At 36.2% G+C, this 227,291-nt stretch overlaps 10 protein-coding genes, 1 long non-coding RNA gene and 1 pseudogene across 20 annotated transcripts; 5 read left to right on the top strand and 7 right to left on the bottom strand.

Moving 5' to 3' along the window:
* Window positions 1–1,670: 1,670 nt before the first annotated feature.
* Window positions 1,671–4,777, bottom strand: dbx1b (developing brain homeobox 1b). Of its 2 annotated transcripts, XM_019101626.2 has the most exons (4): window positions 4,240–4,772; window positions 3,953–4,057; window positions 2,430–2,632; window positions 1,674–2,339 (listed from the first exon to the last, which is right to left on the bottom strand). In XM_019101626.2, the coding sequence occupies exons 1-4, from the start codon at window positions 4,595–4,597 to the stop codon at window positions 2,037–2,039; spliced, it is 969 nt and encodes a 322-aa protein (XP_018957171.1). In that variant the 5' UTR covers window positions 4,598–4,772; the 3' UTR covers window positions 1,674–2,036. The 2 variants fall into 2 exon arrangements, with proteins under 2 accessions (XP_042609322.1, XP_018957171.1); XM_042753388.1 differs by lacking the exon at window positions 3,953–4,057 and having other exon boundaries at window positions 1,671–2,339; window positions 4,240–4,777.
* A 35,548-nt stretch (window positions 4,778–40,325) lies between these two features.
* On the bottom strand, window positions 40,326–49,912 carry LOC109050594. The gene is made up of 4 exons (XR_006158628.1): window positions 49,777–49,912; window positions 42,399–42,496; window positions 41,581–41,863; window positions 40,326–40,704 (listed from the first exon to the last, which is right to left on the bottom strand). It is a non-coding gene; the product is annotated as an uncharacterized LOC109050594 (long non-coding RNA).
* LOC109050589 (exocyst complex component 3-like protein) lies at window positions 41,597–49,142 on the top strand. 3 transcript variants are annotated; one of them, XM_042753326.1, is made up of 13 exons: window positions 41,597–41,729; window positions 43,441–43,616; window positions 43,708–43,923; window positions 44,535–44,947; window positions 45,073–45,362; window positions 45,441–45,558; window positions 45,668–45,793; window positions 45,878–45,978; window positions 46,066–46,182; window positions 46,323–46,593; window positions 46,719–46,874; window positions 48,270–48,403; window positions 48,501–49,142. In XM_042753326.1, the coding sequence occupies exons 2-13, from the start codon at window positions 43,514–43,516 to the stop codon at window positions 48,685–48,687; spliced, it is 2,232 nt and encodes a 743-aa protein (XP_042609260.1). In that variant the 5' UTR covers window positions 41,597–41,729; window positions 43,441–43,513; the 3' UTR covers window positions 48,688–49,142. The 3 variants fall into 3 exon arrangements, with proteins under 3 accessions (XP_042609260.1, XP_018923706.1, XP_018923705.1); XM_019068161.2 differs by lacking the exon at window positions 41,597–41,729 and adding an exon at window positions 41,771–41,907; XM_019068160.2 differs by lacking the exon at window positions 41,597–41,729 and adding an exon at window positions 41,771–41,907 and having other exon boundaries at window positions 43,704–43,923.
* A 10-nt stretch (window positions 49,913–49,922) lies between the features above and the next one.
* Window positions 49,923–57,105, top strand: LOC109050591 (protein arginine N-methyltransferase 7-like). The gene is made up of 17 exons (XM_042753327.1): window positions 49,923–50,166; window positions 50,467–50,503; window positions 50,732–50,881; window positions 50,962–51,070; window positions 51,660–51,772; window positions 51,852–52,081; window positions 52,154–52,334; window positions 53,064–53,188; window positions 53,318–53,453; window positions 53,548–53,631; window positions 54,365–54,412; window positions 54,498–54,587; window positions 55,323–55,484; window positions 55,567–55,641; window positions 55,751–55,911; window positions 56,239–56,335; window positions 56,492–57,105. Exons 1-17 carry the CDS (start codon window positions 50,072–50,074, stop codon window positions 56,648–56,650), a joined length of 2,052 nt encoding a protein of 683 aa, XP_042609261.1. The 5' UTR covers window positions 49,923–50,071; the 3' UTR covers window positions 56,651–57,105.
* LOC109050593 (anamorsin-like) lies at window positions 56,998–60,176 on the bottom strand. 3 transcript variants are annotated; one of them, XM_042753331.1, is made up of 10 exons: window positions 60,158–60,176; window positions 59,853–59,958; window positions 59,411–59,573; window positions 59,167–59,310; window positions 58,999–59,078; window positions 58,355–58,523; window positions 57,946–58,019; window positions 57,742–57,860; window positions 57,584–57,665; window positions 56,998–57,486 (listed from the first exon to the last, which is right to left on the bottom strand). In XM_042753331.1, the coding sequence occupies exons 3-10, from the start codon at window positions 59,565–59,567 to the stop codon at window positions 57,376–57,378; spliced, it is 936 nt and encodes a 311-aa protein (XP_042609265.1). In that variant the 5' UTR covers window positions 59,568–59,573; window positions 59,853–59,958; window positions 60,158–60,176; the 3' UTR covers window positions 56,998–57,375. The 3 variants fall into 3 exon arrangements, with proteins under 3 accessions (XP_042609265.1, XP_042609266.1, XP_042609263.1); XM_042753332.1 differs by lacking the exon at window positions 60,158–60,176 and having other exon boundaries at window positions 59,411–59,570; window positions 59,853–60,045; XM_042753329.1 differs by lacking the exon at window positions 60,158–60,176 and having other exon boundaries at window positions 59,853–60,040.
* Window positions 60,177–60,397: 221 nt separating this feature from the next.
* coq9 (coenzyme Q9 homolog (S. cerevisiae)) lies at window positions 60,398–66,335 on the top strand. Its single transcript, XM_042753328.1, has 9 exons — window positions 60,398–60,541; window positions 61,510–61,711; window positions 62,387–62,522; window positions 62,614–62,756; window positions 64,796–64,880; window positions 64,999–65,103; window positions 65,190–65,345; window positions 65,473–65,526; window positions 65,901–66,335. The coding sequence occupies exons 1-9, from the start codon at window positions 60,484–60,486 to the stop codon at window positions 65,934–65,936; spliced, it is 975 nt and encodes a 324-aa protein (XP_042609262.1). The 5' UTR covers window positions 60,398–60,483; the 3' UTR covers window positions 65,937–66,335.
* Window positions 66,336–66,604: 269 nt separating this feature from the next.
* LOC109050595 (DNA-directed RNA polymerase II subunit RPB3) lies at window positions 66,605–70,291 on the top strand. The gene is made up of 9 exons (XM_019068164.2): window positions 66,605–66,848; window positions 68,042–68,091; window positions 68,230–68,298; window positions 68,383–68,435; window positions 68,548–68,676; window positions 68,750–68,801; window positions 68,879–69,047; window positions 69,520–69,594; window positions 70,013–70,291. The coding sequence occupies exons 1-9, from the start codon at window positions 66,763–66,765 to the stop codon at window positions 70,155–70,157; spliced, it is 828 nt and encodes a 275-aa protein (XP_018923709.1). The 5' UTR covers window positions 66,605–66,762; the 3' UTR covers window positions 70,158–70,291.
* Window positions 70,292–73,557: 3,266 nt separating this feature from the next.
* LOC109050879 (SH3 and multiple ankyrin repeat domains protein 2-like) lies at window positions 73,558–161,584 on the bottom strand. Of its 5 annotated transcripts, XM_042753691.1 has the most exons (25): window positions 161,333–161,584; window positions 150,618–150,811; window positions 147,926–148,129; window positions 146,418–146,489; window positions 143,762–143,870; window positions 141,426–141,577; window positions 139,855–140,022; window positions 139,242–139,358; window positions 136,287–136,364; window positions 132,321–132,387; window positions 121,093–121,444; window positions 112,859–113,016; window positions 112,255–112,368; window positions 106,526–106,607; window positions 101,238–101,320; window positions 99,918–100,042; window positions 86,754–86,889; window positions 86,336–86,416; window positions 85,948–85,956; window positions 85,318–85,338; window positions 83,671–83,730; window positions 83,272–83,396; window positions 82,820–82,931; window positions 80,181–82,533; window positions 73,558–77,325 (listed from the first exon to the last, which is right to left on the bottom strand). In XM_042753691.1, the coding sequence occupies exons 2-25, from the start codon at window positions 150,801–150,803 to the stop codon at window positions 76,788–76,790; spliced, it is 5,502 nt and encodes a 1,833-aa protein (XP_042609625.1). In that variant the 5' UTR covers window positions 150,804–150,811; window positions 161,333–161,584; the 3' UTR covers window positions 73,558–76,787. The 5 variants fall into 5 exon arrangements, with proteins under 5 accessions (XP_042609625.1, XP_042609626.1, XP_042609627.1 ...); XM_042753692.1 differs by lacking the exon at window positions 83,671–83,730; XM_042753693.1 differs by lacking the exons at window positions 83,671–83,730; window positions 85,318–85,338.
* A 3,759-nt stretch (window positions 161,585–165,343) lies between these two features.
* Window positions 165,344–173,062, bottom strand: LOC109080038 (annotated as a pseudogene).
* A 5,847-nt stretch (window positions 173,063–178,909) lies between these two features.
* Window positions 178,910–183,282, bottom strand: LOC109080037 (guanylyl cyclase-activating protein 2). The gene is made up of 4 exons (XM_019095141.2): window positions 181,169–183,282; window positions 180,842–180,991; window positions 180,676–180,766; window positions 178,910–179,541 (listed from the first exon to the last, which is right to left on the bottom strand). Exons 1-4 carry the CDS (start codon window positions 181,364–181,366, stop codon window positions 179,414–179,416), a joined length of 567 nt encoding a protein of 188 aa, XP_018950686.1. The 5' UTR covers window positions 181,367–183,282; the 3' UTR covers window positions 178,910–179,413.
* Window positions 183,283–183,802: 520 nt separating this feature from the next.
* LOC109067716 (transmembrane protein 263-B-like) lies at window positions 183,803–213,492 on the top strand. The gene is made up of 3 exons (XM_042753733.1): window positions 183,803–184,096; window positions 185,108–185,201; window positions 211,642–213,492. The coding sequence occupies exons 1-3, from the start codon at window positions 184,091–184,093 to the stop codon at window positions 211,920–211,922; spliced, it is 381 nt and encodes a 126-aa protein (XP_042609667.1). The 5' UTR covers window positions 183,803–184,090; the 3' UTR covers window positions 211,923–213,492.
* Window positions 213,493–219,046: 5,554 nt separating this feature from the next.
* Window positions 219,047–222,502, bottom strand: LOC109067715 (carbohydrate sulfotransferase 1). The gene is made up of 2 exons (XM_019084628.2): window positions 221,827–222,502; window positions 219,047–220,930 (listed from the first exon to the last, which is right to left on the bottom strand). Exon 2 carries the CDS (start codon window positions 220,869–220,871, stop codon window positions 219,609–219,611), a length of 1,263 nt encoding a protein of 420 aa, XP_018940173.2. The 5' UTR covers window positions 220,872–220,930; window positions 221,827–222,502; the 3' UTR covers window positions 219,047–219,608.
* Between the last annotated feature and the right edge of the window lie 4,789 nt (window positions 222,503–227,291).

The raw sequence follows: 227,291 nt of genomic DNA, 5'->3' as shown, positions 1-227,291 counted from the left end.
AAGGTTAGCTTATGTCTTAAAGATTTGTAACTTTATACAAATGCAAATAATGCAAGGAAATTACAGCCTTCCGGTTGTGTACTATCTGTGGGACCTAACAGAGATACATAGTTAAATATGAACTGTATTGTGATTGCTTTTCACCAAAAAAAAAATAAAAAAAAAATAAAGTGTTTTGGTAACACTTGTATAACATAAAGAGCTGTTTGGAAAAGTATTGATAATATTAAAGCAAATTTTGTGCCAGGAGCATAGTTTGTGCCTCTTTATCTAGTACAATATTCTCTATGCAATACTGTTACATTCAAAGAATATTTAACTTCATCACAACAGAATCTCTGGTAAAATATTAGTCAATAACAGAAAAGGTTTTACCAAACAATCTCAATGAATAAAAACGATTATGGACAATATAGTGGCATTATTGCAATACTGTTGATATCAGGAAGACTTGAAACCAAAACTTACTACACTTTTATAGATTTGTATAAGTCTACAAGGACAGCTGCATAAAATGAGTCTGCTTTGTTCAGTGTGAGAGTATGTTTATCTAAAAAATACTTGTTAAGGGGAGAAAGAACCTTCTATTATCTGTGAATCATTAAGGTCTATACTGAAGAACTTGGGGTAGTTATACATTCTAAATGATTTGGCACAAGGATCTGTGTGATGTGCTTTGGTCTGAATATCGGGGTTAGTGTGTATAGCTAATTTGGCAAACGTTTGCATGTAGTCCAAATAGATTACTGAGAGATGTTTTATTTGAAAGATTGCATTTTGTTTAACTAGAAAAATACCTTTTTCAAAGCTTCCTTTTAAAATATTTTTCTTATAATAATATAAAACATAATACATTATTCATTAATTCTTAATTTTTTTTTTGCAGAATTTTTTTTTTTTTTTTTTTCTGTTAGATCTCACCAAATAATTTGCTGTGCTTTAAGTACGGCCAAGATTTTTTTTTTCTTCAACACATGAAAACTTTTGTGTGGAAAACAATTAAATGAGTTTATGATTAATAATAATAATAAAAAAAGCAAATAGTGTCTGCTTTCCCATAAATTGTTGATAATTTTAGAAAACAAAAGACTGAATTTTTTGATTGAGTTTGTGTATATTTTCAGTTGTAATATATTGTAAATATTTGCCTCATGTTTTGTTTGTGTAGTCTTTAAGATGAATTGTTTTATGTAAAGTTGTTGTTGATGTTTAATGACCTTTTTCAGTGTCAACTTAGTGATTGCATGTGACCCTTTTGGAATAAATGTGCTTATTTTCCTCTCTAAGTGAGTTTTTGTCAGTTATTCAGTGGCAAACTGTAAACACTTGTGTTTTTTCAGTAGCTGTGGAAGGGGTGAACAAGTAGTGACATTGTTTCATTGATCCCTGATTATTATTGCCATTGATTATTGGCAGGTCTGATAGTATTATAAAATATTAATATTATTATATAACATTAATAATAAATCTGATCAATTTTTGTAACTCAAGTAATTTGTGGAAATGGATACAAATATTGCTTCTAGGTGAAGAAAATTTTGCATCATTTTAATTTGGGCAAAAATCATAAACAGCCTGTTGTATCTGACCATGCATAAATGTAAATTTCAAGGCAGACAAAAACGAAAATTTTGGTATTTTGCTTTGGATTTTTAATTTGTAAAAATATTTTTTCACATGTAGGCTATATACATATTTTTTACAAAAAAACAAAACAAACAAACAAACATCAGTATACAAAATAATATAAGACTTTTAAGTTAGAAATGTGCCATCTACGTATTTAAGATTATAGACAAAGTATCCCAAATCATTAAGAAAGATTATAATAATCTTGGTATAAAAACTCCATACAAAATATTCATACAAAACACTATACAAGCTGCCAAAAACGCAGCAGTTACGACGTTCTCTCTCAAACTTAAAAGTTTACACAACTAGCCTATACGTGTCAAACAAGGCCACTTTTCTGAAAGTTTTCTTCCAGTTTTGTGCATAAACATAAGTCGTTAAAAATTACACAGTCTGCGTAAAGATTATGACACGGTTATTTCCTCGTCCTCTGATTCTGAGAAGTCTGAGTGCTTGCTGGAGAGAGAAGGCGAAGTGAAACGTAAATCGACGTTGAGCTCGTGATCCCCGTGCTGCTGACAGAAAGGCGCGCGCGGGCTTTCTCTCAGAGCCGCGTCAGTTTCAAACTTTTTCCCAACGTCGCTCAGATCAGGGTTAGGGTTCATTTTCGTCGGTAATGTTTGTTCCCTGCAACCTCCTGACGACAGAAGCTCTCTTTCTTTGGAATTGCGCCATTTCATTCTTCGGTTTTGGAACCAAATTTTAACCTGATGAGAAAGAATTCGCAAGACATGAGCACACCAGTTGTCCTTAGACACCCACAAAGGTACGATACAAAAATATGTTTGTGGACTTACCTGAGAGTCTTTAAGGCCAAGTTTCGTCGCCAGTTTCTTTCTGTCTGGTTTGCTGATGTACTTCTGCTTCTGAAACATCTTCTCCAGCGCTTTTCGCTGCACGTCAGAGAAGACGGCCCGTCGAAGCATTCCTCTCCTCGGCTTCCCTCGAGCCGTGAGGGGCCACGCGAAAGTTCCGGGAATAGGCACTGCTGAAGACGATGCTATAGCAAACAACCAAACAAACTCTTTTAAAAACAGTGTTTCTCTCCAAAAAGCTAATACTAGTCTTTTCTAAGAACAGGAAGTAGTCTTTGGGCTTGGAACGAAAGTTGGACTTTAATGATAAAAAAAAAAAAAAAAAAACACCGTTTGAGTGATATGGAACGAGGAAGCTAATTAGCACATTGCTTGGTTCCCAAAAGCATTGGTATGGTAACAAGGGCGAGCAGTCATTCAGAGCGCTCCAGTGAAAGATAGAGGTGCTAATGAAGCGTGGACGGTAATTGTGTAGTAATGAACTGACTGAAAAAGGCTTAGGACAGGCCACTAAAGCCATATATTACGGCCACAAAAGAGATTTACACTTAAAACCTAAACACAACGGCATGCCAGGGACATTTTGAGAATACTGATGGCGGGGGACTATGTTTGCCCCCAAATATTTTCATTAAATGGACACGAAAAGCCATTCATACTGCTCAAGTTGTTTTGTTGACGTATTCACACCGCTGTGAAAGGAATCAGTCTATTATCGTTGGTCTGAATGAGTGCACGATCCACAAGGCTGTTTGTAGCCCGCATTCATTGGATTGATGGACATGAAGCTTAACGCAAAATAGACCCACTTTTATTGGTTTTATCTGAGGTATAGCCTACTTAGCTTTAACCAATATACAAATATAGTTTTCATAATCATTACTCTGTTTAGAGTAAATTTAAAGAAACTTTTATAATCCATTTATATTGCTACTAGTGAACACAGTAGCCTAATTAAGACTACTGCACCCTGTTAAGCAATTTTCATGCTGCTACATGAGACCAAAACTTTAGCTTGGACGTCCCGTGAAGACTCCCCACACTCTATGTGGTCTTGTGAGAATATTGAAACACTGAATAGAAGCTAATAGGGGAATTAGTCCATGACTGGTAAATGCCTATCAGCAGCATGCTTAAGTCAACGACGGGTCTGTGTGTGGCTGCCCAGAGGGAGCTGACCAATTGGTCATGGTGCTGAAAGCATTGTTGCCAATCAGTAACTAAGTACACTGCCTCGGTGGGAAAAGGCAGCGATGAAGAGACGCCAACAGTTTGCTTGTGAGAGCGGACCCGCCTTAAATTGGGACCATGACAATTCCGGCTAATTTGTGGATTAGGGGAAGCGGTGCAAAATGTCAGCAGTCACTGCGTTTGCTAAATAGGGGATCAAATTAGCGAGACTGATTCCACAATGTCCTACAAATACCAGCATTGGAAGCAGATTCTGAAGGCCCATCAATTTGACCGAATTAAGAAATGACACAGCGATTTTTTTAGGAACCCACCTGGGAAATATGATGCTCTGATGAATGGGTGGAATGAGGCGTCAAAACATGGGAACGGGAATGTTTTCGCATTCATCCCTTGCACTGAAGATGGTGGTGGTGAAGCTATGACACAAAATAAAGCGGACTTTAATTATATGAAATGTACAAGTTGAATGTGACATTAAAAAAAGTGTCGCTAAGTTCTTTATGAGCGTATTTTAAACAATACATTCAAGACATTTAGTCTTTCTGATGCTTTATCAACAGTATAAAGTTGCTAGTTTATAAACATAAGAGAAACCTACCGTTTCGTGTTGTTGACGCGAGAATCGCGTTCACGCCAAACTTCAAGTAATTTGGATCGTTTGGAATCGATGTTTGTGGAGAGCTTGATCTTTTTGGCAAAGACATAGACATGGCGACGTGGACTGCGGAGGAGTTGTTCAGAGTTGTGGCTCCTGTGGCCGGAGGAGATGCGCTTGGAGACGGGATGCTCCTGTGCATGAAGGTGGCAGGTCTGCTGATCCGCAACAGGTCCTCCACAAGGAAGCTCGAGTGCGTGGTGAACGCCGACTGTAAAGTGGGAGGAAAGGAAAGAGCCGCCGAGGGCCGCAGGAAGTTTGGATACATAGCAGGTGGCGCAATAACACTTGGCAACATCATTGCACCGTTTTTTTGTTGAAAATGACAGCGAGGAATTCACGTACTGCTACTCTCTCACTGCAGAGGCTTGCGTAGATTAGAGTCCAAGAGGGCAGAATGAAGGAGCTCTTGCCCGTCCCTCTCTTTTCCAGGGGTTTTATAGTGGATCGCTGAAGAAGCCTTTTCATGGCTGACAGCTCTAACAATAAAGTTCAACCAAAATCTCCACGTGAGTTCCGTTTACTCTAGAGGCGGCGCGTCCTGATTGGACAGAAGAAATTCGGATTGGATTAGACACCACAAGCAAACCGCAGACAACGGACTTTTACAAAAAAAAAAAAAAAAAAAGTTATTCATCATCATAGTCTTGCAGTTAAATATATTGCAATGAAAACACTTTCTGCTTTGGCTACGAAACGCAATGATTTTTTAAATATTTTAAGCATTACACCTTGAAACATAATAAATTAATGTAAAAACAAGGTTCTAAAAATAACCAATATAATGGGGGGGGGGGGGGTAATAATTTTAACTGCAAACTTAGAAGTGTAACTTAGATAATATATAAACTTAGAAGTATGGGTTACAAGTTAATTACTAACGTTATTCAACCACTTCAATTTCAATGGCCATCTGAAAAATCGTGTAGTAAAAAGACAATTTACGGTATAGCCTATTTTACGGCTATACTGTCCACTGTTTGTAAAATAAATAAATAAAAATGCTAACGCAGGATAGCTTTACTGTAAAATGATTTTTTCGAAGTTGTAAATAAAACAAAGAATATCGGACTACTTTATACAAGAAAATACTACTATAAAAAAATCAGTGTAGTAGTTGCCAACCTCTCTTTTCTGAGATAGATAGATAGAATGATCCGTAGATAGATAGATAGATAGAGAGATAGATAGATAGATAGATAGAATGATCCGGAATAACAATTCTAGACAACATTTATTTCCTTCATGGTTGACTGAATTAGGCTACACAGGTCACACACATTTTCTTCCATTGAGTTACAGAGAGTAAAATAGAGGAATTTCATTGTGTGAGGAGCTGGGTCAGAGAACATGCTGCGCCACACGTGGATAAGGTTTAATGTGCTATGGCAAAGCACAACCTTTCAAGTTTTGCTGCTAAACCGCAGGGGGAAAATGACCAACGCCTACTGATAAAATATATTATAAAACGAGAAAAAGTGCGAACAAAAGGATTTCTCCTTGGAGGCTTTTATTGGGACAGACGCTCTCTTCTGTCAGATGCACTAAAAGAGGTGAATCCCTAAGCCTATGGGCTAAGACCTGTGACTAATGGCGTTTGACCGCCGCTCTGTCAGGATTTGTCCCACTATCCATTCATTTTCTTGCAGCTACCTTCACATTTATCTCCGTGGAGTCAACTCGTGCGCTTTGATTTGGACAGGAAAAAAGACGAGGGGAAGACAGTCCGCGTGAGCCCTGAGCGATGACACGGCGAGTAAATCTCCATGAAATTATGCGCCAGGCGTTGCTCTTTCGCATAAACAGATTGTGATACTGGCTCTTTAGACAATATTTCAGAATTTTTTTAAACGGGATCAGCTCGACAGCCGTCTTAGTCCATGTTAAGAAGTCTTAGCAACCATCTTAGTAAAAGCAGAGAAATCTTTGTTTGGGGCATGCGCGCAAGTAATTTTGGGACAGCTGTAATTCCCTCATTACGGCCCAGTAGCTATCCCTAGCTTTTTTACTTTGGCCAACATAACCAGAACTTAAAATAGTAGTTGTAGCTTTATTGTCAATCTACTAATCAATCTATCTCAAATCACATTAGTGATAATTTCTTCACTGAATGCAACATTTTTGTTGACAGCTTTTGCTTCAGCTTAAACAAGTATTAAAATCTATCAACACGCCAATAACAGACCCATAAGTGATTAGCATGTTGTTATTCCAGTTGTTACCAAATAATACGACCGTTAGATTTGCATCAGTTGTTTTAAGCACCACCCGGGGCAGTCGTATTAAGACACCTCATCACCTTCAGAAAACCCAAGAGGACTTCTGCGCGTTCAAAGCACTTTATTCTTTCTCTTGCACTTGAAAATCCCTCTATTGTACCTATCAAGCAGATGGTTTGCAGGAAATATAGCTTAGCCTCGGTGACCGAAACTAATTTCTGCTTGCTTTTCAAGCCATGGCACGATTGTTTTCTCTTTACCAATTAGAGGGAGTGCAGCTGGTCGGGCGCTGAATTAAACCCATTAAAGACACATTTCTAAGATATTATATCCACATAAATGTGCCTTCCCTCCTTCGGACACACATTAACGCCCGCGCATTTGCATTACAGGTTGTGCTGAGGCCATTCTCATTGGAGAGCTCAACGGCATAAACCGATAATGATTTGGCTTCATTTTATTATCCGCATTCTGTAGTTTTGGTCTCTATAAGCAACTTAAGTGAAATAGCAATGCAATGATTAAAGCACTTTAAAAAACTTAGTCATTTTAACAGAAAACGAATATTCTAGAGAAAACTCTACTTTTATAATAGGCCTATTACTGAAAATTATGTTTTTGTTTATACAAAGTACTCATTATAATGTATGGGGGAAGATTATAAAAAATATAATAGTTCAAATATGTTGGTAGGCTATAATAATATTATATAATTAAATGACATTTAGACCAGGAACAGAAAAATAATAAGCCAATAAAATCTCATAATGCCTGTAGGCTATTGTCACTTTTTTATTTTGCTAATTTCATTATTTATGGAACTTTTTAGAGAGTAATAATAACCCAATGCAAATTATGATTAGATTTTTTAATTGAATTAATATCTTTAAGTAACATTTTAACACTGCATTTGAGTCTGGTTTTAACACCTTAAGCCGCCCTTCGTGCAAACCCCTTTTAGACAGACCCAGCATCTGTTTCTGTAGATCCGAGGACGGCAGAACACTGAGGAGGGGATTAACCAAGACCCAAAATACAGAAAAGCATTGACAAGCATTAAATTGATATTAACTCTGCATTAAACATAACGTCGGAGCAAACATAAGTCTGCAGAACAAAGCGTTTTGATTTGCGTCAGACAAAACACCTGTTCTGTTCAGATAGCTTTTGCGCGACACGTCTCTGCAGCCTCACAAATCACCAAATGGAGAACCATTTGTCCGGTAACTTTAAGACCAGTGTTAGGTTGTAATTTGGCTTTGAAGCTCGTTTTGGTTAAATAACTATTAATAAGCATACATATTTTAACTACACTATATATTCGCGAATGAAAACTGTTAGGAGGCGCACGTTCAGTAACGTTTATGTTACTTTTGATGTAACTATGTTACTAAAAAGTGTCTATGAAAAATCTGAAACGATTAAGATGACAGAGGTAAAAAGGTGACAGAAAAAAAACTCTTGAAAACAGTTGTGAAAATTAGACTTGATCTATAGATTATAAAAGAGTAACCTATCGAAAGGCGGCCTTCACCTTTTCATTCGCCAAAAATAAATATGGCGTGTAGTCTGACTAATGTGTACAGGAGAAATATTATAAATGGACAAAAACAGGTTCCCAACACAAAAAGTGATAGCAATAAAGAAAACAGCAAAATAAGGATCACATCAAAAATAATGAATAAATTTAACGTTTGTAAGTTTGTGATATATGTCTGGCTTTTAATAACCCATGATTAACCATTGTAAATTGAACAATCAGTCTTTAAATGCTCAATACGTAATGTGTTGGCCTATTTTAAATTTAAATGTAAAACTTTTTTTCAATTTCCTTAATTTAAAACTTACATTTTAGAACATATCATCAGTGCATAGTAGTCATTAAATGCTTTGATAAAAACACAAACATTATTAAAATGTTTCAAATTATGGGGGGTTTGTGTGTATTTTAGTTTTTGTTGATTTTCTTAGATAATTAGGATACAAAATTGAAATCAATTTCCCATGGATAATATATTTCTCATCATCCTCTGTTCTTTTAAAGATAAGACTTAATTTAAATGCACTGCAATACAATACCCATCAATAGCTAATTCACCATACGCATTTAAAAGAAAACAACAAGCTTTTCAGATTTAAAAAAAATCTCACAGAATCTGTTCTTTGATTAGATTTGAATTGGTCATGGGAGCTCAGGCCACATCGACGTGAAAAATGTATTTTCTTCTCATTTTAATCTCATAAAGTTTCACAGTTATGGCAAATCTCTTCAGACTCCTCAGCACCTGTCAGGTTGTTTTGAATTAAAGCTTGTAAATGGCTCTAGTTAAATTGTGTTTCTGGGGAAGCCCAAGCGTTGCTATGCAGCCTGAAAAAAGGAACAATCCTCGTGGTTGTCAAGACCACTTTAAATTAAGGGCTTGTTGCTAACAAGCAATCACTGCTGCAAATAAAATGACCCTTGGTCATGCTAACCTATGCCATTTTTCTTGCTGACGCTCATAATAGAAAAAGCCACTCAATGAGCTTAAAATTGGACACAAACAACAAAAAAATTCAGTGCTTGGAGGGAGGACTCCCTATTTAAAGCTAAATGCTTGTATGGGGCTGTAGGGTGGTGTTGAGAGTTTGAGCCCATCAGCACAATCTTTAGCTTTGTTTTAGACCTGAACTCAGAGAGCAGGGGAGAGAACCTTGTCGAAAGGCTCCTATTGAGTACGTCTGATAAGTTGAACATGGGGCAAAGCAGACGTAACTGAGGCGCTTGTGTACTGAGGAGGAGCCGGGGTTGTTCACTGGCCACCTGAATGGGGGACGCTAGCGCCCGTTGGCTGGCTGGTATTGATGTGGTTTAGCCGAGTAATCGGATTGAAAGTGAGCCACGGTATTTGTGTCAGTTCACATTTCGTCAAATGCATAATATGCATGGCCTTGGCGTGGGGATTCTGTATTGAGACTTTGGCTTGCAATTCAGCGTTATGAAAAGGGAAAGCCTCATTTAATTCAAATATAACTCTCACTCGACCATTTACAGATTGCTATATTTGCATAACAGCAAAGAACTTTTGCCTTTTCAAGGCCTGGCTGTGTGTGTGTGCGAGCGGGTCCTATTCCTGCGCTTCTCCCTGGTCAGGCCTTAAAGAGGGAAAATGTACGCAAATGTGCGAAATAAATGTGTACAATGTGAAGGACTGGGTTTTCTCACAGGGATAAGCAAACAGGGGTAAGGGTGAGAAGACGTTAGACGCTGACATTTAGCTTTTTTCCCACTGCTGGAGCAATATGTCGAGTCGGACAACAAAGCTAAAGTGCTACGGTGGTGTAATTCGCCTTAAATGACGTGCACTCTCACACGGTGGCAGTTTTGAATGGGATTTTGTCGTGGACTCTGTTACGTTTCAGGTTTTTAATCTCTCTTTTGTTGAACGCTCATTTAAACTGTAATTATGTATTCTTTGGATTATAATTTACTTGCTAAAATGCAAAATTGTAATAATCATTTGAAAAAAAAAAAATCATGGACAACAAAAAAAGCTCCTCTCTATTGCCAAAGGAGAACTAGTTCCACAAAGACCACAAACTTGTTATCCTCTTGAAATAACCTATCTATAAAAATAATATTTTAACATTATTATAGTAAATAACACTTATGACCTCCGGAGTAATGGTGTTATGTAATTTTTTAAAATAAAATAAATGTAACTGTAATCCATTACAATCACTGAGAAAAAAATGTGTAATTAAATGACAGTTAAAGTTAATGACTATACAAAGGGAGTTACATCTGAATATGTTCTGTAAAAAGCTAGGACATGTTGAATAATATTAATTTGTTGCTTTGCCTGTTTTTGATGTGCACAATGCCTCCTGCCATTTAAAAGCAGTTTAGTAAAGTGATGCTATTGATTAGTTCTCTTGTTTGAATTTCCAGAGTTCTACTGTAATGTTAATGCTGCATGATTTAAATGTTTGAAAATGAAACTATTGAAAACATTTGTTAGAAATTTCGAAAAGTAATCAAAAATGTAATCAGTTACATTAATAAAGTAATTGAAATAGTTACACTACTTATTACATTTTGAATAGGGTAATTTATAATCTGCAATCTGCAATCTTGGCATACAGCCAACTCAAGAACTCTATACAAACAAAAATCCTGATGCTGAAAAGAACCATTTAAGAAGCTTTATTTTGTGTAGTACTTACACGTATCACAAAAAGAAAAAGACACCTTATAAAAAGTGGCTGGCCAAGGACTAATGTAAATAAAAACTGATGTTTCAATCCTCAAACATGTATCAAAATGAAACATCTCAGAGGAGATGGACCCAAAGAAACTCTTTTTGTCACCTGTTAGAGTAAGAAAACTTAAAAAATTAAAATAAATATATTCATATAATATAAATAAAAAAAGATGACAGCTAAGACATATAACCCTATATTAAAAAACCTTCAATTATATTAAAAATAACCTTCAGTTAAAAAATGGCAAAATAATATCTTCCCCGATTGACAATAACTTTTTATACAAGATGTTTATATATTTTTATTTTAAAAGTAAACCAAAAAATGTAATGTATTGTTCCTCAGTTCAGTTGAGTATTTGAAAAAAATAAAAAAATAAATAAAAAGGACACCTGGATCCTTCTTGATGCACAATCTGGAGCTGCTCATGCTGAAAGCAAATAACCACATACACAATCAATATATAGAGTACCATTGAAGAAGACACTCATGGTACTGGGTCATAGCACCTTAAAAACAACTTCAAGTTTTCACTATGAACTAGACACCACTTTGGCTGGTGTAAGAATGATTTCCCATCCTCATTCCTGGAAAAGACCAGACCTTTGAACATGTCTCCATTTTCTAGGACATGGCATAATCCATGTCCTAGATTTTCATGTGTTCACCACCCTCAACTTCCAAAAAACAGACACAACAGTACTGCTTCTTCCAGCGGAGAGTGAAGGGTGGGAGAGGTGGTGTTAATATCAGCATGTCGGACCTGAGATTAATCCTAATCTCCTCTCTGTGTGCTGCAGGCCGCGGGGTTGAAAGGCATGGGGAAGTACCAGTGGGGGTGCTCTGGACCCGGGATCTCCTGCCCAGAGAGGATAATGCCAGCGGCGGAGCCTGCTGGTCCTGTGGAATCCAGCTGGAATCCCCACTGCTCCGTGCTTTCAGCGCACACTTCCTGAAGAGGTGCGTGATATTGGCCTCCCACCTCTCTGACCCAAAGAAAGCCTGGGCTAACAAGCTGTTTCTGTACCCCAAAAGCCGTGCGTCTGGCGCACATCAAAGTTAAAGCCACTTCTTCAGAAAGTGCGGAGATGTGTGCAGGACAGATGAATGTTAATCTCCACAAGAAATAATTCCTTATGGAGAGAGAATGTGGGCAGCAACAGGTGCATACTTGACTCGAATCAGTCCCGTCACTGACATCCTAGTTGGTATACAAGAGGAAATCATATTATAGACACTTCAGAGAACTGGTTTGTTATCAACAATCACTGTAAGAGTACACTAATTTGAGACAATAATTTACCTTCAGGTTTTAGAGATGCATATATTATAAATTTTGCATATATTCTCAACTTTACTTTAATCTCTTACTTCTAAATGTGGTGAATATCGAAGTCTATTTCTGCCTTCAAGAAAAAAAGGTAATTTTATGAGGTTTATTTCTCATAATTGTGACTTTATATCCCACAATAGTGCTTTGTCTTTCACACTACATTTTTGTGTTTACTTTTAGAAAGTGAACACTTTCTAGTTTCTACTTGAACTGTTTCATTTAACATTGTAGCAGTTGTAATTTTATAACTCAAAATTATCTTCATCTTTATATTTTATAATTGTGACTTTTTTTCTTATAACTTAAACTTATTATCTCAAAATATGACTTTATATCTAGCAGTTGCGATATCTTCAAATTTTGACCTTTTTATTTCCCAATAACATAGTTTCTTTTAGATGTATCATAAAATTAGCAATTTATCTTTTAATCTCCCAGTTGTGACTTTATTTCTTGATATTTATTGTAATTTTGACTATATCTCATGTGACTTTAGTTCTTATTTTAAACTTTATCTCACAATTACCTTTTGTAAACAAGTTTCCATAGGTGAAAGAAGACAGAAGCCAACAGAAGCACAATGCTTTAAAAGTGGAGGTATAGCGAAAGAAAAGAACAGGAAAAAAGGCCAAAGAAGGGCTTCAATTCTTCTTTTCTGAGGAGACTTCATAAAGTGAACAGCCACTCTAGACTTAGTGTTATTTTCTGCTGTCCACTGATGGTCAAGACTGATGGCAGTAAGGATCTATACATTCCTGCCAGACCTTTGACCCCCTCTACATTCTAAAGACCCTCTTTTAAGACTGGCACGTATTCAAGCCCCTGGCAGTGCATTGCCGAAAATGCAGATTGCATCAACTCAGAACCCCACAAAACCATCCAGCAAAAATATATAACTGTATATTGGCCAAAGTGAAATGCTACATGGAAGAACTGAGCAGTAGCAATGCTCACAAGATAAATTTATTGTCTTTCTTTTCCTTAAAGAAGGAGCACTGGAGGCCTCTCCTCACGCTTCACACAAAAACCCATCCATGAGTAAAGAGGCCGGCTGAACACTTGGCCTGCCCAGCTGCCTTGAAGTGAATGGGGTTTCTTTTTGAGGCCATTCAATGCTTTCTGTCTCTCTGCATACAATGTAGGTGTTACTGCTTAGAGAGAGAGTGAGAGAGAGAGTCAGGAAAATAGTCACTTGAGAACTGAGGCTGTTCTTCATTCTCAGTCAGTCATGAAATCATTCCTTCTTCAGATGAGGAGGGGTCCCGCTCACAAAGGGCCAGGGGACTCTCAATAGCCATCCTAACATTTTTATGGGACCCTTTCTTATCCAGATAATAAATCTGATTTTGAATAAAACATGGATCCTCCTATATATTTTTATATGCTGAGGACAGCCATTAAGCCGATAACTTGTAATTTAGGAAATGCGTATTCATTAGCAAACTCATTGATGCTGATAATCATACAGACCCCTTTTTGTGCCTTCATATTAAAGATATGTCATTTTGGGTTTCATTTTGGATTTTACTGACGATTTTTATTTTTATTTTTTGCCTTTTTCCTTATCATTCTCAAAGCTAGGGACAAAAGGGACTCTTTCAGCAGTCTATAACCCTCACTGGGTCAAAGCGAAATCTAAAGACTATTAGGGCCACAGTGAGAACAAAAGGATCAGTGGGGGGAGTTGTGAAAATGGAAGGCCACCATTCTCCCGCACTCAAACGGGATGCAGAGATCGAAAGTTTCGTTTCAGATTTTGCCGTTTTCATGGAGGTCGAGGGCTTGAATGGAAGTCCGCTGGACATCCACTGCTGCACAGGGGACTTTTATTCTCTGCAGCATTTCGGGCCTCAGTTTGACTTGCTCTCAAAAGGGTGGCATGTTGGAGACCTCGACCGGAGGTGGCGAATGGTGCAGGCACGCGAGCGCGTCCTCTGGCAGGGGGTTACTTATCAACACTCGGGTTGACTGTCGGGACCGACTTCAAGAGGCTGCCTCTAAGAGGCCAGAAAGTCTCTTCCCCTCCCCACTGTTGTTTTGAGTTGGTATGGAGAGACTTTTTGTGCAGCTGTCTGTGATGCCGAGTGCAGGCCTTTAGTAGAGACATTTTATAACTTCAAAAGTGTTTGATGGTACAGTCAAGTTTTTTTTTTAAAATAGCATTATACTGTAGATATATTGACATGCTTTTTGTCATTACATTTCCAATGTCATCGTTGCCTTTAATAAGAAAAAAGTGGTATTTAGACAATAGAGTCATCATTTGTTGTCTTTGTATTAAATATGTTAAGATATTAAACATAAGACATTGGTTGAGCCATTTCATCTTATTTTTATACTATTATATTGATCAACAAACAAATTATAAACAAAATCATAATAGCAATAACTGTAGATTAATGAGTAGTATTCATTTTTAAAACCTATTGATTATTCTTGAATGTCCTATAACATTTTTCAATTTATGCCCCATGAAAAAAAAAAAAAAATAAAAAAAAAATAAGATAAAATCTGGAAGTTGAAAGCATGTTCAAAAAGCGATATATATATATATAAGTGCTGTCAAACAATTAATTGCATCCAAAATAAAGGTTTTTGTTTATATAATATACGTGTATATGGTGTATATTTATTATGCATATATAAATACAAACACATGCATGTATACAGTGCCAACAAAAGGTTTTTGCCCCCTTCATGTCTTTATTTTTTGTATATTTGTCACACTTAAATGATTCAGATCATTAAACAAATTTGAATATTACACAAAGATTACCTGAGTAAAAAGAAAATGCAGTTTCGGAATAATTATTTCATTTATTAAGGGAAAAAGCTGTCCAAACCTGCCTGGTCCTACGTGAAAATGTAATTGCCCCCTAAATCTAATAACTGGTTGTGCCACCCTTGGCAGAAACAACTGCAATCAAGTGTTTGCGATAACTGGCAATGAGGCAATGAATTGTTTTAATTCAGCCACATTGGAGGGGTTTTTTCGAGCATGAATGGACTGTTTTAGGCAGGGATCCTCAAATCTGGCCCACAAGATCCACTTTCCTGCAGAGTTTAGTTCAAACCCTAATCAAACACACCTGAGCATGCCTTGCAATGTCTTCAGGTTCATTAGAAAATCACAGGTAGCTGAGTTTGATTAGGGTTGGAGCTAACTCTGCAGCGCATTGGCCCTCCGGGGCAAGATTTGAGGAATTCTGGTTTAAGGTCATGCCACAGCATCTTGATCTGTCCAGACTTTTACTTTGTCCACTCCAAAATTATAATTTTGTTTTTCTTGAGCCATTCAGAGGTGGACTTGCTGGTGTGTTTGGGATCATTGTTCTGCTGTACAACCCAAGTGGGCTTGAACAAACTGACGGCCAGACATTCTCCTTCAGGATTTTTTGGTAAACAGCAGAATTCATGGTTCCATCAATTATGGCAAGTCGTCCAGGTCCTGAAGCTGCAAAGCAGCCCCAGACCATCACACCACCTTGTTTGACTGTTGGTATGATGTTCTTTTTATGAAATGCTGTATTGGTTTTACGCCAAATGTAACGGGACACACACCTTCCAAAAAGTTCAACTTTTGTCTCATCAATATTAAAATTAGTAATATTAAAGTTAGTTTAAAGATCTGAATTTTTGTGACAAATATGCAAAAAAAAAAAAAAAAAAAAAAAACAGGAAGGGGACAAAAACCTTTTCATGGCACTGTATATTTAAGTAAAATATGTTTTGTTTATATATTAAATATTTATATATAGTGAACATTTTTATAAAGTGTTGCAATTACAAAATATTGCACTAAATTAAAAGGTCAAATGCTACAAATAAGTTACAATATTGATGTTGTAATACTGGTAGCATTAATATAAAAATTTGATGATGCATTTTACCAAAAAAATTAACAATTTTGAAATGTGTTGATGGTTGTATTTCCAACACGATTGCACACGATTTATAAATCGAGAGAATGAAATTAGTAAAAATATATTGGATATTGTCATGTCTGGGAAAATTTTTTAGATTAAATGGGTTAATATATATATATATAGAATATAGAAGAAAACAAACAACGACAAAAAATATTATATAATACATATATAATTTATAGTAAATATCATTAAACCGTTAAGACTGTACCAAATTCATTACGTTTTTAGAAATATATAACATATTTAATGAAAAAGGAGTTTTAAGTAAAAACTAAAAGAAAACTTTGACGCACAGAAAACTTTTAATTATGATGCAAAAATGTATGGAATTTGTAAAGAAAAAAGTACTTCAAAAATGTTTTGAAAATGTTTCTGAAAATAATGATTGCATAAATGTATTTAAAGTGTAGTTTTTCACATCAAAATTTTTATAATTTATTAGTTTTTATTTAATAATATATCATTAATAAGATTACATTTCAAAGATTTTTTCCCCATCATCTTGGGCAGCTGTATTTTGTGCTTGATCTGTATTTAAAACTTTCCAAGCAACAAATCTGAGACAAAAGTACAGACAACAGATAAGACAAAAAACAAATACAGTCCTCTTCAGAAAGTGAACACATGCATATTTTGCTCTCAGTTTGAGAGCCGTGTCATGTTCACCATACCTTCTCTAAGATTGTAACACACGCTCAACCTGCTTTCCTTTCAGTCAGGGCCCCAAATCAGATTTCTCAAGGGTTGCCGTCACACACACACCCACACACACAGAGATAAAAAGCAAAGAGGAACTTGTGGCTATTCCCAAGCAACGCCTGCTCTCCGCATATTAGCCCCTGTTGAAAAGAGGTCTCTGCAAATGAAAGCGTTCACCGGTCATTCATCTCCCATTGGCTGCAACTGGTTTGCCAAAATGTGCCATATCTGTAACACTTGAAGAAGTCCAAAGGTTAGGCGAGAGTGAAAGCCGGCACTTGATGCGCTCAGTGTCTTGGCGGTTATGGTGTTTGCTCCCTCTTTGTGGTTTCCCAGCAGGACGCCTGTTGTCCGGTCACATTCACGTGCCGTCGCCACACACTGGAGACCTTCACCTGTTAGAAAGCCACCATCAGACTTTTAACACCAAAATATCTGCCTTTGTGCTTCGCCTGCTCTGGCCTTTTCACCCCAACAGACTGTAATTTCATCCGTTTTTCATGGCTTTAGTTCCCGTGAATGCCTTACATTTCCATGTCTAAACATCAACAATGAGGGAATTTCATGGACCGTATGGATGAGATACCACTACTAGCAGCTTTAAACACTTTGAAAAGTCAGATTTCATTAAAAATGAACACAGTTTTTTGGTCCAAATACAAACAGTGGTTATTATAAGTGTGAATACAAGTTAAACTCAATCAAAAACATAATGTTTACTACAACAAAAGCTCCTATTTCTTTAAAAAAAACTCAAATCTGGGTTACTTTGAGGCATTTTTAATGAACACAAAAGATTCCTTTTAACATAGTATAGCCACAAGACCTGAACAATATGCAGTTTAACATGTGTGATAAAATCACATATTAACCCTTTCTTTGTAAAGTTATATCCAATATTACAGCTTTTTTTGCCCTAAAACTCTAAAATTACTGTATAATGTTGAACCAAACTTCTTTACAGCTCAGAAAAAAATTATGAAGGTGCTTTTGTAAAATTACAAGATTCGTATTTCTGATTATAAATCTCCCATAAATTGGCCCCATTATTTCCATTGTAACTGCATTACTGTACCCTTTATTTTTGTATTTTATTAGGAAATGAGATACCTGTTAAAAGATTCTACTTTTTCAGCCTTCTGTTAAAAGATTCTACTTTTTCAGCCTTCATATTGATATGGACATATTCTACTTTTTCAGCCTTCATATTGATATGGACATTGTTGGAAATCAGCAAAAACACACCATCTTCTTAATGTCGTTCCCACTCCAAATCAAACTGTTCCATGTCATGCATTCAACTTTTCGGATTACGTTGAAGACAAAAAATATGCTGTCTGTTATAGTTTTCAGAAGGCTTCAGTCAAGCAGCACTTTTATCAGCTTCAAGATAATTACTTTTATCCTAAAGAGGCTGTCCGTCTTTGTTAACTACTTCTTCTCTGAGAGCAGATCGGGGCATCAAGTGGCCGAATCTGTTGGATGGGACGCCCTTCACAAAAGTGTATCGAGCGGTACAGACAGACGGCATTACCCCCTCCTAATGGTATGCTTTTGCATTTGAATGCATCCGCAAGCTCCTTCTCTGGCAGAGGGCCGCGCCACTAACATCTCTAATCCTTAAAATATTGTCAGAGCCCATGAATGCTGGCAGTCCGGGCATATGTGTAATTATTCTGTAATTCCCCCACAAATGTGATTTCTCTTGCGTTCGTTACTCCCCACTCTTTTGTCATCCAAATAATTGTTTCTCTTTTTTGGGGGGATAAATCTGGGAATGGAAAGAGTTGCTCAATAGATAGAGCGGCATGAGCAAGTCTCATATGAGCCTGCAATTTACATACTGATGGCTTCTCCCATCTCTTGATTTGAACAAAAGGGGCAGTTTGAAAAGATGAGTGAAAATGAGGATGAATTCAGAGGCGTCGTCTCAAAGAGAACAGTATTCTTAACAGACATGGAGCCAAATCACGTCCAAAGGCTTGGCTACAAGACTATTGGACTGCTTTAAGAAACTGTAAAATCTTAAAGTTGCAAGTAAGATTAAACAGGATTCTGGTTGAAATTAGATCATCTAAAAAAGATTTAATATGCACTCTAATTAAAAAATATATACATTTTAAAGAGTTATAAATTTTAAAATATTTGAAAACATCTCCAGGTCATTGTATGTATTAAGACCTTATACTGGCAGCAGCAAACAAGCTGAACTTAAAGTGCAACTTCGCATTTTTATCGACTTCTTTCTTCGAGTGAGCGAGATTAAACAAGATTCTCGTTGAAATTTGTGGTTGTGAAATCATCTAAAAATTGCTATTTAATATGCACTATTCAATATGCACTATAATTAGAAAATATATATTATACAGAAATTGATTAAAATGATTTTTATAAGTCATTTGATGTGATTCAACTAAAGTAGTTTTTCTATGATATTAAAAATACATAATAATAATAAACTTGTGCATGGTGTTTAAGATCTTTACAGTATGAAAGTCCCTCATAATATTAATCTACAAACACAAACAGTTTCATCATAACATAAGCTAAAATAAAATTTAGCTTTTGCTTAGGTCTTTCAGGATTTTCTCTTGAGAAAAAGACCCTAGTAATTTCACATCCAGAGTTTAAAACTCAAACATTTCTCATCAAGCTCGCTCAAGATTTCCAAAAATGAAAATACATACTTAAATATACTGAAATAAAACATAAGTGATGACTTCAAATCTCATGAGCTATGAAAGAGCAGCCTAAGACCAAGAAGATTCTCCTCTAAGCTTATTCAGAGAAAAAGTTGTCTGTCTTCCTGAGCTCTGCTCATTAATTCCACAACAATCGTCACATTTCCAAAAAGGCGGGAAAGCTTCCTTGAGAAATGAAGCAGAATTTAATTCACAGCGATTGAATTGAGAGTCTCAGACACCCAGAGCCTTCACCCTCGTCTCTCCACGACAAACTAAGACGATACCTATCCACACTATTAATTACCAACAAGGGTTATTTGAAGGGGGACTTTGAAGATGCTGTATTCTTCTCCCTTTCAGCTCCTCATATTGGAAATAATGAGAGTGAATGGCATGGGCTGTGGAGGGATCTTGCCAGTTTTAATTTGAAAACCTCTCCAACTCATTGTCACTATTAAGACCTTGTACTGGCAGCAGCAAACAAGCTGAACTTAAAGTGCAACTTCACACTTCTCTCTGGCTTCTTTCGGCACACAAGAAAGGAATCCCAAATAAGCTGAGCCTGCTTGCAATTCTCTGCCTTAATTAAGACACTTGTGCCCGACTATAGGGCTTTCTTTCCCATAGTGCTGCTCACGAGTGTGTGTGTAAAACGAGCATGAAAGGAGAGAGAAACAACAGAAGAAGTGTTTGGAGAGAAAAACACAGAGATTAATTAATGGACAACTTCACTTGAATGGGATGGGGTTCAGGGATGGGGTCTGCTATCCATTAAGCGTTGCTTTAGATGGAACAGAAAAGAACCCAAAAAAAAACCTCTCTTTTTACAACAATCATTAACTACCATCATCAACAAAAAAAAAACAATTACAAAAAAATTTTGTTAGTGTCTCTTCTCACTTAAACAGGTTCCCGTATGAAATGTAACAGCTTGCGCTACATAAATCCCATTCCCAGAGGCCTACTGATTTTATGAATACATTTACTTCTTATTCTCTCTCTCTCCCTTTAATGTTTTCCTTGATCTAAGCTTATAGTTTCTCTCAACTGGGAAGACACATGGGGTCAAGGCCAGCAACAAAAGGCACAAAAAGCTGCTCTCTCATATTTCTTCTAGATTTTTTCTAATCTTCTGCGTCAACCCTGAGTGACTCAGTGTTAAGTCAGATTATAAACAGTGGCTTTAAAGCACACAGGTCCTGTGATCTCGAGGGGATTTGACCACTGCTTGGGGTGTCCAGGTTTATGATGTCACTCTTCAGGCTGTCAGTCATTGTACAAGGTGGGCTGGTGTGGCTATCAGTGTCATTTACTGATGGATCGGGTTAGAAGCAGATTTTGCACGCTGTGATGGAGGTATTTCATTAAGGTGTGAGTGTGCATGTGTCCAATTAAAGCAAATGTGTCCAATTTAAGGCCATTATGATTATTATTACCATTATTATTATACGTATGTGTAAAGAAGGGTGGGTCGTGGCCTATTGGTTAGAGTGTTTAACTCCTAGCCCTAAGGTTGTGGGTTTGAGTCTCAGGCAGGCAATACCACGACTGAGGTCCCCTTGAACGAGAAACCGAACCCCCAACTGCTCCCCGGGCACCGCAGCATAAATGGCTGCCCACTGCTCCGGGTGTGTGTGTTCACTGCTGTGTGTGTGTGTGCACTTTGGATGGGTTAAATGCAGAGCACGAATTCTGAGTATGGGTCACCATACTTGGCTGTGTGTCACGTCACTTTTTTTTCACTTTAGTACTGTATGATATTTTATTATGCAAGAAGAAGAAAAAAACAGCTGCAGGAGACAATAGACATTTTTACAGTACACTAGTGATTATTTAAAGTGACTGACTGCACAGTGTCATAAATTATCACACTCTAAAAAATGCTGAGTTAAATACAACCCAGTGCTGGGTGAAATATGGACAAACCCAGCAATTGTTTTTTTTTTTTTTTTTTTGACCCAGCGGTTGGGTTAAATGTTTAACCCAACCTTCTGAGTAGTAACCCAACTGCTGGGTCAAAACAACCCAATTGCTGTGTTTGTCCATATTTTACCCAGCACTGGGTTGTATTTAACCCAGCATTTTTTAGAGTGCAAGTACAGTTTCTTTACATTCAATAAACGTCTAGATAAGCTTCGTCACTAGTTATACTCTGTATGTTATATAAAATCAGTTCAGTCGATGTGTTTACAAATCTCTTTTAATTTAGCATCATGCCTTTTGTGTTAAACTTTGGCTCTGAGTGTATCAAGCATGAGAAAGAAGCTAGTGTCCAAATAATGGCCAGATTAGCCTGAACAGATGGAGAGGTCACAGTCCAACAGCTAAACACAGAGCACATAAAGACAATGTTTAAGCAGAGTCTATTCCCTCCCAAAGACAATGTCAATCAAACCCACTTAAAATTTCTGATGGACATCTTTACAACTTTCCTTAAACAGGTGGAGAACATGCAGGCGTCACAAAGCGACACATCCTCCGTGGACACATTAAAACTGTTCACAAATGTTATTAGTCATTTTATAAGTGATAAAAATACTGCTTTTATATCTCTCAAACATCTGACATTCAATCTGGGACAAAGCTGCCAGCAAAACTCAGTTAAGCTCACAAAACGATGGAAGTGCCAAGTCTAAATGCCAACATGTTCTTAATCAAAAAATCGAGGATTATTTTTTGTTTAATTATTATTCAAGGTCCCAAAACTGCCATTATGCTTTTTAAACAAGATTTGATGTGATTTCTTTGTCTAACTCTTTGGCCTGACATGACTCAATCCTTTCATGTGATCTGTAAAAGCGCGTTTGTCAGCATCTGCATTGTTTTGTTAGCTTAAAATCCTTTGACGTTGGAGGTAATAGTTAACGTCTTTAAAGTAGTCAAAGATCTGGTACCAAAGCCCAGCATGTTCCACTGTCAGTCTCTCCTCATCAACAAGAGAAGAACAATCCACAGGAAGGAGACAAGACAGTCAAGACGGACTGATTTCCACCAACAATCCCTCATTGTACGGCTTCTTATATGTATAGGTCTATTCTGAGCTAATTGAATTTAAAATGAGATCTTCCCTCAAGGTTCATTCATTATCTGAGTCCCAACAGAAGCACAATGGTTAGCAAGAACCAATGGCAGCAATCCTGGAAGAAATGAGGCATGTTTGGAAATGTTTTCTTATGTCTAAGAAAAAGTAGTTTTGTTATGTGCTTTAACAGGCCGTACCTGCAGTGGTGCAAACAAGAAGTTTGCTCTTCGGTGGGCAGGGTCTGATGCACCCTTGTCCTTTGTGAGTGTGCAGAGAGGGTGGACCCGGTGGGCTTTGATTCTCAAACAGACTCCCTTTTCAGACGTTTCCCCTGATCCTGGCTCTGAGCTTCTCTGCTCACATCCTCGGAAAATTCGGGAGGAGAAAAAGTTTATGGAAGCGAGCAGTAGTTTATTCACCAGGCCGCCAAGGCCTTTCAGAGCCTTGAGAGTGAGAGTCTATAAGGAGGCAATCAAGCATGTGCTGGGAATAAGCTCAGTTGCCTTCCTACCTGTGATGGCCCCCCTCAAGTGCGGCTAAGAGACTCATTGAATGGAGGGGAAAACAATGGGCGAGAGGAACAAACAATTCAGAGAAGTCTATCATTCTGTATGCTGTTATCTTAGGCACTGAATAAAAGCAGACTCCCCCCTTTTCGGCCCGACAGTCAGCACTATTTTCAGGGACCAGTAGCACTCCTCAGGTCCCTTTCAGAGGCTCTCAACAGGTTCACGAGGGCAACTCACAAGGGCAACTGAGGTAGTAACTTCACTTGACTGGAGTCACAGAGAATCTGAAGTGAGCAGCAAGAGCTTTGTTTTGGATTTTTTGGGTTTCCACACCAAACAAGCTGAAATGCTTGCTAATATAAAATATTTATATAAAAAAATAAAACTTTGAATTAAATTTCAATTAATTTCATTTATTATTATTATTTAAATAAATTAATTTACAAACTTTTTTTTTTTTGTAAAATTAAAAACAACCATAAAAAAACAAAACAAATCAACCACCAACAACACAAAAAGAGATGTTTAGCAGAGTTTTTGTGCTGCTCTCTTCAATATATGGTAAATGGGAACAGGGGCTGTTCAGCTCCAAAAAAATAGACCAGAAAAGCGGTTCATACAACTTGCGCACTATATTCCAAGTCTCATGAAGCCATATGATACCGCTTTAAAAGAAAAATATAAGTTATTACTCACTTAAAATCTTGCTTGATGGCATTTGCCACTGTTCACTTTTATTGCATTGAAAAGAGCTTTTGTTTAACTTTTAAATAACTCCACAGAAAAAAAACTCATCAGAAAATGATGACATTTTCATATTTGAATTAACTATGCCTTTAGGTAAAGGAATATTATAGGAATTACTGCAATTCTCCTTTTGCAAAATGTATAAAATTTAAAGAAATTCACATCTCAATCAATTTCCTTTACATCCTCATTTCTCTTGCTTTCTTCACCTTACTTGGGCAAAAACCCTCTCATGCCTAAGTAATGCCATCCAAGACCGTAAGCTCTTGTGTAAAGTCGTAAAGCAGGGTTTCCTGGCCACCAGTGCTTTTCCTCACAGATGCACTGGCCCCTGCCTGTGGGAAACGGGAAACCATGACTTATCTGAACATATGGTTTCCCAATTCAAGTCAAAATGTCTGAGCCCTGTTGCATCTGGTGCCATTTTAGTTGGTTAAAAATGCCACACAGGACTGTGACGAAAGGAGAAGAAATGGAGGAAAATACAGTTATTACACACCCATGGGCTCATTTTTTCAGCTCATTAGCCACTGGCCTCCGTGACCAATTAGGCTTTGTCACCATTGCCGGGGTCATTATGCTCACATCTTCTTGCATGCTCATTCAGCTGTCTTTAGGGAGAAAATAAAAGACAGAGAAAGAGAGCTCATTGACAGAGGCAGGAAAAGGCAAACCCTTATAAATTGATTGAAAATTAAAGAGAAAGTCACAATGAGATCATTTTGCTGCTGACGCTTGTGTCTTCATGAGCAGGAATGTGTGGGATTTACAGATGATGCCTTAATGACTCCTAAATGATGCCTGCCACAGTTGTTTGAGACATTTAAACTAGTGGAAACTTTTACCCAATACACTCCATCTTAAATTGCAAATGTTTCGTTTTTAAGCTCGTTTCACTAATCCCACAAAGTGGCTGTGTAATTATGAGAAAATAATAAACGTCTCACCTGAAGTCATAAGTTAATCTCTGCTTAAAAACTCAGCAAGAGACCGAAGGCAAAAGCCAGTTGAGAGTTCAGTAAATGCGTTACCTCCCCTGTGCAGGTCAGTTACTGGCCAGTATGTGTAAATGGGGTCCATGGGGAGAGGGTAGAACCGATGTCAATCACAAAGTTAGCTCATACAAAAGACCATAATTGGCGTGGGTCCACCTCATCCCTGCATCCGAGACCACTGTTGGCCCTGTGGGGCCTCGTGAACCCCCCACCACCCCCAGACTGACCACAGTCCATTTATCAGAGATGGGGGGCAGCTTGGCAGGCCCTACAAACACTCCCCTGCATAAGCATTGCACACACTCTCACACAAACACACACACACACGCAAACCAAACAAATATGCTGCGGGGACCGTGGCAGATACACCATGTAACAACAAATTTACAACAGGCGCACCATGGAAATGGCTGGGTCAATATGATGACTAATGGTGGAACGCTGTGTGGATAACAGACGAGTGTGAAAGAACCAGATTACACGTTTATCTTTACTGATCAGAGACTCATTAAAAAAATTAAAGATCATTTCCTGAGCAAAGAAAATAAAGGAAACATCAGGAAAATTAACATCATAAAAGCACAATGACAGATAGATAGATAGATAGATAGATAGATAGATAGATAGATAGATAGATCACCTTTAAAGTTGTCCAAATGAAGTAATTAGCAATGCATACTACTAATCAAAAATTTAGTTTTGATAAATTTACAGCAGGAAATTTACAAATTATCTCATGGAACATGATCTTTACTTAATATCCTAATGATTTTTGGCATAAAAGAAAAATCAATAATTTTGACTCATTCAATGTATTGTTGGCCATTATAGCCGTCCTACTTATGACTGGTTTTGTGGTCCAGGGTGACACACACACACACACACACACACACACACACACACACACATTATATATAATATGGGACTGGGCAAGTTAACGCATTAACGCATTAATTGATTAACGCTGACAATTATCTTATCGCGCATTAACGCTGCTTTTTATTATTATGGAAGTCTGTTGCTCACTGGCTCTGAATAGACATACAGACATACCATGGGTCACAGGATGGGTGGGATGTTGATCAGTACTAGCTTGGGATGGGCATCATCATGCGTTTCAACCAATAAGAGCATTTGGGGAGGGCCTAAGACTGCAGCAGTGCTCACATTAACGCTCCCTATAAAATTATTTAGGCTAAGCATCAACATTCACAAACCACTGTTCACTGTTATTTTTAACAGAGAAGAATGCGATGTGCTCGTAATCATGACTTTGTTAGTGGGAAACAGTAAGTTTAAGATAGCAATTGAAAACAGCAGAGAAGCATCTCGCTCATTTGTCGATTTGTTAACTTTGTGTTTTTTTTATTTTATTTCGAGTCATTTGGGACACGGTAACACACTGCCCTCTTCGCAATATATTGCTTTACAGATCTAATCACTCTTCCTGCTCAGAAATGTTCACGCAATCATGCTGCACAGATCAAGTTCCACGCTCCAGCGCGGTTAGCGCTCACACTCACTGATCTATATATAACTGAACCGCGCTCTGGCCCACCTCTTCCAACCGAGTGAGGGAAGGCTAAACGAACCGCGCCTGAGTGCGGCACGGAGCGACCACACTAGTCAAACGAACTGGACTTTGGGGGTCAAACGCCCTCGGGCACAGTAAAGATTGCCTAGTGTGAGTACACCCTAATTCTCCTGCATCCCACACACACACACAAGTCTTTACCCACCCACACCCGCACTCGCCCATCAAGTGTCGTCCCGCGCCACACTCTGGTGCATTGTTTCCCGCGATAGTGCAGGTCTCTACTCAGAAGGTGCCTGTTTATAATGTATGATTGAGGCCCTGGGCAACTTGTTTTTCTATAACAAACTATAAAATATTTTCTATAAAAACGTTAAATGCCCTGGCAGTGGAAATAGCTTGTTTTTATATTTAATTTGTTTACATCAATGTTATAAGTTGAGATTTACAAGAAATATTTTGATACAATGTAAAAAACTGCTGTAAAAAAAAAAAAAACACCCACATTTGTTCATAAAGCAGTACGATGCGATTAATCACGATTAATCACAGACAATCATGCGATTAATCACAGTTTTTAAAAAATAAATAAAAATTAATCGTTGCCCAGCACTAAATATATGTTTCCATAAGGTTTAATAAGATATATATTTTTTTACTCTTTTTGGTGACTTGCCATTTTTTGTCCAATGCCAGCACTTCCCAGCAGGCCATGTGTTCACTCTCTCTTTAAGTGAATAGGAAACCAGGCTGCTAACAGCAGGCTGAACAGTAGGCTAATTCCCTGTGTTTAATACAAAAGAAGCAATTATATGCTAATCAGCACATCAGCACTGCTTCGCATCCCCATCCTTCACCAGCAGCACAAGATAACAGTTAGTCATGCTTTCTTTTAGAGCCGCTGACTTCTCCTCCAGTAGGCTTACTATAGGCTTAACTGTCAGTTAAAGATTGCTATAGAGGTATCAAAAGAATGCATTGAGACTATAGTGCAAATTAGCAAACATATTCAATAATATTCTTACAATTATGTTGAAAAGTAGCATGAAGTGGCCCTGAAAGTATTTGTATGTTTAAGTCACACCTAATAAATTATAGCATTTATGTAATTAATTATTGCAACTGTATGAAATTATTCATACATCCACAAATGCAATATTAGCTTGAAATCAGTTGGTTAGAAGTATTATAGATTCTTTTGTTAAAAAAAGTACATCATTATTTCAGTATTGTATTGTTTGACATTTTGTTATCTAAGGCTTGAAAATCCAGACATTTTTAAGTGTGATTTACATTTTTTTTAATTAACCACAAAGAATTGTCTGAAAACGCAAATACTAAACAAATTAAATGAATAAATAAAACCAATAACTGCTTAAATGAATTTTCAACCTCATCTTTAAACGTCAAATTCTTTCACATTTCACAAATGTCAATCAAAACCAGCATCAGCACCAGAAGAGCTGAGAGGAAGTGAGTTGACCATGTTTTGGCTAATCATTAGCAGTCTTTTGTCTTTTCGCAAAATCAAACAGCATGCCTTACACTCTTTCATCAGCCCGGTTCAGTCAGCCCAATTGTTTTAATATGAACTTCCTCAAGTGTTTTCATTTAGTGGAGACTAGCCCCCTGCTATCCAAGCAGCCTCACCCCCTCAGAATATCTCCACCCCAAAGACCCGAAGAGTCTTTCTTAATCAAATGTACATTTACTAGTCGCTTGACTTGAGACATCTGCCCCAAGCAACCAGTCAATATTGTGGCCCCAGTTCAAAGCAGTCAGTTCATTAGCTGTGTCAGCTTTACAACCAGAAGGTAATGGGTTTGAAAGTGAGCAACGACAATGCGCCGCAATGCAGGCCTCATTTAATAGTGATTTATCACCAGCCAAAAGCCCTGTTTAACCTTTGGCCAGTGCAGACCTCCCTTCCTCCCTTCTCAAAGGATCTATTGTCAGCTCCCCAGGGTTTCGTACTGTGTGAATAAGGAAAAGATGATCTAGTTAAAAGTCACATCACTAGTCATATCATTACAAGTGCAGCAGAACACTTAGTTGTGCAAATAGCTTTTCAAATCGTTCACTCTCTGTTATGTAAGGGATAATATTTCAGCATAAGCGAAGAGATAAATGTCTGTTTTTGATGTATTGATTTTATATAATATTTTACATTTTGCTTGCTGGTACAATATTGATACAACTTCACTCTCTTCTATGACTATTATACATTTAATTTTAAGATGTTTTTTTTTTTTTAAACTCCTATTTATCAAAATCCATTCCGTAATCATTTACTCATGATCTCATGGCGTTTCTAAATTTGTATCACTCCACAGAAGAAAGTATCTTATTTTTATTTCTTTATTTTTTTCTGTGCAGTGAAAGTCAATAGGGTCCAATGTGGATTGGACTTTACTGTTCAATAATAATGGCAGAATTTTCATAGGTTCAGAGATCATGACATTATTTTCAGCTATTTCAACACTCAACAAACAGGAAAATCTTAGCTAAAATTAAGTTTGAAATAAAGTCACTTGTGATGCCTAAAAATCCCTAAAAAGAAATACAATTTTGGCTTTCATAGGATATTAGGCCTAAAAAGATGCCAAAAGTTTTCACTGTTAGGTCAATTATACCCTTAACAGATCGCAACCTCGTGTTCAGCCATTATGACACTCAACAAATAAACAAATCATAGCTAAGACTCAGTGTGAAATATAGAAGTTTGATATGCCCAAAACTGCCTAAAAAGATGCTATAAACATTTGTTAAAGTAAAAAGCTTTTTGGTGCTATTATGGCATTTTAGTGACAGAAGCATCAGGTTGAGCATGTGCTGTTATTTTCTAGTGATCAAAAGCAGTTAGGGCCTGTTAAGTAGCTTAATGACAGGAGGACAATATGGATGCTTGGTGTGGTCCATATGGACCGCATAGGACTTTGACGGCACCCTCTTCACTTTATTAACCACATGTCTTACCAGCGCTTAGTAAACTGTTTTGTTAACAAAGCTCTGGCAGGAAGAAGAAAAAAAAGGGGGTCGGCGTTGAAAATGTGAACAGTTGGTGCGATGTAAAGACACTGTTTTCTGCGGAGAGCCTGATAGTGCCCCCCTCCCCATCTGCCTTACCTCCCTCTCTGCCTTCACAGTCTACATCACTCCGCCCCATCCTTACAAGCCATGGCTTAGTCACACCAGCTGCCTGGACTATTCTTCACTGGTTGAGCTGCTCCCTGTCAGGACCAGAAGCCCCAGTACTCCATCCCTATGGCTAAAGAGAACGAAGTGGTTCTTGAGATGAAGTGATCAAAACAATGCACATTTTGGGACCATAAAACACAGAGAGCAGAACCAAGGCTCTCTCATGACCAATTTTGTACATATTTTATGTTGTGGCTAATTCATATGAATTCGTACAGGTTTAGGGGCGGTGTTAGGGGTGGTCCTTTGAACAAATTTGCCACCATGTACAATGCAGACAATTTTGTAAAAGAAATTACAAATTCGTACTACCACATTCAGTTAGCCACCTTGTAAAATATGTACGAATTGCTGTGAGATCGGGTTGGCAGTACTGACTAGTCAGGAAGACTAGTTAACAGCTGCTTTGGTTGTGAGCTATTCAACCTGATGTCATTTGGAGAAATATTATGGAAAAGGCAGATTTAGACAATACTATACTTTAGAGATAAGCACCACCACCACCACCAACAACAAAAAGCTGTTTTTACATTTTATAGTTCTTATGTATAAAACAGTTTCACATTTGAAAATGAAATGTATAATTATATATTATAGCTATATATTTTGTATTGAAATATTTTGTTATAATATTAAATTATTATATTCAGTTAGATAAACATAAACTAATACAATAAAATTAATAATAGATATCATTTCAGTACATACATATTTTAATATAAACACAAAATGTTTAATAGCTTAATTTTTTATATAATTAATATTATATAATTTACTATATACATACAGTCAGTAGTGACCAAAACAGCTTAGTTATAAACAGTATTCAATATACCTTCTTTTATGTTGTGAAAAAGAAAGTAAGTCATTCCGGTTTGAAACAACATGAGGGTGAGTAAATGATGACAATTTATTTATGTATTTTTCGTGAACTATCCCTTTTTTAATTAATAAAATTATTCTCTAGAGAAGAAACTAAAACTACCAGCAGGTGGCGGTAAATGTCTACATGAGTCGATTCGTTCAAATGGCTGATTCATACAGGAATAAAATACACGGCTCTTTCTCTCAAGAGCTATGTCCCAAAGTTGAGTGTGCACACTTTGGAGGCCAAGGACTTCGAAGGCCAGGCCTCCGAAGTGCGTGGAGGATGCTCTGCCTTCTAAGGATTTCCTAATTGCGACACCAGAGGTTCCCTATTAGCACTGTGTCGCATAGCAACGGTGCAAGAGGGGAGCAGACGAGAGGACAATCCTGCCAGGATAGGTGGAGCTAGAATTGCTCATTTTTGTTTTATGTTTTACGTCATAATGGAGGAGACGGTGATGTACCTCAGGCTTAGCCAAGACCGAGGCCAGGTAAGTTACACGGGTTTGCCGCATCCTTTCTCGGATTACAACTTTAAATGCAGGAATTGGCTTCGAGCTTACTTGAATAATGTAATGATACCTATGAAAAACTGCAAAATACACACACACATAGCAGTTCAAATGCTGACTGATATCTTACAAAGGTGCGATTTTAGTTTATTGTCTTGACCATGGTGATCATATGTAGACAGGTTAGCAAAAAAAAAAAAAAAAAAAAAAAAACTGAATAAAAAAAATAGAGCATAGTACAGCTCAATGTTCAGTGGCAGCTGTCACATCTGAACAGTGCTCTGTTTGACCGGTCCAAGTCCTTTAGATGCAGACTTTGATATAGTTAACAAAATGTGTTAATATTCTGACAAGATGTTGATACTTTCATTTTCAAAATAATCAGAGGTGGACTGGAAAGAAGTACATTCGTTAAGTAATCTCGAATAAATATGAAGTACTAAGTTTTTTTTTTTTTTTTTTTTTCACAGACAGCAGCATTAAAAATATGGTATTTTACAACATGATGCATTGTTGTAGATTAAACTACCCAACAGTATATTTACAAACCCGATTCAAAAAAAGTTGGGACACTGTACAAATTGTGAGTAAAAAAGGAATGGAATAATTTACAAATCTCATAAACTTATATTTTATTCACAATAGAACATATCAAATGTTGAAAGTGAGATATTTTGAAATGTCATGCCAAATATTGACTCATTTTGGATTTCATGAGAGCTAAAAAAAAGTTGGGACAGGTAGCAATAAGAGGCCGGAAAAGTTAAATGTACATATAAAGAACAGCTGGAGGACCAATTTGCAACTTATTAGGTCACTTGGCAACATGATTGGGTATAAAAGAGCCTCTCAGAGTGGCAGTGTCTCTCAGAAGTCAAGATGGGCAGAGGATCACCAATTCCCCCAATGCTGCAGCGAAAAATAGTGGAGCAATATCAGAAAGGAGTTTCTCACAGAAAAATTGCAAAGAGTTTGAAGTTATCATCATCTACAGTGCATAATATCATACAAAGATTCAGAGAATCTGGAACAATCTCTGTGTGTAAGGGTCAAGGCTGGAAAAACCATACTGGATGCCCGTGATCTTCGGGCCCTTAGACGGCACTGCATCACATACAGGAATGTTACTGTAATGGAAATCACAACTCATGGGCTCTTTCAGAAAACGGTGAACTTCCACCGTGCCATTCGCCGGTGTCGGCTAGAACTCTATAATCCAGAAAGAAGCCATGATGATCCAGAAGCGCGGGCGTTTTCTCTGGGCCAAGGCTCATTTAAAATGGACTGTGGCAAAGTGGAAAACTGTTCTGTGGTCAGACGAATCAAAATTTGAAGTTCTTCGTGGAAAACTGGGACGCCATGTCATCTGGACTAAAGAGGACAAGGACAACCCAAGCTGTTATCAGCGCTCAGTTCAGAAGCCTGCATCTCTGGTGGTATGGGGTTGCATGAGTGCATGTGGCATGGGCAGCTTACACATCTGGAAAGGCACCATCAATGCTGAAAGGTATATCCAAGTTCTAGAACAACATATGCTCCCATCCAGACGTCGTCTCTTTCAGGGAAGACCTTGCATTTTCCAACATGACAATGCCAGACCACATACTGCATCAATTACAACATCATGGCTGCGTAGAAGAAGGATCCGGGTACTGAAATGGCCAGCCTGCAGTCCAGATCTTTCACCCATAGAAAACATTTGGCGCATCATAAAGAGGAAGATGCAACAAAGAAGACCTAAGACAGTTGAGCAACTAGAAGCCTGTATTAGACAAGAATGGGACAACATTCCTATTCCTAAACTTGAGCAACTTGTCACCCCGAAACCCCAGACGTTTGCAGACTGTTATAAAAAGAAGAGGGGATGCCACACAGTGGTAAACATGGCCTTGTCACAACTTTTTTGAGATGTGTTGATGCCATGAAATTTAAAATCAACTTATTTTTCCCTTAAAATGATAAATTTTCTCAGCTTTAAACATTTTATTTCATCTATGTTGTATTCTGAATAAAATATTGAAATTTGAAACTTCCACATCATTGCATTCTGTTTTTATTCACAATTTGTTCAGTGTCCCAACTTTTTTGGAATCGGGTTTGTAGTAGGCAACTTTAATTTTAATAACCTTGAACATATTCAGAAGTAAAAATGCAACATACACATCAGTGCAGCAGTAATATTAATGTAAAACCTTCCTGACAAATTCTTTTTCAGAACAATACTATATACCTTTACTTTAACTCTCAATACCTTAGTTATATTAGAGTATGCAAGATAATACTTTTACTTAAAGGGTAGTTCAGCCAAAAATGATAATTCTGTAATCATTTACTCACCCTTAAGTTGTTCCAGGTTTGAAATTTTCATTTTTGGAAAAAAATGAAAATCTGATTGTTTATCTGCTTACCCCCAGGGCATCCAAGATGTAGGTGACTTTGTTTCTTCAGTAGAACACAAATTATGATTTTAAACTTCAGCCGTTGCAGTCTCTCAGCTGTACAATGCATGACAATGGTAACAGAATATATGAGAGTAAAAAAACATGCACAGACAAATCCAAATTAAACCCGGTGGCTCGTGACGATACGTTGATGTGTAAAAAAACAAAACGATTGGTCTGTGCAGGAAACTGAACAGTATTTATATTGTATTTTACATCTGATTCACGCAATGTCCAAAGTGTTAGAACTCTTGTGAACGCACTTCACAGCAGCAGGCGCCTGAGACATCATCTTCTTGCTTGCTTTATAGCGGATCGCAGACTTATAAGTGCATAACCACCACCTATCTCTCAAGTGGACCATTGACACTCCTAATTGAGATTGTGGTTAGAGTGTCAATGGTCCATTTGAGAGATAGGTGGCGGTAATGCACTTATAAGTCTGCGATCCGCTATAAAGCAAGCAAGGAGAAGATGATGCCTCAGGCGCCTGCTGCTGTGAAACGCGTCCACAAGAGTTCTAACAGTTCGGACATTGAGTGAAACAGGTCAAAAAAACAATATAAATACTGTTCAGTTTTCAATTGGCCTTGGAATGCGGTCTTTGAAAGGCGCATTCTGACTTTGGGAAAGCTTACGTTGTGACGCTTTGATGCAATCACACTTAAAATCCACACTTTGGAGTCTGCACACTTCAGTTTGGGACAGCCTTCGTCGCACCACTGTGACCAGTGTTGGGGGTAATGCATTACAAGTAACGCGAGTTACGTAATCAGATTACTTTTTTCAAGTAACTAGAAAAAAAACCCATTACTTTTTAATTTACAAGAAAATATCTGAGTTACTTTTTCAAAAAAGTAACGCCAGTTACTTTGTATTCCCATTTTTTGACTGACAAGCCTCCTGTTCCCATATTGGGAGAAATCGGAAGTATGGAGGCGTTGTGTGCGCTGTGTGAACATGATGTTACTGTAGTTTTAGACTAAATGTGAATGTGCATTATTCATCCCACTCACAAAAAAAAACAAAAAAAAAACAAAACAGATTTAGTATTCATCAAAAATTAATCAAAACAGTGAAATGCAAACTCAGAATATGACGCAAACCTGCAATAACTAAATATATTAAATAACACAAATGTATCTATTCCCATTTTATTAACAGTGTCTTTGCTGCTGACCTTTAATGATCCAGTTCAACCATACTAATAATCAAAAAATACTTTAGATAAACTAACAATTGTGCTTCATTGTTTTTTTTTATTGCTGAAGAGTGTTGAACCTTCTTCTCCTGTGTTCTACTGTACAGACGTGAATTTACTTTTCCTTCAGCCTGAGGTTTATTCATTACACTTTTTGGTGTGGAAAGGGCTTTTACATTTGCTATAAATAGAACTTCCTTATATTAAAAACAATCAAGCCCTGCTCATATTTAAAAAAAAAGTAACGTGAAAGTAACGCAAAAAAGTAATGTAACACATTACTTTCCATAAAAAGTAACTAAGTAACGTATTTAGTTACTTTTTTAGGGAGTAACGCAATATTGTAAGGCATTACTTTTAAAAGTAACTTTCCCCAACACTGACTGTGACGCATTTGCACTTCAAATGTGCCCTCCGGAGTCCATGCTCTTAAGTTTGGGACACAGCTATAGACTGTCTCTATGAAATGGGCTATTGAATCATTGATTCACTCGATTCGATCAAAACGCGAATTAATTCAGAAACTAAACAATGCTGTGTTGCTCTGAGACGAACAACAGTTCTGCTGTGGCTTTTAGGTAATATTTTCATTGGCAGAATTGAACAAAAACACACAATAGTGTTTAAAATATAGTACAATATTAACTTATTTACTGAACTGTTGTAGAAAATCACATTTGCACTCGTGTTCTTCGTGACAAAAACAGCACTCCTGTGATATTGCTCTAGTTGCTGGTGTGATGTGCTTATCATTTCATATAAATATGATACAAACAAAATTAAAGGGGCTTTTTAATTTAAATAATTAATTAATTATTATTATTTTTTTTTTTATTATTATTATTTTCCCATCTTGAATTTTAGAGCATAACTGCATTTATAGAGTTATTGCCCTGCATTACATTTGTCAACAGTCAACTGTATGAAATGTAAGATGACGTACAGGTTTGGGGGCGGGGCCAGTGTGCTAACTGCATTAAAACATTTTCATTGCGTTATTTTTCCATAACTAATTAATTAAGTTACGCATTAAACTGACTGCGCTAATATATATATATATATATATATATATATATAATGTATTCTATATTCTCTCTCTTTAATTTAAATATTATAAATATTAAAATATGAATAAATAAAAATATATTTAAATAGGCTACATATTTTATATTTTGGACTGTTCCATAAATACAATACAAAATATAAATTTATAAATATTAAACATTTTACAAGGTTTTCTTTTATCCTCATTCTTTTACTTTTAGAGTAAACATTATATAATATATAAACATTATATGAAATATTATAAAACTATTTAAAATATTTAAATTGATTAATAAATTGTGTTATATTATATTATATTATAATAACATTGTAATATTAATCACATTAGATCTAATATGTGCTGATGCTGATCTGTGCTGATTGGAATTCCAGTACAGATGTTCAGTCAGCTGTTAAAGAAATTTAACCAGCCAAAACAAAAAGAAAGAACGAAAAAACACAATGCAGGTGAAATGAACTTCATTTAGAGCCTTACAATAATCCTTTTCGACCCTGACAGAATTTGTTACATTTCAATTTACTTTGAAGTAGTTTTCGGCACATTTGATGGCGATCTTCGAAAGCACATTATCAGCGCAAGAATGGGGCCTTTCAAGGTGTTTATGGATTTCAAAGATCTCTCTCTTGTAGAGCACAGATTGTGTGGTCTGATTGGGTCATTCCCTCAAGAGTCACTTGAAAAATCCACAGTATTTGGTCTAACTCCCGATACTATGTGCGAGCCATGCTAAGACTTCAAGGCATTTGCTTTGTAGCAGAATCTGCTTAGGTTTAGTAAGCATAAAGAAGTCCTCATGCACACGTATGCACCCTTTCCACAAAAACGTTCCCGAGTGGTAAAATTGAAGAACGGAGCGACCCATCCACTAAGCAAACAGAATGAACTAATGGATCAGCCATCTTCTCCTCCCATTCCAATTATCCAGAGCCATGTTAAGAATTTGGCCACGTTGGTAAATGCTGATGCTAATACAGATAATCCCTTACATATACATATCACATTCAGACCGGTCACTTAGCCAACGAACCACCCAAGCAGTCAGAGTGCAAGAGTTGAGACCGCCGACAGAGAGAAAGTGCATCCTTCAGGTTTGAACAAGATAATGAGGAATATGTAAATGACATGGGGGCTTATGAGATTACCACTTGTTTGATAGTTATTACAGGTGTTAGTAAATCAGAATTAGGAGTCCAGTTAATGCTAGTCCATTCAGATCCTGATTGATCCCTTAATACATGCATTTGTGGTCATGTTTGCTTCCCTGAATTGTGCTGTGGTGGGTCCAGACTGTTTACTCAATTCTCAAAGTTTCACTTATTTTACGACTTTTCTTTCCATTTCTCTGGCCTCTGAACACAACGACACAACATACCTGGAAACCTTAAACTCAGTTGCATATATGTCATGTTTTTACATCCACATGCAAAGAAGTCTGGATTCTACCTGATAAGAACAGTTCTGTGAAAGCATCTGTCTTAAATTTCCCTGATTTCTCTCACTTTGGAAGCTGCGCTCGCTAGTTAAAGAAGTCATTAGGCTTATCCAGATGCAACAAAAGAAAGATTTTGCAACGGCAAACAGGAGTGTCAAATCAAACACAGATTTGCCAAAGAGGCTTTGGCGAGTTGGTGAGGTCCATACCAATTTGGAGATTTCAATGCTCTCTTTTTACTCCTGGGAAAATCACTGGACTTGTTTGAAGAGGACAAAAGCACTAAATATGAGGAGAACAACTCAAGAATGTTTATCCGGCAAAACATTCCTCAGAGTGAAACAAACTGGAATGTTGAAACTTGCAACAGTTTTTTGTGAAACTTGCTACGGATTTATGTGCAGTTGTGAAGGCAGCCGGGTTTGCAAAAAAAAAAAAAAAAAAAATCTTAACGAAACAAGTCTATCTAGAACTATTTGGCCAGAAAAAAATGGAAACTAAAATGATGTATCATTTACACTGATAAAACATATTTTATTATTATTATTATTATTATTATTATTATTATTATTATTTTCATCTCTGTCTGGATCTGCTGACTGTGAATATCCTGTGAGCCAATCAGTTTAAGGCAATAAAACAGCATATACTGCAGGAACTCAAGTAAAATCACATTGCTAACTGCAATTTCATTCACCTGGACAGAACAATGATCCAACATTTGTTTAAAAAGTTAAGGCAAATTACTGAGCAGATCGCCAACCAGACCACATCTTTCTTCAAGAGTATCTGAAATCTCACTTTTAATTGTACTACAATAGATCAATACAAGCTTTTGATGAAGAAAAAAAAAATAATGTAGCTGTGTGAGAATTAAGTATTTATTATTCAGATCCATGTGATCGTAATTACTGTGAAAATGCATTGCGAATTCATGGGAAAACCTTCTTAAATAGTCTTAGAATAGATGGCTTAAGAATTATGAATTCAAAAGCCTTTCTCTGCAGGATCCGCGCTGACATCGCCCTCTGCTGGAGACCAAACGACACTTGATATAATTCTAGACGATATAATTCTATATTAGCACTAAATAAGTACAAGTAGCCTAGTGTGTTATCGTTTTAAGATTTGATGGGGATGGGAATTTACCGCTCCTTTCAGGCGTATATGGGGGAAAAACACTGTCGGTGGGATAACAATAATTTATAATTGGTTTTAATTGTTTATTTGTAATGTTTAGATAAAATCAAAGAGTTTAATAAAGTGCAAAAAACGAACGAGTCACTGTAGATAGATAACTATTTATATAACTATTAGATAACTATTGTTTGTTGTTGAAAAATACACCGAGACAAACATGAATATAAAGCTAACATTTGTAGAAACTCGGTAGATATGCTTTAATTAGATTTTAAAGCACTTCTCATTCTCATAAATATTAAGATTTAAATTCAGTGTGCTTGTAAGTAAGCGAATAATCTCTCGTGCGGCCAAAACAAAACCGTTCCCTTGAGAAAAACGCTAAACACCATGTCATTTCAACTCTATTGCACCGTTTTAAAATTGATGGTGTTCCGCAACCTGAGGCGAATTAACGCTATGCATTTAAACGTTTTCAATTGTATGTCGGTTTCTTGTGTTCCTCTTGTTCCAATGTGGCCAACAACACAAGCCCGGTCATTGTAACAGGGCGCTATTCCTCCCTAGAAAAGCCCAGGAACGCTGGGAATTTAAGAAACGAGTATTATTTCGGAGGTGCCACCTATTTGCTGCTCATAAAACAATATTTAGGTTGTGCTTGAGCGTTACCTCGCTGAATAGGCCCTATTGTGAGGAGGTAGCGTGGGTCCCTGTGTTTCCTGTGTTTTGTTTTGGGGGGAGCTGTCAGGGCTTCGGAGGAGCGGGAGAATAGGGACCCGCCAGAGTCTCTTGCTTGGGTTCGAACTGCGGTGATTTAACTGCATAATCGGATTGAAAGTGAGCCGCGGAATTTATGTCAGTTCACATTTCATCAAACGGTGAGTGTGAATTGAAGTCGACAGAACAGAGGGTTAATCCAGAACTAAAGCCAAAATAATTAGGGGCCCCCATCTAATCTCCTGCTCATTCTAACACCCTTGAATGACATTAAAATATGGCAACGCTTGCTGTTGGCAGTCAGATGTGTTCCCAACTTTAAATGGGCCAATCAAAGCCCAGGCTTTACTCCTTTACTGCACAGAAAAGCAGAGGTTTGCTCATAGGAACCTACATAGTTTTGGGTGTCAACCACAGCAGTGAATAATTCAAACAAGCTTATGTCATTTAAGACAATCTAGAACTGTAAATGAAATATGTTTTAAGAATTATTCTGTTTTTATAAGCTTAGCCTACTAGATTTCCTTCTGAAATTAGTTAAATGCAAGCTCAAGTTTTACATTACTCCAAACCCCAGTGTCCCGATATGTCTCTCTAATAGCACATATCAAAAGGTGGGAAAATTTAATAACATCTATCACTTTTTACTTTAATTTAGATGTTTACAAGTGCAAATAAATACTTAGAGCATAAACAGGATCATAAAAAAATGTGTACTCCACATCAAGAACTAGAAATTAACTCCACAACTGTGTTAGGTCAAAAGCAATGTTTAAGAAAATCTTTTATTAAGAGGATAGCCAGATGGAGTTACTCTAAAACATTTTGTCACTTTTTTGGAGTACTTTTCTTGGCTTATAAATCAAAGATTTTTCCCCTCAACATAATCTGCTCTCTTCATCATTTTATTTGATTGCTTTTGAATTGAGTTGAGCTTTGAGTGCACATGTGTGGATGAATTACTTTCGTAATTTGTGCTTGATGCAAACACTTAAAAGTTTTATATCTTTAAAATGTTTCACCAAATATTGAAACTTAAATAAGCATTGTAAAAGGAAGAGCAAAACGAAGTTTGTAATGTATTTTTAAGAACCACTTTTTTCATACCATCTAGAGTATAATGGATAGATTAAGACTTTGTTTGCCAAATCTTAAGCCAAAATGTCATTACATCTGGAATATTCTAAAATGGTCCCCAAAAACTACTGTAACCTCATCTTTAGACAAAATCCTAAGCATGGCCACCACCCAAACCCTGACCACAGCACAAATTTTAAAAAGCTGGAATGTGAAGCATTTGCTCGGAAGCACTTGGAATTGCATTGGACATTGTGAATTGTTCTGTAAAGACACATTTTTTCACATGCACTTAGGCCACAACTTACAAATAAGATTCCTCGTTTTCATGCAACTGAAAATCTCTTAATCTTTCATTTGATTTGATGACACAATTCAATTTTATCCTTAAAAAAACACAAAATGTACATTAAAACATACATTTCTCCAACAACTAATGAGAAACATAAAGACAACCAGGAAGTCAGCACAGGTCAGGAATGTCAGACAGGAAGTCCTCCCTGTGTTTGGATGACTACTTCTGAAATAGACTTCCCGTTCCCTTCGATCCGTTGGGTGGTGTTTCATTTAAGGTGGTGACAGGGGAGGGTGACCACAAAACACACAGCTGCATATCCCACAACTGACATCAATAAATAAAGGGGGTGGAAAAGTTATAGAGAAACTGGCAGAGGTCACCCTTTTGTATTTCCTATATACATTTGCTCTGTAGTTATAAAGGATGCATCTCCACCCTTCGACGAGAAAGCTACATCACTCCACATTTCAGTCCAGAGGGAACTATTAGCCTCAGTCAAAAAGCTCTGTTAGTGTGTCACAGTCCTCTGGTTATTATGGTGCTCTGCAAAGACAACAAAGTCTAGTCACCAGCTATTTTTAGCATATACTGCTGCTGAGGAAAAACACTAAAAGACAAAGCCTTCAAATTTTGCCTTAGAAGTTTTGCAAACTGTTAATAACCACAGAAGCATCTGAATCAGCTAGATGAAAATTAAAGTAATGCATAATGTAAAGTCAGCTGTTCATTACTGCAAAATAAACAAAACAAAATTCTTTCTAAAGGGGGTTATTTAGCAATATCAACCAACTAATTGTATGTTATTTACAGCAGCAAACCAAATAAATGAATAAATGGACATTGAATATTTATCTGAATTACAGTAAAAGAGAACGAGACGAAGGAGTGAAATGTGAGACATGAGAAATGTAAGCCAATTATGGTCAATTATACAATTTAGACTGCAGAAAGCTGCAACTGACCAATGAGAATAAAGCATTCCAGAGAGCTGAATAATTAGAGTCTATTTCCGTATAAACTTACATCAGAATCAATTTCAACACATCTTCACCAACAGTTGTGTGTACTACGACTTAATTTAGTCATGTTTGTAGAGCATGTTTGGCAGAGACCAGAGACAGATGTTAACAGTCATGGGGTAAGTCACAGGCCACGACACTTATACAAATAAACACATTCATTAAGGGGCCTCTGAACTTAGGTTCTTCTCATGTTTGCTCTACAACCAGCAGCTGTGAGCGATCACAGGACATTGGTAAGAACTTTCTGGAACAATACAAATGATTGCCTATGACTCTGTCAAAGCCGTATAAAACCTTTGTTCGATTATCCCAAGCACTTCCTCTTAAACATATTGGATTATAACTACCTCAGACACAGAGAGGCACTGTTGCACATGAAGGCCACCCCCACACTCACCGCTCACCATCTGGATCATTTAGAGGGCGGAGTGCCCGCTTTCCCTCCGTCCCTCTTGTGCTCTCTCCCTTCCTCCCTTCCCTTCCTGCCGGCCTCTGAGCAGAGGATGTGTCTGGGAGTGTGAAAGAGGAAGGCTGGCGGTGAAGTGGGTATGTACCCTCTCTCTTCGTCTCCCTTGTTACTCTCTCTGTCTCTGCTGATTGCTCTATCTGGCGACACTGAGCAGGCCCTCTGGGCAGGGCAGTCTCTTAGTGGCGGAACGGTGGACGGTGGAACAACAAGCCTAAATGTCAGACGGAGATAAGAATGGCCAAGACAATCATGGAGGTACACATCATTTCTGTTTGTTTTCAATGAAGAGAGGCATCTGGAAAACGTTTGTTTATAATGTCATAATATTGCACTGGTAGAGAAATCTATGTATATGTACATAAACTAAAAAGAATTAAAGAAATGTAATGAAATTTAATATTAGCAGCATAAATGTTTCTGCCAGGGGAATGCTACATAATTGATCCCCTTTATATACACATATACAGCTATGGGTGGAAGTACCTTCAATTTGGTCAAATTTGGTCATTTTAGCATGACAGGAAATTAACAATGAGGCCTTGTGGTAATGCTCAATGTATGTAACATATATACAATTCAACACAGTGCTGTGCAAAAATGCCATCCAATCAGGGAATAAACCCAAACACAGGGTATCAAGGAGCTAATGTCATGCAAGAATATATAAAAAGGTATATAAATTAGAAAGGTCTGTAGGTAAAAAAATAAATAAAAATACTTTAATTTAGAAAACTTTTAAAACATACCTACAACAACCTCTGCAGTTTTTAATTGAGGGTATATGGTTCTTCTGCAAGCCATAAATCTTTGTGGTTTTGGCCGAAGTACTACACTACCCACAATCCTGAAGAAAGAACCACCAATTAGAGAAGTCACTGTTACCGTGGCAACATTGATGACAACACAGCTTAATGACATAATTGGATCAGTCTCACAACAATGTTCATCATCTTTTCAGTCCCTCATTTTCGCAAATGCTAAGAATATTTTCTTTATATTACTGCTTGTAAAAAAAAAATAAAAAATCAAGTATATAAAATAAAAATCAATACTGCATCACCATGGATGAATAGATGACATTATTAATATAAAAATACCAATAAAATATAACTAGAAAATTTTTAAAAAACATTAAGTACAAAGTCCTATCTTTATTTTTAATTTTCAAATACCTTTTACATCAAACTGTAATGTTGTGAATAAAAGATATTCAGGCAAGTACTTACACTTGGTCTCTGCATTATGAACTCTGAGACTGTTTTGCATGATGCTCTCATTTATCAAGGAGGGGGTAAAACCATGCAGTTTCTGCCCTGAAGCTGTTTTCTGAGTAATTGTATTCTTACATACTTTCCCGTGGGTGTTTCAGTTCTTGAGCACCCAAGGGATTGGAAAATATGAAATGGAAATTTTGAAACTTCAGACTTCGAAACGGTCAGGACAGCACTGAGTCATTATTTGGAGAAGAGATCAATCTGCTGAGCTTAAGACTTCACTAATGTCAAACTTTTTAGATTTAGCCTTTTGCTGGTTTAAATAATCTCTGTCTCAGGAACACCAGGAAAAATGAAGACTTTCACTGTTAAAGTCATTCATTGTGCAAGTCAGAGAAAACTCTCTCTCATTCTCAAAAAAGTATGCATTCTTTTACACAATCAGCAATAACTTAATTTAACATTGCAGTTGAACAGCTGCACAATTCATTGGATTTTTCTATGCTGTTGGCTTAACTCATCTGGCTCAGTAGCATATGGGCTACATATTTTTTTTCTGCATTTTGACTGACAGATGCCCCTGTCCCAGTCGAGGTGTGGCCAGAGCTGGAGAGAGCCGAGTGTTTGGCTCGGGGTGCTGCACTGAAATGGGCCTCAGGTGTCTTTTGTCGTCCAGAGCATCTGGAGAGACTTGGACAATACAGGAAAAGGGAGAGTCAACGAACTGCATCAATTCATTCAAGGTTAAAGGTATGTAGAGGTCATTATTTCACTTCAATTAGAATGCCTCTAAAAAGTTTTTGCCCAACAATGACTGCAAACTTGCATTTTTCTTAATCAGTTGTACAGTCCTACCTGGAAGGTGTCGACTGGGGTCTTGGCCAATTGCGAGAGGCACGAGCTGAGCTGAGAGAAGTGTCTCATGACTTGCACAAGGCTGACTTGGAGTCCAGAAAAAATTCTGAAGAAGTAACTACACTGGAGACTCTTCGGGAGATTTCTGTCTCTCACCGCCAGCTCCTTGCTGCAGTTAGTAACCTACCACGTCTCTATAAAGGTTAGTGATTCCCTGCCCTTTTCACTGCACAGGGGTGTCCAATCCTTGTCTTGGAGAGAGTTTAGCTCCAACTTGTCTCAACATCAACATACATGCCTGAACATTTCTAGTTTTCCTGAAGACCTTGATAACCTTGGATCAGTTGTGTTTTTAAACTGATGATGGAGCTAAACTCTGTAGGACAGCGCCCTTACAGGAGCAGTATTGGACACCACTGCCATAGAGCCAAACATTCTCAAGTACATAAAAGTACTTGAAAACAAGAACTTCTAGCTAAGCAAGTTCAATTTTATGAGTCACTGCATTCCAAAGTGTGGTCATTAATAATGTAATACAAGTATGCACACTGCATCACCACTATGGCACTATAGTGTAAAATGCCTTGGACTCCAATTACGTTATTTTCTTTTAGGTCTACCTGCAAGGCAGACCTAGAACCTTGTTGAGTAACAAAATTGCTATTAAGGTGGACATGTTTACAGCTAGCTAGCTAAATTGTAACACAGATCTATCACACACTTAAGTACTGAGGTTAGCCAAAGTGATGCAAGATTACACTCTAAGTATGTATATTGGGGCTACCATTTGCTATGTCACCTCTTTTATGTCAGTGCGGAGTATGGTGCTAGAGACAGAGAGACTAGTGGAGTCTCGGAGACTACTGGAAGCTCATGCTCGACTAATGGAACTAGAACGTTGGCAGGATGAGGTACTGCAACAGCTCCAAGGACCCAGGGGATTGCCTGGAACGAGATTAACCTCTGAGGATGAGGAGTTAGTGCGGAATTATTTCTCAGGCGTTGGACGCTTGGTGGATGCCCTTGCCAAGGAGCTCTGGGCAGTGGTGGGGAGTGGGTTGTCACTTGCCTGTCAGAACCCCACACTTTTTGTGTCAGCTGTACGGATAGTGGAGCGTGAAGAAGCACTAGATCAGATGTTTCTAGAGGAAAGGAGGTCAACTTCAGGACAGAACACACCCATGCCCCCTGGGAGACCACGTTGCTGGAGGGACCGCTTCTTCAAGGTTTGATGATAAGCAAGTTTCCTATTGGCAGAAGTACTGGGAAAAATGTTTTTCTAAATTTTAAGAGTAAAAAGGATTTTTTTTTTAAATTCACTTAATATGTACCTGTTCTACTATTTGGTCAGGTGATGGAGGAGGCAGTGTCAGCACGTTTCCGTAGCGTGTCGTACTTGCACACTCGTGGACCAGGGCTTGCAAGTCACTTGTCTGCTCTACAGCACTGCATTATGGGAGACCTTTCAACAGTGCGCCATTTTCTTGAACAATGTGTTCCTTCTCACTACCGTCTAACAAGAGCTTATCTGCGATTCTGCCACCAGTTCTTGCAGAACCATCTTGGACTGGTTAGTGGATGGGAGCTAGAGGGTGGGGAAATCTTCGCTGTTCTTAACTGGGTTCTGCACATATACAACAGGTAAGTTAAGATTATGCTTAAATCCGAATTTGGTCTATGGGTAATCAGAAAGTCCTACACAAGAACTTGTTCTTTAAGCTCAGAGATGATGGGTGAGCCAGCCCTTGTAGTTGAGCTAGACATTGACGACATGGGACCTCTCATATCTCAGGAAGGTCTCGAGCAGCTGCAGAACAAATATGTCCAAAAAGTTCGGGTAAGACCCAAGGAGGGGTTTTAGTCTCTAAACGTTTTAACATTTACATTATCTTGTCGAAATTAACAGGCCACAAGTTCTTGAGAAATTTCACTGTGATTGTTTGTAGAAGAGTGTCTCAGAGTGGATGCACAAGGCTCTAGAGGTGGAGCTGACAGACTGGCAGAGGGATCAGGAACCAGATATTGACCATGAAGGCTGCTATCACACCAGCCTTCCCACCATCATTGCTCAGGTAATAAAGCAATGGCTTAATCTACAATAAGCAAAATTTTGGCACTGATATACATATGAACTGCTCTGGTGTCTGTGTTGTTAGATGCTAGAAGAAAATGCACGGGTGGCTTTGATGATAAGTGAATCTCTGCGGGACCAGACAATCCAAATGGGGCTTTATGAGATGGAGAACCTCCTCAGCCGGTGTGTATATTTATCAATACCAGGAAATCAAAACCCTTATTGATTATATTCAACATTTTATACTTTCCTCTCACTACATCTAAACAGATTTCGAGATGCAATAATAGTATTTGGGAAGGAGCACCGCAGGGATTCAGCCATAAACAGTAACAAGTTCTACCTTCATTATCTCCTGGCCTGCATCAACAACTGCATCATCCTCAAGTGAGATGGTGTACACGTATCTTTTTACAGTATGTCTGTATTTATGTGATGTTTGTTTGAAAATGTGTGTGTTTAAAACTGTTTTGTGTGCATTGGAGGTACTTGTAAGCAGTAATTCTCTGATTTAAATGGCCATCTAGAACCTCCACAGAAAGCCTGCAGCAGCAGTTGTGCTCCTTCCCTTCAAACCGGTATTCTCGCATTTCACTTGGACCTCTGGCTGCCCTGGACCGTGCTGTGAGAAAAGCATGTCGCTTAGTCATGGACCATCTCTTGTTTGAGTTGCAACCTCATCTACAGGAGCTCCTGTCTCGTACCTGGCTGGACCAGGGAGAAGTAACCCAAAATATGTGTGGGGTTTTAGAACGTCACTGTGAATTTTACAACAGGGTGCGGCAACCTTGTCGCCAGGTTAGTGTTTACACCAGGCATTAGAAATGATGTAGACCAAACAATAAAATGAATGAATATATTTACCAACAATGAAAAATGATACCCAAAAAGCCTTTGCATCATGTGATCTCCATTATCTACAGAGGCTAAAGGAGGAATGTCAGTGGCTAACTGTTGTTGAGTATGTCCGTACACTGATGCAGAAGAGAGTGGTCTGCAGAAATAGTGACGAGCGAAACCAACTGGCCCAGCGAATGACACAGGATGCTCAGCAGCTGAGGGACCACCTTCAAAGCATGGTGAAAACACATTTACTTTAAAGGGGTCATATGATGTTGCTAAAAAGAACATTATTTTGTGTATTTGGTGTAATGAAATGTGTGTATGTAGTTTAAGGTTAAAAAACACATTATTTTCCACATACTGCACATTATTGTCTATCCTCTATGCCCCGCCTTTCTGCAATGCGTTGTTTTTTACAAAGCTCATCGTTCTGAAATGCGAGGTGTGCTCTGATTGGCCAGCTATCCAGTGCATTGTGATTGGCTGAAAACCTCAAACGTGTGACGGAAATGTTACGCCCCTTACCATACTGTGATGCGTGTCCCGGTCAGAACACCGGCACAACAAGACAAAAACAATAAAACCCATTACAAACGAACTATTTGTTGCATCCAGTGGGGGCTTAATTATTGATTATAATGACTTATACTGTCTTTTTATGCATCGCGTTGCATCACGCCACGTAAACATAAAACCATGCCTGCATTTGTGATCGGAGTAACGACAAACAACAAGCGCTACACTCCACTGCTCAAAACTCGCATTTGAATCATCAGTGGCAAATCCTTTACATATGTAAACGTACTTACAGACAGTGAGTCAGAACAGCCAACATTGTAGTCTTCTCTCTCAGTCCTCTGTAAAATGTGCTGCACACATCTGAATATTTGTGTTGAACTGTTCTGTAACAGTGTTGTAAGTACAACTTAACCACTGATTTCTAGTTGTGTCCTCGTTTGGAAGACCAAACGAAGTATTTTCGCTTTCACAATGAAACGGCATCTCCACAACATGGCAGTGGCGGCAACAGCGAGAATCAAAGTTACGTCTTCTTTCTTTGTGTGAACATTTGGGTGGCGTTATGCAAATCTTCCCACATCGTGACGCAGACAAATGGGGGTGTGTTTAAACGAGGTGTTTTAGGAGGGCGTGGACGAGTCTTAACTTTAATAAAGAATATCTCTTTGGGTTTGAGACTTTAGTCATTACAAGTTTAGGCATCTTATCTATTCACAAACAGCTTGTAACAATCCAAAGAGAAAGGAAAACTTGAAATCGCATCATATGACCCCTTTAATTTTGGGGGGAATGTTTATGTGGTTTAGGAGCAAGTCTTCTGGCAAGTACACCCAGATAGATAGATTCAGCTTTGACTAAAAAAACAAATGCTTACAATTAGTTATATTAAAAACATTAACAAATAATCAAATTATTCATTAATTTCAAACCTGAATCAAAGGTATTCATGAGAAACTGACTTGAACTCGCACAAAACCAGCAGTTTATTGGATCTTATCAGAATTGGGTCAGGCAAACCTCTAGGAACAACACAAGAACAAGTCTATATACGTTTGTGGAAATGAAATTTCTCTGAGAATTTCACTCATGTAATGCCATTTTTACATTTAAAGGAGATTGATGGGACCACAGATGAGGTGAATCCCACAGCTTTGATAACTGCACTGGCTGACATAATCAGTTTGAAAGATCCAAACATGCTAATACTGATGATTTCTGAATTGGTATCCAAGTACCCTGATATAAGGTGAGATTTCAAACCAAGTATGCAGCATATCTTCTGAATGCATTTGTAATACAGAGATTAATCTATGTCAAGAGACTTATAAAGTGTGTCTTTTCAGTGAGGAGCATGTCTCTGTCCTGATGGATGTAAGAGGGGATGTACCCAAAGACGTGCGGAAGTCAGTAATAGATTTTCTGGAGCAGAGCGCCCCACCTTTACCACAAGGATACCGCCCTATATTCACAGAAATCCTTGTGCCTTCTTCCCGCATACAGTTTTGTCTGCCTACTGCAAAATGCACTTGAGAAGCACTCAGAGAAATAACCCTACTGAATTGTATCCGGCCTAATAAACAGGAAATTCATTATTAATTCACCAGTATTCAATAAGACTAGCCTACTTGTTATCTGATCTTTCTCGTCTGAAATTATACTGTGCCCAAATAATATTTACATTTATGATCTCACCAGATGCTTTCTTACAAATGAAAGTGCATAAACAAATGTAAATTTTTAAAAATCTTGTTAGTTCTCCAACATGTATGGTAGAAACAAGAGAAAGCAGTGCACATTTTGGCTCACTGTATTTATAAATATTTGGGGGTGATAATTTTTTCAATGTAAATGTATAGAAAAGTTCATGTTACCAAACATAGCATTCTCAAAGCCATTCAATCAGTTGCTTTAAAACTTGTATATCGTGGTTCACTATGTATATTATGGTTGACTATTGGTCAATAAAGCAATGCATATTAAGAATATATATAAAACTGATGCATCAATTCATAAAAAGTCATTAATTCAAGGGTATAACACTAACAACCAATAATGTAAATACATGTACATAAAATGGTACATTAATATAATATACCATTGTACATCCACTGTACCATGACACATTATTTTACACATTAATTCAGCCATAGTAGTTTTAGTAAGGCTAATATTGGACCCGTAGATCTGTACAGTCCTACAGGCTATAAAAAATTAGGAATATTAAAAAAATGTATCAAGGTATTATTTTCGATGTTTAGAGGTATTCACCAATTTGGTTTCACTCAATCAATAGGCCAACAACACCATCAACTAAAAAATATTGAATCAAATATTCAGGCTATCGATGATACAGTGGATACTGTGGCTCACAATTTATAAAGAACAACTATGATATGTTTTACAATCTTTTCACAAATCAACAAGGAGGGAACCACACATTATAATGTGAGAGCTAATTAATGTGCAGCAACCACTGATCTATATATGACTAATCTATATATGATCTATATATAATAATCTATATATGTGCTCTATTATAGATCAGTGGCAGCAACACAAAATCTTGCCCAGCTACCTTCAAAAGTGGCCCAACATTTCAAAGACAAGTCAAGCACTTACCTTGAATTAACATCGTAACTTTGACTTGTATGTGAGCTTGTTGTGTGTTATTAACACAACGCATAACACACATACGTGGAAAAAAAAAGAAAAAAGTATTGTGTAGCATGTAATTTTGGCAACGGCTGAGGGGAAGCGGCCTTCAGTGGTCACGTGATCTTAGGGGCGTGACTTCACGAAAAACATGGCCGCGCCCGGTGAGATCATGTCGGATTAATTCATTTGTGAACGACTTAGGCATTATACTACAAAATACATTAATAAATAAGTTTGTTCACGTATAACCGAAGTGACAATGAAGACATTTTGCGGACGTGCGAATCCAACCACCGGAGCGCTGGACTGGGTTGAGGAAAGCGAGGAGTATGATTACCATCAGGAGATTGCGAGGTGTGGAAACCATCACATGTAACATCACCAACGCGTCGACAACAACTGATCTTTGCCTGTTTCCATAGAAGTGATTATTTATATTGTTAAAAAAATAAACTGATCAAAATGACGTGATGAAAATACTTGACAGTGACTTGTTGATATTTTTGTTCTTACACGTGGAAAGTGTTAGTGGTAAAAGTGCTAGATTATCAATTACACTTATGTGATAATTACACGTCATGAGGTATCCTATCACATAAAGGGGGTAAATTATCTGGACCTGTCCTGATAATGGTTGCTGTGTCTCTTTCCCAGGTCCTGCTATGCAGACATGCTCCATGATAAAGACAGAGTGAGTTTTGTTGTCATGTAATATCGCATAGAAATACTGTAAACCAAAATTGTTCCAAAACAAGTCTAGCTCCTCTGATAAAAATGGGAAACAGAAAATCAGAATGACATAACGGTGGGAGGACTATCCCTTTGTGATTAGCTTAATTTGACATATTTTCCAAAGCAAGCATATAGACATAGAAAAGCTGAAATGTAGCTACTGGTTTTTCTGCTTTGTGTACTTAAGAATGAGAAATACTACGAAGGCATTCGAGCAGCGGTGAGCAGAGTAAAGGCACGCGGTGAACGGGTGGTGGTCCTGGACATCGGCACTGGGACGGGTTTGCTCTCCATGATGGCTGTGACGGCTGGAGCTGATTACTGCTATGCTATAGAGGTGCTCACTGATGCTCATGTATTGAATGTTGAGAAATAAGATGAAATTTGAATGAAGACAAATATATGAATCCCATACAGGTGTTTAAACCCATGGCACAGGCTGCCACTTGCATCGTGGAGAGGAACGGCTTCTCGGATAAAATCAAGGTCATCAACAAACACTCCACAGAGGTTACAGTTGGACCAGGTTAGACAACCACCAGTATGCTTTTAACACAGGTCATTCAGATAGGTTCAGTGCATTGGTTTTATATAGTAGTAGTAATTATACAACATAATTATCCAATAAGATAATACATTTTATAACTACCTCTTGTGTATATCACTGCACAAAGATTTATATTTTTTATTTTAATATTTTGTATAGTAAATTTTATAGAGAATATATTAATAAAATGTGTATGTGCATACATATTAATTACTTGTGTAGTTTTTGTTTTTTATCATTTTATGCATAATAAAGATTTTTATATATAGACATATATACACACATCATAATGTTTTAATTTTATTTTATATTTAAAAACATGATCAATATTTTAATGAAATTAATGATAATTTAAAAAATATATAATTGTAATATTTTACAATTTTATTTAATGTTTGATATGTTAATAATAATATTATTAGACATATATATATATATATATATATATATATATATATATATATATAGATAGATAGAGAAAACCAACTTGAATTTGTGTCATAAATTCTGTAATGAACACCATCATCTGTATGCATTCTTGCAAATATAAATGTATTTGTATCTGTAGATGGAGACATGCAAGAAAGAGCTAACATCCTTGTCACGGAGCTGTTTGATACAGAGCTGATCGGTGAAGGAGCGTTGCCCAGCTATGAACATGCACACATGCACCTCGTCCAGGTAAATACAGTTGCAAACTGCAGTTTTACATTTTGCTGCATCTTTGAAGTGTTTAATGCAGCTGCTCTCACTGGCACAGGCAGGTTGTGAGGCTGTGCCGCATCGTGCAACAATCTATGCCCAGCTGGTGGAGTCGGACATGCTGTGGAAATGGTCACAGCTCCAACCCATAGAGTTGGATGGGAACAAACTGCTGCCCCCTCCTGCTGTGGTGAAGTGTGCAGGAGCGCCCTCTGTCTGTGACATCCAGCTTAGCCAGGTGCCACCAGAGTCTTTCACTCCCCTCGGGCCCATCTGCACCATGTTCAGGTACAAGTCTGGGTGTGATTGACATAGTCATCTGTTTTTTCTTCTGTGTGACTCATCTTTCTTCCACTCCAGTGTGGATTTCAGCAAACCAGTTAGCAGCGCTGCTCAGTCCTACACAGCACAGTTCAAGGCCCAGACCAGCGGGAGAGCACAGGTGGTCTTATCCTGGTGGGACATCGACATGGACCCTGATGGCAACATTGTGTGCACTATGGCCCCCAGCTGGAGCTACTCAGATCCTCGTACTTACCCTGTAAGTACTGGTGCTTAGCCACTAATATTAATGTGTGAATATCAAAAATATGTCCAGGTAATATTTCACCTGAAAAATAATTCAAGATGAAAAAATTAAGAAATTATATTTTGTATAGAAAAGAAGCTTATACTTAGTCCCATTATTTACTTTATTTTCATGGAAATAGACCTGTTAATTTTGTTTTGTCATTAATAATTCTTATGAGATCCATTATGGAAATACACAAAATTCTCTATGGTTTTCTCTGCATGTCTAAAGAATAATGTACATACTTAACAATAATTTTAATAATAGTTTAATTGTTGAAGGGAAAAAAACGCTAGGGCTGTCAAAATTAATCACGATTAATCACATCCAAAATAAAAGTTTTGTTACATAATATATGTATGTGTACAGTTCTTTGTATATATAAATACTAAATGACATATTTAGTTTTTTACATGTATATACATTTATATATTGTTGATATTTATAATAATAAATAAAATATTATTGTTCTTTCTAAACATTAATATAATTAAAATATTAAACAATAAACTAAAAAAAAACCCAAAAAAATTTCCAAATTTAATCAATCTAAACAATCTATAGAATGACAATATTAAACAATAATCTAAAAATCTTGGGGTGAATGTCTTAGTTAGAGGTCCCTCTAATAGTAACACTGTATGACTAAACTATCTTTGACTTGGTATATTTGATTATTTTTGATCATGTGATGTGTAGTGGAGGGATCACTGGATGCAGAGTGTCTACTTCCTTCCTGCAGAGGAGAAGGTGTCAGAAGGAGAAGAGCTTAATTTAATTGTCTCTCATGATGACTACAGTCTCTGGTACAGTCTTACGCAGAGGTAAGGTGGATCTGAGCAGTGTTTGTTTAGGCATGATAACAAGTTTCAGCTTTAACTGAGACATAGCATAAGCGGTCTCTGAGGAAGACTGTATTATATATTTTATTATATATATTTTCTTTTTTATAGTGAACAAAATGATGTCAAAGTGGCAAAGTTTCGACCATGCTGCACCTGTCAGGCCCACCTGGTCTGGACGAGGCCTCGCTTCGGGGAACTGAATGACGAGCAGAGGACAGAGAGTTACGTGAACGCATTACGTAGTGTAAGCTAACTAATAATTTACATGTGAGCTTGAAGTGCTGCTTTCTGTGTACTGGAAATGGCTCAAATTGAGTGTGTTTCATGTATGCTTGCAGATTCTGAAACCAGACAGTGTGTGTTTGTCTGTCAGTGATGGAAGCCTGTTACCCATTTTTGCTCATCTGCTTGGATCTAAAAAGGTAAGTAGGTTTTTTTTTTTTTTTTTTTTTTGCGAGTCAGAAGGTTCTCAAATTAGTGAGCTCCCTTCTCCCTGCGCAGAAAGCTGCCTTCTGAGGCAGCATCCTAAGCTTCGTGAGAACTTTTAAGTAAGTTATATGCAACTCTGTGCACTAGATGACTTGATTTCAGTTGTGTTTAATAATAGCATGTTGCTAAGCTATTAATGCAGTGTTGGGTGAATAATCTGTTTTGAGCTAAACTGAACTATTTTTATTGAGTAAATTAGTCATTTTAAGTCAATTATAAGCAACTATTCACCACACAACTTTCAGTTGACTTCAGTAGAGTTTGATGTTAGCATGTTGCTAAGCTAACAATGCATTGTTGGGTTTTGATCGAAAATAAGCTATTTTTAGCAAGTAAATAGTACATTTTAAGTAAATTATAAGCAACTGTGCAACTTTCAGTCGAGTTTGATGTTAGCATATTATTGAACTAATAGTGCAATATTGGGTAAATAATCTGTTTTGAATTAAACTAAACTATTTTTATCAATACTTCTAAGTGTTGAATGAATAACTGATATTTTTCTTGCCTTATCCATTGCCTTTTCTGTAAAGGATAAATGTTGTGTTACCTTAATATTTAGACAAAGTAAGGTATGCTGGGAGGCAATACAATTAAGAAAAATACTGTCTAGGTTAGGGTTTAGAACAGAACATACTGTAGATCTTTCTGTCTCTGTCTTTTCAGGTGTTCAGTTTGGAAAACTCTGGAATGGCGAAACAAGTGATCGAACAGGTGAGATTTTGAATCTAAAAATATTTACCTAAATGAGTTCAGACAGGACTGATTGGTAATGAGAGTTTTTATTTCCTGCTCACAGTTGCTGCATGCTAACTCACTGAAACATGGAGTACAGTTGCTGGGAATACGACCCGAGCAGCTCTCATTAGCTGACTTAGAAGGAAATCAGGTACAAACTAAACCGAATGTGTATAGACTGTGAGGCTCTCTATATATGTACTCTAAAGCATTTGTAGAGTTTCAGAGACTCTGCAGAATCTGAATTTATCACAACAAATACACTACCATTTTTTTAATGTAATATATGTGTCTGTACTGTGTATTTTTATTATGTATACATAAATACACACACATACAGTATATATTTTGGAAATATTTACACATATTTACATGTATATATTTATATAATTTATATATTTAATATACCAATATAATATTTTTTTCTTGAATATATATACATTCGTGTGTGTATTTATATATACATAATAAATATATGATATAAATATATAAACACATATATTATGTAAATTTTGGATGCAATTAATCGTGATTTATCATTTGACAGCACTAATATATTTGTTTAACTTCTATTCAGCAAGGTACATTACCATTCAAAAGTTTGGGCTCAGTAAGAATTTTTTTTTTTTTTAATTCAGCAAAGGATGCATTAAGAAGGTCTTAAGTGACAGTTAAAACATTTATAAAGTTAATAAGTATTTCTATTTTAAATAAATGCTGTTTCAAATAATCAAATCATTCTCAAAAATGTATCACAGTTTCCACAATAATATTATGCAGCACAACTGTTTCCAACGTTGATAATAATTAGAAATGTTATCAATAAGAAATGAAACCATTCAAAATTGTAAATGGTTGAGTATACCTTATATTTTTCACTCTTCAGATTTCAGTGTTGATGGGAGAGCCATACTTCAGCACCAGTCTTCTGCCGTGGCACTCTCTGTTTTTCTGGTACTGCCGCACCGCTGTGGCACAGCTGCTCCATCCCAATGCCACCATCCTGCCCCGTGCTGCCACACTTTACATAGTCGCTGTTGAGTTTCAGGTAAATCATTTTTTAGATACTTGTCGGATATACATTTTGTAGTATACATTTATAGACTGACTGACTTCTGTTTTTGAATCAGGATCTGTGGCGAATCCGAGCTCCTTGTGGTACTTGCGAAGGCTTTGATGTCAGTCCAATGGATGAAATGATTCAGGTAAGTACTGGTTACAGGTTTTGGTCTGAACACGTGTTTTGAATAAGTAGACTGCTTGAAATTTGAATGCAGTTGATTAATATGCTTTTGTGATGAACTCCACCCACAGCAATCTTTGGATTACCGTGAATCCTGGGAGGCAGAGCCACATCCACTGTGGGAATACCCATGTCATGCTCTGACCAAACCACAGCCAGTTCTGACATTTGACTTCACGCAGTGTGTTCCTGAACAACCAGTTAACAGTGATGGAACTGTGCCATTCACGGGGTAATGTGAACATATTACAATTATTATAATGCATAAAACATTATAAAATTATTATATTAATTTTGAAAATAATTATAATTGTATGTATAATATAATTATTATATTATTAAATATTTTGTAACATAAATTTCTTTACTTTTACTTTTGCTCAAATTTAAAAAAAATAAAAATAAAAAATCTTACCGACCCCAAACTTTTGAATGGTAAAATAAATGAGTAATGTATTAAAACATATATTTGTGTTATAAAAATACACACCTAATAGATATTGTATAGAGGATGCTAGGTTGCTGTTGAATGTACTCATAAGGGCTTCTGATATTTCAGGAGAGGACTCTGTCATGGTGTTGCTCTCTGGATGGAGTATCAGCTGACTGAGGACATCACTGTAAGCTTGGGCCTGACCAAACCAGTCAGCGAAGAGGTATTTGTTAAAATAACAAACAATATCTGCATTCAGATGAAATGTCAGTCTTCATAAATCTTCCTCAATGAAGCTGAAATTGAAATTCAGATAAGATTATAATAATCGTGTCACTCTCTTGACCTCTTCACCTTAATTGCTTTTCTCATTTCACAGGGCGCTTGTGAATGGAACCCACACCGGAAACAAGGAGTGTTCTTCTTCAGATCCACAAGGGAAACTTCTGGGAATGGGAGGGAAGATCTTGCCTATAATTTAACCTTTGAACCTCATACTGGTGACATTAAAATGGATTTCTCCATCACAGAAACTTGACCGCTGACCAAGACTCCAATAAACTAGGCCATTAGTTTACATTTTTTCCCAACACAATGCTTATCCAAAGAGTTTCAGTGACTGTGAACTTGCATGAGCTTTTTAACCGGTTTTGTTTTATCCTCCTCATAATATTCACAGTTAAACAACTTAAGTGACTTCTCTAAACAATCGAATGAATTATAATGCATTTAGCCATGAGCTATAACTTTGTGTTGTGTGCAGAGATTCATTGAGATTGCATACTGTGAGAGATCAAACTGTAAGGTGCCACACAAGTCTCATGATGCCGTTTTAAGTAGTGATATGAAATGTCTTGCAGTATAAATACGAGGCGAAAGTCTATGTATTATTTAACAAATTTTATTAAGCATTTGATTTTAGCTTAAAATAATCACCTTATTCTATACATGAGCAGCTGCTTTGGATTTTCAAATAAAACAAATTACACTCAACATGGATATTTCTTTCTTCTACATGAAGATGAGATACTATAATCCAGAGATTTATTCATATTTTTACCATTTTCTGATTGAAAAGAGACATTTACAACTAAACAGTGCATAACATTTTCAGTTTTTGTCATGTAAGGGTAACTTGAGTGCATTCCATTGTCAAATGACACTCTGAACTGTATCCCTGTTGATTACACAGATGGATATGTAATCTGGGTCTCAATGTTGCAGAATGGTAACGGAATGTAATAATATCTCAGAAGTGAGTGTCTATGCATCAGCTATATCAGTGTTGGCCAGCAGAACCTTCTCTCCAGGTTTGAAGGCAGGCATGCCTAAATATGGACAACTGGCACATCGGAAGGCATCGCCCAGATAACACTACAGAGGAAAAAATTGTCAGGTGTCAATTTATACTAAACTTCAAAGTCATCATTTGTACAAAGTAAGTAATAGATTCAGTTATAAAAATACATACACTTCCACAAGCTGATTTGGCCTGGCTGGCTTTCTGAGTTGCTTTACTCTCCTCTTCCAATTCTTCAGCAAGACCACAAGTGCTACAGACCAAGAACAGTCATATTAATTCAATGGATACATTTAAATGTTCTTTAATTTAAGGTAATCAGTAATCACCAATTTTTGCAGGCCTTCTTTTTCTTCTTGGAGTCATCTCCACAGGAAGCCTTGAGAGAGGACGGGTCAGGCTTTTTCAGATCATCAGCATCCAAAAGTGCATCTGAATCTACCAAATCCTACAGAGTGAAGGAGTAGAACAATGTGGTGGGTGACACACAAAAGGCACAAGATTGACAGATGCCAAAACCGATCTTTCCATACCACATCATCGTCATCCATATCATTGGCTGACAGGGTCCACTTTTGTGCAGTGCTTAGATCAAGAGCTGGTTTCTCTGCAGAAAACAAGTGTTGTGTTGTGGATTTATTAAGTCGTTCATTTTAAATTGATGTGAGCTTGGTTTTGGATAATTATGATCTTTTATCTCACAATTAGGACTTTTTTGGGAGTTCATATCTCGCAACTGGAAGTTATAAACTCACAATAGTATTTTTTAAAAGAGGAAAAATTTAATTGTGTTGTAACTGAATAAAACTCAGTTCTTTAGATATAAGTGATATGCAGCAATATACAGTAAACTCAGAATTGTGGGGAAAAGTTCAGAACTTGGAGATGAATTCTCATCAACTTATGTTACATTTAACGCATCAGCGCTTAAAAACCACAGACCTGCTGTAGTGGTTTTCTTGCCCAAGGAAAGTTTCAGTTGCGTTGAGGATCCGACCTCAAAGTTAGGTTTAGATGCCGAGATGCGCACCCTTAAAAGCGTGCTTCCCTGGAACCCTGTGCGCTCTTTCAGAGCTGTGGCTGCTTCTGGGCTCAGCGGCTCGGTCTTTACCTGGGAAAAATATTTGTGTCATCAGTCAAGTGTTCATGCAAGGCACTTTTGAAATTAGCAATATTATTTCAACTGTTCTATTTTTATTATAATAAACATTACTATTAATAATAAATAAAAATAATAATGATGAATGTAATGATATATATAATTTTCAAAACTTTGATTCAACAGTTTGTTTGCATCAATGTGAAATTATTATTATCATTATTAGTTACTATTATATTTTATTGAATTCAACTTAACTACAATGATTCTATTTTAGTATAAATACTATATTAATAATAATAATATGTGGAATAATAATGACATTTTAAAAAAAGGATTAAAATTATCAGTATTATTAACTGTTATTACAATAAACGTTAAAAATAATAATAATTTCATAAGGCAAAAAAAATCTGTATATTTTTAATCTATATCACCCAGTCCTACACTGAATCAACTTTAAAAAACAGCAACACTGAATACTGACCTCAGTGACAGATACTAATCCTGACAGTTTAAGAGCTGACATCAGCTTCCCAGCGGTTCTCACACCGTTGTCCTCAGAACCTAAGAAAAACGTTATGAGGTGAACCATTAGCACGGATTCACTTCACTTGAGCATGTTCTACAGACTGTGCCGTTCTGAATCAGATACCTGTTACCGGCTCTTCTAGCACAAGTTTGCCACCAGGTTTCATTACTCTGGCCATCTCCGCCAACATTTCTGAACTGTGGATTGGTGAGCTGTCGCCCAGCAGGCCTGAGAGAACCCAGTCATAACTTGAAGCTGCGTGAGAAGCTAAAACAGACAGATTTTGTGGGTGAATGATTCCTTAAATTCTTTACCTTAGATTGAGACTGGAAAGTAATAAACGTGTCGCATAGGCCTTCGTACTTACAAAGTTGTAGTCTCTCCATGTTCTCCAAAGACACCAGACTCTGGTTACCAACAGCAGTGCCAATGCTCTCAGCAAACTCCTTCAGTGCAGTGGCAGATGACGGCTGAGTCCATATCAGCAGCACCCTGTCCCCCTCCTTCAGTCCAAGGTCTGCCATCACCTACTAATATACGTGTATATTAATATTAAATACGTGTTTTGAGCATTATCTACACTAAAGATTAGAAAATGACCATTTACAGTAAGATCTGCTGCATTACAATGACGGCGCAGTTATAATAAAACGTTAACACACACCATAGCGTTTCAGAGACAGATATAAATAACAATGTAACGAAAAAGCACTTAACACGCCATTCAGTTTAACCATAAAAACACTCAAATAAAACAGAATGTTCACAAAAACTAGTTTTTTCCTGAAAAACATACACAGATGTCCAACCTGTTAGAGAATGTTTTTCAAACACCGGTCACAACACACGTCGCAGTTACAATGTCGCAGGTTGTTGCACGTAGGCGTCGCGCTGAAATGATGACATTTGCTGTTTCTAGAATAAAAGCATAGAACGGCCATCAACATACTGGCGCAGAAGCTTTCCCTAATTGGTTAGTACAATGGATATTAAAAACCGGTGTTCATATTTAAACTCTTTCATGTCTATTATCAGCTTAAACAAATTCGTAGTGTCATTATGCAGCTATCAATCGCCGTTGCTGCAGCATTTTTAAAGCGTTGTCACGTTGTACCTGTTACTTTTCTCCGCGCTGTTACAATAGGCCAATCACCTCCGCGTGTGGTTACCTAACAAGGCGGTTTATATAATACTTTTATCAAAGACTGCTGAAGCGGATATATATATTTATATCAGATTCTAAAGCATTTTAAATAAATACATTTAAGTGATGGTTCTTTATATTATAGAAATGAAGAGAGCGCGAAATAAACGTAGTTAGATATAAATGAATCCAAACCAACGACCCCCACATAAACAAACAATGTTTTTTAGCGACGGCTATCAGCTGACAGCGTTTGCTATGCTGTGTATCGCAACGCTGGGCCGCTGTGGTTGCATATGGCGGCGCTGATCAGAGGACTGAGAGCTGGAAGGGCCTTGCGGGGTCTCGGCGGCGGTAAGAGGGGACCGTGAGAGGCGTCTGGTGTTAGCATTTCAGTCCGCAGTCTTTGTGTTTAAAAAAGTTTACAGTAGTCACACGTGGCAGCTGCGGAGGGCTTTTGTGTCTTGTAAATAGTTCTGCCTGTTTCCAAGTATGGCAAATGTAAGTCAGCTGGGCGACTAGAGAAGGTTACCATGAAGGGCAGGATTGCGCTTGCAAACAGAAAGTGCATATGACAGTCCATAACATTTGAATACTGTGAGATTCAGCCTGATTGCAAATGCATATTGAAATAATGGTCAAGTTGAAACGAACTGGTTGAGCGCAGTTGCTCTACAGAAAGTTCAGTTTAGTGCTTAAAGCAGATTCTATCCTTTGCAAAATGGGTGATATAAATACATGCTAAATTTCCTGTTAGCTCTTTTTTATTGTTTCAGTTTCACTCCATTGAGGCTGACCCCTTTTTTGAAATTGAGATTTATACATGAAATAAGCTTTCTGCATGGTTTGTGAGGATAGGACAATATTTGGCTCAGATACAACTATTTGAATATCTGGAATCTGAGGGTGCAGAAAAATCTAAATATTGAGAAGATCGCCTTTAAAGCTGTCCTAATGACGTTCTTAGCAATGCATATTACTAATCAAAAATTACGTTTTGATATATTTACAGTAGGAAATGTACTAAATATCCTCAAGGAACATGATCTTTACTTAATATCCTAATGATTTTTGGCATTAAAGAAAAATCAATCATTTTGACCCATATGATGTATTGTTGGCTATTGCTACAAATATACATGTGCGACTCAAGACTGGTTTTGTGCTCCAGGGTCACATATGAGAAGTAAAAACTGAAGGCTCATTGTGCAAACTTTTAATTGTTACATTGCAATGCTTTTATTAATATAGAACAACATGCTTTATGATATAATTGTAGAGCAATTTGGTGCATGGTATTTATGTTTAATGCACCTTTGCAGTTGCAGTTCAAGGCACAGTCAGTCTCCAGTGCAGCAATGTGAGACGTGGATTCCACCGTGCCGCCCTGTTACGACTGGCCAGTGACTCTAAAAGTGACACATCTGTGCCACCTCCATCCTACCACGAGGTTCACACAGCCGGAGAAAGCTCATCCTCTTCAGCACAGGGAGAATCTTCAGAAGACGCTCAGCCAAACACCAGGTTCGAGCCCCAACTAAATACAAGAGTTAAAGGGATAGTTCACCCAAAAATGAAAATTACCCCATGATGTACTTACCCTCAAGCTATCCTAAATGTATATGACTTTCTTCTTTCAGACAAATACAATCGTTATAATAAATAAATTTATTCTGCCAGTGAGAATATCCTAATATCACGAGAACCAAGTTTTGTTTACAGCAAAGAAAAAGCAGGCTCCTCTTGGCTTTTATCAAAATCTTCCGAGATTTTCTTTTACAAATCCTCATTTTGTACTTCTAATTTGTGACGTTTTGTTTTGTTTTGCTCTCTCGTTTGTGCTTCTGCATTCATCACTTCCCACCGGAGCTTATGTCATCCGCTGGAACACCACTCTCTTGTGAACGCTCGTATGATAGTTGGCGAAATTTTAATTTTAACATCTTTTTATGATGCATAGATGAACTTTTTTTGGGCTTCAAAATCTCAACAGCCATTGACTGCCATTATAAAGCATGAAAGAACCAGAACAATTTTTAATGTAACTCCCACTGTATTTGTCTGAAAGAAGAAAGTCATATACTAGGATGGCTTGAGGGTGAGTAAATCATGGGGTAATTAAAATTTTTGGGCGAACTATCCCTTTAAATTCATCAACCTTTCAGTCATTTAATCTTACCTTGTCCATTTGGCATCTCAATTTCAGGATCAGAGTGGTGAACACGGTGAAGACTATGAGACGGAAGAGCAGCTCCAAGCTCGCATCCTGACTGCGGCTCTAGAGTTCGTTCCGCAGCACGGCTGGACTGTGGAGGCCATCGCAGCTGCAGCAGAGGTTTGTTTCTAAAAGGAGTTATGTAAATATTAAATTTAAATATTGTATTAGACATAACTGTATAACTGTAATGATATGCTCTGTGATTCAGACTCTTGGCCTGTCATCAGCTTCCACTGGGATGTTCAACAATGGAGCCGGAGACTTGGTTCTGCATTTCGTTGCGCAGTGTAACGCTCAACTTGCTGAGACACTCGCAGAGCAAAATAACCAGGTCCAGCTTGGCCAGGCAGAGTGAGTTTAATATTATTAATTATTTAACATACTAATATACTTGAGAAACAAGTGCTAACAGTGGTTAAAATTACATTTACAAAATTACAACTGTGTGTATATACATATATACACACAGGTGTGCTCAAAATTATTCATACCTGTGGTAAATATGATTAAAGGCAGCTGTGAAAATAAATTGTATCATTAATCTCTTTGATCTTTTATTTAAAAAAAAATGCAAAAATCTTACTTTTCATTGGAGAATAAGAATTTAAAATGGGAGAGAAATCTCATTATGATTTTTTTTTTCTCTAATACACATTGGCACCAATTAATCATACCCTTTTATTCAATACCATTCAGAGACCATTCCTTCATCCAGAATCCATCCTCACCCCCCCTTTGCCAAGAGAACAGCTCTGAGTATTCACCTATAATGCCTGATAAGTTTGGAGACCATTCAGAGACCATTCCTTCATCCAGAATCTCTCCAGACCCTTCAGATTCCCAGCTCCATGTTGATGCTTCTTCTCTTCAGTTCATCACACTCATTTTCTACAGGGTTCAGCTCAGGGAACTGGGTTGGCCATTTGTTTATGGATCATTTGTTCTCAGTGACCCATTTTTGTTTTGGTGTTTGTTTGTGGATCATTGTCCTGTTGGAAGATCCAACCACGGCCCAATATAAGATTTCTAGCATGGACAGTCAGTTTAAAAAAAAAAAATGTCTATGTTGGTATTTAATTGAATCCATGATGCCATGTATCTAAACAAGATGTCCAGGACCTCCAGCAGAAAAATAGGCCAGCAACATTAAAGATACAGCAGTATATTTCATTGTACACTTTTTATCCCTGTGTTCACCAAACCCATTTTTAGTGTTTGCTCCTAAAAAACTTTTTTTGGTTTCATCTGACCATAGAAGCCAGTGCTATTTGAAGTTCCAGTCGTGTCTGACAACTGAAATGCTGGAGTTTTTTTTTTTTTTTGGATGAGTGAAGGGAATTTTTCTTGAAACCCTCCCGAACAACATGTGGTGATGTAGGGGCTGTTTGATACATATTTTTTTAGGCTTTCTGACCCCAAGACTCAGCTTATCTCTGCGCTTCTCCAGCTGTGATCCTTGGAGAGTCTTTGGCCACTCAAACTCTCCTCCTCATGGTGCATTAGGATGATATAGACACACGTCCTCTTCCAGACAGATTTGTAACATCTTTAGTTGACTGGAACCTCTTAATTATTGCCCTGATGGTGGAAATGGGGATTTTTAATGCTTTAGCTTTTTTCTTACAGCCACTAAATTTGAAATTAGTGAAGTTCAACAATCTTTTGCTGCACATCAAAAATATATTGTTTGATTTTACTCCTTGTGATCAATGATTAAGGGAATTTGGCCTTTGTGTTCCTCATATTTATATTCCTGTGAAACAGGAAGCCAAGGCTGGACAATTTAATGCTTTTAGTCACCCCGGTGTGATAAGAATGAATGGGAATATGAATGGGAATATACCCAGAGATATTTTAATCATAAACATTTCTAGGGGTACTGATAATTGTGGCCATTATGTACTAGAGAAAAATATTTATGTTTATGTTTTGTTGTAATTAAAATTACAGGGATTATTATTGCTTGGATTAAAATTTTTTTATCATTTTATAAACTATTATTATTGTGGATTAGTTTATTTATGTTTAATTGGAATAAATGACAGTATCACTGGTTTAAAAACTGAGTTCAGTTTTTTAATTATTAAATTAATTTATTCTTTTTTCAGTTATTGTATTTTTTCTTGAGAACTATTTATGATTATTTTGGAGTTTGGATTTGTACACTTGTTTTGTTGTTTAATTAACATTAAAGGGATTAATATTGCTTATTATATTATATTATATTATATTATATTATATTATATATTATATTATATTATATTATATTATATTATATTATATTCTATTATATTATATTATATTATTGGGCAAATGATAATAATGCATTAATATATTACCTTTTTTTGCTGCTCTAATTAAAACCTCCATGAATTTTTCTTATGCATTAGAGCAAAGAAAACAGCCGAGTTTCTGAAAGACGCTGTGGAGACGAGACTGCGGATGTTGATTCCTTATATTGACACATGGCCCCAGGTATCCTCTGCCTCCTGCAAACTCCTTTCTCAAAACTTCAGATTTTTCATTTTTAAAAAGCAATCATTTATAAGAACTGATGGATGCCCTCAGTGTTGTGTCTTTTCTGGCTTTGCAGGCCATGAGCATCCTGCTACTGCCCCACAACATCCCCGACAGCCTGAAGCACCTGTCCACGATGGTGGATGACATCTGGTACTACGCAGGCGATCGCTCGACAGACGTGAGTGGCTTCTTTGATCTCACTCGCTACCTTCTTCCTTGCTTTGGTCTGCTCATCCACCGGTATTTCTTCTGCGTTTCTCTTAGGTCAACTGGTACACACGGCGGGCGGCACTGACGGGGATCTATAACACCACAGAGCTGGTGATGGTGCAGGACTCCTCTCCTGACTTTGAAGAGACATGGGCCTTCCTCGACAACCGCATAAAGGACGTGGTTAACATGGCAAACACGGCTAAACAGGTTAATGCAGTCTTGCTTTCCATAGCTAATGAGGAGCAAACAAAAAACAATTTTTGTGCTTTTTTGCTCCTGGTATATATGCTCTTGTAAATATTATTACTAATATACTGGATAATGTTTGTTGTAGGTGCAAGCCACAGGAGAAGCCGTGGTTCAAGGACTTATGGGAGCCGCAATTACGGTAACCACACAAAAAATGATACAGTTTCCAGAAAGAAATATATTAGCCCTAACTATTATGAGTTGTCTGTATTTCAGTGATTATATGAAAGAGAAATGTTTGGCATGTTTAAGTTTGACTTAATTTGTATTTTTTATTCATTATAAATATGAATGATTATAAATTAGCTATATAGTATAAAATATTATTGTAAGTTATTGATAAATATTTGTAATTATTACTTATTTTAATTATAATTTAGTAAATATTTATTACTTTCTATTAATTTTGATGTTCTTAATTGTTTAATGATTGAATATTACACAATCCCTGAAATGTAAGGTTTTAAAGTGTAATCTGATTTAATTGTAATAGTAAGCTCTCTTCTCACTCAGCTGAAGAACCTAACAGGGATGAACCAGAGACGATGAGTTTCTTCTGATGCGCCTGCCTTCGTTTTGTCATGTTTTACTCATTGAGTCCTCGATTATGCAGCACAGATGTCTGATACTTCACTCACCCGCTCTAAACCAACTAAACAATTTGAAATGATTGCAATGAAAGTGTTTGTGTTATGATACAGGGTGGATTTTCACACCCTTAGCACTTTCAAATGGGGGTCAGCTGTGCCATACCTAATTCCTCTGTATCCTAACCTGAGCACAATGGGGAGGCCGTTTTCTTTTCAGGCATTTCTCTGTATTTATAAAAAGAATAAAGGAAGAATATAAATGTAAATTGTTTTTGAGAGTCCTGTGTTCATACTGTTTGCGTCAAACTCATTGGCGAGTCCCTCATTAAAAGAAATAAAGGGTAACCTATTTACTGAATAGTGTCTTGGTCTGTTATTTTTGTTGTTGCAGATTTAACTCTTCCAAAATGTTATAAATGATTAATTTCTCATATTAATAAATACTATGGTTTACAGTTGTAACTGTAGTGAAGATTATATTTTGAGATGATATCATAACGGCTTGGTTAGTGAGCGGTTTTAACAACGCAGTCCACAAAAAGACTGTTAGGACTTCTATTCTAGATTAACGCGTAAAGATTTCTGAGGACTCTTATTATGTTTAACAGGAAATAGTACTATAGTGATCCGGATGCTTACGGAATGAGTGCAGCTAGTGACCAATGAGCTGCTGTCGTTTGTTATTGTGCTGAAGAGGCGCTCGGTGCTGGAGCGAATGAACAACGGGACCGCATATATATAATTATTTTGTTTATTAACGTCTTAATCTTGAGCCTGATTTCGCTATGCCGTACGCGAACCAGCCCACAGTGAAAATCACGGAGCTGACTGACGAGAATGTGAAGTTTGTGATCGAGAACACGGATCTCGCGTGAGTGATGCGAATACTACAGTCAAAACGAGCATTTAGCGTTTAATTAAAGCAAGTGTGTTATAGTAATAACATTGAAATGCATGTTTATTCAGGTATCACTATCAAAAAATAGTATGTTTTTTTTATTTCGTTGGAGTACCGTGTAAATACTGTGGTATATGCGTCTTTTAAGAACCATGCTGCGTATGGCACCGTGGTATTAATACCATCATTTTACCATGGTATTGCCATAGTACTTTTTTGTTTTACTTAAAAAAAAAAAAAAAAAAAAAGATTAACATAGTATGTGTATATATTACACACATGTATATGGGCCATTCGTACGCATTTAAGTATTCAAACCTTAGATGTTTAATAAGATCGTTCACAATAACATTTAAACTATTAGTAAGCTTAATATATGTATAAAATTAACATTTATTGGGTACTTTCAATTGGGAGGTGACTGTCCCGAACCATAAACCCTAAATTTCAACAAATGAAAATAATTTTCGTAAATTTTCCATTGTTGTTTCTAAAAGTTACATACTGGTTAAAAATAAATAAATAAATGTATAGCCTGAATGCAGTGTAAGTCGCTTTGGATAAAAGCGTCTGCTAACTGCTTAAATGTTAATGTAAAAAGTATCCTTTTAATTCTTTAAAAAAAAAGTGGAGTTAAAATATATATATATATATATATATATATATAAAATTCTTTGTACTGGTTAAAAATGTAAATACATTTTTCTGACTCATACTAATGTTTATATTGCCTGAGACTGATTTTAGCACACCCCTACATTTATGTCAGGAAGTCGCTCTCATAGCTATCCATTAAATCCCATTAAATTGTCAATACTGACAAGAGTCTGCGGAATAATATCTGGGGGAAAATAAACTAAATTTTAATCAAGTTTTTTTTTTGGGGGGGGTATTTTAGTATGTAAAGTATTCAAGTTTAAATTTCTGTAACGGTGATGTGGTTGTTACTTTGTCATTACCAAAAAAGTTCTTAAAAACATGAGATGTTATGTCAGAAAAAGTATACGGGAATTATCTACTAAGATGTTATGATATATATATAATGAATCCTATATATATATATATATTTCCAAATAAAAATATATAGTGTATCATAATATATATATATATATATATATTATATATATAAAATTTCCAAATAAAAATTGCACTATTATTTGTTTCAGCGTGGCGAACTCAATTCGACGTGTATTCATGTCAGAAGTCCCAACCATTGGTAAGAATCAAACCATCTGTCTTCTGGCTGCTGAGTTTTTATACAAAAAGGGGTTGATTTAATTATGTGTTTACTTGATTTAATTATGCACTTTGTCTTATAAATCAGTTAATCTGATGTAATGTGCTTGTTTGCCAGCTATCGATTGGGTTCAAATAGATGCCAACTCCTCTGTGCTCCATGATGAGTTTATTGCACACAGAGTGGGTGCGTATGTGCAAAATCTTTTCAAATCTTTCATATCACTCTTCTTCTAGTGCTAAGTGCAGTTATCATGCTCCTCTTTCATAGGGCTAATTCCACTCACAAGTGATGACATTGTTGACAAGTTGCAGTACTCACGAGTAAGTCTATTAAACACCCTGCCAGCATTTCTGTTTTTTTATGAATATGACTCGTCTTATTAAATGTAGAGAAGTAAAATATGACATTTTGCTTTCTTTGGTTTCCTATTAGGACTGCACATGTGATGATTTCTGTCCGGAGTGTTCGGTTGAGCTCACGCTGGATGTGAGATGTACAGAAGACCAGACGCGACACGTGACCTCACGAGATCTGCTGTCTAATAACCCCCGAGTCATTCCTGTATGTGGATTCTCCTCACGAACTCACATATACACACATTGATTTTTCTTATGTGATGTATCTTGCTCTTCAGGTAACATCCAGAAGCCGAGACAACGATCCCAATGACTATGTGGAGCAGGACGGTGGGTCAGATTCCTTGCTAATTTTCTGTTTAATCACTCTGATGTATTAGTATTGATCATTTGGGGATTTTGCACAGACATCCTGTTGGTGAAGCTGCGGAAGGGTCAGGAGCTGCGTCTCAGAGCATACGCTAAAAAGGGTTTCGGGAAGGAGCACGCCAAATGGAATCCCACTGCAGGGGTGGCGTTTGAGTACGACCCAGACAATGCGCTGAGACACACGGTGTACCCAATTCCACAGGAATGGTATGGTTCTTATGGCATGGTTTGATCACAATAAATTATTATTATTTGTAATCGGGTACACAGAAGTATTGGTTTCAGATTTACTTTAAAAACAAATTTCACTGAAAATTTTCACTACACAGAAATGGCAAGTAACACCTAAAATTAAATGTGGAACTTTTAAGACTGAATTAGTAATGCCTTGTGAAACGTACTCCAGTAATGAAGTGTAATTTTTTACATAACTGAACACCCGGTTCTCAGAAGATTGCAAAAAATAAATAAATAACGTACACTGTAAAAAATTCTACTATCCTTAAATGTGATTTTCTTCCCATCGTTTTATATTAATTATTCATTAATGTTTTTTTTTTTTTTTTTTTTTATGTATTTAGATAATCTTCTAATATTGTTTAGATATCGATTTGTTTTTTTTACTTGTCAAGAAATGTAATGTATAATTATGTACCTTTGCTCACCTTTTGCTTGTCAGGCCTAAAAGTGAATATTCAGAAATTGAAGAGGATGGAGTTGAAGCTCTATATGATCCTAATGGCAAGCCAGAAAGGTAAGGAAGTTAAAAACCATACATACATATAGCAAACAGAAGGATATATGCTTAGGAATTATTGTCTTAATGTATAATCCTCTGCTGTGCTTATGTTGTAAGTGTTAAATAATTTAATAATGTATAATACAAATAACAAATTCTAAACTACAAATACTAAATAACTGCGTTATTGTATTATGAGAAATTCTGTTGCTATATTATGAGGAACGTAATCACAAGCACAATATTGCTTCTAGGCAACAATGACATTTAAGCAATTTCTCATAATAAACAAACAATTTCTCTTTAAAATGCAGCTTATTTACTAAAAATGTCTTTTTTTTATGGATAAAAAAATCATTTCTGAAGACATGCATCAATGGAGGGTTAACACTAAAAAAAGAACACCTAGGCTCCATTATTGTTTTTCATCCAGGTTTTATTACAACGTGGAGTCCTGCGGTTCACTTCGGCCGGAGACCATCGTCATGTCGGCTTTCGCTGTACTTAAGAAGAAGCTGAGTGATCTGCAGACACAGCTCAGCCATGAAATTCAAAGCGATGTGCTCACCATTAACTGATGTTAAAATACTGCTTATTCTGGATCACGCTTTTGGGAAAATATATTTTTTCAGCTGTTATGTTTCTTTGCATGAAACCATGTTGTGGTGGAGAATTCCATGAATAATAAACACATAAAAATATTGTTTCATTACAGGAGTTGCACAATGTGGGGGGGAACACTATGAACACCAGAGGGCAGGGTTTGTGTGAAAAATATATGAAGAGGCCGTTGATTAATGCGTGATTGAAACACGAGGAGCCGGCGTGTATGGTCATTGAACAGCATGCTGATAATAGGAACATTTTAGTTCAAGCAAAACGAGTCCTAAGTTGGATGTAACAAATTTCAGAAAATCGCCGCCCGGAGACAAACTATGAAAACAGAACACATGGAAGGAACAAGAGCTACGTGAGTTCGACAACAGATTGTGCAATCATATTTATTTGTGCTGAAAAATGTTTTTTGTTTTAAATACATAAGTATCGAGGGATCTGGAGGAAAGTGCAGTCACAAAAACTTTTTGTCATGAATTCTAGTTTAGCACAAAATCACCAGCAACATAGATCAAGAAGTGTGTGAGAGCGACAACTATGAAGAAAAAAACAGAACTCGTAGTCCAGCTCTAACCATACAGGGACCTACTGGAAAATTTTGCGTTTTAAAAAATCGTAATCTGCATACATTTGCCAGGAATATAAAGTGTCAGTTTGCAGATGTATGGTGGAAAAACGTGCGGTCACATTAGCGAAATTTCGCGTCAGTCAAAAAAAAAAAAAAAAAAACATAAAACCTTGTCAATTATGTATAAAAGCGACTGCTCACAGTCACTGAATGTTCACGCGCAGTAACAGAATTTCGGTTTTCAGTACTGTTTTTTTTTTTTTTTTTTTTGTGTAGTTAATACAGTTGAGTTCACACACTGGTATTTTTGTAAAAAAAAACGTACTGGACAATTAGTTGTCTGTCACGTTTTACAGTTCGAGAGATCGTGTTTTCATGTTTGATTTCGGTAACTTACAGCGATGCATGAGCTGTGTGTGATCTTAAAGTTTAGATCAAATCGCTGTCCTCCATCATAGCAGCTCCCGCCAGTTTTGTGGTCTGCGCGCTAAAAAGTTACTCAAGTGAGCCACTCTACTGAGGTAAAAACCGTCGGTTAATTACCATTTTTACTGATAAAAACTGCTCAATTGAACTTTTGTTGTGTCAAATGTGATAAGACTTTGCAGGTTTGTACGTTGTTATCTTATATATTAACTTATATTGACTTGAGGTACACATTCCTGCAGACAGTAGGCTATTAGAGCGTCACTTGTAAGCTGATGTTTGAACAGAATATATTTCGTGATGGTGGCTGACAGATGTTGAAATGACTGCATTTCGTCCGTGAAATTTTTGGCGCAAATGTGACCGCATCGTAAGTGGCCTAAAATATGTGCTCGTTTGTTTTTCGTCAATTATACACACCACACAACTCGACATTTTAACTTCTCTTTAATTACATAGTCTAAAAGAAGCAGGTGACAGCCATTATCTCATTATTTTTCATATCTTCTAATTCACTGAGACCTATGTATATGTAAATTTAATTTCATGATATTATATACTGTATCGTGGAATACTGGCAAAGAAAGACCAAACAGTGTTCTTTAAATTTGTGTATTGCTTCTTAACTAATACCACATAGATTTTTTGGCACACCACATATCAGAGTTAAATGTCATAAAAATTTCAATAAATATTTCTATAAATCTTTAAAATACTGTGCTGTTTCCTAAAAATAAGATATATAGACATAACTCTAACTCCTCTAAGGTCGAGAGATAAGCAAACATATATATAATTTATTTCTGAATCTCTTCACTGCATACTTTAAACGATCATAACTTCATTTCATTCACAGCCAGTTCTCTATTTCATTTATCCCACCTTTCCCTCAGTTCCAGAGTTCCAGCGTTACCCACAGTGCATTGAACTTAATACTGAAGGTGAAATGTATAATGCTGGCTGTCCCTTCGATGTCTCTGTGATGTTTTAATCACAAATATGAATATTGAATCTCTAGTCCGATTCCATACCTGGATGGGATTTTATGGGCATTTACAGTCTGATGAAAAACACTGATAAATCTCTTGACAAACCGAGTGTCTAACAACGAGAAGATCACAACTAAACTTCAGATGACCAAAAGATGTTGTGGTGTGTTCAAATCGTAACATGAGATAGGCACACATTGCAGTTTAAATTAATAACATAGTAAGACAGCAAAATCGTAACTTCTTCTTTTCCAGTTGCTGAGCAAAGCATAAGGATTGCAGGACATAAAATGAAAAGGAAAAGGAAAAGCACTGATTTTTGATTAAACAATTAAGGAAAACACGAAATTTGAGTGTCGCTACACTTTTGTAAGATGGTTGCAGCTTTAAAAATGTTTTGTAGAATCAAAATAAAATTGAAATCAAAATCAAAAAAATAAATACTCAGCAATTTACAGATATGAACTCTTTCATCAGTTGACAATTGACGACATTGATATGTATAAATTAAGGAGGTTTCCTGTAGTTTTCTGGATGTTCTTTTTACCACCCAACAATCAAATGATTTAGCGAATTATAATTACAAAAATAAATTACAGTACAATAAAAATAAATTATTAAATGAAAATTAATCACATTTTAAAACACAGCAAAAGACAGATACATACTGGCCCTTTCAGAGTGATTGTGTAAGCATTTAAACTTAAATGTTTCAATACTTTCAATTCAATTATTTTCCATTTTTTCACCCATGAAACTAAACTTCAGTATTTCAGATCTTATGTGTTCCTGTGAACAACCCATTATTCCAAATCAAACCTGCTGGAAATTAATATTGACTAGCAATGCTGAGTAACAACGCAGACTAGAGAATCGACTAAAAGGTACAAATTAAAATGTTGGTGGGAAGCCGTAGACCTCCTTACCATATGGAAGACACCCCATAATAGTAAACCACAATTCAAAGACCCAAGAGAATTGTTGATCATTCAGACACAAACATCCAATGTTAGCGTATTACAAGACTTGAAGATTCAAGAATGGTGGAGAGACCTGTGCTTGCTACGGTTACGTTTGTTCGCATGTAGGGAGATTTGACCTCTGTGGTTTTCACGTGACCCACAACGGCCCTTCTAGGACTGTCAGCCCAATCGGTGAAAAATATATGAAGAGGCCGTTGATTAATGCGTGATTGAAACACGAGGAGCCGGCGTGTGTCCGTCATTGAACAGCATGCGGATAATAGGAACATTTTCTAGTTTCAAGCAAAACGAGTCCTAAGTTGGATGTAACAAATTTCAGAAAAATCGCCGCCCGCCCGAGACAAACTATGAAAACAGAACACATGGAAGGAACAAGAGCTACGTGAGTTCGACAACAGATTGTGCAATCATATTTATTTGTGCTGAAAAATTTGTTTTGTTTTAAATACATAAGTATCGAGGGATCTGGAGGAAAGTGCAGTCACAAAAACTTTTTGTCATGAATTCTAGTTTAGCACAAAATCACAGCAACATAGATCAAGAAGTGTGTGAGAGCGACAACTATGAAGAAAAAAACAGAACTCGTAGTCCAGCTCTAACCATACAGGACCTACTGGAAACTTTTGCGTTTTAAAAATCGTAATCTGCATACATTTGCCAGGAATATAAAGTGTCAGTTTGCAGATGTATGGTGGAAAAGTGCGGTCACATTAGCGAAATTTCGCAGTCAAAAAAAAAAAAAAAAAACCTTAAACCTTGTCAATTATATATAAAAGCGACTGCTCACAGTCACTGAATGTTCACGCAGTAACAGAATTTCGGTTTTCAGTACTGTTTTTTTTTTTTTTTTTTTTTGTAGTTAATACAGTTGAGTTCACACACTGGTATTTTTGTAAAAAAAAACGTACTGGACAATTAGTTGTCTGTCACGTTTTACAGTTCGAGAGATCGTGTTTTTCATGTTTGATTTCGGTAACTTACAGCGATGCATGAGCTGTGTGTGATCTTAAAGTTTAGATCAAATCGCTGTCCTCCATCATAGCAGCTCCCGCCAGTTTTGTGGTCTGCGCGCTAAAGTTACTCAAGTGAGCCACTCTACTGAGGTAAAAACCGTCGGTTAATTACCATTTTTACTGATAAAAACTGCTCAATTGAACTTTTGTTGTGTCAAATGTGATAAGACTTTGCAGGTTTGTACGTTGTTATCTTATATATTAACTTATATTGACTTGAGGTACACATTCCTGCAGACAGTAGGCTATTAGAGCGTCACTTGTAAGCTGATGTTTGAACAGAATATATTTCGTGATTGTGGCTGACAGATGTTGAAATGACTGCATTTCGTCCGTGAAATTTGTTGGCGCAAATGTGACCGCATCGTAAGTGGCCTAAAATATGTGCTCGTTTTGTTTTTCGTCAATTATACACACCACACAACTCTACATTTTAACTTCTCTTTAATTACATAGTCTAAAAGAAGCAGGTGACAGCCATTATCTCATTATTTTTCATATCTTCTAATTCACTGAGACCTATGTATATGTAAATTTAATTTCATGATATTATATACTGTATCGTGGAATACTGGCAAAGAAAGACCAAACAGTGTTCTTTAAATTTGTGTATTGCTTCTTAACTGATACCACATAGATTTTTGGCACACCACATATCAGAGTTAAATGTCATAAAAATTTCATAAATATTTCTATAAATCTTTAAAATACTGTGCTGTTTCCTAAAATAAGATATATAGACATAACTCTAACTCCTCTAAGGTCGAGAGATAAGCAAACATATATATAATTTATTTCTGAATCTCTTCACTGCATACTTTAAACGATCATAACTTCATTTCATTCACAGCCATTCTCTATTTCATTTATCACCTTTCCCTCAGTTCCGGCGTTACCCACAGTGCATTGAACTTAATACTGAAGGTGAAATGTATAATGCTGGCTGTCCCTTCGTGTCTCTGTGATGTTTTAATCACAAATATGAATATTATCTCTAGTCCGATTCCATACCTGTGGGATTTTATGGCATTTACAGTCTGATGAAATTGATAAATCTCTGACAAACGAGTGTCTAACAACGAGAAGATCACAACTAAACTTCAGATGACCAAAAGATGTTGTGGTGTGTCAAATCGTAACATGGATAGGCACACATTGCAGTTTAAATTAATAACATAGTAAGACAGCAAAATCGTAACTTCTTCCAGTTGCTGAGCAAAGCATAAGGATTGCAGGACATAAAATGAAAAGGAAAAGGAAAAGCACTGATTTTTGATTAAACAGGAAAATTAAAGTTCACACCTTTTGATGTCGCTTAAAAATGTTTTGTAGATGGTTGCAGGTTTAGTTGCAAAAAAAAAAGTAAAAATAATCAAAATAAAATTGAAATCAAAATCAAAAAAATAAATACTCAGCAATTTACAGATATGAACTCCTTCATCAGTTACAATTGACGACATTGATATGTATAAATTAAGGAGGTTTCCTGTAGTTTTCTGGATGTTCTTTTTACCACCCAACAATCAAATGATTTAGCGAATTATAATTACAAAAAATAAATACAGTACATAAAAATAAATTATTAAATGAAAAATTAATCACATTTTTAAAGCAAAAGACAGATACATACTGGCCCTTTCAGAGTGATTGTGTAAGCATTCAACTTAAATGTTCAATACTTTCAATTCAATTATTTTCCATTCACCCATGAAACTAAACTTCAGTATTTCAGATCTTATGTGTTCCTGTGAAAACCCATTATTCCAAATCAAACCTGCTGGAAATTAATATTGACTAGCAATGCTGAGTAACAACGCAGACTAGAATCGACTAAAGGTACAAATTAAAATGTTGGTGGGAATGCCGTAGACCTCCTTACCATATGGAAGACACCTAATAGTAAACCACAATTCAAAGACCCAAGAGAATTGTTGATCATTCAGACAAACATCCAATGTTAGCGTATTACAAGACTTGAAGATTCAAGATGGTGGAGAGACCTGTTGCTTGCTACGGTTACGTTTGTTCGCATGTAGGGAGATTTGACCTCTGTGTTTTCAAGTGACCACGGCCCTTCTAGGACTGTCAGCAAATGAACTGACGGACATCTAAATGCCCGCTGATCACATCTCCGAGATTCGTGTACCTCTTGGTCGAAGGTGTAGGAGGAAAAAAAAGCAAGATATTTATTTCATAGGCAGCTGATACATAGACAAAGGTTCCCTTTTTTCCTGAAGAAATATTCTCTGTAGAATTGTCTTAGCAAAGATAGAAAATGGATCCCCAGCTCTGCTGGTTTCAGTGCATTCAAAGGAGGCCAAAGTCCTTAAAAGCCAAAGGATAGTCAGCTCATGTTTGTAGTTTCCATACAGTGTGTTGGCTTCAATGTCCTCTCTGGTGCCGGAGCTCTTGGAACAGAAATGCAGGGAACCGCTTGTGCTTACGCGGATATTTTGAACGCTTGAGTTTCTTCAGGATGTGAGAGTTCCTAAAATCCACCGAAAGCATGATAGGACAACAAACTGTTCAAATTAGTGAACCGAAATAAGGGAAGAGGGAAAAAGAAGCTTATGAACAAGATACGCAGAGTCCTGGTGAGGACGTCTGCCCAGTCTCATCTGTCCAAGAGGACTTTCAGCGCCCGCTCGATGTTCATTCTGTGACCCACACGAGTCACACCCAAGTCGATCAGATCCTCCTTTTGCAGGTTGGGTAAATGGCTGCCCTCGATATCATTGTCCATAAAGGCATCCCTGTGCTCGCCCAGGTTCAGGCTCTCGAGCCAGTCGGCCACGTCCTGCTTGCTCCACATGAGGACGGGTTTGGTGGCAAATGGCTTGTTTGATGCAGCCTGGATAAGGGTGAGCGGGGAAGGGGAACGGCTACGCCCCGTGCCCAGGCTGAGGGGTGGTGTGGGCAGACCAAATACGTCCGTCATGGTGGGGGAAGTGGCCGAGGTCGGAAGGGAAGAGGCACAGCTGAGGCCAGAGTCCGGCGGGGACATGATAGGGCTCGGGGTGTGGTGGTGGGGAGGCAAGCTCTCGGCCTGTCGGCACGGTGACGGGGCAGGCACGTTGGGGCCAGGCTGGGCAGTGAAGGTAACAGTGGTGTTCTGCTGTGTACCTGAGATGAGGGATACACCATCCTGATTTCTGCAAAGACAGAAGGATAAAAGTGAGGAATATGTATTAATGAGACTCAAGGGATAACGCAAAACTATATTCCTGCAAAAGATGCTAGGAAGTTATAGGAGGTTTGCAGAGCATTGCTATTTGGTTGCTAGGGTGTTCCAGGTGCTTACTCGTCCAAGTTAAAGTCTGTACGATATGGCTGCAGGTCCTTCATTCATGTTTTGTCTGTTTTATTGTCCACAAGGTAAAAATCACAAGTCCAGTGCTCTCCTCAACATTAGCTCAGCATTATATAACTAGAGTGATGATATGAGTGATACGTCTGGAAAAAAAGGCCTCCATAATTCATAATTACTGAACACAATTTTAGTCAGTCGTACCATTTTATTCTATAACCTTTAAAAGAAACATTTTTTAAGTTTACAACTTGAGTTGTGCAATTTTTATAATTCTTATAGATCAAGTGGGACTAAATCAATTCAATTCTTGACCTCCTCTGGAAAGGTGCCTTTAAGGATGGGAGAGTTGAGACCAGATAATAAGAAAGAGATCCAAACAGAAGACATACCTACACAGCTCTGTATGGGTGACTCTCTCAACCCATGTCTCACCCATAATATAGTATCTGAACATTATGAAAGTGTTTGTTGTAATTCATTTTACTTATGCTAATTTTATTTCCCAGCAGCATGATTTTTATTATTGTATTACAGTAATGAGAAAACAGAATTAGAGTAAAATGCGTTTAATCATCATTAAAATAATGCCAAAAAAAAAAAAAAAACAAGTCCAAAAAACAGCATATTTTTTAATGCAAATTATTATTGTTATTATTTTAGGGTAAAATATGATTTGGACATTTCTTTGTGAGATTCACCCTCATGTGTCATGTACACAATTTTTTATTTATGTAAAGATAAAAGAGCATTGAAAGTATGAATGTTCTGTAGGTGGTTTAGCTTTAAGGAGGCTGTGAATGTGAGGCTCTTTAGCAATGCAATGTCCTTGCCCCAGGTTTCTCTTTATATCAAGGTGTATTGGCCTACATTTGTTCAAGTAAACTTTTACATTTGCATCTGATGTAGTACATGTAAATAAAACCAATAAAAGTCTCATGTAAACACTATTAATTTATCTAAAAAAACAAACATCAATAACAATATATAACACATAAGTTACACGCCCAGCCATGGTATTAAGATTAAAAATACCCCAGTTTAATGATTCAAATAAGACCCATGGTAACTTTCCACACTAAAAAATCTATTCATATTCATAGTGAAAAGAAAATACATCTTTGCTCAGTGTTTGCCAAACATAGGACTCTGCCTGGGCTACAAGTGCATTTAAGGGTCAGTTATGTGGTCTGTAAATAACATCATTCAATAATGAATGAGACTTGGGACTCCATGTCAATGCCAAACCATTGCCTGTGAAATGTGGCAGCCATCAGCATATACAGCCCATGTTTTGCAAAATAAATGACACACAAGCTTTAAATCTTAATGAGCTTTCTCTGTAGTAATCATCAGTGAAAAAAGGTAAGGTGGGAGATGACATGAAATATAGCAATTAAAAATACTCTTAATACAATCATATTATGCTTTTTCACTTTTTCAACTTTAGTTAGTCCGTAATGTTGCTGTTTGAGCATAAAAAAGATATTTTTCAAAAACTACAACGCACGACTCGTTTGGACTACAACACATCTTTTCCGAAATTTTTGATATCACAAATATCGAGACCTGGTTGAGCTGAACTACAGAAGGCAACAATGTTATCACTATGTCGGAGAGGCTAGCTTTCCCAAGGCAGACAAACTTAGAGTGGTTACAATCATCCAGGTTTAAATCACACTCAAATTGATTTGATTTTGATGCAATATTTACACTGAAGCTCACAGGCAACTATGGTAAGGGGCACGACATTTCCCGACCAGGTGCCGAGTGGTGCCAATCACAACACACACTGGCCCAGCTAACCAATCACAGCATGTTTCATATTTCAGAAGGCAGGACTTCATTTAATACAGGAACTATTTGAGCCGTTCATGCCAGACTGGGGAGAGAGGTGTTGTAATAATGTAAAATATGTAAAAAAAAAAAAAAAAATGTTTTTTGAACAACCTAGTATGAGAGCCTGTTCTAGTACACCCCCAATACAAAATCAAGACTTTGTAAAAGAGCATAATAGGACCCCTTTAAAACAATATTGGAAGGTATTGATAAAATCTTTAAAAATGGGCAACTTTACCAAAAATGTTGGGATGCCATGTATTTATATATATATATATATATATATATATATATATATATATATATATATATGTATATATATGTGTGTGTTTGTGTGTACATGTGTGTGTTTATTAATGCATTGTGCTGTTGTTCTGTATTGAAATCAGTCAATTCTGTGCAACTATGCATAGCATTCCAAATCAGTTACTTATAAGGTTCCATCTGAGTTAAGATGCAGCCATAAAAAAAGCTGCCGATGTTGGCAAAAGGCTGTATAGCAGCTCAATAGGTTTTCTGAAAATTGGAACTCCTTATAACCTTAAATGTTTTGTCAAAATGAAATATAAAAGCCCTTTAAGATATTGCTTACGATAATCTAGGGATTTCTTGTGGGAGCAGTTTGGGTGATGTGACAACTAAGTAACAAATGGATCATGTTGTAACAACACACACACACACACACCTCCCCCCTCTGTGGTACGGTCTGTGTTCATCATCACACTGACGTTGCTCATCTCGTCCTCAAGGCTGTTCTCATTATTGGGTTGCTAGGCAACTCTTTCGTTCTCCAGCAGAGCACACACACTAATCTGAGAGCCTAAATGTGAGCCTGTGATACAAGCAGGAAAGGGGGCATACCTCGTTCCGAAGTGAGTCCTGGATCCGGTTGGAGAGTCTAACGCTTCCCCTGGCTTTGGTGCTTTGTCCTTGTTCACATGCTGCAGAACTGAATTGGCTTCAGGGCCATGGGGTCCTTTCATCTCCGGAGGGTCCCCCCACAGCTTTGAGGTTCGTTGCGTTGGGGTTTTCAATGGTTCTGGTGGAATTGATCCAGGGGGCGGAAGTGGGACAGAGGAGGGCATTCTAAAAGAGCTCATGTTCTCCTCAGGCAAAGCGTCCTTGTAAAGTGCATTGCTCTTGATGGCAGGTTTGGGTTTTGGTTTGGACAGGATCTGAGACCTGTCCACCAGAAAGGCTTGTCCATCTGCATAGACGGTGCATGTGTCCAGAGTCTCGCCTCCTTCAGAAGACAAGGTGGAGATGCTGGACACAGTAGAGATGGTGCTAGTGGTCTCCAGTTGGGGGTCACCACTGCTCCGGCTGTCTACCTCAATGCCCGAGTCAGTGATCTGTTCATAGGGCTCTAGCGGCCCTGGAGGGAAGCTGGGAGGTGTGCAGTTTGTGAGGACGGTTGGTCTCTTGATTTCAGAATTCCCACCACCTAACGGGGGAAAATAGGGAGAAAGAGAAGGCCCTTTTGTGCCGTTTGTTTTCTGTTTAAGCAGTTCAGCTAAAGTCCCCGCCTGGTCTTCAGGAATGTCAAAACTGTTGGCAAACTCCAGTGGGGGTGGTAGGGGTTCAGCAAACACAAACTCTTCATCGATGTCGATAGAGGCCAAGGGCGGCGGAGGGATGCCGAAGGGCAACTTGACGGGCTCATCCACTGAGCTAACAGTTATGATGGTCTTGCCATGTGGAGCAGCTGATAGCGCCTTGGGAGCTGGGGGGTTGGTGGGAGCTGGCTGGTTGGGGTCGCGAAGCTCCCCAGGGGTGTTGTCGGGACTCACTGCCTCGTCCCTGTCGCCCTCTGTCAAGCTGTTATCCTCTGATTTTCCCCCATCTGTGGTGTGTACCATCAGCAGACCAGCTGACTTCTGCTGAGAAGTGTCCACAATGTCAATCAGCATGTTCTTCTTCTCCTCAGGCCTCTTCTCAGGCTTGCCCAGATCAAGCTGATACTTGGATTCAGTCTCATATTTGGATTCCGTCATCTGCCTCCGCAGGCCCCCCCGGGGACGGCCCATGGTAGCAGTACTTGAGAAGCCAACCTCCACGTTTGGTCTAAGCTTGGTGTCGATAAAAAGCGGTTTATTGAGATCAAGTTTGGATGGGTCAGTCTTTAGCGGAAGAGGCTGTGATTGCTCCCTCATGGCTCTGTCTCTGGCAGCTAATGCTAAAGCTAACGGTGAATTGGGGTCTAGTGGCTTGCCTGTTACTGGGTGAACGTAATTACCACTTCCTGAGCTGTAGGTCTTATGAGCAGGCAGACTGATCGGGCTGTGTCCTGTACGGGTGTTCAACAGTTCCCTTACCATGGTGGGCTCAGGGCTGTTGAAGTCTGTCACGTTACCACCACCTCTAGGGATACTAAGTAATGATGAGGGAGGTGCCATGAGTCTACGCAGCCGCTCATCGCTGCTAAACATGCCCTCATCAATAGACTTGGAGTGTCGGAGACGTGGGGCTGGTCTAGGCACCACATCCTCATCACCTGCATCTGTTGACTTAAAAGATGGGGAGTTGCGATGAGCATCAAGCCTCTTCTCCCTGTCTCTTACTGCACCGGCAATGGCAGCTGCAAAGGGACTGCCTGAATTTAAGCCATCTTCAGGACGCAGTTGTCCTGGGTGATCCGGTGTTGTCGTCTCAATTTCCATGCTGCTTCCTTGGCTGCTCTTACCGCTGCTGCTGGTGGAGGGCTCTTTGATTATTATGGTCGGAATTGGGATGGAGCAGGTTTTCTCAGGACTGTCTTCTACATTGGACTGCTTGACAAGCATTCCCTTCCTTCTGGCAGGCTTGTTGGGCACAAACAGTCCAGCTTGACCCATCTTGCCCACATCCGAGTAAGGGTTTTCAGGAATTAGGGCACGGCGCATATGAAGACTCTGTTGGGCCGTTGGGCTGTGATTGTACCCCTCGGAATCATACTGCTCGGGATTGTCTCTGTAATACATGCCCTGATCTCTCCACCCAGCACTTTCACCTCTGTCTGGGGCTGTACTGTTTGCATTAGGACTCTGTGAAGTAAAGCCTGGTCTGATGGTGCCATATCCTCGACCAGCTGGGACAGGAGCATTATTATGAGGTGGAGATGGAGGGGAGATGGCTGGTGGTGGTGGAATATCCTCTGATGTATCAGGCATTGAAAGGCTTCTTGTAAATTTCAACATTGGAGGAGTAAGGAACTGCTTCTCTTCTTCGGTTACTCCTGTACAGGAATAAAGAAAGAAAAATCAAAAAATCTGCAAGCCTGGGGGTACAATCACCATTCGGAAACAATCAATATGACACCACAAACCAAATGATATATCTTGAAAATACGTCACATCAGTGAAAAAGCCTTTAGCTAGAGTGGGCTGACCACTGAATGTAAGTAAACCAAGTATTTGTATAATTTTACAAAGAGCTGAAAGACTCTTGTGTGCAATTCATCAAAATAAAGGACTGTGTGAAGATGTACTTCAGTGACAAAACAAAATGAAACAACCACGCACCTATAGATGTTTGCCGCCTTATGGTTCCCTTTGGTAAACCCAGGAAGGGGCCTCTAGGACTCCCTGGCTGTTGTGGCGAGTCTACTGCTGTATCCTGACTATTGCAGAGAGACTGCAAAAGACAGAATAAGGTTGACATGATAATAAGAACAAGCAGAATGCAGCACTTTTGCAGAGCGTCCATTCAAACCAGGCATCACATAATGTGTTGAAATGATTACATAAAAAGAGACTGAGATGAAGAAATAAAAATAATCTCAAGCAGTAAAGCATACTTACAAGCCTGTGCATAACTTCACTCTAATTTAAGCATCAAAAACCAATATAGCATGCACGGGCAATGGTTGTACCAGACTTGCGAAAAGCGATTACTGCAGTTAGGCTATAACACAATTTTCTACAATGCCACAGGAGACCAGAACTCTAGAGGGCATGAGACAAGGCATGCTTACATTCATTTCAGGGCTGACAGCAAAACACTTGCTATTCGGACGTGGTTTGACTGCCGCCACCCTCACATCTGCATTTGAGTTGTCCCACATGGGTTTCTGGGGGGGCACGACCTCATCCACTTTATCTGTAAGACAACAGCATCTCAAATTAGAAAGCAGGAAGCTACATTTAAAATAAGCTCAGTATCAAATATTGCTAATTTCCTCTAACAGTATCCTCAGAGCAAGGAACCAAACCGAGCAAGATAGGCGACAGAAATAGGTACAACGACAATGGTCAAGGTCAAAGCCGTGCAAGCGCTTCCTGGTTCCATTAGAGAAATCTTAGCACTTCTTTCAACGGCCACTGCGCAACATGCTAGCATTTTTTTAGACAGCTCCCATGCATGGGATGATTACTTAGTGTGACTTGAAATACAATCCTCTTCTTCAGACCCTCATTATCTGAAAGCTGATCATCTATACAGAAATGGAGGAAAGGGAAATTCAGAGTCTGATTTTCCTAGTATAAAAGTCATCAAGACTAAATCTGATAAGTCACACACACACAAAACCCCCATACATCTGGCATTAAAATGTGCTTCATATCTGGATATTCTTCAGCTGGACTTACTTTATACTTTATACTGTTCTTTGCGATCACACTTTCCTCACTTTCGAAAAATTTGGAAATATTAAAATATGTTAATAGGGTTTAGAAAGAGAAAAGAAGAAAATAAAGTTTAAAACTCATTAAAATGAGTGACCAAGTGCACAATCAGTATTTGTTGTGTTGAAAAATGACTGTAATACTACCTTAATTATGCTTTTTTATGTAGACAATAAAAAACAATTATACTTAAAGTGGTCATAATTTGTCTCTGGCCACCTTAGTACGTGGTTTCAGTGATCCAATCACAATACATTTATGTTATCAAGTGCTGATCATCCGGATCTGGAAGTGCATGTTAATGTCAGGACTAAAGGGGGCCACAGTTACACCTCTTCATTCAGCATTACATGGATATATACACTCAGACTTTAAATATAAAATCCCATCATACCCCTGAGGCAAAACTGAATATAAAAAAAGAAAATATACTGTCAAAATTGGCCATTCAGGAGTCTAGTTTATATTCATAACTGAAAGCCTATCTAAGACTGCAGAAGGAGTATGCATCTGTTTTATAATCAGGGTCTCCTTTATAATACCTAAATATGGGTTTAAAATGACTCTCTTTAATGAACACAGTATGTACAAAGCTGTTTTAAGGATACAGCAGGAGTACTATGCAGCCAGCCACATTATGTAAACATAAAACTAATGCTTACAACGGTTCAGAAATATCTCCTTCAAGAAGACAAAAGAAGTCCATTCAGCAGTCTACATATCTGTGCAATAGTCACACGTCGTCATATTCCTGGTCAACGCTAACAGTGGCAATAGCTTTACACTGAAAATATGGCATTACATTTTGCAGGTGGAATGTTTCTATATTAAACATATGCAGCATTATTTCCAAGGCAACATCTCGTTTCAGAGTGATTGAAATCTGGAGTGGTCCCTCGTATGATAATAGTTAAAACGTAGTTCTTTAAAGGGAAAAATTATTGTAAAATGTCCAGCTTAAGGATTTTATCTTCTCTCTGAGGAGTGAAATGGAGGCAGGATGTATTATATCAGTAAGAATAAGGACTTGTATCTGAAGCCAGGTTTTTTAACACGGCAAATTCATGGCTCTTGTTTTCTCAAGCGTATCCTTTTTATAATAGAGGGCAGGCTGTTGAATAATATATTCTTACATTGCACTTTTCAAGATCTAGGGGGTCAATAAGTGAACCTAAAGGCTTATGGAGAATTTTGCAGTGTAAACACATTTGGTCTGTTTTCACAGTAAGCAGTCTTCCATTCAACTGGTAAATTTTGATAATCGAAGAGAATACAAATTATTTGCACATTTCTTTTACTGAATCATATCAAAAAAGTTAAATAATGTGAGACAAATAATCATTACTGTTGATAAGCTGAGGTGACAAATATTTAAAGAGTGCTTAGGGAAAACTCACCCTTCTTTTTCCTCAAAGTGGCTTTAACATAAAAGAACAATTCGGCTTTATTCAAGTATTCAAATTCAGAGATAATTTCCAGAAAACACAACGAGGAGAACCAACGTTTGGAATACACTGTATTCCTCCACATGGCATTGACCTGTGCATAATGTAATGCCATTTTAGACGGAAAGCAACAACAAATTCATGCAGTTAACTTTCCAACACTTCACGAGACAAGTAGGTTAGTATCCAATATAACAAAAAAGACAATTCATTTCTTATTACACAATATAAACAAAAATGTAATACGCGTTTAATACTGCTTACCCTTTGTGCCATTGTTTAATTAGTAGTAATTAAATCAGCATGACCCATCAAACCCTAGATTTAGCTAAATCTTTCAAATCCAACAAGGTTCCGCTCAGGTGAAATGCGTCATGCTTTAATAGTAAATGTGAAGATAGTACTTTTGTATTTTTTTTATTGGGGACTACACAAAAACTGAGACACAAAAAGGCCATATAATCACAAATCTCCATCTTAAAATATATTCATAACAAAGTCACATGCATGCCAGGGAAAACACAACATTACAATTTGTACATACATTTCTTAAAAATAATTTTGTAAATAACTGTATCGTACCTTTATCCACTTTTAGGTCAGCATGCAGGAAAACAAAACAACATCAAAGTTCATTTCATAATGAACGGTGGCTGTAGAATAACAAAAAGTGTCACAGGTTAAAAGTGCATTTTTAAGGTCTGTTAACACAAGACATGTTTTTGCGTTTAGAAATAACTAGACACAGTTGAACGCAATGGATTTTACATTTTGTTTCAATCTTGACATTGTCTTAAAAAATGCAGCTCTTATGGCATGAGACATCAAAACACACCAAAATACAAAGCAAAAACTGCCAAGACAAAATGCAAGAACACAGTCTGTATGAACGGTCCTTTATCTTGTAAAAACGTATTATGTAACACCAGACACTGGATGAGATGTTTCTGCTTGCCATGACTGTGCTTACCTAGGTCTTCTAACTCTGAGGTCATAGATTTTGAACGCATGGACAAGGCTGTGGAGGGAGCCCTCCTTGGTGGCGGTGGCGCTATAGCAACAAACCAAAAAAAAAAAAAACACACAGCAGGTACAGTAGATGCTTAGCCATAGGCTGTAGCATCCCCATGGGGAGGCATTGTATACAACATTAACTCATGCCGAGGTTTGCCGATTCTCATTTTAAATAATAAATGAGAGAGAAGAACTTGAAAACACAAAATTAGAAGTGTTAGTAAAACCAAAAACTACTATTATTAGCATTATGGAAAAGCAATGGTTAGAATTACATGAAAGGAGTTTTGTTTGCTTCATTTTCAGTCATAAGATTAACATGTTCCTTCATAGCCCAGGTAGTCAAAAAATCCTGAATAAATCAAGACGTTTACCTTTCTTTCGAGCCGTGTCATCAGGGTCTAGATTTCGACTGACCGTCACCACTTTGATAATTAAGTGGTTGCCGCCGTGACGAATCATGTTGACCACTTGTTTGTGGCCCACTTTGACGACATTGTCCTGGTTCACCTATGAAAAAGAGAAACAATTTAGCTTAGTTTCAGGCATGCTCAGATGTCACAAAGCAATAATTAGTCAAATGCACTTTTCACATAATGGCACTGATGTGCATAATTAATTTCCTGCTTTTTGCTGTTTTAAAACACAGTTAAACGGTTTGACGTACATTTTTTGTTTGTGTGTTGATATGGCTGGACATATCATTTGTTCATTAAAAGTGAGCATAAGAGACAGTGAAAGATAAGTTACTTTTAATGATATTAAGGGAAAGGATACATTCTTATTCTAGAAAGCATTTTTTTGGTACATAATTTTTGGACATTTATTTTTTAACCAGAAGAAAAGAGTTATACTTTTTAAATGCATATTTAAGTTGATTTCATCAACCTTTAGAAGTACCTTAGCATAAATATGGCCTCAGAGCTACCAGACACAAACTAAAAGCCCACAAAACTCCAATTTTGATTTCATAGGACTTTAACTTCTGTATACTACATCATAGTGGAGTAAATTGATTTTGAGCATTTAGCTAACACAAGAGGTTATGAACTCTTGCCGTTTTGTAATGGTCCCTGGCAACACCATGAGCATCAACACCAAAGTTACACTAACCCCACTATATTTGTTGAAGCCCAGCTATCACTACCTCATTCATTTCCCTACTTAAACTAACACAAAATCATTATTTTATCCACAGTATGGTTTTAAACAACTTTTTACCTTATAAATTTTCTTCATATAAACTTAAAAGGTCACAATCTAGTGAAGCTGTCATTGTAAAGGCATCAGAGGGCAATAATTCAAAATGGAGTTTAAAAAGTGGGACATTCAATCTGCAACTGAGCCGTTACTGGCGAACTAAAATGAATTCAGCTACAACAGAAACAATTTGCAAGTGGTGATAACCATTGATATATGTGCGACATTCATCACCAGCTATTTTTTCATCATCTGTTTTCAACAAGTCCAACCAGACCAAAGTCCAACCAGACCAAAATCGTGATTAATCGCATCCAAAATAAATAGTTTTTGTTCACATAATATATGTGTGTGTACTGTGTATATTTATTATGAATATAAAAATGCAAAAAATGCATGTATATATATTAAAGAATTTTTTTTATGTAATAAATATATTTATATCTAATATAAATTATATGAATATAAATATATACATGTAAATATGTGTGTGCTTATATATATATATATATATATATATATATATATATATATATATATATATATATATATATATATATATATACACATAATAAATATACACATTACACACACACATACATTATGTAAACTAAAACATTTTTTTATCGATGCGATTAATCACGATTAATTGTTTGACAGCACTAATATGAACCTTTCATTACCCATAATAGGGGTACTTTAATTGTCAGAAGGAAACTAGCAGCACTTGCTCATGCAAGAATCACACCAGGCTGTTGTGGGTGGATGCAAAGTCAAAGCCAAGCCATCAAGATTTTTTGCTAGGGTGTTCTGGGTGGTTGCTAGGTGGTAGATTACTGACCCAAGTCAAAAATCAGCTGAATGCGTAGAAAAGTAGTATTACATCTAACGATAAAATGCCACACGATTTGACAATCACAATTGTCATTCCCTATCAAACTCGTCCTAAATTATAAGAAACAGTAATAATGATAGTTGCCTTAGCAAGCAATGACTACGATAAGATGTTGATATTCTTTGATACAAATCTTCAAATAAAAGGCACTGCAGGCAAATTAGAGAGACACCCCTGCTCCTGTGGCATTTCTCAAGCAAAACGATAAACACAGGCACTACGAAACAGATCAGCAGAGAGAAAACGAGAGAGACAGGTTTGGAGAGATTTTAGAGTATGCCTTTTACCGAAGAAAAGGTTACGTGAATAAGCTTGGGTAACCTAGGAAACAGCCGAGGAGCCGAAGTCGTCTTCATGACGAAGAGAGCTGAGCTGCTCCTTTTATTCCTTCGTGAATGTTTGTGTAATTCATAAATGCTGCGAGTGTGATGAAAGCAAGGGACTACGTATATGATTGTATGAGAGAGAGATTGCCACTCGTTCCAAATAAATAAAATTAGCTGAAGTTAGAAAGCAAGCCGTAATCAATGTGGGACCGGGAGTAGAAGCCCCACATGAAAAGGCAGGTCAGTTAAAAAAAGTAACAGCCTATAATGTAAATCACTGTTACCTTTTCTACATCTTTCGCTATTGTGGATTTTCATACTTCACATTCCAGAAGACAAAATAACTCTGCATTACATCTTCGAGCTTGACCTTATGACAGATGATGTAAATTTAGAGAGATTGAGAAGGAGAGAGAGAGAGAGAGAGAATGCTCTGTGAATCATGAGCTGTAATCGCAACTCATGGCAGTGCAGATTTTTGCAGTGCTCTAGTTTTTGGTGAGTGCTGGAGGAAGGGGGTGGGCACAAATTTCCCAGCATTCTCACTGACCTCCAGTCTCTCGGCATGTCACACACTGGTAATGAGATTTGGGCTCATTTAGGAAGTGCTGGGACCAGATGTAGATAAAGCTCACAAAACAGCACAATCTCAGCATGGCCACTTCATCTTGATAATCTCATTATGCTGGAACCGAGCCAAATCCAACCAAGCTGAGCCGTCAGCACAGGAACCCGATTTTGTGTTGTTTTAGATATCAGGACATGGAATAATCAGTCATTCATTACTCACCCTCATGTTGTTCCAAAAATATATGCTCATTTTTCCTTAAGATACAAAAGGATAATTTTGAAGAAACATCTTGCAGGTTTGTTAGCAGTGACCTGACCACAGACTAACAAAAAGGAGCCAATGGTGTCATCTCTGACTATTATAATGATACTTTTATAGTGTTTTTTTCCTTGACAGCATGTGGTCAATATGAGTTACCATTGCAGTTGTACAGGTTGAGAGCAACATGAAGGTTAATAAATAATTCAAATTCTGTTATCATTTATTCACCCTCATGTACACTCTTAAAATAAAGGTTCCAAAATGTTCGCAGGAATGCCATAGAAGATCCATTTTAGGTTTCTCAAATAACTTTTTGATGAAAAGAACCACTTTTTCTAAGTGAAATATATTTTAATAATCTACAGAATGTTTTTCACTTTAAAGATTCTTTTGTGGTTTTAGAAAGGTTCTATGAATGTTCTATGATGACTTTTTCCTAGAAATTTTGAAAATGGTTCATCTGAACAGGTGAAGAATGCTGAGCTACCTTAAAAAAACCAAAGCAAAGAAAAAAAAAATAATAATAATTTGAGATGCATAAACTGTATAATGATGTTTTTAAACCATATTATTAAACTGACAAATCAGAGTGGATTTACAAACAGAGTAACACAATTTGTACAAAAACACTTAACATAAAAAAAATTCATAAAGGAGTAATGGATCATTATCAGCTGTAACCTTTCAGATCAATTTGGTTAAGTATCATAAGCATGCTTATGGATAACACAACAGGTGGCGTGAGATAAATATACATAAAACTGGAAAATTAGTAACAGATGGATAAACACTTTGAAATGTCCAAATTGCTGAAGGAACTGAGTGAACTCATTTTCACCATATGTAATTTTGCCAATTAAAGATGCAGAGAAATAATAGACATTCATTTCTAAACTTAATTGTTTATATTAGTCATAGTTACATGTATAAACATATTTATTCTAAATAGGACATGCTTTTATTATGAAGGAACGTACATGTGTATATTCTTTAAAATATCTATTTTGTATTACATGGGGGAAAAATACAGTTTATTACTTTTCAGGTAAACTATTCCATTAAGAGATAACCATGTTGATCTGAGTCTCTGTGTGTCACGAAACCGAAATCAGGTTAAAGACAGCTTTGGATGCAAAACTGGATTTTAGGAGGTTGGGTTTTTTTTTTATACATACACATCTAAACACAACAAACAGTGATTTGCAATTGTAAAATTAGCATTGATTATAACCGTTTGTAATTTCACAGCACAATAACAGACATAAATACACAACACGCACACACAGATCTTGACTGATGGATGTGTGTGACATGTGGTGAGCAGCCCACACTTGATTAAAATCTGATGAAATTAGCAGGCGGTTATCCTCTGCACACAGAGTCAGCACAGGAAATAAACCATAAAACGATAAGCCTTCCATTTGGCTAATCATATCAGTTCTGCTCAGGGTCGTTCTGGTCACATTGTCTCAATGCACACGCATAAAAAAAAAAAAACTCATAAACCAAATGAATTTCATTGCTGTTCTGCAGTCCCCAGATGCATCACACAATTTATGCTTGCTGTTCTATTCAAGGACCTTAGAGATTGACTCTCTCTCTGTCTGTGTGTGTGTGTGTGTGTGTGTGTGTGTGTGTGTGTGTGTGTGTGTGTATGTGTGTGTGTTCACGTGCTGTTCATCCAACTTGAGAGTGTGTTTCTGTGTGACAGAGAATCTACAGGGACCTCCATATTTCATAAAGGATGATTTTGTGTCACATCTGGTCACTTCCAGAAGAATAAAGATGTGTACTGCGCGCACACACACACACACACACACACTCATATATATATACTTGCTCACTAAGTGATTATGTAACAGTCTATCCATGTTCACCCTTGTGGTTACATAATGCCACTCTGTGAACTAGGAGACCCCCTCCAGGTATCTCCACATAGACTTAAGACACTAACTAGTAGTAACAGAACAGTGAGGATGCATGGACAAGGGAAGACTTTTACTATTTTATTTAGATCATAAAAAACAGGAACCACTCATCTACAGACCAGCACAAAAACATCCAAACTAACGTTATATATTATACAAGAAGCCCGGAGAACATTATTTATGAGGTTTTTTGAAGCAAGCTTTGAAAATAAAGCAATTCTGCCTAAAGCAAGTTAGCCTAAAGCAATCTGGATTTGAGCTTGGCATATGTTTTGTCCCAATCCAAAACCCCTGTCTTGTCTACTTTCCTGTCTGCTGTATAACAAGGCCAAAAAAGAAATAAAAAGGGGGTGCAAACATGTGCATGTGCAAACATCATACAGCTCTGGCAAGGTCTATTTATGTATCTAATATCACACCTTAATAATCCAGAAACATCCAGGAAATTTGAGACCGCTTTTTTATTATGAGTGGAAAATGACACTTAAATTTTAAATTAAAGCATGCACTAATATTTAACATGCATATAAACAAAAACAGAATAAAACAAAAAAATTGATATCTACATGATCATCTCTGATCATCTTTTATTTGAAGATATATATATAAATACTTTTTAATTAAATAAAAAAAAATATCTGATAGAAAATGTTATATGCTTTAATCAAAAAAAAAAAAGGCATCAGATCAGGCATCTGTACAGCTGAAAAATATGCATAACTGTTTCATACTTTTGTAAGCTGGCATAAAAATAAATAAATAAATATAGGCCTACTGTTTGGATTGGGAAAAAATAAGCCCTGGCATTATGTGATCCAAAAATCAACCATCATAAAAAAAATAAAAAATAAAAATAGTCACACATCCTTGAAAAAAAAAATACAACTCAATGAATTCACATGGCTCCCATCTCTTAATCCCCAAGTCAAATCCACTATCATTACCAAACATGACCCAACGTCAACATCACACTCTCTAATGCGGCCTAGAGAGCTTGCAATCACGGCACCTCTGGCCTGATTTAGAGATTTACAGAAGGTTGTCAGAGGGCAATCATCCAGCCCAGATAAAACTCTATCCCTTCAAATGAAATCTCCCTCTTCCTGATACTTTCCGGAAAGGAGGGCGCTCTTTTGTCTTGAGTGGGGATAATTATTAAGAGTACAGGGGATCTGTACTCTTCACACTCACTCACACACGCACACACACTTAAGCCTCATCCATTTTCCTGTCTGCATTGCTCTACGATAGCAGCACAGCTATCGGATTGGCCTGGCCTGTACTTAAAAAAAGGTTATATGATAAGACCTCTGTGGTCAAGTCCTATATAGAGGAGATTAAACACAAGATAGTGTGAAAGACTCACTGAGACTATAGAATTTCCATTAAAGATAAAGTGGATGTCTAAACAGCATTTCTGGTCACTGGCTATGTCCGGACACAGATGTCCGGACTTGTATTAAGTTGCATAACATAATTATTTAAAATGTAAAACTCCTGCAGATAACTGAGCTATACATAACTGAGTTACACTGCATAGAACTTGTCCACACAGGAAGTAGATGGATTCCTGATGCATTTAAGCATTTTTAATATCCCTAGTGCAAGCCTTGCAAAACAAATGCCAGTTTTACCAGATACCATATTTATGGACACCATAATGATGTTAATGCCACAGTATTTCTTAAATCAAATAATACAAATCATATTAATATATAATATAACTGGCCATATTTGCTTTCACTAGTTAATTTTTACTGTTAAAAAATGACATGGTCAGTGGCAGCGTGCCGACATGAAGCGCCGTTGCGCTGATGGCATCCCGAGTTTGAATCCCAGCTAAAGGACCTTTCCCGATCCCGGCCCCTCTCTCTCCCCCACTTCATTTCCTGTCTCATAACAATAAAGGCAAAAAAAAAAATACGCCAGAAATACATCTTTAAAAAAAGGACAAATATTAAAAGTACAAATATTTTACATAATTTATTAATTAATATGATGTCATAACAGCTGCATTCATTACAATTTTACAAGAATGAGGTCGGTAAGATTTTTCATGTTTTTGAAAGAGGTTTCTTATGATCACCAAGGCTGCATTTATTTGATCAACAATACAGTACTATTGTGAAATATTATTACAATTTAAAATAACTGTTTTTATGCATTTTATGTGATGGCAAAGCTGAATTTTCTGCAGCCATTTAATTTTATACAATCCTTCGGAAATCATTTTAATATGCAGATGTGCTGCTCAAGAAACATTTCTTATTATTAAAATCAGTGAAAACAGTTGTGCTCCTTATATTTGTGGAAACCATACATTTTTTAGCATTGATCAATACAAGGTTCAAAAGAACAGATTTTATTTGTAATTATCTTGCTGTCACTACTGATTAACTTAATGCATCCTTGCTGAATAACAGTATTGATTTCTTTAAAAGAAAATGAACAATAGTGTAAAAGCACCATGGCATTACCATCCCATCGCATAACTGAAACTGCCACATTGCTTTGCTTAAGGAACAACTGCATTGTCATTAGAAATCAGTCCTGTGAGCACCACCAAGCCAAAAGATCATCTCACAGTGTAGAAACCCCTAAACCAGGCTTAGAGAGCCGAAATGAAGAAAGCCAGCCTCTCAGGAGGAAACCATCATATAGCATATTGCAGTTACATGCATGCCTAAACAACCATGAGAGCTAATTTCTACCATGTAATAGAGTCATTCGCCCCTGAAATCCAAGCACTCAGGTATTGAAATCCATTATGGTGTATTTTTATATCAATACAAACAGGAAAAGAAATGTTTACATGCGGCCCAGTGCTGCACTACAATGAAGAAGAAAAAAAACCTCAAACCGCTACCTCACTTTCATCACTGCACTCAGACACAATGCTGGTGCCATTGCTAGGCAACCGTTGCTATGTGTTACAACATGAGACCTGGACCATCAGATACACGCAAGAGGAGGGTCAGTAACATCACTGGATTCCGTTATTCAGGAAATATAAAAAATAGGAAGATCTACTCCATGATGCTTAAAAATGGAAATCGCGCAACATTCCGGCCGGTAACTTTTCCATTTAGTGTGACAGAGCAAATGCTATGTTCTGCGCTATACTTGGTTCGCAGTGCGTGAGGAGCAGGTTTTGGTGACAGGTTGTACGGTTATAAGGCCATGAGGACGCTCGCAGGCATCTCCTACAGTCCACAGACTTCCTCCCTGCTGGTTCTCTCTGTGCACACAGAACATTCTGGAGAGAAAGCACTACAGGCGAGGAAAGATGTCCAACCGTCAACAAACACATCAACCAGCCATCACATTTAACGTTAGCAATTTTTTGAGCTACATAACCACAATTACATATTTTCATGACTTTCGTGACGGTGCCAGATATTTGAAAGAACCAAAAATTCTTCAGTGCTGCTGCTTGTTTAAACCACTAAAGTAGTTTTAAAGCAGCAGATGCTTTTTGTGTCAGATTAGATGTTATGCAATGCACCTCCTAAATTCATGAAATATAATTATTAAAAATGTTCACTCAAACATGGCTTTATGATTATATTTTCCAACAGCATGCACAACTTTTTTTTTTTTTTTTACAGAAGTTGGTGAGCCCTGCAAATGCATTTTAGGTCAGTAAAAACGGATTATTTTATTGAATTGATAACTCACGCTCTGAGATACACTATTACCTAGGGCTGGGCGATAAAATGATAACGATAATTATCGCAGTATAATTTTTTCCTGGATAAAACGGTATCAACAGTTCGATAAATGTTCGCTATAATGTTTATGTGCCAAAAGCGGAATGAAACAGCGCTACTCATTTGAACCGCACCACATGGACTGTTTAACCGCTCGGCTGAAAGTTCAAACGGCAGCGCAGTGTGAGCTCACTAGAGCAGATACGTTTACTTGCTGATGAGTGACACTAAACAGCGCTGTGAGATCCAGTGTAAAGCGCTTGAATTCAGCGAAGAACACAAATTACTCTGTGATTTTAACTAGTTTAAAGCTGGATGAAACAGCGCCCACAAACAGGAGAAAGAATGTGCGCAACGATACAGTCAGAAGGTATTTCAATATACAAATCACATCATTTACCATGGATTTACTAACTGCACCATGCTATTGTGGCAGAAATGTGGGACATTCATATCAAATTTTATTATATTATTGATATAGACGTATTAAATGTTTTAAAGGAGTGATAGAATATAGTGTTTCTGCATTTGTATTCAGACGATTGTATTTAGACTCTAGCTACTACTACTGTAAACTCAAGCTACTGTCAAATGTGAATTTCTAGGAGACATAAAAATGTATATTATTAATATTGCAGCCTGCACTGCAAACTGTGCTGAAGATTGAAACAATATCACTCATTAGAACATGCAGAAAAAAGTGTAAGTGACTGGGAAAGTGTAAAGAAAAAATGTGAAGTGTTTGTTACGTTCTGACCATAAAGAGTAACTACGATTAACAGTCTGCTTTCTACAACTTTCACTTAGGAGCAAAAATCTGCCCTTAAACATGAAAGAAATAAAAATTTTAAATTTATAATGATAAATATCAATATTGACTGATATGAAAACATTTTATCAAGATAGTAACATTTTTCATATCACCCAGCCCTAGTATTACCTCTTGTATACAGAAAAGAGAGGTAAGTAAGATGCACAAATGTGATCATATGAGAGTAAAGAGAAAGAGAGATACTCGTGCCCACACACCAAGGGCAAGTGGGTGTAGATGTATTTTCAGTAAATCCATCATTCTATTTTGTAGCTTCCTGGTTGATCACTAACATCCTTCATAAGCTACACCATTTCTTAGAGTTTCTTATAGGCAATAAGATTAATTCATTGACTCTCAAAAGCTCCAGGAAATGTAGGAGTAAGAATCTGCAATTCAACCTCTGGTGCAGTTCACAGAAGGTAAAACACATATGCTTTTTTTAAAAATAGATATTTACATCCCTACCAAATTTACCGCAAGCTTTCGCCATTAACGTAAAGCAAAACCAGGTCAAGTTCTCTGTGAGAGCTTCACCTTGCTTTGTCCAGAAGGCTAGATTGTCCCTGGGACCTGACACATCCATACACCAAAGTGTGAGAGAGCAAAACGCCAGCGGCTCAACCTGATGTGGGTAGTGAAGCTTGCTTGGCTCCTGTGGGACTGATGGTCAATATCATCGACTGGACGATTAAAACGTGTTTATTGTTTCCACGGTATTCGGGGAGAAGAGATGATGAATGAATTTATATACACATTTTCTATCCGCTTTTTACATATACAAATACATTGTGCCAGACTAATCTAAGTCACTTTTAAAATTGGTTAGAGTGCAATATTGCATTTGCATACACTTATGTTTTATATTTTATAAAGTACGGCATTGAGCGACGCTTATCAATTTTTTAAATCAAGAATCTAGGTTAAAACTTACATAAAATTTATATATATTTATATTAATATTTTAGGTGCTGTAACTAGTAACTACTATTTCTTTATATTTTGCCATTTTCTCCTTCAACTGTTTTAAATAATCTGGCACTGTTATAAATGAATTTGTCTTAAGTATAAATATTTCACATAGTATCTCAATTAATATCGCAATAAACTTTATATTAAGTAATAGTATAGTAATATTAAAAATAATTAGCAAAATTGCATTGAAAATAATTTTAGCATGTTGTACTGCAGTACATCAGCAACCTATTAGATATGAAAACTATCATTAGCATTGTAAGAACGTACGTTACACTTCCTGCTAAATTACATAATCAAAATGCAGCTCCCACTGCTCTATCATAGAAACATTCTGGCTTAGCTACATTTAGACTCTTGGATTACCGTAAGGAGCTAATAATTCATGAAATCTTCACCACTCATGAAAGCCAATCATTTTCTTCCCTTCTCTGCCCTTCCACGCGGTGCTGAGATCTTGGATCTGCTCTCTGTGCTTTAACACAAAGTGAGTGTTCTCTTGAATTTTGCATGCAAATGAACTTATTTTGCTGATGCAGAAAGGAGGAAAACGTTCCCAATGCTTTTCATGTCTCGTGGTCAGTCATCGCTGAAGTGTCAGTTCAGCCAGAACTGAGGGGCCAAGACAGGTGTTTTGCAGATAAACTTCCATCATCATTATATATTTATAATAGGGATGAGCAGGAGGGTTAACTAAAGACATCTTTGTAAAGACATCTTACAAATAATGTTTCTCTAAGAAAAAACTGCATCATGGTTTTCACAAATAAAGAATAGTTCACCCAAAAATGAAAATTTGCTGTAAATTTACTCACCCTCAGACAATTCAACATGAACATAAGACAATTTATCCAAATCCTTCAGTGCAGAAACAGTCAGAATGTTTCTCCACTGAAGGATTTGGAGAAATTTAACATTACATCACTTGCTCACCAATGGATCCTCTGCAGTGAATGGGTGCCATCAGAATGAGAGTCCAAACAGCTGATAAAAACATCATAATAATACACAAGTAATCCACACCACTCCAGTCCATCAATTAATGGTTTAAAGTAAAAACTTGCATGTTTGTAAGAAACAGATTCACCATAACAGTGTTTTAACTATAAATTGTCATTTCTGTTTAAAAATATGATTCCGTAATTCATATTAATGCTTCCTCCAGTGAAGATGTTCATCCCCTGTTGTCCTCTAACATCAAAATTCACCAATATATTTGTTTAAAGCTGTTCTGGACTGTTTTAGCTTTTAAATCTGTGCATGTTTCTCCCCTGTTTCAGATGAGACAACTTTTTCTCTAAAGAAAGCAGTATTAAGGATAGAGGACTCGTATTTTATATTTAAAGTTAAAAACGTCTTGATGAATTTGTTTCTTATAGCTTGTAGCTTATTTGGTTCTTATAGCTTTTCACTTCATAAGCTGTTAACTGATGGGCTAGAGTTGTGTGGAGTACATTTCTAGATTTTTAACAGCTGTCTGGACTCTCATTCTGCGGCACCCATCCAGGGCAGAAGATCCATAAATGAGTAAATAATGTAATGATTACTTTCTCCAAATCTGTTCCGATGAAGAAACAAACTCTACATCTTGGATGGCCTGAGAGTAAGTACATTTTCTGAAACTTTTCATTTTTGGGTGAACTTTTTTCTTTTATGCAGCACCAGTTTTCAACATTGTTGATAAGAAATGTTTTTTGAGCACTAAATGAGCATATGACTTTTGACACCAAAGACTGGAGTAATGGCTGCTGAAACTTCAGATTTGCATCACAGGAATATATATAATCACTAACTGAACACACTAAAACATGCTTCTTTAAATTCACCTCCTCTAAAACACCTACAGCCATCAAGCCATCAAAGCAGCACTTTTGCAACAAATTCACTACATTCAACAACACACATATCAAGAAAATTACTATGAAGGATTTGTCCACACCACAAGACATTTTATCACACTTCAGTCTTGCTATTTCTGATCACAAGAACATGTTCTGAGAATAAACCTAACCTGATTGAAGTCTTGTGCTTGCTTATGACCAACTGTTCAGACAAGCTAACGACAAGTCGATTCTGAAAATAGGTAGTTTTGCAGATAGCAAATATATAGTGCCATACCAAAAATATAATCTCACTGCTCTAACCAAAATGGAATGTATAATCTGGTAATAAGCACAAGGTGGTTAAAAACTGAAATGGTCAGAATGAGCCCTTATCATACTTCTTAGCTGTCTTTGCTTCTTTTTTGGACTTGACAGGTTACAGATCCAAAGTACCTCCAAGGCATAAAAAATTTACAACCTCCAATAAATGCAAGATCACTCTCAGACAACTATCAAATTCAAAGCCCAACTTCTACAAAGAGTTATGATGGGTGATTACGGCCTGACATTTTCAACTTTCAAATGAATTCAGAGTGTCAAGGTAACACCCTCATTCATTAAAAGTGAGAATTCAAAAAAGATAAGCTAGATTGCCTATGCAAAGGTTAACCGTTTAAATGCAACCCAGACCAAAGAGCTCCAGAGACATCTGAAAACGGATTTTCTGCACAGGACGGAGCTCTGTGTGTTCACAGCTTTTTCCAGGAGTGCTCATCTCCTGCGTCTCTAAGCTGCTCTGTCTCATTAAAGATTTAACCACGACCTTTCCTCATATTCACAAGCTCAGACTGTGCATAAACATTCTCCTGATTGCACTAATGTGTGATTCAACAGCAAGCTCAAGAGGAAGACCCCTGCATGGGTCGGACATCACTCTTTCCAGCTGATCAGGGACCTTTCCATCCCTTTAGCAAGCAATGGCTTCTGAGGCTTTCCAAAACAAACCGTAAGCTTATGGAAACCCAATCGTGTTCTTACCTCAATGAGGAAGTCTCCAGTCCTCAAGCCAGCTTTCCATGCCACCCCTCCCTCATCCACAGACTCCAGATACTGCAAAGCAGGGAACGCCGGGGTCGGAGTGAACTCCTCAATGGGAGTATCCGCTAAAATCCAGGCCATGTCAGACAAGACAGAACCAAAGGAAAGATATCGTAAAGATCAAAAGACAATGTGCTAGTTTTATGGACCCATATATAATTTTACCTTTGTACACAAAAAAAATATATATATAAGTATTTTTTTTAGTATTTTTTTTTTATATATATATATATATATTTGGCAATAAAAATGTGAATATGTATTACTTAAATTAGACATTATTTATAATCCTATCTAGTCTATGTTTAAGCTTGCTATTACTCAAAAACATGCTGAAAATAACATGCTTTTACATCGATGGTATGAAAAATACAATTCCTATGAAAACGAGTGCCTGGTAGCACAATGGATAATGAGTGTGGCTAAACAAGAACATCTGGTCTGATGATACATGATGCAAGCTGCAATGCATCCATCCAACCAAATCAAAAATGAATGCAGGAGTTGGGACGTTTATATAACCAGAGAAAATGCATGCATGGATGTCACTGCTGACAGTGTGGGGAGAAGCACTGGTCTGGAGTCTGACAGAACGAGGGGCATCACAAGAGCTGATGCAGAAAGCAGCCATGGTGCACCACTCGCAATTTCAAGGGATCTGTAGTGCGCTAAAAGCGTTGCAGTTGTGGATGGGAAGGAGACTTTTAGGGTCTATTTTAAGTAGTTAATACATTGCATAGTTAATGGTTTGTTGTCGATGAATACATTTTTATGAAGGATTTGTGAGTGAATTAAACGCTTCAGCCACAGAAAGAAACAGCTGGCCTGTCAGACTCAGGAAGCCCTCGAGACAGAGTGCCAGCAGAGCCCTAATGCAGTCAAACACAAGCCAAGCACATGGAGCGGGGAGTGGGTGGGGGTCTGTGTTTACACTTCACAGATTTGACAAGCCCACTTAAATGCATCGCAGTCAAGTGATGGACACGCTGACACCAAGAGATTCATTAATTCAGAAGTTCTTGACATGGATGCAATTCATGCAGCTCAAGCCACGCAGACACATCAAAATCAAGTGCGCGCGCGATGACGCGCTTTGAAATCAACAGAAATGACGTTAAGTGAGGGGGTACAAAAAAGGGGATAGGAAACAGCGTTAAATGAGGGACCAACACGGTTTGATTCTCGAGGGTGTAAAGCATGCAGTGAGGAACAGTTAGGATGAGGCGGCGGAGACGACGAGGGGTCCGTCTTCTCCCCTACCTTTCGCCCCTCTCAACACGAACCCGAATCCCTCGTTATCCTTCTTCTGCAGCACGACCGTCTTTTCGTTGATAACGCAATCGCTGTGGAGAAAATTCCGCGCATAACGACCGTTATTACAGCCTATCATCCTCATCATCGCCACCGCCGCGCGCGCGGAGTGATGCTTCATCCTGACAGGCGTCGGCTGAGCGGAATTAATCATTTTTGCGACGAAGAGCGCGATGTGACGAGAGTTGTAACCGTTGAAAAAAAGCTCACCGCCGGCTTTATCTGTCGAAGAAGGAGCTGTGACACCGGTTAAGAAAGGCAGGGCCCGGTCGCCGGCGAGAGAGCGTGTCGTAAGCGAGAGACATAACCCCCAGATGAAGGATGAAAATCACCAGAGGAAAACATGAGCGGTAATCTTGGAGGAATGGGTATGAGAGAGAGAGAGGGAGGGAGAGAGAGAGAGAGAGAGAGTGATAGAGAGAAAGCGAGAAAGTGAGAGAGAGAGAGAAGGTTTACAGTGCCACAGAGTAAGAGCGAGCGCGCGAAAGAGAGAGAAGAATGTATGCATGTGTGCGCGCGCGACTAAAAATAATTCTGTGTGTCCATTACAGATTGGAATTGTAAAAAATGTACAGATTATGATTTCTCTGACCGATTTCGGTTGCTTTATATAATTATCTGATAGTAAGAATCTAATCGCATTAAAGCCCTCTGCAATCTGTTACTAAATTATGTCAAATTTAACAGAACAGATATACATAAACAAATAATGAGAAAATATCAATTGTAATTACTTCAGAAAGTGTTTACACAGACTTCTTAATGACTTTAAATATACTTTTTAGGAAAAATGGCCCCAAATATTTATTAAATTGGTTTTTAAATTTAATTCATTGTCATTCGTGCCTTTAGGTGAACTATTTCTTTATCACAAGTCACAACTAATTTTTAGGTCAAAGAAATTCACTCAAAAAGTCTTTTGAATGCAATATGAGTTATTAATTCAAAATTCTGTTAGAAGAGAGACTATTTATTGTAGTTACACTATGGTGGTGGTTGTCCTGAATGACACCAAAACATCTTTGTGACACTGAGTGTTACTTCCTGCTTAGCACCATCAATATCCTTCCCCAAAACACAAACCGCAAGCAAGCAGATCAATTACTGAAGGTGTTCAACCATAGAAGACACCGGAGATATCCAGAGATATGCTGTTTGAATATGATAGCACTGGAAAGCAAATGTTCTTTCTCTCTTTCCCTGAAGGACAAGAGGGCTTACCATCTTTTAGATGGAGTACTAAAGCCAGTCCAGGAAATCAAGCCGAGGTACTGAATGGGTAGCGAATTGGTCAAACTGCAGCCCTCACAAAGAGCTGGAGTCTCATTTCCACCTGGAACGTTAGCTTCATTCATATCAGGAAATGGGATTGCGGCCTGTGCCATTTAATTTTACTGCATTTTCTGTCTTTAGAATGAATCAGACCCTAAAATAATCACTGAAGGTCATGAACCGCAGCTCTAGATTGATTAATTTAACGGCCTAAAATGCACTCGAAAAGATCTTCTTGAAGTGTTTATAATCCCATAAAAACTTTAGCTGTCATATTGACAAAATAGGCTTAACCTGTGATCGGAAGACCTCACAGTCTTAACTATAAGATAAAGTCTTATTGAAATATTGAAAGAGCTCTGAGCTCAAAAGGTAGAGTGCTGACTCCTGAGGAATGATGCATGGTTGTCATGGCAACATAATCTGCTTTGAAGGGGACACTGTGGTGATGTCACAGAGCAACAAGGTCATTAATATACCGGACTGTTAGAACGGGGGAAATATTATTTGCTCATAATGCATTTATACCTCTGTGTGATCTCATTTCAAGCAATGTTACTGCTGTCCATCACAGAGCGATGTTTATACACTGTTGTGGATTAGCTATTTAATAAAAACTAAATAATGCATCTTAAATCCAGTCAAAATCCATTTGGATTTATCCTACCAAAAAGTTTACAGTGGAATCCATTGTAAATTTATTAATCATAATAAATAGAGCGTGTCTGCAAAAGACTGACATAACTAGCAGGTATCTTGCGTGTATCTGTGACAAGTTCACCTAAAAGCACCCGTGTCCTTCTGTACGGCTGTCACTCAAGCTCCCTGCAGCAGGAAGTAGCCTGCACTGCATTGCCTTGGATTCTCTGTCTCCATGACAACCAGCTCGGAGCGAGGGGTGTGTCAGCTGGGTAGAAGTATGGTAGCCGGATGCGAGAGGATCTTTCTCTCTTTTGGCTTTTTAACACCCTGTGACAAATGTGACAAAAGTTCATAGTACAACAAAAACTACATTTCTAAGAACTAATATTATCCTTAAAGGGACAGTTCACCCAAAAATAAAAATTCTGTCATTAATTTCTCACCCTCATGTTGTTCCAAACCCATAATACCTTTGTTTTTCTTCGGGACACAAATTAAGATATTTTTGATGAAATCCGAGAGCTTTCTGACTCTCCATAAACAGCAATGCAACTGACATGTTTAAGGCTCAGAAACATAGCAAGGACATCATTAAAATAGTCAGACATGTTCACAATCTCTGAGGTCCAAGTCCAAGTCAAGTCTCAAGTCTTTGTTCTATTTATTAGCAACAGTTCTTTCTGCTAGTTATTGAGGCTAAATTGGTTTTGAAATACTGATTTCACGATATGATTTTCTCAAAAAATACTTAAATTTTTTTTAAGACGAATTAGAAATTAAAAGGTTTCCATTTATTAATTGCCAGACAAAATGCTGCACATTTCTTTGTAAAATTTAAATCTGTCAAACAACAAAACTAAATTGAAATTTTAAAACAAACCCCAATCAATTAAATGAATAACACAAATTAAATAAATCTCATATAAACAAACTAAGGGTTTGTCTGTGCTCTTTTTCAATTTAAAATGAGAAGCCATCACAGTATTTTAAACACAACACAATCCTAATAAAGAGGCTGCATGCATGCAGCATGAGCAGTTTTTAATCTACATTGGATTGTATAATTTTGTAATTTGAAGCAAAAACAAAATGGTCTGACTTTAGTTTTGTGAAAATATTCTACATAAAACATTTGCACAAAACAAAACAGCAGACAGGCTGAATTAAAATGCAGATTCACACTCTGCCAGTAAGTGGCGCTTGAACAGCAATTAAACAAATGTTGCCGCTGTAAACAAAGCAGCACTGCAGTTAAGAACACTGCTTTAATATGCATTATACAGAGGCAAGATAAAAAGAAAATACCATCTAAACTTTTCTAAAGACAGCCAGTTCCCCTCAGAGATACATTCATATACCAAATTCCATACCAAATGACTTGGGATTTTTACAAGTCTCATGAGTCACGAGTCCAAGTCAAGTCTCAAGTCAGCTGTTCATGAGTCCAAGTCAAGTCCCAAGTCTTTATTTATGCGACTTAAGTGCAACTCGTGTACAAGTCACAGAATCGAGTTTCCATCTCTGAAAATAGTCCATGTGACATCAGTGGTTCAATTATAACTGTCTATGCAGTGTCAGAGAGCTTCCGGATTTCATCAAAAATATCTTAATTTGTGTTCTGAAGATGAAAAAAGTCTCACGGTTTGTAACGACATGAGGGTGAGCAATTAATAGCAGCATTTATTTTTGGGAGAACTATCCCTTTAAATAACAGGGCTATTAAAGTTCAGTAGCTAAAATAATGTTATTGATTAAAATAAGATTCCCAGACTGCATAGAAACCAGTGATTTGTAGCTAAAATCACACTGTCAATTTATCTCAAATTTGCAGATTGACAGCCACATATTATGACATCATAATGTCAAAGAGTTGATTGTTTTTTTTGTTTTTTTATGCCATCAAAGTATCTGCATCACGCAGTGACGACCCCAAGCTCGAGCATTGCTTACATAACTGGCCATTTAAAGAGTTTTCACACACTTCAAACCTTTTTTCTCCTGTGAATAACAATGTGCTTCTTGTGCGGCGCTTTGTGTTAAATCATATTGGGGCGGCAAAGTTTTGGGAAATGATGGTTTGTGTTTCTTTGCTTATACTTTAGTAACCTAGGGAATTTATCTTTGGGGTAAATCAAATGCATATAAAATATACATTTTTAGGATTTTGAAAACTACCTGGCCATTTTTACAGCTTAGTTAAATCAATCAATCTATTAACCTACACTGTACATTTTTTTTAAATGTAATGCTTTACCTTAAGCCTTTATGTATAATGCATTATAAAGGGTTATTAAAGGGTATAATGCATTATAATTATTCATAATGTACGTTATAATACATTATCCCCCGGTTTCACAGACAAGGTTTAAGCCTAGTCTCAGACTAAAATGTAAATCTGAGCTGTTTCAACTGAAAGAAAGTTTTACTGACTGATCTTAAAATATATCAGTGCCTTTCTTTAGGCTCAAGATGCACACCAGTTATGTGTTTTCTAAGGCACGTTTATGAAAAATTACTTAAATGTCCTAATTGAACTATGGCCTAATCCTGGCTAAATCTAAGCCCCATCTGTGAAATCAGGCCTATATCTTGTCATAAATAATTATAAACGAATTTAGTTTATAAAGTGTTATAATGTATGAACTGTGGTTACCATTATTCATGAGATTGTACAATGCATTTACAAGGCATAGTTAATGCATTAAAACTACTTTTAATATGCATTATACATAAAGGCTTTACGTAAAGTGTTACCAAAAATACATTTTCAGCCTTTCTACTTGTGTTGCTTGCTGTTTCTGTGTGATTATTTGTGAAATTTACTCTATTGTTAAATACTACTCCAAATTTCTTTCAGTGTATTAAAATTATCTCCAGGCCCAGACAGAATCTGCATATCTTTTCCCCACATTTTCTTTGTGATGATTTTGGTGAAAGATCTGGAAAATTCTATGAAATATTAGCTAAACGGGAAGTAATTACAAATGATTTAATAAACATCTTTTTTACTTTGTGAGTGACATTCCTGTGGAATTCCGCAGGCGCAGATTCCATGTAGACCTGATGATGACATTTGAGCGGTTATTCTGGTCCGTTTCTTGCCTTTCACCATCATAGCTGACCTTGTTGAGGCAAAACATACTAAAATCTGAAACCGCAATGTTGTTTACAGAAAACTCTGATTTAAAAAAAAAAATCTGTAACCTTTTTTGAGCTATAAATATGTACGCAAGGGAGAACCCATGTCAAATTACCATCATGTATTGAACCCGACACACTTTAAAAAACATGGTCAGAAGGATTAGAAAAATGTTTGATCATACCTTGATGCATCAAAACTGTCATAAGATCCCACAGTGTAGTGTCGAAAGAGCTTCCTTCTCTCCGATCGGTCTGCCCGGGCATCTGTGAAGAAATATTCACAGATATTTACTTTAGATCACCCCAATTATGTAATATTTCAAACCTGCAAAATCTGTAGTGCTCAGAAAGTGTCATAAAATGATTTTTTTATTCATTATTTTCACACATAAACAAAAGTTACTTCTTAAATTCTGATGTGACTGCATTCAAGCACTAACCCAGCAAACTCTGAACGCTTCAACATCATTATCATCACTTTCACGCTGAATATAAAATGTGCAAAAAGAATAAAAATAGTCAACAGAATTTTTAGAGGTACAGCAGCTGTGATAAAGTGACAATGTTGTAAAAGTTTGGTTGTTACATAGTTGCATAAAAAAGCTGTCTAGTCACAAATTGGTCTTACTGTGTGCCATATGTCACACAGTCACAGGTGCCATTTTTTAAACATATTTAATCATTTAGCCAACTGTGCTCTAGAAAAAAAAAAAAAATTAAATAACAAAAGGTGCTTACAGTTTCACCAGACAGTACCTTGACATGCAGATTGTCACTGACAATCAATACCAGCATGACACACACACACACACACACATATATTAAAATAAATGAAATAAAATAAAATCACATTTCTTGAACACACACCATGAGCTTAAAGTAAATCCACAATTTATAACAGTGAATTCAAAATCAGCACTACACCAACTATACCACCTTCCACGTTTAACTGCAACCAATAAAAAGCTCTTTGGAAGACAGGGACCATTTGGCCCATAATGGAGCCAAACTAGACTAGTCCTCAGAGAGAGCTCAGGAAGGCCAAATATTGACTGCATTTTATGGAAGGAACCAGGATAAGAGACAACAAAGCTAATGAAGAGACTTTTTTATGTCGCAGAGATTAATCGTCTACACGGCTCCGCTTTCGCTCTTCTGAACTTCTCCGAGGGGAGCGTTCGTTCTAGGCCTCTCCTACGCCATGATGTTTGTACAACAACAAACCAACTGTCCACAGAGGACTTGGACAAATGGATAAAACACTGGATTAATATCTGAATTCAACTGAATCACCTTAATATTAAGCACATCCCCCAAAGCGTACTTATATAAGAAAAGCAAATTATATCTACGGAGGAAGGACAACCATTAACGGGGACACAACTGGTGATAATAAAGATCCTGAGCAACCATGTACACATATTTATCCATTAATGATATTCTCGAGGAGTTTGTTCTGCAGGCTGCAGCTTCTGAAAACTGCACCATTTGTATTGTCCTCTGCGGTTCTGTTGATACACGATGATATCAGTAGTCAGGAGGCTGCGTGGGATTCAACACTTTCCCCTTCCAACCTACTCACTGGTTAGCTGTTAAAGTTACAGACGCTCAATTCTTTGTTGAGCTGAAACGTTTTGATGTTCAAACAAAAGAAGGTTTAGATTCAGCGCAATTCTACAGAGACATCCGTTCTATCCTGTGACTGTTAATGTAAGATGTCCTCCACATCTGGCAGTTGTTTCAAATATATAAAAAGATGGTTTAATGAATATTTTGGTTAATCAAACTGTTTTAGCAAAACGTGGCCATCTAGAGAGGTTCGAATTCAAAAATAGCATTCGAATCAGCTTTAAAATGTGAATTATGAGAATTTCTGAAAAGTAAGTACTTGGCACTCTAAGGCTTTTATATGGAAACATTCAAATAATATTGAGGTCAGACTGGACCTGTTATGATGCATCTCATCAACTGAATAAATCAAAACTGAATCGTTTGAGTGTGCAAGTGAATCATCACTGAGCCTTGACATTACCATTTATAGATGTGTTTTGTCAGGTTGTGCATTATCCAGTTTTGAGCAATACCTGATTTCGGATGCATAAATCTGAACAGAGGAATTTAATATCAAGAGACATGGATGTTATAATTAATTGGATGAATAAAATGGCCACCACATCTCTTTTTCGTTCTCTTTCTCACATCTTAATGGAACACCCTGTCAGTTTTCTGTAGCAGCTGTGTCGTCTTTCCAACAAAAAACGTTCTGGCACGTACACACAGAGCCACACGTACTTGACACAAGCGTTGTTCCTCTGTGGACAGTGTGAGGAAAAAAAGTATTTGACATGAGGGCGAGCAGTGATGACAGTTGCTACAACACCGGATTTTAAACCACCAGGGGTAACTAGCTGTGAGGCTCACTTGATAAAATTCATAAAGATAGTAAACGTGCAGCAAGCACGACTTGAAAGATGCAAAACTTTCAAGGCAGAGCCAGAGCGCAGCACTGGAAAAAGTAATAGCTATAATATTCTGCCAGTCAAAAAAGTTTTACAACTCTACGACTGCAGTTTCTCACTCAATATAATTAAACAATATTTGATTTGTCCTCTTTGACCAAGCTTAAACATGACAGAGAACTGAATTAGAGTGAAAAATGACCCCAAGACGATTTGGATATTTTACTACAATTTGTTTGCAACAACTGGCCTCTGAAACTGACACAAAAAGTCATCAAGACACACAGATATACTAAAAAAAACAAAACAAAACACATTTTTACTGCAAAAACTGCAACTGAAATTTTATCAACAATAGACTCAAACTCATCATTCCTATATAACTGTCCACATCATAAAAAAGAGCGCAGAGAAAACATGCAATTATTGGTGGCACATAACTGTAATTCATCACAAATCTCCTCAGTTTGCAACATCCTCAAATCAACATACCTCCAAAATGAACCTTCTTCCTAGATCTGTTAATCTCTTCCATTGGTCCCCTTTAGTTCACCCCCGAGTCAGTCCGAGAAACACTCAGTTCTCCTTGCCTGAGGGGCAATTGCCACTTTTCTCAATCCCTCAGGCCCTGACACCTAACTTCCCATCTCCAAAAACTCCAGCGTCTCCTCAGGCGCTCAGGTGAGAGCTGACCATCAGCACCACACACATGCAAAAGAGAACCGTGGCATTGGAAAAGATTGTATGTAAGCTCTGTTCTCAGTACCGTTAGAGGGAGAGAGAGTGTGTGAGAGAGGGAAAAAAAAGATGCCACAAAAAGAGGAAAAAAAATCTTACCAAGGCCCACTCCATAGCAACAGGGTTTGTACAGTGTAGAGCATGTTTCCATGGAAATATATCAATCAGGAATGTGCATGAGTGTTGCTCGGAAAGGTTCAAGAGACTTCAGCAGATTACTTGTGCTGTCGCTAACCAGCCGATGCTGGATTTAACTGTAGCCGATTTTGAACACTGCACTAGATCGTCAACTTTTAAGGCAGCGTATGTGATGTATCTTGGCTAGTTGTTGGATTCACCGCAGATTTGGACAAAAATCTTCAAAAAAATGTGATTAAAATAACCGTGAAAGCATCGCCATGGGAACCAAATGACTATTTCATAAATCAATGAAAGAAATCAGCTGTCCTTGCAACTCTTCAAAAGCACTTCGCTCGTAGAGTGCATTGTAGTAGCCATGGATTTCAAGGCTGCCAATGGCTCCCATCTCAACATAGCATTTCTCACCTTTTCACACTCCTTCTTTTGCAACACTAACAAACATGGATGAGATTCAAAATGCCTCAGGTGACACTTATACCAAACATAGCAAGCATTTTCACCTCAGATTAATGATAAAAAGTGCACAAACTGATGTGTTTGCGTGTGTTGCGACAACTCAATTATTGGCCATAACATGAGGAATAAAATGGTATAGGCAAAAGATCCAATTTCGCCACCAATTACGTATTTGGGTAAATGGTGTAACATGCTTTTTGCGTCCTGATTTATTAATTTATTTAAATATCTATTAAAAGTGCCATTTACACATCTTTAATATTTAAAATGTTAAATTATTTTAAAAAAATATCATAGGGAATTTTACTTCATGGATAATACCACATTAAATATATATATATATTTTTTTTTTTCTTGGAAATGTTATAAAATGTTTATTTGAGAATTCCAACTTAGCATAGCAACACTGGCTCAACCAATAGAATGAGTTTGGGGCAGGGCTACTTGTTTATCCAACCAATAGCGGACAGGAAACCTGTTTGAAAACAATTTTTTTTACAATGCAGCTCTGAAATTACACACTTCACCTTTAATAACAGCATTTAGGTTAGCCATACAGATGTTTACAGCACTTACTGTGCTTCTGCAGCACGACCTTAAGGCAAATGTCATTTTCCATCACATGACGGGTGAACTTAGATCTTACAGTCCGAGAGCTGAGTCAGCCAGACTCTCTCCCTGAGTCACATGGGCCAAAGCCTCTCGGCCAATGACAGCTGTCGCTCACCACACCTCCATTCTGCTCGCCACATGCTGTCATGAACAGCTCTCCATTTGTTTCGTGTAGCTGCCAATAGCTGTCTTACTGTAAATGGTCATAAGCAACAATCTGGACCACAGCAGAGAATTGTGTTGGAGATTTTAGACTAAAGCATGGTTGTAGATTAACAATTACATTATGTCAAGTGTGTTGCAATGCAAAGCTTTTTACAGTTAATGTTATAAAGGTTCGGATGTGTTTTAATGAAGAAAAAATCTAAACGCCTCTATGACACCACACACACATACAGTGCTGAAAAACGCACAGTAGCTGCACTGATGTGGAAGGCATTCATTTGGCCCAAAATAACAACTCTCAACAGAATGTTGCCCCTGGCCCCTTCTGCCAATTTGCACAGCGAACGTTGAGTGCACACACCAAAGCTACACAACAGCCAATGATTGTACTTACAACTAAAAAAAAAATCTAAATTTAACATACATTTGGACTAGAGTAGAGCTATGATTGCTGTTGATGGCATTTCTGTGCTCTGTCCAATTTGGATATAATGTGCAAATCAAATTCTTAGGTGCTCATTCACGCCAATGGTTGATGGATGAATGTGAGCATTTGATCTGAGAGGTGGACGCGTGTGTACTTTGTGGCCTAGTTGCAAATGAACACTAACTGAATTAACAGCCTGTTATTGCCACAAGGCTCCTCACATATTCTGCGGGTTATCAGAGCACTGAAGAAGAATAAAGTGAGAGAAGACAATAAGAGGAGCGGGAAAAGTGTTTCTTCCCCTCACCTTGTAATATGTCAAACAATTGTGCAATTTGAAGTGCACACTTTATTGGTGATAGTTGACCTAAAATGATTATTCAGTCATTATTTTCTTACCCCCATGTTGTTCTAGATTTGTATGATCTTTTGTTCAGCGGAAAACAAAAGAAGATATTTAACATAATGTTAATGCTGCTCCTTTTCAAACAATGAAAGTAAATGGTGACCAGGGGATGTCAGGATGTTAGAAATAATATTATAAGAAGTACCAAAAAGTAGTCTATAAGAATATATAGTGATATATTGCAAGCCTTTTGAAGCCATATGACAGTCATTGGAAGACATAAACTTTATAAAATTACGGAACAACTGATGACACATGGACTATTTTAACAATGTGCTTACTACCTTTCTGGGCCCTGAACATGTCAGTTACGTTGGTGTTTATGCAGAGTCAGAAAGCTCTCAGATTTCACCAAATAAATAAATAAATTGCTTTCTGATGATAAACGAAGGTCTCACATGTTTAGAATGACAGGAGGGTAATTAATTAATGACAAAAGTGTCATGTTTGGTGTACTATCCCTTTAAATTGGCATGACAGCATGTGTGTTTGTGTGTAGACACTCACAGGGCCTGTCCTCATTGGGTTTGCTTGGGATCTCTTCCACGCATTCTGCTGGGAACCAGCCTACATTCCCTCGGGCACTGCCTTCCCAGAATCCTCCTTCTCCAATACTGAGAACTACGTATGGAAAAGTCAGCAAAAATATAAATATTAAACACTCTTCTCATTATATACATACTGCATGTGCAATCCTATCTATGACACTAGGAAAAATGCCCGTTACACATACAGATCTTTTAAGATCACTTTGGCATTAACAGGCATTCTGACCACTTCACTATGGATTTGTATTTACACATAACAATATAATATATCAGGCCTATGCTGATTTTATCCAATGAAGTCTTCATTCCACTGAAACCTCTCTAGTTCATCTCTTTCTGTTTGTGAAGTGTTGCTAGCTCTGGCCAGGCATCGCCTGGTGCCGAAGGGCAGAATCTGTGAATTCTTGCTCTCCATATGGCAGGAGAAACTTCACTGCCTGCTACAAACCAGCTTTTCCCTGCATTTGGTGCACACACTCTTAAAATTGTCCATATTTACTATCAATAATATATGGTTTAATTGAGTAAAGTTAAAGTGGATTTTTTTTTTGAGATACATGTACCTTTGACCCTGTCGTTCTTATACAAAGCGATTTCACCATCGCCCTGCGGTTGGTAAGACTTGACAACGACATAGTGTCTTCCTGGCACAGCACTGTAAAGCTTGCGTTTGGACCCTGGAGTGTCCATGCCAGAGTAGGCATCCCTGTTGGCACGGGGACTGGTGGAAATACAAGAAGAAGAAGAAAAATATATATATATATTGAAATGATAAACAGAATTATAATATAATACAATATAACACACACATACAACTTATATATATACAGTCAAACCTAAATTTATTTAGACACCTTCAACATTTCTCAAATTACATCACAGTTTATTTGCTATAGTTAAGAAAATGGTAATAAAATATGACAAGGACTCAGAGTTAAACTGTCTGAACAAATTCATCTTGATAATGACAGATAACTTTGATAGAAAGTCTGTTCTGTTCAGTCTGTGGTGTACTGTCGCAGTAGCAATTAAAAAAAAAAACACTTAAGCAAAACATGTTCAGGTCAAAGTGTCTGAATACTTTTTGATCCCAAATTTTACTGGTAGTCTACTATATAAAGAATTTTGTCACAGTTCACTTTATTTTGCTATCCTCATTTACATTTACATTTATGATAAAGTGTCCTGCACTCACTATTAAAAAAAAAAATAATGTAATATAATATTAAATATATTACATGTATTTGTTTTCTTTTTTCAAAGGATATATGTATCCTATTTCTGATATTGTTCTCAAACATTTATATATTACTGTTACTATATGGTCACATTTTGGGTTTAAATAAACAAACAACTAAGATTTTAGAACGGAATAATATTTTATTTACACACACACACACACACACACACACACACACACACACACACACACATAAAGCAAACAATGCTTATTGAGGTGAGGATTCAGACAGAAATACTCTCAGATGCTTTACTACTGCAAGTATGAAGAGAGTTCACAAACGTCTAAACATTTTTAAAAGGGCTTAGATGAAAGCTAAGGGAGGTTAAGCCTGCTAAAATAGAGTCTAGCAATGTCTATGGTAAGCATTGAGACACACTAGTACTGTATACTAAACCACAGCTATTATAAGTATAAGGGCTCCCTCTGCTGGATAGACACCATAAATATACATTAAACCCAGATGTGTTCCTGTAGTTGTCTTACAAGCAGAAATTTTGAGTCTAGCCCAGGGCCAGGCTGAATCATTAACTTATCCAGTGACGGCTCACAGGAAACATCACCTCTGAAAAGCAGCTGAGCCCTGCTCTGTAGTAACTCCGAGTGTAACTTCAGCCACTCTGTGGTAGCAGACGGCTCACGTCCAAAAAAAACCCTTGTTCTCCGGAAAAATGCTGACATTAAAGACTCAACAAAAGAACAGTCCCGACGATGTTGTAAATGAGGGTGTTAATGAGGGCGCAATGGACCTAAAAATAACATTGAAACTTTCACTGCAAAAGAACATCCAGTTTTCAGATGACATGCATAATCTCAGAGGCACATATCCTTGTTTTCCTTGCTTTCAGTTTTAACTATAAATGCAGGCCTTGCTTCACAAGGGGGCAAGGAGGATGGCCAAATGCAAAGCAATTACAGATGGCTTCAAAAATGTAAAAAAAAAAAAAAAAAAAATTTATTAAAAAAGAAAAGAAAAAATCTTTAGATTTTATATATATACAGGTGCATCTCAATAAATTACAATGTACTGGAATAGTTCGTTTATTTCAGTAATTCAACTCAAATTGTGAAATTTGTGCATTAAATAAATTCAATGCACACAGACTGAAGTAGTTTAAGTCTTTGGTTCTTTTAATTGTAATGTTTTTGGCTCACATTTATAATTACTGCTCATCTGCATTTTTTTGGTCTTTTGTTTCTTTCATTTTCCTCTTTTTGGTCAATACCCCATAGATTCTCAAGCACACCCAGATCTGGTGAGTTTGCTGGCCAGTCAAGCACTCCAACACCATGGTCATTTAACCAGCTTTCGGTGCTTTTGGCAGTGTGGGCAGGTGCCAAATCCTGCTGGAAAATGAAATCATCATCTTCAAAAAGCTGGTCAGCAGAAGGAAGCATGAAGTGCTCCAAAATTTCTTGGTAAATGGGTGCAGTGACTTTCAAAAAAACACAATGGACCAACACCAGCAGATGACATACAACCCCAAATCATCACAGACTGTGGAAACTTAACACTGGACTTCAAGCAACTTGGGCTATGAGCTTCTCCACCCTTCCTCCAGACTCATGGACCTTGGTTTCCAAATGAAATACAAAACTTGTTCTCATCTGAAAAGAGGACTTTGGACCACTGGGCAATAGTCCAGTTCTTCTTCTCCTTAGCCCAGGTAAGACACCTCTGACATTGTCTGTGGTTCAGGAGTGGCTTAACAAGAGGAATACGACAACTGTAGCCAAATTCCTTGACACGTCTGTGTGTGGTGGCTCTTAAAGCCTTAACCCCAGCCTCAGTCCATTCCTTGTGAAATTCACTCAAATTCTTGAATTGATTTTGCTTGACGATCCTCATAAGGCTGCGGTTCTCTCGGTTGGTTGTGCATCTTTTTCTTCCACACTTTTTCCTTCCACTCAACTTTCTGTTAACATGCTTGGATACAGCACTCTGTGAACAGCCAGCTTCTTTGGCAATGAATGTTTGTGGCTTACCCTCCTTGTGAAGGGTGTCAATGACTGTCTTCCCCATGATTGTGTAGCCTAGTGAACCAAACTGAGAGACCATTTTGAAGGCTCAGGAAATCTTTGCAGGTGTTTTGAGTTGATTAGCTGATTGGCATATTCTAATTTGTTGAGATTGGTGGGTTTTTGTTAAATTGAGCCAAAATCATCACAATTAAAAGAACCAAAGACTTAAACTACTTCAGTCTGTGTGCATTGAATGTATTTTGTTTCACAATTTGAGTTGAATTACTAAAATAAATGAATTTTTCCACGACATTCTAATTCATTGCGATGCACCTGTATATATATATATATATATATATATATATATATACACACACACACACACACGCACACTAATAACACACACACACACACACGCACACTGTATATAGTGTATTCACAAACCTGAATTCTGCCATTATAAAACACAGTTCTCCATGCTGTCAGTATAAAAATTGTACAGCATCATATAAGCAACTTCCAGCGTTCATACATGACATGCCCTACCTCACCACCTGTCAAGGTCCCGTGGCATCTGGTGACTTCAGCCAATAGGAGCAGATGAAATTGGGACAAAGCACCTACATATGCCCTCTACGTGCCTCCAGCTTTTTTTTAAGCCTCCACTGAGAACCTCTCAATGTTATCGCCCAAAGTCAACACACCCAGATTAGCCTTCTTAAGTAATAAAGCTTGACCAAATGATACAGATGTGCTGTGCTTTTTCTGGAGCCAGAAAAGTGTTAACGCACGAAATAGTCCTAAACAGATACACCTGGTTTATTACTTTAAAATGAAAAATGTGCGGAAATTGTGATGATGAATGGAGAATTCCAAAAAGTAAACACAACCTCCAACAGCTCTGAGAAAATAACCATATGAAATATGATGCAAACAGCACACTGTGCCACATTTTAAGAGCAAACTATATAGGCTGCACAGCGCTGCAAAATTAACTCTCGGCTACAAACTGCAGCAAATCTATTCAGTCAAAATCACAAAAAATGCCACAACACTATTTTGAGCATCAAAAATACCGTAATATCACTTACTCGCCACCTACTGTAGTTACATGAATAAGCACAAAACAAAACAATATCCTAATTTGCTTATATCACTTGCCGATATCTAATAATCCACTTTCAAATGGCCTCACGTACGGAATCTACACCAGCTGGAAGAAAAACAAGCATATTTCAGCAACCCCTAAATGAGTGGTTTACTCATTTAGAGTACCGCCTATGGCAGCCAACCGGTCTGCCAACGTAACTAGCTGTCAAAACCGAGCAGCGAAGCTTTCTTATCCAGTTTCATCCAAAGAAAATTACATAAGCTGCGCTTCGCATCTTATTTTTGAGAAAAAAAGCAAAAAAGAGTTAATGTGGGCTGAGGTATTTATGCAAAACAGGGATGAAGGAAACAAGGCCAGTAAGTGTTAGATATCGGTTCAAGCACTGCACGTAAAGTCACATCCACAGGTCTATTTTTAATCAAGCTTGAAGGAAATAAGGTCTCAAAATCTTAAAGATTTTGATGCAGCAATCAAAATATGACCACAGTGGCAGATTAGCTGCTACGGCAAACACTTGGCTAGCAAGAAGCTGCGCATTCGTACAGTGAAATTATGTTTATATTGACAACTATAGAGCTAAACTTAGCTCACTCTAAATCGGGCTTCATTTAACGCTGTAGGAGTTCATTAAACACCGGTAATTTTACCGGGGTCTGGCTGTGTGTATTGTTCATTTGATTAGCATGTTGCAAGCTGTACTGTAGGGTTCAAGCTACAGGATGTATATCTAACTGCTTTTCAACTCGTCCGAAGCATTACACGAAGTTGGTCGTTTTAAATGACAAAGAAGTAAAATGAATAACTTCAAGAACAACTGTGAAATCCATAATACTAAGAAAGCCAGGAAATATGGAAGGGCTTCATGGTGTCAGTGTGGTAGAAATGTAGAAAGTGTTCTTCAAAATATTTTTTATGACAAAAAAAAACAAAACAAAACAAAAAACAGCCTGTTTAATCCAAGTTTTTGGCTGGGTTATTTTAACAACTTAACATAGTATGTATGGGTATATATATCATCTTAAGAGAGAGAGAGAGCGAAAGAGAGAGAGAGAGAGAGAGAGAGAGAGAGAGAGAGAGAGATTCTATTTAAATAATATTACACACACACGTTTGTTTTTCCCTATATAAAAATGTATGTGATGAATTACGTATATACGTACACACACACACACACACACACACATTCACAAACGTATATATAATATTCTTATTATTATATCATAAATTAAAATGGTCAGTTTTTTTAAATATTCCCCTAGCTTCATTTGTCAAATCCTGCATGTTTTTCTTCATTTTTACATTAAAAGCACCACAAAATACTGTGATGCTGTTTTTAGACTATTTATTGCAGTACTATAGTATTCTTAGAAGTAGCTTGAAAAATCTTAAATGTAAATACCACAGCACTTGTTTACATGAAGGTAGATCTTCAAAACAACTCTGAACAAGCAGCATGGTGTTTCTACAACATGACCTTTACTGGCACGAGACGGAGTGTCTCGTATTTCCCTTGTTTATAGCAGCTGACAAATAGCAATATGATTCTACAACTTACTACATCTGCTTCGCTTCCATTCTGAGCCTCTGAAGAGCAGCCACATTATCTAATACATCACGGAGTAGAAGCCACATAGAAGCCACATAGACACCGACTGAAAGTGACACACTCACACATGTACACACACCATATGGACACAGCCATAGCAACTGCTGCTGTAACTAAGGAATAGCGTTCCATTTGAGCCGCACATGCAGTCACGGAAGCCAATGATATTTGCATGGGTTCATCACTGGCACTAGCTGGAATCGAAGACCCCGCTTTTGGAGCCAAAAGACCAGATGTGTAGTCTTTGTTTTTGGTTGTTGTCCGTTTTTATTTAGGCTGGCCCGCATCGGCAGCGGAAATGCCATTGTAAAACATGTCTAGCACAACAAACCAATCTATATAGGCTTCAGCGTGAGAAACGAGAGGAGAACAGGGTCAAATACCAGAGGAGTTATTTCTTCCTTTTTAAAATGACATCTAATTAGAGGAGTTTTTTGCAGTGGAAGTGAGTAATTGGCCTGGCCCACTTACTGTACCGAGCCTGCTCTCGCGCAAGAACCCCTGTTGAGTGACAAGATTCGCACACCCACCGACACACATGCATGTGCGCAGACGCACACAAGCGCACACACTCATGCACACATGCACGCTGAACCCTCACATGACAAGCACCCACGCGTGCATTCACTCACTGGGAAATATATATATATATATATATATATATATATATATAAATATGCATGGCCACACACACACATGCTCTCTATCTTTTTGAGCAGATTCTTGCCACTCGCTGTGGCCTCTTTGTGTGCCAAGTCTCCATATTGCACCTTAGTATTTCGCGCTTCTGCACCCAAAGTCACAAAGCTAAAAAAAACAACAGCCCGGGCGTCTGTCCAAACCCATCCTGGATCAGGTGCATGTCGCATTGCAAATGCAACCAAACCCTGGCTGCTCGGGTTATTTTATAGACAGATGTCCAAATATTTGTTGCTGTTTCTTTTCAAGGCAATAAGCAAACCGCATGGGTTTCATAGGTACCATTCAACACAAGTAACATAGTTGTCTATATGCTGTATTAGAAATTCGTCTATTCACCCTCATGTAGTTCCAAATCATTATGACTGATTTATTTTGTAAACCTAAGTAAGAGATATTTTGACTAATGTCCTAGCTGCTCTTTCATTATAATAACATTGAATGGGCATTGAGGATTTTAAGAATCAAAAAGGAAGCAAAGGCACTATAAAAGTAACATGAATATCCCATACCAAGTGTTCTGAAGCCATAAAATAGTTTTGTGTAAAAAATTAATATTTGGAATGACATGAGGGTGAGAAAACAGAACAGACTTTTCATTTTTGGATGATCTATCCCTTTACTTTTATAAAAACTTACTGGTGCATGCTAATTATTTCAATATGTATTATTTAAAAAAATACATACTTATACAAGTCATACTTGCATAAAAGATGCTATAGGAGGATTTAAAATAGTCTTTTATCTCTACAATGCACTTTAAAAATTTATAGTTTATTCATTATTCAACAAGTCACCAAGGGAAGGACTGTTGAAACACAATGTTTACATATTAAATATTCACTCAATAGGATATTTCTTCTTGTTTTCCACCTTATTAACATACACTGCAATTATGTCATCTGCCTCTTCAAATGCTCACGCTCTTTTTAAAGTTTCTGATTTGCCGTCAATGTTTTTAAGCATTTAACAACTAGCAAAAATAATTCTGAAAGTGATTTCACTGAGACTGTTTCTCTGTTTTGTTATCATTATAGTTGTGGTTTGAATAATTTTTAACAATTTCATTAGAAAGGTTATAGTGTGAACGGCCTTAAAGGATTAGTTTCCTGATAATTTACTCACCCCCATGTCATCCAAGATGTTCATGTCATGCAAAGAAATTAAGTTTTTTAAGGAAAACATTCCAGGATATATCTCCATATAGTGGACTTCAACGGAGGCCAACAGGTTGAAGGTCCAAATTACAGTTTCAGTGCAACTTCAAAGGGCTCTACATGATCCCACCCGATGAATAAGTGTCTTATCTAACAAAACGAATGGTCATTTTCTAAAAAAAACTAATACTTTAAGCACAAGTCTTGCACTACATAGAAAAACTTCATCTCATTTTCTCCTCCAACTTCAAAATTGTCAGACATTGTTGTTTTACCTTATTTTTGTAAAGGCTGTTTAAGTTTCTTTGCACGTTCACTTTGAAAACACTGAGTCTGTATTTCTGCCTATGTCACACGTGACCTTTCCAATGTGACTACATAATGGACGCAGAGCTAGAGCAAGACGAGTGGACATTTGTGGTTAAAAAGTATATAATTTTTTATTTAAAAAAAAAAATGTCCAGTCGTTTCACTAGATAAGACCCTTATTCCTCGGCTAAGATCGTGTAGAGCTCTTTGAAGCTGCACTGAAACTGCAGTTTATACCTTCAATCCATTGATCGCCACTGAAGTCCATTATATGGAGAAAAATCCTGGAATATTTTCTTCAAAAAACATAATTTATTTGCGACTGAAGAAAGAAAGATATGAACATCTTGGATGACATGGGGTGAGTAAATTATCAGGACTTTTTTATTCTGGAAGTGAACTAATGCTTGAATTGTGGATCTAATTTCCTGAAAACTCCAAAAAGTAACATTTTTGAAAAGCCAGGCATCTCTGTGGTCTAGTCCATATCCAATAGACCAATTCCTAACACTTGTCCTATTTGCATCCCCACATGGCCTTATAAAAATAACACAGATTTGCCATAAATACTGTATGCAATAGATATAAACAACAAAGGGACACATTCCAGCCAGGACATGAGGGACCTACACAAAACTGGACACACGGTCAGATATGGACACAGAGGCAGTTGTCCTCAAGTCCCATTGCTCCCTCCTGGGACAACCACTGACCTGCTGTGGCGCTGAGGGGTCTGTCTCCGGGTGTCTCCCTCCCCCAGTCGGCCCAGGGAAGGGGAACGGCTTCGGGCGGAGCGTCCCCCCCGGGCCATGGTCTTCACCGTGCCATTGGGGCTGTTCTGCATCTGCTGGGGGTGGCGGGGCGAGAAGCTGTGCAGGGGGGAGGCGGCAGGAGAGGGCGAGCGAGAAAGGTCCAGCGGTAGCTTGTTGACGTTCAGGTTGTTGTCGCTGTTGGAGCGGAGCAGCACACGTGGGGCGGCAAGAGTGTTCCTACCCTGGTGCTGCGGCGGTGTTTGCTGCAGCGGCCTGCTCCGACCCGTGCCTGTCGGTGCCTCCCGAAAAGGCACTGGGAGAGATACAGAAACAAAGAGAGTGATTACATAAAAAGAATAGGAAAGACTGTTTATACAAAGTGTGAAATGGACTTTCAACTACTCAGTCTGCGTCAAAGTAGTTCAGCTTTTTTAGGTGTCCTTCATTCCATTGAAAGTTGCAATAATTAGAGCACTGTAACGAGTGATCACGTACAAGCTGCTAGACTGCGCTTCAGCTTCCTACAACATACAAAGAACTTTGTCAAATTAAAGGACCGAACGATGTCTGCTCATTAAGTTCACAATCACCCAGTTTGATGCTCATTTATTGAATTAATGAATAAATTTGTTGCTGTTGAATTTATGTCATAAGCTGTCAGAACTCAGATCAAATCAATGTTGCACATCTAAACCCATGGTCAAATTCTAGTTAAAGAAAAAATCCTGGATAAATAAGCTAAATAATTTGTTAACATTTTACAATTATGTTGTTCAATACTATAAAATTAATTAATTCAATAGCTAACATGGACTAACAATTACATTACATTCATTATTTGCTGTACTAAGAAAGAGAATGACTTAATGACTAAAGCATAAATTAACATTCCATTCACTATCTACATTCATCTGTTTTAATATATTTGAAAATGTAATTTTCAAAGAAACATTTCTTATTATTATCAAGGTTGAGAGCACATGTGCTGCTTAATATTTTTCTGGAAATATTTTGGACTAATGAATAAAAAGTTCAAAAGAAATCTTTATAAATGTCTTTTGTCACTTTTGATAAATTTAACACACCCTAGGCTGAATAAAATCCTTAATTTCTTCATAAGAACAACTCTTACTGACCCAAAACTTTTGAACAATAGTGTACTTTCATCTATCCCAGCACAGTGTGTAGAGATAACTACAATATTTGTAAGTTGTTAACACTGTGTGTCTGTGGTGCTTTTAAAATATGGCTTTCTTGTGTTTTTGTTTTTTATTCCAAACTAGACCAACAAAGCAACACTACCTCAGCCAAATAGGGTTTGTTTTGTTTTGGCTGACCAATGGCAGACCGTTTGGAACACCTGTCTGAAAACAAGCAGTTTGGTGTTACTAGTAGTGCAAAAAAAAAAAAAAAACTTCAGCTTTAACTTTTACTTCAATGCCCAATAGACTTTGTAAAAGCTTTTTTTTTTTCAAACTGAGAGATGAGTCAAATGCATATCTTCCGGAAAACAACAGTTACATCTTAATACTCCTTTAATACCGCAAACAAAGTGTTTTTTGTTTCTTAAACAGCAAGACTATGTTGATCACTCTGGTCTCCAGAGACATACACCCACAGCAGCCAACTTCTGTGGTTCCTAGGTAATATGCACACATTTCAGGGCCAGATGAAGCCTATATCTTCACAACACCCCCCTTACTGGGCCTCCCTGGAGTTCAGTGTTCGCACTGTACAGTATATGCATGATGAATGCCTATTATTATTTATCCACTGCCAAATTAAAGGTGCTTCAGGAAGATGTTTATCCAAAGGAACTTGTTTCTCAGAAACACCAGGCCGCTGAAAGACACAGTTCACGCATGAACTAGATATCACTTGCTGGGTGAGACAAACGCTATAAATATATTCTGAAAAAACCCAGGAGAAGCATAGAGGAGAATTACGCCGCTAAACACACACCAGTCTCCTCTGTTCATTAATGTGCTGACGTAATTGCAACCTGGAGCAGTTAGATCACCTTCAGTGTCACGGAAGGTTTTCATTGGATGACGGTTATCATGACAAACAGTCTCAGAGGTACATATGCTCCTGTTCATTATTTAATAGGCTACTGTAGAGTAGAGCAATCATTACAGCAATAATGTACAAACCCAACCCCCACATGCTGTGAAGAAATCTACCCAGCCCCCAAAGATGTGGCATGTGATGCCACATGAAACCTGCCAATTAAAAGAAGCTGACATTGATAATGTCACAATAGGAAAGAAAAAATAAAAAATAAATAAAAAAACCTACATGGTTCATGCACCCCCATAAAGAAAAAAAAACATCACAATCACACCACCAACTGAAAAACATTACATCACAAACACAAAAGAAACAGTACAACTCCTTCAAACAAAACAAAAAAAAAACACACATTTCCTTCAAACAAGTGAAATCAAAGTGGCAACATTCCAACGGAAACATTCTAAATATAATATGCACCAATTCCAATAAACGGAACTGCAGGAAAGGTAGAACACATATGTTGAGGAACTCATAAAAAATCCAAGAAGGTTAAAAATGCACAGCATGAAGTTGATTGAATTCCTTGCAGATGGAAATCACTCTCTCAAAGTGATGTTCTTTCCATCTCAGACTACTTCGCTCTTCAGATTCAACTTTTGTTATAATCTGTCATAATTGCATGATAGAACTCAAAGACTTTTCCACACCTAAGAAAAGTCAGAACACAGTGTAGCTCTAAGGCTTGAGTTCTGAGCACTAATCCCATGGAACAGAAGTCACCAAAGGTCAGGAGACCCCTGCTTTAGACCCTCAAAAACCCAAAAGATCACCTCTTACCTTCTTTCTTGAAGGCATTCAGTAAAGACTTCATATCTCCTCTGAGTTTATTGCTCAATAACTCCCTTGGAATGTCCGTTTCGCCTTGAGGAACTTGGAAACAGAAGGTCAGGTTCTCCTGGACTGGGGTTCCTCGGTCAGTGAAGCACAACAGAGAGGGTTACGGAGAAGGCAAGCACTGTGGTGACAGTGCCCACTCCACATGATGCCATCTGTGACTGCGAGAGGAAACGGCAGAGTGCACAAGCCTCGCATGTTTCTTCTCTCCCTCTCTCTCTTGCTGACACACTTACATACACACTAACTCTCTCGCTCAGTCTCAGTTTCTTTCCGTTTTGCCCCGCCCCCTTTTCTCTCTCTATCTCTCTTCCTCTACATCACTCTCTCCCGACCACCAAATCATTCACTGTACTATCAGTTCAAGCCTCCCCCTGCTTGGATTCCTCTAGGTAGACTGATTGGAGTGTGTTGTTGAATCAGCTGGGTGACAAGGCCATGCTGGGATAATTTGGTTCAAAACACCACCATTATGACACAAAGTACTGAGATAAACACAGTTGCCCCAAAATTCTTCAAGTTTGGCCCATCAGTGGCTTGCGATGTTTTTAAAAATCACTGATGACCGCCCACCGAACATGCAATCAAGATGCTCAAATTAACTCATGACAATAAGAAGGTGCTATTGATTAGGGATCTTAACCCTTGTTGGCTTGCCGAAACAGCTGTATGGGAACCAAGCCCCCAAGTGTTGCTAAGCAACCCAGGGATGGATGTCTAAATTAGTCCGTGCAAGTTGCCGGGTTGTGAATTCTCCCGTTACCCATGTATGTGGGCTGTCCTTTCACAGTCGCAATTCACAATTGCCTCTCGAGCTCTCTTTCCCTCTCTCTCTCTTTATCCCCTCCTCCCATTTTTTTCTGGCACTAGATGAAAAAAAGATCTTTGAGGAAACAAGGAGGATTGAATTCTTGCATATTAAAATCTGTGTCAGGGTATGATGTCATCAGCATATATATGGATACAGAGATGATATATATACAGAGGGATCCCAAAGTCTGAGACCACTATTTTGTTTTGTATTCAATTTTTTTTTAAATGTAGAACATAAAAATTTGCAAAAAGTTGAATTCAAAAATTAACACGGATTTCAAAATTTGGTTTGTACTTCTTTGCTTTTAAGCTGACAACAACTTAACAAGTTTCTGCAAAACCTGATCATGGGTTACCATGGAAATTCACTTAAAAAAAAGAACAATTATTCAGAAATGTATTCAAAAATTTGTTTAGATTTGATTACAATAAGCCAACAGAGTTGTTATGGTTAACTAAAACCAAAACTATTAAAATATTTTTTTGTTAATTAGAATAAATCTGACATTAAATTAAATATAAATATGGTATTAAAGGGATACTCCATCCCAAAATGAAAATTTTGTCATTAATCACTTACCTCCATGTCGTTTCAAACCCGTAAAAGCTCCGTTCGTCTTCGGAACACAATTTAAGATATTTTGGATTAAAATCAGGAGGCTTGAGACTGTCCCATAGACTGCCAAATAAATAACAGTGTCAAGGTCCAGGAAAGTATGAAAAGCATCGTCAGAATAGTCCATCTGTCATCAGTGATTCAACCATAACGTTATGAAGCGATGAGAATACTTTGTGTACACGAAGAAAACAAAAATAACGACTTTATTCAACAATTCCTCTCCTCTGTGTCTCTCCAAATCAGCGTAGCTTCATTTTGACAAATCTGACTAGTACGCAAGCGGCTTACACTCTTCTGTATCAGCCGCGCCACAAGGATACGTTTACTATGTGTATTTACACTTTGGTTTGAAAGCAAACAGTGCATTGACGTAGCGCGGCTGACACAGAAGAGCGTACGCCATCTGCGTACCAGTCAGATTTGCCAAAATGGCTCTACGCTGATTTGGAGAGACACAGAGTAGAGATGAGGAATTGTTGAATAAAAGTCTTATTTTTGTTTCATTGGTTTACAAAAAGTATTCTCGTCGCTTCATAATGTTATGGTTGAATCACTGATGGCAGATGGATTATTCTGATGATGCTTTTCATACTTTCCTGGTCCTTGACACTGTTATTTACTTGGCAGTCTATGGGACAGTCTCAAGCCTCCCGATTTTCATCCAAAATATCTTAAATTGTGTTCCGAAGATGAATGAAGCTTTTACGGGTTTGGAACGACATGGGGGTAAGTGATTAATGACAAAATTTTCATTTTGGGATGGAGTAACTCTTTAAGAAGAGATATTAAAAAGCATGGTCAAAATTTACATTTGCATTTAGCAGATGTTTTTATCCAAAGCGACTTACAAATGAGGACAATAGAAGCAATCAAAATCAACGAAAGAGCAATAATATGTAAGTACTGTGAAAAGTCTTGGTTAGTCAAATGAAATACTTTTAGCAAGGTTCTTGTTTGTTTGTTTGTTTTATTATAAATAAAAATTAAAGTAGATAGAATAGAAAAATAATAGAGAATACTAGTATTAGAGGATCCTTTTTTAAGTAGCAGACTAGAAATAAGATGGATCATTAATTAATTTAATTTACTTAATTTTTATAATTAAAATGATTACTGAAAATATAAAAATAAAAGCTAATTCAAAATATTTATAAATACTATAATAGCACATAAATAATACTAAAATAACACTGTTTGACAGATATATGTTACCAATATTCAAACTTTTGTACTTAGTCAATTCTTCATTATTGGATGTATACTTGTAATCACTGTCATACAGTAAATTTCCAAAGAATATCACTCAAAAATTGTTTCAGGGTTCACAGGAAAATAAATTTTGAATGGTATGTATCACTATTATTGCATCAAAAAGAAACAAAACAAAACAATTAAGTATGGTCTCATGGTCTTTTGGAACCTACTGTATGCCTCCCAATGCACACTGCTTATTTGATGACTTTTATACAGCAGGAATGGACAGAGCAGAACAGTAAATCCAACATAATGTGTGCATCATTAGAAATCTCAATTCCATCTCTGTGGTCTAATGAGCCAGCAAAATAACAAACCTGACAGCTTCTCACATCTAACTTAACTCACACACAAGTAATAACACCGTAAGCTGCAAAATCATTTGAAACTGGTTCCCAGTGGGAGCTGTGAATGTGTTTTCAGGGAGCGGTTATGATATGCACACTTCAAAAAATAAAAAAATCCACACTAAAAAAAAACAAAACAAAAACCCTTATTAAACTCTCCTATCTACGGACGGCCTCCTCTTCCCTTTTGCTTTCTTCTCGTTCTTCTTCTCTTCTCTCACGCCATTAACAACCCAGCCTTACAGAAAAGTGCCGATCGCCCTTGCTTGGGTTGCTTTGATTAATCGTTCCTGATAAAGAAAACATCCTTTCATATGTGTCAGCAATTTCTAAATCCTCCGCCCATCCAGAGCGGAGCTGAAGATGAACAGACATTTTCACCCAATTAAGGACTCTTTTTACGTAACAAACAATTCCACCGGGCCTCCGAAGAGCCGGCCACCGCAGCTGGTATCCACAGTCTCATTAAATCAATAGTCATTAAGTTGCACTTGAAACCGTATCTCGAACCAAAGAGCTCAACCCATTCGATCGAAGCTGGTGTAGGTTTGAACTTGGGTGGTGAGCTGAAATCCATCACTCTGACATGCTTTGAATTTGGTCTTGTTTATAAACCATGATTAAAACTCAAGACGGTGTATTATATTTCCCAGCGGCCCCAATATCTAATATAGACTGGCAGAATGCAATATGAGCCTGAGTGTGTGTGTGTGTGCATTTGCATGTGTGCATGCATACATGCATATCTTCCCATAATTCACACAATATTTGAGTGCTCTTTGAAATCGGCGCCATTTCATATGCTTTAACAAGTAAGTCGATAATAAGCCAGGCTCTGAGACCTCCTTGGCTTCTCAACCACGACAAGTGCGCACAAGGCAAACTCACATCCATTAAGCCAATTATTGTGTGGATCTGGGAACCATGGCAACTTCGGGGTGGCATTAAATAGGACGTCCATTTACATGCATAACTACAGGGCTTGTTTTAAACATATAGGTATGGAGGACACAGCACATAAACAAACAAAACCCGATGGTTTTCGATGGAGTTTAAAAACGCAAACGGTTGGAATTTGTGAAGATCAAAGCTCTGACACTGCCCTCTGCTGTGGTCTAACACATAATTACCAGATCCCCTGCTACTATGCGCATGAAAATAACAAGCCGTTCCTGTTTCCTCCCTGAGTGACGCTTTAGACGCAATGGCAAACTGTGCAACTATTGAAGATTGTTCAATCAAAACCTTAAGAAAACAATATCGGCGCACAGCTGGCCAACCGGTTTGTTCCGTCAAAGGTTCCTTTCCCTGAGATTGAAACATCCGGAAGCCTGCTGATTCCCATATTCCGCTGATGGAATCTCCATGTTTATGTCAGAGCTATTACCCAGAGGTATAAGGAAAACCTGACAGCTGTAGAAAAGAAGATGCATTATGCTAGGTCTTACATCTACACTTCAGGTCAGCTCTATTCTCCAGCTACACTCTTAAAAATAAAGGTTCCAAAATGAGGTTTTTGCAGAAATGCCACTGAAGATGCATTTGAGGTTCCCCAAAGAATCTTGGAACAGGACTTTTTTTAGTGTCAAGTACCGTTTAATAATCTGAAAAATCAGGGTTCCTGCAGGTTTTATTAAAGTAAATTTAAGTTTTTATCACCAAGTTAAGAAAAAAAAAAAGGAATAAATTGAATGGAACACAGTAAGCCAATATGGTCTCTAAATGTAAAGGCCAACACTTAAAAGTTTGAAAACACAACTTCCAACAGATCCCCGTTATTTTTTAATTCATTTTACAAAATAATAGGAAATAACTTTTACTATACCTTCTGATCACGCTGCAAAAAAAGTAATGTTCATCCTCTGTATTTTTGTCTTTTTTCCAGTGCAAATGTTCATAGATTTTTAAATCAACCAATTACTTGAGAAGCAAAATGTCATAAGTCTTGCTTTTATGAGATGGTGATCAAAATTAAGTGAGTTTGTGGTTAAAACAAGAACAAAAATCTGCCAGTGGGCTCAGAAAAATCTATTTAATTCAAAGAGAAAAAAATTAACACCCCACTGACAGAAATTTGTTCTTGTTTTAACCACATTTTTCATACTTCAAATCTATTAACATATTTACATTATTTACATGACATATTGCTTGAGACTTGAAAATGATAATTACACTTTATTTTGTGTACTACTTGTGCACAATGCACATTTATTAATATTAAGCCTAAAATGTGTTTTAATGCCACTATTGATGAGGACTGTATGATTTATTAATAATTTAAGTCTTTAAATGTAAGATATTTAAAGTGTGTCTAAAGTATACTTGCAATAGTTCCAATTTAGCACAATCATATACTTCAGTATATCTTTAGTTGGACTTCAGCACAATTAAAGTGCATTAGGTACAAAATTAATTATTAGCTAACTTTAAGTATACCAGTTTAGTATACTAAAAAGTTTAATTGCAGGGTATTTTAATTAAGTGCATAAATATAAATGCATCTGGAGTATACAAACACATACATTTAAGTATATTTATTTTTCCCTTTAATTCCATTTCTCAGAAAACAAGACTTCATATGTTCAGTTTGCATCTCAAGTAAATGTATCTTGATTTAAGGATGTTTAGATATTTGAATTGAAAAACTAAAATGAGTTTATGAATTCTGCTCCGATTTAAGACCTTTTAAGGCCTTAATTTGTGAAAAAACGAATTGTAAAGACCTTTTTTAAGACCTGCTGAAACCCTGAGAACTTTTTGCACTGTAAAGAACCTTTTGTGAAATAGAAAGATTCCATGGATGTTAAAGGTTCTTCATGGAACCACTGATGCCAAAAAAGAACCTTTATTTTAAAGCGCACAGTCCTGGAAACGTTATCCCACATTTCAATTTTATATTAATATAGAGTGAAAATGAACTGACAAAGCGATCAGTCACTCAATGTCATCCAATAAGCAGTTTAACAATTTTATGGCATGTCGGTGAGATGAAGATTAGCACTGCAGGTCAGAAAAACCAGGACAAATGTGACAAAAAACTTGAACGTGACAATTCTGATCAGAAAAAAAAAAACCTAGGACTTGATAATGGCCTAAATTCAGTACAGGAAATAGTAGGAATTCTGCTGGTGTTGCTGCTCTTCCTGTAAGGTCTGTAGCTTATGTAGGTCAGCTCCACTGAGTAACACTCTCTCTAGATGCACGCTTGGGTTCCATGCATGAAATCATCTATAGGGTGCAACGACAATCAGCAACGCCTGTGCACATAACCTTCAGGGGCAAATAATTATCACTATATTACATTTATAAAGCATAACGCACATCAATTATGTTATACGTGGAACGCAGTGAAAATGTACATGCAAAATGGCTGTTATGAATAATTAATATGTAAATTAGTTATTTATGTCATGTTATCCCCACTCTAGATTATATACGGACACATCCATGGCGTGTGAAGTCCCTCAAAGTCTTATTTACCCAGAACAGACTTAATTTCATCCAAATCCTTTCGTTTAATGATGTCGAATGATTAATTAAATCTGTTGTGCCTTTCTTAGCTTTAATGAGGCAGATGATTATGCGGTCCATTAATTGAAACGAGCGCATTCAATCACTGGAGTGTGGCTGAGAGTGTCAGAAAAATATACGGATGCATTTTACTTTTGGTAAATTAATACTGACATCTGCTACACGTGTTAGAGCTGTGGGAGTAGAGAGTGCCGAGCAAGGTAAAAAAAATAATAATAAATCATGTCATCTGTTTATGGCCAAAATATTTTGCCTAATACGCATAAGATACAGTAAGACCTCTGGAAGATATATAAGAATATTTACATGCACACACAAATTATTTACATATTATATAAATAATACATAAAATGTATTGTGTAATGTGTGTGTGTGTGTGTGTGTGTGTGTGTGTGTGTGTGTGTGTGTGTGTGTGTGTGTGTGTGTGTGTGAAATACATACATGATATATGAAAAATACATTTGTTCATATATGCAAAATAAATGTAAAATGGCCCCAAAAACAGTAAATAAAAACATAAAATAAATATAAATGTACATGTTATCGTATTATAAATATTAAACATATCTAATTAAAATATATTACTACATAAAATATATTTATTTATATATATATATATATATATATATATATATAGATAATCAAAATTACCCTGTTTGGCAGAGTTACTATATGAAAATTAGTTTTGCTGCTAGTTTTGCAAAATAACTTAAATAGCTTAAAAATTACCCTGAAAACAGTAAACAGAGCTCGTATATTCACTTAAGGTTCAAATGCACAATTATAAGTTAAAGTGAGGCACTTCAGGAGCCCTAGAGGCACAAATTGCTGAGGCCCAGCATTATAACACTGCATAATTATGGGAACTGCTGGAGATGACGTCTTTTATAACAATAGAGGAAGCCCATTTTAGCTTATGTTAGCCTTTAGCACACAGTGCAACTTTTGCACCTGCAACATCAGCTCCCTGCCTGATAATTGGATATCATTCACCTTAAGAAATATGATACTCTCTCAGGAATTATGCAGCAGAAAAGCATTTTAAATTATTTGGTCATGCTTATTTTCAGTATAATCAAGACTTCAGAGGTTTTCATAAAATTGTGGCCTAACCAGGCGGGACGCAATGCGACAAGTTTCTAGCAAATCACAGCCAATAAGAATAAAGCAATATTGATACTCTTCCAAAATAATTCCCCAACAATTTATTCAGCAAGACCCATACAATGATTTGATTAAAATTTTGTTCTGTAGATAATTACAGTTGCAGATAATTACCAAAACACCCAATAGACATTACATCATTGTAATGTCTGCATACTAAATTCCAATTGGCATCCTTTTAATATCTATTTATGTACTGAATAGTGATTGGATTTGGCTTTCCTGCATATAGTTAACCATTTATATCCTGCAAATTTACATTGCACTGCAACCTTGTGTTAATTCTTATGTGCAGTAGCTAAAAAAAAATTTGGACCAAAAAAATGTCACTGTGAGCACTGTGAGGGCGAGGCAACCCAGCAACTCAATTTCAAATGTGACTGGCTATGACAGAAACTCACAATCTCAGATTATACAGTATGAAAAATATTTCATTACTCGTCACTTTTACTTTATATGTACATCTAACTTTGGATCATTTCTGGAATTCATAAAATATTATGTTATAAGGTTGTTTTTACAAACATCAAAGAAGGTGAGTTTATCCAACTTACCAATATCAGTGTCTTTGTGATTCTTTATGAATTCTGCAAGCTCAAAATTTCCAGCAATTATTGCCACCTTTAAAAAACAAACAAATATATAGCATATTAGATTCATTCACTGACTTTTTATCAAAGCATTCTACAATTTTTTTATTGTTATTTTTTTGGTTGAGCACGCATAAAATAAAATAAAATAAAATAAAATAAAATAAAATAAAATAAAATAAAATAAAATAAAAAATAAAATAAAATAAAATAAAATAAAATAAAATAAAATAAAATAAAATAAAATAAAATAAAATAAAATAAAATAAAATAAAATAAAATAAAATAAAATAAAATAAAATAAAATAAAATAAAATAAAAAATAAAATAAAATAAAATAAAATAACGGTAGCACAAGGACAGAACCTACTGAATCCAAAATAATACCACCATTGCATAGATGTAACTTTTATTGTTTTATCAGTTTAACCTTTTCAAAAATAAAATTTTTTTTCTGAAATAAGATTCTTATGCTTACCCAGGTGCATTTATTTGTAAATAAATAAAAAAAACTGCAATATTGTGAAATATTTTTAACATTTAAAATAATTATCAATCTTGAAAACAGTTTTGCTGCTTTTGTATCAAAACCATGATCAACCCCCCACCCCAGGATTCTATGATGAATCAGAAATTCAAAAGAAAGCATTTATTTGAAATAGAAATTTTCTGCAACATTATAAAAGTCTTTACTGCTACTTCCAATCAATTTAATGTGTTTACCAAAAAAAGAATAATAATTTTTTAAACAAAAAAACAACAGGAGGGTGAATAAATGACAGAATTTTAATTTTTTGGTGAACCACCCCCTGCAAAGCTTAATGTATCCCCAAAAGGGCCTTCACAGCAATGAAACAAAACAAAAAAAGTTCCAAAAGCACGACTACCCATTCAGATGAGGCTCATTTCTATTTAATGGCTTTAATTTTACCACCCTTTAAAATGTTAGCTGCGCAGTCTATTATAAGATCTATAATTTACACATCAGTCTGGTCACCAAGTCTGGTCGTGAGAACAAATCTGGGTTTTAAACGGTACCCAAAAGCACAGTAACCCATTACGCTTGTGGGTTTTGGAGTAGTGTATTCCTAAGAGTGATAAAACACAGACTTCATTCACATTACACTAAATTAGTTGCTAAGATTTACGTAATGAGCTTGAGAAGAACTGCATTCCTTTTCTAATGAAACACGGTGCCTGGCTGCAGCTTAGAGTAAATGCTAGATTAATTAAATAGAAAAACTCAACACAAAAGTAAGTCAATCGACAGAATAAAGGCTTAATTTTCAAACAAATAGGTCAAGAAATTTGTTCAACTGGGTGGTCTGATGTACGAAAGCACACAATTGTCTAAGAACCAGAACCTTTCAGTCTGCTGTTGACACGGTTTCATCGTAAAATGCTAACGGTAATACAATTTGCTCAGCAAATTTTCGATTTTGCCGGGAAACAGTCCTGTTTAACCAGGCGGATCGGAGTGTTCCTGCCGAGAGCCTGAAGTTTCATGAGCTGCTTAAATGAGTTGTAATCGAGCGATCGCCGAGGCGTGAAATATGATTTTAGCAGCATGAGATGAATAATACAGCACATTAAACAACGCATCAGGAGAGCGCTGATATGTACATTACATAAACACTTCACTCCTACGTCAGGTTTGGAGTGAGCAGGGTCAGTTCAAAGCTTTAGAGGTTGTAAACCGAGCAACTAGCACAAAGAGGCCAGCCATGAACACTAAATGTAGCGGCAAGTGTTGCTAATGTTTGACTGGATGAGCCGACTGCAAAACTAATGATCTCAGCTCTATCTGAATGTTTTTGGAGGTTTGCCATTGGATTACTGTTGCGATATGTGCCATCTTGCTAATAAAAGCCACAGTTTTCCTGGAGGCACAAACAACAACATATATTTTATAACTGTAAAGGCATACATCCAAACCAAGTATTTTTCCACTCTATTGCATTGAAAACAGAAAGCTGTTTAAACTTTAAGCCTAAACTAAAAACACGCCAGGCTTTTGCTGGATGAACAGGTCTGTGCACTGTGAAATCAAACTATGAATAAAAACGCAATGTGAGAGATGTGGCGAAGAGCAAAAAGGATACGGATATTTCTGTCAAGGAGGATGCATTTCAAAGGATTAAGCTTTTTAGTACAGTATTGGTGTTGGCGTGTTTGCTATTAAAGGGTTTACTGTACGTATTATTTCGCTATCAGCATTTGCTTTGAAGCTTTAATAATTCACTTCATTATGATAGTGATATGTCATTTTAATAGCAACTGAACTCAAAATAATCATTTGAAAGATTGGATCTTAAAATATTCGTAATATAATACAGTATATCGCCATTTAAAATCAATCATGTAAATGAAAAATTATAAGCTCCTGTATCAAAATTGTTCCTGTATCCTGTAAACGTGTATGTGTGTCATTTGTTTAATACTTCTAAGTACATCATTCGTAGTTTGTTGTGTTAATTGTTCATAAGAAATGTTGCTAAACTAACATAAATTATGCTGAATGCAAAAATGTGACAAATTGAACAGCAATTCTTATACTCTTGTTCTACACAAAAATGCTTCCATTTTAAATATATTTCTTACGATAAGTATTAATAACTACACTGTAAACCATAATGTTGTCACTAATAAAGCAATCATAATTTATCACTATCATGTTTTGGCATCATAACTCAAAACTGGTATATTTAATTACTTAGCAGCAAAACTTTTCAAGTTAGAATTCTAAAAGTTAAGAACTCAAAATTACAATTTATTTACTGTAAATTATTTAATCTGTCTCTGATTAATCTGATTGGCAGATAATAACACAATGCACAAATGGTAGGAAGACGTTAAAATATGTACACTCTTTTCTTAAGGATAGTTCATCCAAAAATGAAAATTCTGAGTTTCTTTCTTCTGTTGAGCACAAAAGAAGATATTTTGAAGAATGTTGGCAACCAAACAGCAGACGGTAGCCATTGACTTCCATAGTATTTTTATTTATTTATTTATTTTTTACTATGGAAGTCAATGGCTACCGTCTGCTGTTTGGTTGCCAACATTCTTCAAAATATCTTCTTTTGTGCTCAACAGAAGAAAGAAACTCAAACAGGTTTGGTTTGGTTTGTTTTGGAAGAAATTGAGGGCAAGACAGAATTTTCATTTTTGGGTAAACTATCTCTTTAAATCTTATACGTTTTTTGAGTTAATACGTTCCTGTCAGAACATTGTTTAATTAAAAATGACTTCAGTTTTGGCTATAATTTTAATAATACCCACCAGTGACTACTGGCACAAATATGACTTCAGTTTTAACTCTATTTCTAATAATAATCACTAATGACTAGTGGCATTACGGTCACAGCCATTATCGAAGGCCACTGAACAGTAAACGCAACACTCTCATCAGCCCATGGCCACAGACTTGGATCATGTCCATTGCTGTCAGACAAGCTACTGAATGTCACAATCTGACATTTGAGAAAGAAACTCTTCAAGTAAACAAACAAAATAACCAGAGGTTTTTCTTGAAAGCAACTAAAGCATTTAAGAAAACAACAAAAACTGATTTGACGTTCATTATTTCCCCTCTTTTTAAAATCGAACTCCTAATTATCTTAAGATACCAAAACCCATGCAAACAAACAAAATAAACTGATTAATTACCCTCACGCTCACTCATTGTTCTCTGAGTGCTGTCTTACATAATGCCTGTGCTTTAGTGTGACATTCTGTCTAATTAATTAAGAACTCTGCGCGTCAGAACAACACACACACACAGTTTATTAAGCGCTTATGGTTTGGTAATTATTATTTTTTTTACGCTAATCCAACAAAATATACTAAAATTCAAAAGCAAGCATATTTGAAAAAAAAAATAGTTTTGAGTCATTAAAAAGTAGCCAAGCAAAAACCTCATTGTTGTACCTGAAAGGGCGTTTGTCCTCGGTAGTTTTTGACGTCTTTGCTGGCTCCTCGAACCAGAAGAACCCTGGCACACTTTTCTTCAGAAGAAAAGCAGATGATAGAGAAATGAATTCAACGTGATCCAACTCAAGAAAAGGTTCTACTATTTGATTCTCGACATTCTAAGAGCAAAATTAGACACGTCACAAGGAATCCCGCCTCACCCAGATCCAAAAGTGACAGACTTCGCCCTCAGCTTTGTGAAGTCCAATTCAAGTGTGATGCTACAGCAAAGTCTACACCCAAAGAGAAAGGAGAGGGGGTCTCTGCAGTAATGCCTATGTGCATGTGTGAACGTGAATGTGAGAACCAAAAGCAGAAAGACACTGCGAGAGAGAGAGAGAGAGAGAGAGAGAGAGAGAGAGATCCAGGGCTCTGTAGCTCTCCAGCCCACTATATCCAGCTGGATTCAACAACCCACCCACGGAATGCCTCACCACTAAACAGACACACACACAATCACACACATACACACACCTCCATTGCCTTCTCCTCCTACCTTCCTTCTAATACTAGTTTCACAGCTGCTGCCAGTCATTGTATATGAGACATAATCACATGTGAGGATGCGGCATCTATTTCCCGCACATGAAAATATCCCTGGTCTGCATTTGGCACTGGTTACAGGTTCCTTGTTGACATGGTGACAGATCGGCGCAAACAATCGAGGCTTGAGAACCTGCCCTTGACTGTGGCGAAACTGACCAACGAGACAAATTAAGCATCTTTCACCAAAGGCTGGCTGAGCGTCAACTTTAATAACAGCTTGTTGTGGCCGATCATTACAGATGTGTGCTTCAAATAACAACCCACTGGTCGGCTCAGGGAGAACGCGGCATCGTATGTGACCAGCAGTGAACTCAAGAGCCTCTGCAAATCAATAAATGACACTTGTCATCGGCAGAGCCATTTTCACACCTTAAAATCAACTTTATTTTCTAGACATAAGATCATAGGAGGACAATTGTGATTTCTTTCTAAAGACATCAGCAATTCATAATCATAGAAAAGCAATAAAAGAAGTTTCAAGAATTTCTAGAATTTTGTTTTCATGGTCAATGCCACAATTTATTTATTTAGTAATTAATTGATGTTCTAAAAATAAGAATCCTAAAATCCTAAAAAAAAAAAATCCATATTTAAATATATTTATTCTTTAAAAAAACAAAATGGCGTAACATCCCAATTAATATTAATGTTAAAATACCTATAAACAAATACATATACACACACATACATACACATGTATTGTGTGTATGTGTATATAAATATATATATATATATATATATATATATATATATATATACACACACACACACACACACACACATAAATAAATTAACCAAAGTTATTTTTTTTTTTTTTTTATTTGATTAAAGACCTAGAACCCTAAAAGTCTGTTTGATGTCAGGTTTAAAAAGATTTATATAAATAATAAAAAAAAATATCAATATAACTATAAATATGAATATAAATTAAATGTAATAATTTAATTTGACAGATTTTATAAAATAAACATATACTAAAACTTCCTATTTAAAAATTATTTTAACATATACTTAGAAACACAAACTTAAAATTCTATCAAAAACTTATATATATATAAAAAAATCTTTAAAAAAAAAATATAGAAAAATTACAGGCTTTCCAGTTCAATAAATTAGCTCTAGGTGATACTGTACCTAGAATATATAACTCTATATTTATATTTATTCCATTTGACAGACTGAGTGACAGATGTACAGTTCAATTTTACCGTTAGACTTTAAGACAGTACAACAAACTGAACTCTACGTTTATTTCTCACTTCTTCAGATTTCATATATAAGACTAGAAGGATGCAAAAGAACAATGAAAAAGTGGGATACACTGTGGATGTGGGATCAGTATGGCCTATAGGACACAGCAGGAATATGATGTTATATACGGAGTGACAGTGAATACTGCTAGCGCTAGCAGTTCCAGCAGACAATGGCACCCATGCTGTGACCCCGAGCCAACAGAGCAGACTAGATCTCCCACAGAGGAAACATAAGGTGATTATCTGCCTCGCTGCTTAGTGTCGTGAACGTAATGGGCCGTTGTCCATTCATAAACACAGAATACTGCTGCTAATAGTCATGAGTGTTCCAGATGAATCCAGTTCAGCTTGAGGTTTATCATGGATGGAATGGGAGACAATGGTGAATAATGACCAGTGTAATTAGTGCCAGTCGATCATTGGCATTTATACTAATGAACATGGCATCATTTCAGCCCCGTGAGACAAAGATATATACAGCATATATTTTTAAATAAAATATTTATAATATTTATAAATGATACTTTATTTTATGTATTTTATTATATTATTTATTACTTGTTTTTTATTAGTGACCCCAAAATAGTGCAGAATAATAAATAAAAATCATTTTTTTCACAGATTTTTTTTTTTTTTTTATAATTTAATTGAATAATTAAACTGACTTTTAATATTACATTTGATAAAGATACAAATAAATACTAGAACATCCCACTTATATACCAACTTCTATACTAATATATGTATGTACAGTATATATATATATATATATATATATATATATATATATATATATACACATTAGTTCTATCATGCATTAAAACATGTTTTGTTTTGTTTTGTTTTATTTTAAAGAAACACATTTTTTACAGTTTAATCCTAAAGATTCTCCCAGAAAGTTTCCCTGCTGCACTCAATCTCAGCTCTCGGGCCCTGGGGCCATTGATTTTTCCCTTAAAACGTTATTGATCCACAAAGAGAAAACAACATTTTTTTTTTTTTTATATTCTCCTATTGACAGTGTATTCTGTTGTATGACGCCAATAACCTCTGTTTATTGACTGTTTAAAAGGAGCTGACTTTGGATCATTACAAGGACAGTGTGAGTACATACCTGTTTGTACAGAGCGCAGATATGGAGAGCCGTATTCCCAGATGCATTTTCCACATGCATGTCAGCTCCGTAGAACAAGAGATGCTCCAGGTGCTGGATGTGGCCGTATCGACAAGCCTGACGAACACAATAGGAACAACAAGTTTCACACAGCATATCATTTTAGAGAGAAAAATGAGCAAGCAGATTTTATAACGGCTTTTGTGAGCCTTAAACGGCTTTTGTGAGCCTTAAAAATTCATGCAGAAGTCTTTTGAAACATTATTAAGCCTTCAGTATGCTGTCATCTCATATTTTTCAAAGGGTCTAAAAGTAAACCATACATGCTGCTTTTCTGTTGCCAGTAGAGTGAGATCAAAAACACCACGGAAACAATTTGACTGGCATCCTGCACTCCACCTGTCACAACACTAGATGTCAGTACGCTGTCGCAACAGACGGACTTGATGATGCATTCAACTAGTTGGATCTCGTCATCTGTTCGTTAATTGAACAAAGCTGCTGTCATATAAAACTGCAGCTCTGTTATGTATATATTACCCCACACTCAACTTCTGTTTTAGCCAACAGAAAGCATTTTCACTGACTATCCCTATGTGAAAGACGGCGGCACCTGGTGGATCTCGTGCCAGCCGTTCTCATCGTGGCATCCCACGCTGGCATGGGCTCGCAGAAGGACCTCGCAGCAGCTCGGGTCTCCCCCTACAGTCACTGTGTGGTAGAGTGGAGTCAAACCCTGCCGGTCCTTATAATCTGGAGACGCTCCCAAATCCAACATAGTCTGCAGAGAGAAAAAGAGGATTAGGTTTTCTTCAGAGAGGAAAATACGCCAAATATGATATTATGATTATGTTTTAGCAGAGCCTTGTTTTTTGGAAGGCTCTTAAAGGATGAAAGGACTATTTTTTCTGTTGGGACTTTTCAGCTTTTTTAATTGTCCATGTGTGACAAGACAAATGAAAAATAAAGGCTTCTTAACTTTTACACTACTGTTTAAAAGTTTGAGGTTGGTAAAAGTTGTTCAAAAATTGTTTTTGAAAGAAGGCTCAACAAGGCTGCATTTATTTGGTAAAAAAAAATACACTAAAAAGTTGAGAAATACTTTCTATTTTAATGTATTTGAAAATATAATTTATTCCTATGATGGAAAAGCTGAATTTTCAGCATTGTTATTCCTGTTTTTAGTGTCACATGATCCTTCAGAAATCATACTAATATGCTGATTTGCTGCTTAACTTTTTTTTTTCTTATGGAAAGCAGGATACATTTTCAGAATTATTTATTAAATAGAACGTCCAAACAACAGCATTTATTTAAAATATAGATCTTTTGTAAAATTATAAATGTATTTACTGTCGCTGTAGATGAATTTAATGCATCCTTGCTGAACTGCATTCTTTATTTATTTCTTAAAATAAAATAAAATAAAATCTTACTGACCCCAAACTTTTGAACAGCACTGTATATCAGAAAAAGTGTCTTGAATTATAACCAATCATTAATCATTCACTTAACATTATGGATGTCAAACACAACAAGTATTATAAAACTTATGAAACTTATAAAGAAAAATGTCTTATGTAATACATATAAACAAATGTGCTTGATTTATTTCTTTTTTTCTTTTTAGATAATGCCTTTGGGATTTCGTATTCACTTTTACACAGCCAAGCAGTTTCATAAGTACATTTTCCTTCTAAAATTACGAAACCCAGCCACTCAGTAATGAAAATAGGAAATCTATGGCTCTAGCACTTCGAACTGACATAAACCAAGATTCTTCATGAAGCCTTCTTAAATAAACGGCCGACAAGCAATATACTGCAAGAGCGACGGTAGACAGGAAATTGTGTTTTACAATATTCAGGGCACAAAACATCAGCAGCAGTGTTATTTCCAATTGTTGTCAAGGGAAGAAAGCAACAATGAAATAATGGGGGAAAAAAACTTAATTACTGATTCATTTTAAATAAACAAAACAGAGTGTGCTTTGAATAAAAGGACAATCTGTCAAAGTAATAAATGTACTGTAAACTCAGCTGCATCACTGACACTGTAAGATGTCACTGTACTGTAAGATCAGCAGCAGTCATTTTTACAAAAACAACAAGACAATCAAAGAAGAGGATCACTCTAACACAGCCATAAACTCATGCCGTCGTTCAGGATGAGGTCATTTATTACCTTAAGAGCTATCTGGTTCTTTGCCCTGGCTGCTTTGTGCAGGGCAGTCATCCCATCCCGAGAGCGGAAATCTAAATGAGCCCCGCCGTTTTTCAATGTAACTATAATCTCCACCATATTGTCCAGGTGGGCCGCAAGGGTTAGTGGTGTCTCTGCAGACCAGAAGCACAAAAGAAAGTTCATTCAAATGTATTAGGTAAATCTCTATTAATAAAAATAAGATATTAGTCAAGGGATTTGTGTTTTATTAAAACAATAATTAGATTGTTGTGGTGAACATGAGAGACTTCTTTCAAAAACATTAAGAATCTAACAGACCCCAAATTTTTAAATAATAGTGTATATAAATATAATAAAATATAAACCTACATAATAAATAATATTGTTCTCTTGCAGCAGAATATATAGATTATACAGATTAGAATATACAGAATATAAATATACAGGTCCTTCTCAAAAAATTAGCATATTGTGAAAAAGTTCATTATTTTCCATAATGTAATGATAAAAATTAAACTTTCATATATTTTAGATTCATTGCACACCAACTGAAATATTTCAGGTCTTTTATTGTTTTAATACTGATGATTTTGGCATACAGCTCATGAAAACCCAAAATTCCTATCTCAAAAAATTAGCATATTTCATCCGACCAATAAAAGAAAAGTGTTTTTAATACAAAAAAAGTCAACCTTCAAATAATTATGTTCACTTATGCACTCAATACTTGGTCGGGAATCCTTTTGCAGAAATGACTGCTTCAATGCGACGTGGCATGGAGGCAATCAGCCTGTGGCACTGCTGAGGTGTTATGGAGGCCCAAGATGCTTCGATAGCGGCCTTAAGCTCATCCAGAGTGTTGGGTCTTGCGTCTCTCAACTTTCTCTTCACAATATCCCACAGATTCTCTATGGGGTTCAGGTCAGGAGAGTTGGCAGGCCAATTGAGCACAGTAATACCATGGTCAGTAACCCTTTACCAGTGGTTTTGGCACTGTGAGCAGGTGCCAGGTGCAGGTGCTGAAAAACGAAATCTTCATCTCCATAAAGCTTTTCAGCAGAGGGAAGCATGAAGTGCTCCAAAATCTCCTGATAGCTAGCTGCATTGGACCCTGCCCTTGATAAAACACAGTGGACCAACACCAGCAGCTGACATGGCACCCCAGACCATCACTGACTGTGGGTACTTGACACTGGACTTCAGGCATTTTGGCATTTCCTTCTCCCCAGTCTTCCTCCAGACTCTGGCACCTTGATTTCCGAATGACATGCAAAATTTGCTTTAATCCGAAAAAAGTACTTTGGACCACTGAGCCAACAGTCCAGTGCTGCTTCTCTGTAGCCCAGGTCAGGCGCTTCTGCCGCTGTTTCTGGTTCAAAAGCACACGCCTGTGCACGGTTGCTCTGGATGTTTCTACTCCAGACTCAGTCCACTGCTTCCGCAGGTCCCCCAAGGTCTGGAATCGGTCCTTCTCCACAATCTTCCTCAGGGTCCGGTCACCTCTTCTCGTTGTGCAGCGTTTTTTGCACCACACTTTTTCCTTCCCACAGACTTCCCACTGAGGTGCTTTGATACAGCACTCTGGGAACAGCCTATTCGTTCAGAAATTTCTTTCTGTGTCTTACCCTCTCGCTTGAGGGTGTCAATGATGGCCTTCTGGACAGCAGTCAGGTCGGCAGTCTTACCCATGATTGTGGTTTTGAGTAATGAACCAGGCTGGGAGTTTTTAAAAGCTCAGGAATCTTTTGCAGGTGTTTAGAGTTAACTAGTTGATTCAGATGATTAGGTTAATAGCTCGTTTAGAGAACCTTTTCATGATATGCTAATTTTTTGAGATTTTTGGGAATTTTGGGTTTTCATGAGCTGTATGCCAAAATCATCAGTATTAAAACAATAAAAGACCTGAAATATTTCAGTTGGTGTGCAATGAATCTAAAATATATGAAAGTTTAATTTTTATCATTACATTATGGAAAATAATGAACTTTTTCACAATATGCTAATTTTTTAGAAGGACCTGTACTTTTAGTATTGTAGAGGTTTATCATCTCTGCCATCATATCCATTAACTGACAAAAAAAAAAGAAAAAAAAAAGGAATTATTGCTAACAGTATTGGTGTATTCCAAATAATACATGCAAAGCAACACAGGATATGGCCATGGGATTAAATCGGTGAGTAAATATGTTAAATATAAACTGCTGAAATACAATGTAATGGTCCGACTACACCATATTGATTAAAAAGGAAACAATATAATGATGCAGTAAAGGAATCAATCTGGAACTGTAGCTGGGGAACAAATTTTGGAGTTTATCTAATATGGCGTCCCATACCACCAGTTTCAGGGTCATGATAGTTGGGGTCCAACCCTCTTTCCAACATCTTGGAGACTTTGTCCACCTGATGATGCTGGATATACTCCATAAATTTCCTCAGGTTGACCTAAAAAGGAGGTTTGAGAGAGAACAAGAGTGCAGGTGAGGTTAAACGAGAAACACTGACAGCTAATGATTGAGGAGGAAGTTAAGAAACAGGAGCGAGTGATGGGAATGAATGGCTGACAAGAGGGTGAAGGGTCTCTGCTCACTTCCTCTCTCATGTTGAGATCTCTGGGACACACATGCCGTGATACAAGGCTGGATAAAAATAGATAGGAGAGCAGCTCCCAGTACAGAGACATCAGAGAGAGAGAGAGCACAGCTGATTTGGCAAGGCAAAGAGTTAGAGACCACTTGGCAGGCTACGAACACACGTCAACTCTTACGCACAACCCAGTACACACACGAAGACCTCCAACACAATAGAGTAAGTGCCATATTCGCACAAAACACTGGAGTTTGCATTATTTAACTTCTGGATCCTGTCCTACCAACACTAGCTTTCAATAATTCACACCTCAATGCTTGCTAACAACTTTAAACCCATTAGGCTAACCATAATGTAGAGATGTCACCTAGCACAATGGCAGTCACTGTCATTCTCTTACACTGTAAAATTTATCCTCTTACACTGTATTTTGTGAGTGTTAGCTTACAAAAATCACCTAAAACTTGTTCATTCATTCAGAAATATCATAATAAATATGAATAATTCAACCTGAAAATGTTAGCGATTAAAGTTTGATTGGCTAGCATAGTTAGCAGGGTTAGCCTCTGTTGGGAGATGCCTTAACTACACTTTTTATGGTGAAAAAAGCACTCTCCATTGATAGTCAGTTGAAAGTAGCCATATATTCTGATCAAATACAATTTCTGCAACATATAAATTGCAAATATTTCATAAAATCACTTAGAAACGCGTATTTTTCTGTCAGCTACCTTTGTCATCATAGCTCAGGACAGTTGCTAATAAACGGCTTGTACAAATTCTTGTGGTTTCATTTGCCAGGTCACATTGTCATGATTTTATTTTCATGCAGTTTCAGAATGAGTCACAATACATTTACAGTTCAGGTGACTGGATCCCCCCCAAAAATAAATGAATAATAATAATAACTGGGAATAATGGTGTGTTCATGGTAAGTTTGCATTGACGAGTTGAGAAGTCATAATTATGACATCAGGTGATTTCAGATCACTTTGGTAGAACATGATGGTGACCACTTCTACAAAAAAAACCTCTCCTTCTACAAAATGCTAAATAATGAATGTGCATCATTTGTGTTTATTTTGCTTTTATTCAATTTATGAAGGCACTATATAACTGAATTGTTATAAATTTGTCATAATTTTACAATAAAACTGCATTTGTACATGTGACTTAGCTAGTTTCATTGTAAATGAAAAGGAATTTCATACATTTCAACAAACCGGCGATCTATTGCAAATACTTCATTTGCATTCGCCATGTTTTCTCACTGACACACCTGAAAAATTCTGGCCTCAAAGTAAATCCACATAATTAAGTTTCCCACATAATTAAAACATTTTGGTGGTGTTCATGTGTGTTAAAATTTTAAATGCACTCTTTCCAAAATAAGCAAAGATGGCAGAATTAATTTATGCACCAGCCGAGCAACTACCATTGAGTTCAGTTGAGTTCAAACAGCCGGCTTTCTTCAGTTATTACAGTTCTCCTTGGGTTACGCCAATAACAATTATTTTTAAGAGTCTGATCAGGTAGAAATATCTCTTTAAGGTAACAACTACACCTTTTCATTTTTTATAACGCAGTCAGCTTTTAAAAGCAAACCCCTCTAAGCATTTGCTTCTATTGCATGTATAATGCACTGACATTCGGTATGATCTGAGGTGAATATCTGCTCCTCCGAAACAAGGACGTACACAAAGCTGTTCCTACGTCATCCTTTACAAACCCTGCCGGCTTACAGAGCTGTAATATAATAACTTATTAAAAGAGCTTGAAAGCTCAGAGCAATGATAGGGAGAGTTTTAAATGCTGAGGGAAGCAATGTGGGGAAAGGAGATAAATAGGCTGAGCAATAAAGAGATCGAGCACAGCACAGGACATACAGTGCTGGAAGAAGCCGGCAATTAAAACTTGGTTCGAAGCTTCGGGGCAGCTTTTGGGGGAGAAGCGTGGAATAACCTCCTCCGGTGATTGCAAAAACGCTCATGACCACGGAAGAAAAACTGGCCGAAACACTAAAACGTCAACATCAATGACCATCTCGACCCGAAAATGTATGCAAATGCTCCAGTCTGCTGCATTATTTAGCAGCAGACTATAAAATGAATGTTGTATGTTAGATATTCAATCCTAGTGACAGAAAACTAGATTTTCAAACATTTCTTTCCTGTTTCAACAGCCATATCCCAAGACGCCCTCTCCTGCTTGCAATTAAGCAAATAGTTTCATTTGATATGTATGTAAAAGACTCAATTATCATAACGGAACACAAGTGAATCACCACCTGCGCGTCAAAAATAGACACAGTTTTGACAAATATGCATAGTAGGCTAATCTACATATGTCACAGCAACATATTTACCCCTAAAAAATAATAATAAATAAAATAAAAAATCTTACCTGTGTGTGGAGTTTTTCAATTTGCTTTTCGTTGACGTTTGGCTGCTGGTACACTCTGCTCTTGTAGCGGAACTGCAAAATTAAATCAGAGAGAAAATACAGTCTGTTTATATGCTAGATTGGTTTTAATTTAGAAATTAATAAGTATTCAGTCTAACAAAATAAACATTTTGACGTTAAATACACTTACAATAATCTAGAGATAATACAGTTTTAACTAAAAAGTACCATGGTGAAAAAAGATTACAAATATCATGGTACCTTAATAAGACAATTATTTAGAACCCTATTTTATATCAGAGCACTAAAGTATTATGGTACCATCACGTTTTTTGTAATCAAGAGGGTATGCAAAAAATGTATATAATTTTTAGCTCAAACAAATGATAAAATAAAAATTTTTCATTATACTCCATTTGCAGCTCTTTTTGGTGGTCTCTGCCTTGATAGTGATATGATTATATCAGGCCCTGGGGCTTGAATGAACATACAGGAGAACTACAAAAGGTTCCTGTTACACCAGCCTGACATCAGCCTTTTCACAGAGAGAGCTGAGAATGCTCCTGTACAAAAAGCACATCTTAAAGAAGGACGCCAGCCTCATATCCCTGCATTGGTAGCAATTTATGGCAGTTATCATCACTGTCAAACTTTTTTGTCATTGGGATCATCCTTGACATAAATAATAAATATGAATGGGCATTTTTACTCTCAAATAAATTATTTGGATAATTATAATTAATGTTAATGTTGACTACAACAAAAAACAATTCAGATAGTTATTTCTTTAATTGTAAAAATTAATAAATAATATTAAATTTAAAAAACAATAATAAAATCGGTGTTTACGGTAATCCATTACAATGGACGTCTATGTAAGCATATTACACTCCCAATACATTTATATTGCTAATTATTAATGATTGTTGATGATGATTACCAATTCTAATGATCCATTAATTGATAAAATAATAATAATAATAAATGTTTTTGAAAAACAATAAAAGCCGATCCTCTCTGACAAATATGCATGGTCATTTTTTATATTAATTATTGGTCATGATTACCACTTTTGGTAAGTTCCTTAATTGAATTTAAAAAAAAAAAAAACATGAATGAATGAATGAATGAATAGCAATAAAACTGATAAAAGTTGTTTTTATACTAATGCACTGTCAGTGGAAGTCTAGGGGGCAAGTATACTGGATTTAAAAGCAGAAATACTATGCTCACATATTTGGCAAAGCACTTCAATTGATTCTTTCATTCAAAAAATGTGTGCTATTTGAGCTTTAAAGTTCAGTGATGGCACTACTGTTCTAGGCAGATTAACTTCTAGTTCAGTGTCTGCCAACATAATTCCTGTGGATGTTTGTGGAAATGCTTTGCAGATAGTGATGTCCCATGTCCCTTTCTGGTATCCTTGCACTTATTGTGTCAAAGTTACATCATGGCTTAAGCTTAAGTTGACTCTGTAACATTCAAGCAACAAACTAGTGACGCGTTACCTCAAGGGTTGGAACGCCTTTATTGGTGGATAGCGGATAGTCTCGCAGGGGCCGTTCTTCCTCCAGGAAACCACTCTCCCTCCCGTCCACCGCTGGCTGGAAGAGCCCGTAGTTGAGCACATCCCTCAGACTCTGTGTGAGTGTACACAGGATCTGCTGCTTAGCAACCCATACTGTGGCATCAGGACTGAACCTCATGGATTTCTGGCAAAGCCACAGAGAGAGAGAGGAGAAGAGAGAGACAGAGAAACGCTCTATCAGGCCATAGCAGGTGTACAGATTAACTAGGGGAAAACATTTCTGAGCTAAAATGTTCAAAAGGGAGAAAACAAAAGGAGAAAATGAATCATGTGTTATGACATTATTTGGTGTTGGTTGACTGACAGATGACATTTTATGATTAAATCATACATTTTTCTAGCATTTTTGTGGGTCCCTGAGGTCATTATTTCATTTCTCGTGAACATTTCAGTCCTTTTTTGACCTTACAAATGAACCAGTAATAAGTGTTTAGGTGCAGTCACATTATTGAAATGTCAGCGGGCAGAAAAGATTGATTGTCTATTGTGAATAGTGTAGCGATGTATGAAACAGCTCACACAGAAGTCACTTTCAAACTAAGTAGTTTTCATTTGATTAGCTTTTTAAAATTTGGTGGAGGAATCTTTTACCCTCAAACAAAAGTCCCATTGAAATTACTTGATTTTGCTCTTAGAACAGCTGTAAAAGTAACTGCACCATAAAGGAAAAGTTCACCCAAAAATGAAATTGTACACACACACAGGCCATCCAAGATGCATATGAGTTTGTTTCTTCATCAGAACAGATTTTGAGAAATTTAGCATTACATCACTTGCTCATAAATGGATCTTCTGTAGTGAATGGGTGCCGTCAGAATGAGAGTCCAAACAGCTGATAAAAACATCCCAATAATTCACAAGTAATCCATACTCAACTCGAATCCATTAATTAACATCTTATGAAGTAAAAAGTTGCATATTTGTAAGAAACAAATCCATGATTAAAATGTTTTTAACTTTAAACCATTGCTTCATGCTAAAAAAATACAAGTCCTCTATCTATAATATGGCTTTCACCAATGAAACGGTCATCTTGTCTGAGTCAGGGGAGAAATATGTATAGATCAAGCACCATTTATAAGTGAAAATAATTCTAATCAAATATGTCGGTGGATTGTGATGTTAGAGGACAACGGCGGGGGCACTTTTACACTGGAGAAAGAGCCATTATGGATTATGGACTCTATTTTGGCCAGAAGGGATGGTTCAAATTTAAATGCCCTAATGATGGATTTGTTTCCTACAAACATTCAGCTTTTCGCTTTACAAGATTTTAAGGATTGGACTAGGGTCGTGTAGATTAGTTGTGGATTATTGTGATGTTTTTATCAGGTCTTTCATTCTGACGGCACCCATTCACTGGATCCATTGGTGGGCAAGTGATGTAATGCTAAATATCTCCAAATCTGTTCTGATGAAGAAACGAACTAATCTCAGAAAATTTACTATAATAATTCAATAAACTAGCAATTTTTAATACTTGGGTGAACTATTCCTTTAACTGTACTTTAAAGGCACATAAAATTAAGTTTTGTGTCTTTTAGTCCATGGAGACTTTGAAATCATTTATATATGCTGGTATTATAAACTCCTAAATACTAATGGCATTAAAAATGTACACTCTTTCACTTCAGGTAAAACATACTATAAATATTAAAGACTCAACCTGCAATGCACAGATTTCTGTCCAATCAAATGCTCTCCCAGAATGTCCTTCCCACTAATGCAATCTGCAGATAACTAGCATATTTAGCATATATTGACTAAATTGAGGTGCCCTTTGATACGTCCCACCTGAATGTCTTGTTTCTTGGGATACTTTAAAGAATACTTATATCAGAATAACAGCATCTTGTTCTTTTTGTGTTTAGAGCTCATAAAATCTATCCTACCACCTCCTTATTCCCTCACTGTGACGGTATTGTTGACATGTAAATGGAAAGCTAAGATAATTGTAACGCTCAATAAATGTGACACTGGCAATAACTTGCACAATATACTAACCATAACCACATCAGCTATGTGCAAACACAATTCAATCCTCTGCTTCCTCCCAAAATAACAGTTTCAGTAATGACAGACACAGATATTTTTAAAGATCCTGTTTGGAGAGAGAGCAATAAAAATGGCGTTCCTTGGTGATTTTCGGTTTTAATTTTATTTACAAATAAATTAAATTTTTGGTTTGATTTGGTTTCAATTTTATGTGGCTTGCTTGAGTGTTACTGCAAAGGAATAACCAATAAAACTATTACCTTCACATATGGAAAACACCTGTGTTAAATGACTACATGATATTGCTTTTCTGAACTATCTTCATTTAAAACATGACAATGTAATTTTCTACTTTACGTGCATGAAATAGGTCAAAAATACTTGTTGCCTATCCCACTTGCATACGTTCCATTTTTTAGTCCACTAAAACCCAAACAGCTCTCCAGAGAAGGCTGAAACTGTAGGAGGGAAGCAATTTACTGTAATAATATAATTTAGAAAGATCCACATGGCCCAACAGCCTGGGGTGAAACACGAGTGTGTGTGTGTGTGTGTGTGTGTGTGTGTGTGTGTGTGTGTGTGTGTGTGTGTGTGTGTGTGTGTGTGTGTGAACGCACAGACTGCTGCAGGTCAGGGATGACCACACAGATGAGCAGTGTGTCTCGCAGGCTGTCGTCCAGTCGGCCGCTGGTAGGACGATCCAGCCTGGGAGGCTCATCTCGGGAGCTGTCTGATTCCGAACTGACCGAGTCCGAGAAACTCTGAGCCATTTCCTCCTCGCTAGACATGGGGCTCCGCGGCATGATCAACACTGCAGAGAGAGAGAGAGCAAATTTTAGAATACATTCAATGGCATACACAATGCCTAATTTAAAAACTAAAGCAAACTAAATTAAATAAAAAAAAAAAAAAAAAAATGAAGTATTAACCAAAATAAGATATTATTTGCCTGTATTTCAAAGCAACATTGCGATGTATCAAAACAATGTAACTTTGTAAAGGTGACATGCAGATAAAATCAACAATAATTTATAAGGTAAAGATTAACATAAGCTGTTAGCTGCAGCACATAAATTAATACAATTCGAATAGCCAAAATACATAAAAAAAACTGCATTGTCACTAATTGTCTAAATGCCATTGAAAATAAAATAAAGTACAAACTTTAGAATTACTGACTGTAATATAAATTGGAATATTTATTATGGAAAATAAAATGAAATATTAAACAATATGCTGGAAAATAAATTATATATAATAACTGGAATAAAATAAAATATTGCATAATAATTGGAATATAAATTGATCAAAGTAAAAATAAAATAAAATAAAATAAAATAAAATAAAATAAAATAAAATAAAATAAAATAAAATAAAATAAAATAAAATAAAATAAAATAAAATAAAATAAAATAAAATCTCAGCTCATGCAATTAAAAAGGGTTCTTGATTAGAAGTGGGTCCTTTGAAGGACCAGCCTATTGTCCAACCTAGACGATGTCAGCTGAAAAGGAAAGTCATTTCAGATGGTGGAGCAAGTTATTATATCTTGATGAAAGATTAGCAAGACAAACTTGTCATTACTTCAGGACAATATGAACAATGAATCATGCACAATAAGACCAGGAACATATTAATAAAGTAAAGAGGGCCAATTTTGATGAGTGCTTATTACTCCCATACATCATAATTTAGAATGACTGTCTGGTCATTTAGCTCAACTTGTTTATCGCTCTGTGGCCTTATGTGAATTCACTGGGTTCACCAAATGTATCTGAACAGTCCCTCTCTGCCCAGACTGAGCGCCTTTATATTTCGTCCGCGGATGACTTCAGGAGCTCAGCGGTACACTGAAATGTCAGACTGTATATCACGTCATTTTAATATTTCTACTCCATCTTTTGGGTCTTTGCTACCTGGCAGGGATAATTGAAATGACTCACCAGAAGAAAATGAAAAGGCCTTGTTTATCACAAACTTGGTTAAATGAACAAATCAACCACATTAACTTAAAATATACTTTGTTTATTTTCATTAATTGCTGCTAAGTACTGCAGATCAAAGCAACATTAGTGTATCATAACAACAAGGCATTTACATGCAGATAAAATCAACAAGAATTTATTATGTAAAGGTTTGTATTGTGTACTTTAAGCTGTAGCATATGAATGAATATAATTTTAATTCCCAAAATACATTTAAAAAATCCCCTTGATTCGCCTATTGTCTTTATTAAATGGCAGCAAAAATAAAATAAAAACTTTAAAATCACTTAAAATGATAGTGAAACAAACTAAAGAAACATTAACAGGAAATTATAATTCTAAAAAAAAAAATTAAAATTAAAATATATTATAATAAAATAATATGATAAAATATCACATAAAATAATATAAAATAAAATAAAAACTAAGCGTCTCAAAATTGACAGAAAAACTAACAACAACAAAAAAAATGTAACAAAACTTAAATATAAATTGGAAAAATAAAATATTATTAAATAAAATGACACATTAACCAAGATGAGGGAGAATAAAATAAAATAAAATAAACAAAAAATAATAAAATAAGATAAATAATAAAAACTTTAAAATCAAGTGTCCTATTGTTTTTATAAAATGACAGTAAAAGAAAGGAAAACAAAACAAAAAAGGAAAATAAAACACTGAAAAAATAGCTTAAATATAATTTATTTATTTTAAAATAAATTAATAAATATTTTGTAAAATAAAATAATTAAAAAATTATCCTAAAACTTTGTTTATTTTTAGCTAGATTTTAAATCCTACTTTAATGGGCTCACAGACTTTTGGACCCCATTGTATATTTCATTGCCTGTTTTTATAACATCGGACAAAGGTTTCCAAAAGGGACAGATGGAGCTGTTTTCTGTGTCTTGGGTTAGCACACGGCATATTTCTGAAGTGTACACAAGCGTTAGACATCACAACAGGATTTCTGAACCGCAAACAAAATGTCTGGGTGTTTGAGGGGAAGACAGCAAGCAATATCAGATAGTGACAGAGACAGAGAGGCTCAGACAGTAACTAAAGCAAAGAGGTCAGATGAAATATCTGACTAACGGCTCCTCGCTAAAGCCTAAATCACTGAAAGGTTTGCAAATAATAAAATCGTGTGTAGGAAGTCTAATAACTGCTATTGCATGTAAAACATCACTATGTGATGATTAAGGGGGCTTTGTGTAAGAATACGCTTGTATGATATGTTACACAACCTAGAAACTTACAATCAACTTATGTAATGTGTTAAAATAACAATCATAGAATATACTATGATTGCGGCCATGCTTGTTAGCAAAACCGAGCCCAGGGTTTCATACACTAAATGTCGCATGCAATGATGCGCTGATGAAAATCAGCCGTTCTGGTGTCTCTCTACCCAGTGGCTCAGTCAAGCGGCCCTGTCATTCATCAGGGCTGTCAGTGTAGGTCTTCTCGCTCGACCTTTACAATCATCCGCCACCAAGACAGGATTCAAGAGGCAGGAAGCATTTGTCGACTATCGCTTGAAGGGTACCACCAATTAAAACCTTACAGCGTGGAGAGGAAATTGCACCCACATGCACTTTAGTGCTAAGAAGCTGCCAGCAGATTTAACACATAACTCCAGTGTTGACAGATAAACACACGGACAGTCACTGAAGTCCTTTCACAGCCGTGTCATTGTGCGCTGGGTGATATATTGGTTTCCTGTGAAGTGAATATTATCCAGTTGTGGGCATTTAAATAAATTACACAGTACAGGCTTTCATCTTGCAGCATTAATTAGATATTATTTGCTTGTAAGTAGTTCAAAGCAACATTACAAGCGTAAGGTAACCTTGCGGAGGTTACATGCAGATACAATCAACAAATATATATACAATTTATTATGTAGAGATTAGCATGTACTTTAAAATGAGAGGTCTATTGCTTTTATAAAAGGCACAACAAAACCAAAACAAAACTTAACTAAACTAAAAACATGGCCTAATCAAAGCAAAGAAAGGCAAAACCACTACAAAAAAAGAAAAGAAAACAAAACAAAACAACAAAAAGAAACAAAAGTAAATGAAACAAAACTAAACTAAAAACAAAGCATAAGCAAAGCAAGGCAAAAAAACTACAAAATTAAAAACAAAAAACAAACAAAACAAAATTAAGCGAAACTAAATACAAAGCAAAGAAAGGCAAAACAACTACAAAAAAACTAATCAAGCAAAGCGAAGCAAAGCAAAAACAAAACAAAAATAAAAGACTGAAGAAAAAACAAAAAAAACAAAGCATAAGCAAAGCAAGTCAAAGCAATAACAAAACAATACATATTGATAAATAAAAGACTGGAAAATAACTGGACTATAAAATAATATGATATTTGACAATATGATAATGACTTAAAACTGCATGAAATAAAATATTAACTAATATGCTGAAAAAAATAATTAAAAAAAATTTAATTAAATTAAATAGCAATGTATATCACATTTGAAGCCATCATTAACTGTCAATAAATGCATTTCTGTAATCATATTTTCTATATTAGTACACCAATAGTAATGTAGAAAAAATGGTTACAGGTATGCATTTATCTACAGTAATGATGGCTTCAAACACAGCTAACTTATACATTATATTTCATATTTGGACATTAAATACATGCAGAACCAAACACTAGATTACAAAATCATACATTGGTTTTTCAGACTTCATTATTAGTTCAGAGACACTTTTGTTGTCTGAGTATTTTGGGTAATTATTTATTCCACTTGGTTAGTTTGCAAGTTCCTAATATATGGCAATAATTCTCAAGAAAGAGAAAAAAACTAGCACATACTGACCTAGAAGCATAATTCACTGTATTTAATAAGTTCAAGTTTTGCATTTTCCCTGTTAACTTCAAAAACACAAAGCCCGATGCCTTTTCATTACAGCAATTATTTATTAAAGGTAAAGCCAAAATATTGACTCTGAATGTCTGCCACTGTTGCCATGACAACTATAATCACATTTGCATTGTTAACGTTAATGGAAGTGATGCATTAAGCATTTTAGAAATGGCAGGTTTATATAAACTGTCATAATGTTTGAGGCTTAAAACACGCATCTTGCCCTCATAACTTAATATCCCACGCTCATCAAAGAAAGAGAGGAACACAAGAAGGATTCAGGAGGGAATTAAGCCCACCTTAACATCCTGAAAAACAACAGAAGATTTTTCTTCCTGAGATTTGTCGAGGAACATCTCATATGAAGCTTAGTTCACTTCCACATAGTCACTGTATCATTTTACAGCAGCAGTAGCTGTGAACACTGGGTAGCTCTCTTCCAAAAGCCTGCCTGAGGGCAGTCAAACTTGCTGTTTCAGAAACATGGACAGTACCAGGAACTGACAGCTCTCCGAGAGCTGAACCTTCTCATAAACAGTGTTTGTTTTCATAAGAGAAGCATCTAATACTGTACCATTCTTAATTTAAACCATGCACAACCATTAATATTTCATAACCAATTTACTTCTCATCAAAAAGTGCTGTGAATGTTGCATCAAAAGCTCTTGGGTTTATTTATTTACTTTTTGCAATATAGCAATTCCTAGACCCAAATCCCATCCTCGTAAAACAAAAAAGGAGCAGTAACTAGATTTTAGTGCTTGCTCATGCAAAACTAGCAATCATTATAATGCTAGGACAGTTGCCAAGGCGTTGCTACAGTGTTCTACATGGTTTCTACAGCATTGCTTGTATGTTACAGGTGACTGCAGATCAAAAGAGTCCATACTCAAGTCTGTATTAAAATAAAATATTAAGCTGTTAAAATAAAATTGTATATATATATATATATATATATATATATATATATATATATATATATAATATATATTAACCAAAAAAATATTAAACTATTCTTTTTTAAATATTATTTATTTATTTATTTATTGGAGCACCAAATCAGAATATTAGAATGATTTTTGAAGAATAATGACTTAATTTGTAATTTAAGATGGAGTAATGATGCTGACAATTCAGCTTCGCCATAACAGGAATAAATTATGTTTGAAACATTAAAGTAGAAATTGGTTATTTAAAATGATTCAAATATTTCACAAAATAGTGCTGAATGACAATGGTTAAACTGAGAATCGCAATTATTTTGCTCAAAAATGATGATTATTGTCATTTTGGAAATTTCTTTTTAAATTTTTCCAGAATTATTGCACTTTCATATAAGCACAAATCAAGAGAACATCAACTCATATGAATGTTTTATTTTTCTACCTCATCTACTTTCCAGATTTAGTATATTTATCATATAATTTAACATACTCTCTATGAAAAACAGTGAAAATCCTAATATTATATATATATATATATATATATATATATATATATATATATATATATATATAAAATCTAAACACTAACAGGGAAAATAATCAGAGAGGAAAATTTTGCAGGTGATTACGCTTAATTAGACAGAAAAATCATAACATGATTAAAACAAAACTAATTATGCCATTTCACAATATTTCTATTTTAGGTGTAATAAAAAAAGAAACAAAGCCTTGTTGAGCATAAGAGACTTCTTTCAGAAAAATCAAAATAATCTTACTAACCCCAAACTTCTGAACCGTAGTGTAAATAAGTGTAAAATAAAGGCAAAATATATTTATCATCACTGAATCAATCTAAATACACTAGGTTTCAACAACAAAACTAAAAGAATTATTTCACATATAAATAGCTCCATAACAAATTTTAAAGTATTTAAAATACTGGTCTGCAAATATGGCTCGGCTCCCTCCTTCAAAGGGATTTCTTGCCCATTTTATCATCTGCCAGGCGACAATCCTAAGTCCAATTGCTTAGAAAAGAAATAGGACAGCTCTCCTCAATAAACCCAATGGTGTGCGCTATCATTCCTATCCACAGCCATTAGATGCTATATTTGAATGAGCAATAGAAGTGACGCTTGCTTCTGTGAGCTGTCTGGAAGGAGAAGGGTAACTAAAGTGTGGGTTTCATCTGGGCCAATCAGTAAACCACAGAGAAGAGAGGAGAGAAACAGAGCTGTGGGACTCAGAGGAGCAGGAGAGTATGAGAGCGAGGGAGCGAGACGGAGGAATAGACAGAGAGAAAAGTGTCATACAGAGGCGAAAAGAGAGGGAGAGCGAAAGGGGGACAGGCTGGCCTGGATCTGTGTCCGCTTGCCTTACCCCTGGTGACTTCACGGCATCACCACGCAGCTGTAAAATAGGGCAAGACTGGGGCTCAAATATACACGGTGGTGCGAGACTAGTAGAATCACAGCAAAGCAGTTTTGGAGCTGTCTGAAAATCAGCGTTATAAACAAGTGAGGTGAAGCTGATGAAAAATAAATGAGAACCAAGGCCCAGTTCCATCACAACATGTCATCTAACCCCTCCCATGGGCTACAGTCAATCTGAGCTCATCCAGGAATCCGCAAGTCAATACGGGGAACAATTATTGCCCCCGGAGGACCGCCACTGCTTTACACCATATCAGCAGAGTACAAACAATGGCAGTATATTGTTCCTCAGAGAGGTTCTCATCTTTTTATTCATCCATCCATTCAACCGCTCACTCTCTAGGGAAAATTAAATCAATTTAGGGGCTCCATTTATTGATTCCTTCACTCCACGTGTTGTCAAGTACATGACGGTCCTTAACTGAAGTGCATATAATATAATAATGAAGCCATCAGATCTTAATGAAATGCACTTATGTTCATTCATTTGAAAAATGGCTACTCAGCTGTAGTTTGCCATGCTCCAATCTAATTGTACTTTGAAGCAGATAAACACAAAAATAGCACTAAAGTTACTTATGCAATTTTTTTATTTCTCACTCTGTATTGTTGTTTTTGTTTATCTCAAATTCTCTGAACTGTTAAAAAGTGCTCTGTAGTTTAATGCTCTGCATTTGTGTACTAAATACAAACACAATGTTTTATAAATAAAACTACGACCATTAATAATTTAACAAGAGACATTTACAGTAGATGGCATAAAACAATGAGGGGTTCACAATAAATTAAGGTAACTGTTCAATTTGAAGAGGTGCTTTATATATATAAAACATAAACACCCTATTTAGCTTTGTTTTCCTACTGACGTCCTCTCTACAGTCTTCCTACATTATATGTACGCATTGCTTATTTGCTTTGCATTGCTTTGATTGTTCAGTGTACCTCCGACGTGACATCCCCTGATATCTTGAAATTGTAAAAACTGACTCGTTATACACTTGTAATTTCTCCTATCTCCAACACAATTTCAGTATAGTCAGTATAGTAAATCATCAACAACAACAACAAAAAACGCAGTGTTACATACTTATCCACAATTATCCCCTTTTTCATTATGGCAAATGTAGGCTAAGTGCCCCGTTTCTGATCCTTCGTTCATTTGTTTAATTGATATTTTGCCTAACTTTGAGGTTTCTTTGCACCTGCGAGTTTGATGATACACTAATGCGATAATAAAAGCTAACTTACAACTGGTAAATTTAGTAACTCCTTTAACACTGATATATAAATATCTATAATAAATAAATATATAAAGAATGAAAAAATTACGTTTATTGATAGGAAACTTACAAAATATCTTCATGGAACATGATCTTTCCTTAATATCCTAATGATTTTTGGCATAAAAGCAAAATCAATCATTTTAACCCATATAATGTATTGTTGGCTATTGCTACAAATATACCCATGCTACTTATGATTGGTTTTGTGCTCCAGGGTAACATTGTGGATCATTTAGGACGAACCGGTTCACTATAGTGAATCGACTTTGAAACACTACATGAGGACCGTTTAGGACTCACTGACTCACTGAAATGTATTTGACTTTCAAACTCTATGAGAGAAGTGACCATTTGAAATGAACCGATTCACTAGAATAAATTGGACTTCCAAATGCTGCACACAGTGTGAGATATCAAGAGAGAAAGAACTGTTTGGGTGAGTATATTTGATAATTCCCTCAGCACAGACGTGGAAAGAGTAGCTTGTACTTGAACACTTATATGTCTCCTACTTTTAGTTAGTTACTCTCCAACACTACAGCTGCTATAAACCAGACAGACCGTCACAGACGGAGTCCTGGAATCATCTTTTGGGCTTGCTTATGTACATAAATCGCTTAGAAGCCTGAAGTGGACAGTGTGTGGCTGCAAATCCAGTCTGCTAAAATCCTCCTCTCTGCTTCTTATCTCAGTGGGACACAGGATGACAGAAAGCTTCCAACCCCATCCCTGTAATGGATAGATCACCACAGCCGCTCAGCCGCACAGCTGCACAGCTGCAGCTCCTATTTGTTATAAGCAGAACCCTTGACCGGCGTGCTGAAGATGCCTCACAATACTGATAATGTTGTTTGTCTTCTAATTACCGTTTTCTGCAGGCAATCTGCCTGGAATCTTTTATGCTCAATCACAACAGCAATCAAACTCATTGTGTTTTGAATATCGCACATTGGTCAAAAGCCCCACTGAATGCCACAGAAACGAAAAGAGAGCTCTGATGTATTTATTAGGACTCTTGAGAGGAAAATCACATCTTGACATGTTGCTGAAGTACGGTAGGCTGAGATGGCAGCAGCAAAGGCAGAATTTGCTGAACGGAGCAGTCAGTGTACGTCAACTTGAAAGCTGAGGTTGATTTCCTGTCTTCTGACATCTCCTGTAGTCCTAAACTTAGCCTTTGCTATACAGTTTTTGGAGATAACCAAAGAGAAATTTTCATCATGAGATTCGGTTTCATATCAAAACATCTGGATTTAGGAAATTTTGAAACCGGAACAATTGCTGAATGTACTGATAAAGCCACTGGACGCTGAGTGGTTGAGTTAAGGCTAGATGTCTTTTAAAGTCTCCTGATACTTATCAAGGAAGATACAATGGATTGTGGCTCTGGCGGCCCTGAGAAGTGTCACTAGTGGAATCGCTCTTTTCCGTTGCTATGGAGTCGCAGGTTGGAAAGCCCATGAGACCAGCAGTACCCTAGCAGTGGATGGGAGAAAACCGGAATCTGCGCATAATGTGGCGTGTCTGAATAATGCTGACCTAAAAACTCTTTTAAGAGGCACATAAATTATTGTCAAATCTCCTGGAGGATTTTAAGTTCCCAAGGGATGCTGGAGACACTTCAGCTTTGAATTTTACAAACATCATTTTTTGGGTTTTGTTTTCTTTAATAAACAGGGTATTTCCAAGTATATGCAGAAAAATAACCACTATAGTCTACTGCTTTCCATTTTGCATCACTTGTGTTCCTGCATACGTGTTTATCTCCATTAGTTATAGTCCAATACATTGGTTTTTGATATCACTTTGCATCACTATTCTTCCACAAAATATGTTTATTTGTGTTAGTTAAAGACTGATCTAATGGCTAAACTGATAAATCAGCCAAAATTTGGCCACTTTTCCAATATCTACATGTAAAATTTATATTTAAAAAAATAATAATTTTGTTAATTTTTGAGGAAAATTAATTTCAGGGTACTTGTGTAAAACTCAGCTGCTGTAATTCAGTTGACTCTCTGGAAGAATTGATTCTTGGTTGTTCATTATTTCCCAATAATGACCGTTGCCCATGGCAACGCTGTATATCTGACCTCATCTTATGTTTCATAGCTGCCCGTCTTTCGTCCTTAAGTAATACAACAAAAAAAAGCAAATCATTATTTCATATTAATATCAATTCAGTGTTTCATATTTATCAAGTACGCCTAAACTTCTTTATAGCACTAAAACTTTGTTACATTTGATAAGATGTTATCAAAGAATATTTCTCAACAAATTTTACTGATTAGATAGGCTTCACATCACAGATGTTTTTGCCAAGAGACTTTTTCCCCTCTCCTTCTTGTATATAAAGGTCTCTAAACTTTGGGGATCGTTTTTGCTTCCCCATAATACAGAGATCATTAGACCAACCTTTTAATGATCGATCTCACAGAAGAAAATCATTGATTTTTCAAGTGCAAATGAATATTTATGTCTAAACATCTTTTTCAGATTCTATACACCCCATGGGTTGACTATAGAAGCAGCACAGCATGACAAAACGCATTTGATCGGTCTGTCTGAGATACAGGGGAAGTTGCCATAAGCTTGTCCGTCACCAGCCTCACATCTCCAGCATCACAGCTCGTCAAATGTGGGTTCTCTCCGACAATACAAACTTAGAAGTTCCTCATCTTTGCCTTTAAAGTCAATAAACCTATAATGAAAACTGCATTCGATAATGAGAAAACTGCAGGGACAAAACGGACGTGTAGTGGAGAGAAAACAAAGGTGCGTACTTACAGCATTCAGCGCACTTTTCCCTTTCTTTGGTTCTTTATCCTTTGTCCAAAGGAATAGAAATCTCCGTAGAATCGCTCGCGTTTGTCGAGTATTCCGAACAGAGATGGGAGTGACCCCTTTAGCACTTCTTCGGGGGAAGAGGACTGTGTATTCCGCATGTGTGGACAGTGTTAAATGCGCAACATCGACCCGAGCGCGCAGCACACGCAAGGGGAGGCAGAAAATGTTAGCGCTGGATTCAGGGGCTCTTCTGACCAGCGGATCCAGCACTAGAGGGGTTTACTAATGCAGGCGGGGCTGAGCGCACCTGGTATGGGACAACGTTTGAATTGGGGGTTTGAAGCATTTCCGATTTAAAAAAAGACATTTGAATATATTATACGTTTGTTTTAAAATTATTATTTCATGATCGTTCATGTAAATGTTTTAGTATTGTACCTAAAATAGACCATAGATGATCGTTTTACATGTCCCTTCTGATACCATTACAGTCCCGAAGTCTGTTAAACTCTGTTACACTCCTCTCCTGAAGGCTGACTCTGATAAACGTAAATATAGATGATAGATAGACACACAATAGACAGATAGACAGACAGGACAGACAGACAGACAGACAGACAGATAGATAGATAGATAGATAGATAGATAGATAGATAGATAGATAGATAGATAGATAGATAGACAGACAGACAGACAGACAGACAGATAGATAGATAGATAGATAGATAGATAGATAGACAGACAGACAGATATGTAGTGATAGACAGACAGACAGACAGACAGATAGATAGATAGATAGATAGATAGATAGATAGATGCATTTTATCATTGATAGAATGATAGATATAATGGTATAACAAAGATGATAGATAGATGACAGACTGAATAGATAGATATGTAGTGATAGACAGACAGACAGACAGACAGACAGATAGATAGATAGATAGATAGATAGATAGATAGATAGATAGATAGATAGATAGATAGATAGATAGATAGATAGATAGACATGTAGTGATAGATAGATGACAGACTGACAGATAGATATGTAGTGATAGACAGACAGACAGACAGACAGATAGATAGATAGATAGATAGATAGATAGATAGATAGATAGATAGATAGATAGGTAGATAGATAGATAGATAGATAGATAGATAGATAGATAGATAGATAAAACACTGATAGATAGATAGATAGATAGACATGTAGTGATAGATAGATGACAGACTGACAGATAGATATGTAGTGATAGACAGACAGACAGACAGACAGATAGATAGATAGATAGATAGATAGATAGATAGGTAGATAGATAGATAGATAGATAGATAGATAGATAGATAGATAGATAGATAGATAGATAGATAGATAGATAGATAGATAGATAGATAGATAGATAGATAGATAGATAGATAGACATGTAGTGATAGATAGATGGACAGACAGACAGACAGATATGTAGTGAAAGACAGACAGGCACAGACAGACAGACTAGATTTTTTACAGTCTATGAGATAGACAGTCAGACAGACAGACAGACAGACAGACAGACAGACAGACAGACAGATAGATAGATAGATAGATAGATAGATAGATAGATAGATAGACAGACAGACATGTAGTGATAGATAGATGGACAGACTGACAGATAGATATGTAGTGACAGACAGACAGACAGACAGACAGTCAGACAGACAGACAGACAGACAGACAGATAGATAGATAGATAGATAGATAGATAGATAGATAGATAGATAGATAGATAGATAGATAGATAGATAGATAGATAGATAGATGATAGACATGTAGTGATAGATAGGCAGACAGACAGACAGACAGACAGACAGAGAGATAGATAGATAGATAGATAGATAGATAGATAGATAGATAGATAGATAGATAGATAGATAGATAGATAGATAGATAGATAGATAGATAGATAGATAGATAGATAGATAGATAGATAGACATGTAGTGATAGATAGGCAGACAGACAGACAGACAGACAGACAGATAGATAGATAGATAGATAGATAGATAGATAGATAGATAGATAGATAGATAGATAGATAGATAGATAGATAGATAGATAGATAGATAGAATGTACAACGTATAATAGATAGCTATAATGTATACTGCAAGAAGTGTATCATATGTAGGAGCTGAAAATCTAAAGTGGCAGGATTGATATCTGCCTCCTCTCAGCATGACAGATTCACTGCTGTGTAGGAAGGGATTAATTAGCAAACACTTGCATTTAATCAATACATACAATCAGAAAGTTTGGTCTGTATCAGTAATCATACACACAGTGGGCAATTGAGCAGCACTTCCGAACCTGAGCCAAACACTAGAAGATTGCAATGTTCTTCACTAGTAATGAATGTGCTGCATTGTGTGCGAAATAAAGGAGCAGCGAAATAAGATTTTAATAAGCATGAATAGATTTCATAATGGATCTGAGCCTACTCTCCTTTTCTTTTTCTTCCCCTCCCTCTCTCTATTTCTCTCTCTTTCTCTTGTTGTCTAGATGCATTAATCACTGTAACCTCCTAGATGTCTCCACCTTCATTTGTCTTTGATTTCTCCGTCAGTCAGAAGTGGGGCAGTGTCTGCAGTAATAAGTCAGGCTTCTTAACCCTCTCCTACTGTACACCCTTTACAACCCACATCGTCCAGAACCCACAAAACTGGGTCTCCTTGTTATAATTAGAAACTGGAGGTGATACTGTACATAGACCGGAGCCATTCACTCAACCTTATGTCGTTCCAAACCTGTATGAATTTCTTTTTTCTGCTAAGCACAAAAGATGACATTTTACAGAACATTGGGGTCTAGCGTTAATTTGGACCCCATTATCTTTTATTTTATGGACAAAAAAAATATTAATAATCATATTTTAAAAAGATATTTTATTTTGTGTTCCGCAGAACAAAGTCAAACAGTCCAAATCTTTTTGGATGTACTAGTTCACACAAACAATTAAGAAAACAGATCCTCTACAGTGAATGGGTGCCGTCAGAATGAGAGTCCAAATAAGAGACCAAATTTTAGCCAGGAGTAACAATTTTAAAGTTAAACACCCTAATCATGGATCTGTTTCTAACAAACACACAGCTTTTCACTTCATAAGATGTTAATTGATGGACTGGAATCGTGTTGATTACTTGTGGATTATTGTGATGTTTTTATCAGCTATTTGGACTCTCATTCTGACGGCACCCATTGACTGCAGAGGATCCATTGGTGAGCAAGTAATGTAATGCTAAATTTCTCCAAATTGTTCTGATGAAGAAACAAACTAATCTACAGCTTGGAAGGCCTGAGGATGAATACATTTTCATCAGATTTTCATTTATGGGTAAACTATTCCTTTAAGGAGCCAGCGTTTGAAACTTTTTATGGTTCATTTCTGGATTTTTTGTCTCCAAAGCCGACTACAGATGAATAATATGTAACAGGATGCTTCTAGAGGGATTTGAAGAGTATTTAAACAAAGTTTTAAAACAAGCTGTTTTCACACTGATTCGATAATAGATGCTACTGCAATAATATACTTTACCTCCAATATTTTTGCCCTAGATTGGTAGGTTTCAGCTGTGAGACACAGTGTACTATTCTGTTGCTTAGCCAGAAAGTATCAGCTGCGCATCTGGCCTACATTAAACTGACCTGTTTTCTTATCGTCATCAAGTATTTAGGGCTATTGATGATTACAGTAAAACCCTTAGAGGGCAGGATCCAATCTGCTTTATTGTTAGATTAAATGGGCGTTTTGGTTCAGATGATCAAATTATATTATAATGTGGTTATAAGCAGGTTTGAGCAAGGTATTTAGCATAAATTCTTAAGCAAGTTAGTACACTGATCTCAAGGGCGTTTCATGGTAATATCACAGCAGCAGTCTGCCATCCGGTGGCCTTGATGAAGAATGATCTCAAACTTGAAAGCTGAAGAACATACTGTCAATTTGTGTCTAAGAAATAGCATAAATACAAAGAGAAATTTATTGAAAATATGTAAATGTATTTATTGAACAATTCATTGTGGCTGTAGATGTGAATCCTTGTACAGGGGAACTTGAAACAAACGTCCGCAGTACAAACACAAGACGTGACATGGTGCAAAGGCTAGAAGGAGAGTCCAGGACAGAGGAGAATGAAAGAGGAGGGATTTAGAAGCACTTCCTGTGGACAATTGAGGGTCCGGCCTCCTCGTACTCATCTTTGCTGATCCACATCTGCTGGAAAGTAGACAGGGAAGCCAAGATGGAGCCGCCGATCCAGACAGAGTATTTACGCTCAGGAGGGGCAATCATCTGTAATGGACAAAGGAAAATAAATATAATGATTTTTAGTCATCACCACCAACATTATCGTTTACAATAATTATCATCATTGTCATTATCATCATCATCATTATTATTATTATCAACAACAAACAAATCATTACAAATTGCAAAACAATAAAACAACATTGTGGAAATGAATATTCCAATTAGATAATTTTATTTAAAGAAATAAATAAAGTAAAAATAATTTAATGGTAACTATTTATTAAGTTATTTTAAATTATTAAATTTTTATAGGATGACATATTTATCCTAATCAAATATAATTATCTATTTATAATTATCTAATCAAATAAAATAATTGAGTCAAATAAGAATCATGTAAAAATAAAAAGTTAAATACAATAACTATTTGCTCCTGAAAAATTATTTTAGAATTATGATTCATTTTTACTCTTGTTTGATTTTTAGTTGGATATTACATAATCTTTATCAGATGCCTCATAGGCAGCTGAAATTCACAGGAGAATTACAGGAGTTTTACAATCATGTATCTCTACATTCTGATTGATGTACAGTACTGCAGGGATATTTGATCCTTCAGGAAACATCCCCCTTTAGAGAATTATGTTCTAAAATATTTTAGTCTAAGTTATGCTACATAGGCTATTTTAATCCCATATTAATTAAAATTATTATTATTAAAATATTAATTTTTCATTCATTATTTTGTATTATTAAAACATTAAATATTTTTCCTTCATTATTTTCCCTCATTATTTTCTAGATGAATGATTACTTAATTATTTTTTGTGTCATATATATATATATATATATATATATATATATATATATATATATTAATACGAATACATTGGTTCTGCATATTTACTTTGGACATTTAAACATAAAATTAATCTACACATAAAATAAAATGTTAATGTAAAAAAAAAAAAAAAAAATAATAATAATAATAATAATAATAATAAAAAAAAAACTGTACCTTGATCTTCATGGTGCTGGGAGCCAAAGCTGTGATCTCTTTCTGCATCCTGTCACCGATACCAGGGTACATGGTGGGTACTCGCCAGACAGTACATTGTTGGCATACAGATCCTTACGAATGTCAATGTCGCACTTCATAATGCCGTTGTAAGTGGTCTCATGAATACCAGCAGACTCCATACCTACAGACAATGTAATTTAGATGATGAATGGTACTATACATGAAACATACTTCTATTTAAATACATTACATATGCAGTACCATGCTAATTCACGATTACATAATAGCTCTGATTTCATTAAGGGAAGAACTGCTGGTTAGCCATTGTCCTATCAGCTCCACTGGATAAGGAAACAGTGATTGATGTACAATGTCAAGACTAAGAACCGTGTACACCATAAATAGCCCCTCAGCCTTTGGCCATATACTGAAACACTCCTAATTAGTTCCTGATAAAAGGTGATCTGTCACTGTGTCACCTCTCCTAAAAGTGCACTGTAATGTATGAATAAGCTCTAAAAATGCAGTTGGTTGAATTTTTCTCAGTGGGAAACTTGACCGCTTCGCTGTGCCCATGGAAGGTGGGTTTAATTCTGTTGCTGTGCATAGACTGGTTTGTAAATGATTGAGAATTATTAATAACATGAATTTTTCATCAGTGGGAATGTAGGCTTGGCAAAGGCTCAAACGGGAGAATATATTTTGAGTGTGGGCTTAGTGGTTAAGTGTAGGCCTTGTTTCAAAATTGCTAGAAACTTACACAAATAATTGATTTAAAAAAAAACAAAACAATCTACAGTCTATCATTAAGAAGAAACCTACAGGAATGTAAACATGTTTTCTTGTTATGTCCACATAACAAATGTTGTCTTCTCAAGAGCTACTTGATTGTGCCAATTAAATAATTTATGGTTGACCAGCAAAATAATTAGTGAAATTTTTTTTTTCTTGTGAGAAAACACGACAGACAAAAATAATTATTGGATTACTTTGGAAACATATCTCATATTTTAGATCTAATCCTACTCTAATTAAATAATAATCTAAAATATATGAAATATATATATATATATATATATATATATATATATATATATATATATATATATATATATATATATATATATTATATATTATTATTATTATTATTATTATTATTATAACCTGCTGCAATAATCGAGGAAGTAGAATTGTTACTCTTAAATTATTTGTATTTAAAATCATTTTATTATTTTATAAATAATCAATGCATTCTGATATGAACATTTATTAAAATAACTTAGATCCAATTATAAAAGGATAATCCAAAGTAAAATAATTATATAAAATAATAATTAAAATAAAAAATAAAATGGTTACTCTTTATTAAGTTATTTTAAATATTTTTTTTATTTTATAAATATTAATTGGATTTTTCTAGGAAGATATATTTATCCTAATCAAATATAATAAGAATCATCTAAAAACATAAAATAAAATAAAATAAAATAAAATAATCAAATCAAATAAGAATAATGTAAAAATATTTTTTTTGCTCCTGAAAAATAATTTTAGAATTATGATTTGTTTTTACTCTTGTTAGATTTTTAGTTGGATATTACATAATCTTTATCAGATGCCTCATAGGCAGCTGAGATTCACAGCAGAACTAGAGTTTTACAATCATGTATCTCTACATTCTGATCAATGTACAGTACTGCAGGGATATTTGATCCTTTAGGAAACATCCTCCTTTAGAGAATTATGTTCTAAACTATTTTAGTCTAAGTTATGCTACAGTACATAGGCTATTTTAATCCTATACAGAAGTTCCCATTAGAAATCATTCTAATTGTGATATAAATTCCAATAATATTTTGCATTAGGTAAATAAAGCAGAACCAAGGAGTACAAGGCGGAGGCGATGAATAATGTACATATACTGAAATGAACAACTGAGAAACTGACCAATGAAAGAGGGCTGGAAGAGGGTCTCGGGGCAGCGGAACCTCTCGTTACCGATGGTGATGACCTGACCGTCGGGCAACTCGTAGGACTTTTCCAGCGATGAGGAGGAGGCTGCGGTGGCCATTTCATTCTCGAAATCAAGAGCCACGTAGCACAACTTCTCCTTAATGTCACGAACAATCTCCCTCTCGGCTGTAATAGGGAGTTAGAAAGGTATTAAATGCTTTTTAATTATTAAAAAACAGCAGCTGGTTCAATTCACTTTTAACCGCAGATACCAGCGTTAACCAAAAGGTGGTGCTGTTCAGCTAATGGACATTTCATTACAGCGTTAAACGGTGAAACTAGAACACTTGCGAGACTATCCACCTCTTCTTCAACTCGGAAGTAAGCCTATGGGCAAGACTTCCGGTTCATTAGCCACTATAGGAAAATAAGGAGAAGAATAGTAACGTGTAGTAAACGGTAAAAATGTTTGCATTATAAACCAGTGTGTTCATAATTAAGAATACATTCAAATAATATGGTAAGACACACTAATTTTCAATATCAAGTAGCGATACAAATTGTTTTGTGCGGCTAAAATAGTTGGACATGGATGAGACCGGAAGCCATACCCATAGAATTTAAGAATGGCACATTTTTTACAGGAAGAAAAAGGTGTATAAAATAGTCCAAATGAATCAATATTTTACATTTAACACTAAGTTTGCAATCTAGTAAGTGAGTGCAAACCAGTATAATTTATGTGAAGACTGCAGAGAGTGAGGTAAATGACCAGTTGTGACGAACGAGTAGCCTCTCTCAGTCAGGATTTTCATCAGGTAGTCAGTCAGGTCTCTGCCGGCCAAATCCAGTCTCATGATGGCATGTGGAAGGGCGTAACCCTCATATACGGGCACATTGTGGGTCACACCATCACCAGCGTCCAGCACAATACCTGGAGCATATAAAAGCATGAAAAAAAAAAAAAACACATAGACGCAGTTTAGAGCAACTACTGTATAGTCAATGACGTAGACGCTAACCTGTGGTACGGCCAGAGGCGTACAGTGAGAGGACAGCCTGGATGGCAACGTACATAGCCGGAACATTGAAGGTCTCAAACATGATCTGAAATACAAATAGAAACCAACATATTTTAATATTATGGGCATAAGACCATTAATGCCATGATTCTGAAGTCTTCAAAGGACTTGCCTGGGTCATCTTTTCCCTGTTGGCCTTGGGATTCAGAGGAGCCTCAGTCAGGAGGACGGGATGTTCCTCAGGAGCCACACGGAGCTCATTGTAGAAGGTGTGGTGCCAGATCTGAGAAAATAATATTGCATTTTTCATTATATATGGAGAAACACTGGTCACATTTACCATTATTTGGCAAATTTTCACGAGCAAAATGTATGGGATTGCATTTGTGTCAAAAGGTCAACGATCCATGTCTACATTCATTGCGTACTTCGTAAGATAAATTTATATACGTTGATGTATGTGTTTTTTTATGTTGTCTTTTTCTGTTATCGTGTTCTGTTGTGTAAAGGCTGTTTCCAAAAATGATAGCTTTCCGTTTGTGCCAAAAAACTGTCAACTCGAATGTCTACTGTTTCTGTTTGTTTTGGTTCAAATTTGTGTTGTCCTCCTTGTTAATGTTCTCAGTGAATGTTCTGCAACACATTTTACAGCTATCCAGGTTAACAAACAGAACATTTACATTTTTTTAAGAATTTGTTTTCTCACCATCTATCTCAGTCCCTGTTTACAGTAGTGTGTTTTCGTATTGAAACAGCGTTTTAAAAATGAAAACGATCCTCGTCTACACTGGCGTTTTCACTGTGTTTCAGAAATGATCTCCACCCACACTACACAACCGAAAACGTATGTCACATGACCATTCATGCAGGTACAACCATAGATACGTATAGCTAGTTTCCCTATTATTGAGATGGCGTCGACATGCTTGGAGCAGTCGAATGGGGAATGTACCTATACATATCTATGGAGAGAAAATGTAGGCAACCACGCCATCATTTTCAAAAGTTTCCATTTTGGTCCGTTTACACTGAAACACAACCCCAAATTTTTCAAACTAAAACAGGATGTGCAGCATTTTCAAAAGTCTCCATTTTTCGAGGGTCGAAAATGGCAGAGTTGTGGAAATGACAGGCATAACCATTGCAAAAGTTATGCTTTTTTAAACGAAAATGCACTAGTGTTAACGTAGGCTCAAACTCTGAATATTTTAACAAAAAATGAAGATGAAACATGAGGATTATAGATTCATTCAAGTTTATAGATCAGAAACATAAATTAATCTAAAGGTTTAAGAAAACTCATTATTGAAAAAAATCTACACATTCATTTGTTTACCTGGATACCTGTTTTTATTTTTTCAATAAGGAGTTTTCACACCATCTTTCTAAAATGCAGAACATTGTACAATATAGATAAAGATTTTAGAAAACTCATTGAAAAAAATCTAAACATTCTATTTGTTTATCTGGATGTTGCAGAACGTTTATCGAGTGATAACTTGAGAAGCATAAAACCGAGCTTTTGGCACAATTGTAACTCCATAGAAATCCATTCATTTTAACTGGAATCAAAGTGATTGAAAATTTTGTGTGAAGGTGAAAGGTTTCAACAGATTTTGCAATGGGTTCTAGTTGTTCTTGTGAATTTGCCTCGTTGACCAACGGAAAGTTATTTTGTTTGACTTCAGTGTGAGATGTGCTCCATAGATCCCTACACTACTGACAATAGACAAGGGAATTTTGTGACCGCACTTTGCTCCTTAAAAGTAAATAATTGTATGGTCTACCTTCTCCATATCATCCCAGTTGGTGATGATGCCATGCTCAATGGGGTATTTGAGGGTGAGGATGCCTCTCTTGCTCTGGGCCTCGTCTCCTACATAGCTGTCTTTCTGACCCATACCGACCATGACACCCTAAAGAACCATAATGCAAGCTTTCAGTCACAATCCACACATTTCGATTCTACATTTGATTTACATACTGTAGCTCATTCACACTCCTTTTCTAGAATTAATGTTTGCTTATTAACATTTGAAGCAAGGATTGATGCTAGCAGAGTATTGCCTTTACGGGTCAAAGCATAAGTACTGTGACTTAAGAGGTGCTTTACTGACTGGATCAAAATAAGACTAAGCACCAGTTGACGTGAATAAACTTTGTCGTCTCACCTGATGGCGAGGTCGGCCCACAATGGAGGGAAACACAGCCCTGGGAGCATCATCCCCGGCAAAGCCGGCCTTCACCAGACCTGAGCCATTGTCGCACACCAGAGCGGTGGTCTCTTCCTCATCACACATGTTTGCTTAGACAGCTGGTGTTTGAACACAAATGGCACGGATGCAAACACATGACATATCCATTTAAAAGCAGAAGGATTTTCTCATGCCTATTAAATACTTGTCTTTGCTTGTTGAATTCATGTAGCACTTGAAGCTAAATGTAAATGATTCATCTTCTGTGCTTAAAAAGAGCTTTTCTGACATCTTCAGTTAAGACCTACCCTCCCTACGGCAGACTCACTGTATGCTATAAATAATGCATATTTTATTATTTATTTGATATCTTGAGTTGAGCATAAAAAGCTTTAGTTTGTAATATTTTTATAGCGCTGCTTCAGTATTTGAAGTTGTTTTAAAATGCAAAATATAAGCATTTCATTGGTCCACTGTGTACTGTATGTAACAAATAATTCATTAAGTAATTCATTATTAATAGGATAGTTCGCTCAAAAATGGAAATTCTGGCAACACCCTCATGTTGTTCCAAACCTGTATGACTTTATTTCTTCTGCGGAATATGATTTGAAGTGATTCAGTGAAAGTCACTGACTTTCAATATACACTACTGTTCAAAAGTTTGGGGTCACTAAGATTTTTGAAAGTCTCTTATACTCAAGCATGCTGCATTTATTTGATCAAAAATCCAGTAAAAACATTAATATGGTAAAATATTATTACAAATTAAAATAACAGTTTTCTATTTTAATATATTCTAAATTTAATTTATTCCTGTGATGGCAAAGCTGAATTTTCAGCAGTCTTTGATGTCACACGATCCTTCAGAAATCATTCTAGTATGCTCATTTCTTGATCAAGGGTCAAAGTTTGAATGGTAGTGTATGGATAAAAAGTTCTTCAAAATATCTCAATTTTTGTTCCACCAAGACATACAGGTTTGGATTCGAATTTTCAAATTTGAATGAACTAACATTCCAAATATCCAAAAGCCAATCTTCACTACGCTATCTGCTGTAGTCCAACAACCTGTTTAAAATAAACCATCCATTGAAGTAGACTCACCCAGGAGAGCTTGCACAAGAGGCCTGGAAAACTTGCTCCCTCGAGCGATAGAAAATAAGAGAGTGAGCGGCCAGTTCACCTGTCCTGTATTTATATAGGAGCCTTGTCACCAGGGCTTCAGAACCTCAAGCCTTTTTAGGACACATTATAACCCTGCATCACTCAAAGGTGGGCCGTCCCATGTGAAGATGGAGTATTGGAACGGGTCTCACAATGTAGACTATCCACTGACAGTTGCATTTAATATTAGAAGATAATTTATGGCTCTCGAGGACAGTGTGGACTATTGTTGGAAAGAGAGGTGGCCAGTTCACTGGGAGAGAATGGCATCCCTGGGGCCGTTATAAATAAGACGCCAAGCATTGGTCATAATAGACGAATGACCATTTGTCTGTTATCTGTCAGTTGTGAGGAACTTCTAGCTGGCCTTCAAAGGAAATTCACATTGCCGCCCCATATGGGTGTGGACTTTACAACCAAAGCCTACCAAAAGAGGAATGATTTTCAGCGTCTCTCCCGAAAGAAAATCACGACCTCTAGGAAATTGACAATGCGCCACACTTTGTGATGTTTGTAGGGCTGTTGTATGTGTGGGTGGTCTAATAATTACAGGGCCGTAAATGCTACTTGATTGCATTGTGTCAAGAGAACGGCATTGTGCTGCTAACAATGACAAGTGGCACGTTTTACAAGTACGGTCAATGACTTTTTACCTCCACAAATCCCATCTTTTACATTGTGAGAACTCTTAGACATGTTTGATACCCTATTATCTAACATATAATTACTGTAGCATAAAAAAAACTAGTTTTAACAACATCAAATAGTGATTTCTTGACCTTCTCAGCTGTTTCTAACCATTCCTAGCATGCAAGAACATAATTTAAGTTTTAATTAATGGTAAAAATGTCCTTCAGTTATAAACTTATTTTAATGACCAATAATATATTAGATAAAATATATTACATTTAACAGATTTTATGCAATGCAACCCTGTTACCCAGTGTTGTTTTTGTTAAAAATAATAATTTTGATAACTATTATAACTACTGTTAATTTTAATAATTTAAATTCAGCCCAAATGAAATTAAATATTAGATAAAAAATCTTAAACTTGAATTATAAACGAGAAATTAAATAAGTAAATGAAATAAGTTGAAGTACTAAAATTACTAAAACAATTACTTAATTAAAAAATTTATTAAGAAACAAACTTAAGAAAATGACAAAAGCACATTACATAATTACTAAAATGTAAAACTGAAAACAAAAATATATGTCAATTCAAAATATGAATAAATATTATAATAGTACACAAATAATACTAAAATAACACTACTGTGTTAAAATTGTGACATCCAACAACTAACATTATTTGGTGGGAAGACAAATAAATACTGTAATTTCATTCCATTTTCTCAATATTTCTGTTGACTAGCCTTCAACCCTGTTACCTTCAATATATGTTGTGAGCTACAAACCAACATTTGGTCCCAAATTTGCAAGCTCCTATTGAGTAACAGCAAATTTAGGTTAAATTTTATATAAAGCTAAAAATATTGTAACATAGCTTTCCCTTTTTCAAGCATATATTTGGTATGTGTGTATGTAAGTATGTATGTCTACTTACATACAATACATACATATACAAACATATCTTTCTTATGCCAAAATGGCTTTTACTTGAAGTTATAACAATAAAACAGTAACTGGATTACTTGTATTGAGTCTTAAGGTCAAATGTTAGTCAAAGTTTACATTTTCAAGGGCAGCTGGCCATTTGCATTCTTCAGCTCACACAGAGATAATCCAAAATCTCCCTTGTTTGACTCTCTAGAGGCCTAAATTTTGGCAACGTGTCAGTTGGAGGCCACCCAGTAACGTACAATAGCGACGGCCTGCCACCTGGCCTTACATTCTGTTAATGACACATTGACAGACCCACCAGCATTGACTGTAGATGGTAAAAGAACTACTCTCTCTCTCGCACACACACACACTTGCTCATGTTGTTTTTATCACTGATACCATTTTCTCTTATTTTAGGTTAAACAATAATGCTGTGTTGATAGCATCAATGGCATGCCAATGAAATCACAGAAACTCCCAATGGTGGCCCCATAGACTTCCATTGTAAGCACACTACAGTAAATACATCTTCTGTTTGTTTTACACACTGCAGATACTGATGGTAAAGCTACATTTGTAACCTGAAATATTAATTTACATACTGACTGGAGCTTATGATTAGAATATAGAGCAGCATATAGTGTGTACTGCCTATTTTTAACACAATGTGAAACAATACACATTATGAACTGATAAACTATCAAATTAAATATATTATGTAAGGAATAAAAAATGTAAAACAAGAGAATGCAATTTTTGTCACATGAGCTCAATATTTTGCATGTTTAATCTAATGAACAGTGTCAAGTTATCATGAAAAAAAGATTAGCAGTATGCTACTCTACACATAGTAACTGTATACGTAAACTCTGTCCATTATGTAGTTTCCAAATGGCCCTGAAGGGACAACAGTAGACTGCAAGAATGTTTGTACATGTTTGTAGCCAAACAAATGCTCAAGCATACCAACAACAAGATAAATATAAAGACTCTCACTGCAGGAATTCATGCCATGTGTAACAGTACAAAAATGTGACTGCTGCTGATAAAACTGCTGTGTGTTCCCAAATGATTGACACTTTACATTAGAGCCGTCATACTGTCCTGTCATCACATTAGAGCTTCAGCCTCCCCAGCAACAGTGACACATACTGTACACACTCACATACACACATATATGGTTACAATAAAAAGGTTCAACAATATCAAACAACTTATGACAAAAAATACCACAAAAAAAAAAAACAAAACACTTTTAATTAATGCATGAACAACCACCTCCAGCCATTCTCTATCTAGATAATAAAAACAAACATTGTTTTATAGTGATTCCACATTGAAGCGCTTCTGTCACTGTCACTTCATGTGACCTCAGTCCTCTGCTGCTACTGCCTTTGTCTCATAGCTGAAATTCCTCCTCACTAAACATAGATGCATCCATTCTCAATGCCACAATGGTGCCTTTTGGAATACAGATCAGAATGAGTTTCACAATGTTGTCTTCAAAAAATATTTTATTGCTCATAAGTCGCTGTTCATAGCTCAGGAGACTCAGACTCAGGTGAGTTCTCAGACATGCATCAGAATTCCTTAAGAGAAATGAAAATTAAAAGAAATAAGAGAATCGCTGACCTACTGTAAGACTGGAAGAAAAATCTCTGATGTTTGATTGCACAAATCAAAACACTTTTTTGGCATTGTTCAAATCTCTTCTATATAGTAGTAAGAAACAATAAGACAGAGATATAAATAAATGCAAAAAATATTAAACAACCCGATAACCTGGAATACAAAGATAATAAATAGAAAGTACAATTAAATATAATATAAATGTGACTAATATAAAATACAGACACTGTTGATATATGTTGAATGTGAATTAATATATGTAAAATACAAATAAGAAAAGTAATTTAAAAAAAGATTGTATATGCATTAACATATAAACCTGATGACCTGGTATATAAATATAAAAAAATACTAGTAAAAATAAATATTACACATATATCAAATAAATAACAGATTAAACAGTGTATTTTGTAAAAAAAAATAAAAAAAATAAAAACCTTTTTCATACACTTATTGGTTATGTTTTGTTGAATATTAAGAGTGTCTCTGCACAGCATTTATTTTTTATTTTATTTTATTTTTCCTGTGTGTTTTCCTGGTGACTGGGAGAACTATGTCATGGAGAATTTTACTGCTCTTGTTATGGAGGGCCAGGAAGCCACATGAATTTTGAATAAACTGCCAGGCACTGCTTAAGAAGGCTGTTAAAAAGATATGTTACAACAGATCTGTATCAAGCTCTTTGATGCAACAGAAATGCTTTTGAAATTAGATGAAAATGTATTTAATCCTTCAGGAATACCAAACCCCAATGAGGTTTCAGAAAATGAGATACAACAAGCTACAGTTGTTTTGAAGTGATGAGTCTAAATTTAGTTACATGCAAGATTGCAGAAGTGAAAACTGGAAAAATAGGACAAAACACAGTCAGACCTCTGAGGCGTTGAGGCATTTTCTGTATCCATCTTTAGATCATTACAATATGCAATATCTAAGTGAGTGATGTGAAATACAGCCAAGAATTCAGAAATTCGTGCTCTGCATTTAACCCATCCAAAGTGAACACATCACACAGCAGTGAACACACACACACCGTGAACACACACCCGGAGCAGTGGGCAGCCATTTATGCTGCGGTGCCCGGGTGCTTTGCTCAAGGGCACCTCAGTTGTGGTATTGCCGGCCCGAGACTCGAACTCAAACTCTCTTACCACTAGGCCACAGCTTCCCCCCATCTTTACATAAGGCCAATAACCCACATCTTAAATATGCAGAACCACAAAATCATTCACAGGTCAAAAGTTCACCTTCATTAAAATTATATGATTTCTTTTAGAAACAGCAACAAATCACCTCTGAAAAAAAAAAGAATTTCCTGTAGTATATATTACATAAGAGTAACTCAATGTAATAAGCAATAATTTATATATGTATGAAATTATATAATATATAGATAGATAGGTAGATAGATAGATAGATAGACAGACAGACAGACAGACAGACAGACAGACAGATAGATAGATAGATAGATAGATAGATAGATAGATAGATAGATAGATAGATAGATAGATAGATAGATAGATAGATAGATAGATAGATAGATAGATACTCACCATGTTAATGTTCATCACAGAGAAATCGTGTACGGAAAAGTACAAGTAAATGAATTACAAATGAATTTGAGGAATGCAGTCTCTAAAAGGCACAATCTAGATTATTTATAGGGGTTAATTGTGGTTCGGCCAAAAAACAAAAAAAAAACACCATTTGAATTATGTCACTGTTAAGAATAGTTCATTGTAAGCACCATCTGTGAACACATCACATTCTGGGAGGCTCCATGCTGGAGTAAATCTATCTTCCAATTCAGGTCAATACATCATAGAAAAATATGTTTATTTCTGTACATAAATGATGCATGCACATGCATGAGTGGCCTGTGTGTCACATGTCCTGTAAACTTGGCATATGTGAACTCATACAGACATGAATTATAAATGCGCTTCTGGCTCCAGGCTGGGTTTCCTGTGGAATCATTTGATTACAGCTCTTATTTATGCACATAGATTCTACAACAACATTGTATAATAAGCTGTGGCATTCAAGCATTTTGTTCCACTCAAAAAGATGAGCATTATCGCGAAAGACATTTGCACATTGAATATGCATGCAGTTTATGACATTTACCTGATAAAAGAACAGTTTAAGGCGTCTACATGAGCTTACATGCTGTCGGAAATAATTGGTTTAAGATCCTGCATTTAAAAGTGCTTATTGTTTAAAATATCACAGAATTGGACAACACTTTTTTGCATATTGTTTATACGCTGCACATTGGGATGTACAGTTGGAATAGGAGAAAGCATTTTACATTGAAAAACACACAGCACACAGCACCTTTAAGATATAATAAATATTTAAAAAACAAATCACACAAAAAAGGAAGAATCTTCCATAGGCATTAAAAATTGTAAGTTATTAGTTAGACAATCAAAAAAACAAAGCACACACATTGTATATGAAATTTTGCACCACTGTAATATATAATAATTCTAATAATTCATTTAAATATTAATATAGATTTTATACTGCATTATGTTATAATCAGTTTGTATTATATTTTATTGTTTTACTTAATTATAAATTATGATAATTATTATAATAAATATGAATATATGAATATAATCTGATTATAGCATAATTGTAAAAAAAAAACATTGTTTCCTACATAAAAATGAATTGGTTTAAATAGTAAAATTACAGATGTATGATGATAAATAAATAATACAGACACACTGTATATTCTATGGTATAAAATAATCAGTGTAAAGACAAATAAATAATATATAATATATAAAATGAATTTTGGTAATTATATTAATTTATGTAATATAATATTACAGGGCCTGCATAGGCCTAAATAGTCTGATGATAACATAATTGTGAAATATATCATTTTAAAAAAATGCTTCTTACATACAAAGGATACAAATGGATTAAATACTAAAAGCTGACTGCAGATCATAATTATAGTTCCCTCTGTATACATATGATTCATGCTTTTAATGTCATTTTTTGGTAATTACATGTCAGCATCAGCACCACACCAAGAAGAAAATGTGAGCCGCTTTCACATGTGCAGACTGGTTGAACATCAAGTGCTCAGTGTATGATGAGGCACGTACTTGCTCGTGACAGAAGGCAAATATTTTCTGCCCTCCATACCAGGTCTGTCCCATTTGCAGCCCCCAACCTTTGAAGGATTGTAAAAGGTCACACAGGTTTTGCCCCATGGGCCTTGACCTATTGAAAACTTTTTTCCCCCCAGTTTTCCCTGAACCAGCCCCGTGCATTAGTGTCCAGTTTTAAGAGGTCCATAATCCAGGCATCTTTTTGTGCCCCTTCCATAAACTCTGACAGGGATATCTGACCTGTAAAAGAAGAGGAAGAGGAAGAGTCTTTAATGAATTCCTACATCAACCCCACCCCTCTCTCTCTCTCTCTCTCTGACCACCAACAGGCTTAATTTAGCAACAGTCTAAGCCTACACATATTAAGGCTGCCACACATGGGATTATTATATAAGGCTGTTTACTTACTGGCGTGGTCCTGTGGATTTTTAGAAAGTAAATATCCTTTTGACACACCCATAAATTTATTTACTTTGTCTATCAGTGTCCAAAAGAGTATCTAATATAATATCCATAGTTGATTATACCCATTAATATAAGTATACCCATAGTTGAAGATAACAAGGTTAAAGGTTATTTGATTGATATCTAAATGGTAAACACATCTTCTGCGCTTTGTTGTTGGATACATTATATGGTCAAAACTCAGGAAAGCCCTTTAATTCCAGTAATGAGCAATCTTCATGTATACAATGACACTAAGAAATATACTGAGTTTGCTATAGAAGACCTTGAATAGCTTTCACAAAGCCCAGACCAGAATCCCACTAAACAGCTTTGGGATGAACTGGAAGGCTGTCTGTAAGCCAGACCCCATCAACCAACATTAGCCCTTGACCTCACTGTTGCTCTCCAACAGAAGCAAATCCCTATATAGACATGCAACATCTAGTGGAAAGCCTTCCTAGAAAAGTGAAAGCCTATGGCTCGAAATGAAATTTTCATCATGCTGTTATGAATTTGTTGTTTAAAGGGATACTCCATCCCAAAATGAAAATTTTGTCATTAATCACTTACCCCCATGTCGTTCCAAACCCATAAAAGAAGAAAACAAAAATAATGACTTTATTCAGTAATTCCTTTGTCAACAGTCTCCTCTGTGTCTCTCCATATCACCGTATGCTGCATATATAATTGTTGAATAAAGTTGTTATTTTTGTTTTCTTCACTTACAAAAAGTGTTCGAAGACGAACAGAGCTATTACGGGTTTGAAACGACATGGCGGTAAGTGATTAATGACAAAATTTTCATTTTGGGGTGGAGTTTCCCTTTAATGTCTACATACATTTGGCATTATAATAGCTGTTTACCCCAAGATATTACCTGTTTTAGTCTTTAACTGTTTTTTTGAGAAAGGGAAAAGAGGCACTTACCATCATTGTTTTCATCCAAAATTTCGAATATCCTGTCGCAAATGTCGCTGGGTGTCATGTGGATGTGGTTTTTCTTAAGTTGGCAAATTACCTAGAAGCAGAAAGTGAAAAACCCATTAGAAGAGGAAATAAAAAAGATGAGAATGAGACTCAAGATCACTCTTACCTTTATGACACGTTTGACTTCTTGTCTGTCCAACTTTCCATTGTCATCTCTGTCGTAGACTTTAAAAGACCATTTCAGTCTGTCCTCCAGTTTTCCTCTCAGAACCAGGTGGACGGCTGCTACAAATTCCATAAAGTCTATAACATCATCCTGCAAATAGACACGAATTATTTCCAGCTGGTCACACATGCAAATAATCACAGATTATGCATAGAGATCGCTGCTTTGCAATCAGCACTCAATTTGGAAGGAAACGAGAAACTTGCATTTTAACACTTTTAAATAAGTTATGTAAAAATAGTCGACCTTTTCAACTCTTACACTTACCCTGTTTGTGTCAAAAGATTTGAAGAGGGTTTCCATGTACAAAGCCTCGTCTTCTGATGTGCTCTGAACTCCGAAGATCTTGCGGAATTCATGAAGATGCAGGGCTCCACTTGGGCACACTCTCATGAATTTGGTATAAAGAGGCTGGATCTCTGCTAGTTCCACTTCCTTATCTTCATCGCTTTGAATTTGTCCCATCTTTGTCTAAAACTCACAATGACGATTGTATAAAAATGGCCACGATAACTGAGGTGAAAGTGCTGTGCTGCATTCTCCTCGCAAGTAAACTGATGTAATCTACTTACAACTAGAAGCAGGTTGTCTTACTATGAACGCACTGGTATTTTTAGAAGGTCTAAATCTCATTTGCTCTTTGATCTGACATGCAGAATCTTCACGGTGAAACCCATTATAGTGAGATGAGGTCTTGTTAAGATAATATAAATTAAGAAATAATGTATACATAATGTATGTACATTAATATGTTCTTGATAAATAAATAATCGTTAAAGAAATACTCCAAATTCTTAACATCCTTTGTGAGATTCGCCCATCTATATCCAGATGGAGGCACAAAAAATTAATCAAGCTAACACCTCTCAGTCTCTAAATGATTCCTTAATTCTTTTAAATTATTGATTATTCATGAGTCATAGTTAATTAGATCAGCGGGCCAATATTCTCAATTACTCTAGTGTCAGAAAATGTCTTGCGTGACTAGTTAAGTTAAGCCCCTGACCTCCTATCACTGCACTCTTCTAGATTACCTTTCTGTAAAACATATGGTTTCACTCAGGCCAAACCATTCTCACCAGTCTTACCTTTCCTATACAGCATCTCAAGCAGTTGTCCTAACAAGACCTTTTAACTAGGGTGGCCTATAAATACACTCTTTCAGATGTTAAGCTGAGTATCTCAGTTCATAGCTGCAGTCGGACAAGACGAAAGTCACGTTGACTTCACTGTTGACATCATGAATAAATTATTAGGATAAGGATATTTTAAATACTTGACCTGCAAATATTATACATACTTGTAAGTAAATAAATAAATATTTTAAATAAATAATCAGCATAATTGCATGGGGAAAAAACTAATCGATAGAGAAAGAGAGAAATTTGCGCTTTACATCGACTGCACTGCTGTCATGAATAAATTAATAAATTATTAGGATACTTTAAATATTTGACCTGCATAGAATATGCATACTTATAAATAAATAGGGCTATAAAGTTCAAATAATAAAATAAATAATTTGCATAACCACAAGAACAAGGGGAGAGAAAGAGAAATGTGTGTATTTTATATTGACTTTACTGTTTATGACATGAATAATTACTAAATTATTAGGAATAGGATGCCTATAAAGAATGCATTCTTGCCAATAAATAACTAAATTCATTTGGCAAACAAACAAACAAATAAATCAAGAAAGAAATACCTTGTGCCATATAGTAATAATAGCATTATAGTTTAGTAGTTAATAGTTTAATAATAAAGAGGTCAACAAATACTTAAAATGTTGTAGCATTCAGAAAAAACAAGAACATATATTTTTTAATATTTGAAAAATATACGATATGGTAAGAGTAGCATTACAATTTATTATTTGTTAATTAGGTCAACAAAGACTTCAAATATAGTAGCATTAAGAAGGGAAAACAAAACCAGAAAAATACAGTTATTAATGACTGGAAAAATATGCCATATGGTAAGAGTAGCATTATAATTTAATATTTGCTAAACAGGTCAAGTCCATTTATGCCCCCTTTCCACAACATTTCTGATAACAGCAAAGCTTAATGCCTTGACCAGTGAACTCTGGCCTAAATGCAGAATCACATCAAATTCACTTCCGGTCAATAAAACCTAAACCCACCCCCGCTTCACCTCTAGTCTTCTTTTGATGAGGTGATAAATTATTTAGCAACATGTAAGAGATAGTTTGTCAGGACCGACAGTGGAGACATCAAAGTTTTTTTTTTTTTACTTTTTCTCAGCTGTCATTAATGTCAGTGAAATCCTCCACTCTGAATCACCACAATTCCACATGCTCATAAAACACAGGACTGTGGGCAAATATATTTATAAAACTTAAAATAATAATAATAATAATAAATTGTTGCTAGTTTGCGGCAATTCATATATATATATGTATATATGTATGTATATATATATATATATATATATATATATATATATATAAAATACATATACATATACATATACATATACATATAGTTAATAAAAAAAACTAAAATGTGTATTGTGACACTAATCTTTTACAAACTAATTTAGGTCTGAACCTGTTTTATACACTGTCTATGGTCTGAACATACACTATGTGTCCCCATAAAAAAAATGTTTTTTTTTTTCTCCAAAATAAACCTAACAAAACTAAACAAAATGAAGCCTTAAACCGTAAAAACTTCTACAATTTTTCACATAAATGTACACACCATATTACTTGCTCTGATTTCTTTCTCTTTTTTTTCAGTTTTGTAATATTGCAAATACAAACAGGCCTAAAGTTTCATTTTGAGAAACACGCAAAAAAAAAAAAAGAAAAAAAAAAGCCTAATAGCTAATAGTCAGACATAAAAATGTTATATCAGTCCCTAATGAAACATTTACGATCGTACATTATATCAAAATACCGCAGCAGCTGCAGTTCTTCAACAGTCAGCGTCAGTGAGTATACTTAACGCGCTACTGCCCCCTATCGACCAACAGCTCAACAGCCTCCTCAAATTCCGTAAACATCCCGACGTCACTTCCGCTTACAGTCGCATGAAAAACATAGCAAACGCTGAATTTTATTTCGTATAAAGCGCTATTTCCATTCTGTAGCCTTGTGCGTTCATCAGTATTGAAGTGCAGAGACGCGCTTTCTAAAGCACGGCTGTATTAATATCCTCAGAAATGAAGGTGAGTGGATTCGGTTTGTTTTGCGCGACAGTATAAAGCCAAACCTGTTCTTACCTGATTCTGCACGGACACAAACTGTTGAATATTTATATTTACATACGGGCCTTTTGATGCTGTGCCATTAAATGCGGTTACGTCGTGTTATCTCGCTCTGATACATAGATAGACTGTCATAAAATCCTAAACGGGGCAGCTATAATATTGCCTATACGGGGCAGCTGACATTAAGTCGGATGATGATGATGATGATGATTATATCATATAGGCTGTAAAAGGGATGATGATGATGATGATGATGATGATGATGATGATGATGATTGTAGGTCATTCCTGCTATGCAGTATCTTTTGCTCTCTGTAACTTTGCAGAAAGAAGTAAGTTTTGTTTGCAGGATGTATTCATGTAAACTTGCATAGCAGACTTTCAGAAATGTGTCATGGTGCAGCCCAAGCATCTTAACTTCATAAATTACAGCTTGATTTGACAAGAATGCCTGACAATCAGTTGTTTAGTAAAGGATTGACAAATTAAATTACGTTAGGGTGTCCAAATTTTTGATATTTGATACATGATGGGATGTTTTAGAATGGAAACATCCAAGGAATACTACAAAACAATCACTGAAATATCAAATCCGTTGCTACTTACTCATGCTTATGCTGCTGTTTTCCCACTAAAATTATGTCACTTCCTGCAAGATGATGTTATCCTCGTTTATCAACTTGACTCAGTGTCACATTAGCTCAAATGGAGGTATGATTGTGTGTAATTTATGTTGTGGAACTAGTATGTCTACTAAAATAACTAATATGATAATGTAAAAATAATTGAATAATATTATTCAAACAAATATAAATGTAAAAAATGTAGAGTTTAACATTTTGTCCGATTAATGTTAAGACTCGATGGGAACATGAAAATGTACTGCATAGCAGTAATGACTGTTATTGTTTGCATTGTATGTGTATTTATGTATTGACTGTGTGAACTGTATAATTATGTTAATTGAAGGACCCGAGTGCAGAGACTGAGGTGATCGAGGAAGCACCTGCTGACCCTAACAATGAAGAACTTCCACCTTACCTGCGTGAAGAGCCACCTGAGGGTATGTTCAGCCTTACTGATGCTTTCAGATTGTTTTGTTCTTAAATATTAATTCAAATATGTTATTGAATGGATTTCTATTGTTGTAATGTGTGCATGTTTTTTTTAAATCAACAAACAAGGTTTTGGTAAATGAATGAATGTACAAATGTATATGTTTTTTTTTTTCATCTTTTAAATCACTTTTTTGTGTATATATATATATATAATATATATATATATATATATATATATATATATATATATATATATATATATATATATATACAAAAAAATATATATATTAGGGCTGTCAAATGATTAATCACGATTTCACACATCCAAAATAAAAGTTTTGTTTACATAATATATGTGTGTATACTGTGTATATTTTTATGTATATATAAATACACACACATGCATGCATATATTTAAGAAGAATATGTTTGTTTATATATTAAATATATTTATATATAATATAAAATATAAGAATATAAATATATAAATGGATATACATGTAAATATTTTAAATATATAATTTATGTGTGTGTATTTATATATACATAATAAATATACCCTGTACACATACATATATTATGTAAACAAAACTTTTATTTTGGATGTGATTAATCGTGATTATCATTTGACAGCCCAATATATATATATATATATATATATATATATATATATATATATATATATATTATATATATATATATATATATATATATATAATATAATTTTTTTTTTTTTTGTCATTTTTTTAAATTTCTAAATGAATATGTATTTGCAATGAAGATACTTTTGGTTCATGAATATGAAAATTTGGAGTTGGTAAGTTTTTTTTTATTTATTTTTTAGACCAAGGCTGCATTTTTTTAAAATAATAAAATGTACAGTAAAAACAATAATATTGTTAAAAAACTAACTTATTACAAAATAAAATTATTGTATTCTGTTTTAGTTTATTTTCAGTGTTACATGATCCTTCGGTTATCATTCAAGACACACAGCTTAATATTTTAACATTTTTAAACATTTTCAGTATTTAATATCAGTATTGAAATTTTTTGATGAATAGAAAGCATTTATATGAAATTCTTTTTGCAAAGCTTGGTAAAAAGTGATTCTAATGAAATAGAAGAAAAAAATATTAATAAAAATTGTACTGATTCTAATCACAGATTTTTATCCAGCTTAATAACTTTGCAAAGCTTGGTAAAAAGTGATTCTAATCACAGATTTTTATCCAGCTTATTAACATAGATTTTAAAATGCACAGAAAACCTCCAGGAAATCTGGTCCATACTTGTCAAAGAATACACCATTTTCTATTACTTTTTAATGTTGTAGTAAAGTATAGTGATCTGCAGAGGGCCACACTGACCAACATAAGACAAATAAAGATTACAGTAGTGAAAAATCGCTCTAATATTTGGAGTGCCAAAATGTACAAAGGTTTAAGTAAGTTTAATTCCCAAATCCATTCATCTTTCCAAACCACTTCCCACAAAGCCCTGCAGGTGCCTTCTGATACACAGAGGCCTGCATCAGTAGTTAATAACGGGCACGTAGGCTCTAATAAAGCTTTTCATTAAGAGCTAAAAATCTTTCAGTAACAGAACATGTTTAAGTTAAAGTGGGCTTTTGTGCCCAAACCGTGATCAATGTCCTCTCTTTGTTCTCTGTGCTATTTGATCTTTACGTCCAGGGACGGCACAAAGAAACAAAGCTCTCTTGTCTTGTCTCTTCATGAAAAGTCTATTCGAGGAGAAGGCTGCTTTGCCAGAAACAATCTCTTTAGTTTAAATGGCTGCATTATGTTGCTATAAATTGCTTTGGGATCCTTGGTGCCTGCTGCCCACCAGTGCATCACAGGTGATTGCGTAACAGCAAACGCCTGCCCTCTGGCTTTTTAGCTGCTGCCTCGGTGCAGATCCTGAAATAGTTTATTATATCGCTGAGATTCTGTCCGTCTTTGTTGCTGGGAATAAGAATCTCTCGGATCTGGGCTGTGTATATTGCGTTGTTTGTTCTGATTCAGGGTGTGTTGATCCGTAGATGTATACAAAGCTATTTTGGGTGAATCAAACTGTCTGTTTTGGTGAAATTGTCATCGTGATAACTGGCGTTTTATGAGAAATGAGTTTTTAGCTTGAACACACCAAGTGCAGTGGGCCTGTTGACAAGGAGGGGAATTGTTTGGTTCAGGCTTAATATCACTGAGCAAATAGCAGAAGGGTTTGAAGTACAAGCAGACTGATCCTAGTTCAGTATCTCAGCGACCTCACTTACATCTGCTTTGGGTTTCAAAGCCCAGAATGCCGTTTTCTCTCAGGGTGCGGACTGGCATCTGTTTGTCGATCGAGTTCGGTTGGTGTGAAAGTGTACTGCACCCAAGTCCGCTTGGCTCATGTGAACGGTGTCATGAACAATTCAGTCCACTCACTAAATTGAGTCTCCTTAAAACCCCCAAAGTGGTTCCTTTGGCTGAAAAAAAACTTTAATGAGTACAGTATATTGAAATAATCATTAGTTGCATGTATGTACAGTAATTAATTTATTTAAAGTATTGTATCACTGAATGGCTTCAACTAACAATGGAATATTTACATTATGTAACATATATATAATATTTTAGGTTAAGTGTGTGTATGTGTGTGTTTATGATCTGACTGATTCAAACAGCAATTCCTAAGTCTTTTTTTTTAATGAATCTGTTCTTAAAGGGATAGTTCACCTAAAAATGAAAATTTCCCCATGGTTTACTCACCCTCAAGCCATTCTAGATGTATATGACTTTATTCTTCCAGGCGAATGCAATCTTTTAGTTATATTAAAAAATGTCCTGGCTTTTTCAAGCTTTATAATGGCAGTGAATGGTTGAGATTTTGAATTCCCAAAAAAGTGCATCCATTCATCATAAAAAGTGCTCCAGAGGCTTAATAACGTCCTTCTGATGTGAAGCGATGCATTTGTGTAAGAAAAACATCCACATTTAAAACTAATCTGTAGCCTTTATTAACCCCCTGGAGCCTTATGGAGCACTTTTTATGATGGATGGATGCACTTTTTTGGGCTTTGAAATCTCAGTCACCGTTCACTTTCATTATAAAGCTTGGAAGAGCCAGGCCCTTTTGTTAATATTGCTATGATTATATTTATCTGACAGAAGGAAGTCATATACACCTAGGATGGCTTGAGGGTGAGCAAATTGAACTGTAAGAGTCATTTTTTTAAAGAACAAGACTGTAATGCTTCCATTGGATGTTTTTGATTCACTAAAAGAACTTGGTGATTCATTGGTTGTGAATCTGAATTTAAGCTTATGTTTTGCAAGCTAACTACTCCATGTATTAGCTTAGCATGGGTGGATTGAATTCATGGATAGATTAAATTATGACATCAGTAAGGTTTGTGGTTGGAATAAACACAATCCATACTAAATTGCGAAGTGTACCGATACTGATTACATATAATGTGCATCTTTGCACACTCCTGGTCACACTTATTACAGTGTGACCGCTTTCCATAACTCTGAATAAATTGGCTTGGGAGAGCAGCTCACATTCTCTGCAACACTTGCAGGTGCTGTTGTGTCTGTTTGTAAAGTTTTGGTGGCTAGTCCAGTGTGAATAAAACATGAATAAAACAGTGAAGCTAGAATGTTCTCGTCTTGAGATGTTACCTAGTTGTAGTGGTAAACAGCCACTAGTCCTTGCAGATGCAAGTATGATTCTCAACATGATACTCAAGTTAAAAACACAGTTTGACCCAAAAGTACTTTGTGAAAAGTGTTCAGCGGGAGCAGGAAGCATCAAAACTAATTTCTTACACCCTCATCATTATAGAAACCATGTATATGTTTTATCAAGCCAGTAAGTTTTATTTCCTGAAGTGTCGCTGATGTTGTAACGTACAGAATGAGTCCCTTTAGGGCGTATGGATGTCTGAGGTCAGACATAGTCACAAAGAATTTGGAGCGGAACCAGACAGGCTAGTCCACATGCTAATACTCATGTGGAAAAATACAGCCAAAATGGTGCGGTCCTCCCTGAGGCGTCCACGCTGCTGCAAACAGTGTACGGTATACAGACCGTTTCTTCTGTTGATGCAACATTTGCACCTGATTTTTCTTCTCAAGCTTGTACTGTTGCCTCATCTGTAAATGTCAAATGTGAGGACAGAATGAAAGGCAGGGTGGTAATTTTTAGCAAATTACAGGTGGCGAACATAGTTGTTTCACAATTATGTCCTTTGTGTGTTTTAGTGCGAGCGAGCGACAGCGAAATTCAATCAAGGTTAGATTGTCAAGCCCTGTCGTTGTGATTGCACATTTTCTGAGTGCACAGGCTGGAACTGACGTAAACCTGAGAAATACAATGCCATAGATTCAGTCTGTCAGCTAATTTGAGCTTCTGGTATTACTGCTTATCTGAAGCACTACTCGTTGAGCCGTTCATTTAGACATCAGTACCCTGTGTAAGTGTTTTTATGTATGTCATTGGTTCTGTTGGTCCAAATGCGTGAAATATCAGCTAACTGACATTTTTGACAGAGTAATTACAGTACTGCCTCAACTTTTCTAGCCTGTTTTTAGCATATGATTGGATACATTCACCCAGTCCGTGTTGGGGATTGACAGCTGTATTTATTAATAGGTGTGGGTCTTAAATTGTCTTGTAATACCTGTAACTATAGCAACCAGTAACTGTAGGAAGTGTCTCAAAGCGCTTTGAATTGCATTTTCATTTTTTTAAAATTTGTATTTTATCCTCCCAGGTAATAGGCCAAAAACTTGGTTTGGTTCAGTTCTGTCTTTTGATTTATTTTGTCTCAGACTGCACAATGCCTCCTTTTACTGACAGTTTTCATTACCTCGTTGAGGTTGACCATATACATTTTCTGGTCTAATAGTTTAAAACACTCAAAGTAACATATAATAATATAAAATATAAGTTCAAATAATGATATGTTGTCGGAGCCGATAACCTCGTGGGCAGCACTGACATATAACGCTGTTGCGCTTTAGGCGACCCAAGTTCAAGTCCTGGCTCATGGTCCTTTCCCAATCTGCCCCTCCCTTTCTCTCCCACTTCATTTTTCTGTTAATATATATACTGTCCTATCCTAATAAAAGGTAAAAATACCAAAAATGGACCCTTTTCACAAGACTGTGATGACGCGTTTCAACAGTCATCAGTATCGTAAATCCTTGAATGTTTTTTACATAAAACTAGTTGACGCTAATGTGAGGGTGTTTCTAATGCAGCGTCTATGGGAGCGATGGTAAATTTGACATCATTCTCTCTTCTGACTGCCATTTTCAGTCTCTCTCAATTTTTTTCTTTTTTTCTGAAAGTTGTGAAAACTATTTCAGCAAATGGAAATGCGAAAAAAATATTTTTGTGTTACTCTCCCATTCATGCTCTCGAAGTTAACCCAACTATGACTATTCCCACTGCTGAGAAACTCAGAAATGTGAAAAGGGTCCATAAATCCTTTTTTTTTTTTTATTATTATTACTATGATACAATTATATTAGTGTCATTTTAGTAGCATTGAGATACTAGTATAGGTTTTACTAAAATTTTTAATTATTTTTTCAATTTTCATTAATTATATGCTTTTAGGAATTTTTATATCATTTTTATTAGTTTTTTTTTTTGTCTATATAGTTGTCTTACATTATTTCCGTTTTAATTTTAGTTATTTTAGTACATCAAGTTAAGTAGTTTTTGCAAAAAAATTTTATTAGTTTTTATTTTTGTCCATTTTTGTTAATTATATATTTTTAGTATTTGTGTTGTTTTTTAATTTGTATTAGTTTTTTTAATGTCTATATAGTTTTCATACATTTTTATTTCAGTTTTAATTTTAGTCATTTGAATTAAATGAGAAAAGTTTCCTTTGCAGTTAGCAGAAATAAAAGGTTTTATTTTAATTCAGTTAAAGTTTATTTTAAATAGTAAAAAATGTTTTTGTAGATTTAGTCTCAGTTAAGTCATTTTAAGTTCTAGTAACTATAATAACCCTGTTTAGTTGTCTGAAAAGAATGGTTTTATTTGTTTTTGTATCAGACTGCGCTGCTCACGCTGTAGGTTAGTGCATGCAGCCCCTAAAGATAAATCAATAAAGTAACTTTTATTGCCATTATTTTACGGTATATGGTCTTTTTATTAGTGCTATCAAACGATTAATTGCAATATAAACAAAATAAAAGTTTTTTTGTTTACATAATATATGAGTGTTTATTGTGTATATTTATTATATATTTATAAATACAAACTCATGCATGTATATATTTAAGAACAGTATGTTCTGTTTATGTATTAAATATATTTATATATAATATAAAATATAATAATATAAATATATAAATGTATATACATGTAAATATTTTCAAAATATATACTGTATGTGTGTGTATTTATATATACATAATAAATAAACAGTATACACACATATTTTATGTAAACAAAAACTTTTATTTTGGATACGATTAATTGTTTTAATTCATCAGCAGAAATGAGATTCAGTAGGAAAGTACATTTTGTTGTTGTCTATAGCAAACAAAAGCACAAAGGAAAGACTTTGAGTTTGAATAGCATTTTTACTAATCAGCGGGTTGGTGTACCTCATATTTGTGATTGACAGCAAATAATAATGCATATTCTCTGCTTATATGTTAAAGATGCAACTAGTTGACTGAAGTTCTGTTCATACAGCACAAATTATCCCAGCTTGCTGTCAAAATTACTGTTTTAATTCCTCAAAATTGAAGCTTCACTTTGGGCACAGAATGTAGTTGTCACTCTCTTTCATATCCAAACTGTCTATGAACATACCTGTATTTAGCACTTCAAACAGGACCGACAACCTGTATTTTGCTGCTGAGTGTAGCCTGATGCTATGCTTCTCATCTAACCTCACCCAAGCACAAACCCAGCAATCTTTCAGACCGCCCTGTGCAATTACAATTCAAGGTGTGTATTTGCCTACGAGAGCAGCTGAAATTAAATCAATCTCGCTTTTATGTTGAAAAGAAAGGAATCAAGTTGTTAATAGCTAAAAATGATGTTTTATTGAGTTTGTGCGCTTCTGTCCTGTTTGCTTGGAGCTGTGCGCCTGTTCCATCATCCTGACAGATCCAGTGCGCATGAGGGGCTCAATCTGATGTTGTGTAAAAGGATGATGGATGGACCATCAGCCGCACGAGGCTCCCGGTGCATCGTCCACCTGCGGTTCTGCCTCGCCGTTTTCATTAGGTCCCCATAGCCGAAAACACAGATCAACATATGCGCTGATCAAAGAGCCCTGAACAGGGTGATGGATCGGTTCGGGTGTGGAAAGAAGCCGGTGGTTTCAGGTTCAGTCCTATGACTTGTTTTTCATCTTAAGTAATGCGTTTAATTAAAAATAGGCTAGCGGAGATGGATTACTTAAGCATTATCAGATGTTGTGGCGCAAAAGAAATTATGGCCTCCCTGTGAAGGTAAATTCAATTCTAGGTAATTTGGTTTAGATTTTATAATGTCTAGTTAATGATGAAACAGATTCTAGTTGGTTATTTTTATTCTGCTATCTGGCAGCTGCTATCCATCACAGACTTAAAGCTGGAGTGGGTCGTTTCTGCACCACAAGCATCACCAAATTGCAAAAAGAATGACTTTGCAAACAGGTTTCCTTCCTGGTTGGCCAACATATGTCTCCGCCCCCAAACTTATGCCATTGGTTGAACTAGTGTTAGATTGTTGGGCATCTAACATTTTTATCATATATCAACCTATAAACAGGGAAGGGTTATAGTTAACTAAAACTAAAACCATTAAAAATTGTACTTTAAATAAAATAAGATATACCTTATAATAAACTTTAAAATAAACCGTGAACATATTTTATTTTAAGCTGGCTGTTCAGGCAACATTTCTTATTTTCATTTAGTTTAACTTGATGTACTAAAATAACTACAACTAAGACTGAAATTAAAAAAATGAATACAACTATATGGACATAAAACTAATAAAAACAACACAAATTTAAAAAAAAAATTACAATAAAACAATACAATTTTTGTAAATTTAGTTTTTATTTCCGTATTATTCTCAGTTTATATAGCTAATTTAATTTTAGTTAGTTTTCACTCAGTTTAAACTGTATCATTTAAAAATGTTTTATAAAAAATTACAGTTTTGTAATAATATATCATTTAGAATAATAGAATAATAATATGTTTATTATATATGTTTAGTATGTAAATTATATTTTGTTGTCATTTTAATTTTATACACCATATTTCAGTAATTTAAATAATTTACATTTACATTACATTTACATTTAATCATTTAGTAGACGCTTTTATCCAAAGCGACTTACAAATGAGACTTACAAATTTGTGTCCATTTTTATTTTGTTTTAGTTTTGGAGTTATGAAAATATATTTTAATTTAATTTTTTATTAAAAAAGTGACATATGGTTTAAAAAATGATGACAGAACTGACATTTTGGAGTGAACTGTCCTTTTAAGCTTGTATAGAACAACGTATTTTACTATTGAAAAAAAAACACACACACATCACCTTTAAGTATACAGTGCCACAAGTTTGTGAACCCCTTGCAGAATCTGTGAAAATGTGAGTAATTTTAACAAAAAAAAGAGAGATCCTGTTGAAATGCATGTTATTTTTTATTTAGTACTGTCCTGACTGAGTAAGATATTTTCCATAAAAGATGTTTACATTTAGTCCACAAGACAATGTTTGAATGTCTGAATCTTTTTTAATAGTTGTGTTTGAGTCCCTCAATTGTCCTCAGTGTGAAAAGAAGGATCTCAAAATCATACAGTCATTGCTGGAAAGGGTTCAAATATGCAAAAGATGCTGGAAAACTGAAGAATCCACAGGACCCGGAGGACAGAGCTCAGTTTAACTATTCAAAACAAACAAGGGACTCGTGAACAACCATCACAAAACAAAAGACAGTCGTGAATCATCCAGGTAACCACACACAGTATAAAGAACCAAGGGTTCACAGACTTTTTTTTGAATAATTTCAGCTATTTTTATTTTTTTGTCTTGTGGACTAAATGTCAACATCTTTTATGTAAAATATCTTACCCCGGACAGTACTAAATAAAAAAAATAACAATGCGTTTTGTATGAGCTCTCTTATTTTGTTAAAATTACTCACATTTTCACAGATTCTACAAGGGGTTCACAAACTTTCAAGTGGCACTGTATATGGCCTTCTTTGTTGTTTTATTTTGCTATTGTTTTAGGCTTGAGTTTCTCTCTAAGCTTCTGCCCCTCGAGCTTCTGTGCTTTAATGGCCAGAGATGAATGGAACCTGTCCAGTGTAACAAACCAGAAATGCATACCAACTAGGCACCTAGGCACACACACAAATAGATATTGTCAATTTACTCTGGACAGCGGCTGTGGGCACCATCTGCGAACGACGGCTCTCCATGCTTGTCTGATCACAGGGAGACATTTGTTACTTGAATGCTTTGTCACAAACCGAAGGAAATGTGAAGTTTTCTGGCCATTATATGCACACTCATGCTGGGCCGTCTCGTACTCTCAAAACCTAAACTCAGAAGCCATCAGGACTGATGCGCATCAGCTGGCTACACAGGCCATTTCATTATCTGTCACAACAAAGCCCAACCTGGAGCTTTCCTCAGAACTTTTTGCTCTTTAGCCTTGGAGGACTTATGACTACTCCAGGGAGACCGTGCAATCTGAGATTTTCTCGTTCTGCAAAGTGCAAAGTGAGTAAAATCTGCAAAGTGAGTAAAATCAAATCACTGATAAATTGTAGAACTGTCAGGTCTGGAAAAGTAATTTCCTGATATATATATATACTATACACTACCATTCAAAAGTTTTGAGGTTAGATAAAGGGATTATATTATGCTCACAAAGGCTGCATCTGCATAATAAAACAGTAATATTGTGAAATATTATCACAGTTGTTGATTTGCTGCTCAAGAAAAACTACTCATTATCATTGTTAAAATCACCTTTTTCTGCTTAATATTTTAGTGCAAAACATGATGCACTACTATTCAAATGTTAAGTTATACTAATATGTTTAAATGCATACATTTCATGAAACCAATAGTGACAGTAAAAACATTTATAATGTTACAAAAAGTCGGTTTCAAATAAATGCTTCTCTTTTGAACTTATAAATAATTTTTTAAAAATCCTGGAAAACAATACAATCCACAAAAATATTATGCAGAAAAAAAAAGTTTTTCAATGTGGATAATACAAACCATGATTAAAAATTAAACGACAATAATAATTGAGCAGCAAATCAGCATATTAGAATGATTTCTGAAGAAACATGTGACACTGAAGATTGGAGTAATCTCCAGGTAAACTCATCATAGAAATAAATTGCACATTAAATTAGAAAACAGTCGTTTTAAATTGTAATAATATTTCACAACATTACTGTTTTTACTGTATTTTTGGTTAAATAAATGCAACCTTATTGAGTTTAGGAGCTGCATTTATCTGATCAAGATGTTAAATTTACATTTAGACATTTAGCAGACGCTTTTATCCAAAGTGACTTACAAACGAGGAAAATAGAAGCAATCAAAATCAACAAAAGAGCAATATGGAAGTGCTGTGACAAGTCTCAGTTAGCCTAAATCAGTATGCAAGGATTTTTTTTAATATAATAAATAAAAAGAAAACAAGTAGAATAGAAAAAAAAAGAATAGGGAAGGCCAGTGATAGAGGGTTTTTTAAAAAACAAAAATAAAACAAGTCAAAAGAATAGAACATGAATAGAGAGTGCAAGTGTTAGAGGGTTAAGAATTTTTTAAAAAGAAAAAAGAAAACAAATAGAGTTAGAATAGAAAGAGCTAGAATAAGAGGGGCAAATAAAGATTCAAAAGATGTTTTTAGTCGTTTCTTGAAGATGGCTAAGGACTCAGCTGCTCGGATTGAGTTGGGCAGGTCATTCCACCGGGAGGGAACAGTTGATGTAAAAGTCTGTGAAAGTGATTTTGAGATTACAGCCGCAATCTGGATTAGTTGTAGAGTTTAATAGAACGTGCTGGAAGACCGGCCAAAAGAGCGTTGCATTAGTCCAGCCTGGACCGAACAAGAGCTGAACAAAGAGTTGTGTAGAATGTTCTGAAAGAAAGGGCTTAATCTTCCAAATCTTGTATAAATATTAGATTCTGCTCTCATATAGCCAAATTATATAGACAAATATATAGGTTATATTGACTGCAGAAATTGTTTAAAGCAATAGTTCCCATTAGAAAATTTTAAAATATATATATTTTGTTGTTTTTCATGTCTTTAGGGCTTGAGGAGTCATGTTGTGAAATTGTCCTTTCAGGAAATTGTGGGTGAAAGGAACGGACCGTTTATGAAAATGATAATATAAACAATATTCAGAAAAAAATAATATGAATATCTAGCAATAGAGAAGGGATGGAAAAGGGAAAGGCAGAAATTTATCACATTCAAACAGAATGGATTTAATTTAAGAAAGGCGAAGGCTGTCTCTGACCTGAATGTGACCATGCTTTTCACATCCAATTATTTCCTCTGCCATGACGAGCAGAAATAATTTTTTTTAGAAAGGGAACATAATGGTGGGTGAAATGACAGGTTGAGTGAATGCATCTCTCTCTGCGGCTGTTTTCAGTTGCTCTCCACCAGCTCTTTGGCATAGAACAATGAAAAGCAGCAAGGAGCCGACTTGCCATCTGTAGTATGACTGGTAAATTATGACACTTCATTACAGCTTCCTCTTCCTCTGTCTCTCTTTCCTTCTCTCTATTTCTCTTTCTCGCTTTCTCTGTTCTATTCCTCACTAACTACCTCTCTGTCTTCCTGGTTTTACTCATTCTGTGTCTCGCTTTCTCTGTTTCTCTCTCTGAAACCTGTCCTCAGCACTGTGTTGCTTGCTGTGGAAGAGTAAATCGGGACACCTCAAGACTCATGGGTCGACTCAACCCTATTTCCACACGGTCGCTAATATGTTTCATACAGTTCAGTGTCAATTATTAGTTATTTAGTTACTAGCCTAAAAATCCACCCACAAGTCTCTATGATATCCTGGTTCTGGTCCTTCTTTTTGGGCCCAATGTAATCGTCCACCAGGTCCAATTCTATTCTTGCCATAAAATAAAATAAAAAGTTTGAATATTAATTTAGTTTTAGCATATTAAATATACATGTTTTTACATGTACTATATAATTGTTTATAATTTGGTCCAACAATTCTATTCTTGCCATGAAAATTTATTTATTTTTGTTTTAATATTAATTTAGTTTTAGCATATTAAATATACATTATTTTATACATGTACTATATAATTGTTTATAATTTGGTCCAACAATTCTATTCTTTCCATAAAAATTTTAATTTATTTTAGTTTTAATATTAATTTAGTTTTAGCTTATTAAATTTACATTATTTTATACATATTTTTACATGTATTGTATAATTGTTTATAATTTGGTCCAAGCATGATATTCCTGCCAATTTTTATTTTATTTTAGTTTTAATATTAATTTATTTTTTACATATTAAACTTACGTTATTGTATGTTTTTACATGTATTGTATAATTGTTTAGAATTCTGTCTAACAATTCTATTCTTGCCATGAAAATCTTTAATTATTTTAACTTTAATATAATTTATTTAACATTAAATTTACATTATACGTGTTATAATGTATAAAACATTTAAAACAATAAAACATTTATGCATTTTTAAAATGTATAATTGTTTATAAATGTATTATTTTCAACTATAATGTTTAGTTTCTTGCTATGAAGATATTTGTTTTTATATATTTATATTTAATATAATTAATATTTACATTTTTACATTTAATATACATTATTTTAAATAAGAATTAAATAGAAAATAAATTTTATATAATTATGTATAACAAAATGGTATATTCATGTAATTATTTTAAAATATAATTAATACATTATTTACATTTATAAATTTACAATATAAATTACAATTATTATTTTATTTTATATATATATATAGACTGAAATATTCATTCGGCAAAGGACGACTTGGATCAGTGTCAAAGCAATTCCAGCATTTACATGCAATCATGTTGGTGCTTCAGTCTAAGCTGCTTTTGATATTCATACCACAAGCAAAAGAAAAAAAAAAAAAAAAAAAAAAAAAAAAACCCACTGAGGAACATCTGTCCCCTCAAATATGAAAGAATAATAAAGTTATTTTGTGCACGTCTCGCCCCCGGTCAGCAGAATCTCTCATTGGCGTGTTGTTACACACTGCTATCATTGCAAATCCCTGCTCGGCAAAACTAACAGTAAACAAAAAAATGCGGTGGGGGTGGACTGGGATTTTGCCTGCACTGAATTATTTAAGGTCTTACCTTGACGATTCTGCACGCCATCTGCTTGATGTATAATTCAAGAGACATGCTTAGGGTGGGACGTCTTAAATGAAGCGCTCTGCGTTGAATGGTCACAGTGTTGCGGGTCCAAACATTATGTAGCATGAACCCTTTGATGTGTGTGATATGAGAGATCTCCACTTTTAAAAGCTTCACTCTTTGATGTACATTTCAGAATCTGTACCGCAAATTCCAGTTACACTTGCTGTTTCATCTACGGATGGTAAGGTCCAATGTATGTGGCTTCTTTCGGCACGCTCAGAGACTTGACGTGTCTTTCTAAATCCCCAAAGCACTGAGTCTGACATGAAAAGCAGGCCAGGGCAGGAACAGCAAGCCAGGTTCTCCTCCAATAGGCTCAGCAGGAACAGGCAAGATTTTTTTCCCTCCATCTGTAGCTACTGAAGTGCAAGCGTGTGTCATCTGCTTGTCAATCACACACTGTATAGCAGCAAAATCCATCTGGGGAACATAGAGCCTGTTTGAATTACTAGTAGCAGATTGCTGAATCTAGATCAGTAATGTTTTGCTATCTTCTGACTATCATTTCTTACGATAAGCAGATGTCTGGTCTGAGATCAGTGTCTAAAATAAAAATGCAGGCCTTGGTTCGAGAGCCATAGAATCACAGCTTGACTCATGGTGGCTAAAAGTAGAGCTTTTCCACCAGTTTTTGTCATATAACCAAGATCGAATGGTTATCTCTTTGAAGGAGTAAGATTGCGTTTCATTTCGATCTGCTGTTGCGGTGGACTGTGAACTGAAACTACTCAGTAGGGAGCTGAAGTGAAGGTTGTTGTACTGTAAAACGATTCGTTTGAAAGCTGTTTAAAGGAATTGATTGATATTAAAGAGACCGATCACCCAAAAATGAAAATTGTCATTACTGACCCTTATGTCCTTCCAAAACTCCTTATTTTCTTTTTTCAGTGGAACACTAAAGGAGATATTTGGTAGAATGTCAGAGCTGCTGTTCACAATGAAAGTGGATGAAAAATCACTCTGCCATGCTTAAAAATGGACAAAAAAAAAAAAAAAAACACCAGAAAAGTATTCTAAAAATAGTCCATACGTCTATATTTCAGCTTTTTGAAGGCATACAGTAGTTTTGTTTTGAGGAACAGAACAAAATCAAGTCAAAATTAATTGAAAATCCCTCCTTCTTCTGTTACTCGCTTTGAAATTGTATTACGTGTTACACTGGGTTTGACATTGACATTTTAAATCATTTAAGACATCTTGTGACTGATTATTTGTAATGAAATTAATTGAAAATTTTTAATAAATTATAATATACTTTGCTAGTTTATTATATAATGTAATGTTCCTTTCTTCTGTTACTCACATGATAATAATAGCCCAGTACTCTAGTTCAGCGTGAAGGATTTGTTCTCAGACGTCTTGTGACTGATAGTGGTACATTTAAATGTTTTGAGTTGAGAGTAATTGAGAGCTGAATGACTTACACAGTCTGTTTGGCAAAGAATAACATTTGCTTGCTTTAGCTTCACTGAAATTGTGAATTAGCAGTAGCAGTAGTAGCTCATCCTTGAAGACAGTCCTTGCATTCCACTTGTTCTTTTGGTGTGTGTATTTTTGCGTCTCATTTGTGTGTTTCTACTGTAGCTATTTAGTCTCAGTTACATCTTTTTAGGTTCAAAATGGTGGCTGTAAAAGTGCATTGCTCCATACTCCCTACAGAAACGCTTGGAGAACTCGCACCATTAGGAAGTCCCAAAAGTTGTAGTCGTGATTGACTTTGATGGAACGTGTTTACAAAACAGTCTCTCCTAGCTGAGTCGATGACTTGCATTCACAGAGATAAAGTGTTTTTACTGAATCCACAGCGTTGAGTTCGACATCTCACAGAACTGCTCATGTTCTACAAAACAGTGTAATATCTAGTAAAACTGTGTTTGTTCAATGCTAATAAATTATTGAATAGTGTAAGTTATAGGCTAATGCTGTAGGTTTATAGAGATGTTGTGAGCAGTGCAAGATGGGTAGTAACTGATTACATGTAATCCGAATTATGTTATCAGATTCCAAAAACTAAGTATTTATAATTAGATTATATTACATTTCAAAATACTTGTAATCAGACTACAGTTACTTCTTTAGCGATTACATCATTACAAAGAGCCTTGACGCACTTCTTTAATAACAACGAATGGAATGATTTTTCTTTCTCTTTGTATTTTCATATCAGTATGGTAGAAGATTATCCTATTTAAGTCAATGTGTGATTCAAGTTTGGTCAAAAGTAATCTAAAAGTAATCAGTAAGTAGTTTGATTATATTACCTAAAATGTAATGCAATGGATTACATTACATGACAAAAAAATTTAGTTAGTAATCTGGAATCAGTCATGAATTACAATTTGTACGTAATCTACCCAACACTGGTTGTGAGCTTTAATAGTCTAATGAAGATTTTATGGGCTATATGCTAATAGGCTAATGAGTCTATTAGCATGTAGCCCACAAACAGCACCCTCTGATGAGCAGAGCTTATAATCTGTTGAAGATATTGTGAGCTATACTGTAGGATATAGGCCATGGCGTGAGCTAGGCTAATATGCAAATGTGACGTGATGTCAGCTACATCAATGATGTAAGATGTAGGTTAATGAAGATAGCATAAGCTAAGCTAATTCCTTACAAAAATTAACCATGGTTTTACTTTAGGAAATAACTGTTGTTACTATGGTTTAATTATAGTAACCATGCTGTTGTTGTGTAATTTGTCGTAAAACCAAGGTTAATTTTCATAAGGGATGAGTTAGTAGTAAAGAATATAGCATGAGCTAGGCTAATGTGATGATGAATCTGGTGCAAGCTATAAGCTAATAGGAGCTAATAAAATAAAAGTTAAGGAAAATATCATAAACCATGCTAATGAGTTACTGAAGATTGTGTTAATGGTCTTGCGCAGATGTTGCTAACTAAATGCTAATAGGCTAATGAGGATATCATAAACAAGGCTAATAAAGCTATTAAAGATATTGTGAGCTAGATTTTATAGAACATAACATGAGCTAGGCTACTGAAATAATGACTACGGAGTAATATGGTAAAAGGTTATAGATGTCAGGTTAATGACAATAGCATGAGTTAGGCTAATAAATAATGAAGATAGTACGCTATAGGTTAATAGTAAGCAATGAACTTCATACGATGTGTCTAAGTTATCTTTCCATTAAAAACAGCTTTTGTTTTTTTCAAAAAGGCCATGCTTGTGAATTTTTAATAGTTCTGTTTCGATTGTCAGTAAGCTTGTGCTAGTATGTGAAATCACACAATTGTGATTGTATCTTGGGCAGCACAGAAATCACACAATAGAAATGTAAGGTATCAGCTAATAGCGAGCCAGTGAATATTGTAGGACGTGTCTAAACCATGTTTTCACAATAACACAGCTTTTGTTTCTCTGAAAAGGGCATGCTTGTGCATCTTTTAATGGCTTTGTCAGGATTTTCAAGGCGGCGTCCATGGGCTTCCATCGCAGGCTTGTGAAGCAGCTACGCTGGCATTTGAAAACACACAATAGACCCTGTCATCGATATAAATATCGAAGGGGAACGGCACAAGTGACTCATTTGCACGCATTATCAGATCCTGGCGCCGCGGGATTGGTGGAAAAAGATCTATCTCTGCTTATTAAAGTCAACAAACCTTCATTGGGAGGACTGGGATGAGTAAGCTCAAAGGTTCAAGTGTCATACGTGTCTCTCCCGATAGGTCAGATGCGAGCAAGCTTGCGCACCCAGTGGAAACATTGACCTTTTCGGTAAGTGGTTCACCGGTAGTTATTTATTTATTTAATGCAGCTGTATCAAGCCAGCAGGGAAAAAGGCCACATTCAGACTCCATTTCAGCCGAGTTCTTGTCAGTCCCATAATTGGCAAAGCTCGTCATCAAATGGAGCTTCTAAACATAGCAGTAGTGGGCTCTGCAAAACCGGCTACCGTTGAGTTTCGCGAACACTCCTCCAGGCTTTTTAAGTAATTTTAAATGCGTATTTGTGTCAAAACATCTAACGTACTGGCACGTCAGTGTTCGTACAATCTATTTTTACGTTGTTTTTTTTTTTTTTTTCATGTTTGCCCCCTTTTTTTCCCAGCACCTCTTGTACTAACACCATGTACAGCAAGGTCCTACGGTAATTCAGTACATTCCCTTCCAGGCCGTTCTCTCGAAACCTCATTTTAACTTGACCCTTCATTGTGTTTTGCCCCAGGCAACTCGGGCACAGGGATTAAAAATAGAGACCTCAGCAGGGACGAAGTTGACACGGTTCTTGTTGGTGAGAGGAGAGGAGCGGCGGAGAACTGAATCCCGCTGGGGGTTTTTATCACTGGGGAAGGTCCGATTACCCCCTCCCTTCTCTCACTACTCTTTTTCTTATTTCTCTCTCTCTCGTTTGCTCCCTCGCTTGCTGTAAATCTCAGTGCCAAGTGAGAAGAACAATATTTTCACCATTATTTCTCAGCACTACAGAGAGATGATGTGGGTATTGATATAGACTCATAAATTTACAGAGGTGACAGATTTATGCCGGAGGCTGGCAGCCCACCTCTCGTTCAGGAACATGTTCGGCTTTGATTGGTTGGGAATGGATTCTTGGCTATCCAATTCAGCTTAGGTCAGGCAGGTCTAAATCACAGGACTATATCACTGGTTTTTATAGAGATGGCAGTTTGGTATATATAGTAAGCTCAATACTATAGTCATACATCTCTGCATCCGGGACATGCATTCTGCTGCATAATCACTGCTACAATTTATTTATACATTTTATTTATTTTAAATTTTAATTTTAATTAAGACACATGTGAGTGTCTTAATTATTATCTTAGATGCATTTAAAATGTATTTCAGGGTATGTTTTAACAAATAAGAAGAATTATTAATTGATTAAATATTGTAAGTAATAGGAGAGTCCTAACATTTTACACCATTAATTTATGCTTGTCTCGTCATAAAATAGTTTAAATTATCATTATATTTAATTGTTTTCCTACATGTTTTTATTTGGTGGTTGGACAACATGCCTTCCGTTAGGTGGATAAAGTATTAACAAGCAGATTTTTTTTTCCAGAGTCCAGATGTTTTTTAAGTATTATAAAGTAATTATTAAATAAAATATTTTTATACAAACTACTTAAGATTTTCTTTTTAAGATATTTTTTTTGTTTTATTTTACTTTATTCCCTTCCAATATGTATCATTTTTAAATCACAAATTAACATGCTAATGATAGAACAGTATCCAAGCAATAGTATGTATGAATTGCATTTGTTTAATTAAAAGATGTGCATCACATTCAAGCATTGTGAGCATGCAACACTCAAAGTAATAATGCAAAAATACACCCTTTTTTTCACCCAGCTATTAGTGGAGATCTGTTCCAAGAGATGCGGCCTTGGTGTTTCCTCCATGATTGTTTTACTTATTATGTATGCCCCCAGTGACCCCAGCATCCTTACTAGAGGCCTATTTGTTCCTTTTTCCATTTACAAAATGTTCCTGTCTGAGTGGGTTCCTGGAGGAAAACGCATTGCATCTGTTCTTTTTCAAACTTTATCTCCATTCTCTGTTTGTGAATGCAGCATTGTTGGTGTTATCTAAAGGTCTTACTTGTGGCTGTCCTCGACAGGAACGTATTATAGAGTTCAGGCACCAGCGGATCTTCTGAGAATGTTCAAGTGTGCCCAGATAATTTTCTCAGCTCGCTCTGCGCACCAAGGAGACCACTTATCTCGCTTTAGGTGGGGCTTTTTGGATCCTGTCACAACCTAAAACTTTATTTATCCAAGTTTGCTGGAGGCTTCTTGCTCAAATTGATGTTTAGAGTGACTTGGGGAAAGGAATCCGAGCAATATGAGTCAATTATTCCTTTTTCAGTTCTACAACCTTCTCTACAAGATTTGATCATCTTTATTTGGTTTTTGGTCAGACAGTGGAACTTTACAGTTCTTTTAAAAGTTTTAGTGCTTAGGACATGTGAAATGTTCAATTCTGTTCTTTGAATGTTTATTAAACTGTCGAGGCTAACACGGTAACCTTTGTACTGGGCTTGTTGAGTGGGTTTTTAGCTACTGATGCTCACCCTCCACAGAACTCGGGCCGTTTCTCGAAAGAGTAACATGCCTCAGAATATCTTAACCTTTCAATCTAGGCCTTCAAATGTCACTGTTCTCTTTCCTCCATCTGAAGACAAATTGACATTTTCTATTTGCTATAGAATTGGATTGATCCCGAAGGTTCCTGTCAAAAAGAATAAATTGGTCATTCTTCGAAAGAAAGCTGTTTAGCATTTTGTAGTTAAGCATTATGCTTTGATGAATTTTGTGTGGTGAATAATTTTTTTTATATTTCAAACAGTGGAGGATCAATGCATTTGAGTGTAATCTCAAGGGTATTTTCTGAGCAAATTGTAGTGGATGTATGATTACATTATGAAGAAAGATAAATGTTTGTGATCTGTCCATGTGACAGGTTACATGATGCTGTCATTACAAACAGACAATAATTTAGACCCTTAGTGTGTAAAAGTATGCAAAATTCATGTTTACAGTAATGCCCTTTGTAAGAGACATTGCAATGATAATTGTAACATGGCGTAAAAAACTTAATAAACATACAACCAACCATAATAATTGTTTTGAAAATAGTCACAAGTTTAATATGTGTTAAGTGTTAGCATGAGATTTGTGTCCAGTTAGAGTCATTCAAACCTGATCTCACGGCAATTCGTACATATTTTACTTGGTGGCTAATTAGTACGAATTAGTACGATGTGTGAAAAATAGTATGCATATTACGAGCTGGCTAATTTGTACGAAGGACCACCCCTAACCCCGCCCCTAAACCTACCCCTCACAGAAATCGTACAAAATCGTACGAGTACGGTTGTAGGAATTCATAAAAACTTTGTAAAATACATTTACGAATTGGTCATGAGATAGCATTGCTCGTTCCATGATATAAAACAAAGCATATTTTCAAAATCGAGTAGTTGGTTCGTGGCCTGAAAAATTAGTAGACTAAATGGTCTTAAAGGAGTAGTTCACTCAGTAATGTACATTTTCTGAAAATTTACTCACCCTCAGGCATTCTGAGATGCAGAGGAGTTTGTTTCTCCATTAAAACCGATTTTGAGAAATTTACATCATTTGCTCAGCAATGGATTCTCTGCAGTGAATGGGTGCCGTCAGAATTAGTGTTCAAATAGCTGATAAAAATCCACATGACTTCAGTCCATCAATTAACATCTTGTGAAGTGGAAATCTGCATGTTTGTATATATATATATATATATATATATATATATATATATATATATATTATATATATATATATATATATATATATATATATATATATAGACAACTACCGTTTCAAATTACTTGTGTTTATATGAAAGAATTAATATAACCACTTTAATAAACATACAGCTGAGGTCTGCAATTTTACGTACACCTTGCAGAATCTGCATAATGTTAATTATTTTACCAAAATAAGAGGAATCATACAAAATGCATGTTATTTTTTTTTATTTAGTACTGACCTAAAGTATAGTATATAGTCCACAAGAGAAAATAATAGTTGAATTTCTAAAAATGACCCTGTTCAAAAGTTTACATACACTTGATTGTTAATACTGTGTTTGTCCTGAACAGTTAAACTCCCTGCTGTTCTTCAGAAAAATCCTTCAGGTCCCACAAATTCTTTGGTTTTTCAGCGTTTTTGTGTATTTTAATATTTGATAATGATGAACCCGGATCGTTATTAGGACATTTAATGATCTACCACAGTGATATGTTTAAACGGTAAAAAATTATCCCTCCCAGCACACCTCTGTGGCTCAGGGATTCAGTCAGTAAATATCAACTTAAGATGATGATCCTGGATCCTTATTATTTAATGATCTACCACAGTGATATGTTTAAATGGTAAAAATTATGCCCTCTTCAGTCACATCCCACCAGCTGCATTATCCCATTCTTTTAGGTCAGCAATCGGTAAAGCCAGATTAGGACAAGGTCTTTCCTCTTTGTGCTCAACAGAATTCATTCATGATGTGCACAGCTTTGTTGTTGTCTGAGAGATTCATATGCAGCATATAATGTTCAACTAATGGAGGTTTGTGCCATGTATTGTTTGCGTGTTGTCAGTGACTTATTATTGCACTATTATTTGGCTGCCATATTCTATTCTATTGTGTTGGATATGTGTAGGATTGCCATTCCAGAATTTTTGCATACATCGCATTGTTGTCACTCTATGCTATTGATGACTGTTATATGCATGCAGTGTCCAAATTATAGACTAATATTTATTTAACATTCATTACCCAAGTACCCATGGGCACATAGGCAAGACCATAATTATATCCTTTTAGTTTAATGGGACTACCAATTAATGACATGGTGGCAGAGTGTTTTTGACCGGTTATCAGCAGTGTTATTGTAATTCTTGCCCTGAATTTAACTGAATTACAACAGTTGTCATTTACAAAGTTGTTCTTAAAGCCTGTGTGAAGCTCACAATCAGTTGCCTCATTCATAAACCTGTACTGTTCTGGCGTAAATTGTTGCAGATTCTAACACAAGTTTTGCAGCATTGTGCATAAGAACTTATTCATGAACAATTTACACCACAACTGACACATGAATACAACAGTTCATTTAAAAATCTATTTATGAATTTACAGGTAAATTGATTGTTGCATTTTAAGCTATAGTAGATTTATGAAAATGTATGAGTCACATTTTATGTTGACATAAGAATGAATTAATGAGTTGACGTAAGAATGGATTTACAAACATTTGAAAATTTCTCTTCATATTAATATGATTTTACATTAGAATGCATTTATGAGCATGCAAAAATTGTTTGCTATATGAATGTCACAATTTATGTTAGATTTATGTTAAATTTTGAACAACGAAAATAGCTTGTTATATGAATGTGTCAGTTTACATAAGAATGGATTTACAAACAATATACATGAACAATATATATCATATGAATATGAGTTTATATTAAAAGGTATTTATGAACATATGTGAAAATCGTTTGCCATATGAATATCACATTTTAGGGTAGAATGTCTTTATGAACAATTTAAATGAAAATTGCTTGTTATATGTGTCAGTTTATGTAAGAATGGATTTACGAACCATATACATAAAAAAAATTCTCATATGATTTTGCATTACAGTGTACTTAACAATTTATATACATAGTGTGACATATGAATGTCACATTTTATATTAAAATGGCTTTACAAACAAAATTGCTTGTGATATGAACTTTATCTTATCATATAATTGTGAGTTTACATTAGAATGCCATTTATATGAGAATTTACGTAAGAATAAATGATTTACACAAATTTAATTTCACGAACGAGGTGTACAATGTGGATTCTGTTTAGGTCTACTTATTATGCTAAGAGAAACATGAGTCATCTTTATTGGTCTGCCCTTCCTTCATTGGAAATAATGTATGAAAATGGAATTTTAGAAATAATCTCATTCTTTTTTGAAACATGCCTCACTGATTTTGCGCACTCAGGCTTAATGCAAAAATGGAAGATTGCTTTAAGGTTAGGTAGTGTGGAAAGCTATTAGTAATTACATCTCCCCAGGCCCAGATGGCAAGAGTTAGGTCTTAATTGCATGTGTAGCATCAGGACGAGCAAGTTTTCTTACCCACCAACATCATCTATGATCAGCCATTTTACCACATTATCGTTGACCTCCTCAACTGCTGCCTTGTTATCTAATAATTTGGTTGTTTTGCCAAAAAAACAGAAATTAAACTATTTAAAAATTTGGTTCTTTATACCAGTTATCAGATATGATTAAAATTTGTCTTAAAAACATAAGACAGTCGCTAGTCTACACTGAAAGCGAGTAACTCCCAGTATAGAAATGGCGTAGAAGCAAGAGCTTTATAGCAGTAGGGTTGCCAATTGTTCTGTATAATACAGAATCGTCCCGTATTTAAGGCATCACAGACACGTTCCATATGAAAGCTATACAGGATGCAGTTTGTCCCGTATTTAAGGCATATGCAGTATGACGACCTAAACCATACGAATTAACAAACTCTAAATTAAAAATTAATCATTCTTTTTTGACAAGTGTTTGATTTGTGACCATAACCATTCGAGGAAGGCTTTAAAGGGATAGTTCACCCAAAAATGAAAATTCTGTCATCATTTACTCACCCTCAAGTCGTTTCAAACCTGTTTGAGTTGCTTTCTTATGTTGAACATAAAACAGTTGGTGGTTCCCATTGACTTCCATAGTAGGAAAAGAAATGCTATGGAAGTCAATGGGAACCACCAACTGTTTGATTACCAGCAATCTTCAAAATATCTTCTTATATGTTCAACATAAGAAAGCAACTCATACAGGTTTGGAACGACATGAGGGTGAGTAAATGATGACAGAATTTTCATTTTTGGGTGAGCTATCCCTTTAAGACCAAGCGGAATCCTCCGCCGGCTGGTCGCTCCCGTTTCACAGTGAGCGGTGTTTGGTTTTTTTAATGTCCACGTTTCGACTTCAGCAAATCAGTTTGAGCGAATGCAAACAACGTGATTCCAACACCTAGCCACGCAAGAAAACATGCAGTTTACCTGAGGAAAGACGGGATCAATAAGGAAAGTCGTCTTTCTCGAAGGTATACCTAGATAAATCAATTTACCTCTAAAAAGAACAGTATTTATTCAAAATAAAAATTTGTGGTAAATATACTGTTCAAATGTTTAAGGTCAGTAAATTTATGGCGTAATGATGCTGAAAATTCAGTGCTGCGTCAAATAAATTAAAGTATCCAATATTACAAATTGCAATAATATTTCACAATATTACTGGGGTTTTTTTTCGGTATTTTTGATCAAATAAATACAGCATTGAAAATCAAAAAAAAATACACCAGTGTGTGTGTAAAAAACATTATAAACCTGAAATATATATATATATATATATATATATATATATATATATATATATATATATATATATATATATATATATATATATATATATAGGCCTGTGTGTGGCCTTATTCTGTTATTTTTCTATGAAAAAACACGATTGTCCCTTATTTTTCCTTTTTTGAAGTTGGCAACCCTATATAGCAGGCATGTTTCATACATAGGCTATTAATGAATTTCGACATTTGAGAGGAAAGCAAGCTTTAGTTAAATCCGTTCATCTCCTGTTTGGTCGCATCTCACAAATATTTCACATCAAGGCTGGTTCTGTCGATCTCAGCGTGTGTCAGTTGTTTATATGCGTGCGTGCGTACGAACTACGTGTGTGGCGACCTTGACTGCACCACAAAGTTTTCCTGCCGCCGTCCCACGGGACTCATCTGAACACGCGCTGCTTGTCATTCACACGGCTTCTCGGTGGCACATCGATTCACCAGGGAGCTCATCGTGCAACCCAGCCACGCGGTCCCTGACAGTATTGATTGAATGTAAAAGATATAATTTCTGTTCACAGTCCGCAGAGTATTGTGGGGTGTGTAAATGCTAGTTGTCTGTCGGAAGGAAAAGAGTCTTTTTTTCTTTCTTGTATTCTGCCAAAGGAACAACAGAGGGGAAAGATGATGCCATTTGGACAGAGAGTGTGTGTGCTTCAGAACACATCTGCTCAGTGTATTACTCAGTGTCAGGCCTGTAGATGTGAGCTGATTTCAAAATGCTGCCCTCAAGCTTTAAGTCTCACATAACCAACACAGAGAGGAAAATAAACAATACTTACATAAAGACTATTATTTTTTCGGTGAGTGTCCTGAAACACATGTTTCAAAATCATGGATTTAGGAACCAAGAGCTCTTAACTGAAAAATTGCACTGTTGCATTGAGATAATAATTATGTTTGCTCTGGATTGATTCATAAAAGGTGTTTTGGGGGCCACTGGAAGAATGTCAGCATGAGGCCGGATTTTAATGTTAGTTTTTTTTTTTTTACATTGCCACATATTGTTTGCATAGTGGTTTCGAGGTGTTTGCTTATTGGTCCAAAAATAGGGAAAATAAGACATTATTGTTGTTGTTAATAATAAATTAAATAAATAATAATAACTATATATTTACTGTGGATATTATGTTTTATTGTTGTCTAATACTAATAATAATTTACTTATTGTGTCAAAAAACAACTAAAAATAATAATTTGTTTTTTGCATATCAATTATTAGATGCTTAAACAACAAAATAGTCTTCACTGGTCATAAAAAGACAAAAATGGGTCACTGTGGTCTAACTTAAAGGGATAGTTCACCCAAAAATGAAAATTAGTTCAAGATTTACTCACCCTCAGGGCATCCTAGGCGTGTCTGACATTCCTCTTTCAGACAAACACATTCTGAGTTATATTCAGCATTGTCCTGTCTGTTTCAATCTGTATAATTGCAGTGAATGGTGCCCCTGTTTCTGTATCCGAAAAAAAAAAAAAGTATCCATCCATCATAAAACTACTCCACACAGCTCCGGGGTGTTAATAAAGGCCTTCTAAAGCGAAACGATGCGTTAGTTTGTAGATTCTTAAATGTAGATTCTTAAAACTTCATAAACTGTAATGTCCAGCTTCTGGTCACTCAAGCAGGTGCGTTCACAACAAGGCGGTCGAGCGTATGACATTTAGGTGCACTATCCCTTTAATATTGTGACACAATGACTAATGTAAATAAGATAAATAATAATAAAAAAAGTGTGCATTAAAGGTTAGTACACTAACATATAACTAACATGTTATTTTATTATAATAATCATCAACATCATTCTTCTTATTATTTTCTTATATTCTAAATATTGGTTTTGTATTTTTTTTTTATACAATTTTGGTTCTAAATTTATTTATCTTACCATGCACATTATTTATTTAAAATTAAAAAAAATATATATTTCCATAAATATTATTTCTTGTAATATTTATAATAACTGAAACGATTAAAAAATACTTTTAACACTCTAAATGATTGTTTACACTACTCTTTTTCAGACTTGGAGAAAGACCACCCTAAGAATGAAGCAGGCGTGGTGTGGAGAGTGACAGGCGGGCTGTTCAACCTCACCAGAGGAGCGGTGGGCGCCACCCTCGGGGGGGTGGCCTGGGTAGGCAGCAAGAGCTTTGAGCTGACCAAGACGGCAGTGACGAGCGTTCCCGCAGCTGGAGTGGGATTGGTCAAAGGCGGCGTCTCCGTGGTAACGGGAGGGGTTGGGGCAGTGGGGTCTGCAGTAGCCGGTAAAGTTACACCAAAGAAAAAAGACAAGTCGGATTAGACTGGCTGACTCGCTTCCACCCTTTGTTCGATTCGGTGTGTCTGTGGATGTCTGCCTGGATTGTTCTCACTTTCAAGAGGGTTGGAAAGCAGGTGGAAGGTTCATTTAGCCCATGGGAAAATTACTGGTTTGCATTCACCAAATACAACCCTACTTTGTTAAGTTAATGTAAAGAACTGCAACACGTTATATAAACACACTTCAACCGCTGCTGCACAGGTACATGAGATAATTGGGATCTTACGCCTTTTGTGTGCTTATATGTTTGTGTGTATTTTTGAGTGTCGGCTGAATTATGTATTATTAGTGCGGCGAAGACTAGCTTTGCGACAAAGACAGATCAAATGCTGATATCAGACACATTCTTCATGAAATTGTCCACTTTTTATACAAGAAATGTTATACCAGCAGCTATTCTAAAAAGAAAAACTTGGTTTAATTTAATTTTTCTGTAATAGCAGTTCTTGTGTACACAAAATTTGCTCTAATTTCTGTATAAAACATCCATAAAAATTCAAGTATGCATAATTATTCCTCAAATATGTTGATCTTGTTTCAAGCCTGTCTTTGAAAAAAATAATGTGAGAACTTGCAAATTAAGTTGAAGTATTATTATTTAATTCATTAATTTAATACACATGACACTAGATTACCTTCATCAACTGATAATGTTAGGTTTAAACTACATATTCTCACATGTTCTTCGTTTTAGTGTTACCGACCACAATATGTTTTCACAGTTCGCTGTATTATTATCATCGTCACGTTCTCATCAGTCATAAGTGTAGAAATCTCTGAACGGCGGTTCACACGTCATTGGCGTAGATTGCATTAATGCCGAGTCTCCAGTGTAAACACTCCATTTTGTAAGACAATGTTTGAGCTGTTGAAATTGAATCTGTAGCCAGGAAACCAGTGCCTGGAGTTAAGAAAAGAAATTATTTGCATCTTAAAACGACGTAGGGAATCCGAAACTACACATTTTTTCCAGTCTAAAATACTTTTAAGCATTCACGCTTCATTTTCTCCTTGTGAAGCATCGCTTGTAGTTCAGCTGAGATGATGTTTTATTGGCCGTACATATGCCTGGATGTCTTGGGAGTTTTAAAAGCTCACTGTGGAGTGTTTAGTGTTTCAGAACAGGGCAAAGTAACCACAGATGTATTCCCTGCTACCCTTTTACAGCTGTTTACATCATAGAACCAGCACAATCGAAAATGTGCACATTTTGAGTATTTGTTCGTACGTTTCTGTCGATTTTCTCCACTGCTTACATGTTTGTCTCCTTTTTTACTTTATTTATGCAAAAACAAAATATGGCATATTATTATATTGTTGCAATGCATGCTTGAAGCTCTAGTTCTCCGTACAACATGCTGTTTAACTTACAACATGCTGTTAATTGTGAGTACGTATTTCATTTTTTCTACTTTCTGGTAGGTACCAATGTCTTGAAGATGCTGTTACTATAAACTGGACTTTTAAGACCAAGTAGATTTTGTCTATAATAGAACTATTTTTGCTAAATTGATGCTGTATTCTACAAATAAAGCATTCTGTATTTTAGAAATGCATGACTTCTTTGTATTTGTATATATTTTGAGTAAAGAAGAATGTCCTGCAATGATCCTGTTCTGAAATAGGTGGGATTTAATTGATCTATTATTCATTTTTAGCTTTAATCATTTATGCAACATTGAATGCACTAACAGACCAGATCTGGATTGTATAAGCAGTTTATAAAAGTAAGTGACCGCATAATTCAGGTCACATAGTAATATCCACATTTTATTAATGCTGCATCACTCTGACAAAAGGTACACTTTTAAACTCCACTTCTATTCACAAGGTGAAAAATAAATGGGTTACATTTTTCTTTTAAATAGGAAAAATATCTATTTCTTTCATATGGCAGTACACTAGAATCTTTAGATTATATGTCAGGTGTCCAGTTTGGGCAAATCCAGGTCTGTTTAAACCTTCTTGGTCTTTTCATGGAATACTGACTCAGCAGAAAAAATTATTGAGCCAGTCAGGGGTTTTATCTCCGAAAACAATTGCACGCCTCAACAACATCATTGTTCCACGATATTAACCAAGGACATTAGTGATTTTAGTATCAAGTAGTAAATGCACCATAAAAGGGCAAGTTGTTATGTGGCTTTTTAACCTCACACTTTTTCGTAACCAGGTGAAACGCAATAAAGCTATAAAAGGTATCTCTTCTGTGAAGGGTGAAAATCATGAGTTTTTGTCTTTACCCAGAGCCAGAGCCATTTGGTTTTAGGGCCCCTTACTGTACTGTGAAGATGTGTGAGAAATAGAAGATTGATATGTCACGGTGTGACCTCTTATATAAAGCACAAGCTTTAATTGTGAGGGTTGCAGTAAAGTGGAGTAGATTAGATATTTCTTATATTTTGGAAAATATAAATTGAATTCGTACAAAAAAAAAAAAAAACACATCATATTACAGCCGCAGTGTCCGAAGATGTAGTGTGACCCCTGCTAACAAGCTGATAATCTGAATCAGGTGTGTTAAATAAAGGTGACGTACAAAATATGCAATTATGTGGCTTGAAAACCACTGTCCTAACTGTAAAAGAACTGCTGGATCATTGAAAGAAAATTCGATCTGTTCGATCGAAAGAATCGATTTATAGAAACAAGTCAGACTTGTCACTGCAAGCACAAAACGGCTAAGCAACATTGAATTTTACTAGATATTCTAGACACACCTAAAATGTAAATAAATAAATAAATAGGCCTTTTCATGACACTTTGCAAGAATTATGGGAGTAAAATCTGTTAAACTGTAATTGTGTTCTATGAACACAATAAGCATTCTCAAAAAAAAAATGGGTGCAAAAAGATGACCGCATTAAACTACCTTCAACTATTGAACATTAAAAGAAAATGTAAAAAATGTATAAGCATTAACATAGTACCACAACAGACTGTGAATCACCCCTAAAACTTGGTTATTTCCACAGCAATACTGACGTGTTAAATATCACTGTAGTAATAAATGTCTGTATAATGTAACATATTTGCCTTAATGAAAAATGTTCATTAACGTTAACACTGAGTGATATTATTTCTAAGTGATTTCCATTGTTTTGTTCGATGTCAAATATTGCATTTACATGCTGTTATTCATGAGATATAAATTGGCCTAAATTGGGAGAGCAGACCATAAATGTGCAGTATATGTTGTCTTTATACATAGATACAGCACAGTACAAAGCAAAACTGATTCTTAACATATTAAAATACCAAGCATTACCTTACTCTCCTGACGTCTGAAAATAAATAAAAAAATAAATAAATCAAGAAGGAAAATGTGTAGTTCATTCATTTAAGCTGAAGGATAAGGATTACTATTTGTAGCCTAGCCTTATGATTTGAAATAATTTGTTTCGGTCTTTTTCCGTGGAACTTTCCAAACCGGAAGTGCCTCCCATAATTTAAAACAGTGCTCGCTAGCAAAAGATAGAACGTGAAAAATGTGATGAATACAAATGAAAACAAATGGCAACAATCTGTGGCATCAATGGAGAATCTACCACAACTGCCAAACCTTTCACTTAAATAAATTGTGTTTATATTTCAATCGAGAATGAAAAATGAATGGTTGTATGATAAGTAAGTGCTCATTGACACGAGGACAAGTTTTCCGAGGTAAGACATTTTTCCTCATATCAATAACTTTGAAAATAACAAGATTAATGTCTTGATAACATAAAGGTGCATATTACTTAGAAGTAACATTAATGCTGAATAAAAGTAAAATGCCGACTATTCAGATAAACCAGCCTTGACAATTTGAATTCAGAACTGAATTGCTATGAAGAACTATAACAAGAGAACAGTGGAATCTCTCTCTTGTTGTCTCTCCGTGAGGCTGTGTTATTTATAAACACTTACATTTACTCTGAAAGATATATGTGGAAAACATTTAGGGAGTCATTTTGTACGTTGGACGTCGTAATGAACATAGCAGGGTAGAAGCTAACATGATACTCTGCAGCATTGGGGAAATTTGTGTTTGTTAGATTAAAAATACAAAATGTGTAATAAAGTAAGTATGCAGGATAAAATATTAAGAGCGTTTCTTGACCATAACGCGGCACAATTCAAAGAACATTTGTTTATCGCGATTTCGTTTATGGTCCAGAGGCAGCCCCGCCCACAGTGAATCTCATTGGCTGATTGTCACGTCATGCAGCAATGTGGCGTTCAGTGTAGACATACAGTATTTTTTGTTGTTGAAAACGTAGATAACAACCTTACAACGTGATTAAACAACACAAACAACAAACCTTACACTACAGAAAAAAAAAAAAAAATTAATAAAAAAAAAAGTCATGTTGTTTTGTAAAGTACACAGGCTTTAAATTTGACATTATTGTAAAGCCAAAAGAAATTAATAAAAACAATCAAAAATATATTTCCAAACCATATAATGTACTAAATACTGAAATCAGGGTCTAAACTACCCTCAGGTGATACTACAGTACATACAACAGCTAGCGAAAGCAGTGAGTGTGAGTCAGTGCACAATGTTCCAAAATATAGTTTGTATCCTGGAGTCTCTTAATCACAATAAGAGGCTTAAATGGTTTTCTTAATCACAATAAGTGGTATAAATGAACAACATCTCTACTGAGAAGATCTCAAGCATTTTGAGATGGGCAGTGAGGAGCATGATAAATTGTTATCCTCTGAAGAGTGCTTCAAGTTCAACAAAGCAAAACCCGGCATCTGCTACCGTTCATGTATATATAATCTCAGAATGCTAGAGTCAGCTTCTTGGCATTTGGGGACGGGAGACCTCTGTTGAGTTCTTTTTTGTTCTCATCACTGTATGTGTTAAGGAAATAAGCTCCCTCAGCATAGTAAAGACCCTGTGTGATGTACAAACAAATTTAAGTGGGTAATTTACACAAAGAGTATATGCTTTTAAGTAGCACTAACGCCCTTGTTTTAAAACTTTGGTTTCTAGCTAGCGTATTTTTTAGCTGATCTCCATTGTTGTAGCCAAATTATTGGTGGCTTTTTGGCAAAGGATGGTGTGAGATGACTCAAAGAGCCAATTACTTGTGCCCTTTAATGGGGTTAATGGAAACAAGTTCAAGTTAGCCAAACAAATGGTTTAAATGTGAATAGAAATTTTTGATACTTACAAACCTCAGGTCATTGAATAAGCCACCTGCCAAGAGAGTATGTGCGAGTGCCTTGAAACATTAATAACTTCTTACAGTTCTCAAACTTTACTGAATTACAAATAATATTTTTGCCCTTTTTGTCACTTTTATTGACAGGGAGAGTCAATAAGTGATTGGAAATGATGGGGAAATAGGATTGGCAAATGACACAAACCAGACTGGGACTCAAATTGCCTGGATTAGCACCTCAGAGCCCATGCACTAACCACAAGGTCATGGCTTGTAATTATAATGGCTATATTTCTGGCATTAGTAGATATTATAAGTTAGGTAATAAGCTTATGCACAGAGTTTCCGTGATATTATTTAAAGCTTGCATAATTGATAATCGCACTACGTTTCATTGGGTTCATTCTTTTCGCTTTGTAAACATCAATGCTGAACAGCTAGCACTTCCACCATCTCAAGGTAAGACTTTAGTGCACAATCATTCATTCCTGAAGTACCTCCAAACAAGATTAGTACTTTGAAAACAGAAATGGAGTTATTATATAAGTTTAAATGCACCTCAATGTCTACTTTCACGATTATCATTGTACTTTCATATCCTGTATTGCCCTGCAATGTGCTGTGTTTATAGTAATCACTGTCTTTATCAGTCTTATTCAGAAAAATGCCATTTCAAGTGGAAAAAAAGTACTATGACTTGGCAATTCAACTCAATTACCAAAGTAGACGTGATTAGATATTTTTTTCACACCACAAGGGGGGGCCATTTCTCCTGGAAGTCCTGAAAAATCAAAGAAACAAGAAAAGTCTATACAATGGAACCTTAGATGACATTAACACAGCAATGTCTTTGGTACATGACTGTGGAAAATGTATATCTGATGACAATCTCATGGAATGAAAGAGAATTCATTCTCGCACCCTCTTCATAGTCTCTAATGCTGCTGACACTGATCTAAAAGTGAAGATTGAACCATTAATATACTCCATTAAAACTGAATGAGGGTTAGCAATTGAGAGTTGAAAGACCTACAGTAAATGTGAATCCAGATTATCAAGATTATGTAAAATCCATGAAGGATTAAAACAAATTAAGGCCATTGTGACAAACCAAGCAAGAGTCATACACAGCTGTCTGTTCATTTTCATCTATACATGAAAAAAGTGGTTTCGCCAGTGATTAGATCTTATTTATGCTTCTCTACATTTATTAAGATTTCAAAAATAGCATACGTCTCTTTCACATACATCGAGCCAAACATTGTTCCATGGACACTAAATACAAATTTATATGCGCTGAATCAATGAAGATTAGTGATATGATGATGAGGACAGCCACTAAAGAATGAATAATTTCATGCATTTCATATGAAAATGTCTAAATGTACATTAAACTACCAAATTGTCCAATCTAAAAACTTGATACACTAGAACAAAAAACTTATATCATTGTGATGTATCAGTTGAATTTTACAACTTATTTGTAAATCATAACCATCCAAAGCAAGCAGAATGAAGTGCATGAGTTTACTTTAGATTTGCTTTTTTTACCCGGATACAGCACCAATGTATTATGCATTCTAAAAGCAAACCAAACACAAGCTTAATCCCCCAAAACTCTAGACAAGACTTTACACTGAGGCTACGTTTACACGACAACGATGTAGTCAAAAACAGAAACGTTTTTCCCTTGCGTTTTTAAAAATTTCACGTATACACGACAACGTATTTAATACGATTCACACATCTGCGAAAATTACCAAAAATGCTTTATTATGAATGCCAGGCCAGTAGTTGGCGCTGTCACCTTGTTAGTAAACAGTACCTGTTGGCAAAATCGACACATACTGTGTATGTCTAACACATACTACGCACGCGCATGATGTCACTGTTTTCCAAAAATCCCGTATTAAGTGTTTACACGGAAACGATGGCGGTGGCATTCTCAAAAACTTGCACTTTGAAACCCGTTTTCAGTCCCCAAAACACCGTTGTCGTGTAAACGAACAGGCAAAACGCATAAAAAGTTTCCCATTTTTGGTTGAAAACGTTGTCGTGTAAACGGCCACTGAGAAACAACCTGAGAAATAGTCTGACTGTGACATTCACAATTTTATTGCACGGCTGTTATTATACATGACAGCATTTCAGTCCCACATTAAAGATTTCTTGAGAATAGTCTGGGTTCTTTGACCGACAAAATATTCACATTCACTGTTGTCAAAGCAATGACCAGCATACAGAATTTCTTTGTCAATAGTGTGTCGCTCTGCTCTAATATATAAATAATGAACATTACCATCTCAATGCAATCACTGCAATCAAGGTGAAGTTGAGATCTCTTTACAGCTAAGTGTTTTGGTTCTTGTGCTGTTCAGAAAATCATAGGGTGTCTGCGAGGGAGTCTCCGAAGTAAAAAAAAAAAAAAGTTCATAGTGCAAATGTCAATCACATTAAGGCAAGAATATAAATGTAGAAAAATAGTTGTGCGTGCACATGATTACCTTTGTTACAAAAAAGGTATGAAGGTTTTGTCCTCAATGAGAGAGAGCGACATGTTTTTCAGCTCCTCGGGGGAGTTGACAGCTTTGTAGCCGAGCTCGTCTAAAATGTGCTGACAAACAGTTTGTGTGTAATCAACTATGTCATGAGACAATTTCAACCTCCAGCTCTCTGCATTGGCCGCTGAGTCTCTCAACGTGCCATACTTATGCTTTGCTGACACGTCGTTATTGCCTCTTGTGTTGTTGTGTATCCAGTCCACCACACTTTTTTCCAAAGAAAGACCAAGGAATTCATAAACCTCCTTGGTTTTTTGGAGTGGATTCCTGGCTAGGTCCTCGTATCTCACCAGCATGTACCGTCCACGAAGCCACGGCGGTCGGCTCAAGCCGGTGGACACCGAGTTCAGAAAGTCGTCGCACACTGTCGTGAGCTGAGTCAAATCCAAGTTGTAAGGTTTACGGCCTGTGGCTCTCCAGATCCGCCATAGGCGGTATGTGTCCCGAAAGGTTTCAATCCTAGAAGATAATATCCCACGCGGGTCTCTCACCAGCTGGATAACTTTCAGATTAAGCCGAGGGTCCTCAATAAGTGCCTTGAGATCATTGACCTCTGGAATACGCACTGTTTTAATGGCTACATGCCGTCTTTCCCGACATGATTCGGTAGCGAGGGTTAAGTTAAGGGAGGCACACTTTCGAACACAATCCCCCTCTTCTATATTGCCATCGCTGGGGCTGAAAGCATCACAGACCGGCATAGAGCAGAGGGCTTTGCTAGCTCCTCGTCTAAACAATTTATCAGTGGTATGGTTTGCCGGCTGCGGCTTGATGTAACTCTCTAAGAAATACAAGTCGCAGTTGTACAAGCTTCTAAGAAGGTCACGACTGGCTCCCAGCATCACTCTGCGCTCAACAGCATATCTGCTGGGAGAAAGGTGAGGGATTAAGGTTGTTTGGACATGATAGAGAGGTTCAAAGAGATAGAAAACATCTGAGTGCTGGTTGAACAACTGTCCAACGAAAGAGGAGCCGCTACGGGTGGTCGCCAAGATGAGGATGTGAGTCTTCCTGGAGGAATTGTAATTAAAATATGGGTACTCATCACACATCCGATCGAAGGACTCTACATCCTGTCCCAAGCCACAGTTCAAAGGGTTAGGAACAGGGCATATATGAAAAGGCTTTGCTGTGAAAGTCCTGATTGCTGTGTATTGGATCGCTATGGACACCAATGCAAGCAGAATCACAGCCTTCCAGGAACATTGCATGGCTGGGTAACTTCATTTAGAAGATGCAGTCCGATTTGATTCTATACACAAAGACACAGCTGAAAGAAAAGAAAAGAAAAAGAAAGAGCTCAGTGAGTTCAAAAACAAAATGAAGAGATTTTAATAATGTATAACATTTGATTACATTTTAAACAGGTCTGAAATAAAGAAATTGATCTATGAACTTTAAACAGTTAAAAAAAAAAGTGCTTCATAATGCATCAATATCAAAAGCAAATAAAAATTTTAACTCCAGGTATGAAAGACTAATTTAAACTTGAGTTTCTTGCTAAACTTTAATTTCTAGCAAAGGCAAATGTGCCTTCAATATATATATATATATATATATATATATATATATATATATATATATATATATATATATATATAGGCTATATATATATATATATATTATTGCATTCTGCACTATGCTTCACAATGCAAGGCTTCATCAGTCGTTTATTGCAATATGACGCTTTGATAAACTACTTCACGTTTTAATGCAACCACACTCCTACAACTAAACTGCTTCCTATACAGGCATTTACACAAGCCTGAGGTATTTTGTTTTTCCCATGGGGAAACCAGCAAAGGTTCAAGCAAACCAGCATCTAGAATGCAGACAGGTTACAAAATCAGTTCTTTTCAGAAACTGGCACCGGTTCAGGCACCTGTAGAGAGATGCATTAATAACAGTCTTTCACAAAAGGCTACCATATGCATGCTTATTATGATAGGTTTGAAAGGCAGCCGTCGACGACCGCGCGCACCGAGTTCTGATTTACCGCAGTGCAACACAACTCGGTATTCAGTTGGAAATAAAAAAAAATAGCAGATCCGATCTGACTGTCGACTGTATAAAACGGTGACCAACTTCTCCCTTATTCCAGCACGAACATTTCAGACATCCAATAAGCTCGAAAATATCGTGAAATAAATACTTCGATATACTTGCCTCATATAAAGCTGTAAGGGAACATGACGAAAATTTAAACAAAAGAAAAAAATCAGCATATGCCGCGATGGCTTTACGTAGTCGTCCCTTAACGCCCGACATAGACGTTTTATCGCTTTAATTCGTGTGTTCAAATGTCGAGAGCTTCAAAATTCCCTAAAAACCGATGAAAAGGTCGTATATCCTCAAGCAGCTCCATTCATGTTTCGGGTAAAACATTCAAAGACGGGCTCCGTGGAGAGACAACGGATGAATAAGGTATTGATGCGCATCCTCAGACATCTCTCTGTGACTAAACACCGGACGGATATTTCGCTCGTTCGTCGTGAAGAGAAGACTGAAGAGAGGTGTGCCAGCAGGTCCCAGATTAAGTAAAACGTAGACAGCACTACGAAACCTTTTGCGAATATGCATCCACTTCCCTCAAAACCACAGTTGACAAAGGCTGAGGAGAGAGAGAAAAGCACGGGGGGAGGCAGATTTGGTTCACTATAGCCTACGCGTCCTCCCTCAGAACATGTCTGTGCTCGATGCTAAAGCCTTTAGACATGGAGTTAGTTTGGATGAAGTGAACTGGCATCTAGAAATCTCAGCGTATTTTTCAGCGCTATATTTTTGACGAGACCAGGATATATTTTAAGGAATATTCGAGGACAGACATGGCCAGCTGCATGGTGGATTTCCGTACTGACTGACTGACTGAAAGGCTTAAAAATAATTATGTAATGGCACAGTATGTGTAGAAATATTGTGCTTTCCACATTATGGGTGGTGTGTGACTTCCTCACATCACTGTTTATACACATAATTCATATCATCATATATTGGTTTTAACTATTAGTGCTATTTTTTACTGAACTGACCTTTTACATTTTTAGCTATACATTCATAGGGTACTACTGCAAAATAAATATTCTCACACTATTATTGCATATCTGTCTTTATTCATTGGAAAACAAAACAGAATGTTCTGATTGCTCTCATCCGTATAATGAATGTCAAGTTGCAAAAATTACAAAAAGGACCACAGAGTTGCTGTAACAGTGGTCTGTGTGACTCATTCGCTACATTGTAAGTCTTCTAAAGCCACTAATAGCTTTGTGTGAGGAACAGAGAGTAATTTAGGATGTTACTTGCTGAAACTCTCGCTCCTGTCGTAACTTTAAAATTGAATTTTGTGTTATTGGTAAATCTGGTGCAATGCATCTCGGCACATTTACATGCCATATTTGAGTCTACGTGAACACAAATGAGATTTGAGAGCTACAAAGGAGAAAACAAATAATGACTCTAATCTCAGGCTGTTATTCACACAGCTATTGTGTGTCCATGATGTCCAGAGGTTGGGTGTTGTTTGTCTCATGATTTGTTTCAGTATGGGCTTTACAAATTAATATAATCTTGATTCAATATAGCATCACTTAAAGTTGTGATATAACAGCAGTAGTGACAGATATTTCCAACTTTATTGTGTCACAAGTGAGTTTGAGGCTGTTTTGTGACTCTTTTTAGCTGACTCGTTTAACAGAAATGCTGCATAACAGTCATTTGTTTGCGCACAGCAAACACTGGGGTATAATGACATAATATCTGACTAATACCTTTGAGAAGCGGCAATATCTCTTGCATGGAAATATGATGGGACCGCTATCAGCTATCCATGTGTTGTTTTGATACTTCCCAAAAAAAGCCAAAGTACTTCCTCCCAATAACAGCGTAGATGCAGAATTCTCAGTTTTTGTCTTTTCTGTCAGACATTTTGGTAGAAACGTGTTTGGTCAAGTCTGGTGACTGTTATACACAAGATGGAGATTGCGGCCTCTGTTGTACAGTCGAAAATAATGTTGATTAAAGCAATGATGGAATTTGATGATTAACAAATCATTTCATTTTTCATCACGTGGACAGAAATGTATATTATTTAGAACTATGCTGCAATATGGTGCATCATTCTTTTCATTGAAATTGGTTATATTGTCCTCTCCCTGACTTCAATGGACATAATTTGGAAGTGGTGCAGGCTCCCTTTCATTGTTTTGAGAATATTAATTAATTTTCATTTAAGGTGAACAATTCCTTTAAGCTTGAAACCCGAGAGTGTCACCATAATTGTCACTTTTCTGCATTTTTGTTTTGATTTAAGCCTCGGGACAATGTAGCTAACAAAGCGTGATGGATGAAATTAATCTAAAAACATTGGACATGGAGGAACCAATCTGAAACTTGACATACTTTTCGAGTTCATTTGGACCACCAAGCTGCACTCTTCCATTCTTCACCTCATCTGCTGTGTCATCTCCTCTCTATCCATTCACCTGAAGCCAGACATTGGCATTTGAAATGGGGCTTTTCCCCCAGTTCAGCGTCTTGCAATCACAGAAGCTGCCAAATGTGAGATTATGGCTGGCTTTTTTTCGAAATCAGTTTATCTTTGTGTGCTCAACGCGAGCCCAATTTCAATCAGTGTGTGTGCTCAAGCATTTGAAAACGTCAGCCTGCATATCGGCAAGGCATAAAGTGTGCAGTACTGGGGTGAAGATGGGTGTGTGTCCCCTTTATCCACCCTGCTGAGAGCTGGTAATAAGCTTTCAAACGCAAATGATCCTCCCCGCTCTGTCCACCGAACACTGCAATGCATCACCGATTCGCCAGTTATTTTCTAGTGCTCAGAATTTACGGATCCTCTATGACAACCATGTCCACAGAAATGAGGAAACCCAAAGCATGAAACATGATTTCAATATGCGATTGTACTGTGCAAGAGGCAGTTGAAGCTAAGCCATAACAGACTTATGACAAACTCTGAAAGACCTTGTACACTCTGGCCTGGTTTAATGAACTAGTAGGAAGATCTACAATTAAATGTTTTATTTGTTCATAATTTCTCATCACATTCTATAAAGTTTTCCAAAATACTATGCTTTCTGTGCAGCTAACATGACTTTTTATTGGCCAGTAAAAGCTTGTCAGGCTTACAGCCAAATTTCTCTGGCTTAATAACCCAAACTTCACCTACACGGACTTAATGAATATGAGAACTGTCCGAGCGTTGTCTCTGATGGTTCATGCGTGAGTCAGGAACATTTGGGTCTCGGGTGGTCAAGGTTGTTCCTCTGTCGGATTTGGATCAGCGCCTCCAGACGAGACAGCTGACTTTATTTTCTGTAATTGAAAAGAGTTTGTGTGGGAGAGAAAGGGCTGGAAAACAGTGGGCCATCAAGTCCAACTCTAATTAAGACGGGAGCTGCCATGGTGCTTTCCATTACACCAAACAGCTCCCTGGATCTAAGAACAGAAGCCGCATATAGCAGATTAGCTGACTTTAGAACAACCCGCGATGAGAAGAGACCACACTCATGGTCTGTCAGTATTCCAAATAATAAGTGTCTTTTATTTATGTTTACATTTTAATTTTGTTTGCTCTAACAGAGGGGTTTGATTTTATTGGACAGGTGCTGAAGTGAATATGACAGTTGTTGAAAATGTGTTGCACTGGTGGGTAAATGTGGGTACTGTTGCATATAATTGTGTTGTTCTCCAGCAAGATTTGCCATAGAGAGCTCTGTGCTCAAGCATTTGAAAACGTCCACCTGCATATTATTGGCAAAACAAAAAAGTCATGATTAGCTACTGTATTTTTCCAGACCACAAGGGGGTGTCATTTCTCCTGAATGTCCTGAAAGGTTAAAAAAATAGACGTTAAAACCTTTTGCCAATCCAATGGTTGTTGGATAAACAAACATCTGCATGCAAATAATGTGAACTTTATCATTGCTTACTCTGTAATATTTACTCATAAACACATCTTGCTTGTCTTATTCAAATGTTTCGTTATGGTGCTAAATTTACTCCTGTTTGTATTGCATTTGTGCAGTTAATAAAAAGATGGTGAATGTGTGAAACTATTTAGAATTTGTAACTAAAAAGGTGTTCTTTCATAAAAGACATTCACTGTTGTTGAAGTAATGACCAGCATATTGAATATCATTAGTGTAGTGCTATGTTTAATACAAAAAAACATATAAGGGTTTAGTCTTCACAATGTTTTTCATGTCCTCGGGAGAGTTGACAGCTTTGTAGCCGAGCTTGTCTAAAAATTGCTGACAAACAGTTTGTGTGTAATCAACTATGTCATGAGACAATTTCAACGTCCAGCTCACTGCGTCAGCTGCTGAGTCCATTGATGTGCTGTACTTATGCATTTTTAGCAGAATCCCTCTCTTCCATATTGTCTTCGGAAAAACTGAAATTCTGTCCACTGTAGTGTATCTCCTCCACCCACTGATGAAACAGGTCCGGAGGGGATTGGCAGAAACGGAGGGCCGAGGGTCTGTGTGGCCCTCAATCCAGATGGCATCTGTTTGCACAGAGCATGTCAAGTACATGCTCAGGTCTCGGGACAGGAATATCAACCCATTCCTCCTTGAAGAATTTGGACTCTGTTGGTGTGTTGGGCATATTAAATGGCCTCTTGTAATACATTCTGCCTTCCAGCACATTGTGTCATGGTTTTGGGGAGCACAAAGAGCATTTTAAACAGCCCGAAGCCCTTGACGAGGGAGTAATTGCCTGAACGTGTTTTGATATGTATGTGTGGAGAGTTTTGGCAGCAATAAATGACTGCACAATTTTGTAATAGGTCAGTGAAAAGTACAGGGTCAAGAGCGCGGTTATGAATAATTCAGAATCTCCTCTTCAAGATGCTGTTGTGATGCCTCCATGTAACATTGCAAATCCCTTCAAAAATCCCAGGCTGAATAAAATTCCCCATCAATATGTCTGGATATGACGCTTTTTGTAACTTCACATGCCTCGCAGAATATGAGATTGAATATCGAAAGGAGATTGAATAGTCGTTTGCACTTAATCACACATTCTAGATGATTGGTTGAAGGCTCTTTCCTGTTGCTAATTAACCCCACACTGCCATCATGACTCTGAGATCTCATAAATTATTTTCACCGGAAATATTATTTTTGTTCAGACGTTACCGTGATTTCAATCTCTTTTTCATGGACCACTAATAATGATGTATGCCAAACAAATCACTTTTTCAGCCCGCTGCTCTTATGCTTTTTTTAATTGAAAGAGTCATTACAAAAGCCATATCAGCCCTAATGCTACAAGAACAAGAGCTGTAACGATTTCAGGTTATACTGGAAGCATTAAGTAAACAGTATAAGGAAAATTATTACTCATATGCCATGCATTTTTCCTTCTTGATATCAGCAAAATGTTTTCATTTTCTATGGTAGACATTTAATTTGATTTATCTGATCTAGATTAAACAAGAAGCTAGAATCTTAACTTAGGTTAATTAACTGCCGTGTCACTTTGTTTTATTCTTCTACACTATGATTTGTTTCTACGCAAATGGAACGCTTATGAAGTCATTGAGAAATATTGCCCACGGTTGTTTAATCATTTAACTTACGCTTTATGGTGACTTTAATGAGGGTGCAATT

The sequence above is a fragment of the Cyprinus carpio genome, chromosome B25 (assembly GCF_018340385.1).
Source record: "Cyprinus carpio isolate SPL01 chromosome B25, ASM1834038v1, whole genome shotgun sequence".
Lineage (NCBI taxonomy): Eukaryota > Metazoa > Chordata > Actinopteri > Cypriniformes > Cyprinidae > Cyprinus > Cyprinus carpio.
Note: the sequence above shows the minus strand (reverse complement) of the source record. Positions and strands in the feature narration are given on the sequence as shown.

Bases quoted from the DNA above. Each gene is read 5' to 3' on its own strand.
- dbx1b (XM_019101626.2), bottom strand. From the start codon at position 4,597: ATGATGTTGCCAAGTGTTATTGCGCCACCTGCTATGTATCCAAACTTC. The intron at 2,633-3,952 runs GTGGGTTCCTAA...TGTTTGCTATAG, and splicing joins CAGAGCATCATATTTCCCAG to CATCGTCTTCAGCAGTGCCT. The intron at 2,340-2,429 runs GTAAGTCCACAA...CTTTCTCATCAG, and splicing joins TTGGCCTTAAAGACTCTCAG to GTTAAAATTTGGTTCCAAAA.
- LOC109050589 (XM_019068160.2), top strand. From the start codon at position 41,868: ATGTCAGACGGAGATAAGAATGGCCAAGACAATCATGGAG. The intron at 45,363-45,440 runs GTAAGTTAAGAT...TTGTTCTTTAAG, and splicing joins GTTCTGCACATATACAACAG to CTCAGAGATGATGGGTGAGC. The intron at 46,183-46,322 runs GTGAGATGGTGT...ATGGCCATCTAG, and splicing joins AACAACTGCATCATCCTCAA to AACCTCCACAGAAAGCCTGC.
- LOC109050591 (XM_042753327.1), top strand. From the start codon at position 50,072: ATGAAGACATTTTGCGGACGTGCGAATCCAACCACCGGAGCGCTGGAC. The intron at 54,413-54,497 runs GTGAGATTTTGA...TCCTGCTCACAG, and splicing joins CGAAACAAGTGATCGAACAG to TTGCTGCATGCTAACTCACT. The intron at 54,588-55,322 runs GTACAAACTAAA...TTCACTCTTCAG, and splicing joins CTGACTTAGAAGGAAATCAG to ATTTCAGTGTTGATGGGAGA.
- LOC109050593 (XM_042753331.1), bottom strand. From the start codon at position 59,567: ATGGCAGACCTTGGACTGAAGGAGGGGGACAGGGTGCTGCTGATATGG. The intron at 57,666-57,741 runs GTGATTACTGAT...CTTGGTCTGTAG, and splicing joins AAGAAGGCCTGCAAAAATTG to CACTTGTGGTCTTGCTGAAG. The intron at 57,487-57,583 runs GTATGTATTTTT...TTTCCTCTGTAG, and splicing joins CCAAATCAGCTTGTGGAAGT to TGTTATCTGGGCGATGCCTT.
- coq9 (XM_042753328.1), top strand. From the start codon at position 60,484: ATGGCGGCGCTGATCAGAGGACTGAGAGCTGGAAGGGCCTTGCGGGGT. The intron at 60,542-61,509 runs GTAAGAGGGGAC...GCACCTTTGCAG, and splicing joins CTTGCGGGGTCTCGGCGGCG to TTGCAGTTCAAGGCACAGTC. The intron at 65,346-65,472 runs GTTAATGCAGTC...TGTTTGTTGTAG, and splicing joins TGGCAAACACGGCTAAACAG to GTGCAAGCCACAGGAGAAGC.
- LOC109050595 (XM_019068164.2), top strand. From the start codon at position 66,763: ATGCCGTACGCGAACCAGCCCACAGTGAAAATCACGGAGCTGACTGAC. The intron at 68,677-68,749 runs GTATGTGGATTC...CTTGCTCTTCAG, and splicing joins ATAACCCCCGAGTCATTCCT to GTAACATCCAGAAGCCGAGA. The intron at 69,048-69,519 runs GTATGGTTCTTA...TTTGCTTGTCAG, and splicing joins TACCCAATTCCACAGGAATG to GCCTAAAAGTGAATATTCAG.
- LOC109050879 (XM_042753691.1), bottom strand. From the start codon at position 150,803: ATGCCGCGGAGCCCCATGTCTAGCGAGGAGGAAATGGCTCAGAGTTTC. The intron at 141,578-143,761 runs GTATGGGACGCC...TCTGGTCTGCAG, and splicing joins TCATGACCCTGAAACTGGTG to AGACACCACTAACCCTTGCG. The intron at 77,326-80,180 runs GTATGCCCCCTT...CTGTCTTTGCAG, and splicing joins AGGACTCACTTCGGAACGAG to AAATCAGGATGGTGTATCCC.
- LOC109080037 (XM_019095141.2), bottom strand. From the start codon at position 181,366: ATGGGACAAATTCAAAGCGATGAAGATAAGGAAGTGGAACTAGCAGAG. The intron at 180,992-181,168 runs GTAAGTGTAAGA...GTCTATTTGCAG, and splicing joins AATCTTTTGACACAAACAGG to GATGATGTTATAGACTTTAT. The intron at 180,767-180,841 runs GTAAGAGTGATC...TTCTGCTTCTAG, and splicing joins AAGTCAAACGTGTCATAAAG to GTAATTTGCCAACTTAAGAA.
- LOC109067716 (XM_042753733.1), top strand. The intron at 185,202-211,641 runs GTATGTTCAGCC...ACTCTTTTTCAG, and splicing joins GCGTGAAGAGCCACCTGAGG to ACTTGGAGAAAGACCACCCT.
- LOC109067715 (XM_019084628.2), bottom strand. From the start codon at position 220,871: ATGCAATGTTCCTGGAAGGCTGTGATTCTGCTTGCATTGGTGTCCATA.